At 41.1% G+C, this 281,788-nt stretch overlaps 6 protein-coding genes and 2 long non-coding RNA genes across 18 annotated transcripts; 4 read left to right on the top strand and 4 right to left on the bottom strand.

The window, feature by feature from the left end:
* Positions 1–23,026: 23,026 nt before the first annotated feature.
* Positions 23,027–151,077, bottom strand: LOC101483114 (protein shisa-8). 2 transcript variants are annotated; one of them, XM_004560786.4, is made up of 5 exons: positions 150,290–151,077; positions 147,906–148,545; positions 99,862–99,977; positions 43,952–44,068; positions 23,027–28,949 (listed from the first exon to the last, which is right to left on the bottom strand). In XM_004560786.4, the coding sequence occupies exons 2-5, from the start codon at positions 148,469–148,471 to the stop codon at positions 28,453–28,455; spliced, it is 1,296 nt and encodes a 431-aa protein (XP_004560843.1). In that variant the 5' UTR covers positions 148,472–148,545; positions 150,290–151,077; the 3' UTR covers positions 23,027–28,452. The 2 variants fall into 2 exon arrangements, with proteins under 2 accessions (XP_004560843.1, XP_004560842.1); XM_004560785.4 differs by having other exon boundaries at positions 148,968–151,077.
* Positions 151,078–167,260: 16,183 nt separating this feature from the next.
* Positions 167,261–170,555, top strand: LOC143418450 (uncharacterized). The gene is made up of 3 exons (XM_076883562.1): positions 167,261–167,835; positions 167,914–170,247; positions 170,475–170,555. Exons 2-3 carry the CDS (start codon positions 168,169–168,171, stop codon positions 170,553–170,555), a joined length of 2,160 nt encoding a protein of 719 aa, XP_076739677.1. The 5' UTR covers positions 167,261–167,835; positions 167,914–168,168.
* Positions 170,556–193,152: 22,597 nt separating this feature from the next.
* LOC105941137 (uncharacterized) lies at positions 193,153–203,927 on the top strand. The gene is made up of 3 exons (XR_001167760.2): positions 193,153–193,173; positions 197,430–197,581; positions 203,777–203,927. It is a non-coding gene; the product is annotated as an uncharacterized LOC105941137 (long non-coding RNA).
* Positions 203,928–207,380: 3,453 nt separating this feature from the next.
* On the bottom strand, positions 207,381–245,324 carry LOC101482632 (myocardin-related transcription factor A). 4 transcript variants are annotated; one of them, XM_076883004.1, is made up of 19 exons: positions 244,725–245,324; positions 238,334–238,399; positions 227,977–228,032; positions 227,400–227,475; positions 227,138–227,281; positions 223,199–223,374; positions 221,581–221,673; positions 221,201–221,266; positions 220,871–221,049; positions 220,544–220,724; positions 217,799–218,000; positions 217,558–217,700; positions 215,540–216,475; positions 215,075–215,272; positions 214,416–214,529; positions 210,961–211,104; positions 210,767–210,850; positions 210,573–210,621; positions 207,381–209,901 (listed from the first exon to the last, which is right to left on the bottom strand). In XM_076883004.1, the coding sequence occupies exons 1-19, from the start codon at positions 244,852–244,854 to the stop codon at positions 209,354–209,356; spliced, it is 3,585 nt and encodes a 1,194-aa protein (XP_076739119.1). In that variant the 5' UTR covers positions 244,855–245,324; the 3' UTR covers positions 207,381–209,353. The 4 variants fall into 4 exon arrangements, with proteins under 4 accessions (XP_076739119.1, XP_004560841.1, XP_076739121.1 ...); XM_004560784.4 differs by having other exon boundaries at positions 220,544–220,727; XM_076883006.1 differs by lacking the exon at positions 244,725–245,324 and adding an exon at positions 238,493–238,639 and having other exon boundaries at positions 220,544–220,727.
* On the top strand, positions 218,728–222,030 carry LOC143418338 (uncharacterized). The gene is made up of 4 exons (XR_013098295.1): positions 218,728–218,860; positions 220,817–221,031; positions 221,602–221,754; positions 221,876–222,030. It is a non-coding gene; the product is annotated as an uncharacterized LOC143418338 (long non-coding RNA).
* An 8,522-nt stretch (positions 245,325–253,846) lies between the features above and the next one.
* ccdc97 (coiled-coil domain containing 97) lies at positions 253,847–259,750 on the top strand. Its single transcript, XM_012921700.4, has 7 exons — positions 253,847–254,272; positions 254,386–254,562; positions 255,504–255,663; positions 255,756–255,844; positions 255,933–256,125; positions 256,256–256,379; positions 259,147–259,750. Exons 1-7 carry the CDS (start codon positions 254,117–254,119, stop codon positions 259,259–259,261), a joined length of 1,014 nt encoding a protein of 337 aa, XP_012777154.2. The 5' UTR covers positions 253,847–254,116; the 3' UTR covers positions 259,262–259,750.
* Positions 259,650–271,964, bottom strand: LOC101481474 (uncharacterized). Of its 3 annotated transcripts, XM_004560779.3 has the most exons (13): positions 271,695–271,964; positions 269,768–269,942; positions 269,559–269,621; positions 268,890–269,023; positions 268,761–268,814; positions 268,608–268,656; positions 268,263–268,360; positions 261,889–262,135; positions 261,643–261,795; positions 260,710–260,967; positions 260,444–260,614; positions 260,192–260,297; positions 259,650–260,111 (listed from the first exon to the last, which is right to left on the bottom strand). In XM_004560779.3, exons 2-13 carry the CDS (start codon positions 269,910–269,912, stop codon positions 259,910–259,912), a joined length of 1,680 nt encoding a protein of 559 aa, XP_004560836.1. In that variant the 5' UTR covers positions 269,913–269,942; positions 271,695–271,964; the 3' UTR covers positions 259,650–259,909. The 3 variants fall into 3 exon arrangements, with proteins under 3 accessions (XP_004560836.1, XP_014269917.1, XP_012777153.1); XM_014414431.2 differs by having other exon boundaries at positions 269,768–271,964; XM_012921699.2 differs by lacking the exons at positions 268,608–268,656; positions 268,761–268,814; positions 268,890–269,023.
* An 852-nt stretch (positions 271,965–272,816) lies between these two features.
* LOC101488140 (uncharacterized) lies at positions 272,817–279,817 on the bottom strand. Of its 5 annotated transcripts, XM_076883008.1 has the most exons (13): positions 279,692–279,817; positions 279,405–279,609; positions 279,117–279,283; positions 278,081–278,143; positions 277,825–277,958; positions 277,660–277,744; positions 277,086–277,412; positions 276,913–276,998; positions 276,567–276,684; positions 275,857–275,942; positions 275,452–275,569; positions 275,204–275,309; positions 272,819–273,967 (listed from the first exon to the last, which is right to left on the bottom strand). In XM_076883008.1, exons 3-13 carry the CDS (start codon positions 279,241–279,243, stop codon positions 273,805–273,807), a joined length of 1,413 nt encoding a protein of 470 aa, XP_076739123.1. In that variant the 5' UTR covers positions 279,244–279,283; positions 279,405–279,609; positions 279,692–279,817; the 3' UTR covers positions 272,819–273,804. The 5 variants fall into 5 exon arrangements, with proteins under 5 accessions (XP_076739124.1, XP_076739125.1, XP_076739123.1 ...); XM_076883009.1 differs by having other exon boundaries at positions 272,817–273,967; positions 275,452–275,566; positions 279,405–279,698; XM_076883007.1 differs by having other exon boundaries at positions 279,405–279,698.
* Between the last annotated feature and the right edge of the window lie 1,971 nt (positions 279,818–281,788).

Consider the following 281,788-nt stretch of genomic DNA (forward strand, 5'->3'; position numbering starts at 1 on the left):
TGGTTGACGCTTTTAAATTGTGTTAGGGACTTTAGAGATGAGGCCAGAAACTGTTGGACAGATACTGGTTAATTGGTCGCAAAAAACTCAGGGAGTTTATCCGCTGGGCGGTTATTTTAAATTTGTCAAAATTGTGTAGGCGCTAAAGCTGGCAGATCTGACAGTGGTTGTAAATATAAGATGTCTTTGTAATATAAAATAAGAGATCTCTGTGTGAAAGGAGTCCGAGGCAATGCTGGAGCTATTTTCAGACGGTGTGTGTGTGAGTGTGAAAATGCAAATTAGTAAGCAGTGAACTGTTTAAGCCACAGTTGGTTTTACAAATACTGCTGCAAACATTGTAGAGTGTGTGTTTAAGATGCCATTTATGTTTATTAGAGGACTATAAATAAAGTTTTGAGTTGCCGTAGTGGATGTATAGTAATTGACTGAGTTTGGATGCAGATATATAAATATATTGAGTGCACTGTATATACTTAAGACTAACACATTACTTTCAGTAGTAACTTTTCTCCAGCATTAGTTGCTGGTATGGTTTATTTTTTCAATTTCTTGTGTGTGCGGTGAGAATTAATGGAGGTTCCAATTTTTCGTTTGTTTTTTGTTTTTGACTTGCTCTTTTTGATTATGACAAGCATGTCTAAAATACTCTTAGGAAAGTGTGTTTTGAGTTATATTCCTCAACTCTGGTCACATTCTAAGTGATGTGAATGCTGTGAGTAGTAGGCTTTGAGGGATTGGGTGTGATGTGTATAAAATACTAAATAATAATGACACTATGAAAGTTGATAGTAGAGTGAGTGCAAGGCGGTGTGTGAACAGAGGAAGTCTGAGAGAGAAGTGTGTGCGTAGGCAAAATGCAGAGTGTGTGCGTGAAATAAGGGAGTATTGTTTTTACATCAAGGTTTAGTAGAACTAAAGTAGAACGTCACAAACAAACAAAAAAAGTAAAATTGAAGAGAGAAAATAACTGACAATTACATTAATGAATAGAAAACACACATACACAAAGTGCCATATGTGAAATTATTCTAGGAAAGAATCAGAAGTGAGATAGTTTAATATAAGAGGCAATGAAGGAAGCAGCTTAAACTCCTTTAATTTCCAGAGCCAGTGTGTTCCCTTCCCTGCCCACTTGGGCCCCGTATCAGGCGAGTATGGAAGGCTGGATAGCCCATGACGGGTAAGATCCCACCTCGAAACCCTGGGACAACCTAAGGCAGACACAGTCACGATTACTCGGCCTCACTCAGTCCCGGTGAGCTCAGACTCACTGGTGAGATGAAGGGAAGAAGACGGGACCTTAAGGGTAAAGCCGCTGGGCTAAGGCGAAGGGGGTAAGTGGCAAGTGGAGCCCTACCTTCTGGCTGAGGACAAGGAATGCTGCTATTTAAGGTAGGAAATCAGAATTTGGGTTAGTAAATTTGGGAAAGAAACTGACGGCTTAAGTGGAGAATTGTGCAGGAGTCTGACACACTGCAAAAGCAACATATGCAAATTCACACACACAAACAGAAAATGCATTAACCTTATAAAGACAAGACAAGCTCATGATGATTATTTGTATAGATACTGATTAAACCTGGCTTAGAACATAAAGATACGCAATGAAGATCAGCTTGCTACTTGTATGAGTGGTAGAATGGTGTGAATGGTTAATGAAATACATTTGAGTTTGAAGCTGAGGAATAACTCAAAAGAAGCCATATGACAAAGGGAGTTATGAAAATAAAAGTGATTAAAGTAGTTTTAAAAAGAGTGACTTAGGAGTGCTCTCGTACTGAGTGATCAAGTAGTGATCACTGTAGAAAGAAATAAAATGATTTAATGAGTTGGGAATGTTTAAACATATGTTTCTGTTGTTACAGCAACTCATTGAGAGATGACTCAGTATGCAAATTAGTTGGAGTGAGTGGTGACGAAGGAACTTCCTGTGTGTGTGTGTGACTGGGGAAGTGACTTTCAGAAGAGGAAGCATGGCAGACAAGAGAAGTACAGAGTTGGGTAGGAAATTTATAGTTTAGTGATTATATGTTGTCATAAGGGGGTTTTATGCTGAATTTAAGTATGTTAAAGGGGGTGATTTTTGTGTGCAAATTGTGTGGTTTTAATGAGACTTTCGGTGTATTGAGGAGGTGAAATTATGTGGTGGCAAAACTTTTGTGTGTTTAAGGTTGTTGAGGTTGTTGTGGTGATGGGTTGATTCTGTCAGTTAGGTTTGGGTTGTTGTTTTTGTTTTTAATAGAGGGAGTTTTAGGAAACATGGACATGTCTAAAAATTGGGCCCATTATTTTGTAACAGTGCACTTAAAGAAAACCTGTCAGGTGATTTTGATTTTGTTTTTATGAGCTAACAATCAGCTCTATTTTTTCCATTTCTGTTTTAAGCAGGCCTGCAACAGTGAATAACCGGCGCTGAAAATTCTCAGGAGGAGCAAATATAAGGGGGCTTTCCAGATTACAATTGGCTGAGGAGAAAGCTACCTGGGGACTAGTCAGGTCGTAAGTCCCTGTAAAAAGGATTTTATGCGAGTCAATCCAGTCCAAAAGCATAAAGAAATATTTTCCTATGGAAAATAAAAAATGACTGAGCTCATTTTGCTGAGGGTGGAGAATCTGGCGCGGGACGCTCCACTATTAGCAAATATATGGAGTGAATGTGTGAGTGAATGTGAGGATGAATAAATGTGGACAAACAATTTGCTTTTACCAGAGAAAATTTCTGTTTTGTTTTATTGACTGGGGTTAGATTATGGGATTATAGTATATTGTTGGGAGAATGCCAAATGTTAAAGGGGAAATATTTTTTGATGTAACTCAGTTACCATTAATTGAAGGAACACATGACTGATAATTGTTCTAAGTTTATTTTTATGATATAGATTGGAACATGAGTGGGGAAACTGAGCATTTTTAGTTTTGTATAGTATTTTGACACATTTCATGTGTCAAAATAAAGGGGGGTTTAGGGTTTATTAATTTAATTGTTTAATAATTTAGGATCATTTTAGGACTTTTGGGGTTTTTGATCATTTGGATATGGTAAAACTGAAACTGTTATTTTTATGTTAAGGTTAAAGGATTAAAGTGAACTGAATCCTGTTTAGAAGATACAATGCCGGTTTTTCAAAGCTGTGAATAATTCTTAGAGGGAAAATTAGTGAGGGTTGAAGGAGTAGAACAGCTTTGATTTCTTTTTGATTTCTAGAAGAAGTGGTTATAATGTAGGCTTACACAGACAGATATTACACAGAAACACACATGACAGTATTGATTCCAGGCAAAAGGCCTCAAATTCATTTAGCTTTTTGACTGAACTTAAAGAAGGACCAAAGAGGAAGGAAAGCATATATTTTGGTTAAGTCTGATAAATTAGAATTAGAAGGTATTGTTACATTAAAGGGAGCAAATGAAATAAAAAGGCTATACCAAAAACGGGTTATAACATAGGAAATGTGAGGTTAAAATGAAGTTAGTGTTAACACACAGGAGTTGTTTCAAGGCAGCATTTAGCTATGATGAAATGTATACAGGAGTAATTGCTTATATGCTTAAACTTAATTGATTAAAGTGGTTGTTTTCTTTTGGATCTTTTAGAGTAGAGGAACTTGCAGCAGCGACAATTTGTGCACAGGATGTTGATGATCAGATAAGGGAAAAATAGAGCGAGCAACCGGACGTGAAAGCAGGGCTTAAAGAGTTTTAAAGGGATGAGGAACGTTGAAGAATATATATAAATATAAGTTAATAAGTTAAGAACATAATTAGGATCAGGCTTTTGATTACAGAGTCCCAAAAAGGACAAGTTAGGGAGATGCAGGAAAAGGTGTTTTGTTTCCTTTGCAGAAGATCTCAGCGACCACAGGAGGGGCGAGGATCCTGGAGATCTCGAGGCCTGCTGAACCACCAGAGAGGGACCGAGAAAACCAAAGCTTACACATGGAGTGTTCTCGAATGGGAGCTGGTTGAGCCAGAGGACGGCTAGAGAGGGTCTGAGCGAGGACACAATGTATTGCGACCTCTGGTGTTCCAGAGGTCGAGAGAGGGAGTGTGGAGCAGGGAAATTATTTTACTGCTATTGTTAAATAATTGTCATCATTACCATTGCATTAATAATATAATCTGGAGTTTATATTGCATTCAGGGGTTGAACAGTGTGTGTCTTTCAGAAAGGCTAAAAGTCACAGGCTGACAGGAAACCGGCTTGGAGAGTTTTGCAGAAGTGAAAGTTATTTTGAGCAGCAGGCTAAGACGAGGCTTTAACAATGTAACAGATAGCTTTAAGAAGGCCTTAAGCAGTTATGACTATTTTATACACAATGCATATCTGTGCTTATTAAAGAGTTGGAGCTCGGTCAATTAATTGGGGGTCGGAAGCTTTGTTCGGCGCGATGTTCGGACAATCTATTGTGCAAGTGACTTGGAGCCATAGAAGGAATTGCAATACATGCTTACAAAACATTTATATATCAGATCATTTTATATTAAGCTTTTAAGTAGAAGTTCTTGGTTAAAACATTTATTTAGTAGAAGACATACACATAGTCTCAGTGAGCCTCTGGTCTGGTGAAAGGTCAGAAGTGCAACAGGTGAATTGAGAAAGAGCATGTGAGGTCGTGACACACACACATGAGTTAAATTTATTTAGAGGAGAGATTAGTCATGTCTGGTTGTAACTACAAAAGTGTCTCGGTAAAAGAGGAACCGTCCTTGTTGTCTCGGCAAGAAAGAGGAACAATTTACTTTAAGACAAGAACGGAAAGTACCAGCCATGAAAATAGAAGATGATCTTCTGGGTTAAAAGCCATTGTGGTGTTGATCTGCTCTATGTATAAAATGTATCTGTGACGCATGAAGGGGCGTCAGTAAATCAAACCCTGATGCTATAAAATATCTGTTTATGCTTTGATTAAGTTGGAGATCACTTGCTGTCGGCGTACAGAGTGTTCTTCCCACACGTGTGTTCATTAAAATCATTGTTTGACCAAGACCTTCTGGACCACGGGTGGTTTGTACTCTCCTTCCTCAATTTTGAACCTTAACAGGCGTAACCATTGGCATTTCTTTAAGTGCCCCACCCCCTGCGACCTGAAGTGCTTCTCAAAGAAACTCTCTCGAATAGTGGTGACCATGGACCCAGTATCCAAAAGACAGGGAACTATAACACCCCCCATTTCTATTTCCACCACTGGACAATTCCCAATTAGTCGAGAGGGATCTTCCATAACAACTTCAGCTGAGCCTATAAACCCTGTTCCTGATGCCTGGCTCTCTGCACCAGAGGGACCTAGTTTCCCGATGGCTGAGACTCAGGGCCTTGTTCCACAACCTGACTTTGTACATGTGCATCAGCATGAGACCCACCACTATTCTTTATAGCTGGATGTTTTACCCTACAGAACCTGGCAATATGACCAGCCCTACCACACCGATGGCAAATTGGCTTTCCATCTGCCTGGAAACGAAAAGGCCTAGTTGTGGGAGGGGTCAGGGGTAGTTCAGTCTGAGACGGCTGTGAAAATTGGACAGACATTTGCTTCATGAGCGTATCCAATTGAACCTGTTGTTTACGAAGGACCCGCTGTTTCAGCTCTCTGCGCAGCATATCATCATGGACATGTTCAGTAAACTGGTCCCTTAGCAATATATCAGAATTTGGAATACCACCTGGTGTCTTACAGATTACAGTGTCCATTAAAGATTTAAGGGCATGAGAGTAATCTCGCAGAGATTCCCCTTCTCGCTGGGTGCGCTGGAAGAACTGTAGCTGGGCAGCTACATATGACTGAGTGCAGCTATAGTGCTCGACCAAAATATCAAAGATCTTGTCAGGAGTGTCTCTGCTGATACTCGAATGAAAACAGACCTCAGATTTAGCACTGCCATCAAGATGGTCCATCACAAACATCACTTGTGCTGCTCTTGACATAGGACGAATCTCCAGGCATCTACGTACTTCTTCAACCCACTGGTCAACAGTTAACAAGTCCACTGACAATTTACCAGTAAACCTTGGGCATTTACGCTCCCGAGGTGCATAAACGTAACACACATTTGTAGCTTCATTTATTGGGTTCATATTTGATGGCACAGTAGATGGACCTGGCACTGGATCTGGCACTAGACCAGTCACAGGAGAACGTTCCTGTAATTGGTCTCTCAACTGTTCATTTGCTGCTTTTAGCTGTTGCAGCTGCTCCAAGAGGGCCTGTACGTCGTCCATAGGGTCGGCGAAGGAGGTTTATTATCCCCGCAGCAGCCCAACCGTTGGCTTCCGCTCCGTAGAAGATGTCACTGTTTTTCCTCCTCTCCTCTAACACTCTTACTAAAATAAACAGGGCCACACTAAAATAAAAACCAAACACCGTAACTGATATGACCTGGATCCTGTCGGCAACGCCAATTAATGTAGCGAGCGAAAGCCACCGAGTAACCGCTAAGGGCCTCTATACTACTTGTGCAAACTTTCAGGCCCAAAGCTCTCACAGGAACGAGCCCAGAATAAACAGGACAAGAGGGTCAATATCAGTCAGATATGTTAAAATTTATTATTTTAAAAGAACACAAAGGGTTTGCAAAAGGCCTAAAACATCAAAATGGTAAAAAGGTCACTAACGACCACAAGATAGTGTTATTGGTGCAACCTGCCAGCAATGCAACTATCACCTGAGGGCTTGCTCTCCCTTGGCGGTCCCAGATGCTCGTTGCTTTAAAAGAAACAAATCCACCCCAAATAAATACGAGCCCAACAGAACACTTATCGCATGCACTAAGTGCTAGTTCAGGCAATAATCGGTGGCACTAAAAATCACTCTTAATAAAAACTTATTCACTGCAAATCCACACAGAGCACCTCTAAAGATCCTAATTCCCCTAAGGTAAGAGCCCCACTCAGGGATTGCACATTGCCCGACTAATATTGCACCAGCCCAGTAGAAATAAAAACAAACCCGGCATAAAAAAAAACAGTTTTAAAAGGTGACCCTACCAAAACCAAAAACACAACAACAAGGAGAAGGAGGGAAAAAAAAAAAAAAAAGCGACAAATTCACATGTGCAGCCTGCCCTGCAGGAGGCAATACAATATAAATTAGATTATAGTGCATCAATATACTTTTTAATGTCAAATATATTAAGTTAACATACCTCCAGCAGACAACTGTGTTTGCTGCACACCTGGCTTATCTTGGCTTATCTTGTGAAAATCACTACTAAAACATAAAATACAATAAACATCAAATACATTTCAACAAATTTAAAAAAAAAAAAACACTAAAAGAAAAACAGCCTGTACCTCGAACCTCTGCTGTAGAGGTTTACAACAACTGTTTGTGTAGCAGACAATTAAAACTTCTCAGGCTCTTCACCTACTCACACAACCATTGTTCACAGCCGCTCGTCAGTGGAAATGAAGAGCACCTGCTGCTACTTCCTCTTTTATACCCTCCATTGGGTCCCCTGGGTCCTAAAGACTTCCCCATTACACTTGTAAACTGACTTGTTTTTTAAATGTATTCATTCAGTCAACTGTAATTTGCACTTTAGTCTTTAAAAAGAGCAGTTTTAACTAATCACTATAGGAGACAGGTTAGCTGTTGTGGAGAAGGAACATAAAAGCTTCAGATGAGGCTGATAAATGGTGGCAATTGAGTGGAAAAGTCACTGCTCCTGCAATACTGAGGAGCTGTAGTGGTGGGATATCAGTTCACCAGGAGACTAATATACAAAGAGACTGCGGAGATTGGCAGGATTCAATTATGATTGCATTGTCTTTACTTGTTGTTGAATGTATTGAATTGCTCTGTCGGTTAGACGAGTCTCTCTTTAAATTAAATCTAAGGAAGTAAGACATTTAGATTAAATCTGAGATATTCTTTCTGTTTCCAGTTTCCAGTTTTTGCTAACATTAGTAATAAGAACCTCTGCAGTCAGGCAGTGATGTCAAAATGAACTTTTCTGGCCTTTTCCTTATTTTTTCTTTACTTAAGGATTAGCAGTAAAGTAAATGAGATGTATCAAATACATTTTTATGCTGTACGTTTTGTACTGAGGCAAGTGTTTAGGTGAAGAAATAAGAGAATACATGAGGATACAACTGTTTTTGTGGCTGATGCTGTACTTATGCACACCGGCATATAATGAGGCATGGCAGGTAGTTGGGTACATACAGCAAAATAAAATTCTGTCCGGGCAGCTTCATCTAGAGGAAAAAAAGTGGACATAATGTGGATACTAGAAGAATCCGAAATGAATAGGATTCATCCTCTGGGACCAGACTCACATCCCTAAAGCCACGCTGCCGCAAAGCAAGTCATGAAGGTCAAGTAGAAGTCAGAAGCTGGAGATTTACCAGCAACTTCAAGGATGCCAGGACAGAACTCCCAGCTAGTCAGCAGGAAGTCACACAATATGAGTGTGAAGTAAGAGTGGCTAGCAAAAAAGCTACTTACTGGAAGAATAACCGGTAACATATGGGAAGAACCCCTCCAGCTGACAATCAGGTCCCAGAGAGCGGGCTGTTCCCTGGTGGTTTACTGACTGACTGACTGGAAATAAGGCACTTTGGAGAGCTGATTTAAAACAGCATCCATCAGAGAGACACACAAAAACACACACAAACCCTCTTACACTGTATCTGTGATAAAGCCTCCACCATTGCTGGCTCATTTGCTGATCCAGCCAGAGCAATTATGGATGTGTCCAATCGCCATGAATTTCCTTAAGGTTAATTAATTTTGTGCAGTAAGTCTTGACTCTATCAATCCATCAGGTTTTATGTGCTGCCTTTGCCCACCTCTCCATCTCCTATCATTTCTCCTTTAAAGGACATGTATAGATTCTAGCTTCTTCTTTTTTTTAAACCTTTTATCCAGTCGTCATGAGAGCTTGTCTCTATTTTTCTTTTATATTGCTTTTAATCAGCTCCTGAATACAAATTTAATCTGACCTTTCATAGTGGAAATAAAAATCCAGCTTCCGTAATATAAACTCCTTAATGTGACAATTAAAGACATGAAACGGTCATACATCAGAACTGAACTGCTGCACAAACAGGATCTAATATTTGATAATTAGTATCGAACAGATGATCTAGTGATGTTTTTAATCCCTTATCTTATAGTCCCTCTGACAATTTAAGCATGGTGTGGCATTGAAGAGGGATAGGGCAGCGAATTAGTGGCAAAGCACGGTAGATTTCCCCGTTAGAGCAGAGCGCTGGCTGGAGAGTGAGATTTAGATAGATGGAGTAAGAGATCGTTCCACCTCAGGAGGCCTGCAGTTTAATTGAGTTTATGAAGCAGTGGATGGAGCAGATTGATGGGGGACATCTATCTAAGAGACCTCTGATCCCTCACTTTCCATCCTTCACCTGATCTTTTTTTGCTAACTTTCCCTTTTCTAGCACTATTCATCTCATTTACTGTCCTGCCTTTTTTTAGTGCAGATTTTGAAGTTTTGTGTATATCTGTCAAGCTTTATTCGTGTCCTTTGTATGGATTCAGATACACACATAACAGTGCATTCGATTTTTATACTTTTTCAACCAGCTGCGCTCTTGACTATCAAAGGTCCTCTCTTTATAATCTGTAGTAAAAGTAATCTTTTTTTTTATAGGTATACAATTTTTATGGTAAAGTAACAGTCTTAGTATTTGATTTTACGCATGATATTACAGAATTTTACCATTTTTATTATCACGTATAATGACACTCAACGTACTGTGAAACTTGTATACTGGTGTAACGTGTAATCACAAAAGATTTCCTTGATGATATTTACATCAGTGTAAATACAGCAGATTAACCAGAGCTACATATTCCATATATTTGTAATTTTGTTTTGTTCTCTGTCACGATAAGCCTCCATCTTCACAGATGGCTGTAGAAACTTACTCTTGTACCTACCTCTCTCCTGACCTCCCCCGTACATGCTGATGATGATTTGAACCTGAATCGACATTAATTTGTTTAAAAATTTTACATTTGGATTTATCTGTTGCCACTGATTTTCACTTCAGTTCTCGTGTCATTTAGCATACATCAGCATTTTCTCCCTCCTTCCCTTCCTTAAGTACTATCAAACAGACATTCTTATGTTATTCAAAACCATTAATAAGAGATTTAAAACAAAAACACAACCTTATAACAATGATTCAGTAAAGCTGAAGCTGTACTAATTTGTCTTTTTAGGTTTAGGTTCTCACTAAAATGCTGTGCCATTACATCTGCTCAAAAATCAGAAATATCTTATTTTTATTTAATTAGTCCAAAGCACAATTAGCCCTCTCAACCCATTTCAATATTGTCTGATCTGGTCTTACTATACTTAATTATAGTAATTATAAAATAGCTAGTCAATAATTAACAGTCCACTTACAGGGAAATTTCAAAGTAATTTTTAAATACATAAATGCCTCCTCTTTCTTTTTTCGGTATAGGTCTCCATTAGGTATTTTCATTATTGTATTGTTTAACACATGTACTGAATAACTGCCATATTTTATTCTGTATTGTTTTGCAGTAATATTACAAATCCATGCAACACCCACGCACACTTGAACTTATTTTGTCAGCTTGTTACCCTCCAGACTGTGTGTTGACAGCTGGTTGCAGACACACCAGATTGACGGAGCACTTACTGGACAGGCCTGCAGAGCTGCAGATGCTTGTGTGTGTGTGTGTGTGTGACTGATTAGGCTGTGTGTGGGCTTTTACAAGAGAAAAATGGATTGACTTAAGAAAAAGAAGGAAAAAGAAATGTATGTTTGGGCCAGAAAGAGGGAAAATGATATGCTAATGAGTGCATATTGCATGAATAAAAGAGCTGGAAATGTGTGTATGTATGTGTGAAATGCCAACGTTTCTGCCCTGAGTGTCTTTCTTTTTGTTTGTGCACATGAATTGACAGATGATGATATACAGTATAGCACTGCTGCTCATGTGATTATAGGGCCCGCTCTGCATACATTTGCTTTGATAAAGCAGTTGCCAATATGCATTCATTCAAACCTAAACTTTGCTTCATTGGGTCTTACAAAACAGTGAAGAGCAGTCAAAACAAAAAAGGCACAATTATCATAATTGTGCTCCTAATGATAAAACAGAATAGTGGGAGTATAAAAATGAAATAAGTAGCATGGGTCTGAAGGTGTTATGAAACAGCTTTGTTGACTGCCCACTGATTGGAAATGAAAGGCACTAAAACCCACATGCTTTTGGCTCTCACTTAGCCTACGGAATCACCAGGCTCAGCACTTCCTCAGATCTCCATGGCCCTATTTCCAGCTGCGTACTCCCCACTAAACCACAGCATTAGCTGGATTAACCTACACACTCCTGCTGTCTGTCTCTCTCCTGCAGCACCAGACTTAAATCTTTCCTCTGTTTCTTCTCATGTCTGCCTTTCTAAGGTTACATTCTGTTAGTTCTGCATGCCTCTTTGCCTTTTTCCCCTCTACAGAGCTGGAAATGTCATCTCCCTTTTCTCTCACATTTCTTTTGTCCTTCCTTTCGTCTCCTGCTATTATCTGACGCAGTTTCATTCCTGAGATCATTCTCTTTTTTAACAATATTTCTCCAGAGAGGGAGTATTTCCACCCATTCTACTTCCTCCTCCCACCCTTCTCTCCACCTCCTCTGCCCTTTTGATGTTTTTTTCCCCTCCTTCATTCATTTGGTTTTCTGTCCAGTCATTATCAGCTGTGGTGAGTGACAGTTCCTGTCTTATCAGGTTCTTTCAGGTGCTGGTTAAAATCCATTCTCTGGTGGGATGCACAAAGGTGAGCTGGTAAAATGCCATGTGCCTCCTCCATATTGCAATGGGAAGACTATTTTGGCTGGACATACTGCACTAAACGTGCCTTTATTTTTTCTATTTCAGTTTCAGTCGTTTTTAGTTGACTATCAAGACTGTTACTGTATCCCTGCTGATGTGCTCTTAGGCATTCCTTTATTTTAAGTTTACCCATAAATGTAAAAATATGAATGCTACATTGGCTTTCCTAGATAAAACCAATCAGTGTGAAAGCTCTACAGCAGCTAACCAGCACGAACTAATAGTTTGTTGACAAAATGCAAGTTTAACACAACATATTTTTGCTGGGTCTTAAGAATATTTGCATTGCTTTTCAGCCATGTCTCTGGTAAATATATGACAAATGTAAGTCACGGAAACTTTGGTCTCCAAATGTTCAAAGATAATCATCGTGTTGTTGCTAACATTTTGCTTATTGCCTGCTAATCGATGACAGTAGCAACATTAACAGCCAAAACAGTGCTGCTGTGGAGTGTAAAGGTAAAAACAATAAGCCTAACAGTACTTACTCGTTCAGCTTGAAAAGCTGTTAACCATGTTACTAAGATACTTATGGTTGCTTGCTGTTGAGCTAGCAATCTTTGCTTTTGGAGCACCCGGTAGCAAGTGCAATGCACCTTTCTTTACAAACGTGCCCAACAACTTCTGTAACTAAACTTAAAGTAAGTGTCCTTTTTCACAGAAAACAAACTTAACGATAGCTTCTGTTTTGCTGTCCTTACGCTGTGCATGCTGCCTCACTGTGGCTTACATGGGACACTCGAACTGAGCAGAATATTTGTAACACCCGTACTTTTACCGACTGTGACCACTCTGAACGTCTGCTGTGGAAAAAGGGTCGCTGCACAGTTTCGCTTTTGCTGCTAGAGTGCAGAGTCCCTGCATTAGCATTAGCAGTGCGGCTGAATAAGTAATGGTAATGTAATATTCCAGCATCCTCTGACCTGAATAAGAACATTTATACACTGGTACTGAGCCCCAGGATGACTGCCAGGGGCAAGAGAGGCCGAAAGAAAGAGCAGGAGAGGTGAGAGAGAGAGAGAAAGATTGTGGACATGGTTTGTGGCATTTGGCTTTTTGCTCTCTGTGATGGATTTGGTCCAAACCCTTGAGACACACAAATGAACTGTGACACCTATGACAGCTGGAGATGATGCCCACTGCCCTGCCAGCTTACTCACACACACACGCACACACACACACACACACACACACACACACACACACACACACACTATATTTTATCTCTGGACAGCTGTTTTCAATTTCTAAGACTAATTCAAAACCCCAAGTTTAACTTGGCCATGTGACAGTGGTGTTTTTAATGTTTCTAATGTTTATCTTTATTTAGTAGCAATATCGATGACAGACATCCACTGAGTGCCTATATTGTATGTGAATTATTATTTGTGATTGCAGTTGTATAGAGTTATTATTGTGTTGTCATATTCACAGATGTGGTGTCTCTGATTTCATTAATATGAAAGTTTCCTATAACTTCCATTTTTTCACATGTATAAATAAAAGTCAAATTTGTTTGATTTGTTACATTTGTAAGGGAAAAAACCATCATAGTCACGTAAAATCAGTCAAAGGGGGATTGAGTTTACGTGATTATATACATACAGGGACAAACATTAAAAAAATGATTTGACAAATGAAGATTTAAACAGGGAGTGTCAGTTTTTTAGGACTGGGTTCCAGTTTCACACGCCAAGACTGAGGGCTGCACAGAAAAAATGCCCACATCAAACACTTGACTTTTTCCCAAGTACCCCAAATATTTACCTTTATTGAAATCTAGCTTATTAGGTATGCTTGGTTTGTGTATCTGAACAAACCAGCCATTTTTGCTTACTAAACAAAGAGTTCATTGCACCCAAAAACCACACAAGGGTTAACAGCACTTAATGTAAATAAATTACAACTAAATTTTTTAAGCCTTTTTGCAATACCAGGAGGTGGAAGTCATTTATTTCTGTGGAGAGTGCTTTGTTAAAACTTCATTTATTTTATAAGACTAGCTGTCCCTCAGTAACTTATCTACATCCTGCTGTACCTCTCGGCTGGGTTACTTGGTGCAGGAATTGATTGTCTGTTTTGCTACTTGCACATTTGATATGCTTATTTTCCTCCATTTCTTTTGGCCTTGAACATAAAGGACCACATTAGCTGAATGTTTGTATGCACACGGGGCAACATTATGAATACAAAATCTTGTTAGAGTATTGACCACCATATGTCGTCATAATCTTGTTTTTCTCCAAGTCACTTTAATCCTCTTTATGTACCGTAACACATTTCTTCAGGTCGAAAATAATGAAAGGTTTAATCTACATTATGTCCTTTTTTCCCAGGATAAATGTGCGATCGTATTATCACTGTCAAAATTAATTAAGTTGTTAATTTAAAAGATGTTCAGTGGGTGCTTTGGGTTGAAAATAAATTGAATCAGACATTCTTAACTGGATTTGAGGATGTAAGGACATAACCTACTGTAGAAGCAATTAGTTACAGTTTTTCAGTTAAATATAGTGAGGACTGAATCCAAGTAACTATAGGAAGAAGTGCTGTTGAATCTGTAATTATGTTTTTTGTTCTATTGTACCTCTCAATCTCACGTACTAGCTCTGGCTCCTTCCCCACCCAAGGTCCCTGGGTCCCTCACCCAGGTACCAATTTTCCATGGGAGACCCTACCAGGGGGTGGAAGTCCCCCGATAACATAGCCCCTGGGATCCCCGGGACACACAAACCCCTCCACCACAATAAGGTAGCGATTCACGGAGCGGTCAAACCAAGTTGTAAAAATACCGTATTTTCCGCACTATAGGAGGCACTTCAAATCCTGTTTCTCAACAATCGACAGTGCGCCTTATAATCCGGTGCGCCTTATGTATGAATTTTGGTTGTGCTTACTGACCTCGAACTGATTTTATGTGGTACACGGCGCTCAAAAAGCTGTCAAAAAATGTTTTACTACGACTTTGGTAAGCTACGACGTCACACCGCTTGATGGATTGTCGGAGCGTTATGGCTCACGGAGTAATCTGGGTCCAAAACGCCATCCGCTTCAGTTCCCAAAGTTAAACGGACACTGCGACATCACTGAGAGTTAAAAACTGTCTAAATTCTTTCAACTTTAATAAAATGATCAGCATTGCTGCTTTACTAGGTGCAACAATTAAGTTTAATATCCAGGCATCCATGAAAACAGAATTTACTAAATTTAAGTTAGCTCGCTCGTTTCCACCTAAACATGACATACCATGTTCTGACTGCAAGATTTCTTAAAATTTTAAAACGTACAGCTCTGCTATCACTTCCAACATAAATGAAGACAGAAAACTAAACAGCAGTGACTTTTGTAGGGTTACTGAAGTTGGGCTAGCTGGTATATAATGATGTGCTACGTGATCGCTAGTGACACAGCTATGTTAGCATAACATAAACACAGTGAAGCTGGAGGATGAATGCTAACTTCGTTCCACTGGATAAAAGTTAACGTGAGGGTTCCCGATGGTTAGGGACAAATGCAATCGCATGGCAGGATGCTGTAAACGGACCAAACTTCAGTCAGGAGAACAACTGAGATAATCCATCCACAATACAAGGTTAGTCATTAATATACTGCAACAACATGGGAATAGAGCAGCTATGAGAGAATTCGGCATTAATGAATCAATGGTTCAGAAGTGGAGGAAGCAAGAAGAATGAGTTGAGTAAATTTTGACTTATCTGACTGTTTTGTTTCGCTTAATGCGCCTTATAATCTGGTGCACGTTATGTATGAAAACAGACCCGTTGATCAACAGTGCGCCTTATGGTCCAAAAAATATGGTATATATATATATAAAACAAAGTGAGTTGGTCACTCTGGAGTTCTTCAAAATGAAGAAAAAATTGGTTATTGGAGTGCAGAATCATTCTGTTTTATTTGACCATAGCTAACAGACAGTTCATGCAAATTACTAATTGAAATTCGGTTAGCTTGTCCTGTGAGTGATTGGTTGTTGTCACTGTGACGGACACGGTAAAACCATTCCTCGCAGAAGCATCAGGCAGCCTACCGTGAAAGGTGGAATCCTCCCTAACGTGCCTGCTGAATGTGACAGAGCTGCAGCGTGTGTCTAATGTTTTGATCGATATCTGATAGAATGCATGCAGGCTACTGAAAATGTGTAAAGTCATAATATCTCTAAGGTACCACAAATAAATAAAGGCAGCTTATACAGTTGCTCAATTTTGACATGGCTATAACATCATAAGAATTAATCGCTACCATATTCCATTAATGCAATTTGGACATATATAAATGGTGGTCACATAAACACAGGTATGCTAGAATATATCAGCACCCCCTGAGCTGTGAGTCATCAGTAGTGTCAGCCTCAGCCCTTAACCAAACTCCAACCCCAGACAATCAGAAAAGATAATTTTGTTTTTACTTGCTAATACCCCCAACTATTAGCAATTAGAAAGAAAACCATCATTGTAATTAATATAATTATGTAACCGACATTTATTTTTTTCAACTAAATCTGGTTTGCCATTTCTGAGTTACGGAAGTCTTAGAGTATAGGCCTCAGAGAGTAATCCAGGACACTCTAATAGGAATAAAAACCTTTTCACTCATATTATAAGACATAATAATACATTTTCTCCCCAAAAAATAAAAAGGTAAAGCAAATAAAATATGGAATAATTAAAGTGATATTCTTTGAAATAATGCACCATACTGTCAGTGATTGATCCACTGTTAAAGGTCAAAGCTCTGCGCTTAAGGCACTAGTTCCACAACCAGGCAGCTACAGTAAGCAACCTTTCCCTCCTTGTCTTACTCCCTCGTCGCCTTTGGAGCTGTTCCTCTGGCATGACATTCATTTTCCTGGCATGCTATGCCCAGAAAGTAGATCCTATATTGTATGGATATTATAGCATTAGTGTTTATTAGTGATACAAAGCAATTGGTTTGATGTGAAAAATCTATTACAAGGGACATAAGTTTTCACGTGTGTCAACATAATGGACCCATTTCAAACACTGAATTCTTACAAGTGATGATTTAATAACCCCATATGAAGTATTTTATTTAATGCCATTGATGTGTCGATTACAGTGATTGTCTGTTACCATGACTGGCTTGTCCCCCCCTGCTTCTTTATGCTGCCCACCAAACAGTCGAACCATGTGAAACTGTCAGAGTAACAGTTTTGTGTCATTCTGATTTCAAGACATTGCCTAATCTAAAAATAAACAAAGAGTATCGGCTCTGTACACCAAAATGTGTAATACTTACAAACACTCAAACCAAAATTCAATAAGTAACAGTGAAAACAAAACTTTTCAGTGTATTTGTGTTGACCTGTTTATTACCTTTGGTCCAGTGGCTCAGTAGTAGTAGGTGGGTGACAGATGTGAAGAACACAGGGTTTTGACCTTTCCTGTTAGAGCCTTCATCAGTGGCGTTCTCTCTCTCTCTCTCTCTCTCACACACACACACACACACACACACACACTGTCTTGTCTAGGGAAAACCATCTTCAGTGGTCATTAGTTAAATAAATATTTGCTCTTTTCCTAATTTTATGTTTCCTCTCATCAGTTATTCCTACTGAATTATTCATTTAAACACAAATACAAACAGCACATTCAGGAACACTGACAACAAAAGCGCAATGAATAATAACAATAACAATAAGTGACTATAAGTGTGACAAACAGTTAAGCCATTTCTTTGCATGCTTCGACACATCTCAGGGCGATCGTGGCTCAAGAGTTGGGAGTTTTCCTTGGAATCGGAAGGTTGCCGGTTCGAGCCCCGGCTTGGACAGTCTCGGTCGTTGTGTCCTTGGGCAAGACTCTTCACCCGTTGCCTACTGGTGGTGGTCAGAGGGCCCGGTGGCGCCAGTGTCTGGCAGCCTTGCCTCTGTCAGTGCACCCCAAGGTGGCTGTGGCTACAATGTAGCTTGCCATCACCAGTGTGTGACTGGGTGGATGACTGGATATGTAAAGTGCTTTGGGGTCCTTAGGGACTAGTAAAGCGCTATACAAATACAGGCCATTTACCATTATTGTGTATTTTTTTTTATTGTGTTTAGTTGATATTTTAAGTTGAGAACTACTGCACAGAATTTCGTAATGCGACTGCATGATGACAATAAAATATCTTGAATCGTTGATCAAAGTGCAGACTTGGATTATTTTTGCATATATGGATTATTTTCTGTTCACCTCACTGCATTAAACACCTTTTATGAATATTTCCAATGAAATATTTAATGAAAACACTGTATGTTTAACAGGGTGTTGCTCGATTTAAAGATTCAAAACAATCACAGAGCAGTAGTTTAAAAACAAAGGGTTCACTACTCCTCAGTAGTCGGCCTTATTTAAATCCATAAATTAAAGAAAAGATAAACCCTTAATTTAGTAATGCCCCTTTTTTGCCCTGCCTGGGATATTTCTACAACTCTTTTATGAGCAAAACTTAGTTTGTAACTGTTTGCATGACACCCCTGCTGTGTGTTTTTTTGTTGTCTTCTTCTCAGAAACAGCGTCGCTTTCCTGTTTTGACAGCAAGTCTCTTTTGTTCTGTTTGTTTTTGTGTTAAACCCTGTGACAGGTCATCCTATCCGGGTTGCTCTAACTGAAATAGGACCTGATGTGGTAAAGACATTGATATTACCTCCAGGTGAGCCAAAGCACTGGCGCAACCTTGAATAGCTGCTTTTCACCTTTTGCTTTTCCCATATAGCCATACTTAGCTTTTAGTAATTGAAGATAATGGCCTAAGTGAGTAGTTTGTATTAAAAATCGAGATTTGCTCTCAAAAAGAATTGATCTTTTAAAGAGACGAGACAACGCAAACGGTTTCACATGCAGTCAGAGGACGTTGCACACTTAAAACACAGCACTGCCAGCTCGGTTATAACCCACGGCAAACATAGTCAGATCCCAAACAATGTCAGAACAAATTAAATGGCAACACGCTTCTTTGGGAGACCCAGACTTTGTTGTTGTGTGAGACAAAAAAGCAGAGAAGAGAGGCAGAAAATGCAGATATGTGAAAGGATGGGGTAAAGATTTTTTACTCTTTTTTTACATTCTGTCCTGCTGGTATGTGTTTTTGTTAGATTTTCTGACTTTCTGTATTTGGAGGTTTGAATGTGTCATTTACCAATAAACCTGAGAGAATATTCTGCAGGGATTCATGCTTGGGAACTCTAATAAACTGGGTCATATGAAAGCTTGAAGCAGATCTTTTGGCAGTTTCCTTGCTAGAGCTGCCACGAGTGTTGTTGTCAAAACTAATTAAGCAGGAAATTTTGGGGGAAACCTTAATTCTTGTGTAATCCTGTACTTATTTTCATCATCAGTTTATGACACTCAGTGCTTATAAGGGTTACGCTGGTGATGAAGTGCTATAATTTACCCTGCTCTTGAACCCATTTCCCTCCCTTCTCCTTTAAGTGACTTAGTTTTTGCAAATCCCAGGATGTTTTCTGACACCTGCACCAACTATGACCTTGTTCAGTTTTCCGATAGATTAGCTGCAGCAGTTGCAATAGACTGGAGGCTGGCAGCAAGTCAAGGATGAGCCCGTCTCTTGCCCTATGATGGGATAGCTTCCAGCCCACCGTGTTATTTGAATTGGACAAGTGGTTAAGAAAATGGATGGATGGTTACAGTAAGCTATACACCAAGAGTCTGGTGCTGGTCAGTTTGAGCTGCCTGATGAATGTACTGATTCTGTCAAGAATTCCAAGATCACAGTCACAAATCAATCTCTCTTGTCCAGCTTAAACTGGGGAGTAAGGTCACAGCTACTGGTCTGTTTGAGGTGTGACGTTAGTGAAATGCTTCATCCTGTGAATTGACAGGTACTAGAAGCAAGTTCCATTTTAATTACAAAACTGCAGGAACTGTCTAATGGCATAGCCCTGCGACAGATTGGCGACCTGTGTTAGGTGTGGCTGTGTGCAGGCAGGAATAGGACCCAAGGTGCAGACTCCGGAGACAGACGTGAACTCAAAAAAGGCTTTAATTTAATACTCAAAATATAACAAAACTAAAAAAAACTCAAAACAAACTTAAACTAGAGAAATGCCAGAACACACAGCTAAGAAAACGGTAGATCACAACACAGACACAGAGAAACACTGGGCTTAAATACACAGAGGGAGCAATCAGGGAATGGGTAACAGGAGGGAAACACAGCTGGGGCAAATCAGGCCTAACGAGACAAGAGGAAGCAAAACCAGACACATTAACATCAGACATGGACTTTCAAAGTAAAACAGGAAACACATAACACAGACTGAACAAAGACACAGACTCATATGCAGGCACTACAAAGGGAACAGAGACGTGGGAACAGGGCAGACACAAACACTGACTGAACACGGGGATATAGGAACTTAGGATACACATAGACGCGAACTAGACAAGGGGATGCAGGTGATAGGGGAGACATAAGCCATAAGACGGAACTCAAAGAAACCAAAAACTAGACAGTATAAATAATATCATAAACTCAAAAACCCTGGGTCGACGACCCAGGCATCCTAACAACCTGTCCAGGGTGTACCCTGCCTCTTGCCCTAAGACAGCTGGGATAGGCTACTGTTTTAAGCTACTGTGGCTAGTTTTTGATCTTTGGCACATTCTGTGTCCTTATGGATTGTTGTGCCTGGGCTACCTTAGATACTGTTAGACTAGGACATTAGTTTTTGAAAGCTCCTGCTCTATTCTGACCAAACAAAAGATGGATGTAGACTCTGGTTGTGAAAAATGTTTACGTATCTTCAATCTTCATTCTTGCTGCTGAGAAAAAAAACAGTGTTGCTCACTGTGAAATAAGTAAACACATTCCTAATAAATCTGTGTTCTTAGTTAATTGCTTAATTTACTTACTTAATTTCATAAATTGTGGTCAAAATTTCGGTAAAATTACTTACTAAAAGTATACTTAATTTGTGTGACTGCTTTGATACTGATGAGTCAGTAGTGTCTGCCTGATGAATATGCAGTGGATCAACCCCTCATACATCAGGTTTCAAACCCAAGGTGCTGACAGCCAAAATGTCGAACTCAAGGATACAATATGGGAATCTACCAACTATTTGATGGCATCGCAGTATCTTTCATGGACTCTGTGCAATCATTTGCAGTACCAAAATAAATGTAAAAAATGAGGATTTTATATGTTACAAACATACAAGTGTGTACAAGTAAACAAACATGCTATAACTGCTAATAAACATGCTTAACGGTGTGTTCACACCGAACGCGATAGACGCAAACAGAGCGTCAGGTTTACATGTAAAGTCAATGGAAAAGCGCGATGACCCGCGATTGCGGCTCCCGCGAAAATTCGGAAGCAGATTTGCGTCGCGAAAATGCCTGAAACGCGCGTCAGTCTAGCGCGTTTGAATCGCGAAGATACCGGTCTGGCACAACTTCCTCCCACATTTCCGGTTCACCCGCGTCAAAATATGCAATTTTGAGGCGCGATGGATTTTTCTTGGACACACGTTGAGGTGCGAATGTGCACGCATCAAATTAGGGGCATTTGGGGCGTTTTCGTTCGCGTCTATTGCGTTCGGTGTGAACACACCGTTACAGGTGTCTATTTCCGAATGAGGGTCATAGTTATGGGTATTTTTGTGCTGTTTTTTCTATTGGACGTGATGGTTATCAAAACCAAACATGATGAATTTGGCAAGCGCAGGAGACACGACACGAAGGAGATTTGTCAATCAGGCTGCAGAATGCAATGCTGTACGGTGCAAGAAAAGAAAAAGAAAATCAGCGAAAAAGCGAAGCAGTGACGGATGAGCGGGACCACTGTGTGCTGTTTATTGATAAACAAAATATATTCCTATATGACAACATACATAAAAGCAGAACGGTATTTGTACGTCAGTGGGAAAATAGCGGTGGCTTGCTAGCTTTTGTGCGGCTTCCCCGGGTCAGCGAAAACTTTCAAAAGAGAAATGAATGAACTTACCAGGTTGCCCGATCTCTTTACATATCTTCCTCCAAGCTCGGTCCTTTATATTCCTGTCTCGGTACAGAAAGCAGCTGGTGTCGTACAGCTACGTTTGCTACGGCGTTGATTAGCCTTCCTTCCATTGAAGAATGAAGGGCTTTGGCTGGATCTGCCCGTTTGACTTAAGTCACAGCCACGTCAACAGGCTCCTGATTGGTTGTCGCAGCGCGGTTTGACGCTGGAGTTCAGATTTTTCCAACTCGAGCGGTAGACGCGTAACGCGCGTATGCACAAAATGCAACACAAAAACTCACGCGCGTGGTTATTTTCGCGAGTCAAACGCTCCAAACGCACTAGACTGACGTGCGTTTCAGGCGTTTTGGCGTTTTGGCGACGCAAATCTGCTTCCGAATTTTCGCGGGAGCCGCAATCGTGGGTCATTGCGCTTTCCCATTGACTTTACATGTAAACCTGACGCTCTGTTCGCGTCTATCGCGTTCGGTGTGAACACACCGTAAGGGTCAGTGGTAGATATTGGATTTTCTAACTTTTGTGCAAAGGCAGACTTTTTCCTGTCTTCATGCAAAGTTAAGCTAAATTGCTGCTGAGTTTTTTATACTGTAGTATATACTCCATATGTCAAAGTTAAAAAAAGAAAACTACATGCTCTTTCAGTTTTATGTATAAGGACAGAAAAGAAATCATCTAAATTAGGTAAATACAAAACATATTACACTGTGTCATCAAGATGTAGAATCAGTGTGTAAAGAACCAAGAATATCCTCACTACTTCCATAGGAATTTAGAGGCTAAATAGCAGCCAGATGCTGCTAGTGAAGTGGACTTGATTAATTGATCATCAGCAAGTGTGAGCACGTCTATAAAAGCAGAAGTTTTGGCAGTTTGCGGGAGCATTGAGCTTTATGCCAAGGAGGGAAGAAATTAGCAATGATCCTAAGGAGGCAGTCTACTACCCATCAATCTGGGAAAGGTTAAATGGGCATTTTCAAGTATTAGAAAGTCCATAATTCATTAGAGGTTGTACTTTTTTAAGGACCAGATGATTTTTATTACATCCCATTAGGTAAAACTTTAGAATTAACTGTCTGTTTACCATGCCTGCTATATCATTTAGGCAAATAATGTTGCTAAAAGGTGTGAGATAAACAGTTTCCTAAAGCAACATGACTCTTAGAAAGAAACAGCCAGCAGACACAGGTACGATTAACAAATGCTATATTTCTTGAAAGATTTATTCAAACAAGACACATGGGCCAATGCAGTATGAGTGCCTATAGACATTGTAGTTTGGCAGTCAAAACTTTATTATATAGCATTTTGTATGCGTGAAAATTCTGTTCATATCCCTTCATCCCTAAAAAAACAAACATAAAAACAAAAAATCTGGAGAAATTTGTCTTGAGTTACAGAGTGACGTCAGATTGCCCAGTCTGCTTTTATATATCTATAAAAAGCCCTTATGTAAGCTGAGTAGTCAACGAATTTCACAGCAGACAAATGGTATAGGATACATATAAACACAAGTATTACATAGCAATCCAAGGCAGCCTATTGCTGCCTATTACAAATTATTATGAGACGACGCATTACTTTTTTTTTTGTCTTTGTCTTTTTTTTTTTTTTTGCAGATGCAAAAGCTGTACAAGAAACCGCTGAGTCTTCCTTTCACTTTCAGCGAATGTGTTGGCAAAGCACTTGGATACAATGCAATATCATTTAACATTAAATATATGAGTGCATGTATACCGTACAAGCTTCAAACACATGGCATATAATGTAATTCATCTGCTTGACGTTACATTGTATGGCATGTGCTAGGTGATTGCGAGGGGCGGGGGCAAGGGGTGCGGCCATGAAATCTGGAAGCTCTTCAAAATTTTTCCGTTGGTCAATCATTGAAAAACACCGTACAAAAACGGACAGAAAACAAAGAAACAATCGAACCATACAACATAATCTATATATTGCTCGGGATCATGGAGCCCAAGTATGTCTACCAGGTTGCATTCAGATAACCTGCCGTAGAATACTTGATGATTCTTTTATAGAGAGGAAGTTTTACAAACAACAGTCAGTTAGCTCTGACTCGAGCGAGCAATGCCACAGTCTGTCGTAATCAGGAGAGATTGAGTAAATTCACTCTAAGCTGATGATCCAAAGCAGTCCCAGCATTCTCACCGTTTTGGATGTTTAAGCATCAGTTAGGTGTACTCAGTTTCTCCTGATTCAAGGCTTTTGGTCCTGCTTCATATCACAAAGTTGGAGACTTTGTGTTTAGGATATAAGTAGCGTTATACGTCTGTGGCTCTTGTGTCTTGTTTCAGGTGTGTGTGGATGTTGGTACATGTATGTCATTTGCTTGAAGGGAGTCATTAAGGTTCATCCATCGTTGATGTAAAAACACATCCTTCACTGTCCATTCGCTGTCCATTGGGAAATTAACACTGAAAGGTGCCATTGTTTTCCAGTACATCAGCAAGATTGCAGCTGTGATACGGATCTCACAAAATGAACAATTCAAGAAGCAGGCGTTCACAGCGCTCGCTGTCAGCCATCTCCGCGAGACATGACAGCTAACAAAATCCGAGCAAAGCTTTCAAGTTGCCAGTCTCTTTCACTTTGCTGGTAGCCTGTCCTCAGGCTTTGCTTGTCCTGAAGGACTAACTCTGCTCCTTAATTGCAAATCCTGGAGCCTGTGTTGGCATTCTGTTCAACCTCCGAGTTGTTGGGTAGCACAAGCTTCACGCCCTCTGAGGCCAGGCAGTGAGTACAAGGTCCAGTTCCTGATTTTGTTGTTGTGCAAATCAGAGTAAACACCATATTCGACTCCCAGCTACAGTCACAAAGCGTTTTTGATAGCTGGTTGCTTGAATGCACAGAGATAAGACCCAGAATGAATGTTTTTAGACCACCCAGACAAGTCAGAATGAAAAACAACCATCGCGATATCGGCTGTGTTCGTACAGCCACGTTTCTCTTTTCTCATCTCATCGCCTTCATTTTTTTGTCTCAAGCCCTCTGCACAGCTCATTCTTTCACTCAGCTCTGACGTGGCTAATAAGGACACCCGTGCCCTTTTTAGCACCCAGCCTTAAACTCTGAGGAGGCTTCCAAATAGGCAAACAGAAAGAGAGAGATAGGGCGAGGGAGGTTTAGCGCTTATTGCTTCACTGATGCATATTGCTTGTTTACTCGCTGTCATTCCTTATTTATTCTCAACCTCTTATGCATTCCGACTGATTAGGGAGAGAGCCCACAGAACGGTTTGGTAGGGATTTTAGAGGCCAGAAAGCTTTTCATATGAAGTGACCCACTAAAAAATGTGGCACCTCGAGAAAATAAAAGTCAAAGAGATGGTGAAGCCACGCAAGAGAAGCTGCGGCACTGTGGTGCACTGAATACTGTGCAGTGCTGGCGAAAGCATAAGCACAGATGTGTTTGATGCATATTCACAGCATGCATATCCCATTGATGCTTTTGTATTCATGATCCCCATTCTCTACTGATCCCCTATTACAAAAGCATGCCATCCCCTACCACCAGTCCAACAGCTTGCCTAACAGGTTTTTCACATCTTGGAGAGGTAAAGTGGAGAAGCCATTGCAGCATTACAAGCGAGCATTATACTGCTACTTGATTCTTGCTCGTTAAAGTTTTACCCTGCTGCTCATTTTATTCGCTTGTGCACATTCACAGCTCCAATAAAATTGAGATGCAAATTGGGGAATTTGGCTGACTGACATTTCTGCTGGCAAGTAAAACATACAAACAAAATCTTCTTAAAAATTTAAATCTGTCTTACATAAAATCCACTTTACTTCTTTAAGCTTGGCATCAGCAAATCTCCAGATATGAATAATATATTGCAAAGCATTTGGTCATTGATGCCACAGCTTGTGTTTGTGGATGCTAGCTTGTGCATGTGCGTATGAATGTAATCGTTTTTGTGTGAGCGCTTGTGCGGTGTGGTGTAGTGAGGATGAATCTGGAGCCTGCCATGCTTTGACTGGCTCTGTCATTAATTATAGTTTTCTCCTTGTACATGCTCAAACACACTATGAAGACCCAGTGAGGCTATCACGTTTACAACAGCTTGGAGCAGTGGGTACCAAACATCAGGGAGAGTGCTTCGTACCCACTGCTCAACCCTTCCTGGATATGGATGCACAAAGGGAGGTCGGGCAGTAGAAGAAAGTCTGCTAGGACACTACAAGTAAGAGAAAGCAAGTGAGATACAGAGTGAAAGAAGAGAGATAGATGGAGAGACAGAAAGGGAGGGAAAGAGAGAAAAAGTGCCAAATAATGTGCGACTCTGTTAAGCGGTGCTGTTTGATGAGGTTCCACCACCTGCCGGATGCGCTGTAGCATGAGCCAGGCATATGCACTGCGGAATAGCTGGTGTCCCAGTGATAACAAATGAAGGTGAATTCAATCAGTGAGTCAGACTGGCTGTTGGATTGGTCTATATTGAGGAGGAGGAATTGGAAATAAGTGGTGGGATGGTAAGGGATTTTGAAGGATGAAAGCATTATTGCGTTTTTTTATACTTAAGCTATCAAAAAACTGCTATTTGGCAAACTACTCTAGAAATTCTACTTTAAAAAAACAGTATTTCTAGTTACTCCTCTGGAATAGCAATTAGGTAAAGGTACAAAAGGTGCCTTTTATGGTTGGAACTTTTAACATGGGCAAATTTCCATTATTTCCTTGTGTTTAGCTATTGTGCCTGTAAGGGTCATGCCAAATTTATGCTAGCTGACATTGTTGCAAGAATTTGGTGAAAATCTTCAAAAAGGTTTTTCTAAGATTAACTAAAAGTGAAAAAAGAGTTGATGGCTAACTACACTCGTGATAAAGCTGATAACTAACATTTGTTTTGTTTAATGTATTTTTTTAAATGCTATTATTCATGGCTAGCAAGCTAGCTAAGAAGACACAACCTATAAATAAGATAAATTAACAATTAGCTGGTGCAGAACTCCTGTGTTCACCAAACATAGAGAGACAGCAAACCAAATTGAAACAAAAAGGGATTTTTTCTAAGATAAAAAGATATAATTTATTTATTAAAATGTAGAATGAGCATCGACGGGTTGTTACGGGTTGTTACGTTACCACGTATGATTATCAATGGGTATTAATGATTATGGGTATTATTATGATTATCAATGGGTATTATCAATGGGTATTAATTTCTACTTTTGGCCCTTGGTATAAATCTCTCGATTTATACCTGGTTAATTTTTTATGTCAGTATTCAACAGTTTGAAGCGTTATCTCCCAGAAATCCACTGATTTATGCTGCTGTGTATGCACGTGGAAGCAGTTATTAACTTATAGTGTTTGAGCACTTTGTTAAGAGGAAGTGAAGTAAACTGCAGTGTACTATGTACAGTTGGTTTCAGCCTTTCAGATTATGTTAGTTTTGCAGAAATATCTCCATGCATCAAACAGCAGGGAAAAAGGTTTCTGAATGCATCACATCACTCTCTTCCTACATCCAGAATTATGTTAATCATTAGTGTCTAATTATGAAAATGTATCTTTGCAAATGTATGGCACCAAAAATAACAAAGCGAAATTCTGGGGTCAGAGAAAATCCATGTCTGTACTAATGTGCAGGATTAACTGACTTTTCTGTGATGCATTTGTGAAATGGAAAGAATTCACTGACTTTGCAATGACATTTCGGGATGATCCCTTTGCCCCTTTTCTAGGTATTGTAACACATCCTCGGCTTCATGTAGAGGTAAAAATATCCACCACGTCACAAGAGACTGTGACTGAAATTTGCTGTTCAACATGCTGCCACAAATAACTAAAGGGCCAGCTTGTTCATTTGCCCAGTTTTTCGGATGGAGGTGGGGTTTTCTGTGGTCCCTTGACACTGCTGGGAACCTTGTATAATTTTTGACAAGTGTGTAGTATGTACATGTGTATGCATTCCTCATTTATTCTTATCTTTCTCATCTCACTTGCGCCTGGAATGAGATGAATCCCTCCCACACTATCCTGCCCTCCACTCTAGTATGAATTGCGAGGCTGATATCTCATTCTTTGGAGGGCTGGAGGGCAATGAGTGGTGACAACACAATGGCATTGTGTCTACTGATGGGAAGCTAGAGTCTTGGGGGACACACGCCTCTACCCTCCTCTCCTGTCAGTGTTAGAGTCTGGGCCAGTTTGAGGGGTAAAGCGTGTATGAGTTGAATTTGAACATTTGTACATAGTGGAAGGGCACTCGGCACCTGAGCAAAATGTCACCGAGGTACAAGGGGCTTGAGAGGAGACGGAGGAGAGAGCTGTGCCAACTGCCACTCAATTATTTAGAGACGCTGCTGGGTTCAAAGAGTCAAAGCAAATAATCCACTAATCCACCACCTTCACAGCTTATCTGCAACTTATCTGTTTTGCTTTAGTGGTCATAAAAGTACACAAATATCACTCACATTATTGTTATTCTTGGTAACAATGACAAGGAAAATGCAGAGTTAAAAAAATTCCAGATACGATATTTGCTTGCTCCAGCACACCATTATAACTGAGGATATAAAAGATATTAGAACATTTCCCCTCAACTGCTCCATTTTTGTCTTCTGTCTGTTCATCAATCCTGCCCCATGTTCACACAGTGACCTCTGTTTTGCTGTTAGTGGCCAGTCCCTTGTGCTTGGGGTGCATATGCGGCGAATGGCCGTAGCCCAGCGGCTGCGAGAAGAGCTCGGGCAGCGTTTCAATGCTGAACTGCCTCTTGTTGGAGTAGGCCTGGCGCCTGCTGTTCTGTTGGTGCAGTGTCTGGTGCTGCTGCTGTTGGATAGGGTGATGCTGTTGCCCGCCAAGGCCCATGTGGGAGGCTGCCGGGTGCTGAATGTGGCTCTTACTTGGGTCCCATGCTTTGAAGGCTGAGCTGGAGGTGAGTGGGTGAGTGTTGGTCTTGGAGATCTTAGGTTTGGGGATCTGGGAGGCGTTGATGGTAATGGCTAAAGGTGCATGGACATCTGGTGGTGGGAGGAAGGGCTTGTCCTTGGGGTGGAAGTTGATAGGCTGGAAGGTGGGAGGAGACTGGCGGTGGGTGTAGTCTACCATTGGGTAGCTCTTGTAGTAGTCTCTTGGAGTTGTGTCTAGATGAAAAGGACAGAACAAGACAAAGAGGTGGTTATATTTTGATATTATATAATTACAATATTACCATATTCAGTTCTATCCGGCCTTTAAGTGATGACATGATCTTGCTTCTGGGCCCAACCAACTCTGCGTTTAATAAGGCTGTTGTGTTTTGAACATGTTTTCATGGTTTGTATCTTGTTCTATTTAATCTCAACAAGCCCCTAAAACAGTCATCACTGTTGGCCTCTTTTGGTTTCTATTACCGCTATTCATTTTAAAGCTCAGTTTTTAAAACCTTATGATGTAACTACAGCCCAGCCCATGCCAGCAGTATATTAATGGCTAACCTCGTATTGTGGATGGATTATCTCAGTTGTTCTCATGACTGAAGTTCGGTCCGTTTACAGCACCCTGCCATGCAATTGCATTTGTCCCTAACCATCGGGAACCCCCAACTTTTATCCAGTGGAAAAAGTTAGCGTTTGTCCTCCAGCTTCACTGTGTTTATGTTATGCTAACATAGCTGTGTTGCTAGCGATCACATAGCACGTCATTACATACCAGCTAGCCAAATTTCAGTAATCCTACAAAACGACACTGCTGTTTAGTTTTCTGTCTTCATTTATGTTGGAAGTGATAGCAGAGCTGTATGTTTTAAAATTTTAAGAAATCTCTCAGTCAGAACATGGTATGTCATGTTTAGGTGGAAACGAGCGAGCTAACTTAAATTTAGTAAATTCTGTTTTCATGGATGCCTGGATATTAAACTTAATTGTTGCTTAGGCTGCTGCCCCCGCGACCCGTAGTTTTCTATCTTCATTTGTGTCAGAAGTTTGATAGCAGAGCTGTATGTTTAATTATTTTTCTGAAATCCCTGAGTCAGAACATGGTATATCATGTTTAGGTGGAAACTAGCGAGCTAATTTCCTGCTAACTTCTATCTCTGTTAAATTTAATAAATTCTGCTTTCAATGATGCTTGGATGTTAAACTTAATTGTTACACCTGGTAGACAAGCCACATTTTATTACAGATGAAAGAATTTAGACAGTTCTTCAACTCTTAGTGATGTCGCAGTGATTGTTTGACTTTGAGACCTGCAGCGGAGTTTGGGCCCAGACATGGCTAATGACGTTAGACTTAAAGACCGGATAGTGTTGTACTATCCTAAACATTTGTATCAGGCTGTCCAATTGATCAGTAACGGCAACAAAAGTAAATCAAAGACTGATACATTCATTACTGATCTATACTGTTTACAAGGCGCTTTATTACAGTCACTTCACTATGTGCAAAAGTAGACATGGACATATGGAAATGATCAAATTAACCCTGATTGTCATCAAGTTTCTCTTTAGACTCACTCACTATGTAACTGTGCCCATGTAACAACATATAATTTTCCAGTAAATATAGTGATTATTCATGTGTGGATATAGATGATTCAAAGGTGGTCCTAACAATGAACAAATGTCAAATATAGACTGTTTTTGGTTTGATATATGAATGTGGACCCCCACCACCAGACCACCACCCACCTCATATATTTTTATACTTTGAGCATTCAAATATTTATTCATTTTTTGCAATTTTTTTAAAGAAGCTATATGGTTTGTAATGTCAGAGAATATCTTTTTATTATCAGTCACCAAATTCCAGATAAATTAACAGGTAGCCAATAAAAAGAAAGAATTTGTGAGCATTTGTATGATTGCTATTTGCTCTTTGCTCTTTGATCTGTGTGCCCGCTGACCATAGATGTAAGGCAGAAGAGACAAATAAAAATACAAGCAACAAACTATGGGGAAAAAGTGGCATGAGCGAGTCCCGAGCAAAAGGAGTGATTTGTAAGGAATAAAAATAGACCCGGTTCAGCATGTCGAGTCAGATTAGTGTGAGCTCTCTGAGTGGAACTCGACTCTGCTGTTTGGTCATCACCACCGCCCCCAACACCACCACCACCGCCACCACTTCCCTCATACATGCTCTGCCCTAAAGACACTTACAACCTTGTTTGCTTGGCCCTATTTTATCGGTCCCTTTTCCTGGAGAGAAAAAAATATTTGAAAAATATTTTGCTGTATGATTTTTATTATTTTTTCTTGCCCCTTCACCTTTTCTGACTTCATTGCTCTAAATCAGCTTCTCTTAAATGTACATTTCATTTCCTCGTGACGTAACATCATGCTTTCAGCCCCTGTTGTATCAAGTTAGTCTTGTGCATCTGTTTTTCTCGTTATACTGTTGAATTTGACAGTGGATGGCTGTGTGTGGGCGTTTGTGGCTGCAGACCCCAAATTTATTGATTTATTTACTGTATGAAAAGTTTAGCCAAGGGCCACTTTTCTGCTCCATAGCTAAATCTGTCAATTTCAATAATATATTCTAGCCAAGATGACTAAAACCATTTCCTTATGTTTGCCTTTCCAGAAAAACACCTAGAGGGCGAGTCTCACATTCACACATGTCAGGAAGCTGTCCAGCACTATCACAGTGCTGTAATTGCTTATTGAACCCTTTTGTGCGTCCATTGTGTAACTCTAGGGTACTTCAACAGCAGCTGTTGGCGACGAAGACAGAGTTACAGGAAATTATCTACTCCCTCAGAAAAATTCTCCATGCTGGCTCAAGGATTTAAGCAGGTTCTAGCATTTCTCAGTGCACCATCAAGTATTCCAACAGCACTACAGCCATTTTCAGTCTGTTAATTCTGTAGAGGAACAGAAAATACTTCAGGAACAAGAAATGAGTAAAGTACAGGCACTGGGGGCTATTTATAACAAATGATTAGCAGAAGAGTTCTGCTTTTATTTAACTTTGGCACGATACAAATGAGGATTAATCTGCATTTCTGTGTCTCTGTCTGCAAATATGCACAAGTGTGAACTGTATGTGTGGATTCACACACTTAGCTCAATAATTTGTTGGACCTGTTTGGTTTGTCTGTATTCAATTTCATATTTAATTAAAGCTGCAAGCAGCCACGAGAGGGCCCTTTTTCTCTGGTGCGGTCCAGTCTCGCTGAACATCTCCTATACCATAGGTGTCAAACTCTGGTCCGCGGGCCAAAATTGGCCCGCAGCCTAATTACATTTGGCCCGCGAAGCCATACCAAATTACTATTAGAGCTGGCCTACTACCTATTACCTATTATACAGCTAGTATATATATTGTTTAGTATTAAGCTTTGCTTGTTCCATATTCAGTTTTCCAGCAAAACTTATTTGAGTCCATAAGAAAAGATTCATTCTTATATCTGGAGGAAGATTTTTTTTTCAATAAATATTAATGTTAGCCCGCGACTTTGTTCCAGTTTTGAATTTTGGCCCACTGCGTATTAGAGCTTGACACCCCTGTCCTATACCCACTACAGGGAGTGCAGAATTATTAGGCAAATGAGTATTTTGTCCACATCATCCTCTTCATGCATGTTGTCTTACTCCAAGCTGTATAGGCTCGAAAGCCTACTACCAATTAAGCATATTAGGTGATGTGCATCTTTGTAATGAGAAGGGGTGTGGTCTAATGACATCAACACCCTATATCAGGTGTGCATAATTATTAATGTCCTTTCCTTTGGCAAAATGGGTCAAAAGAAGGACTTGACAGGCTCAGAAAAGTCAAAAATGGGGACTTCCGATGACGTCACCGTAGTGATCGGTCGAGCTCTGAACTGCTCCTGCAAGAAACTTTGCTAAATCCTTAAAATTAAGGAAAAACGCTCCGAAACACGAAAACGAAATACATTATAGACCCACGATGCCTGGACCCGGTAAAACTACCAAGGAGAAGACTAAGTCAACCACGCAAACCAAGATATCGGTGTTTGGCGGTGAAGCTAGCGCGTCTGAGACCTGCGCAGTTAACAAGCCAGCCACCATGAGCGAACACGGCCCCGCGGATAGTGGCAACATGGAGGAGAGGTTGCAGCGTGCCATACGAGAGGAGTTTGCAGGTATTGAAAACAAGCTTGCAAACGCGCAAACTGCACTTTGGGACAAGCTGGAGGGCGCTGTGGCCAAGTTTTCCAGCAAGGCAGATGAGGTTGTGGCAGTCATGAACGAAATGCAGAAAAAATTATCTGACTGTGTGGGGAGAGTAGAGCAAACGGAGAAACGCATTTCAAATGTAGAAGATGAACATGTGGTGATGGGGACCACCATTTCAAGATTAGAAAAAGAAAATAAAGCAGAAAAGTCAAAAATAGTGAGATATCTTGCAGAGGGATGCAGCAGTCTCAAAATTGCAAAGCTTCTGAAGCGTGATCATCGAACAATCAAGCGTTTCATTCAAAATAGTCAACAGGGTCGCAAGAAGCATGTGGAAAAACCAAGGCACAAAATAACTGCCCATGAACTGAGAAAAGTCAAGCGTGCAGCTGCCAAGATGCCACTTGCCACCAGTTTGGCCATATTTCAGAGCTGCAACATCACTGGAGTGCCCAAAAGCACAAGGTGTGCAATACTCAGAGACATGGCCAAGGTAAGAAAGGCTGAAAGACGACCACCACTGAACAAGACACACAAGCTGAAACGTCAAGACTGGGCCAAGAAATATCTCAAGACTGGTTTTTCTAAGGTTTTATGGACTGATGAAATGAGAGTGAGTCTTGATGGGCCAGATGGATGGGCCCGTGGCTGGATTGGTAAAGGGCAGAGAGCTCCAGTCCAACTCAGACGCCAGCAAGGTGGAGGTGGAGTACTGGTTTGGGCTGATGTTGTGACCATCCGCCTTGAAACATGACATTTCCTGTTCCCACTAGGTGGCACTGTGGCCATTGTCAAATATTGCAGTTAAAGAGATGTGTGGTCCAGATCGGACCATGTATGTGGTAATAAGAACAAGTAAAAAAATTTACCAAAATGACCAAAATTTAATCTGGTGCCATGGCCACGCCCTTTGACGAAACTTCTGGTGCTTCTATCAGCAGTCATATCTTCAATAAACGCTGGTGACACAGTTCCACTGGCAGCCTTACATACCCATGCCATAACACTACCTCCACCATGCTAGACAGATGATGTGATTGGATAATTAGCCATTTCTCTCCTTATCCAGACTTTTCCCTACTCATCATTCATTTTGGTTTCGCCTGTCCAAAGAAAATTATTCTAGGACTATGCAGGCTCTTTTAGATGGTTTGTTTTTTTGGTAAAGTCTAACCTTGCCTTCCTGCTTGAATGTAACCAGTTATAAACCCTCTGTATTTACATTCACGAGGGCGTCTCTTGATTGTAGATTTTGAAAATGACACGTCTCCTTAAATAATCAATTTCTTGATTGTTGATTATAATCACAGTATCCCTGCCCTTGGTATAAAACACTTCAGCATGAGGCTAGCAGAATTTGACAGATACACTGATTCAAATGTTGCACACAAAGGGGAAAATACTGAGACACAATGAATTAAACACACCCTTGCTTCTCACAACAACTGCTGTTACTGTCCATTTGAGTGTTTCCACACATGTTGCCAGAAGAAGCACCTGACAGCAGGGTCCTCTGTGGCAGTATTACCCACCATCTTGTCCGTTCCACACACTCTCCATCTGCTCTCTCTTTCTCATCCGCTTGTTTCCCGCTCTCTGTTTCATTTATTCCACACTCTTCAACAACATAAGCTTTTGCTCTCTATCCAGTGGCAGCTTGAAGTGATGCCCACGGGCCCAATCTGGGCCACTGCATTATAACTGCATAAATTGGAGCCTCCAAATGATTTCAGTTTGACAATGTGCTGCATTTTTGTGTGGTCTATTTCAATGTCATTTCATTATGTTTACACAGTTATTTCTGCTTTATAAAGGGCTTATTAACATATTGACATTGTGGGAAGGAAAGATCCAAGATCCAGTTATTTCTAGACCCACACACATATTTCCACTATGCAATTCATAATTTTAAAGCTCATTTTAAAAGAACCCCACTAAGCACATATGCCAAAATAAAGGGATATTTCACTCTAACATCAGATACATCTAGTTTTCCTCTAGCTTGTGTTTCTATTCATGAATATAGAGAACTTTGCCTAGTTTTTGGAGATACAAGCTTTAGAGATGTCTTCTCTCTGATGTAATAGAACTCAATTGTGTTTGCTTGTTGTTACTAAATACAAAAAATATTTTAATATACATAAAAAACAACTCTGCAGCCCTGTCTTTATCCAGTAGAGATGACCCCATAACACAATCAACCAACCAACAAACCAACCAAACTTATCTAAAACCTAAACCTAGAAATGTTATTGTGAGCATTTTTACACAAGGTGAGGTTTAGGATGGGGGTGTTTTGCTACCTGTAGCACAAACCCCTTGTCAAAGTCAGATGGAGTATTCAGATAATTATTGTGTGGTGTGGCTGGCAAGTGTTGGAGGCTAAAAGAGACATGAAAGTTTCTAGATGAAACTTCTCACCACAAGGTTTGTGAGGGTTGTGATATCATATTACAATGCTGCTAAGTTTATAAGCTTACCTGTGGAGTAAACGCTCCAAGCACTACAAAGCAAGTGCCAATTAGACCAGTTACACAGAAAAAGAGCAGATATGGTAGGTAACTGCAAAATTAGGCAACTCACACCAAATTAATCTACCTGGATAAATAATAATACAAGTGTACTGAAAAATGCCACAGTTTCATTTTGGGGTGACATTTCTCTGGAGATTTGTCGGCTGCACATCCATGACGTTAATCTTCATTCCCAACACATCCCAAAGATGCTTTATTGGAGTGAGATCTGGTGACTGTGGAGGCCATTTGAGTACAGAAAACTCAGTGTCATGTTCAAGAAAACAGTTTGAGATTATTTGAACTTTGTGACATGGTGTGCTATCCTGCTGGAAGAAGATGGGTACACTGTCAACCAGTGTTGGTCAAGTTACTTGAAAAAAGAAATCAGTAACTAATTACTGATTACTACCCCCCAAAAGTAATCCCATTACTTTACTGATTACTTATTTTCAAAAGTAATTAATTACTTACTTACTTAGTTACTTTTTAAAAACACGATTTACAACCTGAATAGGTGATAAAGCGATCGATCTTTCAGCCCAATTCTACTTTTTCTGCATAATCCATCATACAAAATGTAATCCAGTGGAAAAGTCTCTTTTTAAAACTTGTTTTATTAGTTTTAATCTTTTAACTTTATGCATCAAGCAAAAATTTAATTATATGCAACATTCTCTGACTGGAAGAAATTTGTTTAATATTTAAACCTATTTTCTGCACATTCCAGCACATAAAAAATATTTTTTTGTGTGTTTACATTCACTAGATGCAAGTAACACACAGCAGAAAATAAATAAAGTCAAAGACTAGCGGTCCTTTTGCTCTATTTTCACCTGTAAAGCAGGAGTGGGGTAGGCGGAGGTTTACCCTGGTGTAGGTGTGTCGCAGCGGGCAGTGGAAGAATCTGCGAGTTTCTCTGTGAATTTCCCATTACGTCATAGCGCACTCGGTGCTTGCTTGGAAGGGTTTTTTCGCTGTAAAAAGAAGTTTTCTTCCCATGCACAATGGACGCTAATGTTACTTACAAAGTAAGGTCAGTACTTCCACGCTTTAAACGCTGCACGCTCATACTCTCTCCCGCACTCGATATATGATCCACTGTTGATCTGCACACAGCTGTTGTCACGAACGTCGCACTCACTTACGTCACTATCATGAGACATTCTCGCAAAAAATCACGGTTTTAGTAACGCAGTAACGCAGCGTTCCTACGGGAAAGTAATGGTAATCTAATTACCGTTTTTGCAATAGTAATCCCTTACTTTACTCGTTACTTGAAAAAGTAATTGGATTACAGTAACGCTTTACAAGTAACGCGTTACTGCCTACCTCTGCTGTCAACATAAAGGGATGGACACGGTCAGCAACAAAGCTCAGGTAGTCTGTGGCATTTACACAAGTTCAGTTAGTATTAAGAGGCCCAAAGCGTGCCAAGAAAATATCCCCCTTCACCATTAAACCACCACCACCCTGAACTGTTGACAGATGGCTGGATGGATTCGTGGTTTCATGTTTCTGCCCATCTAAGTGTTACAGCAAGAACAAAAATTCTGTAGTCCCAGTTTCCTATTATTTGCTTATGGACAGTAGAGCCTGCGGACTTCTGGTGCTCTAGCCAATCCACTTCATGGTTTGATGAGTTGCATTGCATTAAATTAACTACTTAAAATCTCATATTTATATATATATATATATATATATATATATATATATATATATATATATATATATATATATATATATATATATATATATACAGGACAGTTACAAGTACTTGGGGATCCCGCAGGTGAATGGGAACCATGAAGAGGCCGCTAGAAAAGCTGCAACCACCAAGTACCTGCAGAGGGTCAGGCAAGTCCTGAGGAGTCAGCTGAATGGTAAGAACAAGATCCGGGCCATCAACACATACGCCCTGCCCGTGATCAGGTACCCTGCTGGGGTAATAGGCTGGCCAAAGGAGGAGATAGAAACCACTGACATAAAGACAAGAAAGCTCCTTACCATGCATGGAGGGTTTCACCCCAAATCCAGCACCCTGAGGCTGTACGCTAAGCGGAAGGAAGGGGGCCGGGGACTGGTGAGTGTCAGCACCACAGTCCAGGATGAGACAACGAACATCCAAGAATACATTGGGAAGATGGCCCCAACTGACCGAGTACTCAGTGAATACCTCAGGCAGCAGAAACCCAAGAAAGAGGAGGGAGACGAGGAACCATCATGGAAGGACAGGCCCCTGCACGGTATGTACCACCGGCAGATAGAGGAGGTGGCTGATATCCAGAAATCCTACCAGTGGCTGGACAAAGCTGGACTGAAAGACAGCACAGAGGCACTAATCATGGCAGCACAAGAACAAGCTCTGAGCACAAGATCCATAGAGGCTGGGGTCTATCACACCAGGCAAGACCCCAGGTGCAGGCTGTGTAAAGATGCCCCAGAGACAATCCAGCACATAACAGCAGGGTGCAAGATGCTAGCAGGCAAGGCATACATGGAACGCCATAACCAAGTGGCCGGCATAGTGTACAGGAACATCTGTGCCGAGTATAACCTGGAAGTCCCGAGGTCAAAATGGGAGATGCCCCCAAGGGTGGTGGAGAATGACCGAGCTAAGATCCTGTGGGACTTCCAGATACAGACGGACAAAATGGTGGTGGCTAACCAACCGGACATAGTGGTGGTAGACAAACAGAAGAAGACGGCCGTAGTGATCGATGTAGCGGTTCCGAATGACAGCAATATCAGGAAGAAGGAACACGAGAAGCTGGAGAAATACCAAGGGCTCAGAGAAGAGCTCGAGAGGATGTGGAGGGTGAAGGTAACGGTGGTCCCCGTGGTAATCGGAGCACTAGGTGCGGTGACTCCCAAGCTAGGCGAGCGGCTCCAGCAGATCCCGGGAACAACATCGGAGATCTCTGTCCAGAAGAGTGCAGTCCTGGGAACAGCTAAGATACTGCGCAGGACCCTCAAGCTCCCAGGCCTCTGGTAGAGGACCCGAGCTTGAAGGATAAACCGCCCGCAGGGGCGTGCTGGGTGTTTTATATATATATATATATATATATATATATATATATATATATATATATTTATTTATTTATTTATTTATTTTTTAATAACATGACATCAAATGGAAATATCATGCTTGTCCCTTTTCACCATGTAAGTTACATTTCAGTTCACTGACAGAATTGGTAACTTCTGGCTCTCCAAAGCAGTGTTCTGTAGATTTTAAGCAATACTTTCCTTAGGAGTATTCAGCTTTTAATTATTTAACACCAGGAAAGTCCGGCAGAGCTGAGGTGGTAAAACTGAATAAGCTACAAGAAAGAAGAAAATCCCCCCTGCAGAACATCATAGCTCAGACGTTCCATTTGTTTTGAATCAGAAGGTTTCCCCTTTATAGAAACATTGCTGAAGGAAATGTTAAAACTAGATTGCTATGCTTTTCCTCATTAGTCTCTACAGGTTGTTCACTAATCGCTGCATGTAGAGAAATTGCATCATGAAGTGCAAAACGTAAAAAAAAAAAAAAAAAAAGCTAAACCAGAGGAGCTGATTCATCTTCAAAGCCAGACTTTGAGATCCCTCCAGTTCACGTGTCTAAAAATTCACAACACCTTTTTTTCATTATTATTTACATTATGTGTCCTGAAGCATATACTGAAAGTTTCAACAACCACAAAGAGAAAAAAAATCCAAATTGTAATCTTATGCTGTTCTTCTCAGAAAGCAGATTTTCCTGTTTCCACCCTAATTCTGCATTCACTGGATAATAAATTCATTCCAGTTTATACAAGTGTTGTAACTTGCATATCAAAACAAAATTCAGATTGACAGCATTTTGTCTGTACTCCCCTTTAAAACTGCAGGATTGTTAAAATGTAATTAAAAACTTCAGGCAGTCTTGGCCCGCAGTTTGGAGACCGAGTGGTTTGGCAAACACTCCTTCACAGCCTCTTTGAGAAAATCCCTCCACCTTCTGTCTTGTGTTTTTTTTTTCTTGCTGTAAACCTGACGCTCACTGGTCACTGACTTGGATTTAACTCTGTCAGTCACACATAGGTTTGTAATTGTTTATAAAAAATCCTTGCCTTCACACTCGATTCTGAGCGTCTCCTCTACATGTTCATCTGGTTTCTGTCCAATCACGTTCTCCCTCTCTCACCTTTAGCATCTTTGTCCCGTGCTCTCCCTGCCAGTCCACCCCTACTTCCTCCAGTACTTTAATTAAGTTATCAGAGCTGCTTGATCCTCAGTCCTGCTGCTACACCTGGCAACGGTTTGACGTCATAGAGTTTCCTGACCTCTTTGACATGTTTCATTCTTACACACAAATTTTAAAATCTAAATTTTTTCCCTTTTTTTAACATCACCTTTTGTGTCTTGCTTTGCAGGATAAATTTTAAAAAGCAGAAGTGAGGTTTTACCTGCTGCAGGAAGTCCAAGTGTGTTAATAAAGATTTCAAAGCTTAGTTCAGATACATGCTGTTTCACCTGACTGATGGTCAGCTGTCCTGTCCAAATTGTTGGGTGTCCTAGCTATGACTTTGCCCACACAGGAAGGATTTCTGGACCCACTGACTTGTTTATTGCACAGTAAGAGAAGTGATAAGCATGTGTGAAAAGATGATTGGTCTGAGTACATTTACTGCATAGCACTGTGCAAAAGTCTCGAGCTTGTATCTCAAGCCACTTTGTCACTAGCAGCAACAGGCTATAGTTCCCATTTCTTTGGTTGTATCTATGAAAAACACCAAAGACAACAGACAGGCATAAATAAGTATCTATATATCAACAAGATGATACCCACACAGCTATAGGCAAAACTTGGCAGATCTTGGCCTTAAAACAACTGAGAAAATTGGACCAGTGGAGGACAAAATAAATAGTTGCAAGTCTTAAAAAAAGGTATCTACAGCAGATGGATTTAAAAGTCATGTGCTTAGGAAATGAGCAAAGACCTGACACCAGACCTGAGAGATGGAGTTTACTGTTCACTGTAGCCTCATCAAAAATGATCTCAGTGGACGTGTGGCTGTCAAGGAGCGATCCTTAAGGAAGGAAAACAGAGAAAAGCTGAGGTATGCCAAATTACACTCGAACTGTCAGTGGTCAGAAGATCAGTGGTAACAGGTCTGACGGGGTGACGAATCTAAATTTGAAATTTTTGGTTCAAATCTTGTCAGTACATACAGAGGAGGTCAGGAAAGAGGCAGCGAGCGAGTGTCTAGAGCCATAAATAAAACACGGGGGAGGCTCTGTCGTGGTTTGGGGCTGCATCTCAGGCAGTCATGTTGGGGCGACAGAACGTGTAAACACAGAAAAGCAGATTTTGATCCACTATGCAATACCATCTGGAAAGCTTCTGATTTGCGTAGGCTTAACTTTTCAGCAATGATCCCAAACACACTGCCAATGCAGTAAAAGCATACCTGGATAGAAAAACACACAATGTTACACTGTCAGTCATGGATTGGCCTCCCCAGAGCCCGGACCTCAACATCATTGAAGCAGTGTGGGATCATTTTGAAGAGAACAGAATAAAAAGGAGCCAAAATCCAAAGAAGAGCTTTGAAAGTCCTTCAAGAAGTCTGGAGAACTATTCCTGAAGACTACTTAAAGAAATGAAAAGAAATAGAGAACTCTAAGAGAACAAGCTTCTGAAAGTGAAACAGCACAAGCTGATAGGATTGTTTTTTGTGCAGTGTGAAGAATGAAATAAGGAGGAAACAGCTAGCCTGGCTTTGTCCGAATAAAACACAATCTGCTGAAATGTCTGAAAGACGTGGATCTCATTAGATTGTTGGCAAGAAAACAAAAAATCACATTTCCATATTTGTCAAATTATTCATTCCCAAATTATGCGCCACATCCAGTGATTGTGGAGGAATGAATTGAAAAGAAACAAATTGCTCGAAATGTTCTGACACAATGTCATGATGAAAGCGTTATAACATATGCAAGTCTTTCACACACACAGTTTTCATGTCTCACATGAATGTTGTCACAGAAACAGATTTCTTTTTAAAGCAGATGTGCTCACAGGGCTTTTGGAGAAGATATACAGGGCATTGCCAGGGGTCGTAGGTTGTTCTGGTGTTGTGTAAGCTTTTAGGTACATACGGTAGTTAAAGAGCGTGGATGATCAGCATCGCTGATGACAAAAAGCAGAGCACTCTAAAACTGTGTGTGTGTGAGAGAGAGACAGAAATAAAGCAGTTACAAAACAGAGAAGAGCCTATGGGTCATCAAACAGTCTTAACTCAATACCTAGACATCGAGTGAAAGAGGAGGTTATTGCACCTCCGTCTGTGAAGGATGTGATACTTTGAAGTATTTTTCAGGGAAATGTGGCTGACGCTCATTGTGGATAGGGGATTGCTGCTGCTGCAGTCGGCCTTTGTCTCCCAGTCACTGAGCAGAATAATGAGATGAGATTGTCTCATTCTTGCTCTTTTTCTCTTCAGTCATTTTCCACAGTCACACCACATTTTGCTGGCCTCAGTTTTTGCGAGCTTAGTGTCCTAATTCTATGTGTTTAATATAAACGATCAACTTTTTCTTCATTCTTGAAAACAGTAGTCAGCACCACGTGGGCTCTGCTGCAAGGAATCACTTACATGTTTTGATGGCTGCAATTAGAAATCTTGCAATATTAAGTAAAGTAAAGTAAATATTTCTCTCTTGTTCAAAGCAACATTTTAGCTCCTGAAAGTGCTGTTGAATGAACTGACTGAATTATATATGAGAGTTTGGAGTGAGGTGTCTTATTTTAGCCTTACCAACAGGCACATTATTATAGACAACTACTGTCTGTGTATATGCATATGTATGAAGTCCCCAAATACCACTTTCTACAATTTTTGGCTATTACATCAATTCAAATCACTCCCAGTGTATGCAGCTAAACAACACAACAACCAATCACAGTAGATCATCCCACCAGCCGATCCAAGTCCTACACCATAGCATTATTCCAAATGTTTTATACTTAATAATCAGTTCAAATCTGCTGCCAGTGATGGCAAAATCATTTCATTCATTTATTTGGATTTCCTAAACACTGAAAAGTTGCATAATGATACCAGTCAATCCGTTGCCACATTGTTTAGTTACTTTAATCCACACATTAACTACTGCAATAACATCTGCGTTTACATGTCAATAAACAATGCATGCACATGTGCCAAGCTGCTGTTCCTCATCTTTGTCACAGTGTCCTTATCTGTCTGAAGTAATCACACGAAGAAGGTGCGTGTGTGCGCTTTTGTGTGCGTGTCCCTGTTTGCATCTACACGTTTACACTTCCCTCCCTCAAGTGTGCATTTGCATTTGGATGAACAACATCCTGCGTGTGTACGAGTGTGCGATATGTTGGTTTATTCATGTATTTTCACAGGGCAAGCTTGAGGCGTGAACTAGACGCTTCACCCTGCTGCTGGCCAGACTCTACTGTCACTCAGCCAGTCTCTGTCGTGTGTGCACGCGTATGTTACAGCTTTGGTTTTATAATGTGAACCAGCTGAGTTACCATTCCACTACAAGTAAAAGTACATCATCATTACTGGTTTTACCAGTCTCACACTGCTGAGTTATAATCAATATTTCCAGGAAGGACCTGCCAGTATTATACTGGTTGAACTCACCCGTTGCACACAGTACGTTCTTCTTTAATTTAACTGACTTTTATGTTTTGTCTCTGTAAATCCAGCATGCATATTGATGGTTTTCCACTGGTTTTTGCTGTATATTTGGACAAGTTATGTGTGTTATGTGTGTATTATTGATGACAGCGCAAACCAACCCAAGCTTTGCTATCAGCCTTGTGTGCGCATCTGTGCACCTTGCTTCTAATCTCCTGCTCGCCAGTGACAGCTTCTCGGTATAATGTGTCTAATATTTAGCTGCAGAGACCAAAATGAAAGTTTAAGCTGGATGGTGCTACGGTGCATGAAAGAGCCTTGCTAACATTGTTTTCCTCAAAAACTCAATAGAAGAAAGTAGCTTCTTCAATTTCTGTTGCAGCTCTGATTTATGCATCATGGTGGTGAGGATATTGTGGTAATTTTTTTCATTTGTTTTTTAGGCAATTTTCTTCTCTTGTGTAAGTGCCTGCAGTATTTTTCCAACATTAGATCCTTGTAATATCAAACTGGTAGAACAATATTTGAGAATGGGTGATTATTTAAATCATGGTGGTGGGCTCATATGGTCATAATATTTACATCACAGCTGCTGTAATCTGGTGTAACAGGGTAAATCTAGACTCTACCACAGCACTCAAACATGATTCATAACTCAGAATGTCTGGATAAGAGTCAGACTCATACAAAAAACCCATCATTTTCTACTACCGTACACATTTGGCTTCACTGACCTTTGTACAGTAAGTCTGTGTTCTGCAAGTGACTTGTTATGTGCACACCAGCAGCCGCATCCATGAGTAAGCATGCAAACATACAGCTGTAAACATGTATGCATGTAGTCAGGTTTAGTATGTGTTACTCACCCACAGCCTTGAGTGAGGCATACTTGTTAAAGCCAATTCCCAGGTTGTTGTGAGGGTGAGACAAAGCCATGGCTGGACCCAGAGGAGATAAAGCTGCATTGTTTAAATGGTTGTGATCTATGAAAGACAGAGAGAGAGAAGCAAATATCAAACAAATATCTAAAAGTTGATCAAAGAAAATGCTAATTGAGAGAATATTTTCAGGAGGAATAAGCGCATTAAACCATACAAAGAGAGAAAAGCAGCTCTCCTCTCTATAACTCTGGCCTTATTTGGCTGACATTTTTTTTATGAATGGATGGGGATGATTTTTAAATGTTTTTTATGTTTCCATTTCCAGAAAGTGATGCAAAAGCTCTTTAAGCTCTTTAGTCAGGAATGCAAGAACGAATTAGCTGCGGGCGTGATTTGTGCACTTCTTTCAGGCCACATTACAAAATGTCCATTTCCTAATCAAAATAACAAATATATTCAAAAAGCTGTTTTTTAATTTAATTAAATTTTTTGTTATTTTTACATCTGCAGGTCAACAAGGACACGAGAAAACACCACTTACCATAGGCCTCTGTTTGAGTGAAAACAAGGACAGCTGACGAGGAAATTGAGCACTCAAAACTCAAGCTGAATTACACAAACACACCTTGCAGAAAAGTTGACAGATTTGTTTACAGCGCTGAAAGTCGGATGAACTTGCACATTCACAGCTGCATCGCTATCGGCTAACTGAAAATGCCCGCTCACAGTCCTGCAGGCGTACAGCTAAGCATTCAACTGTAACTTGACAGCTACTCAGCTGAGGCACTCATCACCCAACCACAACCTCCATCTTATTTAGTTTTGGTATTTTATTATGACGATTGAATGGTCATGTATATTTTTATTTAACCCTTATGCCCGCTTCAAATTTTTACCCTTTCGACACCTTGGTGGACCAAAATGTACACACAAAAAATCTGCCATAAAAAAATCTTTTTCCCCCTTTTTTCACTTAATCAGCTTGAGCCCTTATAAAGTGATCAAAACATTCAGGATTTTAACTCTTTAAATACAAGTTTAATTATTCATTATTTAAAAAAACAAAACAAAAAAGAAAAAATTATTTCCCATATTATAAATAGTCGGGGGATGGGGCATCGCTGAGTCTTGGACATGTCAAATATCAGCAAAATCTGATAACAGATACTCCCTCCTGACACCTTCATGGCCAGAAGTGTCTCATTGACTTCCACTAAAATCACGTGTTTTAGTCTCTAGGCCACTGTAGTATAAACCATTCGTCTTACCCCCTCTTTGCATTATTGGAGTGCAAATAGGGAAGTGGAAGAGAAATGATCACCAGCATAATTAAGACATGGTTTAGCATCACCTGATCTTGCTCTAACTATAAACATTTTTAAAAAAATAAAACGTCTTGATTCTAATCTTAAAACTAGACATGGTTTCTATCCCCCAAATTAACCTGGTTCCACAGGACGAACCACAATTAAACCTCCAATCGGAGTGCTCTGTTAGGGTAATACGATACTATTAGGTCTTTAAGATATGTTGGCACCTGATTATTCAAGACCTCATATATGAGAAGGATTTTTAAATTCAATTCTGGATTTAGCAGGAAACCACTAAAGAGAAGCTAAGATGAGAGAAATATGATCTCCGGGGTCCCTCTTCTACTCTTGCTGCAGCATTTTAGATTAACTTCTCAGGGAGCTTTTAGAAATGGCTGATAACAAGAAATTACAATACTTCAGCTTGTAAGTAAGAAAGGCACAAACTAGTAATTTGGCATCACTCTGAGAGTCTATTTGTGATTTAAGTGACACTACACAGATGAAAGGATGTAGTCCATGATATGTGCACGTTGAGGGACATATTCTGGTCATTTCTCACAGTTTTACTGGAGGTCAAGCTAATGCCATCCAGGGTAAATATTGGTTCGATATCATGTTTCTGATGATTTTAGGGCAACGTGCAATAACCTGAATAAGTCTGAATTTAAAGGTAGAAAATTGACTTCTTGTTTTATGTTGAAGGTTAGTTTCTCATGTGGTTTTTGATGATTTTACTTTCTGTGTTAGTGTCTGATTGAATCCACCTGTACCTTGTGTGATCTCTCCAGTGTTCACTCTGCGACTATTCATTCTTTATCAGGTCTTTGTCATTAATTCCTCCTGTTCACGAGTTATCCTGGGTTTTTAAAAATGACATTTTTTTGTTATTAAAAAATAATCTTAGAGGAAAATGGGTGACAGAATCCCAACTCTAGTCACCAAAGGTACCTGTTTCTGCAATTAATCATTGGAATCAATGGAATACATTTTTCAAAACAACATAAAAGCAACTGCACTCATCTTTGACAATAACAACACAGCATCTCAAAGACTCTGCAAGCCTTCCTGAGAAACAAGGTCAGGCCAGGATTACCTCCCTTCTCTGAAAGTGTCATCTTTCCAGAAGTACAAAACTTAGCTAAAACTGTTTCCTGAAGAGGATGACGCACACACACACCTGACTCCTGGATCCACCAGCCCCACAATAGCTGAAATGCATCGATGGGAATCAAGCGAGGGGGAAACAGGAGAGCGAGGCGGAGAGCGCGGGAGACGCAGGGAGAGAAACCAGAGAGCGAGGGATGTGACACCAGCGCTGACTGATTGAATTAGAAATAGATCTTCACTTCCCCTTGTAATTGATATGCAGTAATGACACGCTGTGTAGCACAGAGTGCAGGGAAGCCCAGTCGTGTGTATGCGTTGTATAGCTGTGTGTGTATGTAAAATATCTTGTGTGAACCATGTATGCCGCCTCTCTCATCACTCATTCGCCTACCTAGAGTTAAAAGGAACACATCCATCAATCAACCAATAAACAAAAACCCACCTACACTTAAAATTGCTTTAGTTATTTAATTTATGCAGGAATTGCGAACGATTGCACAACATTCAAAGCAATTGCTCCTGCTCTTTAAGTGCCCTACATTTGGATCCCTTGTTCTCAAGCACTCCTTTTGTGAACCAACAACAGTGGAAATAATGAGAGGGTCAGACAGAAAGACAGGGAGTTGAAGGCAGACACAGCTAATTGATGGAAAGATCCCTGGCCACTCTCCAGTTTGACCACAGGGCTGTTCCCGGCCACCAGAAAGAGAGTTAGAGAGTGAGACAAAGAGGTTTATTTTTGAAAGATTTTGTTGTTTTACTCCAGCATAACATGTAACAGTGCGCATACTACTTTTGACCTTTTTCTGCTCAGTGAGTTTTTAGCATCCTCCTTCAGCAACGTTATGACAGACATGGTAATATGCTGAGGCACAGGACAGAGGACGAAATGCAGGATGGGTAAGACAAGTTTAGCTTAGCGTTAGTGTTATTATTCTCAAATAGTTTTTGATGCATGTGTTTATATTTAGAGCGAGATTTATGAACATGTGCGTCCTTAGAGATAGTAAATAGCTGCTGACCTGACTGGAGTAAAAAGCCATTTGCCCTTCAGTGATAAGGAAGGGCACAAAAACAACATGTCACACATTACAAATGACATTTCAAAAAGAACTTCAGGAGCATTGCCATTGCTTAACCATTAGATTATTAACCATATACAGAGTTTATACAATTTTTCAACAACAACTAAACATCAAGCAAGCATGGAGCAACAAAAGCCATAGAAATCAGTGTATGTGCATCCGTGCAATGCAGTGGATTTGTTTCCTTTCTTTTTTTTGGTCTCTTGCCCATTTATCAACAAAAGAAACAGTGAAGAAAAGTAATACGTAATAGTGAGCAAAAAAGAAAGCAGCGGAGCCTTTTAAAGGCTGTAAAAGCCGAGTCCATATTGTCCACAGTGCCACACCTTTTCTATTACGCCTTCAGTTTTATGTCATAACTTTAACAATATGTTAAAAGCCAAAGCCAAACCGTGTCACACTGCTATAGTAAAAATCTGCTTGTAATAAAACGGTTTAGAGAAATGGTCTATAAATAAACATTATTAGCCCTGTTAAAATGATTAAAGCGAATCTAACATTGTAGCTTAACTCACTTTGGATTAGCTGTGTCCTCATTTTAAGCATTGCTTCATTGTTGGCCTTTAGAATAATTGTTAATTAATTTTGCATCAGTCACAGATGATTAATACCTTACTAAAAGCAGGAGTTAAACTGGTTAATTGAACAAGAAGAAAAAATATGAGGGGGCAGTTGCAGAAGGGTGAACATCATTTTCAGTCTGACAATCACTAATTATTTAAAACCCAACCTTGGAAATCAAGGTTTTTGACATTTACATAGCACACAGGAAGCAGCAGATTAAAAAAGACAAAAAACAAACAAACAAAGAAAAGTATCTAATGCTTGTTTTATGCTACTCTTGTTGTGCCTGTTCATGCTATTGTGCAGCCCTTAAACAAGCTAATGGCAGGTAGCTCAGCTGTGGGTAAGTTTGTGGGTAATGCTGATTGGCTGGCAAAAAGGGGAGGGAGTAACAGGCAGCATGAAAAGTACAGTCAGTGGCTGCAGTGCACACTTTTCATGGCCGATACACAAACAACAGCACAAACAAGAGTAGCCCACAGACAGGCTGTACCACATACTTTGGACACTTGGTCATAGCTGTTGTTGTAGCATGCTAAAATATAGCAAATGTTCTAGTGGCTAACTAGACTTTAGGTGCTAAAATACTCATGTGACATAGCAAAAACTAGCTAGCTAGCTGCTATCATTTTGATATAGTTTCCACCCTCAGTTGCAGAACTTGCTGCCCAAAGAGATTTCTCGCGTTGTGAGGGAAAAATATGTATTTCCTGAGTTGTTAACTAGGTGAAACCATTCACAGAGGTTGTTGCTCCCAAATCCTTGTTGTGAGTAGTTGTCCACTAACACCCACTAACAAACCACAGAGAGGCAGTGAAACTCGAAAAACTGCGACACCTTCAGAGCTCGAATACCTGTTATTTTTTCCAATAATTGGTGGTTACCAGGCAATCGCCAACTGGTCTCTATGGTCTCTTTTGTCCTATAATTACATGGTTCGTATTTTTTTCAGTTGTTTTTAAAAAATTTTCTACCCTGTAATATGCACAGCATGTTGATTGAATTGATTTCATCAGCTGTTTGATTTGATCAAACATGTTGTCAACATGTAGTGCAGCTCGGTTCTCTGAGCATGTAACTCCTTACGGATCCTCCTTCACATGTTTCTTTGAGTTTATGTTTTTCCACTGAGGTAAAGAGAGAGTTTTTAGGAGAAGTCACAGGAGGATTTTCTTTTTTTTGACAATTCATCTGCAACCCCCATGTCCTCCCTTTCTCTTGGTGTTTGTTTGTGTTCCTTCTGTTAGGTTATGTGGCCCTGGGGCATATTTCTTGTTTTTTCTCAGTCACTGTATTTTTGAAATATTTTTTGGACATCACTTGCTCCATCCAGTTCCTGGGTTCCACTTGACACACTTTTAAACTGAGTTGCTTTTGAGGGGTTTTCCCCTTCTCTCTCTGTAACCTGTCTGCTTCTGTAAGTGTCCTGTGTTTGCATCATCCCTCTTTATTCACCTTTTTTCAAACAAAAGTATTTCTGCTATCCTTTCATTTTCACATTTATGAAATATCAGGTCTCTAGCCTGTTTTCATTAATGATTTACGAAATGTTACCCCTCAGCCGTCGCGATACGATTCATACCGCCGCAAAAAAAAGTGTGAGAGAGATTGAAAAGGAACAAATTATTTCCTGCAGTTTGTATTCGTGAATAAATTCTCTCTGAATGTCCCACATTTCCTCTGCATGTGTGTTCACGAGGCTGCGCGCGGTTTTTGATGTACTGTAGTATGGAGGCCTCGGAGGAAAAGCGCTGATAAGAATTCAAATTTATGTTTATTAAATGGAAGCAGATGAGAAAATGAGGACTTTACCATACATGAATGTAATTCACAGTGTGTAGAGGCGAAAACTGTGAAAGTGATGAAATGTATGTGGACCTGTGTGTGTGTGTGTCCTATACCTTTGTGAGCAGCTATAGCAAATAATGTCTGTTTGGCATGTGCACGCTTCCCTCCAGCGTGTATTTGTTTTGATTTGTATGTGTGTACTTTGAAGCATACCTTGTTTGTGTTTGTGACTAGAGTGTGTGTGTGCAGCCAGGCAGGCAGGCAGGAGAGCACCGCTGGGTGATGGCCTAATTCAGCAGGGCTCAACATCAAAGAGGTTGACTGCTGCAAGGGCTTCAGCCAGTCTTACTCTGAAATGACTACTGTCACACACACACACGCGCACAAACACACACACGCACACACACACACACAAACGCACACACACACACACGCACAGCTAATGAGAGACAGAGAGCGAGAGAGGGAGGGAAGAAGAAAGGGGAATAAATGTAAGAACAGCAGAGTGGGATGGAGAGAGACGAGGACAGCTCGGTGTCGTTTAATGGCAAAGACTCGTCATGAAACAGAAGCCGTTGTCTCAACTTCACCCTTTATACTATAACTTGAAAATACAATGTTTATAAATATATTTGTTAAATTTATTGTCTGATGTTTCACAGTGCAGAGCACTAGCAGGGCGCAGTTTGAGTGATGTGCAGGGTGATATAAGATCATCTGTGGAACTGCAGGGCACTCTGGATGTGTTTGTGGTTGTTTCATCTTATGTGAGAGAAGGAAAGCAAAGACAAAAAAGAGGATTCAGAGGTAGGACAGAGCAGAGGAGGCTTAAAGCTTTGTCTCTTATACTTTGTGTACAGCACATGTAACGCACCAGCTGTTCAAGGGACTGGTTTGTATGTATGCTGATGTGCATATTAGTTTTTTAGAGCAGAAGGTACAAAATCATATATGTGGCCTCACATACTGCAGGCCACTTGGATCAGTGGCCTTCTGTCAGGACAAAGAAGGTGAGCAGTGATTAGCAGTTGCTTAATGAAATCTGAAAATAAACACCAATTAAAACTAAAGTGAATGCGATTCCTCTCCTTTCATTAAGGCTGTTTCCAAGCATTACTGCCACCTTGTGGTCATGAAAGATAGCTGTTGTCACAGGACAACAATGCACACTTTACTTTGATTCCACTGAAATCTAGTGTGTCTCGATTACATTGGGGGTGTCTTGTTATTGACCGCATAAACCTTTGGTGTTTGATGGGAAACTCATGGAAGTTTAGCATGGCAGACAAGATGCTGCTGGCTTCACTCTGCTAAGATCAGTTTTGATCTGCACATTTGCAGAATGTTTTCATGGTGTTTGATTTATTTTTTGATTTATCGTTTTTAGTTCAAAGGAATATCCCAACTGCAATTTTTTTTAAATTCTTTTTGCCGTTAGTACTTTGTTCTATGTCTTTTGTCCTGTCACCCTTCCTTCACTTGCGGCAATGGCTGCCTCTCACTGGTTCTTCCTGTTAAAAAGGGAGTTTTTCCTTCTCACTGTCACCAACAAGTTTACTCATACAGGGCTGAGTGATGGTTGAGGTCTCTCTGTATTATTGTAGGGTCTTAACCTTTTAATATAAAGCGCCTTTAGGCAGCTGTTGTTGTGCACTATATAAATAAATTCTATGAGTGTGAGAAGAGACCCAGTCCTGTAATTTGTGAGGTGGCATTTTGTCACCAGTTTTGAGTTTTGCTGTTTTCATGCTGTCAGGAAATTGTCCAGTTTGGTGTGATAAGTTGAAGTTTTGAGTTAGTGGTTTTCTTTTTCCATTTATTAACACCATCTATAACTTCTTCATGTGTAGCTGTAATGCTGTTAAACCGCTCATCAGTGTGACAGCTAGTGGTGCTGAGGAAAAAGCTGTTATCAGTGTGATTTTCCAGTTCATGTGGATGATGTTCAGTGTAATGAGAAGCGCTCAGCGCTAGATCATATTGTACAGCAAACTTTTGCAGATTGTAGATTGGTCATTATTTTAAGTCTATGAGTTTTTTGTTGTTGTAATCAGTTTGAACATATGAAATTTCCCCCTCGCCGTCGCAGCTATCAGCTCCAGATTAAACTCTGCATCAGCTCCTTCCTTTTCCTTCTTTTGCATCTGTGAAGTCTTCATTTATATAGATTTTTGTTCCAGTGAGTGACTCAGCCCGCTGTATGGGTTTAACTGTTTGACTGTATAATTATGTGCACTGTCCTTCTTGAGCTCCTGCTGCAATCAGACAGAAGTTTTCTCATTTTTTCCCCTTTTTTGAGCGAGGTCTCTCTCAATCCACAAATCCTTCCAAACACAGACTGTCACACACATCGAAAACATCAGTTGTTTTTTTCAGTTTGTTTGGCAATTTCTGATTTTATGTCATCCGCCTGCTTTCGTCTGAAGGGTTGTTTTAAGCTAATCTGATCGTCTGCTTATATTTAAAAAAATAAAGTTCATTGTTTTTTGTGAAATGTTTTCTCTGACATAGAAGTAAGAAGATGTATGCCATGACTTTTTATGCCCTTATTTTAAGGGCATAAAATTGACCAAACAGTACCTATAGAGTTTACATATTATGTCTGTTATATTATGTTACATATATGTACTATATACATTATTATATTCTGTTTAATCAGTACAAAAATATGTAGAAACTATAATTTGTTGTTTTATCAGTGGGTAGTGTGGGTTATGTGCTGGACTGGTAGCATTTTATTTTATTGCTATGCTAAGCTAACCATTTGCCTCCCATGGCATCATATTCACATTTAAGATATTTGATTGCACCAGGTAACCTTTAACATATACTGCAAATGGCAGAAAAAATATTTCATGGTACTTACAGTCTTCTTCAGTAACTCTAGGCAAGAATAGGTTAGATAACTGGATGCTGTTTACATGTTAAAGCTTTGAGTGGGTACCATGTGTGCAGCATATGGCCTCCTTCATTAATATCTCTTCCTGTCTCAGTGTGTTGGAAAAAATACACACAAGCTTTACTCTGTGTTGTTGCTTAGCAAAGCTTTCTGCGTGTCCTCTCTTTCTTCCTCTGATTCTCAAAGTTTATCTTTTTAAAAATCTTTTTCTGTCACTTTTCCTCTGTTACATTTCTTTTCAGGCGCCTCTTTCTACTTCTGCACCTGCCTCTTCCCGCCTATCCTTCCTCCTTCCCTCCTCATACACCTTGTTTTCTCTGCAACCCTGTCTTGCCTAACTCTTTTGTTGTGACGGTAGAACATCTGTTGCGATGGAACAAAGCAGTGAAACCAATATGTGAGAAAGACTCATCTACCTTCATGTTTTCTTTTTGATTTCCCTGCCTCTTTTTCTCTGCCGTAAGTTTTAGTGAAGTGGGAGCTCAGTGTTTCTCTACATTTCACTCTTTTCTTTAACAGCATATAATCTACGGCAATACTGTTGTACTGATGAGTACTACCATTATGAGCAAAACACTTCAGTGAATATTCAATGATGAAATAATTTTTGCCTCACTGACCTGCTGACTGTCCAGTGGCCATACTTCTAAACTCTCTTAATACTAAGAGGAACGTGAAGAGAGACTGATGAATGACTAGAAGTACCCGCGCCCTGCTTTGCCCAGCAAATCCCTGCTTTTCTCTTAATTTTTTTTGTACTCTTATTCTTGTTCCTCTGTGTTAAATAGAGTAAATGGAGTCATTTCAGCACACTAACATCAATGTTGAAGTCTCTTTAAAAACTGCTCCGCACGCCAACCCCCCAACCCCCCTTTTCTACCCCTCACACTCTATTTGCAGGATAAATGAGGGCTTATCCCAGGATAACACCATTATTTTCTGCCTTTAGCACAGACAATGAATGTGCTGAACGTTGCTGCTCATTGCTTTACATAATGCAGTGAACACATCTATGCATAACACACACACACACACACACACTGACATGCTCATGCATGGACAGAGCGGTTTATCTAAATAAATAGAATTAGCTGTGGAAAGCATGTTGACTACAGAGTAGTCCAAATAATAAATAGAGCAAAGTGAAAGCAAAGTGAAAGAAGAAAGGATGAAAGAAATGGAGGTAAATTAGAGGTGAGGTAAAGATTATCTAATGTGTGTTGACAAACGATGATGTCACATCACTTAAACAAGACTTGAAATGCAGTCTTCAATCATGTAAGGTTCATTAAAACTACAAGAAAGATGTGTCAGCAGTTCACATCACTACTGTAACAGCTGCAGATGTCAGAAGTACTATATATATATATATATATATATATATATATATATATATATATATATATGTATATATATATATATATATATGTGTGTGTGTGTGTAAAACAAAACACCCAGCACGCCCCTGCGGGCGGTTTATCCTTCAAGCTCGGGTCCTCTACCAGAGGCCTGGGAGCTTGAGGGTCCTGCGCAGTATCTTAGCTGTTCCCAGGACTGCGCTCTTCTGGACAGAGATCTCCGATGTTGTTCCCGGGATCTGCTGGAGCCACTCGCCTAGCTTGGGAGTCACCGCACCTAGTGCTCCGATTACCACGGGGACCACCGTTACCTTCACCCTCCACATCCTCTCGAGCTCTTCTCTGAGCCCTTGGTATTTCTCCAGCTTCTCGTGTTCCTTCTTCCTGATATTGCTGTCATTTGGAACCGCTACATCGATCACTACGGCCGTCTTCTTCTGTTTGTCTACCACCACTATGTCCGGTTGGTTAGCCACCACCATTTTGTCCGTCTGTATCTGGAAGTCCCACAGGATCTTAGCTCGGTCATTCTCCACCACCCTTGGGGGCATCTCCCATTTTGACCTTGGGACTTCCAGGTTATACTCGGCACAGATGTTCCTGTACACTATGCCGGCCACTTGGTTATGGCGTTCCATGTATGCCTTGCCTGCTAGCATCTTGCACCCTGCTGTTATGTGCTGGATTGTCTCTGGGGCATCTTTACACAGCCTGCACCTGGGGTCTTGCCTGGTGTGATAGACCCCAGCCTCTATGGATCTTGTACTCAGAGCTTGTTCTTGTGCTGCCATGATTAGTGCTTCTGTGCTGTCTTTCAGTCCAGCTTTGTCCAGCCACTGGTAGGATTTCTGGATATCACCCACCTCCTCTATCCGCCGGTGGTACATACCGTGCAGGGGCCTGTCCTTCCATGATGGTTCCTCGTCTCCCTCCTCTTTCTTGGGTTTTTGCTGCCTGAGGTATTCACTGAGCACTCGGTCAGTTGGGGCCATCTTCCCAATGTATTCTTGGATGTTCGTTGTCTCATCCTGGACTGTGGTGCTGACACTCACCAGTCCCCGGCCCCCTTCCTTCCGCTTAGCGTACAGCCTCAGGGTGCTGGACTTGGGGTGAAACCCTCCATGCATGGTAAGGAGCTTTCTTGTCTTTATGTCAGTGGCTTCTATCTCCTCCTTTGGCCTATATACATACACATATATATATATGTGTATGTATATATATATATATATATATATATATATATATATATATATATATATATATATGGGTACTCTGAACTGCCACTCGGCGCATAAGCGCAGATGACAGTCAGGACCCGTTCCCCGACCCTAAGGCGCAGGGAACAAACCCTCTCGTCCACCGGGAAAAACCCCAACGTACCGGCAGCAAGCCGAGGGGATATTAGGATACCCACCCCAGCCCGCCGCCTCTCACCAGGGGCAACTCCAGACTGAGACAGAGTCCAGCCCCTCTCCAGGAGACTGGTTCCAGAGCCCAAGCCATGTGTAGAGGTGAGCCCGACTATATCTAGCCGGTACCTCTCAACCTCACGCACTAACTCAGGCTCCTTCCCCACCAGAGAGGTGACATTCCATGTCCCTATTGCCAGTCTTGGCAGCCGGGGGTCAGTCCGCCAGGGCCTCCGCTCCTGGCCGCCACCCGGCACACAATGTACCCGACCCCTATGGCGCCTCCTGCGGGTGGTGGGCCTGCGGGAGGAAGGGCCCATGTCTCCTCTTCGGGCTGTGCCCGGCCGGGCCCCATGGACTAAGGCCCGGCCACCAGACGCTCGCCCTCGGGCACCCTCCCCGGGCCTGGCTCCAGGGCGGGGCCCCGGTAACCCTATCCCGGACAGGGTAAACTGTTCCCTCGATGTCCTTTTCATAAGGGTCGTGTTCCTTCTTCCTGATATTGCTGTCATTCGGAACCGCTACATCGATCACTACGGCCGTCTGCTTCTGAGGGACCTATATATATATATATATATATATATATATATATATATATATATATATATATATATATATATATATATATCCATAGGTCCCTCATCCTATTCAAACAGAAGAAGACGGCCGTAGTGATCGATGTAGCGGTTCCGAATGACAGCAATATCAGGAAGAAGGAACACGAGAAGCTGGAGAAATACCAAGGGCTCAGAGAAGAGCTCGAGAGGATGTGGAGGGTGAAGGTAACGGTGGTCCCCGTGGTAATCGGAGCACTAGGTGCGGTGACTCCCAAGCTAGGCGAGTGGCTCCAGCAGATCCCGGGAACAACATTGGAGATCTCTGTCCAGAAGAGCGCAGTCCTGGGAACAGCTAAGATACTGCGCAGGACCCTCAAGCTCCCAGGCCTCTGGTAGAGGACCCGAGCTTGAAGGATAAACCGCCCGCAGGGGCGTGCTGGGTGTTTTTATATATATATATATATATATATATATATATATATATATATATATATATATATATATATATATCTCAGTAGCACTGCCAGGCTTCTACCTTTCTACCTTTAAAACCCGGAGAGCAGCCAAATGGCTGGTAGGCTTTTAGCTAAGCTTTAGCTTCAGCCAAGTGGAAGCTAAATTGGCTAGTCATTCATATGTATATTAGGTTGTTACCTGGGAATTCTGGAGGGAGGGGAGTGGGGGTGTGTGAATGAGGGGGTGGGGGAGCTGCTAAAAGCTGTGAACTTCCTTGTGTTTCATCTTGATGCATTCTCAATCATCCAGGGAAATAAATCTCCAAAAGTCACCAACTTGGAGTGTTTCAGTTTGCCATCTTAGGGAGAAATCAACACACATGGGTGTATGTCCTTTGTTGCTGAGATTTATTGATAAAAACAGTACAAAAAACCAACCATTTGTACACATATTTACAAATGGCCTGCTGAGTGGTGCACGGGGCATGTTCATTGGTTCATGGACCTCCCTGAACTAATGGCATTTATTGCAATTGTCATCTTGCGGGGGGTTTACAGGGTTCCATCTGTAAATGACTGCTGGTCAGCAAACCTGGGAAACCCACAGATAATTGGAACTATGGCACGAAACCGCTTCCAAGACATCATGCAACACCTACGCTTTGATGACAAGTCCACCCGCAGTGATCGAGCAAAGACTGATAAGTTCGCTGCAATTTCCAGTGTGTGGGGATCATTTGTCACCAACTGCATCACGTGCTACAACCCTGGTCTACATATCACCGTTGATGAACAGCTTTTCCCATCAAAGACTCGGTGCTGTTTCCTGCAGTATATTGCAAGTAAACCTGACAAGTTTGGGATCAAGTTTTGGGTGGCTTGCGACCTAAAATCCAAGTACATTTGGAATGTCTTCCCATATCTTGGCAAGGACCCCAATCGTCCCACTGGGGAGAGACTTTCTGAAAATGTAGTAATGAGGCTGATGGAACCATTCCTAGACAAGGGCAGAAATGTTACCACGGACAATTTTTTCACATCGCTTTCACTTGCGCAAAAACTTCTTAGACGGAAAACCACCATCCTCGGCACAGTCAACAAGATTCGCAGGAAAATTCCTCAATCCACTAGACAGACATCTAGACAGACACTCCCTCCAGAATTCCCAGGTAACAACCTAATTTACATATGAATGACTAGCCAATTTAGCTTCCACTTCGCTGAAGCTAAAGCCTAGCTAAAAGCCATTTGGCTGCTCTCCGGGTTTTAAAGGTAGAAAAGCCAAATGGCTGCTCTCCGGGAGTTTAAGTGTATATGTATATATATATAAAACGTGCTAACTGTAACACATTTAATTCCAATTTAAATGCCTCCTAAAAGATTCGATAGTGTCATCCAGCCTCAGTATGTGTTACTAGACCTCTCTGCACATGTCTTTTATTCTGTCTTCATCCTGTCTTCCTTCTCTCACCCCAACCAGTCGCAGCAGATGAGTTCTTCCTTCCCACTGTTGCCAAAGTACTTGCTCATAGAAGGGTCATGTGATTGTTGGATCTTTCTCTGTATGTGTTGTTGTGATTTGGCACTGTATTGAGCATTTTGCAGTAAATGCTTGTGAATTATGAAGTCCATTCAGTCAGTACAGATACACTCGGTGGGGGGAAAAAACAAAACAAAACATAAAGCCCAACAGAAGTTTTACATGCAGAATTCTGCAGATATAAAACATATTCACATAAAACAGACATGCAGAGCCAACGCAGGCAAATAAAACTGATAATTAACAGGATAGAGCATTTCAAGTTTTTAATCACATTTAATCCAGCTCCCAGTCAGCCTTTATTCACAAGCACTCCAAACTAAAAGCTGAGCCCAGAAAAGTCTTCCTCGTGTCAGCTGATGCTGCAACCATCCACTTCCAGACATACTCACAGCAACACTGCTTTCCAAACAGCAGTATAGTAGAAATTATATAAGAAATGGCTGAATGTATGAAAAATGTATGAATCAAAGAACAAATCATGGCAACCAAAACAACAGTAAATACGCAGTCACAGTTTGACTGGTAGGTTTGAGATTCACTTCCATTGATTAACTTTCAGTTAGCTGAATACTTGGACAAAGAGGTCAGATCACCGATACTTTCCTTCACTGGCTTCCAGTCAAATTCAGAATCCACTTTAAAATTCTAGTATTAACATATAAAGCTCTACATGTGCAGAAAAAAGCAATTAAAAAGATAGCAGGAATGAAAAAAGCTGGTGGAAGGTAAATGGGAACGATTGACAGGGAGAGGAAAGGAAAGATGAACAGATGGCAAACAGGATACAGGAAAGAGAACAGACGAGGGCTGCGAACGTCCCTCTTGGTTTGCAGCCTCTCTCCCAGACTGTTTTTCAGCTGGACAGAGCCATTAAATATCCCACTGAGATCGGGATTTGTCTTTTCAGCACCATGGACAGCATCATTATCCATACAGAACAAGACTCATCTGACCCATCACTGCTTGGAAAGAACAGCACAGGGGGAACGACTCTGATTTAACTGAAGTCAAACTTCTCATCTTGTTTTAATTCACCCCCTCCTCCAAACACACCTTTTCATTTCCCTTTTCCCTTCATTTACTCATGAAAACAGTCCATATTTTCATTTTATGTAAATGTTATTAATTCAGTCTGGCTGGCTAACCTGTCAAGCAAAACATTAAAAGTTGTGCAGCAACAAAGGGTAAAACAGCTGAATATTAATTAAAAGCCTTTTATTAAAGCATTTATACTTTGCTTTTCTTTGCAGTTGCTGTGACAGTTTCTGGGCATGATAATTAGTGCGTGTATGCATGCAAGAGGGGGTATGTGTATTTCTTTTCCTCATTTTTTTTGGTTGCATTTGTGCGTTATGTAACAGTGAAACAAACAGTGTGAGTGAATCTCTTTATTCCATTATTTTTTATTCATTATCTACAAAGAAGCGCTTCAACTCAAGCGTCTGAAGTCCGACTACTCCCCCCAGCCCCTTCACGCCCAAAGTCACCATGACTCATTCTTGCTCTCCCTCACGCCTTCTCTCTCTCTCTCTAATAGTTCTTCAAGGAACAACAAAGAAAACCCCCTTGTCACCACTTCTTAACTTCAGAAGATTCAATTATTCAGAAGAGGTAATTGTACTGAACTGTTATCTAAAGCTAAGTCGCCTACCCACAGAAATTTACTGATGTTGTAGCCTTATTCTCTCATCTTATGTCTGCGTTTATAAAATGTGATTTATGTGTGTGCGCCAGTATAAGTGTGTTGCATAATCACCTGCAGCTTCTTCGGCAGAAATTAGGAGAGGTAGACAAACCCTTGTTATGCAACAGGGCTCACAATTTGGGTCTCATACACAGAGATTATTTCCCGGTTTTAGTCTTTTATGAAAAATATATTGCAGGACAGAGGTCGTTCAGCATCCTTCTGACTTTATGTTGATTAATGAAAGACAAATAATCGACAACCTAGCTCACTCCTTTGAACTTAAAGGCATACTTTAAGTATGACTCCCAAAATCAGGTCATCTTTGTCTCGAAAGTCAGACTGACTGTAAGTCTTTATAGGCAACTTTTTAGCATTTTAATAGTGCCCCAAAGAGCTTGAATGTAGCATGGCAGCTGTTGCCAGACTGGCTGGCCTCAGTATTTTGAAACTGCTGGGAATTTCCCACATAACCACAGGGCTACAGAGAATGGTCCAAAAAAGAGAAAATATCCACTGAGCAGCACTTTACTGTGCAAAAATGCCTTTTTGTTTTTGGGGTAATTGTAGATTGCTTTGACCTGATAGGAATTCAACAGTAGCTTTAATAGCCACTTGTTGCAACCAAGGTATGCTGAAGGTCATCTCTGAATGCACATGTTGAACCTTAAAGAAGATGTGCAGTAGCAGCAAAGGACCACACTGCTGCACCACTGCTGTCAGCTACCAACAGGAAATTGGAAAAATAAAAGGTTCAACTCAATAATATCAAGATTTAACTACTGAAGGGGCCAGTACAGGTCAAAGGTAATACTTATTACCACTGCAATGGTACATGAAGTGTACATACTACACTAACTAGTGTGGAGGACAAAGTGGCGACTGGGGAAAATCATCTATTTAACTGTAAATACAAAATCAAGACTTTATAAATCTTTAGAAACTCATATTCTAACTTCCTATCACTTCATTATCAGCAATTCTGCGCAGGACAAAGATGTTAAAGTCATGCAAGCTCACTGCTGCATGCTCCCAAACAAACTCCCAAACATGGCAACGGCTTCACTTTAAACTCAGGAATTTCTGAAGTATTGAAAGACTCATTATTGTTACACATGCTGTTCTTCTTGTTTAGCATCTTTCAATCTACTGTCAATAAAGTTGCACGATTGCCACATTGCAGCTACACTTCATGAGGTTGCCATAAACCAAAAAAAAGGCATACAGATTGCAATGCTTTCCTTTCTTTTTGTGCTTTCCTGTTACTTGTTTTTCCCCCCTTACTGCTTCCATGTACAGTGCTCCTCGGGGAGGATCCTTATAAGACCACCTGGGTTTCTCTCCTCTTCACCTCAGATGTGTTACTTTCAGCTGTTTTTATGTCCTATTTAGCACTGGCGTCCTCCTCATTGACCTGAGTTTGTAGTTCAGTTGCACCTTGGGGCTGAATCCTTGCAGACCTGCTTGCAGGTCTAGTGTAAATTAGTTTTTTGTGTTTCTTTTTGATTAAAATAATATAAAGATCAACTCTATCATATATACATAGTATTTGATTTAACCTTCCTACCATAAGAGAACCTGAAAGCATCTTCAAGTTTTATTAGAGAAGGGATGTCAAACTCACTGTACATGCTGGGGCACATAACCCCCAGCATGTAAAATGCACCCAGTCCAATCCCTTTCTTTCAGCATAAAGAAGTTTAACTATACATTTAAAAAAAGAAAAAGATGGCCAACAGTATTTCTTAGTTTTCTACATGATAAAGAAATGCTGCTGTAGAAAATGAAAGAAAAGTGTCAGCATGATTTAAAGAGTAAGAAATAAATGTGTGAAATTACAGAAAAATATCCTTTTTTAAAAAAATTGTAAACCCACAACGCATCTGTCCAGTGGGCCAGATTGGAGTCTTTGCCAGGCCAATTCTGGCCCCCAGACCTTATGTTTCACACCGCTTTATTAGAGTATCCTGCATCTGCACTTACAGAGTAATAACACAGAGGAGAGTGTCTCTGAACTCATAATTTTCCAGAAACACAAGTAACAAGAGCGCCAATGGCAATTTTGACTTAATTGGTAAATTGTTAAAAAGGATCTGCTTTGTAATTTACTGTTCTGTCATATTTTGTCCAGCAATATAAATCACAACCAATGCCAGCGTGGTTACGAGAGATTTAGTGCATTTCAACTTAATTGCTACAGCTAATGTTGTAGCATAAAAAGAGGGGAGGAAGAAAATTAATTAGGACATATAGTCTATAAATTGAATGTTTTTTTTACAAGCTTTATTCACCGTGGGGGAAGCACATCTATGAGTGATTTTAATGGTTTGGTTTGCTAGCTGCAGGCTGGAACTTGTTATTGTTATTACAGACATGCGTGACCAGTCTGGATTTAAAATGCAATGTTGAGGTTTGTGAGATTAATAAAAGAAAAAGAAGCATCATTAGTGACCACAGTAGGCTCATTTTAAATACTTATGAGATCATCAGGGTTGATTTAAAGAATGCTTTTCTTTTCTTGGTTATTTAGCATAATGAGCAACTATCAAGGTCAGTGAGAAGACTCATTGAAAGGTCCCGCGCATCACACGCGGACTTCATTATTTATGTATGCATCCAGACAGGAAGAAAGGGCATGGGCTATGCATATTAGTCTCTCTATGAAATATTACCGAACAGACCTTTGATGCAGCCAAAAGAAGGCAATAAAGAGATACACAGGAAAAGAGGGAGCGCTAAGAGAGAGCGAGAGCATGGAGAAGAGGGAGTAAAAGAAAGTGATATGATGTTTAATAAGTTTGCTGCTCAGCTTAAATAAAAGAAAAAGTTAAAAATAACAACAACAAGAACATAAAAGAAAGCAGCGGGAAAATTCATACATTAGCTGACTTCAAAGGTGGGTTAAGAGCTAAAGACTGACGGGAGAGTCACACGCAGGTTTGATGAAAGAGCATGCACTGCACTTATATTTATACATGTGTGCCTTTAAGAGTTTGTGTGTATACAGTAGATTGTTGTCCATGCTGCAAGGCCATTATTACACAAGAGCTCAGTTCTCTCTGTCACTTTGATAACTTTGGCTACTGAAATGGGCACAATCTTTTGTTTGATCTAATTTGATATATAATGGTTGATGACAGAGATACACAAACGCGTGTGTCCATGTGTGCTTTTCTCTCAGCGTGTCTGTGGGTGAGCCTGTTACAGAGAGCTGAGTGAGCTCCTGTTTGTTCTGCTGCTCGTTTACTGGACGGCCATCAAATACGTTCATACACGTAAAGATTCGAGAACGCGCAGCCACACACACGAATGACTCCATGACCCGGTCATGCTCCGGCACACATTGCAAAAATACACACTTACACTGACATGTGGGGAAATTAACAACCAGACATTTTCTAATTTGCACGTCTAAGATATTTAGATTTAGACTGAATGTGAGTCTGACAGCAATAAAGCCAAAATATTCTGCGATTTAATGGAAATTGATGATAAAATCAGAGGAAAGAAAAGCAAAACTGTGCTCCCAAGCACAAGCTGTTGTTCTTTCCTGTGGTTAAAAATCACGTGACCCCTATCAGACTGACGATAGCAGCTTTGTAATGTAGAAAATGTGTGTTCAACGTGATAAAAGCCAATCCAGACACCTACCAAACAAGTAGTTGTTTTCCCTAATCTTAAGCAAATTGCAAACGAAAACTAAAGTAAACATCAAACTAGGTTTAGACTTTAGTCATTATGCAACAGTGTAATTGTGTTTGTGCCTCCTCTGCTCATCTCCTGTGCCCGAACACAGATTCGTTTTGCTCTTTGAAAGTGGGAACACTCCTGTGTCATTTTGGGAACACCTCCATGGGCGATTTCATTCGGCAGAAAAACAAAATGTCTTTGAGAAAAATGGAGACTTACCAGCTGATTGATCAGTTATTGACAAACAAACGACTATTCCATCCATTCTGATAACTGGTTAGCTGCTTCGGTTGCTTGTCAAAGAGCGTGTGGGCATATATGTGAGGATGTGTCTCATCCTGCTGGCTCTGCCTCCCCTCGGCTCCGTGGAGTGCTAGTGCTTCCTGACTAATTGTGGCAGGCCTGTAATGTGATTGTAGAGGCGATATGCCTTGCTACTCAGCCACATACTTCATCATGTTAATTCCCTTGTGTGTGCTTGTGCTTGATTGTGCATTTGCATTTGTGTCAAACCCAAGCCCTTTTCTCTGTGTGTGTGTATATGGACACATTTATATATACAGGTGCGTCTGAGGCCATTTGTTTGTGCGGCCGGGTCTCGTGTGTACTGTCTGTGTGTGTGCAGGAGTAGGAATGATCTCATCCATATTCTCCAGGCAGCAGCAGCAGCAGCGCTGAAATCACTCAGCTCACTGACTTCATGCAGCACCATAAAAACTCAGCAGCCAGCGTCGTCCTTCACTAAACAGCTCCCATTACAACACTCGGCAAGGAGTGACTGTTTAAGAATATTAAATGCAAACCTTTAGTGGGGAAAAAACACTCATCCAGCCTCTTAAAATTACACCCAAGTCAGTAACAAAAGGGTGGAAAATGCTGCGCATTTTTCTTCTCTGCATACACTCTTCTCTCTTCACTGCTAAATCACATGAATCTCTTCTTAAATCTTCCACACAGGCAGCCATTAGAGGGAAGCCATGTAACCAGCATTTACCCTGATTCTGATACACATTTCACTTTTATTTACTCTTAGGAAGGCAGGACACCTGAAGCAGCAGTTTCTGCAAGCATATAACGTATAACGCATGTATTTGACAGCTAGTAAGGAGTGATGAAGCTTCTGTAATCCCTATATATTTTGTGGATAGGCGCTAATATGTATCTTCCCCGGGCAGCTTGTATCCTCGGATGGGGACGTGGACTGATGGAAGTAAGGGTGAATAATGACTCTAGCACAGATCCAAAAACCTCAAACATGAGAAACAGATTCTATCTCCTCTTTTCGTTTTAACTCTCAAGGTGACACTTATCCTGTTTAATGTAAATGCAGCAGTAAAAGAAACTTAACATCAGATCTGTGCTAACCATGTTAATGACAGCTATTCATTTAAATCTTGATATAGCCACAGACTGCTTCAGTCTAAATATCACCGAGTGGCATCTTAGTTGAGTTGGGTGTGGACTTGGAGACACAGTGATCTCTCCTCTGTTACAAAACAGTAAATTCAATTTTAGTTAATTTTTTTTTATATCACGCCAAATCACAACAACAGTTGTCTCGAGGTTGTTTATATTGTAATGTAAAGACAATGAATAAATCCAGAGAAAATCCCAACAATCAGACGACCCTCTATGAGCAAGCACTTGGTAACAGTGGGAAGGAAAAACTTCCTTTTAACAGGAAACACCCCAGAACAGGAACTAGGCTGAGGGAGAGGTCATCATTTGCCATGACTGAACTTAGGGGAGGGAGACAGGGCAAAAGAGACACTGTGTAAGAGAGCCAGAGATTAATAATAACTAAAACAGGTAAAAGGGATTTTATTTGGGGTGCTCAAAGCATTTCCAAACATACTTAAAGCATCTGTTCATCTTCTCTTCCAGTACCAGTAACCAGCACACTATCGTGCCAGCTAATAATAATAAAAAGCACATTTTTTTGCCAGGAGTTGGCTGAGCAGAGCTCCCTGTTACGACTTCACAGGCTACAGGCTACAGGCTAGCTCAAAGACCTGGCTAACTAGCTAAACAGCTACTCTGTTACCCTCTGTCTTTCCTCTATATGACTGTTGGTGTAACTACACTACTGGTTCCACTATTGTGACTAGTTCAGAAAGACATTTCTCTCAACCAAGAGATAACCAGGCTTTACTGCTGCTGGTAGGAGAATAATTTTTGCTTTTTTCAACAAGCAGGAAATGAAAGCGGTATCCATTCCCCAACTAACTTTTAGACAGAAACCAATGAGACACATTTCTCCTAAGGTCAGACCATTTATTTAAAAGTGTCTGCAGTAATAATGAGCCTTCTTTCATAATTTGAACAAAGCAATTATTTAATTAGCCTCACTCATTATTTAATCGCTGGTTGACAGCATCACACGATGTGCTTTTTAGTTTGTTTGAATGAAGTCGTGTTAATTTGAGATGCCGTTTTTAATGCGACACCAATACTTCAAAATGGGTATTTGTAGTGCTCAGGCCAGTTTCCAGAGATTTCTCCAAACTTGAACACGTGTTTATTTGCCTCTGCGATATTAAACTAAATTCAATAATATATTGTTGTTTTGTCCACTCAGACATATATAGATATTATACATATACAGACACTAGATTTTTGATGTAATATGTCACATTACGGTAAAATAACAAATGTTCGACATGTGGCTGAGGAGGCAGATGGCGAGAAAATGTTTGAAACATGCCTGAGCTCCTCTTTTACTCGTCGGCCATACAGACTGCTTTAGAAGCAAGGCGAACAAACATGCTTCCCGCTTGGTCACACTGACTGCCTGTGAGGACTGCATACAAATGCACAACATGCAGAAGCTATATATGTACACACACATTTATATGGTCCTACATTCACACAGAGACACACACACACACTAAGCCACTCCTTCCTCTCTCCCTTTGTCGTGTTGGATCAGCTACTCTGTGTTTCCTAAAGCATGAATCTCTTGCCAGTGTGCTCACCCACCATGTCTAACAGTGATTGATGCTCCACAGACGCACCCCCAGACAGACTCTGTACATTTGGGTGAGTCTGAGTGCATGCTTGTGTTTGACCTTCAGGTCCCCCTTCATCCCAGTATTACCACCAACACCTCCGTCTCCCAACCTCCCTATTTGTGTCTCTTTCTTGGTATGCTCTGACCAACACCCAGTTAACACGGTGCAATGGGTTGGTGCAGCAAAGGCCACCTGGGAGGGAGTTGGTGTTGTCGTGTTGGGGATGGATGTAGAAGGTTATTAGTGTGTTCTGCACTGACTGTTAATTGGCTAGGGTTGGGATTTAACTATACAATGGGAAGTGTAGAGAGGCCTGAGGGAAAGAAAGAGAGAAAGACTGCGATTTATCCTGGGATAGAGGTGTGACAGCAAAGAGATAGAAAGATAAAGAGAGAGTAGCACCACATAAAGAGAAACAGAGGGAGCAGATGGCTTCGAATGAGGAACGGATGACATGAGGGTGACAAAAGACAGGAAACGACATCACTGCATCCAGATGCTGTCTTGTCTTGCAGTGAAGCAGTCTGTCGTCGTTTTAATGTTCTTCTCATGTTTTCAATATTGCCACATTGTCCTTAAGTCCTCGTATCACGTTATAAAGATGAAAATCAACCCATGTATTACATATCCTTAAAATGTTTAGAAAATGATCACATTTAAAATCAGTAATTTTAATCCTGTTATTTACTAATCTGCCAATGTTGGCCGCCAGTTCCTCATCCTGCATATTCCTCATCCTGCATATTCCTCCTCCTCCACTCTATCTATTTCTACTCTCCCTCCTTTTTTGCCCCCAAGGCAGTGATTTGTGGATTCTGTCATACTCTGGCAGCTGGATCCTTTTTTTGTCCCCCTAAGAGAGGGGAGAAGGAGACCGAGGCAGAGATAAGGAAAGAGAAAGAGAGAGGGTATAAAAGGGACTTAAAGGGTCTGAATAATTACACATCCCCTCTGTCCATGTGCTGTCATCCTTTAGGTAGTGTGAAATGTAGGCCACCATACTAAAAATAATACAAAGTGTTGAGAAGATTTGCTCTCACTTTTATGAATGACTTTGCAATTGTTAAAAAGATCGGCTATTCTTTTCTATGAAACCATGGTCATATTCAAGGAACGCTTCAATCCTTTTATGATTCCAGTGTTTAATTGAAATACTTTTTCAAATGCGATTGACGGTTTGAATCCTGGAGGGTCAATTTGGCAGGTCGTGCTGATCTTGCAAATGCAAAATTGAAATCGAGATTGCCAGTTACAGTTTGTCAAGTGTTCGCCCACTCCCCCAAATTAGGAAAAAATGGAAAAAGGACTTTTTCATCAAAGACATTTTGATACATCAGAAAAATCTTTTCCATTATAACATTATACGTTAGTAGGCAGGGATAAAGCACTTGGATTCCATTTAGCAAGACTTGTTTCTAGAAGGACTTTGAGAGAGGGCATATTCTCTCTGCTTAGGTCACAGTGTGGTCAATATTTCCAGTCACACAGGCCTATACACCTTCTGGCACCAAAGGGGAAAAAAAGGGTATTCCCAGTCGATTCCCAGATTGGTTGGTGAGTGGCTGATAGCAGCTGCTTTGAAATCAATTGCTAAAGCCTCAGACAAACAGGGCTAGAAAACCCAAGGACAGTCACTGTTTGCTAAAGCAAAATTTGTATTCACCTACAGTTTGGCAAAAAAAATCTAATTGCTAGCAGATTGCCACAAGCACCCATAGTTGGCATGGGGCACATGGACATGTTTCTGAACAGCTACTCTCAGAGGAGTAGGAAAATGGAAAAGTGCAATGCAAACTGCTAACACAGACAGTTCGCAGTACTGTTTTAGCAGCTGCAACTTGTCGAGTACAAGTTGCAGCTGTTGAAATGTGTTGATTGCAGTGCTGAGACAAACATTCTCTGGTTTGTGTTGCACTTTTTCAGTTTCACTGCCACTTGTAATGTGTTTGCAGACAAGTTGGCGTCTTCCATGCAAATTTAGGGGTGACCGTAGCAATCTGCTAGCAGCTAAAGCAATAAAAACAAGGTTTATGGCGTGACAATCTTTGCAAATGATTTCCAACAATATCTGCAAACCCATGGCAAACTAGGTAGGGAATATGCATTTTTCACTTCGAATGTCCAATATGGTAATCTGTCCATGACATCACATGAGAAATTGCTACAGGTAAAATCAATTAGCACTAAAATAGCAACTAAGGATGGGAACTATTAAAACTACTGAAATTATTAAACCTAGCTTAAACATTAGCTTGCTATGCCACATGTTTATTTTAGCACCTACAGCCTAGTTAGCTGTGAGAATGTTAGCTATGTTTTAGCAAGCTACAACAACACAAGCTGAATCCTGTCAAAATACTTTAGCGTAGACTTCAGAATTACAGCAGGCAAACACTTACTGTTAGCAGAATGCAAGGTAGTGTGAATGGCCCTGGCATTAGAGGATTTTTAAAACACTTTCTGAAAAAAAGTTAATGAACACTTCACGCTAAAATGTCTACTATAAAAAGATTCTCCTTGTGACCTGTCATCCTGTCAGGTTATATCTAAAGGTGAGTAAATGCCAGCTCTCTTAATTAGTAATTAACCTTATCCTGTCTTTACACCAGTTAAAATTACAGATGCATCTAATTAGACCTCTTAGTACTTGTTTATACTGAAAGGAGTTTCCTAAAAATCCCGTGCAAAGGTCAGTTCAGTTTGGGTTAGAGGGCAAATCGGACAATCACACCCACATAAGGGTGTGCAGAGCCTTTAAGCTACACTGTTAAACACTTACTAATGTAATGTAATTTTACTGCCTTTCATCAATGTCATATCCAATTCATCCATCCATTCGCTTATCCTTTTCAGGGTAGCGGGGGGTGCTGGAGCCTATCCCAGCTGTCATAGGGCGAGAGGCGGCGTACACTCTTGACAGGTCGCCAGTCTGTCGCAGGGCTAACACACAGAGACAGACAACTATTTGCGCTCACATTCACACCTATGGGCAATTTGGATTAATCAATTAACCTATCCCCATAAGCTGTATGTCTTTGGATGGTGGGAGGAAGCCGGAGTACCCGCAGGGAACCCACGCAAACACGGGGAGAACATGCAAACTCCACACAGAGTCAGAGTCAGTCTTGCTGTGCGGCAACAGTGCTAACCACCGTGACACCGTGCTGCCTATCCAATTCATTTAAAGGGATAAAGTAAACCTCTTTACAGCAGACATTATGGTTCTCATCACAGAAAAAAAAAGAACCGGTGTAATTTATAGCAATAATGACGGCTGTGTCCCACTCACTCAATAGATGCAGTGCGTACATAACATAAAATGGTCATCTAACTTCCAGCTTCCATGTCGATCCACACTGACACCTTCGACCCAAGAGTTTCTAACACATCGACTGTAACTGCAGTAGCTTTACTAGCATTTTGCTCATTTTTATTCTCCAGCCACTCCTGCGAGATGCACAAACTGTGTGGTCAGAGATCAACTCCACTGGAACAAGCAGAGGTCAAGTTTTCCACACTGTACGTTTCCAACTGTACCTTCATGGGCTTTCTCCACTGGTCTAAGATTAGATGTTGGACTATTTCCGAGTTCCTTTTCTGTGCATATCTTTCCATTTTAAATTTAACATGAAACATATGTTTAAAAAACAAAACAAAAAACAGACTCTATAAGGAAGAATCGTGACTTCATATGCCAAGGTCAGGAGTTTGACATTTGTAACATGTGATTCAGCCTGTTATTGATGGAGACGGGCTGGGTGAAGTGTACCACCTCAGGGTACATTATAAAACACACTCACAGAGGGCCACATAGCTGCACTAAGCTTAGTGTTTTTGACTGGATTCATAGATATTAAAGATATTATCTAATGTTACTACAACCATACTTTCTCCTCCATGGCTCCTAACCACCACTAACCACTTGTCCAAGATAACCAACGAGAAAGGAAAATTAAAGATGACATTAATGCCGTATGATTTTATAATTTTGCCCACATGCTACATGCAACATTGCTTGAGCATGACTTGCATCCTGACACTTTATATATACTCTCATGTAGTCAAACAAGTCAGCGGCTTTTACAATGCTTGACATTTCTCTCACTCTGCAACCAGTGCATGTGAGCTGTCCAGTGACATTTCACACAGCAGTTGGAGGGACGGACATGGTGACAGATAGTAGAATCAAATAAATGAAAGCAGAAATGGACAGGTCTAAAGTAGTTTTACTGCCACACATAAACACTTGTTTCCTCGTAACTGCAGCCTTATCCATCTCTCCTCTTTTAAGTCTCACTCCCTGGGCCCCATCATGTTTCTCACCTCATTGTCACCCTATTGCCTCCAACTGTCACACACAGATGCACACACTCATGTCATCTGCACCCACAGATACACACCATGTTGCTATTTTACACGCTCTCTTCCATATGTTTTTTTATTTTCAGGTTCCTTGTGACCACTCCTTTACTCGCTGCTTCCACGTTGTTGTTTTTTACCTCGCCCTTCTTCCCTTCCATCTCTCTCCTTTAAGATGGTAACGACTGAGATGCCAAGCAAATGACAGGCTGTGATTGGAAATCCTGTTTAGCAGAGAGTGTTGTCTCCTCCTCGCTTTCGCACCCCTTTTCTCTCCGCCTCTCTTTTTCCCACTTTCTCTGCCCCCCCTCAAGCATCAGCTCATGCACAGCGGCCAACGCTGGCCTCTGTCTGATCCCCCATAATGCACTCTGATGGCTGTGTCAGTGCTCAGCCTGATGTCAGAGAAGCCTCTCTCTCAGAGCAACAAGCTAAGATCAATTGTGAGGTGTCACCAGGGAACCGTTTCCTCTGTTGGTCTTTCTGCTTTCTCTGCCTGTCCGATTATCTCATTCTCTCACTATTCCTCGCCGTCATTGTTCTTTCTGTCTATAGCTGTGTTATCTTTCTGTCACTTTTAACAACCTTCTCAACCCCACACTGTGCCTTCTCTTGCTATCTTGTCATCTGCTCTTCTGTGATTTATTTATTGTCTTTTTCTTTTTGCTTCCCACTCTTTCCCGGCACACACTCCCAAGCAGGAGCGCCTCAGTGCACATTAAATATCCACTGCGGTTTTCTTCTGTGTGACTGCATTGGGTTAGTGCAGATTGTTCGCTTCTATTTTACAAAAAGGGGAGAAAAAGCTCCAAAATACTCTCGATATTGGGGAAGTGGTAATTTCTTTGCTGGAGTGAAGCACTTCTAAAAATTGATTTTGTGTCCATGGAAAGGCCAAGCTGATGTGAACAAAAATCTTTTGACAGCCGATGACAAAAGCAATGCTGTTAAAAAGAGTGCAGATATAAATATTTGGCAATGTAGTAAGTCGATATTCTAAAATCTTACCATATTTGCATGTCTATGCATACAGAAAGAGACCAGAACAAGTAAACAAAATTCAAGTGAGATCAGCAATAGATGAACAAATCCCACAACACACCAGTTTGGATTGAACTGTGAGACATGCAGTAATTTCACTGGTTATGAATGGTTTACTATTTAACTTAATATAATATATATTCAGAAAATATATGACATGCTAATAGAACAGAGTAAGTCATGTTTTAAGACTTTGAAAGAGTACTTCCATCTCTACTGCATGTGTTAATGCAAATGTTAGCAAAATGCTGGGTTGATAGGTGACAGATGGACATGGTATACAGAGCCTCCACTGTAGACACTCACTGTTGTACCTCTCTTCTGACCTTCTCTGTACACAGACCTGTTGCCACAGATTTTCAGTGAAGTTCGTGTGTAATTTAGCATCCCTCAGCCTTTGCTCCTTACTCTTCTTAAATAAATGCTTCGTGACAGCCACCCTTCCACTGATACTAGTTCTGATAAGGCTTCAGTAAACAGAAGATGAATCAGCCGAAGGGCCAGATACATCTCTAAAGTCGAGTGTTAGGGGAAAAAAGCCATCAAAGACCTATCTTAAAGATGTGTCTTTCAGATATTGTTCATCTGAAAGGCAGATCCTTCTTTTGTCCTCCACTTTTCCATTTTCCTCAAATTTTTTCAGCACACACTGCACACCAAGGCTAAATTTCAGCTAACAGCTGTTTTTGAATTAGCTTGTTGGTGCAAAAATACAATTTTATGCCTGTGAAATTATATATAGATGTTCCTGGCATGATCACTCTTTGCATTTTGCTGTCATGTTCCTCTTCTTGTGCAATAAAAATTAAAGTACTGTTCATACCTGATCAAAGTAAGCTAGTAGTAGTGCAAGTGGGCAGAAAAACTTGCACTATCCATATCCATTTCTCTATATATGATTACTCTGTGACTCTATGATTGATCTTATTGTATTGCATTACAGAAAAAAAATCAACGCGATTACAGTAAAGTGTTACAGTAACATATAACACTTAATGTCACAGAGTCTTTCGTGTCCATCTCAGTCCAATACAGTTTAAAGGCTGCACACACAGTCAGAATGCCACATTTTTCTAGAAACAGACTGTAGAAGTGCATCACCTAATCTTTGAAGTGGCTGCACTAGTTTTGTGAATGGACAAAAGTATTTTGGTGCCATGGGTAACCGTGGCACCAAATACCGTGAGTGTTTAAACACTGCTAAGAAATGTCTTTGACTAAAGCCAACAAAACAGACCTGATGATTGATAACAGGAATTACAATGACAGTGACAGCGTGGTGCTAATAGAAGGACAACTATATCTTTGTTTTGGAGCAGATGGCTGATCAGTAATGGCTGCAACAATAAAGTAACAATCTTATCTCAACTGCGTTAGTTTTACCGTACTGTCATCTGGATTCAAGCAAAAACAGCAAACACAGGGTAGCAGGTATCATCTGCATATAATTTCCAGGTGTGAACACAAGGATGACTTTTTAATAGCTAATTATCAAAATTGCACCCAGATGTAGAACACTTTTCTGTTTGGGGCATAAAATAAGCGATGTAGTTATTTGTCCTTGTGCTGCAGATCTGTAACTGGCACTCTGGGATTGCAGCAGTGTACTCTGACATATGGTGATTGTGTTGGGATGAGAATGTTACTTTAAGTTAATGGTAGTTAATTAGCATATCCATTAAGGGAGAGATTTAATTTTAATAAGGATATGAAAATATGAGTGTTTACGAGTCTGTGTTTGTGACAGGGAAGAGAGAACGCAAGAGAGCGAACATCTCGCCGTCGGCTGCTGGGAGATAAATGATATCTGTCATTTACACAGCAGTATACTGGCAGTGCTGTATGGCTTCACTTTGTTATATGACAGTCTCACCTTGCTTGTTATACACAGACACGCATGTGCACTGCAAAGGTTCAGTCCAGTGATTGATGTAACTATTGTAGTATCTGTGACACTACTGAACCCAACTAGTCAATACGGCTTTATAGAGACAGAGAGGACTCCCTGGAAAAAAAAAACCCCAAACAAAAACAACAACACAGCGCAGCAGTAGAAAGGAAACAGGCTTCAAAAACTGTGCTCATAAATAAACAAACAAAAAATAACTAAGAAAATAGAAAACTAATGAATATTGTGACGCGTTCGCCTTGAATGAATGCTTGTGCTGCTGTATCGCTGTATCATCTCAGAAGACAATCATGTGTAGGTGTTTTGTTCATGTCTCTGCTGCTCTCAAGTGACCGAAAAATAACTTAATGCTAGTTTAATAAATCAATATTACTGATGTTACACAAACTTAATAAAATAAGGATGTGCAGCAGCTGCATGCTTCTAGAACAATTCACTATCATTGCTTGAGGAAAAAAATCATCCTGGCAAAACATCGATTTTCTGTAAGTTTAACAAAGAGCCAAAGAGCAGTTTTCTTAGACGTCTGGTGTAAATCGTGTTAACCTTCTAACGCCTGATCCATGAAATAATTGGCAGAAAATTCTATTTTTAAAAAATTGAGTGTTTGTTGAACCTGCTGAGAAAATTTAGGAGAAAAATTAATTAAATATAAATGTTTTTTCCATTTTTCTACCTCTGACATTTATTGCTCGCAGTAGCGCCGCATCAGTCTGAACACACATCAGGTTTTTCAGGAAAAAAAGAGAAAAAATCACTGATGATGTAGTGATCACAAAAAAATCAAGTATCGAATATGAAGCAATCGGCATGACAGGGTTAAACTTTCTTCTAAAGTTTAAGTGTAGTAGATGTCCTGATGACACCCAGCTGTTGTTTTAACGGCTAAATGTTTAAATACAGAGTGAACAATAACAGAATGTCCCATGCAGTGATTGTACGTTTGACCTTAACAAGGTTCCTAACAAGGTGAACCAGCTGTTGCATTAAACATATTCGGTCCAGCATTATAGTGCTTCTATTGAACCGTCAGCAGGATGATTGTTATGCACTGTGACAGACCAGAGGCCCATACAAACAAGCTCATGATGTGACGGGGACATAACTTACTCGACAGTCGTACATCAGTGGTATGAATGGGTTTCTTTATATTTTTGAAACGGGTGTCATTTGGCTTTGAGTGGAGGTTGTGTGGCCCTCTGACATCAATCGTCAGTCACATATCATCACAGGCTGTCGTTAATAATGCAGCTGATTGATCTAAAAGTGGTCTGGACACATTCTGTATATGCTTCGCTCTCATCTACAGCAGAATCTCTGGGTATTTATCTATTGTATCTATTTTTTATATTGTTCATCTCAGGACTTGTTTTCATGATTGAAATCATCAGGAAATAGCACATCAGATAGACTACGGTGTAATACATGCACGCTCCTGTCTCAGTCCCATTATCTCCCCCACAGGTAAACACACAGAATCCACTGAAACCCCTGTGAAGTTCCACGGGACAAATCTGATCAGATGTAAGAGCTGCTGCCCTGATGTCTGTCTGCTCCCAGGTTAGTGATATTGAAATGAAGCGTACAATTAGTCACTCAGTGTTGCCTTGCAGTCCTGTCTGTTCAGCTTTCTTCTTTGTCCATCCACATGTCCGCCTCTGCTGTCATCCTGCACAGGCCTTTGCCATGTGTATGTAAAGCCACTGTGCCAGTGTGTGTATTGAAGACAGGCTGCTGGTCGGTGCTCTCTAAACCCTGTGGCTGTCACACAGCACATCGGCTGTCATAACAGACCTGACTCTCCCTCTGAGGATCACGCATGGTTGAGTGTGATTAGGTTAAACACGCTCTCTGAAATGACTTGATGGGATGTGGCACTGTGTGTGTGTGTGTACGTGAGCCTGTGTGTGTGAGAGAAAGAGTATGTGTCATTAATGTGTGCTGTCATTTTCATGTGATGGACTCACGTGTGCAAAGAGGGGTTTGTGTGTCTTTAGGCCCTTAAAGTGTGTTTTTCTGATTGTGATTCCTCACTCTTGTTCTGTGTGTGTGTGTGTGTGTGTGTGTGTGTGTGTGTGTGTGTGTGTGTGTGTGTGTGGTTCAAGGGCTCCCATGTTTCCAAGAGCTCTGGGTGTCGGGTGTGAGACTGATTTCAATCAGCTATGTTACAGCATTGTTTGGCTTAGCTTAAACACACAGGCACACATACACACTAATGCACACAAACAGACACACACACATGCAGACACAGAGCCACCATGTAGAGTTCAGATCAGCCACTGTTTCTTTAGTGATAACTACGGCAATTTAAGCTCACAGCGGGAGCAACCTTCACAGACAGGAGACGTTATCGGTGAAACACCCCCCGTGTTACTTCTTATTGGTTTTGTTTGCGTACTTCTGCTTATGAATCAGTCGTGTCCTGTGAAAAAAAATGACACCTTTAATCTTGCTGTAACAATTTATTTTCCGTCAAAATGCGATATAGCTACAGCACTAAGCCAAATGATGTATGGTGGCGCTGAATCGAGATACAAGGTTGTCCTTTCGTCTGATCTTATCTTTGAGCTTGTAATCAACATTTCGAGCTTGTACAAAATTGCTGGTTGACTAGAAAACAATTACTCTTGTTGGCAGCGAACATGACAGGAATGCATGTAGAGATTTTCTGAGAGATGTGGAACAAAGGAAATTAACTGGCTGTATGGCACATGAGTAGATGCGTCTATAGTCACCATCCTATCAGAATGCTTGGTGTTTAACAGTTTGCACATGCTTCAGGGTAAAAACCCTAAATGCACTGGTAAAAGAAAAGGTGTAATTCTGGTTATGTACTGTAATGCTTTTACACTTTTAATATGTTTCTGTGTAATATGAAAGGGTGGGATCGCATCTGAAAGATTAGTTCAGCCAAATGCTGTGGCCCCTCTGTCACTCTGAATGAATGGCGGGTAAATGTTAATCATCTGGTACTTAAATTATGCCTTTCTATGCAAGTTGAGCCCTCAAAACATTTTACAGTGTTCCCTCATTTATCGCGGGAGTTACGTTCTTAAAATAAAAGTTACGTTCTTAAAATAAATAAAATAAAATAAAATAAAATAAATAAAAATAAAATAAAATAATAATAATAATAGTAGGTGAAATCCAACTTTATTTTTTACAATAATTATAGATGTTTTAAGGCTGTAAAACCTCTCACTACACACTTTATACACTTTTCTCAGACAGGCATGAACGTGTTCACACTTTTCTCTTTCGTTTAAACACTTTCAAAGTTCAAACCTTCGTGGAAAAATAAGTCCAGTATTATAGAATGAAACCAAAGGCGGTTGCCTTTGACGGTGCAAAACGTTTCATCAACATTGTTGTGTCTGTTGGGGAGAAAACTTACAAACATACGGTACTGCACTTCAGAGTCACACTGCTAGCGAGCAAAGATTTATGTAAATATGACAAGGAGACACGGCACGAGATTGATTGACAATGGTCTACAGCCAATCAGGACGCAGAACACAATGCGCTGTAGAAAAAAAAGACATGCAAAATTGCACACAAAAAATCTGCAAAACAGCGAGGCTGTGAAAGGTGAACCGCGTTATAGTGAGGGAGCACTGTGTACTGCAAGTGTCTTTTACCTGTTTGCATATAGATTAATAAAAGCTAACATTCACACACGCACACTGATGGATGCATCAGCATCTTGCCCACGGGTACCTCAACATCTGGACAGAAGGAGCCACGCATCGATTCACCAACCTTCTTATTGGTGACCCTACCAGTGTTCTTATATTTAAGATAATTAAAGCATTATCAGGGCCAGCAGGAATAAAGTAATATACTCACACTCTTCCACAAACACCTTAGAGCATCTCGTGGTAGCTAGCTCACCTACAACACCATTTCTAGTGACTGTCGGGTGTGTGTGTGTTAGTTTGTTTGAACTGGAATCACAAGTTTGAAAAACAGTTTTCAGTGATGCTATCTGTGTTTTACATTTTGACCTCTACTCTGATGGGGTGGAGCAGCTCAGGTGGTAGAGCATGTTATCTTCTAATCAGCAGGTTGGTGGTTTGAACCCTGACTGCTCCAGTCTGCATGTCAGATATCCTCGGGCAAGATACTAACCCACAGTTGCTCTATGATACATCAATTGGAGTGTGAATGTTAAGTTCAAAGCACTTACATCTATAAACAAAAGTGCTTGTGTGAATTGGGCATGTTGTTTTAGGTGCTCAGGTAGAGTAGAAAAGTGCTATATCAGAATCAGTCCATTTACTATTTAACTTGGAATTTATCTTCCTAGTAGCAGGGAATCTGCAATTTTGTGCAATGCTCAGAGAAACTGCATGTCCTGTGACAATAATGCACATCACCATATTTGAAAAAAACTAAAAAATATTAGCTCATCATATTATACATCCACAACTCGAGCACAGTGGTGGAGGTTTGCAGCAGTACCTGGGGATTTGGCTGTCATTAAGTTGACCATGAGCTCCTCTGTATACTAAAATATTCTAAAGTCAGGTGTGAGGCCATCTGTCTGACAGCTAAAGCTTGGTCGAAATTAGGTCATGCAACAGGAGCAGCAAATCTCCACCAGAATGACTGAAAAAGAAAAGAATCAAGGTGGTACAGTGGCAGTCCACCTCAGCCTGAATGAAATGCTGCAGTGGGACCTTAAGAAGCAAACCTCGACGAACTGAAGCACAGTTTTAAAGAAGAGTGTCCCAAAATACCCTGAACGATGTGAGCGATTAATAAAGAAGTTAATGCTGCTAAAGGTGGTTCTACAAGCTACCGAATCACGGGCTGTAATTAGCTTTTCACACAACTTCTGCACTTTGACTTTGTTAAAGAAATAATGACATGTTTTGTCATTCATGTGAGGTTGTATTTGCCTAATTTTAAAGCTAAATATTTTATTTTCTAAATTCTCTCCTGATATGTTAAACCCAAGACCTGATAGAGTGTATACTGTATGAAGATATTCCTGCTCTAGAGAACAAACAACTTTTTTGTAACTTTTGCTTTTCTACTTTTGGTGCCCTCCATTGTTAAATAATAAATACATTTGGTTGTGGTAACATCCATAGATAGATATGGAACCAAGTGATGAAACCAACATATCTTTGTCATCATAGTATCCTGTGTATTCTGTATAATTTATGAAATTGTGTGTTTCAACATCCAACCTAGAAAAATCTTAGTCTTGCTGCACATTGGGCCCTTAATAATAATGTTGTGCAGTTTTTAGAGGAATTAAGAAAGAGAAACTATGCTTTTCAGTTTCATGTTTAATCTTCTCTACATAGATTTTTAAAATTGTAATATAATCAGGAAGGCTTAAAAATATTAACATATGAAGTGATCATAAACAGCTGAGAAGACATCAGTTCATAATTTGTGCTTAATATTCAACTGTTTAAACATTTTTTATTTCCAAAGCGGCCCGTGTAAGTCCTCAGTGCTGCCCTCATTGCACAATTGTTGTCATGTCCAATAAAAAGAACAAAAAACAAATAAAGATGGCCAATCTTCCAAATCTGAACCTTTCAGTAAAGTCTTCCACAAAAACTAGCAGGTGATGCTACACTTCCTGTGCCCAATGCAAGAGAGACAAAGTTTGCATAAGGAGGATGTTGAGCACAACTGCTCGTGTTAATGAACTGTAACTAATTTGTATTGGTTTTCCACTTAACAGAAGAAGTAGTTCTGTGTCTCACTGCGGAGGTGTGGACTGACACCGTATTTTGTCTTAAGTTTGATTGTGCACCAGTGACCAAATTCAATATTTAGCCTGCTTTTTTTAGTGTGTATATATTGTATTTTAGTTTAATTTAACAGCCAGGTACACTTGGAAATTACTGAAATTATTTTCCAATTATAAGGACCATCAATAGAATATATATTTGCTTCCTGTAACTTTTTTTTTCTTTTTGCTGGAATATTTTCAGTGTGTGTCATCTCCTATTCTGGTAGCCAGCTCCAGAGCTGCACTTGGCCCTAATGCATTAACCAGGAAGCCACTGAGTCCTCTTTGACAGGGGTTATACCTCATTATGACAGAATAACAGAGCCAAAATGGAGTCCGATTCCTTCCAGTCGCTTCATAACAGTAATGCTATCAGTGAGCCTGCAGCAGTCACGGCTAATCCTGGCTATTTAATGTATAGCCACACACTGCGCCTCACTCAGGGGCTCAGCAGAGGCTCCTATCAGTATCCAACAGACACACACACAAATACTCACATGCGCACACATTCACAAGCTCTTTGCATCCATGAAATGCATGCATCCCTCTTTGATCTGCCTTACTCCTCACTGCACCTAACACATAGAAAACAGCCACTTCTTGCTTACAAAGTAGAGCTACAGTAGGTGTCTTTGCATGCACACTCACTGAGCAAATAAAACCTGGAAACACAAAGACGTTACAATTCTCACAATTTCTTCAATGGTAAGATTTGCTGATATTTAATAGCCCTCCAAAAATGATGTCATGAGGATTGCTTTGTTTCACTTAAACCAGAGAGACGATTTTACATCCACTGAAAACTGAAAAATGTTGGTCATTGGGAGACAAATACGGACAACACAACCACAAGCATCACATGCAGCGCTGCTAACTCACACTGCTGCGCTTTTTCTAAGGTCAAATGTGTAAAAATGTTTCAATTCATAATGGTTAACCCCAGGGATGGCTCGAGGCAGGTGGTGACAGACATAACAAAGCCTCCCTAAGCCTCTCTTGACATTTCTAATACTCAACACACACTCATGCACGATAAACTGCACATTAAGACAGCACACACTGGCAAGGTGTTGTCATCTGTCTCCATTGAGCTCCAATTTATAAGAACGTCTGTCCACGCTACCCACGATGCTTGGCCTTGCTGTGTCTGCGTGTGGAAGGGGGCTGTTATGACTGCTCGGTGCGTGGTGGCTAAGAGTGGACTCTTGTGTCCTTCAAATGACAGAGATGAAAAAAAAAAGTCCACTGCACAACACTGGAGCAATCCACACAGCTGCACACACTCACACAAACAAGCATCTTCACTCTTCACACACATGGGAAAATAGAGATGTGTCTAAAGATACATTACCCCCCCCCCACCTGTGCTATATACATTTCTAAATTCACATGTCCTCTGCAGCAGCTACAGAGGCCTGAACACCGTACTGAAAGCAGAGAACACAGAAAACCACTCACGTTACATTAACATGAAGTTTTGTACAGACACTGATGGCATCCGAGAGCATGCATCCTACAGATGTTTTCTTTTGTGCCACTATAAAGCTGTACGGACCTCTGCTTCAGGGTTGAAAAGCCTCTAAAACCACCACTCAACACAAAGCAATTTCTCTTCATTTTTGAAAATGATAACCTGTAATTTCCACCCATTTCCACACAACTAAGGTGGGAAAATAACCCGGGATCTTTTTTTTTCCATTCATTGCGTAACTACTCTTTTTTTTTTTTTTTTACATAAACAACTGAGTGTAATAGAATTTCAGTACAACAACACTTACAGTGTGTATGTCAGCAAATACTGAAAAATGTTTTATCATTCGATTTAAATGATATAGTGTCTCTGCTCTTTTTGTGGCAGCTGAATTTTACTCCATCTTTAAATGTGGCTGTTTGGACATCATAAGCACTTTTTGGTTTCCTGTATGGTTAAATATCAAGGCGTGAACTTATTCTTTTCTGAGGGTAACATGTTGGTAATGTGTAAAATGTCTTAACGAATAACGGCTCCTGTGAACCTTTAAATTTTGTTCTAGCTTTTTCACAACGTACTTAATCATTATATGAGGTTTCACATGCGATGTCATGCTGAAGAGTTGTCTTTCATACTCGACGTGATGCAACCAGTGGTTGCTAGGGATACATGTGTATTACCCAACTGGTTACCAAGTGTTTCAAAACATGTCCAAAGAGGACACTGCACAAAAAACTTCTTTATGATTATTTTGGTTGCTAAAAAGTTGTTTCGGTTGCCCATAGTTTCGATGGAAGATGCCAACTTGACATAAATGTCATGAATATTCAACTGATTATTGAATACCCATTTCTCCCTCACAACCACGTGGTTGCCATTGGCTGCAGACTGGTCTCTAATCCTGTGTGACTTGGGCCTTATTCACTTAACCCAACTTTGGTTGTCAGAAGTCCAAAGTTAAAGTCACCTGGTCAGCGACCACACAACAGTGTTAATTCGCTAATGCTATCATACTAACATACCTAGTGATGAGCTAAATAATCAATTTAGCATATAAACCACATCTAAAGCACATATTTTTCAGTGCAACAAGTATAACAGTTTTCCAGCAGCATGAACAGGCCGAACATTTCGGGAATGCCTTTGTATTAATCTAGGTAACTCACTCAAATTCATCTGTGTGTAAAGACTGTGGCTGCACAAACGCACCATATATTGGCAATAGGGATTGGGATAGGCTCCACCCTCCCTGCAACCCTAAGTTGGATAACCAGTAAAGAAAATCGATGAATTCGTTGTTGGATAGAAATTTTGAGTTGAAACTAAAACTTCATTAGCTGATTTCTCCCCATTATATGGTGGCTTTGCACATCAGAAGTCATTAGAGATGCATATACTGAATTACTGTTAATTATCTTGTGGGCAACGTAAAACCTAACCTGTGCAGAAGATTAAAACAGGACGCCATAAAAACAAAATGTGTTAGTAGCAACTAGAAATACAGAATGAAGAAATAAATGTAGGATTAGGGATGGGTACCGGTATCGGTTCTGACCCATAAACGGTAGTAACCAGACCGAAAAGCAGTGCACATTTCGGTGCTTTATTTTGGTGCTTTTTTTTGCCTGAGACGTGATACACTTTGAATTCTAGCCAATCATTTTACGTTTCCGAGGATAGTAGGCGGGTCCAGGTACGTACGTTCTTTTAGAGCAGAGCTACAGATTAAAAATGTCCAAGGCGAAGCGGTCAAAAGTCTGGCTGTACTTCACAGCAAAAGATGCAAACTCAGCAGCCTGCAACAAGTGCTTTAAGCTGATACTGTGATACTGTCAAAGGAGGTAACACCTCAAATCCGATGAAACACCTGGCGACGAATAGCGTTTTATTAAAGCCGAAAAATGCGCCGTATTTGATAGCTTGCTGCGAGACCTCACACCGAGCGCATCTACTGCGAATGGGTTGCCTGTTATCGGACCCGGAGCAACATCCCCCAAAAACCCGAAGAGGAGAGTCCTGGCCCCCAGCCCTGCCAGTGTAGCAGAAATGATGACGGATGATGATGGCAGCAGCAGCAGCCGTTCTTCTCTGCGTGAGTAGCTTAATGTTGTTCGTGTGTAATTTACGTTGAGTAGGCTAACCACGTTATTACATTAATGCATGTAAGGTGAACTAGCGAACACCGTCGTAGTTACATGCAGCTGTCTTCTTGTTTGATGGCAGATACTCCCTTCACCCTGGCCAAAAAGGCTAAAATGACCAAAGAAAAAGTGGAAAACAGCTAAACATGAGAGGTTTAGGACAAAGTTTGTGTTTTTTCGATTGTTTAAGCACTGCTTCCAGCCAAGAGTGATACCATATATCACCACCTGTCCTCAGACATCCTGGTGAACTTCTATCGTTGCACCATCGAGAGCATCCTGACCAACTGTATAACAGTCTGGTACGGGAACTGCTCTGCCTCGGACCGGAAGGCGTTGCAGAGGGTCGTGAAAACTGCCCAGCGCATCGCCGGAGCACCACTTCCTGCCATGAAAGACATCTACAGGAAGCGGTGTCTGAAAAGGGCTGGGAAAATCATCAAAGACCCCAGTCACCCATCACATGGACTCTTCACCCTCCTGCCCTCTGGGAGGCGCCACAGGAGCCTCCGGACTAAGACCACCAGGTACCGGAACAGCTTCTTCCCTACAGCTGTCAGACTCCTGAACTCTGTCTCCTGACATCTGACCCATGTTAACACATGGACTGAACATACACACACACACAATGGACAACTGTACCCTCAAACACACAAGAATAACATGGACTGAACCACCACTCACAACCACTAGCACTTTATATAGCCTCTGTAGAAACTATCTACACCCTCACTTATCTTAACTGCACTACTGTATAGCTCTGTGTAAATAATCATTCTGTACATTCGATAATTTTTAACCCTACAACTGTTTACAACTTGCATAGTTCCCATTTCTGTATAGCTGTATATCTCAGATTTCTGTAAAGTTATTTATTTCATATTCTGTATAGTTTTTCATATTTATATCCTGTTCATAGCCTGTACATAGCTTGTACTCACTACAGCCTGTACATACTTATAGTTATAGAATATTCACAACATACTTCATACCGTGTACATTATAACATACCATAATAGACTCATTTCTGTAATATACTTACATATCTATATTACTGCTAATATATATTGTAATATATCTATATCACTAAAGCACTTCTGGATGGATGCAAACTGCATTTCGTTGCCCTGTACCTGTGCATGTGCAATGACAATAAAGTTGAATTCTATTCTATTCTATTCTATTCTATTCTATTCTATTCTATTCTATATGCCCTATAGCTGCAGAAAAGGCTAACATTGTTATCTTTTTACAAAAAAAACAGCTGAACAGAGGTTTTTGGACCAATTTTGTGTTCTCCATTCTTTAAGCACTGGTTTGAGCACCGTTTGAGCACCGGCACCGTTTCAAAAGTACCGGTTTGGCACCGGTATCGGATAAAACCTAAACGATACCCATCCCTATGTAGGATACATTTTGTTGTTATCTATATAAAACTTTAACTTTAGATTTGAATTCCACCACACAGTATTCATTTCTCCCTTCAGACCACTGACCCTCTGGTCGGGTTTCTGTCTATCTGACTGCGTGACTTTGTTTGTCAGTTTTGTGTCATTGTTTTGGCCGTTCGCTAAAGCTGTAATCTGCTGCTGCCCTGGCTTGTTAATAAGCTTATTCTGGATATTTCTCCTCTGTGAGTTGGTTGACTTTCAGCAGTGTCAGCGGACAGATCAACACAGAACTAGAATGGATAGAATAAGGCTACTGAACCTGTTCATATGTTTGTTATATGAGTTCATTTTATTAGATATATTAATTTTACACTTTAACACTTTTTAAAAAAAATATTTCTTTTAAATGAGATAAACCAAAAATACTACATGTTTCCCACAAACTCATGGCTTTTCTTCTGCTTTATCCCAGTGCTTTGCTACTGTTACCTTCAGGTTCTGGCCCTGTAACCCCCCCCAACAAATTTGCTTTCAACTCCATGCAGCTCAACTCCAGAACACCTGAGATCACCAGAGGGGATATCAGATCTATTTATTGAAGCTCTGTGATCATTTCTGGGTGACTTTAGAATTCAGTGAGAAAATGACGGATAACACAGCTCAGTCTGCAGACACCGAGGCTATGATTTAGAGAGCAAAAGAGCGAAGCAGGGAGAAGAATGAGATAAAGGCGAAGGGGACAGAGAAGTGACAGAAAATACCAAAAAAGAAAGAGAGGCCTTGAGGGAAGTGGGACTGCGAGCACAAAGAAGGCGGGAGATCAGAGAAGATTGGCAACTAATGAGAGGGAACTGGAAATACTGTGATAGATAAAATGATACTGCAGTGGAAGAGCAGAGCGACTGAAGCACTATTGCATTATTAGCCTGATTTAAACCTGATTTGCCCAGCAATCAGGGAGGATTTTATTTTAACAAAACAAGTCAGAGACTGATAAGTAACAGTTTTGAAACAGCCAAGAAGGGAAAATTCTTCTTCACAAAACAGTGAAAGTCAGTGTAAAAGACATTCAAGTCAATATGTTCAATAAATTCATGAAACCACCTGCAACTTAGTAGAAAATATAACTGGGATTTTTCTTTTCAAGTACTTCATTACGGGCAGTTTTGGCAGCATCGGTATAATTTCAGCTCGAGGGGAAGATAAAGATATTTTGGCCCGAGGGGAGAGAAAATGAGGTGTTCGAAGTTTCTGTATAAGGGAAATGCAGAATCACATTCCCTAACCCCCTTTCTCTGCAGACAATAATAGATCATTGCTTTCTTCCTCTCGACCATATGAAAGTCGAGAGAAAGAAAGAAAAACTGAGAAGAATGAATAAGCTGCAAGAAGGAGGAGAAAGCAAAACTGGGAGAATGAAGATGACTAAAGAAAATCGCATATTCATATACAGATATAGGAATAAACAGGTTTGACATGGATAATACAGCAAAAGGCTTGTGCTGTGTTCCTGCTGCAGGCTTTGGAATCAACACTTTTAATATTTACAATATTTAGTTCATTTTTATATTTGATTCCTTTCACTTTTAAAACGTGATATTCATAATTTTATCACATTATTTATCAAGTTACTTATTCATAAACTGCACAGCTGAGGATGTAAGGAATGCTTTTAGTTCAGATTTTGACTTGAACCTGATGCAACACAGTGCACACTCCACACAAGTGACCCAGTTCTTCACAGCATCGATTCAACAAGGTGCTGAAAACATTCCTCAGAGATTTGGTCCATTATAGCAACATGGCAGCATCATATAGTTGATCCAAAATGTCATATTCTCACCACATCCCAGCAGTGATTTGAACTTCTAGACATCCACACATCCTATTTTAAGCAACCATGAGAAGATGGGTACACTGTTGTCATAAAGGTATGGACACGGCCATCAGCAATCACATGATAGGTGTTTAAGCAATGCTCAGGTGGTGCTAAGGTGCTCACATTATTCTAGCACCACCACCAGCCTGAACTGTGGAAGGCATGATGGATCCATGTTTTTATGCTGTTTTTTATGCTAAATTCACATTTTTAAGGCTCATCAGACCAGGTAAAATTTATTCAACCTTGTATTGATTGTACTATTACTTTTATGCAAATTGTAGCCTATGTTATCTGTTCTTAGCTTCAAAGATGGATGTGTTGTGCATTCAGAGATGCTCTTCTGCATACCTTGGTTGTAGTGAGGGGTTATTTGAGTGACCTTTCTCTTCCTATCAGCTCAAAGCAGTCTGACCTTATGATTAGTCGTTTTTCTCTGATCTTTGACATTAATAAGACATTTTCACAAAGAACACTGATTCTCACGGTATATTTTCAGTAGAGGTGGTAGTGTGTGAAAATGCAAGAGGGTGAGCAGTTTCAGAAATACTCAGACCGGCATGTTCTGGCACCAACAACCAGGCCATGTTTAAAATCACCTTTCTTCTCCATCCTGACACTCACTTTAAACTTTATTGGATTATTTTGACAATGTCCACCTTGTTGCTATGACTATTTAGATATTTGCATTAATGAGGAGCTCTACAGGTGACCTAATGAAGTGGCAGATGAATGCAAATTTACACTAGATCCTTTTAACTTGTTGTGCACAGGCCTCAGCGATATTTAGTGGGTTGCCGTTTCTGTTCCTGTATTATTGCTGCCAAGCCTGATTAGACATATTCCAGATCTCATAAAATGTGTTGCTCTTCAGGATTAAATCTGGTTGCATGAGGTCAGAAGTTGAAGGCTGGTCAATGGTTACAGCAGTCATCAAAAGGTCAGCAAGGAACTTTGTGGTTCATGCGCACATCCTGTCAGGTGTTTGAACACAACGCCTGACAGGAGTTATATTTCAAACTAATTTAAAAGAAAACTCCACCTGATCTACACGGTGTACAATACACTCATGCACGAGTGCGTGTTTCTGTGATTGTATGAATATTGACTCATACAGACGCACGTACTTCTTAATATAGCCTTAATTCAGTTTTGCTGTGTTTAACCCCCCTCTCTCGTTCGTTCCGTCTCTGGTGGTGTGTTGCTGACGCTCAGCGCGGTTATAATTGGCACCGTCCCCATGTGGCACTGTAGTGACGATCCACAGAAATCAAGGGCACACACAAGTAAACAAACACCCACACAGATGCTAACACACACACACGATCCCCCTGCCTCTATAGGATGTGTTTTCACATAGCACCCGTCCTGCAGGCTGCAGTGATAACCATTTCCTTATTTTGATTTCAATGTCAGGCTGATCCCATCTCTCCCTCCTCCCCTCTCTCTTGCTCTCCCTCTGCATCAAAAGCACAATCCTTCTCTTCCTGCTCCATTTGTTTCTCTCAGTTTTCTCTCACTCTTCTTCTCTTCCTCTTTTCCGCCTCTCTTTCCCTCTAATGTTTTTATTTCCCTATCTATGCCTCCCCCTCCCTTTTTTTTCGGGGCCTCTATTGAATGCTACTGACATGCAAATTATGCCCCACAAATGCAAAACCATACCCATGTCAGAAGAGACCCCCAGTGGAGAAGAAGAGCTTAGATATTTCCCCTTTTATAGCACAGGGAGTTTTTTTGTTACAAGGTTACCTGTGAGAACTTCTGAATAAAGAATCACATGTGTGCATTTGAATTACTGAGACGGAACAAAGCATGATTATTTAATGTGTTGTAAAAGCGTGTTGGAATATTAAGTAGAGCACAGACATATGTGGCTTTTTTTGTGTGTTTGCACAGATTCATCAGTCATCCAAAGTCTGAAATTGTAGGACATAATTATTGTAAAGCAGGTGTAACATTATAGATATGTACAATATTGTGCAAAAGTCTTGAGTCACCCCTCATTTCCTTATATTTTGCTTCCAAGGAGTCAGACTTTCTCTTCATTTATTAAAGTGGTCTTGAGCAGTAGTTCTCCAGGCTTTCTGAAGGTCCTTTAAAGTTTTCTTTCTACATCGACTATGACTCATTTTCAGTCCATTCCTTGCACCTGACTGTTTCCATTTGTTTTGTTAAACCACTTAACACTGACCTATGAATTATTCAAACATTAAAAAGGCACCAAACTCAAGGGATGAACCGGTGTTGTCTCTACACATAAGAGACGGGCATCCACGGGAGAGATCCAAGGAGAAAACCACTGATGATCAAAAACAAAACAAGGCTCGTTTCACATTTGCCAAAACACATCTTGATGAGCTCCAAGACTTCTGGGAAAATATTATGATTAGATAAAAGTTGAACTTTCTGAATGATTTGTGTCCTGCTACACTCACCTGAGGACCACTAAAAGAAACAATAAGAAAGTTCAAACTGTGTAGAAGAATAAAGGTGGTCATACCAAATATTGACTTTCAAGCACATTAGAACTGTGCAAACTTTGTTTAGCCTTATATAAGTCTATATATGTTTGCATGCAAGACCTTGCTAAAGACCATGTACAGTGCTGTAGCTGTAACAAATCACATGTTTCTATTATAATGGCAACAATCCATTTGTATGGGTAGGTTTCTGAAAATGCAATTCTAAGCAGAAATGATGTTCGCCTTCTTAGGCTGACATTTGCTGACTCAAATTTTGTGCCAGTCATGCTATTATTGGAAGAAATATGGGGGCTAAAAAGAGTGCTCAAAACAGTATCTGTTGCTATTATGGGCCAGTCTTTTACTTCTCTTGAATAAGTTCTGCTGTTAAAGCCAGAAAATATAGTATATGCAAAATACAATAAACTCCACTCTGTAAAATTCTTAGACATGCTAGCTCTGTAAATTAAAGTCTAAATGTATAATATGTTTAAATGCTTTAGATTGAAGCTGACTGGTTCTTGCTTCATGTTGTTTTAAGTGGTGCTGAATTCAGCTGATTGCAATTTGATGAACAAAAGAAAGAAAAGAAGCATCTCTACTTCTTTGTGCTGCAGTCACTGTTACAGTTAGGCAACATTTGCATGGCTGACAGCAGCTATAAGTGATCAGGGAGTGTACGCACATTCCCAGCTTTCCATCTTCCTTCCCTCCTTTTCTTCCCTGCCATCTGCTCCTGTCTCACTCCTCCTCCCCTGCCACACTTTCTTATTCACATTCCATCGCCTGATACCCTCTCCACTCGGGTTCTCACTCTTATATAATCGCTCACTGGCTCACTTACACGCACCTTATGTTTTCATTTTACTTTCCCCACTTTTTTTTGTCCTCTCCCTCATTTCTTCAACACTTCACTCATTATTTCTTCGCTTTCTTTTCCCAATTTGTTAACTCATCATCTCTACACTAAATACAAAGAACATTTCCATGAAAGTTCATACCACAGTGGGTACATCGGTATATGCTCAGTTGGCACAGACTGTACGCACGTTTGTAATGACGTGCAAAGCCATGTATGTGCTTTGCCTGTGCATGCCCTGTGTGTGTGTGTGTGTGTGTGTGTGTGTGTGTGTGTGTGTGTGTGTGTGTGTGTGTGTGTGTGTGTGTGTGCGCGCAGAATAGGGTGACTGTCCTCAGGGCAGCTCTCCACACCAGAACAGAGCAGAACAGCAGCTGACCAGCTGTCCCCCTCGCAGCTAGCAGCATGTTGTCTCTTCTATCTGTTCTCTCTATGTACCACTGTGTTCATCCTTCCTTCCTCTACCTTTCTTTACCTGTACCTCTCACCGTCTTATTCTTTCTAGCCTCTGCTCTCACTCTTTCACACATTGTTCTGGAAAAAAATATTGTTCTGACCCAACTGTACACTGGATACTTCCTTATTTTCCACAGAGCTGTTAGTTTCTCCACGGCTTTGTTTCTCATTATCACACACACACACACACACACACACACACACACACACACACACACACACACACACACACACACACACACACACACACACACACACACACACACACACACGGTGATGCTAACACTAATTTAGACCTCTCTTAATCTCATACAGTGATTATCTCCTGCAGTACATTCAAAAACTACACATACTAACACTAATGTAACACCCTTTCTGAATGGAGGAAATAATGATGCTTTTCGACCTAAATACACACACACACACACACACACACAACAGGTGACTGTGTTGCTTGCAGGAGTGGAAAGAGATGCTACATATTACAGGAAAAATAATATCAATTGAAAAGGCCAGTAACATTCAGATTAAGATTATTAAGATCTAAGTTTCACTTCTGCTGACTGTAATTCAGAATCAGAATCAGAATCAGAATACTTTATTGATCCCTGGGGGAAATTATTTTTTGTTACAGTGCTCCATTTTAAACCAACATTAAGACAAGACAGACAATACACTAACTAAGAATAGTACAATATATACATATATATACATACATACATACATAAGTCACTTATAAATAAATAGTTGGAAAAGAAACATGTCTAGCTGTAGCAGCAAACAGTGTGTTAAGTGGATGCGTTGTACAGGGAGATGGCCACAGGCAGGAATGATTTCCTGTGTCGTTCAGTGGTGCTTTTCGGTAATCTCAGTCTCTCACTGAACGAGCTCCTGTGACTGACCAACATGTCATGGAGTGGGTGGGAGGTGTTATCCAACATTGTCTTTATCTTGGACAGCATCCGCCTCTCCGACACCACCTTGAGGGAGTCCAGCTCCATCCCCACAACATTGCTGGCCTTACGGATCAGTTTATTAAGTCTGTTGGCATCTGCGACCCTCAGCCTGCTCCCCCAGCATGCAACAGCATAGAGGATCGCACTGGCCACAACAGACTCATAGAAAATCCTCAGCATTTTCTGGCAGATGTTGAAGGACCTCAGTCGCCTCAAAAAATAGAGACGACTCTGGCCCTTCCTGTAAAGTGCTGTGGTGTTTTTAGCCCAGTCCAGTTTATTGTCAATGTGTACTCCAAGGTATTTATAGTCCTCCACAATGTCAACACTGACCCCCTGGATTGAAACAGGGGTCAAGTGTTTCCTGGTCTTCCTGAAGTCCACGATCAGTTCCTTGGTCTTTGCCACGTTGAGCTGCAGATGATTCTGCTCACACCACGTGACAAAGGAGTCGACCACAGCCCGGTACTCTGTCTCATCATCCCTGCTGATGCATCCAACCACCGCAGAGTCATCAGAAAACTTCTGAAGATGGCAGGTCTCTGTGCAGTGGCTGAAGTCTGTGGTGTAGAGGGTGAAGAGGAAGGGGGAGAGGACAGTCCCCTGTGGTGCCCCTGTGTTGCTAATCACCTTGTCAGACACACACTGTGGGAGACGTACATATTGTGGTCTTCCTGTCAGGTAATCAACAATCCAGGACACCAGAGAAGCATCCACCTGCATCGCTGCTAACTTATCACCCAGGAGGGTCGGCCTGATGGTGTTGAAAGCACTGGAAAAGTCAAAAAACATGACCCTCACAGTGCTCGCCGGCTGGTCCAGATGGGTGTAGACACGATTGAGCAGGTAGATGATGGCGTCCTCTGTTCCGAGACGAGGCTGATAAGCGAACTGAAGGGGATCCAGATGTGGTCTTACTATGGGTCGCAGCTGGTCCAGGATGAGCCTTTCCAGGGTCTTCATGATGTGGGAGGTCAGTGCCACGGGCCTGTAATCCTGGGGGCCACTGGGACGAGGCGTCTTTGGTACAGGGACGAGGCATGATGTCTTCCACATCACCGGGACCCTCTGCAGACTCAGACTCAGCATAAACAGTTTATGAAAGACTCCACACAGCTGGGGGGCACAGGTCTTGAGGACAAGGGGACTCACTCCGTCTGGTCCAGCAGACTTGCCTGAGTGAAGTCTCCTCATTTGCATCTCAACCTGGTATTGAGTGAAGGTGATGGGTGGGGGAGGGGTGTCAGGAATCTCACAGGAGGTGAGCAGCTTGCAGAGCATGTCTAAATGTTGTAAACCTTATTTTCATAAACCTGCACAGCTCTGTTTTGTGTTCAGTACGTTAATATTAAATGGGTTTGGTAAACAAACTCCCTTTGCTCCACTTGCATTGTAAATCATGATAACAGTCGCTTCTGAGCCCCCCCCCCCCCCCATATGCTCTGATTATATCAGACCCTGAGATTGTTTTGTGAGATATCACAATCCAAGCATGTTTTTTTTAACTGTAGCAAGGTGACTTCAATGATATTTGAAAGTTCAGGCGATTTTAAGTGGAGTTACGTGCTGTAGGTGCTTCACTGGGATTATGTTGGAGAAAAAGCAAAAAGGTAGAAAAGAAGAGAAACCAAATCCAAAGAGGAGTTTCAAGAAATTTTCACGTCAACCGTTTTTTTTCTAATTTAAATCAGTTTCACATGTTTAGTCTCATTTGGTTTGGGAGGCAGCTCAGGATATTACCATTAAACGCCTACGATGATGCTTTGAGACAGGGCGTAGACTTTGTTATATTTTATTCATTACTGAAACTGTAGAGAGGAGACTCTTTAGACATTAACAGTGGACCATTACTATTAAGTACCCATTGTTATTTATAGCACATCGCTGCAGTTTTCAGATAGTTTTATTAACATTAATGTGAAGAACTCTTTCTCAGATGCAGTCTTATTGAAAACTGAAGCGTTGATGCAGAACAACTGTGGTCTATTACTGGCAAACTAAGCTTCTATACTGCACCATAATCCTGACTTTTTATTGCTGAATGCTATAATACATGTTACAATACTGTGTTTTTTTTTATAGCACAGTGTTGCTATAATAAATTAAAGAAGTGACAGCAGTTTCTTGTTCTTTTCCCTCCGCAATATCAGCTGTCATTGGTAACCCCACAGGAACTCTTTGCTCTGCACTTTCACTCATTCAATCATTGAAAACAGACCGTGATACTCCTCTCCCCCTCCCCTTCCTCTTTCCTTTCAAATATAGCAGCCTTTCACTTTACATCTTGACACTTTTATGCCTTACTTCATGACTTATATGGTATTAAAACTATACTGTATTGAAAATGAGGAAGCGTAGAGGAGAAAACATGATTTAGCTGCATTAGCATTGTATTCAGGTGCACTCTGAAAGTACAGCCACAATACATCAGTGCTGAAGCTTCACCGAACAGCAGATGGATCCAGTTGAGGTCCAGATGCATCTCTCCGGATCAGTGTCAAGTCTTTGGAGGATTTTTTCCTTTTCCTCAATTTGTTTAAGACACGCTGCAAACCATGTCAAGAGTGAAAGAAATGGGGGCACGTTGTATTATTTTACATTATTCTAATTACAAATTATTGTAATAAGCTGCTATTAAACAAAGCGTGTAAAGAAACATTTTTAAATTGTTTTTTCTAAGTTGTCTGTTATATGTAGATATGATGTTGGTTCATGTCTTGATTTAAGTGTCTTTTTTATAACTGTATGATTCGTAGGTCAGTGTTGACTGGTTTAACAATAAAAAACAAAAATAATTTCTCATTATTGAAAACGTAACCAGTGTCCAAAGAAAACTGTCACAGTGTGTGGAAGTGGACTGTGTGGAGTGTGAACAATGGACCTAAACGCAGACGCAGAACGTGGAACGTACCTCGAATTCACAGAAGCCGAGCCGTTTAATAAGGCTGATAAAAAGGTACAAACAAAGGGCAACGCACACTCATGCAAAACTAAATATTAACCTAAACTGGGTGAACTAAAATACAACATGAAGAACCCTGACATGAAAGTGAACGTGAACGTAAATGTGAACAAACCTGGACATGAATACATGAGACCTGGAAACATGGTGTGAAACAACAGATGACCTGACAAGGAATGAATGAAAACACACAGACTAAATACACACAGGAGGTGATAAGGGAAAGTGGAAACACATGGAGAAACAGCAGACTGAAATGAACATAATTACATAACAGGGGAAGCGAAACTAGACACAATGAACATGGGACAGCAGACCTCTTCAAAATAAAACAGGAAACATAATGAGAGGCAGACATGACAACACACGAAGGGCAAGGGAGACTTAAACACAGTGACTGAAAAATGAATGAAAAATAACAGCAACCTAAGCATAATAGAAATGAACTTAGAGAACCTAATGAGCCTAAACATAAACCATAAACATCAAAATATATTAAAACTCAAAACGCTGGGTCAAATGGCCCAGGATCGTGACGAGAGCCTGTAAAAGAAGTTCAGAGAGCCTGGAGAAATCACAAGAAAGTCCGACTCCTTGGAAGCAAAATATAAAGAATTTGGGGTGGTTCGAGACTTTTTTCACAGTAGTTTATTTATTGTGTCAAGTTTAAATTTCTGTCAAAGTTCAAAATCTGCAGTTCCATGCAGATATAAATGTTGACACAGGATTTTGTTAGTTGTGCAAGTTGATATGTGAGTATAGTAAACGCACTACAGCAAAGGTCACAAAAAAGGTTATAGTGGAGCCCACAGGGGACAAAATAGCTGTCAAGTTATTTCACTCTGGTGCAAAGTGATAGACCCACTCAATGAATCAACATTACAGACTGCTGTCATTGCTAAAATGTTTCAATGGCTGGATACAGATGACATTCTAATGCATTTGATTAGATTTGATTACAAATAAACTCTGTTTGGGTGAGTGGTGATTGGCTCGAGTGTGAGTTTGACTCTTTATAACAGTGAAAAGGAGCAGATTGAATAATATTGGAATGAAAAGCTCTATTAATGTTCCACAAAATTCAAACCATGAAACAAAATAGCTTTATTATACATGAAAGCTCCTTTACTCAAACTTCCAGTAATTTCTTATGAATTTTCACACCTCTGTAAAGCATCCGGTCCCAGTTTCTCTCTGTCTCCTTCATGCCCCCTCCTCTCTCTCTGTCTTTGTCGCTGTCCCTGTCTAAGTGGCCGGGAGGATTAAAAGTGTTTAATTAAGAGGTGATTATGTGACAGCTGACCCAGCAGGATCAGGAAGGCTTTATTTTATTGTACCCCATTCTAGATGATATACACCACGTCTCCATATGTCTGTGCTTATTTCACACCTCTCTTTCCCTTCCCCTTGTTAGCTTGCTGTCTAATTTAAACTCTGATTCACTGGTTTGTCCTTTTTCCTACATGATTTCTCACTCCCTTAAGAGTCAACCACTCTGGGTTGATTTGAAAGTGTGTGCTTTGTTACCAGTTAGCAAAAACACTCAGAAAACAGTTAAAACCGAGACCAGTGCAATACGCGAAGTTAAACACTGGTGCTGTACATATTGTATGTGTATTTGTTATTCCTTGATAATCAAATGATGTTTTAAATGCTGCTAAAACATGTGGTGCTGTGCGTGATGTTGCACACGTGAAATATTAAAAGAGTGTGGCTAATATGAGCGGGCTAATGTCAAAATGCCTGTGTAGATGTTTGACATCCCTTCTGTCGTGTGGTTTAAAGTTGGTTTATGCTCACACCTGCACTGTTTCTTTAGGTCATTTAGTTGGTTGTATGGTTGTATTTATCTCACAGGTTACATAAAAGAAGATTGATATCAGTACAGAAGTACCTTATAAACCTGGATTGTTTTACAAATAGCAAAAAGGGGCAAATTGTCTTGTTACTAAAAGAAATCCCACTGTAGAGTGAAGTCCTACTGCCTACTGCTTACAGGATTTATGATCTTAGTAGATGCTGTCTTGATGCCTTTATAGTCTTGATCACTGGTTTAAGACAGCATGATGTCCACTTTTTAAAATTGGATCTCATTTAGATTAAAATATAAATATTAGAGTCTACAAAACCAGTAGGTGTTGTCAAGGTGATCCAGTGCTTCCCTGTATTTGTGTTTGTTCATTTGCTTGTCTCTCATTGTGTTAGAGTACAGTTACAGAAGGAGACGATGATGACAGAATAAAGCTGAGAGTTGATAAGCACAGTATGTGGTGAAAAAGATGGCTAAAACTTGTTTACATCAGTGGTGGGAAGATGAAAGTAAAGGGAGAAGTCCCACTAATTCCCCTTTGTAGCTGTGTGGATGAATATTGCCTCTATGGTTTGTGAGAGAAACAAACAGACTTTTACTCTGAAATGCAAATAATTGATGGGAACTAAAGCAGAGAGGAACATCTGGGACATCCTATAGATGCTTTTACATCCAATGAAGCAGCCATCATTAGTGAGTTGTGTTTATTATCATCATATGGCTTCACATCTGCCTCTGGTGCAAAACTACATGATAGAGAGCCAACCTGGATATAAATACAACTGGACAAAAAGGCAACTTTTTCTCTTTGTGTTCGACAGTGAGAGCAGAACTGTGAGCCAACAGGGACCTTTGTCCTTTAAACACGCCATTAGTCTTGTCACAAATGAGCCCTCAGGAAATATGTCCACTAATTTAGGTCTCAACCCACTGAAGAAGCAGAGGGTTATATTAAGCATGTATACCGTGTGTGTGTGTGTGTGTGTGTGTGTGTGTGTGTGTGTGTGTGTGTGTGTGTGTGTGTGTGTGTGTGTGATCCAAGTGTCTAGAGAAGAAGGCAGACAGATGGGTCACACAGTTTTCCCTCTGTGGGTCTGGAGCTGGAACAGCTAATTACATCTTAATTAAATATGACCTGTCTGTCCCTGCACGTCCCCACCCATGAAAGACATGTATGTGTTTATGTGTGTGATGAAGACGCACCAGCTGAGAGTGCGAGTATAAGAGTAAAGTGTCTTTTCTTGTTCACTAGTTTGAAATTAAGAGCAGCACAGAAATATAAATGTGTGTGCGTATCTGTATATTATGCTTCCATGAACTTTGTGCTTAAATGATGAACTTCAGTGTCTCCTGAGCTTGTTGTGTGTTTGAGGATGATGAGTGCCACAGTCAGTGTTAAACTTTGTTCAAATCCTTCCAGTTGATCCAGCCCCTTGTTTCTGAATCCCCTGGACATACTTGCAATTTAGAGGGAACTTGTCAGGCAATATACTTGAATAACAATGATTAGCTAAAAAAAGGATAACATTTGAATAAAAAATCTGATCGATCTAGATATACTGTATGGATCTGGACACAACATAAGTCCTCCATAAAGTTTTTATTATTTTGTGCACACGATTGCATAATTGAAAAAGAAGTGAAAACATACTATGCTCATTTCCACCTCTGTATTGGTTGTAGTTAGCAGCTTTGCACTGTTCATGGTTCAGAATAATCCACATTTAGTTTATCCACTGGCTGAAACAGTTTCTGTTACCTGATTGGCTGACCCTTGCTGTTGAACAGCAGTCAGAGAAGGACTAAGCTTCCCTGAAGATTTCTGGTCTTTTTGACATTATGCAGAGCCAGAAGCACTGCTTGCCACCAGGCAAACAACTTGGGGCCCCAGGTCAATACGGGAGACCCTGAGGGCTGACAAACTTCAAACTTCAGCAAAGGCAATGTGCAAAGTTTACAATGACAGTAGAAGAGACCTGACCTCACTAAGGGGACTTTGCCTGACTCCACTCACTCTGTTTGCAAGTGGCAAGCATAGTTCAGTTTAAACAAACCGAATGACAATGATGAAAGAGTTATACTTCAGGGAGAGAAAAAAAAGTAGAAAAAGGTAAAAGAGGAGAAAAGAAATCACAGTTTTGCTATCCCGCGTGATGCTGTGTGGGTTCTCTGTTATTATTTGCTATTTATTTCTTCAGTATGTTACATCATGTTTATCTTTTGTTCATTGTCTGTGTTTGTTTTAAAATGTGCATGTGAGGATGAAATAACCTTACTTGCTGTAGAAAAAAATCTACCTTGGTCTCTTGTGTTCTGGGGGCCTCTGGATGTCTGGAGTTTTGATCTCCTCCATACCTGCTTCATGCCCTGGAGGACGGGGCTGCGGCCCCCCCACACCCTCTAGCAGATCATTACATGAAGGAACCTTTTGAAAAAACAAGCGCGTCCATGCTCACAGGTGTACACACAGGTGATCACACCCACAAACTACACCCTTTTTGGCTCCTACCTCAAAGCACACTGTTCTGTTGATCTTATGTGCTGCACAATAATGTTTAATATTTAGTATTTACTGTCATATTCCCATATATCATTGTGATGTTGTTTATTCTATTACTCTTGTTCTCTTCCGCTTGTTTTCTTTTTTCTTTCTCAGCAGGTGATCCAGGTGATTGATATGCATTTTTTTCCTTTTTTTTTTTTCTGCTCATTCTGTTGGTTTTTGTCTTTTGCCCTTCTCCCCCGTCCCTCTTCTCAGCTGTTTCTCTTTCCCTCTTTCTTTCTCCCCTTCTTTCCCCCAGTCAAGTCTGTCCCGTATTCAGTAAGTGAAAATAAAATAAACAATAAAAGGTGAATCAAATGGACCATTACGGCAAGGCTGGGATGGTCAATTTGGTAAAGTAAATCCGTTGGGCATCTTTCTTTGCCTTTAGGCAACAATTCTGATGGCAAAAGAGCCAAACGGGACAGGCAAAATAAATAAATAAATAAATAAATCTACCTACAGTACAAATAAAGCAACCTAGCCTAGCCTAACTTAGCCCAAATAGTGAGTGGAGCAGATAATAATAATTAAATTAATGCTAAATACCTAAATGCTGCGAGTCTAGTCTTAACTATGGGAGAAAGACAGGATGTAATGCAACTTTCACTAGAATCACATTATTTCATGTAAATTATTCTGGCATTTAGCATTAGTTAAGTTAGCTAGCCGAGCAGGAAGTGTGTTCAGCTCTGCTAGCTGGAGTATGACCTAACTGAGCATGCTCATCCAGGAGTCAGAGACACGATACCGGCAATCCACTTGTTACTGTAGCTAGCTAGCTACACTTGCTGGCAAGCAGTATTAACACTTCATAACCAGTCAGTGTGGTTTAGTTATCATTACCAAAAAAAAAAAAGGTCTCTGCCATTTCTATTATAATGTGTTGCCTATCAACTTTTATTGTTTCTGGTGTCAGATAATTTATAACAAAGTAGTGATGACGGTGGGAAGGATTTTTGCCCCGGGCCCCAACAAACCCTAGAATCACCACTGTGCAGAGCCAAATTTAGCAAAAACTGAAGTCTGAAGCCAGAATTTTTATCTTAGCTTCCAGACTTTAGCAATTACAGAAATTCTCATCTTATTATTTAATACTATGGCCATATTTATTATTCGCATCCACTATTGTAAGTGAAAAAACTTTTAGTAGTTTTTGTGTTTAGTAGTTTTTTTTTAGTAGTTTTAGTAGTTAATTCTTTGGGGTCTTCATCTGGTAATGAAATCGTAACACTAAATCAATAGTAACTTAAAGTGTGTACAAATCTTTAAAACAAAGTAAATCTAGAAATTGCAGCTAAATAGTTAAAAATTGAATTGGTGAAAATTTTAGCTAGAGCTAAGAGTTCGGTAGCGCCATGTTATCATGTTATCAGCCATGTTCTGTCAGCTCAGTTTGCTTGTATGGTAACTCATACATGCCAAAAAACAAAACTTGCCATTGTTGGAGCGCAGCGCTCTGGCAGAGATGCCGTTTGTGCCTATAGGATGATGAACACCAGTACCATCCACTGCTCCGCCCTCCCCGGGTTGCTTCAGAAGCTCTGTCAAAGTCCTGGAGGGAAGAAGAAAAACAACATTTACACACTTTGAGCATCCTGCACACAATCTGAGACAGTAGACAAACAAATTGCCTAACGAGCTTTCACAAGTGCACTCACGCACATCCACAAAAAGGGAAGAAGAGAGGAGAAAAGTGTGATATGAGGCAAAGATAGAAGAATGAGAGAGAGAGAGCGCTGAAACAAAGAGGACCAGAGGGAGAATGTTTGAAAGATTGCTTAGCTGGGACTGTCAGAAAGATAATAAAAATTGGAAAAAACAAAACAAAACATGGATGTGCATATAATATGAACTGCCTTTTTTTTTTTTTTAGCAAAACAACTTTATCTCAACAGCTTTACCTGCGGATAAAGATTATTTACATCAATAACACACAAAATGCTCTGAATTCAATTCAAGACAGTGGAAGTGAAGATAAAAAGGATGAGTCTCTGGTTGTTTGCCAGCTGGGAGCGTCAATCATTTATAAGAAATAAGACAGCTTCCCCTCTTGCTGTCTTTTACTGTTTGATGCCTTTGAACAAGTTCTGATGCCGCTTGAAAACTGGAACACGGGCAGGAAAAGGCCTGCAGATTTAACTCTTTGGGAGCACGCAGAACTTCAGCTGCAAACAAAGACTTGGACTGAGAGTTATATCTGATGCACAGTATGGCGTTACTCTACTTTAAATGTTTTAAAGACACTGGATAATGGCCATGTGGGTGTACTACATCGTGGGGGTACTTCCTTACTTGCTTCAGGATGTGCTGTATGTAAAAATTGTGGAAATGCACAGCTGATTTGGGAAAAAACATCTTTAGTCAGGTATGACAGGCAGGGCTTCGTGTATACTACTGTTTATAGGGTTTACATGCAGTATATTATATGTGAAGACTGCTCTCAGTGGTGTGCATACATTTAATTCATTAAAAATGCTAAGCCTAACCAGATTCTAAATATCCCACTTGTAACTTTAACTTAAATTAATGGACCTTATGTGATGTAATGTCTGCAAGAAGGTTTAGTCCGGAATAAGTCACATGGAACAAACAGGCTGAAAGAGCTAAGCAAAGATTTTTGGAGAAGCAATGGCAGAGAAGATGGAAAAATGACGGAGAAGATGGAAAATGTTGGTTTCAAAACTGCAATTCCTGCCCCGCTTGATCACCATTAATTGCTAAAATCCACTATTTGCTTTTAATAAGGCCAAAGAAAAAGAAACACTCACTGAATTATACACTATGCCACTGCTGACTTAGGAGTCTATAATTGGTTCTTACAAACTTTCTAGTGTTTTGTGTACATGGCAGGAGAAAGCGCGCAATCAACGTGTCGTTTTTGACAAGGAAATTACTGTGACATAGTCAACAAATCAGCTGTGACCTCAGAGCTGCTTTCAAAAGACCCATAAATATTTCCTCACTGTTAATCTCACTGTTGAAACCTTCACACAGCCTCCCAAAATGCATTAAAGCAATTGTCTTTCTATTAGCCTGCTGTGAAATGGTTGCCTGTGGTCATGAGAGCAGTGAGCATGAAAACATTAACATCAGCACAATATAGTGCAATCAAACACAATACACGTGCAAGAGGCAATGAACGCACCCAGCTTTGTGTGTCTTTGCAGGTCATTCAAACTCAATTCATCAAATTTAAATTCTAATAATTAAAAAAGGAAACTCTTATGTGACAGTCACATGGAAAGATGCACTTCTTAATAGGAATTATGCAAAATTTTAATGTCTGTCATTATTTTTTTCATGCATCAGTTTTGTGGCCATTTTGAAATTCCATTATCCAGAAAATTTACTTAGTTCTATGAATCTGAATTGAGCAGTTGACACAGATTGGTGGATGCTTAAAGTCCCTGAAATACTTGTTTGATCTCTGGTAGCAGATTTGGAGGCCTGTAGAAATATTATGTAAAGCAGTTTTACATATACAGTACACGTAATGTTCTTTAAAATCAATTCAAATGAGAAATAAAAGCTTCAATATAAACAAATTATTCTCAGGCAAATCTCAGATGGTCAGGTGGAAAGTGTCTGGTGAACCAACCTGTTGAATAAAATGCTTTTAGTGCTCAACCATAGTAGAAAAACACTATATTAGAAGGAGTGATGACTATGTGTTTGTGCATTTTTCCTGCTTTTTTTGTTTATCTGGTCGACCATCATTACTGTGACCTGTGTCTTATTTCTTTATAAAATTTTCATGTATATGCAGTATATCAGTCTTATAACTAGTAGCCTACACTAGTTACTTACCTGCCTATTTGAATTTAAACATTACTGTCGCTTGGGGTTGACAACTGTCCCGTTTTAGCCAGGATGTCCTCGTCTAATGAGTAAAATTGGTTCGCCCTTTACTCTAACTTAAATATTCCTTTTATATTGACCGTTACCTGGACGAGTACTTGTGTCACAGCTAGGGCTGGGCCATATTATACCGTTCACGGTAATACCGGTATAATGTTAGGCAACGATAGGAAAATGAAATATCGCGATAGAATGGGAGTAAAACGCGCATGCGCAGTGCCTTTGTTTTCATACGCACATGGCCGATTGTTGAGTGAAACAGATGAACCAGAATTGGTTTGTAAAAATGGTGCAACTTCCGTGATGTGGAACTGGTTTGGTGTTTGTCCGTCAGATACACAACAAAGCACATTTTTTTGCAGAACATGCAAGCGGCCGTTGTTATTGTCGTATTTGTCGGACTAAGATGCTCTTAAATCTGGGAGTAATCTGGGTCCTAAACTCCGTATACTTCAGGTCAAACAACACTGCAGCATCACTTAGAGTTAAAAACTGTCTAAATTCTTTCATCTTTAATAAAACGATCAGCATTGCTGCTTTACCAGGTGTAACTATAAAGTTTAACTTCCAGGCATCCATGAAAACAAAAGTTATTACATTTAACGGAGTTAGAAGTTAGCAGGAAGCTAGCGGAAGTTAGCTTGCTAGTTTCGCTAGTTACCTAAGCATGATATTGCATGTTCTGACTGAGAGATTTCTGAAAAAAATCAAACGTACAGCTCTGCTTTCACTTCCAACATAAATGAAGACAGGAAACTAAACAGCAGTGACGTTTGTAGGGTTACTGAAGTTGGGCTAGCTGGTATATAATGATGTGCTACGTGATCGCTAGCGACACAGCTATGTTAGCATAACATAAACAGTGAAGCTGGAGGACGAACACTAACACTTTTCCACTTATAAAAGTTAACGTGAAGGTTCTTCATGGTTAGAGACAAATGCAATCGCATGGCAGGATACTGTAAACGGACCAAACTTCAGTCAGGAGAACAACTGAGATAATCCATCCACAATACGAGGTTAGTCATTAATATACTGCAACAACATGGGAATAGAGCAGCTGCCAGAGAATTCAACATTAATGAATCAATGGTACAGAAGTGGAGGAAGCAAGAAGAATGAGTTTAATAAAGTTTGATTTATCTGACTGCTTTGTTTCGCTTAATGTGCCTTATAATCCCGTGCACCTTATGGTCCGAAAAATGCGTACTGCACACTGCAGTTTAATGTTGCAAAGCACCTCTTTTTAACTTCAGTGGATATTATACATGGTTATGCTCAGGATATGTCAGCCCATTTCTACTGGAAATGCCTTTTGGTTAAACTTTCAGCAAGGAATTTGCATTTGCACTGTTACATTTTTATAAAGCTTTAATGTACATAAAAACCAGCTTCTTGTTTAAGTGAAAATAAATGGAAGGTTGTCTTTTTGCGCTAGTAATGTTGTGGAGTTGTATTTTGTCTCGCATCAATTATATCGTCGGTTATATCGTTATCGCAAATTTTCAAATATATATCGTGATAAATATTTTTGGCCATATCGCCCTGCTCTAGTCACAGCCCTCAGTGACACCCGTCATGTGCACCAGATGTGTGAAATAATACGTCATTTGTGAAAATATGGTGCCGTTTGGTCTGCGTAGCATATCAACCAGGGTACCTGAATCCCCCATTTACAGTATTTTATTTAAACATTTTTTCTTTTTTGCTTATTTTTCAAAGGAAATGCCATATTGATTGTTTTAAATGAGGTATTGATTTAATTGAATACCAACATTTTACTGCATTTTTATTATAAAAATATGAACATAGAGTACATATTTGTATTATGCCCAGCTGGTTGTCCATTGTGCTTCTGGCACGCCACAGTGTCCTTTATTTGATAGCTAAAAAGTTGGCAACCCCACTGTCGCTGGTTGTTCTTAGCAAACCGTGCACTTACCAGCAACAACATTTGCAATGTTGGCTGTGATTGTGGTGCTAGCTACTGCATTTTAGGAACATTTGCAGCGTGTTGTGAATGTAAATTCATTTACACGAAAAACTAATTAATGCTACAGCACATAAAGTGTGTTGCTGTGCCTGCAATGCCTGAAGAAAATCTGCTGTTAGCTCGCTAGCATTATCAGTGCTAACGTTCCTTCAAAGTCTTTGCTGCAATCAGAAGAGAGGGGAACTGAGGACTGAGAGCAGTAAGCATGGAGCATTCACAACTCAGCTCCACTCAGCTGTTATGAGTGCTCTTGGGCAGTTGACAGAGAGAACTTATGTACTCAAAAGAGAATTTCAAAGTATAGAAGTAATAGCAAAAGTCTTCAATAACAAGCGATAGAGTTTAGTTATTCCTTTAGAATTTGTATCCTGTTTTTCCTTTCACATTTATTTTGGTTGAATGTTTTACTGATTTTTTAATTCAACCCAACTTTTTTGCCAAACTTCTGTTTGTTTAAACATCCTGACTCAGTGTCCTGACTTTGATCCTGAATCCTTTATGAGACTTAGCATAAAATAAGCTATACTGTAGCTTATTATTATTTGACACTTGACATTATGTTATAACTGTACTGCTAAAATTTGTGGATCAGTAGTTTTGTTTTTTCTTTTGGAAGTTTGTGGTCTGTTGGAGTGAGTCAGCAGTCACCGGTAATGTTCATTCTGCCATGCAGTGAACATCTATAAAACTGATATTCTAGTCCTACATCTTTCCCTTGAGGAAATACATTCTTCACTTTTCTGTTTATTTATCTTAAGCAAAATCTATTCCAATCAAACAAAAATACTAACTTCACAGAAATGTGATCTAAATTGAAATCTATTCATTAGCTTTCAATATGCAAATCACCCTAAAAACTTGCTCTTCACCTTTGATGTTTCGCAGACTTTAGCCAATCACAGGACTCTCAGGACCAGACCAGATGAGACTATAGAATAATATGACAGATATGCCAGAAAAGCATTTAAAGCAGTATATTGTGGTGGTTTAACAGGTTAGATGGAGTCCTTGAGCCTTGAACAGCATGGCTTAAATCTCAAATCTTGTTTGGTGGGAGGAGCTTAGAACAAAGAGGTGAGAGCTGTCAATTTTTACATTTTGGCTTTTTTTGTGTTGTTTAAAGATGGCTGCCTACGACAGCTACTCCCAGGTGTGAATATGAAGGCTGAAGGCTGTAAAGCACCCAGCTCAGCAAACCTCCCCTGGATAATTTTCTAGCCAAATAACTTTTTGTTTTTTTTCTGTTTTTCTTTCTTTCTGTTTTTTTTTATTCAACTTAGTGGAATTTCACATATGACACATGCTCTCTGGGCTGAATGTGATTAGATTGAGCTTACTGTCAACAAAGGAAAAAATTGAGCAACTCAGCAGTTTTATTAGAAATTATTACTTAAATTGTCATCATTTATCATGACTATTAGCTTAGACCTTTATCTCTAGCATTATTTGGTTGAAACTAGCATGGCTAAAAACACAAAGTTTGAAGTTAGAGAACAAGAATGAGATTTCCACAGGGATATTGTGTAACTGATGGCTTAAAGGGACATGGAAGTATAAGCAGACTAGATGGTGTGTGCCACATAATGTATCCACACATGCATCTCAATTGCCCTTTGATTTTCCGCTTGCTAGCTAATACATTTTCTCATTAATACGTGTCCACTTCCAATCAATTACTCCATTTGTCTTCCTCTTTCATCCCTCCACCCCCACTCACACTGTCTCTTGATTTTCTTCAGCCTGCAGAATGCTTATGAGGGCTATTGTTGAGCACTTGTTGTTCACTGCACCCCCTATCTCCCTGGAAACATCCTCTCTTTCTTTCGCTTCTCTTCTAATTCTGTTTTATCTCCCCAACTTTCTGGGTCTGACTTTGCCCCCCCCAACACTCACACCCGTTATCTCTCCCACATCTTTATTTTCATTGCTATGAGCCTTTTATCTCTCCCTGTATCACTTCCTCAACCCATCGTCTCTGTCTTCCTTCTCCTCGCGGCTCTCTGATTCTGCCTGTCTTGCACTCTCTCACCGTTGTGTCTGCTCCGTCTCTCAGTCTCTCACCCTTTGGCCCACTTTCTTTTCCAGCCTTTTCTTTCCCTTTAGCATCCTCAGCCCTTCTTCCCTTGCTTCTCTTCCCCTCCCTGAGGAAACTGTCACAAACTATTCCAACTTGCGATATTAACACTCTTGAAATGAGACTGAGTGATGCGAGGACATCGGAGCTGCATATTCAGATTCACAAAAGGGCTCAAACACTGATCGGACTTTGCATTAAAGGCATACGTTTAATTCCTGCTTCTGACTATCTCTACATTGCTGTATGAGGTACGTCACAGCAGCACGGCTAAAACGTAGAGGAAAAATGCTTAAATTGTGGAAAAAAAATTCAGATACCATGTAGACCTCCAATCAGAAGAGCATCCCCCCAGTCTGTACGCTGAGGGAAATCTGGCCCTTTTGTCATAAGGGGAAGAGCGATAAGAGTTGGGTAGATGCATGTGGGTAGGCCTACACACAACACACATTAAGTACACACTATATCCTGCGCCTGCCTAAGTTTGTAATTGAATAAGAACAATTAAGGTTATTTTTCCAAAGTGAGCATTTTGGAGGTTAACCAATATTCTCTGTGAAATGTGAGCTTTAAATTCCTTCATTCATTCATTTCCTAGAGCTATGAGTCCTTCTGGAGGCATGACGTTGGTAAATGGATTTGTGTTTATATAGTGCTCTTCTACTCTTACATACACAGCCATACAGAACTTTATGCTATCAAATATACACTCCAAATGGACTTCCTCTGCAACACATGATGTTATATAACCTGAATAATAAATAAAAGTTCATGCACATGCTATTTAAAAAACAGCAGAATGCACAAAAATATCTGCTACAGATAATACAGATTATTCCAGTGAGGTTTGGAAGAACTTCTGGAAAACTCCAAAGAAACATCTCCAGGCAGTCTGATAGGCTCAAAGCACCACATGCCCAGTTTGTTCCCTAACAGGACTTCCTGAACACCGCAGAGTAAGAAAACACAAAAGCTGCTCCTGATATCTCCCGAAATTATATTTGATAAAACATAATCAACTTTAAAAAGCTAGCAGGCGTGGATCTGTTGAGACTGATAACAGGGACAAATTAAAAGCCCTTATGAGCCCACCAACCAAGCATGAGTGTGTTTTCCAGTCAAGCAGTTTAATATGTGCGGTAATTGCTTCAAATGGAGTCAGCCATCTACCGTCGTAGAATCCTTTCAGTCGTGCGCAATTAGTGATCATTCAGACGTTTGCAGGGAAAAGGATTAGTCTCTGGAAATTGCGCTGATATTCACGCAGCGTGAACCCTCTCAAGGGTGAAACATGTGGCGCTTGATTAGTCAGTGTGTTTGACAAGGTTTTTCTCTTTAATTTTACACACATGGAAGCTGAGGAGACTGACAAAGCTGCCTTTAAAAAAAATATAGAATAATGTGTACTGTGATTTTTATAGGGTATTGTTCTATAGAATCAAAGAGACCTCACAACACCAAGGAGTGTGTGATGTGAGTAATTTCTTATAGAAAGAGATCGTTGTTTTACTGAAAGCACATGTTGGTGCGAGACACACTGACAGGCTGATAAGAGGTTTGCACTGAAAGCCACACAAGTTTATAAAAACATGTATATTTTTATTAGGTCAACTCTGTTGATGTGTCACAATATTCAGTTATTAAATTAAAGCAGCACATGGGTGTGTGGGTGAAGTTTCCAAGAAAAAAACCCACTCTCAAATAGTAGCCTTATTTTACCTCAGTGGCAGAGAGAATTCATTTTCATGTCCCTGCGATATTCATTTTCACAGCTGTAATTTCATCAGGAAACAGTTATGAAAGGTGTTCCACTTTGCTTTTTACCTGAAATGGCATTAAACTACTGTTGATGGAACTCCTCTTATCCTCCAGATTTTTTAATATTTTGAGATTAACTGTCCCTCAGCCTTGCCTTTACTCTATTCCAGTGGTTCTTAACCTTGTTGGAGGTACCGAACCCCACCAGTTTCATATGCGCATTCACTGAACCCCTCTTTAGTGAAAAATAAAATATGATTTTTTTCAAATTCAAGACATAGATATGTTTTTTATTGGTGCACAAAATGAGCGGTGCATGTCACGGTGGAGGGTCTGCCGAACCCCTGAGACCGACTCACCGAACCCCTAGGGTTCGATCGAACCCAGGTTAAGAACCACTGGTCTATTCGCTCCTGCAGTCGGTCTTCAACTGTAAAAAAACTTAAAATCCTCAAAACATGAAGATAAACAAACCCACAGGATGTGTTGAATTAGAAACATTTGGATTTAATATAAAATGTGATTTGTGTTAAAAGGGATTTAAAATATCAGTGTGTTTAATAATACTGTGAAACATCCTGAGCACCGCTAATTTCTTTATATAATGCCAGACTTTATTGGCACTTTTTAAAAGTGAGTGATCGTGCTCCTTGATCTCTGAAGTTCTGTCAGTTCAAAGGTTTTCTTTGAACCTTGGCTGCTTTTTCACTCGTTTTCTGTGCAGTCCTTGTACCTGACTCATTTCAGAGGAATGCTTTGAATCATTAAAGCATAAAAAAGAGACCAATTCAAGGGATTAACTAGTGTCATGTCTACAATTGTTTGCTGCCTACAAATAGACCAATTTTAAATGGAATTTTTGGTATTTGTTCCCATTTTTGTAGTCTATAAAAACACCAAAGATAACACAGTTTGATGGAAATAAAATAGCATTTTTGCACCAACACGGTGACTCTTTAAGAGATATTAACTGAAAAGTGTGCCACATCTCAGCGTGGTGTACAGTGTGCACTTAAAAAATTAAGGAAACTGGACAAGTGGAGGGCAAAAAAGAAGTGTCAGTTCTAAAAAAAACCCAACAAACTATCTACTATCTACTCAACTATTCTGTCTGATTTTTTTTAATTTAAATTTTTTGGTCAAATCTTAACCGAGGAGTTCAGCACTGAGTGCGTATAGCGACCAGTAAAACACAGTGGAGGCTCTGCCATGGTTTGAGGCTGTGTTTCAGCCAGTGGTGTTGGAGATCTTGTCAACAATGATGTAATTATGAATGCAGAAAAGTACCATCAGATATTGATCCACCATGCAACACTATGTGGAAAGCATCTTAATGGCACTGGCTTAATTTTTCAGCATTATGATCAATGATCCCAAATACACTTCTAATCCAGAAGAAAAATATACCTGGATAGAAAAACACACAGGGGAGCAGTCATGGATTGACCTCCCCAGAGCCCAGAACTCAACATTAATGTGTCGTGGTGCGACTGGTGATCTTGCGTTTTGTTTTTTGTAGTCTGAGGTGGAAAGGACGAGTCCTTCTGCTGAGTCCACCTGTGGGAAGGGCTATCCTGGAGTAACACCTTTGCACCCGTTTCTCATTCTGGAGATGTTGCAGTGGTCCCCTGTCAGATCGTCATCATCCTTAAGGTGTACTCAATTACTTTTCTGAAAGTAGCTTTGTCTCTCCTTGCTTCTGCTAGTTGACCAGTATTCCCTCTCTGTGTCCCGGCCTGCCCACTCTCACACTGGGCCACCCAGACCTTTCTCCCCACACATTTCTCTTAGGAAAGGCGACTATCATTACACTGACCACATTGTGCCTGTTTCCCTCTGATCGCCTGTTATCTCCCTGTTTCCTGTTTGACAGATTCACCTTATGTAAATCTGTAAAACTGTGGTTTCTCCGGTGCCCTCTCATTGCTGCTCTTGTTGTTTTTTTTAGTAAACTTTCCAAAACTGTCTGCTGTTCTGGTCTGCTCACTGGGTCTGCAATCAGCCTTATCATGACGCATTAAAGCAGTGTGGGATCATCTAGAGAGAGAACAGAATAAAAGGCAGCCAGCAGCCAGCATCCAAAGAAGAGCTTTGAATTACCTTTAAGAAGCCTGGAGAACTATTCCTGAACACTATTTTGTGTGCATGTGTACATATTTTAATAAATTGCTGCATCTCTTTCCCATTTTTCCAACAAAATATGAAGAAACAATGTGCAGCTCAAGACTTTTGTACAGTTATGAAGCAGCAGAGCAGCTAAAGGCTATCTTTATAAGCTCTTATAAGCAATTATTCTCTCGCTGTTGTGTCATGACAGAAAATTCAAACGGGTGTGTTGAAGTCCAAAATAATCAAGCCACAACTGACTTGCTTGTCTCAATCACTCAGCTGCATGCACGTGGGAATTTGTGACATCAGCTTAACAAGTGGTTTGTGATGGAGTGCAATTTGTCACCTTTAAAGAAAAGAAATATTCAAGACGCACTCTTTCTGTAGGCAATTTCAGCAAAACCGCACGGCTCTCGCTTCCAGGAAAACACAGTTTTCCCTCCACCGAGAGGAAGAAGGCCAATTTTGTTTTTTCATGGTCAAATTGCATATCAAACAGGGCCATAGAGTCAAACACTGTGAAACTAATTCACTGCATCTGTACAGTTGTTTTTCACAACCCTGCCGTGGCCCAGTCCTTGTTGTATAACTAAATCCGCACTATTGTTTTCAATTGTCAAAGAGCGTTTGATGCTAAAAATAAAGTGAGAAAAATACCCCGCGGTCATGTAATAAGACATTCAGTATTGTTCCACACACACGCACGCATTTACTCCCCTGGGTCTTTACCACAGCATTTTGTGGCTGAATCACTCTTCACTGTCACAGCAGGTTAGTTTATATTACAAGGCCCCCCCTCCCCGTGGATGATTCCAGGGGCCAGTAACCTAGCATGAAACAGAGCATGGAGCTGAAGCCCTGCTGTTTCCAACGACTGTATGCTGTATAATTGTGTGTGATGGCGCTTGCCACCTACAGTTGTGCCATTTGACTAACCTACACAAACACTGATTTGTGTCCACTCATGCACACGCAGATAGACACAAACACACACGCGCAGCTGCCAGTCTCCTACCTACAGTTGTGCCTAGGGGGAGTTAATTGATGCCACATAGAAATGTGACTCATCCCTTAATTCCCAGGGGTGGTAATTTAGCGAGGTTACAGTAGGCGGGAATTGTACAAGTGGAAGTGTGTAGTTAGCAATGATTTCACAAAAAAAAACCCTGAATCTTTCAGGGGGGCAGAAAACAGATTTAAAAACTGAACAAAAGAGAGTTTACTCAGGTTTATGACCCCATAAACAGTTTTTTTTTAAGTCATTATTAATTAAGACCTCAAATTAAACAAAACAAACCACTTCTCAATCATTTCCCAGCTTCATGATGAATATTACATAATGTGCTTGTGTATTTTTTGCTTGTTTTTTTTTTATGTCCAGGAAAAATAACTTCACAAGCAAATTGATTACAGTACACATGATTTCCACACTCCTGCACCTTTGCTGTAGTGGTAGGTTTTTTTTAAGCAGCTGATTGTTATGTAAATAAAGTTCAGAGTTATTGTTTCTAAAGTGTTGCCTTTGAACCGGCTGTTTAAAGCAAAAAATGCAAAATGATACCTTTGAAACTAACAGGAGGAGGCAGAAATTTAGATTTACTGGAGTTCAAACCTAGCTCTGTGTGTGTGTGTGTGTGTGTGTGTGTGTGTGTGTGTGTGTGTGTGTGTGTGTGTGTGCGCGCGCTGCATGAATTTATCTGCCTCTTCATCTATCCTTCCTTCTCTTTGTCTTGGAGCATTATGAAATGACAGAGTCAACACTTGAAGTCACTTTTCATCAGTTTTTCACAGCACTTCATCCCACTACTGCTGTCAGAGGAAGACAACACACACACACATGCACATGCACACACACACGCACACACACGCGCGCGCGCACACACACACACACACACACACAGGAGGACAAGATCCCCCACATAAAGGCCACTGCAGTGGGATAAGTGGTAGCATGTATCCTATCACAGGGGTGTTTGATAACCCAGTACCTTTGACACATAAACAGCCACGCATGCATGCACGTATACAGGCGCACAGCAGATATACAGGCGCACAGCAGACACACAAACATGCCGTTGCTGCCAGATAGTGCGCCGTTGTAGGCTTGGTACAGAGCCTGGATCTGTCTCCCACCCTGCTATATTCCTATTAGAGCTGACAGCTGCCAAATAATGTCCCTTGGCATGGCTGAGTGCCTGCTGTGCCAGGGCCTGTTTGCATTCATGCGCGCGCTCTCATCCGCTTACATGAGCGTGTGTGTAGATTTGGACGACCACACACTGGTCATTGGTCCACTTAGATTATTTTTTAAAATGAGTATCATATTTTGAATAGAAACATCTATTTAATCAGGAATTTAGTTTATTGGGGGCCACAGTGCGGAGATGCACACACAAACTTGAGAATAAACTGAAAACTTTCTGAATGAAGAGCTAAAGCGAGAGGAAAAGAGATGAGCTGAATGAAATAACTCAAAAACTTAAACTCGCATCTTACTTAATCAACATGAGCTTCACATCTAGTTAAGTAAGCTCAGGCCTGTCTTATAGTCAGATATAGCTTCAGACTGTTAAATTTCAGGAAGCAATGGCAAAGCTGATGCTGTTACCGCAGAGAGAACCCCTAACACTCTAACACCAGATGGTGTGTGTTGGTCAGAATCTGTCAGCTTCAGATTATTAGTATCATTTGTCAACTTGTGGGTCCAGCTGATAGAGTTCAGTACGAGTCCCTGAATGCTTGAAGCAGATGTGATGAGCCAGAGTGCAAAAGTGCTCTGCTGGGGTCATCCCTGTGGTGGAACGAGTAACTGCGGTAACTGCAGGGCACTAACTGTGGTAACCAAGGAAATGTTGGAGGAGCTGAATGAAATGTTTGAATTTTAAACTGTAGCAAGTAGCTTTATCTGATAGAGCTGGTAATTTATCCTCTTAATCTGAGTGGTGACCCACAAACAGTAGAGTTTGTTTTTGATTAACATCAACAGTGTGAGAACTTCAGAACAACAATTTGAAGTTCTCATGTGAGGTGCCTTTTAAATACAGTTCGTCATATATATAGATATTCCTGGTAGCTACATATGATTATTGAAAATTAAATTTGAATGTGCTAAAGTGCTTTGATAACGCAATAAAAAGAAACTAAGTACAAAAACTGAAAAAGGAAACAAATCCAAGCCCTCTTGCTTCAAGCTGCATGAACCAGTTGCTGGCAGCATCTCAATGCTGAGGCTGTGGTGTTGCTAAAGATGATGTCACAGAAAAATACCATATGTCAGCCTCTGAGTCACTGCCTGCACTCATTATTTTGGGCCATCTTTATTTTAGAAACAACAAAACGCACACACGCATGCACACACAAAGATTCACTCTCCTCAAGGGATTTGTTCTCAAACATTCATCAGTGTGACGCACACATAACCCACGCATGAATACACCTCCACACACAGACGTGTGTTTGTCAGCAGAACACCTATCGTCCTGTGAAGCCTTAATATTTCCGACGATACGCAGGTACTTAGCGTGCTATCGACTCAGCGCCGGCCATCTTTGTGTGGACATAGACTGGATGGTATTGATCTTTTCTGCCACATTTCTGTCTAAACATCTTGAACCACTCACTGCAGGAGCTTCTAACATATGCATTCATTACTCTTTTTTTAATCTCTTATGTAATATTTAGATTTGTACGCATGGTTCAGTTATATATCTCATATGAAGAGGTTTTAATACAATTGTAAGGGTTGAATTTAACTGCACATTCAACTTGCAGTTGTGCAAAACTGCCATTTGAGTTTACTACCCACCCTTTAAAATTGGATAAAGTCTTCCTTTGTCCATTTTATGAATGCAGTGCCCCATCTGTTCATGGTATGTACTGTGAATATGACACGGCTAAGGCAGCACTGACAAATTAGAAACACCACAGCACTCCCTCGTCTGTCCACAGTGACAGGCTGTAGTAAATGCGTGTGAACCGAGGAGTTAAGTGACCTTGGATTGCAACCTCAGGCACGGACACATGGCACTGGCATGGCCAGTTTGCCCAGAGCGCTGTGTGCTCTGCTCATGAAGGTGAGATACACACAATTGAAAGAACACAACAGGACGGATGGATGAATGGCAAATCTTAACTCTGCTCGTTTTGAACGCACTTTGCATGAGCAATGAGATGCAGCAGCGCCGCGCCTCCCAGATGGGCGCTATTTGTGGGTGAGGGGATGCAGCTGGTTAGCCAGCAGTGCGAGCTGTCAATGGACATGCACGCAGCACACTCTGATCTAATCGACATGCTTGATGCTTGGATCCAGATGCACAGATGCTTGTTCCAGATTCGTACCCTCTCAGAAATGCTTTTTCAATTAACAATAATTAAGAAATCTCTCAGCTAATGATAAATACAATGCTGCTGCCAAGGACAGCACAGTCACATGGCAGTTTGTGAAGTAATCATAAAACTTAATAGATTGATTTGTCTTCTTGTAGAAGCACATGAACACTGCTTGCCACTCAGTTTATTGTGTAAGACTTCTATACAGTCTGTTGCAGATGTTGCTGCCGGCTGCCAGCTTTAATTTTATTTACAGTATATAACGCCAAATTGCAACAAATTGCAATTGAACCTGTGGTCCATCATCAAATGTGAGATTTACAAGGAGGGGAAACAGTACACCTCTCTGAACAGTGTCTGGGAGGCTGTGGTTGCTGCTGCACGCAATGTTGATGGTGAACAGATCAAAACACTGACAGAATCCATGGATGGCAGGCTTTTGAGTGTCCTTGCAAAGAAAGGTGTCATGGTCCTGGGTCAAGCGACCCAGTATTTGAGTTTCATCACGACAGTACGACACGACCATGCCGGACCCAGCGACACAAAGGATGGAGATTGTCCGGACAGTGGAGTCGCTATGCGACAAGTGGCTGCACTGATCCAGTGAGGAGGAACGGGAGGAGTTAGCCCGCCAGGTAGGGGTGTGCGTGTCTGTGTTCCCCTGGTTATGGGAGACGCTGCACCCCCTCATCAGCGACTTTCTTGTCTCCGCTCTCCGACTCCGCCCGCAGCAGCAGCGGCCCGGTGTGCGTGCACCTTCACCAGAGCCGTGCCGTTGCGCCGTTGCCCCGTTGCCTCATGAGCCAGTAGCGGTCAGAGTCGGAACAGTGAGGCTCACCACCGACACACCATTGGCTCACACTTCATCGGCTTCCGCATCTTCGCCACCGCCTGACTGCACGGAGATGCCAGAGGCTGTTGACTTCGGTGAGGAGGAGCGGCAGCAGGTGTTACAGGCGTATCGGGAGGATGAGCTCCGTTGGAAGCCCTGGCTTATCTCCGCGGAGGGGCTCCCGCCAGCTGCCCCACCTCGGACCGGCCGCCCACCCTCGGACCGGCCGCCCACCCTCGCCGCCTCGATCGGACTACTCTTCTCCCGCTTCTTATCTGGCACGGATGTGGTCGGAAGACTAGGAGCCGGTCGCCACAGAAATCCAAGTTCCGTCCGCGTCCACTTCAAAAAGGAAGCGGCGTTCACGTCGCCATCGCTCATCGCGACGGCATGTCTCGCCCTCCACTGAGCAACACGAGGATGCTGTGGAGGTAATGGATTTCGACCTCGAGGAGCGGCAGCGCGCCGCATGTGCACAACTGGAGGAGGAGCTATGGGGGGAGCCATGGCTCGCTCCTCACTACGGTGAGAGTTGCCAGGAGCTCCCGCCTACCGCTCCGCCAACACCCACCTCCTCAGCCTCTGCGACACTGCAGGAGGCCCCACCGTCCACTTCAACGGGGTCCACAGCCAAGAAAAAGCGGTGTTCGCGTCGCCGTCACACCGCCCAACACTCGGAGGTGAGTGAAACTGTTCTGTCACCCCAAGTTACCTCTGAGTGGAAGGCGTGTGAAGTGAATACAGACTTAGCCGGAGATATGGTTAGTAATGAACTATTAACCAAACCACAGTCTACACCATTTTCTCCTGTCTCTGTGAACACATCACTAGATAAGATTTTGGCCTCGAACAATGGTGTTACCACGCACTCACAGCCTGAAGTGTCACCTGCTTCAGTTAATGTTTCAAGTACTGTTTTACCTGTGTCTGTCTCTCAACTCAATATAGCTATCACTCCGAAGTCACAGATCATTACGGGTGCGGGTTCCAGAAAACGCATCTGTCCAACATATCACAGTCATGCTACTACTATGCCATCAGTTAGGTCCATACCTGAGTATTTAATGTTTGTCCAGGAGCCACACTCTGATGGTCTAAGCCTTGTTTTTGTGGGTCGAGTGGCGATTCTTTTTCATATGGTTAAACCAGCCCCTCTGAGCCTTACACTACCATTGATTAAGTCCAACCAGCTTATGTTGAGTCCTCCTGTGACTACAGAGACTGGGCCATTAGCCTTTAAGCCACTTACAACTGATGCAGACTCTGAGAACCTAAAGATTGCTGGCTCGGAACTGGTGGTCATTAACACTGCTCACTTTGACTCCTGTGCTAAGATAGTAAGCCCTATAGACTGTTTTCCACCTGCTCTCTCTCTGTGTGGGATTATGCCTCAACAGCCTGTGTTTCCTCAGCCTTTACCTCAGCTCCCTGTCCAGTTAGCAGCTTAGCTCCCTGTCCAGTTAGCAGCTCAGCTCCCTGACCAGTTAGCAGCTCAGCTCCCTGTCCAGTTAGCAGCTCAGCTCCCTGACCAGTTAGCAGCTCAGCTCCCTGACCAGTTAGCAGCCTCATGCCTCGTCAGCTGGAGGGTCCGAGGGGCCCGTTCAGCCTCATGCCTCGTCAGCTGGAGGGTCCGAGGGGCCCGTCCAGCCACCACCTGCAGCTGCCTCGCTGTCACCTGGTCCTGCTTCTGCTCCACCTGGGCCAGCCTCTGCTTCTGCCTCGCCTGGGCCAGCCTCTGCTTCTGCCTCGCCGGGTCCAGCTCCAGCCTGTGCTTCGCCGGGTCCAGCTCCAGCCTGTGCTTCGCCTGGTCCAGCTCCAGCCTGTGCTTCGCCTGGTCCAGCCGCGGCCTCCGCTTCTGCCACGCCTGGTCCGGCCTCCGAGCCTTCGTCCTCCACGCCTGGCCCAGCGATTGTTACACCCCCGTCCAAAGTACATCCAGCGCCTCGGCATCGTCGGCCAGTTTCTAGGCCTCCAGCCGGACGTCATCGCCGTCGTGGTCGGCCCCCAGACCGCCTTTGCCTGAGTCGCCACCGTTGCCTTCCGCACGGTCGGCCCCCTGACCTGTCTCTACGTCATCGCCGCCGTTGCCTTCCGCATGGCTGGCCTCCGGACCAGCTCTATCGCCTGTGCCACCCACCTGGTCGGCCCCCCGACCGTTTGACCTATGAACTCTTGTGCCTGCGAGCTCCGGGTCGGCCTCCTGAACTGCACCGCTGCTGCCTTCTGCACGGCCGGCCGGCCGCCCTCCAGGCCGATTCCCTGAACTTTGTTTGGACTTTTGTCATGTGCTCCAATGTTTCCTGTCAGCTGTTTTGTTTCCTGTTCTGGGCCCTCCGTCCTGGTCCCCCGCCGCCTGCCCGGGCTCGGTGGTCCGTTTTTTGGTTTGGGGCTGTCTGGAGCCAGCCCTTAGAGGGGGGGTGGTGTCATGGTCCTGGGTCAAGCGACCCAGTATTTGAGTTTCATGTATCTTTTGTATTCATTTGCACCTAGCTTAGTTCACTTAGTTAATTTCTAGATTGCAGTTTAGTTTTGTTCCTTAGTTGTTTATGTCATCTCCCCCTGTACTAAGTCTCCCTGGTTCATGTGTCATGTCTGCGTGGTTATGTTTAGTTCTTGTCATGTCTAATCTCCATGTTTTACTTTGAAAGTCTGTATTCATTGTCAGCGTATTCAGTGTCACTTCTCCTGTCCTGTCGTTAGGTTCATGTGTGTCAGCTGTGCTCCCATGTGTGGCCACTTCCCCTGATCATCCCTCATGTGTATTTAGTCTCTGTGTTTCATGTAGTCTGTGTCGTGTCGTCTGTGTTCCCACCCTCCATGTTGTCACAGTCAGTCTTAGTATTCATAGTTATGGTTTCCTGTGTCTTCATAGTTTTTTCCTAGTTTTACTTTCTCAGTTTAGTCATAGTTTAGTTTGTCACTGCGTTTCTGCCTTGTCTGCACTCCTTGTCACCAGACAAAATAAAGGCTCGCTTTCAGTTAAGTTTACTCCAGTCTACTCTCGTTGTGTTCGCACCTGGGTCCACCACACACACCGCCGCACGGTCTGCCTCCGCAGATCCCGACAAAAGGTGGCTATATTGGTCGCTGATTTGTTTTTGTTTTGTTTTTCAATGTCAGAAATGTATATTTGTGAATGTGGAGATGTTATATTGGTGTCACTGGTAAAAATAAATACCGTAATTGAAATGGGTATATATTTGTTTTTTGTTAAGTTGCCTAATAATTATGCACAGTAATAGTCACCTGCACACACAGATATCCCCCTAAAATAGCTAAAACTAAAAACAAACTAAAAACTACTTCCAAGAACATTCAGCTTTGATATTAATGAGTTTTTTGGGTTCATTGAGAACATGGTTGTTGTTCAATAATAACATTATTCCTCAAAAATACAACTTGCCTAATAATTCTGCACTCCCTGTATAGGGAAAACCTCAGCAATCAACTTCTAATATTTTACTAGTCTTTTAGTTTCCACGAACTAGCATCTGTTCATTGGACTCGTACTCTTATTGCTTATGGACTAAGCTTTACACACCCTGGAAAACATGAACTGTGTACCAGATATCTCACTAGTAATCTTGTTATAACACCTACATGAACCACCTTCTCCTGGTTTGTTGCCTTCAGTCCCCAAAGACTAAATTAACCTCGTCTGATGACTGCAGCCGGGTTGCTCACACACTGAAAAACAAACTCCGTGCTCTGTTTGATGCTGTTCAATATATTTGATGCAATGCGCTGTAATACACCAGAAATCAACAAAAAGCTTTGCAGAGCGGCACAACAGAAACAGGAGTCAGCAGTCAACCTATGTTTTGCTCATAGCGCATTCACACATGCACAGATATTTCCTTCACAACTCAAAGTTCAGCCTTGTGCACACGCACAAACACATGCGTGGCAAGGCTATGCGCACTACGTAGTTTGTCACAGGGTTTACGGACACACCTACAAACAGTGCAAGGGCACGCTGACAGTGTTGTATAATATACTAATGGATTAGCAGCTCTCACAGCCAGTACTTGCCCCTAATTTGTCATTAATCAAACACTCACTCACACACACACACACACACACACACATACACGCATAGACACAAACATGTCTGTGACTATGATCTTGACTTTTCCCTTCACATGACTGAGTGCCGTCCTGCAGGGTGGGTCACATCAATGAGTCTAATCTATCAACCTGTCCAGCTTGACTGCTTTTAATTCCATCCACACACATCTCCCTTTCTTGCTTTCTCTGCGTACCTCTGTACCCAACCCGTCTTTGTCTCACAATTTCATTGAGGTGCTCCATTTCACTAAAGCTGCTTCTGCCCTTACACCTTATTTACCAATTCTCCCCTCTCTCATACTATGGAAGATAACCTGGAAGACTCTCTACCTCACTTCTCCTGGTTTTAGAAACTGATTCAAAACCCATTTTTCTAACCTTAAAACATTTTGTAACCTGCATTGCATAGTCAAAGCTCCTCTGGACTTATTTATGAGTTTCTCATTTTCTTTTTCATTTAAAAAAAATGCTGATTAAAAATCACATTAATGCTTACCATTTAATGAATCTGCTCCTACATTTACAATAGAGGAGAGGAAAGGAGGAAAACATTCAAAAGGAGAGGTAGGGAGCCAGATTAATGGAGCGAGGGGATGAAAAATTAACTCGCCCAGTTCTTTCTTTTGATGAAATGCCAATTAACCAATCTCTTTCACCAGTTAATCTCAGTTCCAGCCTTTTCCTTCCAAGTTTTCTGTTCTGCCCTAGTTCACTCTCCATCTCCCACTTCTTCGTTTTCTTTTTTTCTGGCTCTCTAACCCTGACGACTATCCCTCTGTTTCTCACACTTACTTTATTGTCATCCCTCTTTCCTCATCTCCCACACTCTCTGTCCAATTCTCCATTTATTTGCTTGTTGGACTTTCCTGCTGCCTCTCTCTCTCTCTCTGCGCTTAGCTTCACCTGTCAGCTCGGATCAAGGCTCTGGAGCAGCAACATGACAAACTGCCCTCTGATTCACTTATACAAACACACAGATGCACACACAGACACGAGCGTTTATTTGATGATGCACAGATAAACACACATACACACAATAATACAGTGACGCACAATTTCCAGCCTACTTCAAGTGGCACCTTTAGAATCTGCTTTATGAATTACTCTTGAGAAATTTGAGGTTACTGCCCCTGAAACAGTAAATTGAAAGAAGTGCTCTTGTAGTATCCTTGTACAGCTGTGTCGCTATAAGCAGACTTCATATAGTACGCTGATGTTACATATTCTTGTGTTCTGAGTGAGTGTCCTGGAGCTTGTTTGTCTGTTTTACAGCTTCACATACCATCACAACTCATTTATTAATCTTTTTTCCTCTCCTTTTAATCTCCTCTGTCTTTATTCATATTACAAAAATCTTTCAGATCCTTTGTTCAGTCTTTGGAACGTTTTCCATTTATTTAATCATTGTGTTCATTAAAAGAAATCATTTATTTAATTAAACAATTTATATTGAAGTGAGTCAAGTCAGCATTTCTAGGTGTATGTGGGATTGTGCTGTGCTCACCTCATTAATGGTTGCTCTTCTCTCAAAACAGCCTACATGCCGTATATGCAGGGGAAATGGATTGATTAGGAGTAGTAAAGTTCCTATAGCTGGCAGAGCAAAGGACGGATATAAATCCCCTTAATGGCTGAAGCTTTTAGCATGAGCTAACCGTCTGAAATGCTTATCTCTTTTACAGAAGTAGAGATGAGTGAAGGAAGATAGATTTGATAGACAGAGAAACGCCTTTATGAGGACACTTATTAACATAATGTGAATTTTTCCAACCCTGACATCAGCCAGCAACTGCAGTGCTGTGAACAACAATTTTTAAAGTATAAATGATGATTTGTTTTATTAGGGAAAAAAACCTCTCCAAGCCTACCTGGTCGTAAAAGTTCATTAGAGGACAATCTAAATACTGATAGCATCGATACCAATGCTGGTATTGGTATAGGATTGATAGCAGCGCAATAGGTACTTTGTTTCTAAGCTCCAAGTTTAGTATGTAGCTCGCTGAATTATGTTAAATTATTAATGTTTTATAATGAAAAAATATGCCTCAAACATGCACTATGAAAAACATCTGAACCTTTTTGCCTTGACTGCCATGTCTATCACATATTTATAACCCATAACCGAAGTTGAGCTTTAAAGTCCTTTAAAGACGCAGGCACATTTACGGTCAGTATCCAAGAAAAAAAAAATCAAAAGCTGGAAGTTTATTTTGTTGTGTTGGAAAATCAAAGCCGGTCAGAGCGGACACGCTCCATTTTGCATAACTATTTTTAAATCCCGGTAGCACTGCAACCACGTAAGCTAGCGCAATAATTCTTTTTGCATATGAAACCGGAGGAGTTTTACTTACATCTTATGCCATCAGCTTGTCCTAAGTCACAGTTTCCTTCCACATATAGCTTTACAAAAACTGCATAAAAACATAATATTCCAGAAACACACTTTGCCGATCCGATCAGCTGTTCATAACACTTCCTACGTCCATCAGCGTGAACTATCGCATGTCCGCCATGACTTGCCCAAAACAGGAAGTGACGTCGGAAATGAAACATTTGCGGAAATTTAGTTTTTTACCATCGGGGCATTATGAGCCTATACTTGTGTTTTTAAAAGTTATGTTTGACTTTATGACTTTCTGTGTCGTTTCTGCTGGAAATAGTTTATTTTGATGCAGATGCTGTTATTTTGCAAATTTGCATTACAATATTTATTTTTGTTTTTCCTGCAGTATATAAAAATTGGTGTATTTCAAAAATAAAACTATGAAGACACTTAAAATAAATTTCCTGAAACTAGTTTGTGCAACTTTTTTGTATTTACAGTTTTGAGGGATAAGCCTCTTAAATTTGTCTAACTAGAAATATATCTCCCTTAGAGATAGGGTGAGAAGTTCGGCCATCCGGGAGGGGCTCAGAGTAGAGCAGCTGCTGCTCCACATCGAAAGGAGCCAGCTGAGGTGGTTCGGGCATCTGACAAGGATGCCCCCTGGGCGCCTCCTGGGTGAGGTGTTCCAGGCATGTCCCACCGGGAGGAGGCCCCGGGGCAGACCCAGGACACGCTGGAGAGATTATATCTCTCGGCTGGCCTGGGAACGCCTTAGTATTCCCCCGGATAAGCTGGAGGAGGTGGCTGGGGAGAGGGAGGTCTGGGCCTCTTTGCTTAGGCTGCTGCCCCCGCGACCCGGCCCCGGACAAAGCGGATGAAAATGGATGGATGGATGGATAGAAATATATGTTAAAAAAACAATTTTCAATGTTTTTGTAGTTTTTTTGCACTTTTTTGCAATTTATGTACGTACTATGCACTTAATGCATACATATTATTAAAATTTGGGCTATAACGGTTGTATTGATGTATATCAACTTGAAATGCTCCCAGAAATGGCACTACAACATGTAAAAATATAATATAAGCTCTGGGGGACTTGGTTCTATGGAAGGTCTTAAAGGGTTAAAACCAAAATTTTCAGTACTTTAATACGGAAATGGAGAAAACGTGAGGCATTAGTGCACCTTCCCAGGATTGGCGTCCTAAAGAGCATACTAAAATGACACCAAGAGTGCATCGACAACTCATGAAGAGCTGCAGCCATCACTTGCCTCAGTTAAGGTCAGTCCCTCAATGCTCTTCTGCATACCTTGGTTGGTTATTTGAGTTATTGACTGGCCATTCCTGTCCTCTGACAGGATATCAACCAGGTATCTTAACTGAGAGAACTGCCTCTCCCTGCATAGTTTCTCTTTTTCAGACCATTTTTGTAAAGCACAGAGATGGCTGTGTGGAAAAATTCCAGTAGTCATTAAACTTTCCAAGTCACTGTAATCCCCTTTCCTCCCTGCCATGTCTACACATCTAATTGCATTGTGTTGCTGTGATCAGCTGATTAGACTTTTTGATGTTAGCAGGCAGGTGAGGGGGCGTACCCGATGTAGTGGATGTCTCCACTGAGCTAGAGGTGTAGAAAAATGTTTATAGCAATGCACAACCATACTGTGGTTAAATGTGCTTTAAAATTGCAAATCCCTGAGTAATTATGGCTTTGGACATTTGTTCTGTTTGGGTTTTTTTTCTTGCACTGACAATTTATAATGTTTTGAGTGTTGTGCATCTTGCTGGCTGGCCTGCTCTTTTCATCTCCAAGCTCTTAGAAGCATTGGAGGTTTGTCAACAGGGTGGACGTGCCTTTTGAAATGGCCTCTTTTTTAAGTGTCTTGGAGATGGAAGAGGAAAAGGCAAGTCAGGGAGGCAGAGAGGTGACAGTTGCATTCAGTCAGTCATTTCAGACATTTCCCATTAACAATATTCAAGTCAAATATCAGTTTTTACATGCAGCGAGCAAGGCAAGTGACTGGGCACTTTTTTTTTTAAGGAAAGGTTGTTTAACTGAAACAAAATCCACAACTCAAACACTTAAAACTAACAGCAAATACTGAAGAAAAAACATTGATTCAAGATAATTTAACCCAGTCTTGTATTTAGAGTCTCAACAGAGAGAACACTGAGAGAATATGTATGCATCCTTTGACCCAATGAAGGTTGCAGTTTTTCATTTTTGTTTCCTACGGGAAGAAAAACAAAGCTTTCTAATACCTTTTTTTTTACATATGCAGCACACATATCACTCCTCCTCCCTCTTAAGATTTATCGCATTCATTTGTCCCAAAGTGAAGAGGAGTGGGAACGTAAGTGGAATGTCAATGTCTCAACACATTTCCCACTGACAAACACGGAGTAACCGAAGGAGTGAACGGAAGATGTGCAAAAAAGGTGAGCAGAGGAGAAAAAGCTCTTAAAGAGAGGGGGGGAGTAGAAAGAGTCACTTCAGGTTGCCTGTTCATTTTTATTGATGATTTTTATGATTTATAATCATTTATGATTTGAAAAAGCTTCTTATTTAACTTGTAGCATGTTGGATGACTAGTGGACTGATGCCAGAATCAGTGACCTCAAGGTCAAGGTCAGAGGTCAAGTGTCCTGACTGCAACAACTTGAGAACCAGGTTGATCTAGTTGATGCCATAAGTGGATCTACTAGGAGGCTGAGGGGTAGCATTTGCTGATGCCAATATTTTTGTACTCTAACAGAGACCTCAAAGGACTTTTTACTACAGCCTCATTCATCCATTCATAACAATTTATTCTGTCCCTTTAAGCTCTATCATGCACACCCTCACACTCACACCCTGATGGTGCAGTTTGGGATTCAGTATCTTGCTTTCCGATTAGTAGATGACTCGTTCATCTTCCTGAGCAACATGAACCCTGCGTCCACTTGCATTTTGTTGACTAACAAGCTGTGCAGGATGTACCGCGCCTCTTGTCAAAAAGAGGCTGGACAGGCCATGTTTGATAGCTACATTATAACAAAAGACACAATTTGGCAAATCAGTGTTTTTTTGGGCAAATTTCATACACGCACTTCATCAAATGCCACTGAGCAGTCCTTATCTTTCAATATAACCTCTTGTCTTCCTCTCCTGTCTTATCTTTCTCTATCTCAGTGTGAGGTTATCTCTCTTTTTTGCAGCTGGACCTTTAGCTAGCAGACACAGTGTGTTGCAGACTGCACACAAACCATTTGTGTGTTTGACCTGCTACTTAGAAAACCTTACTCTGATAACTCTGGTGATTCAGCATTAGGACTGACTTTCATTTTTCACTGTTTAGGCTCAAATTAAGTTTGATGTTTGAACGAGCCTGTTTTGAAAATGGAAGTTGTAGAAAGTACAGGTATTTGTGTGAAATAAAAAAGGTGTTAGAAAAATAAATACGCAAGTAGGCTACTACCCTGGATATCGATAATACCAGCCCTGTATTTACTAGATATCAGATCCTTACCAAAATGGTCTCTGCCACTTCTACTAATCAGCTCGCTCGTTCCTAAATTCTCCTCCCACTGATCTCATTGCTCTGTTGCTGATCTCTCTATTCCCTATAAACCCTCCTGTTTGTGTTTTCCCCAAAGTCTCTCACTCTCTTACACCCTTGTCGGCTGTCCTGGGTTATGTAACTGTGTTTCTTCGCCTTCGTGCTCCACTTCCACCAAGATAATAAAGACCCTGTATGTTTTAACAGTGAAGCTAAATACTGGGAATGAGGGGAGGGTTTATTGGTTATGGGTCTAGCAGCTTTCTTTAGCTGTATTTATTTGTTCCCTGAAGACAAAGCAGGCTGGATGAAGTGTCTTTGTTTGCTGGAGAATTGCAGTTGCACTCAAGAGTGCTTTTCACACATTAGTTTCTGCAAAACCCAGAAGACAGTCATAACATTAAGGGCTTTTTTCGTAGATATCATACCTTTGTGGATTTTGTGTAGTGCCTGCCAAGATTCCCATCACAGTAGAGTGGTATAATAGTTGTGATGCACTGTTGGGCTTTATTTTACTCATAGTAAATGGAAAATAAAATGGAGAGCAAACTGTTAATTATTTCTCAAACACAGAGTTGTGCCAATTTTAGTATTTTTGGATCCATCATGTAGAAAATTTCATTAAAAAAATTATTATTATTATTAGAAATAGCATCCCCTATCTGGACAAATATTTTCCTCTCTGCTTGCCAATTCCTTTCAAATGGCTTAACACACAGCAGCCCGAGTATGTCCCAGACATGCTTTTTAGGAGAATGCACCTCATTCTGTCCTCCAGCGTTTTTGGATGTTACCAGAACCTGGAACAGAGAAAGCATTTCAAATCTGTGTTTCCAGCCCTCAGCAGAGCCTGCCAGAGAGCCTGCGCCCAGTAATGCTTGTTAATGCTTGGTAAAAGTGTTTTTTCTACTCAGCGGGCTCCAATTTTAGTTAGCTATATACAGCTGCAATATACACTTTTAACTGCCACTTTGTTAGGTAAGCCTGTTCAGTTGCTTGTTAACACAAACATCTAATTGGCCAACCATATGGCAGGAATGCAATACATTTAGGTATCAGCATCTCATGAGATGCTGAAGTTCAAAATGTGTGTTAGAATGGAGAAGAGAGGTAATTTAACTGTCTTTAACACGGTTGTTAGTGCCAGACAGCCTCACCTGGGTATTTTAGGAATTGCTAATCTGCTGGGATCAGCACACACGACCATCTGTAGGGTTTACAGATAGTGGTCTGCAGCAGTTCTTTAACTGACAATGACTTGTTGATTTCAGAGGATGAGAATGGTCTGACTTCTTTGAGCTGAGAGAGAGGCAGCAGTAACCAACCGAGGTATTTGCAGGAGATCATCTCTGAACAGACAGAACTTTAAACTTGAAGCAGATGGGCCACAGCAGCAGAAGACCACACCAGGTGGCACTGTTGTCAGCTAAGTACAGGAAAATGAAGCTGGTCTGATGAGCATCAATTTCTGCTTTGACCTTTTGATGGCAGGGTCAGGGCCTTTAACTCTAAGTAATCATGCATTACTTCCACACATTAGTCTACCTGAGTATTGTTTCTGACCATGTCGCTCCCTTTATGACCACAGTGTAGCCATCTTCAGGTGGATGCTTCCAGCAGCATGTCACAAATCTCAGATCATCTTAAGCTAGTTTCTTGAACATGGCGGTGACTTCTCTGTACTTTAATGGCCTCCACAGTCACCAGAGCTCAGTCCAATAGAGCAGCTATGGTACAGAGACAGTCACACCATGGATGTGCATCCATAAAAATCTGCAGCCAGTGTGTGATGCTGTCGTATAAATATGGACTAAAATCTCTGAGGGATGTTTCCATCACAAGCATTAAGGGGGTCCTCCACAGTACTTAGCAAGGTGTACTTAATATAACGTTGAAAGAGTGTAAATGCAAATATTGCCCTTAGTTACATTAAATTAATGCCATTCATTTAAACATTTAAACTCAGCCTGCTTAGTCTGAGTCACCTGCACTTTTGCCTGCATACTTGTTTCACCTAACAACTACTTAGGTTTTCTGAGTATGGATAAATTTGACATGAGAGAGTGCAGCGACTCATTAATGTTTCAATTCTGATTCTTGTGGATGTGCGATGTCGTCAGTGTATGGGTAAGAACAAGGCTTAGGGTTAAAGAAAAAACTCATAATTAAGTTGTCAACAGGCCACCACAACTGAGCGTCCTGTACAGATGGATGACTTTACAGTCTGCACCATGTAAATGTTAATAAGTTTAGCTCCTGTGGCTAAACTCAAGGCTAAATGTATGTGTATTAAGTGCATTTAGTTATATATTTGACTTTAGAATGTGTTGATCTGCGTATTTTTAAGTAAAGTCTGTGAAAAATCCTCTTTATTCAGGCGTCTAAGACGAAAACGTGTTAAAACACACGGACACGGGATGGCCACTGACTCGGAGGCACAGCTGCAGCTGTAGATTTAAAGATTACCGATCGTCGTGCGAGTTCAATGTTGACATTTTAGCAAGTAATATAGGCTCAGACACCTGAGAGGCCCAGACACTTTATGAGAAAGATAACAGAGGAGGCGGGGAGGAAAGGAGGGAACGAAGAAGCATAAAACGTGGAAGAAGGTGATGAATGGAAAAAGAGATGACTGGAGAAAGAGTTCAGCGGATGGATAAGGTGAATTATATTTTGACCATCAGGGCTGTCGTGTAGGGACGACAATTCTCAGATCCCCTGTCATTTTCCATTGACTTTGTGTTATTTCACTGTTGCCCATGGGGAATATTATATTGTTTTCACTCCAGCTCAAGGGCAAGACATCATAATCTCTTTTCCTCTCTCATTCTTCCCTTGTCTATCTAAATGCCAATATGCACCTTCTCTCTCACTCTCTGTGTCTCCCACTGTACTCAACTCCCAGCTCTACCCACAGTGCCAGGTTTCCCTTGGCCGGCAGCACCAGTGTTGCGTCATGCTGACATTGAAATGTTGATACAACATCAGTATAATTAGAACACGTATATCAATCGTTTCACCGCTGCCAAATATGACTGTGTGATTGTATGCTTTTTCACATGTCTGCAGAACAGTCATATTAAGTCAACAGCAATTTTTATGCGATACTTTTCAAGGTAGTTGTTCACTTAAGGGTTAAATTTATCACACTTGTGCTTTTTGCAAGCTTGGCTATCATTAGCCTACCAAAATAGAAGTAAAGGGAGAGGGGGAGATGACAGCGTTTTAGAGAACTGGGCATGTCTCCAGTGATGATGGGAGACTTCCAAATAGCCAGGTAACATACTGAATTTAATACTTGGCTCATTAGCCGGAGCAAGAGACACGGCAGCTCCTGCTCACAGGGGCTCTTGCGGATTATGACAGTGTCGTCATGTGCTGTAACTGCAGGGCACGGTCCTGATTGATTTTCATTATAGCGCAGACACAGTGTTATTGTTCCTGAGTGCAAAAAAACACGCAGCCACGGTCAGGGCAGGGACGCTTTCTCACACTTTGTAAGGTGTTTTTGACGTCTTGTAAAAAAAGAAGCTGGCTGAAGTCTGTCTGCAGACTTTTGTATATTTTTTAATTTTTGTATGAAAATTCAGCATAAACTGAACCAGTGTTCTTCCTGGGATTTGTGCTTTGGTGCGTTTGTGTATGCATGTGTGACAGAAGTGGGGCGTGACAAACAATAAGAGGCGGGGGTAGATGTTATATCTGGGCTTTTTAAAACAAATTCGTTTTCAAGGCATTTTTAAAGGCTGAGCATACGTGTGTGTTTGTTAGAGAGGCAGAGAGAGCGAGAAAGTAAGGTTGAGTGTGTGTGCTAATCGGATACATGTTTGCTAGTTTGCAAAGGCATCAATTCCCTGGAAAACAGCTTGTATTCTTCCAGTCTGCTTTCTTTCTTTCCTTTTTTTAAGGAACAAAGTGCTTCCTTTAGTAAAACAGGAAACTTCTATTTGGAGACGGCAAGTGTGCAAATGGTAAACACAGCTCTGTGCTGTCTGTGCTACTGTAGATCGCTGCTGTTTTCTTATGAGTGTGAATGGGTGTGAGGAAGAAGGGAGAGGTTAAAGGGAGTGGAGCCAAAGACAGAAATGATATAGGAGTGGTATCGACTGTAAGCCCCGAAACTCTGCAGACTCATCGATCATACGGCATGTTGCACCTCTGATATACACAGTAAAGCATAGAAAAATAACACGCTGTAGGAAGAAAACCAGCCTGAACAGCTCTCACATGATTCTGATCTCACACTGTATCTCTTTTAGTTCCATTGCATCACTGAATGGCTATTTAACACACCAGTAACCTCTAGCTGAATTCTTATTAAGCTGCCTAACAGTAATTGAACAGATTCATAACCTTTGCTTGACGTAGAAGTGATTATGTGTCTGATTAATACACTGATTATTCTGTATGATGTGTATTTATGTATGTAGCTCATTTTGTATTCATACATTTTACTCTCCCTCAGCCTGAGCAGAGTCAAGCTGATCTCAACCCCCTAAGCACTCCTTTTTAAAGTAAGAATATCAGGGCGCAGGTGTTGCTGTGGCAAGGTTTAGGCTTTATTAATAGACAAAGCAGGAAGAGCTTTCCTTTAGGATCAGCACTAACAAGGCTTCCTGTTTCGGGGGAGCTGAAAATATTCTGATACATTATAAGAGCCGCAGAGGATCTCAGGGGGCAGACAGGTCACCTGCAGTTCCCTGTTTAGTTTCCTTTCTTTCAATTTTGTATCATCTCTAAGGTTTTCACAACATTTAAAGGTTTTGGTGATGTTTTTTAAAAGATATTTTAAGAAAGAGAGATCACACTGGTATCTGGTGGTTCTACATCGTCTTTGCGTGACCAATTAATCTAATGGCTCTCTCCTTAACTGTTGGAATAACTGCAAAGCTCTGTTGCCAACATGGCTTCCTCTTCTTGTCCTTAGCAGGCGACCAGCGGCGGTGGTCTGCCGCGCAACCAGTGTAGGTGTAGGTGCCGCAGGTTCTCTTGCTTGACCAACGATTATCTTCCACGCTTTTCGATCTAAGGCGATGGTTCTTGCCTGCTCGGGGTCAAGTCGAAGGGCCTTCAAATCATCCTGGATTTGTTTCATCCATGTCTTCTTTGGTGCATTTCGATGCACCCTCCAATCGGTGGGGTAGCGGCTCGGGTCCATTCGACAAATGTGGCCAAACCAACGGAGTCGGCGGCGCTGGATTAGGTCGCCGATCGTCGGTTGGCTGCCGCAGCTGGTGAGGATGGTGTCATTCGAATGACGGTCGCGAAGGGAAACGACGAGCATGCATCTAAGGCAACGCATTTGGAAAACTTCAAGCTTGCTCAGGTCGTGTTTGAGCATTGTCCACGTCTCTGCACTGTAAAGTAGAATGGGCAGGATCAGGGTTTGGTAAAGGCGGATCTTTGTTGCTAATGAGATGTTGTTCTTCTTCCAGACGCACCAGCGCAGGGAGGCGAATGCTGCCGCCGCCTGCCCAGTTCTGGAGCGTATCTCCGCTGATGATGCCACTTTCTTCTCCTCGACGAGGGACCCCAGATATTGAAATTGTTGGACTTGTTTAACATGGCTTCCAGGCGAAGAGACTTCTTTCTTAGAGGATTTTGATTAACATTTTTCTCTTTTCAACCTCCTAAGATCTGAACTCTTTCATGGCATAGATTTACAATTTCTCTTTGTTATTTGGGCTAATTGGGACCTGATGGATGTAAAAACAAAGAATTACCTGGGGGTTTTTTTTGTTTTTTTTTTTTACCTGATTTCTGTTTCTGAGAAAAATGAGATCCACATATGAGGACATTCGTTTTAAATTTTGATAGAACAGTGGCAGTTATAATGTTCTGGTAGGTGGATACCAGGCTCCTGTAGAGCAAAAGCATGTGATGTCCACATATGTTGACGCCAGGTCCTAGGAGGTTAAAGATGATGCTGTCCTTTCTTTTATAAAGATATCCAGCCATCTAGCTTTGCACAAACTCATAACGACAATCAAAAGTGCACCAGCATTTGGCATCTCGCACAAAAATGTACTTTAAAAATCAGACTGAGGCGTGTCATTATTTTCTGTGAGACACAGTCTCAGTCAGCACTTTCAGTTCATTCATTTCTGCATTCTAGGTCAGTTCTCCGTGATTTAGGCAGCCGCAGTGTTTTGTTTCTGATTACAGCAATGAAGCAGTCTGAAGCGGATATTACACAGATTTATTCATATCTTACTGATAGTTACACCATGTTTTCTTGAGCTGCAGTAAATACCAGGAAAACTGCCGCACTGGAAAAATGTAGGAACTTTCCACTTTTCCCTCCCCCTTTCTCTCACTCTCTCTCTCTTTCTCTGAATTTGAGCTTCTGTGGGAGGAAGATGGACAACCCAGCTTTTCAGTCAAAAATGTGAGAAACTACTGGATAGATTGGTCACAACATATATAGGTGCTGGACTCTATGGTCTCTAACAAGATATTTGTGTGTTGTTGTGCAGGCAGGTGCACTTGCATAACGCATGCTGTGGGGAAATTAATCGATTTGCATGCTCACTTTGCCTGCATTAAATATATAACAACGTTATAAAGGTTAGGAATGGGTGAGTATGTAAGTGTTTGCTACTGCTGACAAGAAACAAACATGGTTACGATAAAGCACATTCATTAACTTGTGTAAAAAACACATGTATAATACAGATGGCAGCAATACAATACTGCTCTCTAAAGCAAGGCGTGCCAGTTAGATGAGACTAATTTGTGTCTTTTGATCCTGCTACAATGTTAAGAGAATCACTAGTAGATGATGATTGCATTGGTGTCTTTATTTGCAATAAGAAGAAATGGGAATGAGAGGAAGAAAAAAAGTCAAAAGTGAAAAGGATAAAGACTGAGACGAAGAGAGGACAATGGAATGAGACGAGCACACAAAAGAAAAGCAAATGGAAGCTGAACAAGAAGGGGATGAATGTAGATAGCAAAGCAAAGAAGTGAATTCCTCCCTGCTGTGTTATCCCATTCCTCCTTTTGTGGTTCCCCTCCGTGGCACTCATCTTCCTCTTTATTTCATCTCTGTTCCTGCACAATGTTGAAACTGCACAAAGATTTGAAGGAAGGTATTTTTGGGACTATAAAGCAAACGGACAGATAGAAATGGAACAGTGGGAAGTTTATGTGGGAGAATGATGAAGGGGAAACGATAAATTTCACAGAGAACAGGTCCTTCTCGATTATTTTATCCTCTGTGATGTGTAAGCTTGATAGTGTCTGTAAGATAAGAGCTGAAAGGTCACTACTGAGAAGGACAAGGGCCATGGAAGAAATCAAAAGATGGATAAAAGAATGGGAAAAACACTTGGAACATCCCAAACACCAAATAGTGGCTGGGATCTCACAATTTATAACGGAGAAGTAAAGAAAATTAAAGTTTGTATTAGAATACAACACCTTGAATGAAATAATTGTGTAGTATAAGGTGTATATCCCTATTGCTTGTTATTAGTAACCACACAGACATGCACGTAGGATAATTAGGACAGTGATAAAAGTGTTTGAACTTCCTGTGTTATTGATTGATGATATAGTAACAAGGTAGGGCTGTTCGATATAACGATATATATCGGATGACGATATACAAACATCTATCGTTTCATTTTACGCTGTCGTTTGTTTCGTGGTGTTACAAGATAAACTGTTTACATCAATACTTTTTCATCGTTTTGATGGTCACTGTAGTGGTTATATTAATTTTCTCTCTTTCTCTTATATTTAATATAACCACACCACCATCGCGTGTCCGCTTGTTTATTTTCCACATAAACCTTTCACAATAAAGCTCAAGATCCTGTTGAGGCTTTTCAAAATACACTGAATCACATGAAAGAGTATGCAGTGTTTACGGATGGGAAGCAAAAAAGGCCCGGCAGGTGCTAAAAATAAACCTTAGACTCAAACGTTAGAATAGGCTTTTCCCTGCAGCACGCCGTGTAATAAATATTCACAAAGAAAACGGCGGCCGTTACAACTTATGTCTGAAAATGTATCGTTTCATGCATCGGTTAAAACATTCGACTCCAGCTACACAACACGCAGCTGGAAACACTTCACGCAAGTCGAGCTGCTCGAGATTCACAGAATTTACAGAAAATGTTACATTTTTGTGATTTATATCGTTATCGGACGATAGATGTCTTATATCGGGATATGAGATTTTGGTCATATAGCACAGCCCTATAACAAGGACATTATAATATGCTAATTAATCATCTATGCGGGCCTCATCAACTGGTAAACATTTGATGAGCTTAATTTTTCAACTCAAATTTGCTCTGTTTACAGATGGCTATCTTCACAGTAGTGAGCTAGTTGTGAATACAGAGCTCCCATGGAGAAAGCTAACTGGATGATACAGATTTTGTCCTTTAACCATTTAGAAATGAATGGCTGTTTTTTTTCTGTTAACTTAAGTGACCTAAATATCACCATACGTGGTTTAGTAGCAGTATTTATCACAAAGGATCCAGATGTCTTCCTTTCCAACTTTTCATTAAACCACCATGAACAGCTGTTTCAGTGGAAACTACCATTAACTAAATAAAAAAGAATTAACTGCATTCAGGCTGTAAAGCCTCTTCCTTCAATTTGTTAAATTGCAGGTAAATGCCTGGGCTGTGTTTTGTGACATCCTACAGTTATGAAGGCCATTGCCAGTTATTGTGCAGCTAGTATTTAAAACTGAGGTCCAAGATGCTGTAGAACTATTAGAGTTTGAAAGGGTCTGCTGCTGAGTTCAGTCGATGTAACAGAGTTGCTTCCTTCCCTTTATGGAGATTTGCCCTGCAGAAAGCTGAAAAAAGTGCATAATCGAAGCATACTGAACTCTGCTTTATAGGAATCTTTAGTAGCTGCGATATAGACGAATACTTATTTATCATTTTAAATTGACAGCATTTGGGCTTTTGCAATTGTAGACTATTTGAAACCTTAAGTGTTGAAGTTAAATATCATAGCTGGCCAAGTGGAAGGAGCTTTTAATTAAGCTGTTTGTACTGTTGCATTTGTTTGAAGCAGCCGAAGAGGAAAATATGAGACTGAGGATAACACGCATATTTATTTCATTGAAAAATACATGTTGCAATATGCTTGTAAATGCCGTAGTTAGTTCATAAATATTCTAGATAGATAGATAGATAGATAGATAGATAGATAGATAGATAGATAGATAGATAGATAGATAGATAGATAGATAGATAGATAGATAGATAGATAGATAGATAGATAGATAGATAGAGAGAGCACAGGGTGAGTGATAATGCTTTCTATTGTGTGCGCTTCAGCAAACAGCTACATGTAAGCAGTTGATATTCTGTCAGGTCGACTTGTAGCCAGCATCAGTCTACAGTGGGACAAGACCATTACTAGGATCACTGGAGTGAAAATAGAGCCCATGCTGGACGGCATGTTCCCAACTCCATGTAGACTGTACACAGACTTATACCCACACAAATATACACAGTCACAAAGAAGCTCAGAGACACACAATGCGACTCACACAGTCAGCGGAGTTTAACTGAAGTACTTTCAGAGAAAATATAGACGTAAGTATATCCACTTGCAATTGTGCCTTCACAAACCTCCTACAGAGCCTCCAAATTGCAAAGTCAAAAGTGACACAGATTGTTGTTAACAGCCCACAGCTAGGCTCAAAAATAAACCTCTCATTATGAAGCGATCACACTCCATTTATCTGTATTGTGGTTTCTCTTTGAACAGACAGTGAACTGTGGTGCTTTAGCTCTTTATGGTAAACGTGCTGTAAACTCTCGTAACGTTGGTGCGCTTATTTAAATGAAAATAAGTCTGTAGGATTGATGTTTTTTGATATAGGTGTTTGCTGAAACATACATAGATAAAGTGTTTTTGTTTTAATCTACCAGAAACCTTGACCAATCAGAAAGAGCAGTCTGTATACAACCTAAAACTCAACACTCAGGGAGAAAGGGCATAAATAACTGAGTGCAACAGAAATTAGTATACAAAGATTGTATCATCTTGAAACTTAAGATGCATGAAGATCAATCTAAAGTAAAATGTGGAAATTACACCTTTGAAGACGTACAGATTTTGCATATCATCTGATTATCTCACATATTTTGGTGCTAATCAATTAAATACGTTTCTTAAAACTCTTTCAACAGTTTCCAGTATTTTAACAGTGTGCATAATGTACACACCAGTACTGTATATCAATTATCATGCACATTTTACTGCCCAGTTTTTGCCACAAAGAGTGTTGATGTTGTGCATGAAACATGAGAGGGGAACCAGGTAGAAGGAGGAAATACAGGAAAAAAATGGGAAGACAAACAGGAAATTAGAAATAGTGAAAGAGAAAGGAAGGGGGACGTTTAAGATTCAGAGAAAGTCTGGCGATCGGCTGATGTGGTTCACAGCCACTGCAGCAACAGTTGAGCTTAAGAACTTCAGGGCTCTGCAGCAGTCTGGTCTCACTGCTGCACTGAGGTGTGGTGTGGAGTTACAATCACAACGCAACTGATACAGCCGTCTCTAATAGGTAAAAAATTCACACCGTATAAGCGGAAATGCAAAGTATTGATAAGCACCAGAAGGATGCATCAACCAAGAGTAGCAATGATGAAAGCAAAACAGTACTCTATTACAAGTAAAAGATATTCATACATAATTTTATGGAAATATAAGCACATAAAGACGTGATATCCAGAAAACTGAATGTGTCAGTCTAGTTTCTGGATAAAACACATGGACCTGATATCCTCCAGAGCAGCATTCCAATAACTGAAACACATGAAAGAAAATTTTAAGGCTGGCACATAAAAGTCAGAGTCAGCTAAAAGCAAAATGTGTGCTTTAGTGCTTTTTATGTTTGCATATTCTCACCGCTTTTAGAGTTGAGCTGCTGGTGATAACTTTGGCATTGTTATGTGTTTTAAACTGTGGATTTAGTGGCAAAGTGAAGAACAGAAACACAAAGTGAAGTCAGTAATGGACTTTGATGGCACAAACAAGACTGAGGTAGAAAATATTCACAACCGTAAGCATTTCCTTAAAGAAGACGATAAAACGGATAAACAATAATTCCTTGCTGATTTGAGTTAGCTGTGCACTTTGGGAAAGGCAAAGTCTATTTTTCATACCGCAGCAGCATCAAAGAATTTATTTTCAGATTAAGCTTTGAGGGAGACGTGCATTTAATGAGCTAACTCAGCCTTGCTGCGTTTTCGAGATAGAAGCCAAAACACGCTTATGTTAATGAAAGGTGAGAATAACAACAGCACTGACAACAAAGGCGATATTAGCACTGCTGCATGCTTTACATCAGTGATGAGTTACAGACACGTCAGTTGGAAGGACCTGGTTTTAAGGCATTCCCTGTGTTTGTCAGGTTTCGTCACTAAACATCTTCATGGTAACTACTTTACACATTATTTTGTTATCAAGTTGTTTTTTCCTGGTGTTGTTCTGCCTGTTGCAGCAGCTTCCATTGTGGTTGTTTTATTTATAATGACTTTATCATGGAGCTTCATGAAGTGTCACAGAGCATCGTGGCGAGACATTGTCACATTCACACTTCTCAGACCGCAGTGTGACCTTACATAGCTTCAGGACTTTTTTGGAAAGACAGGGATGTTAATCTAAAAAGAAATATGGAGGGATTGCAGCGGTTGTGATTGAAAAGTGGTGTTATTCTAGACATACGGTGAGTAAAATTAGTATTGAACGCGTCACCAATTTTCTAAGTAAGTATATTTCTAAAGGTGCTATTGACATGACATTCTCACCAGCTCTCGGTAACAACACATCCAATCCACACATCCAAAGAAATCAAGCTATAGATGCCCATAAATAAATTCATGTACAGTAATGAGAAATCACACAGGGAAACAGTATTGAACACATGAAGAAAGGGAGGTGCCTATTAGCTGGTTCAGTCCCAACTGATGGCCTATAAAAACGTGTCTTATTACCAAGGTGTCACACAAGAAACCGCTCATGACGGTTAAAACCAAGACATTCAAAACTGTAATGTTGCGAAACATACTGATGGCATTGATTAGAGAAGAATTTTAAACTACTGCAGGTTCTGGATTATGGCACTGTTGGGGTCATAACCCAGAAGTGGAAAGAACATTATTTCACTATAAATCGACCAGGTGGAATCAGTAAGTAAAAATCTTAAAAAAGTGTGTTTAAAGTTTGCTGAACAACATTTAGACAAACCTAGGAAATACTGTGAGAATATAGTCTGTCAGATTAGACCAAGATTTAACTCTTTGGATGCCAGAATAGACACCATGTTTGGAGTTCAAACGGCACTGCATATCACCCCAAAAACACAATACCAACAGTGAAGTTTGGAGGCAGGAACATCATGGTGCGGGGCTGTTTTTAAACATACAGCATTGGCGCGCTTCATATAATTGAATGAAGGATTAATGGAAAAATGTACCCAGACTTTCTTGATAAATATCTGCTCCCATGTACCAGGATGATGAAGATGAAACCAGGGAAGACAGTTCAGCAAGACAATAATCCCAAACACAGCCAAGGAAACTCAAGTGGTTTCAGAGAAAGAAAAAGAAGCTGCTAGAGTGACCCAGCCAATCACCTGAACTGAATCCAAGTGAAAATCTATGGGCAGAACTACAACTCAGAGTTGTCCCAGAAGGAACCTGCAGGATTTGAAGCCAAAATTAAACCTGAGCAATGCATGCAACTAGTTTCTCCATTCAGGAGGCATCTTTGAGTAAACACATGGTTTGGATTCCTCCATCAGCTGACGCAGCAATCATTAAACTGACTGTAGCCATGATTAGTGGCTTATCCACCTGACTACCCCCTATTCTAATTACTGGATGTGCAGCTGATCACTTTCTCCAGTATTCAGTTCAATTCAGTTTTATGTCTATGGCGCCAACAACAGTCACCCTACAATAGAAGAGCAGCCATCTGCTATGACTGGCTGTTGGTGAGGGGATGAAGACAGCAGTGCTTTGACAAGGACAGATACACACAAGCTTCACCATCTCATACAACAAAAACTGCATTAATTTGAGATTTAAGATCCCCTTATTATATTATATTTAGGTTTGTATTCATTAATCTCTCTCTCTTTTTTTTTTTTTAACCTTTTTGAGCTTCTTTCTATGACAGTTCATGTTTTGGCTGCTGTAACACTGTAGTGCCCTAAGTTTGGGGATAAATAAAATATATATCTTGTTATTTTAACAAATTTAAGTCTCATCATCACCCTATAGTCTAAGAAACAAACCAATTACACTAATTGCACTCCACAACCCACTAAGTGTTGTTTCATCTGGTTATTGCTTTAACTATTTCAAGAAAAGCAGAAAAACAATTGGAGCTGTGTGCACATATTTATCCAGTGGCTCTAAACACCTGTCAGGCAATGATAAAAAGTGGCACTGTGCCTGAACAATAACTGAAATTGAGAGCACTTTTGATGAAACACAATACTGTAAAGGAGGAGAATGGCCGACGGAAACGGTTGTTTAGATCCCCAGTGTGTCATTTAATCACCTGTAACCTTGAACACGCAGCCCTCCAGTGGAACAATTTCCGATAAGTGGTGCATTGTGCCCTGTGTGTGTGTATGTGTGTAAGTACATCTATCATCCTTACAAATTGGGGGCAACATGTTGCTACTTTCTACTCTGTCTCACTTCTTCTGCCATTCCCATAATTATTTTCACCAAGTTTCATGTGTGCACTTCACGTACTCTTGTGCCTGTAACTTTATAACCATATGACATGAGACTAGAGATGGACCGATCCGATATTACGTATCGGTATCGGTCCGATACTGACCTAAATTACTGGATCGGATATCGGAGAAAAATAAAAAATGTAATCCGATCCATTAAATATCACGAAAGCACCTCACAAAACTTGCAACACGCCGTAACTCACCTCAGAACGTTAGCACGTTGGAGCAGTATGCATCACGTGATAGAGCGGCTGTGGCATGCGGGACCTGTCGGTGGTCTGGATAGCATGTGGAGCTTCGCTAGCAACCCGGCATTTCATCTCTGACAAAGTTACCCCGAGAGAAGTAAAGAAAGTGTGTAAGTCCATCTCTAAATGTTTGTAAAGCATTCCTGCGTTAAGCTTAACTAGCGACTGCCTCTCGCTCTCCGGCTGCTACTTCAATCATGAAACTGCTTAATGATCAGCTGATCGGCTTTTCTGTCGCAAGTCCGTGTCTCTTGTTTGTTTTTGGCCCACTTTGCACCAGAAAGAGGAAACCAGCGGCTGAACAACAGCAGCACGTTTAAGCTTGATCAGCTGTTGTTAGAATTTATTTAATATTACTTTCTACTCCAGGATCTTTTTCTAGGTAGCTGATGCTGGTAACTGTGCAGGGGCGGATCTAGCAAAGTTTAGCCAGGGGGGCCGATAGGGCATTAACAGGGAAAAGGGGGCACAAAGACATACTTTTCTTTCTTATTCTCATTTAAAATGTCTGGCTGTTATTAAATAATTATCTGAATCTTACACCCAAAGTTTTAATCTGATGTAAAATGTATAGAAGTCCATTATTGTATATAGTAACTGTTAAGTCTAATATACCCTAGTAAGCTATAGTACTTTTTCCTTTGGGAAGGTACCATCTGTGCAGTCTGCAATTTTGTTGAAGAGAGATGTTGAATCTATTTAATATTTCTTGAAAAATAATTGATTTCTGTGCATTTTTTTTCACACTGCATCAAATTAAGGTTGATTACGTCGATTAAGCATCATGAGGTGGAGCGTGAGGGGTGGTTCCCTAATTTTTATTTATTTATTTTTGTTGTTGCTGGGAGTTGGAACCCTATTAGTTAGGTTGCTTAATATTTATGCTAAGTACTCTTTAAAATACCAGAATAGGGAGGATGGTGCAGGTTTAAGTTTATTAGATTGATCAGTATTGCTGAACTATGAAATATTTTTTTTGCATACAGGTATAACAGAATAGCTTTAGTGTAGTTGTTGTTTTAAACTTGAGTATGAACTTATACAAAATGCAGCAAGATATTTAAAAAACAGTTTTGTTGATTAAAAAACATTATATCGGATTCATATCGGTATCGGCAGATATCCAAATTTATGATATCGGTATCGGTATCGGACATAAAAAAGTGGTATCGTGCCATCTCTACATGAGACACCGGTTGATTCATTTTATTTCTAATATTTACTAAAATTAACATTAAATGATATTCAGACCAGAGCCCACTTACTTAATGCAACTGCAACTTGGACTTTATAGAAAGGTTATAAGAATAGTTCTATTTTGGTTTGTTTCCAGCATTCACCGAAATTGGCACAGAAATGTTAAAAATGGTTTTTCGTTGCATCCAATCAGCACTGGCAGAAAAGCTACCGAACAGGAAGCCGGAGCATGTTTCGGTAAATCTTAATTTACTGACATCAAACGTAGTGTTTGATGTCAGTAAAAGAAAAATTGTACTACTAGACCAGTGAGGTTGTATCAATTGGCAAAAACAGTGGTGCCAGTATAAATGTCCCAGCAAACTTGATATGTATAAAAAAAATATGTGAAACAGTATTAATTGTTGAGAGAGTCTATGAGTTTGAATGCACTTTATTTGACCTGTTTTCATGCTGTGCTTATCCTGCTAACTCTGCCATTAATTCACAACATGCACTCGGATTATTAATGCTGTTGCTTGTTAAGTATTGTTTTATGATAATTGCTTAATGCGCCACTGTGTTTTGATTAATGCTGTACAAATAAACTGACTATAGTGTGCAAGGTGGGCTTACAACAAGGCATTCCCAATACAAGTGCCTTCTAATTTTTGGCATTATCAGCATGTTAGCCAATGTGCTTTCTGCATAGATTATTTGGAGACATATCTTTAGGCGTTTTTGTTTTTTTTTTTTGGTAATGTGATCTTGTACAGGTCCATGAATGGCCCTTGTCTACAGCAACTTGTTTTCCTCCAGCGCCTTCAGTGCCACTGCAGTCCACAAAATCACAAGCTGAGCTCTTATTAATGTGGTATTTTAATTCCCTCAGATGAATCACGTATCAAAAGATACAATTCATTTTTAATTTTGCTTCGCAGCAGTTCCCACACAACAGGTGCAGACACAGACAGACTGACGGCAAAGCAAAAATACCAAGAACCACTGGGGAGGCGAGAAGCTATGCAATAGAGGAGGGGGAGAGGGCTCACTGTAGGGTCGTAATGAGAGGTTTGTGTGTGTGCCCAGGTGCACATGTGTGTCTTCTGCTCTATCATTGCACCACTGGCTGTTGTGATTGCTTGACCCAGGGTTTCAGCGCATTACCACCTTAACAGCTTTGTGGCTGGATTTATTCGTTGACTGCACACACACATGCACCCAAACTCACATACACGCATAGATTTGTCGCCCGCAACCAGGTGAAGGTGTCTCTCGGTCAAATGTATGCAGGCTGAATATGAATTTTCAGTTGTTGATGGACATGCAATCGATGTGATAAACAGTTTCACGGAGGCGCAGCCTTTCCTGGCAGAAAAGTGTCTCTTACAGACAAAACAGACACTACACTCACTGGCTACTTCATTGGGTACAAGTGTTCAAGTGCAATTAATGCAGATATCTAATCAGCCAATAACTATCTCTACATGCATTTAGGCTTGTAGACATGTTTGACACAACCTGAAGTTTAAATTGAGTGTAAGAATGTGGAAGAAACGTGATTTAAGTGCCTTTAAGAGTGACATTGTTGTTGATGCCAAATGGACTGGGCTGAGTATTTCAGAAACTGCTGATCTACTGGGATTTTCCTGCATGACCATCTCTAGGGTTTACAGAGAATGGCCCAGTAAGTAGTTCTAGTTTATCAGGCAGAAACACCTTGCTGATGCCCAAGGTCAGAAGCCACAGAGCTTTGTGCTAACAGACGGGCAACAGAATGGTCAACAATTGGACAATCCGATTGTTCAGTCTGACGTCACTAGCCGTGTCTGGACCTAAACTCCGCTGCAGGTCCATATATCAAACGATCACTATGGCATTACTGAGAGTTGAAAAACTGTCTAAAGTCTTTCATCTTTAATAAAATGATCAGCATTCTGCTCTACCAGGTGTAACAATTGAGTTTAACATCCAGGCATCCATGAAAATGGAATTTATGACATTTAACGGAGTTAGAAGTTAGCAGGGAGTTAGCTCGCTAGCTTCTATCTAAATACAATATAGCATGTCCTGACTGCGGGGTTTTGGAAACAAATTAAAACGTACAGCTCTGCTATCACTTCCAACATAAATGAAGACAGAAAACTAAAAAGCAGTGACATTTGTAGGGTTACTGAAGTTTGGCTAGCTGGTATATAATGATGTGCTACGTGACCGCTAGCGACACAGCTATGTTAGCATACTATAAACAAGCTAACTTTTTTTCCACTCGATAAAGGTTAACGTGAGTGTTCTCGGTGCTCAGGAACAAATGTAATCGCATGGCAGGATGCTGTAAAAGGACCAAACTTCAGCCAGGAGAACAACCGAGATAATCCATCCACAATACGAGGTTAGTCATTCATATACTGCTGCATGGGCTGGGCTGTAGCTACATCCTAAGGTTTTAAAAACTGAGCTTAAATAAATGATTAGCGGTAATAAAAGCCGAGGGAGGTCAACAGTGATCACTGACTGTTTTAGGAGCTTTTTGAGATCAAATAGAAGAAAATACATAACATTAAACATGTTAACAACACAAAAGCCATATTAAACGCAGACTACTTTAGGCCCGGAAGTAGGATTCATCGCGTCATCACTGAACAACCGGATAGAAGATTGGAAAAATGTTGTATGGTCTCATGAGTCTTGATTTCTGCTACAACATTCAGATGATAAGGTCAGAATCTGGCACTGCCTTGTGGCAGCGGTTTAATGCCGCAGTCTGCCTAAATATTTTTGCTGAATATGTCCATCCTTTTATGACCACAGTGTACCCATCTTCTGATGGCTGCTTCCTGCAGGATAACATGTCATGTCATAAATCTCCAATAATTTTTAAACTGGTTTCTTGAACCTGAGTTCACTGTGCTCAAATGGCCTCAGCACACTCCAATAGAGCACCTTGTGGTTGAACGGGAGATTCACATGGATGTGCAGCTAACAAACCTGCAGCAACCGTGTGATGGGATCATGTCAACACTGGCTGAAATCTCTGAGGAATGTTTCCAGCACCTTGTTGAATACGTCATTAGCGTAAAAGGCAAATGACAGTCCAACATGATGCTAGCAAGGTATACTTTATAGTGGCTACTACTGTCAGCAGGACTGATAGCCTGTTCACACTCCCAAACTATCACATACTGAACCCTGGTCAGGATCTGTTGCCTTTACATTGTAACACAGTGAGTTCCCTTTCAGTGTCATTTTTCAATAGGGTTCGATAGGAGTCCCTTAACATCTGACTGCAGGGGAAAGTGGTCTGCTGGTGTCATCAATAAGGGAGCACTAACCAAAGAGTGTCATGGTAAACAAGTTAATGTCAGAAAAGCAAACAGTGATAGAAATTATAGAACTGAAAAAGAATGGTAGGTTTGTGAAATCGTAGGAGATGCCACCTCACGCTGGACGTCGATATTAAAGAGGTACCTGTGTGTTAAAATATGGTGTTTCTCTGTGGCACATTGTGAGTGAAAATGTCTTGGAATCCCTCTGGATTAATCATTCACTCATCGGAAAAGCTTCCTTTCTCATGGCTTGTTCCTCTCATCCTTCCATCCACCACATAATAATGCTACTACAGACTGTCCTTTCATTACTGGTCTTTGGTCACATCAGTGAAGTGGTTAGCTCATGTGTCATATCTCGGGTTCTCCTCTTTCTCCTATACCAACACACACTCACACACATACTTTGGCAGATATGAGGTAAATGGCTGTGTTTAACAATGGGATAGTAAAATGAGCGAGTCCCCGGTGTGACTTAATATCATCCCTCTGTTCCCTCTGGATATCTTCTCACTCCTGGTTTTGTCCCTCTCCTGCAGTGGTCATCACTCTGTCTCTGACCTCTTTCCCATCCTGTGAGTTAATAACAAGCTTGCTTGGAGACCTTTGCTTGAATCCATGATGTCTGCATTCATTTTGTGCTTCCATTAAAGGCAAGCATGTTCAAGGTGAATGAACAAGTGCTTCAAAAAACACATGAAGACAGATTTGCTTTTACAATAGTGTGAAACTTTAAAACTATTGAATCTGTTAAAGAAAGCAAATCAAATGTTCACCTTGTGTCGCTATTATGGAAATTTTACCTCCTCGCTGACTGTCAGACTCATGTGACATTTAAACACAAGAATATCTTTTCCTGTCTTTTTCAGCTGTCTCTATGATCATGTACAACCCTTGAAAGTTTTACATTCTGAGCATAAACCAAACAACAAGCCCTCATTCCAAAATGCAAAGATGCAAGTAACATGGGCCTACAGCAAACATAAAAAAAAAAAAACAGTTTATTACAGTTACATTTACATCTTCTTCAGTACTGTGCACACTGTCTCACTACAATAGCTTAATAGGATACTTGATTAAATTTTGTTTTTCTGAACTTTTCTATTTCAATATAAGAATGATAAGTTTAAGTACACAGGCAAAATATTGGATAATTATTATTCGGTTCAGAAAATGTATATTATGACATAAAAATATATATTTCATTTAAGAAAAAGGTATACAGTATTGTCTCTAAGATAAATAAATACATTATGGCATATAAAATATCTGATAAAAGAAGAAGATGTGACATGTTCACTGACTTGCTGTGAACCGGAAACTATATACCTCATCATAGAAACAACCTGATAGCCTGACAGTACCAACAGTATCAGTATTTGCTATGATACAGCTATTAACTGTGATAAATGTGCAAAAACTACAGATCTGTTGCTTTCTGTTGCAAATCTGTGGCCATCCACATAAACATAAATTCACATTAATCAGAAATAAGAGAAGAATTATTCATAACACAAGGGAAAAGACCCAGGGAAACCGAGTTAACGATAAAAACCGATAAAAACCCTGAAAACCATAAATTTCACAGCCGAGCCTCAACTCTCATAACTTGGTATCAAACAACTTACGGACCAGTACCGGTTGATGGCCTGGGGGTTGGGGACCGCATAGAAACACATTGAGCTCATCCACACAGACTGACTCAGATGTATTGCACCATGTTGGCAATCGGTGTGAGAGTGATTCCAGTCACTCCAAGTCAAAACGTGATTGGTCAGACTAGACAACCTGGGCAATGGCTTTGCCTTTGCAAATGTACAATTGGTCACCATAACTACTCCAAATGGGTTGGCGAATGCAAAACAATTCACAGCAATTACCGGCAACCCCTTATTTTTGCTGGTCTCAAGGAGGTTATCCTATGTTTACTCTTAAAGGGAGTGAAACATTAGACGAGATAATGTGATGTTGCTGTAGTATCTAAAAATCTTCTGTTGGTTGTCTATGTAACAATACGTATATACTGTATGCAGTACTGGTCTTGGCTGATATTAGCTTTGTTTACTGATATCAGCCTAACAGAAAGCAGTGGATGATGTTTATCTGCTGTGTTGATTTATGTCTGGCAAAACTGTGACGAAAAGTAGAAATACTTTAAAACAGTTAAATTACTTTTATAATGAGTATGTTTCCATCTCCTGGCATAACATAGGAAACAAAACCCTAAACTGACAAAATGAGATATTTTATTTTAAAATGAGCCTACAATAATGAACAATCTAACTGGCACTTCTTTGATTTTGCTTTTTTTGGAGGGAGTAAGTGGTTTTGCTTGTTTGTTAATAAAAATGCTGAAAATGAATATTAATTATTTTAATCTGGGGTGATATTTGCTTAGACTTAGAAAATTGACTTGATTGTTTTTTTTAAATAAATTTTGCATTACATGAAAAATTTGCACTATTACCATGAAGCTGTTTGCTTTATTATAGGATGGACAGTTACAGTAAATACCATGTGATCAACCTATGTCACTTCTATTCTGCCGATTAAAGGGATACACGTAACATTTCTGAACATTTATTTTCACATTATGCCTTGAATGTGGTGAAGACAGTCAACCAGATTTCCGAAGGATTTCTCAAATAATCCTTGGACTAAAGAATTCAAATTCACGCAGTTGTTTGATTCGGGTAATAAAATGTGCCAAGCGATGCCATCTTTCATTGTGTTATTGGTGGCATGGTGCAGTTTAACATTAACAAGTGCTGATGTCTACTGCTTCTTCCTTCTCCTCCTCTTCTCCTCTTCATCATGCTTTGGGGAGGTTGAGAGGAAACGCGGCGATGACAGGATTTTAAAGAAGCTCTTACTCTTAACACCCAACAGGCTATCCGGTCAAACCAAGCACTCCCTCTCTCTCACACACCCACACATCCACGCACATACACCCACCCCCACCCCCACCCGTTCTCTGTACTAGAATTAGCCACTGGCTGCATTCCAGTCAGATCCGCTCAATATTCCACCCTTCCAAAAAAAAAAAAAAAAAAAACTCTCTCTTCTCATTGCTCTCTGGAGGCCACACATTGCCACAGTCATAGTTGTGTCACAGCAATCAATCACCCATCAATGTGAAACAGCTACACTGATGCAGAGAAAACACAACGCAACCTCACTGTCATTTCCTCCGAAATCATCTGTCCTTTAGAATCTCCATCCTGCTGCCTGACCTCCATCCTGTGGTCTTTCGCTCTTTCCCACCCTATCACCATATCCATTGCTCCCTCGTGGTTGCAAACTTCACACCCATTATCACCTCACTGTGATTCACTCACTTTATTCATTACCGAGCTGGTGACCTTCTCAGCCATGTGTTTTCCCATTTCACATATGTTGAGAATAAATACTTGAACATTCAGAGAATGACTTGGACATGGAGATGGGATGTTATGGCTGTGAATTGAAATGAGTTTCAAAGACATGTTTGCAAATAAGCAGGGTTATTCTCACAGAAAAGAAACTTTCCTCTTTTTCTGTGATACAACTCCATAGTTTGACATTTCTCTCTGGCTGAGAGCACAGGAACCCCACCCATCATCAAAATCGTTGTTTGCAAGAAGCAACCAATCAGGAAAACGCTGTCTTAAAGGGAGTGCTGTCTAAAAGAGAGAGGATACTAGGTAGGGAGTTGCACAAATACCCAGTCATGCAAAGCTACGCTAGTAGATTTAGTGGATAAAATGTAGAGCTGGAAATTACCAAAATGAGTCTAATAAAATTTGGTTGCACTGCTACTTTGGTTCTGTTGGAGTTGCATGCTAGCCCTATAGTCTGCTAAAATCAGAACCAACTTATTGTCTGAATATGTAGGTGTGGCCAGTAGAAGGTTAGCTTAGCTTCACATAGAGAATACTACCCAGAAAAGCAGCTTTGTTAACTGGCTGCTAGCTTTAGCAACTTTAAAGACATTTATCTCTCATTTGGCAAAAAACTTAATTTCCTCAAAAATATTTTTACTTAACTCTTTAGTCGATGCCCAGTATCATTCATCTATTGCATATCACTTCATTCATTGTTTTACTTTTCTCAGTTCCTACCTAGAGTTGGTCATGTCGGTCTGCCCTCCTTGACTCTTCTCCAGCCCAAGTTTGGTGAAAATCCCCACCAGCACCATGATGGCCACCACTCCACAGATAATATACACAATCATGTGGGTCCGATCCCGGTCCGGTTCCTCCTGGGCTTCTGTAACAGGTGCCACCGGTCGTCCCGTGTTTGCCCACACAGGTGTGTCATAATTTGAACAGGATGTCTGATCCAAACTGTGGATTTTGAACTGGCAGCAGAAGCGGTAGAAGCAGGATCCGCAACAGAACAGGTAGATACCTGCGTTACAGTTAAAAGGTGGGTCCCACTGGCCCATCACATCATAGTAACCCCAACAGCGGTTATCCCCAGTCGGACCTGCTTGCTCCTCTGTGTCTGGTGTCGGGGTTATTAGCGCTGCTTCTGGTGACGTAGATGGTTCTGTTGTCTGGTTGTTGGAAGAGAACTGCGCCAAAGCCTGACCTGACGGCTGAAAGTTCAGACCTCCCAGAGAGATCAAACCCAGGAGGACGGCTAAAGATAAGTTCACCAAGAGTGGATGAATGATGGCAGCCATCTTGGTCTTACTCCAGTATCTTGTGATGTTAGTCCTGATGTGTAAGAGTTAATGACAGTTCCAACTGAAAGCACCTAGGTGTTAGAAATAAAAGAAATAGAGAGTTAAATATCCTCCTTGCCCAGAGCTGTTAGTTATAGCAAATAAATGAATCTTTTTGCTGTGCAAGCAGTGCAACTTAATGAGATACAGTATCAGTGAAACAGGAAGCTGAAGAGGAGAGATCAAGAGATTTTTCCCAGAGTGATAATCTGAAGAAGCATTTTAAAAAAGCCTTCATTAACTAGTTATTAAAATTCCGATTTACAGAAAACTAAACTGTCACTGTGGGAGCAGAACAAGTGAGGAAAAAGAATCTCCCATTTTAACATGCTCCTAGCTAAAGTAAACGTGGGCCCTTGTGAGCGGAAACTCACATGCAGAGACACACGATAGTCCTCGGCAGTTAAATACGTGTAGGTGTGTGTGTCAAAGCGCATTCTAAAATTTCTGTCACCTTTTACAAAGCCATATGTCATCAGCAGACAGCAGAGGCGGTTGTAGACAAATCCAAAGCTGGTGGCTTGGAGGGAATCCAGTTTAGGAGGCCGCGTTACCTACGGATGAACTCGCCTCTGGCATTTCTGACAGTAAGCTCCCCCGCAGAGTGAACGAATAATCCGCAAAAAGTGGGAAGTCTGGGGTCCTGATGTTGCTAGCTGTAAAGGCAGATATCTCTGAAACCTGCAGGCAGTCATGGGTTCCCAACTTTTCACTCCAAAGATGGACTCATATTCCGGTGTGGGGAAAAAACTCTAATGCTCGGCAATGGAGCCAAATCAGTTGCGATATCATTAAAAAGAAAGAAAAGGGAATAAAAAAACTCTGATCAATAGTTTTTCACTTAAGTTGTCTTCGTCACCCACTACTCCCTCTTGAGATTTAACTTGCATCCATCATCCTCTTACTCTCACCGTCGGCGCTCACAGAAAGCTTTTTTATTTTTGTAGTGGGCATCTTTTTGCTGTCACCTGAGTCCACTTTGGTGGGTGTTTACTTCCTCTCCTAGAAGCGCAGCTCCAGTCTTTCATCCACTGAAGTTTTTGTATTGTTAAATATTCAGCTTTTATGACTAAAGACAGTATTGGATAGTTCCTTTCTATTTCCAGTCAGAGCCAACAGGTAACAACAGCTGTTCTGTTTTTTTGGGGAAATTACTCCAGGGTCTCGTCAAGCTAAAATCCTGTGGTGATTACAGTCCAAAAGCGTCCCTCTTGCACCTGAGGCGTGTTTTCGCGTACACGTAATCTCACATTCACTTTGTGAACACATACAGCTCCAATCCCCCTGGTGATAGCACACTGTCAGTGTCAGTCTCTTTTAAGCGACCCACAAGAGTCCAGTGGTTTTTCGTGCTCTGCGGGCACCGGGCTCCTGTTGCTGCTGCTCTGTGTGTGCTCCACTGAAACCCCTCCTCTCCGTGGATCCCAGGGTCTCTAACAGACCCAGGACACCAGCTGGGTACTCTGTCTATCAGCCCGCTCAGTCCTGCCCTTCAAGTGCTTAGGCGAGGAGAGATGAGAGAGAGGGGGGGAGAAAGGGGAGGGCTGATGTTGTGATCTTAATGTCTTGGTGCTGCTGCAGCCGAGACTCTGGAGTAGCCGTGAGAAAGATAAACCTGTCGGAAATACTTGACCAGGAGTGGAGTGGTTTGTTCTTTAATGGCTGTGTCTGCTCCTGTGTTTGGCTCAGTCTTTTCTTTTCTTTCTTTACACTCTGATCTCGCTCTATCTTCTCTATTTTATAATTTTCTCTTTTTCTGTCTCTTCCACAACTTACCTTACTGTTTGCCCACAGCCTCTAAGTAGGGCTGTTTGTTGTTGCTGAGGAAATATCACTGTGAGGTCAGAGAGCCCGTGGACTGCCCTTTGCACTTTCAGCCAGCGCACTTGCACGAGCCTTGCTGGAATAAATATTCCCGCAGCCCAGCTGGATGACAAAGACAAGTGGAGATGCGACAGCCAAACAGCAGAGTGGCACCGAGGGCAGATCAAAAAATATCCTGTTTTCAAAAGAAGCCCCCTTTTGGAAATATAGAGCTGCGTGCAGCAGAAGAGCTTCGCTCTTGCTGGTTCAACTATTCAGTTGGCAGGTTTTTCAATTTTTCCGTTAGCATCAATGTATATATATTTTTTTTTAATTTGTCTTTTTTCCCCACTGAGAACAAAAAAAAAAGAATGAATTACAAAAAAGCTTAAAGCATTAATATGCAACAGTTTTTAAGCAAATGTTGCACATTATCCCCCAATTTTCATACATTTTGCTGTCAATTAAGTCCTTTGTCCGGCTGCAGCTTCTTTGAAAACAGGCATAATTTGATATATATGTATAGGAATTTTATATATATATCATATGTATGTGTTTTCACTGGTGATCTGCTTGTGGGATGCTCCAAACAGAAGTGAAGAGCAAAGGAGACGCTATAAATGCTCTTTTTATTCCATGTTTCCCCGTTGTTGTTGTTGCTGCTGCTTCCTCATCAGTGTGTATTCCATCCTTTCCTCGTCGCCTCACTCTGCTTGCAGCGGGTGTATCCCGTCCACTGGTGATGCTCGCAGTGCTGCTGCTGCTGCTGCTCTGGCAGGACCAGATGACAATATCCCGCGCACTCTCGCTCTCACTCCTCCCTCTCCCAAGTCACTCCTCCCTCTTTTGCTCACTCCTCCCCTCCTTCTCAGCATCTCTCTCTCTCTCTCTCTCTCTCTCTCTCTCTCTCTCTCTCTCTCTCTCTCTCTCTCTCTCTCTCATACACACACACACATACACACACACACATCCATACTCACTCATATCTTTTGTGCGCAAATGAACACAGCTCCCGCTTGCTGACTCTCCCTTTCACTCTCCTCCTCCCTCCCTCATTATGTGTCACTGACACTCTCTCCCTCTCTCTTTTTCCCTCCTCCTGATTTTTCCTGTGTTTTTGTCTCGGCCTCGTCAACACTCACTCTTTGTCCCTTTTGTTTCAGGTTACCTCTATTTCTGTCCTTTTTCATCTCCGTTTGCCTTTTGTCTTTCTAACCTTTTCAGTTTCTTTTATCTATGTCCGGTGCCCTGTGCCTGGGTTTTCATTCTTCCATTGTTCCTATGCTTTATCCACTCTCTTTGCCCATTTTTCCATGGTTCTCCCTCCTCTGTGCTGTTTTCCTTTTTCCAAAATGCCACAGTTCAACATATAGGAAGAATTGATGCTGACTGAGCAGCACGTTGTAATGTGCAGGAATGCTGGTGTGTTCATCTGCAATGTGTGCGTGTTTGTGCCTCAGCGTAATTACTGCGCTAATACCTCTGCACAGTTCGTCTTTGTGTGAGCATGTTTGGACCATGCGTGGCACTGCAGTCTATTAGGGCTGATTTAGGGAAAGAGCGAGCGGTGGTTGAAGTGAGAAAGAGAAGTAAAGAAGAAAGGAAGGAAGGAAGGAAGAGGAAACAAGACTTAGATAAACAGAGAGGAAGGAGAAGGAGGAGGCAGGAAGAGAGAGAAAAGAGGGGAGGAGAGAAGAGGACAGCGGCTGCCAAAGAAAGAGGGTGGCTTGACAGAATAGAGCAGGGGGAGGGAAAGAGAAGAGGAATTATCATAGGAAAGGGAGGGGGATTAAGAAACATGGAGAAAGCTAGTGGAATAGGAACTGACAGAGGGATAGTAGGAGTGAGGGAGGGAGCGAGAGATATACATAGGAAGGGAGCAGACAGGTAGGAGGAAAACCATCTCAAGGGAAGGTGACATTGGGCGTGGAGAGAAAGAAACAGGAAAGGCAGGAGAGGAACAGGGACGGACAGTCTCCAAGAAAATTTCCAGGATGAACTGAAGAGAGATGGCGAAGCAGACGATTATGAATTTTAAATACTTACAGATTTAATGCGGAATGTGAGCCAGATTTTTAAAGAAGCAAAAGAAGTAGTGCCTTTGGGTCTGGCTTTGAAGGGCCCAAGCATCATCATTTTTGCATAAAAGCTTTAAAGCTTTCCTATACTTTCCTTCTCACCCCCTCTCTATTTTATCTTTGTTTATCTTCTTATCATCCATTTTCTTTTCCCCTCTCTCACACATTCACTACAGACTCTTGTGTTTGAGTCACGCTATCCTTTGTTTTTTTTCTCTTTTTTTTGCCCCTGCAAGCCCAAGGCTCATGTTCTCTTGCTGTGTGTACTCTGTCCAACCCTCTCGGCCTAAATTCGCTTAAAATCTCTGGCAAAGCGCGTCAGGAGTTATGTCAAAGAAACACACATGTGCCTACTTCAAAGGTACACGAAAACATTCATGCCGACACGCACGCTCCGGTGACTTCACACCACCGCTACGTGGCACAAATCAGCTAATCCTCCTCCTCCGTCCTCCTGTCTGGCAGTGTCCTCAGCATATTTTCTCTCATTTAAAGAAGGTCATTAATTAAAAGGAAAGAAAAAAAAATTCAAAGTCAGTGTGATTGAAAGCTTGGTGTGCTTTCAGATAGGCAAGATGCTGCTTTTCAGTGGTCAGAAAGGCAGTGAGACATAGGTGCACAGCGTGTTGGCTGAAGAGCAGGACAGGAGGCAAAGAGGGATGAAAATGGATGAAGAGGTACAAAGATGGCCCCAGGGGAACGATGGCGGGCAGAGAACAGATTGAATGGGAGATCTTAAATCACTTCACTTTCTCTCTTCTTTTCTGCATGGCTATGGTCTGACAGCACGCAGACTCCCATTTCTGCATTGCATAGCTTTGCTCTTTGGTGATGTTACCTAGGATGCATACGCATGTATTATTTTCTCCCTTAACAAGGACAGCCTTACAGTAACATTTAAGGACCTTTGTGTCAGATACTGAGAATGCCAGCGCACACATTTGTGCTCTACAAAAGACATTTGATTTACAGAAAGTTACAATGCACAAAAGTCAACAGCATGAATGTGTTGATTGAACAACTTGAACACATCTCTGCAGAACTGCCGTGTTACAGTTTGGGTGAGTCTGCTCAGGTAACCTTGGGTTCCAATAAAGTAAATTTTGTACTCAGATGCTGAAGATGCCAATTTTTTGTAACCGCATGGATTTTTGGGTTTAATTATCAACTACCATACAGATGTGCGTTAAGTGGACAGACCATCAGTTCAGGTCTGCGAACTAAAACTCTCCTTAGCATTAATTAGATATAGCAGTGTATGTAAAATAAGTTCACCGTGCTGATTAAAAACGTTCCATTCTTTTAATGTAGCACGATGTTTTATTCTGGGAAAGTAAGCACAGTGATTTAGTCAAATAACAGCAGTTTTCATTTAATCACTTAACCTTATTCATTCATGCAAACTCACTCATTGCTCACTGCTTGAAGTTTCTCTTTCCCTTCCAACCAACAGCTCTTTTTGTTTGCACTGTTTCACAGCGAACAGTAATCAGGGCAGTTTGTGTAAAACATGGAAATCAGCTTTTGATTGGAGACAGTTAGCTTAATGCAAACTTGTCAGACTTTAGGAAAATTTGCAGCCTGATTGTTTCCAATCGTACAAATAAGCTACTTAGTTCAGTTACACTAGAGTAGAAACAGGATGGCAACGTCCTTATGATTAGTGGAAAAAATTAGTGGAGTGTTGCCCAGTGATTGTGTTGGTTTTTCTTAATTGGAAGGAGTTAAGAGAGTTTGGGACCAACTGGTTGATAGTGCAACACCCACAAGCTCAGAGCGAACACTTTCAGAGTCGCCAGCCGCGCACACATCAGCAGCACCACAAGACCTTCATTCTTGTTTTAAGCCAGCGAGGCGTGATTGTGGATGCCGCTCAGGTGCGTCCACCTCCCCCGCAGCCGCAGGCCACGCCCTCCACATTTACTAATACCTTACTAATGCTTAAAAGTGTGACATTATTATAAAGTGCTACCAAAAAGAATTCCATGTCACCTTTACTTTGTGCTATATATTTCATTTAAGGAATCTTAAATTCCTTAAAATAGTCTTTGCAAAATTTGTAAAATAGTCTTTGCAGACAAATAATATAAAGTCTTTCACTCATTTCATTGTGTCTGCATGATGGATGTGAAACTGGAAGCAAAATAATCAACAGCTGTCGGTGCGTCTTTGTGAGCTGGATGAATACGCTGACATGCTGTACAGGCTCGCTTTCATGGGCGTCTGAGTCAGTGTCACTGCAGCACACATGCAGCACTCTTTGCAGATGATTTCTTCTTAGGGAACATTATTTGTGTTAAATCAAAAGTATTTGCAGACAACAGATGATGATCCGCTTCGAGGGACAAGCGCTTCACCTTCTGTTGTGCCAGGCGTTTGATTTTTGTTGCATGTCTGCCTTTTTGCATAGTGTTACTTATCCAGAAAATTGCAGGAAACTTCAAGCTGCACAGTGCAGAGAAGAGCTGTGACCGGCACATGCCGGCATGTGGCAGGTCCTGGTTTAGGGAGCACTCGATTTGCTTTTACTTTGGGTTTTAATCAGCAGAGCACACATTTTCATTATTGCTCCAGAATGCTCATTTGTTTGTCGGTTTGTTTGTTGGTGGTCAATAAAATTAGACATGAGTGCAGTCCACAGTGAAAGTTACATATTTTTGAAAAAATTCATAACATCTGGTTCAAAGTTTTTTTGTTACTGGTAGCTCCGGTTTGCATTGTATAAACAGGAACTGCTGCTATAGTGAAATGAACCTAAGTCCATCAGAAGGATCATTTTCAAAGACAGCAGAAATGTCATCTCTTCTCACTTTTCTCTTTGCCTCTATCTTTTCATCCTCCTCGCTTTTCACTCTTCCCCTCTTTTTCTCCCTTACGTTCCTCATCATTCACTTCCGTTCTTTACTTTCTCTTCCTTCCCTTTTCTTCACCCTTTGGAAAATTTCATTTCAAATTTAAGGAGGATAGAAGCGTTTCCTCAAAGCTAACCTCAGTTTTCATCTCTGTCACCTGCCATCTCCGCTGCCACTTCAAACCACGTCTCCTCTTTACTTTTACTTTATCCTTTCCTGAGTCTGTCTCCATCTCTCACCTCACTTTCTTTCGTATCATCTCATCAAACTGTCTCCCGTGTCTCTCAGATTCCAGTGCATGTGCAGCACCACGCCACTCCTGTCAGTTCCACTCTGTTTTTCCTTGTAATGTAGCATTCTTTCGGCACCGTGTCACTCCTCTTTTGCTTGCTATAGCTAGGCATCCTTCCTTTAGTCTCTCACTGTCACTGACTGTCACTCCCAAAGGATTGTTTCAGGGCAGAGTAAATGGATGGAGATACATGACAGCAAGTCAGGCCAGGCCATGAGAGGATGCACGGAAAAACAGATACTCCAAGTTACACAAATTCAAACCACCATGAGCAGTTATTCGGCCTGAGCTAACAAACTCAGTTTACTTCAGTTTACTATTACAGCTAGTTTTCTACTTTTTTTTTTTTCCAGTTTTCAGTTTTTAATATCAAAAATAAGACATTTTAGACTGTCTCGCTGGAGGTTTAAATGTCTTTCTCTGCTCTCATCATTGCAGTTCTCTTTAAATAAAATTTTTATTTGCAGAATGCGTCTCAGATCCCTCTGGGGGTTGCATCAGGAAGGGAATCCGATGTAAAAATCTGCCAAATCAAATATACGGAATTACCGCTGTGGCGACCGCTCGTGAATAAGAGAGCAGCCGAAAGTATTTTTTTTCTTCTTTTCTTTTTTAGTTGAAGAATCTCCCATGTGGACCAGCTGGGTCTAATTCCCAGCTGTGGCCCCTTTCGTACTGTGATCACTGTTTGTGTGGAGAGCTCGCCCTGTCTGTCTGCGCTGTAAGGAGAGCCCTGTGCTAAACTCACATTAACAGTGTGGATCAGTTTCAGTTTCACACACACACACACACACACACACACACACACACACACACACACACAGAGTATATGCTATATTTGATGATTTTTTTTTTTCGAGAAATGCAAACCATTTTGAACCTATTTACCTTTTGACGCAGTTCAGTTTTTGTATGATTTGCAGATTAACATCATCCTGTCCGGCTTCCAGCAAAAAACCACATTCATCCTTCGGGCCAACAAGGTTCTAGTTAACAGCACTTTTTTTTAGAAATGGCAATAAACAGATGCTTCATCTATTAAACTATATGTTTTGTATAAACATCATCCCACAACTATGAAAGCATTGTTGAGCAACATGCTAACTATAGAAGTATCGACACTGACTGCCTGACTTTGAGGGGCTGTACAAGCCAAAATTCATTCTTTCACTCACACACACATACATTCTTCTGTCACATACATATATTTTCACTCTCACATAGTTTTATTTTAATTTTTATATTTAGATATTGTTATTCTCATGTACACATATTTAACACACACATTGCAATATTGTGCTCTCTTATACATGTATTTCAATGTACATATGTACAAATTTTCACTCTAACATGCAGGCATTTTCATTTATGCATTCCTACATTTTGCTCCCATTTAAATGCATTCAATATGCATTTAATCTCACAAATAATATATGTATGTAAGAAGAGAATGTATGTGAATGAAAGAGTATAGTGGAAACGTAAGGCTGGGTGTCTGTACCGCTGTGATTGGCTGAGAAGCACGCACGGGTCACTTTCAAGTGTCTGACAGCATGGAGGGGGGAGAAGAAACTTGAGTTCTTCAGCAAGCTATCGGGGTGTTAAGAAATATTTTATCATCTCCTGAAACGGTCACATCGTTGTCCTCGTCACTTGATCGAGATGGGACGGGCTCAACTGCACCCAGTGTTACCCACAGCACAGTGGAAAGTGAGATGAGGGAACTTTTTAGACCAGCTAACATCCAGGTAGCTTCAACAAGCCAAGTAGCTACACGGAGTTCGACTGGAGTGGGGCAGTCGTTTAAGGTGTTATTTTTGTGACACTATTATGAGTGCACGTAAAAAAAAATTGCAGGTGCAAGTGTTGCATTTTAAGGAGAAATTTATTTTGGGCGAAGAAAAGCTAAATTTGAGTGAACAAAATTCATTGCTGTGTGCAAAAAATGTATTTCAGTGTTTGCTATTATCCACACACACACACAATGTTGTTTTTGTTTTGTCTAACTTCTTTAGAACAGTTATATCCATCTGTCACAGACATGATTGATATATTACTCGCTATGCTTCAAAGTCAAAGCACACATCTTGTTTTTCTCTTGCAAATTTAAATCTGAAGACCTGACACGAACTGCTGTCAACACACTAAACACTTTACATCTACTTTAATGTAAATACAATAAAAGTAAAAAGTGAAATACACTATAGGGACAAAAGTTCTGGTCCACCTACTCATTATTCCTACAGGAGCTGCTCATGACATAGAAACCCACGTCAACAGTTTTATCAAGATGTTAATACCAGAGGATGCTTACTCTATTACTGATAAGCAAAATTTGGCCACTTTTATGAACCTCGGCGACTCCACTCCGTGCGACTCCGTGTGGCCAAGGCGAGAAAAAGTGACTTCTTAGTGACTGCTTCACAGTGGCATACATACATATCTATCTATCTATACACACACACACACACACACACACACACACACACACACACACACACACACACACACACACACACACACACACACACACAGACACACACACACACACACACACACACAGACACACAATAGCAGCCCCTCTTGCTCAGTTTTTGCACTTGCGCTTGCTCGCAATGTGTTGCTCGCGGTCTCAACATTTCTGCCCGTGCGCGCTCAACTCTTTCTGTACACCGTTATATTTGTGCCACAAAACCAGCCAATCACAGACTTGGATGCAAAAAAAATCTGATTGGCTGTTTTGGTCTCCAATCAGCTCGAAATGACGAAATGCAATATCCCAGAATCCATTTCGTCCAAAACTCAAACGAGGCAGTGGCGGAGGAACACAGAGTGGCGGAGTTTGAAATATTACTCTTTCTGGGTCACAAAAGAAACTTTTAAGATATTTTCATGCCAGAATGGTGCTGTGTAAACTTCAAATATCTGCTCGATTTATCGAGACATCACATATTTGCAAAAGTGCTCTAACGTTTTCGGAGATGCCAAAATAAATTTCTCCTTAAAATGCAACACTTGCACCTGCAATTTTTTTTTACGTGCGCTCATAATAGTGTCACAAAAATAACACCTTAAACGACTGCCCCACTCCAGTCGAACTCCGTGTAGCTACTTGGCTTGTTGAAGCTACCTGGATGTTAGCTGGTCTAAAAAGTTCCCTCATCTCACTTTCCACTGTGCTGTGGGTAACACTGGGTACAGTTGAGCCCGTCCCATCTCGATCAAGTGACGAGGACAACGATGTGACCGTTTCAGGAGATGATAAAATATTTCTTAACACCCCGATAGCTTGCTGAAGAACTCAAGTTTCTTCTCCCCCCTCCATGCTGTCAGACACTTGAAAGTGACCCGTGCGTGCTTCTCAGCCAATCACAGCGGTACAGACACCCAGCCTTACGTTTCCACTATACTCTTTCATTCACATACATTCTCTTCTTACATACATATATTATTTGTGAGATTAAATGCATATTGAATGCATTTAAATGGGAGCAAAATGTAGGAATGCATAAATGAAAATGCCTGCATGTTAGAGTGAAAATTTGTACATATGTACATTGAAATACATGTATAAGAGAGCACAATATTGCAATGTGTGTGTTAAATATGTGTACATGAGAATAACAATATCTAAATATAAAAATTAAAATAAAACTATGTGAGAGTGAAAGTGTATGTATGTGAACGAAGAATATATGTGTGTGAGAGTGAAAGAATGAATTTTGGCTTGTACGGCCCCTCATACCCTGACTGCTTTCAGTCAGACTATGATACAGAGATAAATTCCCAGCCCTGTTCCCCTGCGGTGAACATGTTTCAACGTCCTAACAAGATTTCTTACTCTTACAGTGTTTTCACACTTGTGGTGTTTAATCCCTTTCATTCAAACTCTAATTCATTAACAGACCAAAACAGCTGCATCAAGACCTCTGAACCTGAAAGTCACTGGATGTACAATGAACAAGGCAAAAGACATTACTGGCAAATATGGAGACAACAACAAGCTCAAATAAAACATGAATGCTTGGCTGCAATGCAGGTAACTAGTAGCGTGGAGTTATGAGAACTATGGTGAACTCCATAATAAAAGATCACTTTCTGACTATTTGTGGTAGCATTAACTAAATTTGGCTGTTATAGCTGATGATCAATGATCCGGTGTTCTGCTAATAACTGAACACCACTCTACATTCACTCAAACCAGATGCAATATACAAGCTTAACTCTTGACTGAGCAGCAGCAACTTGAAATTTGCTTGTTTCTGCAATAACTACAAAAGTACTGATTGAAAGCATAAGTATTGAGCTTGCACTGGCCCTTCATAGCATCAGTGCCTCGTGAGTTGGACTCTTCCAGTTGATAATGGATGACTGGACGGCTGCTCAGTGATCAATAATGAACGAACTGAGAACTCCTAATCATCCAACACGAGCACCAAGGGTCGAGAGCTAGTTGTAAAGTCAGCCAGTACAGAGAGCATTATCCTGCTGCGTCGCTACAGGAGGTCTAGGTCATTATTAGCTGTCTGCCTCTGTTTCCTCCTAATGCAGTCTGAATCCCCCGGACAGCCATCCACACACACACACACACACACACACACACACACATCCACAGTGTGTGTGAGTGTGTGTGCGTGTGTTTGTGTGTGTGTTTGTGTATGTGGCAATGGGGACAAACACAGTAACTCAATCACCCAGTCAGAGATGTGATCTGTCTTCGCTTGTGCCTCAGAAAGGGGTTAGAGTAAAGAGGGGTGTTGAAAGAATCTGTGTGTGTGTGTGTGTGTGTGTGTGTGTGTGTGTGTGTGTGTGTGTGTGTGTGTGTGTGTGTGTGTGTGAAAAAGATAATAAGGTCACCTACAGATGAACAAAGACGTTAGGGAAACTAATAAGGCAGGAGAGGCTGAAATAAAGAAGAGTTGATGCACAAATGTCAGAAGAGACCCCCAACAGACTTTAAATAGTTCATTAAACTTCCATCCATCTTAATCAGGTTCAGAGTTTTTAGACTTTGAGTGAAATTGATATCCACCTATGTGTTAATGTTTTAATGTGCTTTTCTTCAAGATAATTTAGTCTCTCATTTTGTGCATGTTGTCATTTTATGTGTCTTCGTTTTCATTATGCATCTCATAAAAGACCTCCAGGGTTTGTGTGTGTGCTTTCTACGTCCACCCATGTCATTTTGCATTTCTTTGTGGTCGTTTTTCATGTCTTCGTAACTCCCTCTCGTTTGAATCTTTTCGTTTTGGATGGAGCTAATGTCGACACTCCCCGACTTGCTCTCCCTGCTCCTCGGCTCTCTGTTTCTGTTAAACTTTTGTGACACAAAGCGGATTTGTGAAATCCACTAGACTTTCATTGCAGCTTAGTGATGTGTGCACGCACACGCACATGGCTGGAGGTGTAAAGTCATTAAATTAGCATGTTTGATAAGCTATGCAGTGTCAGGACTGTAAATCACATGCATTAGCACATGTGAAAAAAAATCTCTAACGAATTTGAAAGGATCTGTGCAGGCACTCGTTTGATTTTAGAGAACGTCTGTGTTTTGTATGTGAGTGAATCTGTGGCTTTCAGTGGATTAGCCTAGTTTAGGGCTGATGTTTTCATCACCCAGGCTCCTAAATTAAAAGAACCGCTTATGACATCACCATGCATCTCACAGTGCTTCTCCTCAGAGCTGTTTATCCAACTCTATATTTATCATCTTGCCACACTTCCAGAAACGCATTCCGGCTCTTGTGCAGTCTGTTACATACATGCCATAAAGAGCACATGAGCACCTGGAAGCTTTCATGAAGGAGGGTGAACCAGACCAAATCCCATATAGTGTGTAAATATGTAGCATATTGGAAAACAAATTGCCTCTGAAGGGATATTTTTCCTGATCTAATCTAAAATGTTCATGCTGAGATAGCACTATCAAAGTCAGGGCTTCCTCTTCTTTAAACTTCTTCAAAGGGAAACTAGAGTGAAGTAGGCTCATGGCAATGCCTGAGTTACTTTTTTTCCCTTCTCCGTAAGAGAGGTTAGATCAGAGCATGCTTAATGGTTGAGCTGTACACTGGAATATTCAAAATTACCCCCAAATAATTTAATGTATCCATTCAAATATTCATTCAGAGAGGTCCAACATATATAATTCAATGAGACAGACCCGATTTAGTCACGATATATATGTAATTAACAGTTCTAGGCAACATACTTTGCATACATCTGGTGTCAGTGAGCAGTAGGAGTCGAAGCATGTCTGCTTCTTATTGCTCTCAAATGATAAAGAGAAGCAAATACAGCTACTTAACCAAGAGTTTTATTCATTTCCTTAAAAAGATTTCTTTTTTTGTGTTTTTTATTTTTTACCAACAGTCTGGCAGCACATTGAGTGCATCAGAGCTTTCTTGGAACCATAGTTCTGATAAATCCCTGATGTTGACAACACATTTTCCCGACAGATGGAAAGCTTTGAAAACAGTTAGGCTACAGTCAAACCAGCTTGTGTCAAAGTGGATTAAAGTCCTACAAGGTGAAGTCTCCTTTTGGTGTTTCATATTGCGAACTCATTAGTCTTCAGAGCTAGAAACAGCGACAGAAAGGTTTTCTCTGTCGTCATCAAAGCCTGCTGCAGTGACCTCATTATCCCACTCAAGTTTCAAAGCTCTTCTGTAATGGGTTCATCGCAAGAACTATCTCGACCTATCATAAAAATCTGAATCAAAATGATGTCCTCATGTGTAGCGAACAGGAATATCTGAATCGCAGCTAAGGGAGAAAAAATTGCATCATTATTACATTTCAGTTTAATTCCCTGTAAATATGCTGGAATAGGTTGATACAGTTATTCCTTAAACAAGCTGAATAACTGTGAAACACTTAAAATGACCCACATGAATTTTTCCTGAGATTGCAGCTGCAATTTTCACCACAGACGCTTGCTTCAGCTGTACTACTGACACTTCAGTTTAGCCCTGAGTTGGAGTCATTTATGTTAGCAGTGCACAAGTCCATTTATCTGGTAGTAGTGTGACAGCATATCAGGTTGTATTAATCAGAATCAGAATCAGAATACTTTATTCATCCCGAGGGAAATTAGGGTTACAGCAGGCAGCACGCTAATGGCGCATGCGCACTTACAAAGGAACCTTCTGACCAACTTTACACAAACATCACATTGGGCAGACATGTCAGAAAGGTAGGCTGATAGGAAAAAACAACGAAAATACACTACATGAGGTAAGAGGAGGAGAAAAAAAACTCCACTCAGACTGAGCTCCTAGTGGGAATAGTCAATCCGTTTATTGTTGCAGATAGAGAATAGACAGATAAACCCAGATTTATAAAATAAAAGGTCACCACTGATGCACAGGTTGACAAAGCGCTTCTTTTTCCTTGTTTCTTTCACACCCCAGCCCGATCAATGGACAGTCAGATGCCCGACTGTCCATTGGAATGGTTCTCAGCAAGGTTCTTTGTTATAAGGAAGTTCTTTCTTCCCACCGTTACCTAGTGCCTGTTCTCATTAATACTGTAGCATCTTTACCTGACACTATAAAGCACCTTGGGGTGGCTGTCGTTGTGATTTGGTGCTATATAAATAAAACTGAAGAAAATTTAAAGGATGTTTGTTATGAAGCACAGGAAAAGCCAGCCAAAGACACAGACCGACAATGTGCACCAAAAGTGATGGCAAGCTACATTGTAGCCACAGCCACCCTGGGGCGCACTGACAGAGGCGAGGCTGCCAGACACTGGCACACAACGACCAAGACTGTCCAAGCAGGGGCTCGAACCGGCAACCTTCCGATTACAAGGCGAACTCCCAACTCTCGCCTAATAAGACATGTAACACAACAGGGTTTTTTCTTTTACAACATCTGGCTCAGGATGTATTTATTACTGATTACAATGGATGATTGCAGCCGACTGGTTATATCACAATCTACCCCTGACATGTATGAAACTGAGACCAAATTATGAAGAACAATTATTGTCTTATAACATCTGAACTGAGTGTGTGAAAGAAATGTTTAATAGAGATGACACTTATTTAACTTTTGAGGATATTTTTTGTGAGATTGCTAATGAGGCCTCCCCAAAGGATTGCAGTGTTTTGAAAATGAAGACAGAGAAAAATGATCCAGGCCACATCTGCGATAGAAAGGCAGATGCTTTTTTTTAATATGCAGACTTAACATCTCCCAGCGGGCTCAGTGCAGACACATCATAAAGGGCTGAATGTAACTGAACATGAAAAATAGTATTTCCTTTACAATAATATTTGCTTGACTTTATACTTGAGACATCTTTAAATAGCAATTCCCATTATTCCTATCACACATACTTCTGGTAGTTTTCACACCCAAACACAGCTTCACACAGAGACGCTTCCACCATATGTCATGTCTGTACAGTGTACAGTATGATGCTGGTGTAATGCTGTGAATGGGATGTGTCATATTTCACCAGCTTTCATTAACAGGAAGTTCAAAATGCATTAAATAAGCAGATGCATGCACAAACGAAGAGCTCGATTTGCATGCTGCGAGCCCTTAACTTATACAATCATTATTAGTCCTTAGCGGGCCATTGTTACATCTATAGTGACACTTGATGCAGAGATACAGTCAGCCAAAGCACGCATAAACTTTCTCTCATACAGAATAATGATCTGAATTTGACATCACCATAAAGGTTTATCGGAAATATAATCAATTGTGTATGAATTTCATTATCTTTGTCATTGCTAATGTAATCACACGATAGCCCGAGAGGACTGTAGCACAATCCTTTATCATCATAATCATCATCGTAATTGTTATTGATGTGAGTGGATGGATATTTAAAGCACAGCGCAGCACTCGTCTTCTGGAAGATCATTTGGTGGGAGGATACGTTGTGAAAACTGTAATATTCTAATTACAGTACTGAACAGACTCTGCTGGTGTCTTATAAAAAGATTAAACATGACATGGCTATAAGTGGATTTTATGTGTGAAATAAACCTATTTCAGTAGGTTTGAACTGGACAGGTTGATTATTTAAAACTTTGGAGATCCTAAAAGAAAAAAGTTGTAAAAGAAACTTGCTGTAGAGAGACTTGTTTTATTGGAATTTTAAAAAATTTAAGGACACTGAGCACAAGCTGGACACGTGTGCCTTAAGTCAAGTGACAATTATCATCAAAGCTCATTTATGACAATTACAGGTCATCAGAGGTAACCCTCTGAGGTAACTTAGAGGTAACTCTGCAGCTTTCTGACAAAAGTCTGAGACTAACTATCAGCGTCCTCATTTGCCAGTGAACTTTCTAGCTCACCAAAGCCAGAGTGACTGATTTTGCTGTCCCCCATACCCAAGAGTTGACCAAGCTTGCCATTGAGCTGGATGATTTCAACAAATTACTTCCAAGAGTTAGGAATCTCGTAGCTGAGTTAGCTGACCTCCAAGTATTTAGAGTCTGCCTTCCCAACCAACATCTGACCTGTTCCAGAATGCTACGACCCATCAGATGTTCAACTTCGCTGATTTTCAGCCTCCTGTGTTCCCTGTATCCTGTCCTGAATCATATTTTCACTTCACTAACCTCACAGTTGCAGACCCTGCTTGCAGTACACCTCGAAGTCTTCACTGGTGGCTTCTGTGCTTTTGCAGTAGTCTCCTGAGCTGCTAACCAGGCCACTGTGCTTGATTATATCAAAAGTTCTATAAGTGATCTCCATATAAGTACAGGGTGGGCCATTTGTATGGATACACCGTAATAAAATGGGAATGGTTGGTGATATTAAAGTCCTGTTTGTGGCACATTAGTATATGTGAGGGGGCAAACTCCTCAAGATGGGTGGTGACCATGGTGGCCATTTAGAAGTCGGCCATCTTAGATACAACTTTTGTTTTTTCAATAGGAAGAGGGCTATGTGACACATCAAACTTATTGGTAATGTCACAAGAAAAACAATGGTGTTCTTGGTTTCAACATAACTTTATTCTTTTATGAGTTATTTACAAGTTTCTCTTTGTTCACAGCCATTGACATGTCGAAGAAGTTAACACGTGAGGAGCGGAACGAAATTGTGTTGATATCTGGTGAACGCAGTAACCGGGTCATTGCAGCAGATTTTATGGGGTGGCTGTAGCTCAGGTGGCAGAGCGTGTGTGAATGTTAGATACTTAGCACTTAAGCTTAGAAGTGCTTGTGTGAATGGATGTGATTGGGTGAATGAATTAGTTGTATAAAGCGCTTTGAGTGCTCAGACAGAGTAGAAAACCGCTATATAAGAACCAGTCCATTTACCATTTCAATGCAAGACACCCTACGAGACCTCCCATGCTACAGTCAGCAAACTGCTTGCTAAGTTTCGTGAAACTGGTTCAGTGTTGGATTTGCCAAAATGTGGACGCAAGAAAACTGTCACTAATAGAGAAACACCAGTGGCTGTCCTAGCTTCATTCAGCAAGAGCCCACAGCGTAACACTCGCCGCATGTCACTGGAGAGTGGCATTAGTCGAACATCCCTTTGGCAGATATTAGCTACTCACAAATGGCACCCTTACAAACTCCAGCTACTGCAGCATCTCAACCAGGATGACCCAGATCGGCGCGCAGAATGGGCAAAACAAAAATTGGAACAGGACCCTCAGTTCACGCAGAAGATTTTGTTCAGTGACGAGGCAAACTTTTATGTGAATGGTGAAGTTAACAAGCAAAACCACCGCTATTGGTCTGACACTAACCCACATTGGATGGATCCCTCCAAGACTGTTGGAACAACAAAAAGTGATGGTTTGGTGTGGTATATGGGGTACAACGATAGTGGGTCCATTCTTCATCAATGGAAACCTCAAGGCCACTGGATATTTGAAATTGCTACATGATGAAGTGTTTCCCCCTTTATGCACTGAAGCTGGCACGTTCCCTGAGTTTTTCCAGCAAGATGGTGCACCACCACATTATGGGTGCCAGGTCCGAGCATTCCTAGATGAACAGTTTCCTGGAAAGTGGATTGGTCGTTGTGGGCCAGTTGAATGGCCCCCAAGGTCTCCCGATATGACCCCCTTAGACTTTTATCTTTGGGGTCATCTGAAAGCAATTGTCTATGGTGTGAAGATATGAGATGTACAGCACCTGAAACTACAGATACTGGATGCCTGTGCTGGCATTTCTCCTGCGGTGTTGCTATCAGTGTGTGAAGAGTGGGAGAAGAGGGTTGCATTGACAATCCAACACAATGGGCAACACATTGAACACATTTTATAAGTGGTCAGGAACTTGTAAATAACTCATGAAAGAATAAAGTTACGTTGAAACCAAGCACACCATTGTTTTTCTTGTGACATTACCAATAAGTTTGATGTGTCACATGGCCCTCTTCCTATTGAAAAAACAAAAGTTGTATCCAAGATGGCCGACTTCTAAATGGCCACCATGGTCACCACCCATCTTGAGGAGTTTGCCCCCTCACATATACTAATGTGCCACAAACAGGACTTTAATATCACCAACCATTCCCATGTTATTATGGTGTATCCATATAAATGGCCCACCCTGTACATTCAACCCATTATTCTAAAATATTTTTGTTGTTGTAAACTAGTCGTAGTTATTTTCTACTCTACCTGAGCACTTAAAGTGCTTTAAACCACTTTCCTCTTTCACCAATTGACACAACCACCACCTTTTTGTATCCTTTTCAATGCGAGTGCTTGCTGTCCAACATTCATACTCCAATAGATGCACCATAGAGCAACTTGGGGTTAGTATCTTACTGAAGGGTATTTGGCATGCAGCACGGTGGCACGGTGGTTAGCACTGCTGCCGCACAGCAAGCAGGTCCTGAGTTCAATTCCACCATCAGGCTGGGGTCTTTCTGTGTGGAGTTTGCATGTTCTCCCCGTGTTTGCGTGGGTTCTCTCCGGGTACTCTGGCTTCCTCCCACCGTCCAAAGACATGCAACTTGTGGGGATAGGTTAATTGGATAATCCAAATTGCCACTAGGTGTGAATGTGTCACGGACCCGGTGCCGGGGACTCGGGGTTCGTGAACAGTGTGGACCTTTATTGTTATTAGTGTATTGGATGTATGTTTGCTGCACTGTGCTCTTGTGTTCCATGCTGGTGTGTGTGTGTGTGTGAGGCTGGAGGATAAAGGACAGCCACCTGCAGGCCTGATGGGTGTGGCCCTGCCAGCTGCTGGTCACGCCTAGCTTACCACACACCTGCTTCTGATCAGGATCGTCGGGGGAGCTACTTAACAGAGCGATGGAGCTTCCTCCGGCGCAGGATCGTTGAGTTAGACTCCATGTCAGTGTTTCTAGTGTTGTTAAAGTGTATGCCTGCCGGAGTTGGTGCCATAACGGCTGTGTCTGTGTTTTTCCCCAGGAGGACAGCGGAACACAGGACTGCAAGACACACGGGGTGTGTGAAGGCACAGGGGCAGAGAGCACGGGATACCAGCACTTGGGAGAAGACACGTCACGGGAGTCGAGGGAGCACTTTTGGAGATTTAATGTGTGGTGTACAATTACCTCACTGTAAATAAACCCACTGTTCATTCCATTAAGTCTGCGTTTTGGGTCCTTTCTCCTACATCCCCCACGGTCTGCCCTCCAGACCGTGACAGAACGATCCTGCCAGATGGACCCAGTGGACTTTTCGGAGAGGTTCAGGAGGGAGGTGACAGACAAAGTAAATCGTCTATGTGAACTGTGGCTGGAAGCGCACGCGGAGGGTTTACGTTGTGCTGTGGAGAAGCGGTTGCAGGAAACACTGACTTGTTTTCCCTGGGTGTTGGACAATCTTTTTCCGATTGTGGCGGATTTCCTGCTCAACACCCTTCACCTCCACTCTCCGATCCAGGCTGCCCCCCCACTCGGCCAGCCTGAGGTTCTTCAGCCTGATACGCCGGCCCCGACGTCTACCCGGAAACGGCGTTCGCGCCGCCGGCGTTCCTCACCGCAGCCGCCCTCCCGGACATCTCAAGAACCGGCTGTGGTGAGTAATAAGGACACTTTTTCATTTCTCACCCCATCTGCTTTTTTGTTTTCAGTGGATGGTGACACCGCTGACGCTGCTGCAAGCCGGCCAACAGTACAACTAGCGTGGCCTCATTCAGCAGTCTCCACGCCACTGGCGGCTTCACCATCTGCGGTTGTAGCGCCGTCATCATCCCATCCGCATGCAGTCACCCCTCGGCCATCTTCTTCACCGGCTCTACCTTCACCTTCCCCACCTGCGGACACCGCATCACCATCTTCACCTCCGGATCATCCATCTGTGGCTGAAGCGCAGCCAGAGGTGCCCGCACGGCCAGCTGTTGAGCCCTGCGAGCCGGAGCAGGAGCCCGGAGAGCGGGAGGAGCTGCTCAGCGAAGCGGAGCAGGAGCTCAGGGAGCGGGAGGTGCCCGCACGGCCAGCCGTGCAGCCCGGAGAGCCGGAGCCCGGAGAGCGGGAGCAGCGGCTCGGCGAGCGGGAGCTCAGCATGCCCGAGCAGGGGCTCAGCGAGCGGGAGGAGCTCAGCATGCTCGAGCAGGAGCTCAGCGAGCCGGAGGAGCTCAGCGTGCTCGAGCAGGAGCTCAGCGAGCCGGAGGAGCTCAGCGTGCCGGAGCAGCTCAGCGAGCCGGAGGAGCACAGCGAGCCAGAGGAGCACACCGAGCCGGAGGAGCACAGCGGGCCGGAGGAGCTCAGCGTGTCGGAGGAGCTCAGCGAGCTAATGCCAGAGGAGCACTGTGAGCCGGAGGAGCTCAGCGAGCTTATGCTGGAGGAACTCAGCATGCCGAAGGAGCTCAGCGAGCGAGGGGAGCCCGCGTCGCCAGCTGTGGAACTCAGCGAGCCGGAGGAGCTCAGCGAGCCGGAGGAGCTCAGCGAGCGAGGGGAGCCCGCGTCGCCAGCTGTAGAGCTCAGCGAGCCGGAGGAGCTCGGCGAGCCGGAGGAGCACAGTGAGCCGGGGGAGCCCAGCGAGCTAATGCCGGAGGAGCACTGTGAGCCGGAGGAGCTCAGCGAGCTTATGCTGGAGGAGCTCAGCATGCCGAAGGAGCTCAGCGAGCGAGGGGAGCCCGCGTCGCCAGCTGTGGAACTCAGCGAGCCGGAGGAGCTCAGCGAGCGAGGGGAGCCCGCGTCGCCAGCTGTAGAGCTCAGCGAGCCGGAGGAGCTCAGCGAGCCGGAGGAGCTCGGCGAGCCGGAGGAGCACAGTGAGCCGGGGGAGCCCAGCGAGCTAATGCCGGAGGAGCACTGTGAGCCGGGGGAGCCCAGCAAGCTAATGCCGGAGGAGCACTGTGAGCTGGAGCAGCTCAGCGAGCCACCCACTGAGAAGCCCGCACCGCTGCTGGCGGACCTCAACGAGCCGGAGGGACCGGCGTTGCCAGCAGAGGAGCTCAGCGAGCCTGGTGAGCCCGCGCTGCCACCGGAGGAGCTCGGAGGTCCGGAGGGATCCGCTGAGCCAGAGCTGGAGGTCGGCGTGCCGGAGGGGCCGCCACGTCCAGCAGCCCGGCCGCCACGTCCAGCAGCCCGGCCGCCACGTCCTGCAGCCCGGCCGGTACATCGAGAATCATGGGTTGTGCTGAGGCGGGAGCTACAATGCCGCCGCCACCGGACCCGTGGCAGGCCGCCGGAAGAGCAACGCCGCCGCCACCGGACCCGTGGCAGGCCACCAGAACCGTTCCACCGCGGCTGCCGGACCCATGGCCGCCCGCCGGAGCTCCTGCGTTTCCATCAAGGGGTTAGAGGTAGGCCACCTGAACTTTTTTGCCGCCACTGCCTAACCCGCAGCGGGTCCCGCTTGTTTTGCCGTCCTGCAGGTCAGCCGCCAGAACTGTGTTTGCTGCCACTGGACCGGGGGATTGAACTGTTGAACTGTGTTTTTCTTTTGTTGCTTTGTGGTGGCTGTTTAGCGGAGTGGTTTTGGCAATATGAATATACATGTTTGTGCATGCTTCCATGTGTTAGAGCCCTGACTTCAGTTCAGGACTTGATGCTTGGGGTGAGGAGGAAGAGGATGAGCTAGAAATGAGGGAGAAGAGAGTGTAGTTTTGAAGAGGAGGAGGAGAAAGACATAATGAGAAACAGAGGATGAAAATATACAAGTAGAAATGTTCAGTAGTTATATAATTGTAACGTTCACAAGAACCAGACGGTTGGGGTCTCAGTTTGTCCGTTTATTCGGCACATAAGCCAGCGGGTTGTTAACTCAGGGGGAAGCGCTCTCGAACTACACCTCTCTTCAGCCTGGCACACACACAGAACCACCAGGTCCCCCCACCCCTTCCTGTACACCACACTCACTACTTCCTGCAGCCCAACCAAACATGAATCTTAAAGGAACAACAACAGTGTGCAGAGAAAACCAACATGTCACTGTCCAGTAACACTTAACCATCGTTACACTGCCCCCCCAGCAATAAGTTCCTCGTCCCCGAGGGAACGACACAGTCTCTGAGGCGGGGCGGTAGCCTACGTTCCCTCCTTGACCTCCTGAGCCCCTGAGGAGGACGCGGAGCTTCGGGGCTTTGGGGTGAAGAGTCCGAGGGGGGGGAACGCAGCCCCGGTCGGGGGCCCCTCTGAGCAGGGTCATGGACGCTCTGTACACGTCCCTCTGGAAAGGAGGGGAGGGACTGTCCTCTGTAGGGGGCCATCCGGTCTCTGTGCAGCGCTACTATCCTCCCCCTAGGAGGCAACTGCACCCTGTAAACAACCTCCCCCACTCGCTCTAGGACGCTGCAAGGCCCCACCCAGCTGCTATCCAGTTTAGGACACCGTCCCTTCTTCCTCTTTGGGCTGTAGACCCACACCAGCTCCCCAGCACGGAAGTGCCTCCCTTTAGTGGTGATGTCGTAATTCCTCTTTTGGCGCAGGCCTGCCTTCGCCAGCTGCTCTCGGGCGTAGGAATGTGCAGAATCCAGCTGGTCCTGCAGCTTCCTTGCGTAGTCCCGGCCCGGTGGTGCCTCTGGCGCGTCCGGGGGTTTCCCAAAAGCCAACTCTGCAGGAGTTCTCAGCTCTCTCCCTAACATGAGCAGGGCAGGCGTACATTGGGTGGAGTCCTGCACTGCCGACCTGTAGGCCATGAGGGTAAGGGGAAGATGGTAATCCCAGTCCCGTTGGTGTTCTGAGGTAAGGATGGCTAGCTGCTGGGCCAGCGTCCTGTTAAACCTTTCCACCAGCCCATCGCTTTGGGGGTGAAGTGGGGTGGTGCGGGTTTTCTTAGTCCCAAGGCGTTCACACATGGCAGCAAATACCTTGGACTCAAAGTTACGCCCCTGGTCACTGTGGAGGGTCTCTGCTGTTCCAAAGCGGCTGAACATCCCCTCCACTAATACATCAGCGACCGTCTCAGCCTCCTGATCTGGGATGGCGTATGCTTCCGGCCACTTGGTAAAATAGTCCATGGCCACAAGAACATAGCGGTTTCCTCTGTCTGTGCGAGGAAATGGGCCCATGACGTCCACAGCTACTCGCTCCATTGGGGCTCCTGCTGGTTGCTGCTGAAGCTGAGCCCGGGACTGGTCTTGTGGCCCTTTGTGTGAGGAACATGCATCACAGCTGCGGCAAAAGTCCTCCACATCCCTCCGCTGTTGACCCCAGTAATAGCCCTGGCGGAGGCGGCGAAGAGTCTTGGAGACCCCAAAGTGGCCAGAGCCAGTGCTCCCATGGCAGGCTCCCAGCACAGCTGACCTCAGCGACCTTGGCACCACAACCTGCCACCTCTCCTCCCCCGTGGCAGGATCCTTCCAGGCACGCTCCAACACCCCCTCCTTCAGCCTGAGAGCTGCAAACTTGGCCCACAGCCCCCTGGTACAGATGGAAAACCCAGTGACCTCATCCCAAAGGGGTTGCTCCCCCTTCTCCAGCCACTGCAGGACCGGCAGCAGGTCTGTGTCTTGTTCCTGCCGTGCCCTCCACTCCGCTGCATCCACCACCAGAAGAACCCTGCAGGCGAGCTGTGCTGCTCCGTCTATTGTCGTGAGTTCCCGCTCTATTTCCTCTCGCTTCTCACAGTAACGGCAGCCAGCTGCAGCACATGGGCGGCGAGAGAGGGCGTCTGCGTTAGAATGGTGCGTCCCTGCTCTGTGCTCCACGGTGAAATTGAAGGCTTGGAGCGCCTCCAGCCAGCGAGCCACCTGTCCCTCTGGCTCCCTGAAAGACATCAGCCACTGAAGGGCAGCATGATCAGTTCTGACAACAAATGCTGTGCCGCACAGGTAGTATTTAAAGTGTCTCACCCCCGCCACCACAGCCAACAGCTCTCGTCGTGTGACACAGTAGCTCCGCTCGCTCCTGTTCAGGACCCGGCTGAAGTACGCCACCACCTTCTCCCCTTCCGGTCCAACCTGCGACAACACCGCTCCCAGCCCCACATTACTTGCGTCAGTGTCCAGGACAAAAGGCAGGGCGGGGTCAGGGGGGGCAAGGACTGGGGACTCTGTCAGCGATCTGCGGAGGGTGTCGAACGCCTGCTGACAGTCCTGGGTCCAGATGAAGTCACGGTCCTTCTGCAGCAGGTGGAAGAGTGGTGCAGCTATGGAGGAAAAGCCCTTCACAAACCTCCTGTAATAAGACGCCAGTCCTAGGAAGCTTTTGAGCTGTTTCTGGTCTGCTGGTGTGGGCCACTCGGTAATGGTGTGAATTTTTTCCTCCAAAGTGCTGATGCCCTCACGACCCAGCTTGTGGCCCAGAAACTCCACCTCCCTCCTCATGAAGTGGCACTTGTCGGGATGCAGCTTCAGGCCTGCAGCCGCCACCCTCTCCAACACTTGTCTCAGGGCATCCAGGGCAGCATCAAAGGAGCTCCCGTGCACTAGAAGATCATCCAGGTAAACCAGACACCGTTGCCGTGGGACGCCAGCCAGCACACTGTCCATGAGCCTCTCGAAGGTCGCAGGAGCGTTGCAAAGGCCAAAACTCAGGACTTTGAACTGCCATAGTCCCCTGTTAGTGCAGAAGGCTGTCTTCGGTCTGGATTCCGGGGACAGTGGCACCTGCCAGTAGCCACTCCGCAGGTCCAGGGTGGAAAACCAGGAGGACCCGGCTACTAAGTCGAGGGACTCATCAATCCTGGGAAGGGGGTAAGAGTCTTTCTTCGTCACTTTGTTGAGTGGTCTGTAGTCCACACAGAAACGCATCCTAGGACTTTTTTTCTTAGGCACCATCACCACCACGGAGGCCCACGGGCTATCAGATGGTTCTATGATGCCCGCCTTCATCATTTCACACAGCTCCCTGTCTGCAGCCTCCTGATGAGCCAGGGGCAGGCAGCGGGGGCGCACTTTAATAGGCTGGGCATCCCCGGTCTCAATGACGTGCTCTACCAAGTGTGTCAAGCCAACATCACTTTCTTTCAGGGCAAAAATGTCACTAAACTCTTTTAGTACCTGCCATAGACTCTCTTGCTGCTGTGGAGTCAGCCCCTCACAGTTCTTTGACCAGATACTCCTCACTGCTGAGAGCCTCTCCTCCTCCTCCTCCTCCGCTCGCTGTTCTGCTGGCGGGTCTGCAGGGGTCTCTGCGGTGGAGGTGGACGCCGCGGCAGATGCTGTGCAGACCGGGGGAGGAATAAGCGGCACCTTCTTCCCATCAGGGAGTACGAGGAGGCCTTTGCCTAAGTCCAGTACACCACCAATGGCTCGTAAAAAATCCAGCCCAAGGATGCAGGCGTCCTGCACGTCAGCCACCCAGGCAGCATAAGACACACCGAGGTCCCCCACCTTGAACTGGAACACTCCCTTCCCTCTCATTGGGGCCAGATCACCGGTCACAGTCTTAAGTTGCACGTTAGTCGGTTGTACAGCAGCTCCGGTTGGGACAATATCGGGTCGGACCAGCGTTGCATTGGATCCCGTGTCCAGCAGGGCCGTACAGGACACCCCCGCAATCGTCACTGGAACATGGCAAAAGCCGCCAACCTGGGTCCAGCCCACAGTGATGGCCGCACCGGGTGGAGGTGGCGGTGGTGTGGGGATGTCGTTCTCCCAGGCCCGTGTACTCCCGCCTACACGGGCCCGTGGGCGTTTCCCTGAACCGCTGCAAGCTTGGGGCACTGCCTGATGAGGTGTCCGACTTGTCCACATCCCCAGCAGCTCTGAGGTCGGCGGTGTGGGCCAGCCCGAGGGGAAGGCGACTGCAGCGAAGCTGTCTGCACCAAACTGCACAGGCCCGCTGGCGTCTCCATCTGTTCCACAGGTGCTGACACAGCCCTCACCACGTGTGCGTCGTCAGTGCCCCCAGAGGATCCTGCAAGCATCTCCCTCTCCAACGCTAGCTCCAGGGCTGCACTGAGTGTGGCCGGCCGAGCAAGCTGAGTTTGCATGCAGAGCTCTTTAGGGCTCAGGGCCTGCAGGAACTGGTCCCGAGCTAACTCCGCCTGCACTGATGGTGGCATGCTGTCATACGCCCTCCGGCAAAGGCACTCGACTTCATGGGCCAAAATGCGGAGGGGCTCACCTGGCAATCTGCGTCTGTTGTGGAACTCCGACCTCAGCAGCACTGGTTGGTTATACTGCCCGAAGCGCCTCTGAAGTGCTCCGACCAGAGCATTATAATCTCCCCTCTGCTCCTCGGTCAGCAGCAGCAGGCATGCAGCTGCATCCTCACACAGGCACAAAGCCAATTGGAGAGCTTTATGTTCCTCAGACCAGCCAGCTGCAACAGCTAACAGCTCGAACTGTGCGATAAACACTTCCCATGGCGTCTTGCCGCTGAACTTAGGCGTTTTTATATTCGCTGCAGCTTGCTGGGCGCCGCCATGTTTGTTTACATCACGTGACGGCGCGCCAAGCGAGGTCGACTCCTTCCCGCCGGAATCGTGGCCGCTGTGCGAACAGTTCCCGAGCCTAGTCAAACCTGGAGAAAATCCAGCCTCTGCAGACAGCCGCAGCGCCGTTTCCCTCACTCCATGGGCGGGCGAGCGCGGACGAACCTCCCTCTCCTCCGTCTCCTTCTTAATCTTGCCCGGCAACATCCTCGTCTCGTAACGGCAAGCGTCGCCGGCAACAGGGTCTCGGGCGTTCTGGGGTTCTTTTTTCTTTCTTCACTTCTGACACCAATGTAACGTTCACAAGAACCAGACGGTTGGGGTCTCAGTTTGTCCGTTTATTCGGCACATAAGCCAGCGGGTTGTTAACTCAGGGGGAAGCGCTCTCGAACTACACCTCTCTTCAGCCTGGCACACACACAGAACCACCAGGTCCCCCCACCCCTTCCTGTACACCACCCTCACTACTTCCTGCAGCCCAACCAAACATGAATCTTAAAGGAACAACAACAGTGTGCAGAGAAAACCAACATGTCACTGTCCAGTAACACTTAACCATCGTTACATAATGTTAGAAGGAGCCATCTGTGATCTTATAACATAGCTTATAAGATGTACTATGCATGTGTCCAGTCTTTAGCCACATACATAAACCCAATTGGGCAGAATGGCAATGGCCATCTCAGATACCTTATTCAAAAGGGGGCGACATGTGGCTTCCACAAACCTATACTTGCTCTTATGTATTTTTAATGGATTAAAAGTTTATGAAATACCAGTTTGTTGGAAGATGTAGTTACTCATAAACCAATCTATATTTATGAGTACAAAGTTCTCTTTAAAAAAAAATCAAATAACAGCAAAAAACAACTGACTGTACCTTTTTAAGAGAAACTATGCAGCAGTCATGAAGCCAAAATGTGAACACACACAGAAACACAGACGATCCCCTTACATTTGTCTTCTGACTCACCAGTCAGCACTCTCACAAATCAGCAACTGTGCATCTAGGTTTTCTTGTGCAAAACTGAAGACTGCTGTTGTCAGGAGGTTTCTTTCATTCGGTGTCTGCAGTTGAACCACAGTGTGCTGCAGCTAACTACAGAGATGGTGCCCAACAAAATAATTACAGGCTCAAAAAGCAAAGGTTTTCATTCCCATAAAAGTCACAAGACGTGAGAAGACATTTCTGTTAAACAGCTTTGTTTCTGGCATAGCAATTAGCAGCATTTCTCATCATTAGGGCAAAATAAGTCTTGTATAACTGCATAATTGTGAGAGCCATTCCCCACATGCGTTGCTGCTGACTGTCACTGTGGGAGACAAGAGGTTGAATCCTATAAGCTGAGTGTGGTGTTGGGACTTAGAGAGTGATTGTATTTGACATCCTGCTAACAATTCCCCTGGTGGTGAAAGCATTTAAAGGTACAAATAGCAAGATGTTTCACTTTAAGCTGGGGGCATATAACACAATAATAGCATCAGCTATCAGCCGTGAAGACACTGTGTGGGAAAGCAAGCTTTCAGCTTGGTGGAAGAGCTCTTGAATCAATGGAGGCTAAGGCACGAGGATGAGAAAACAGAAAAGAACAGAGGCGCTATGGGATGAGGAAGGACTGGGTGAAAAGAAGGTGCCTTTCAGTTTAATTAGTGTTGCCAAATTAATTAGCAGCAGGATGTGAATTAATTAGTGTTCCACTGGCAGTTTAAAGGCAGTGCCATAAGGAGCCACTGTAGAGGTCCCACAAGACTTCACAGTTTGTTGCAACCCAAACATTATCCTATTAATTAGCAATTAAATGCTTCTAGCACCCTTCTATCCCTCAATTTCTGTCTGTGTTTTCTCTGTAATTTTTGCCTGTGCTTTGTCTTTATTGCACCTAAGAAAAAGAAATTTGATATAGATATTGATAGAGACATTTTGTAATTGAACTGTGTTGCCCATTTGTGCTATTAACGGATCCTGTTTTATGTGTCTACTTTGTGCATCCACCCAAATTATCCCCCTAAGGACATTCTAAGGAGCAACAAGGCTACAAAGGTTTTTTCTAAGTATTTCTGTCTCGAGATTAAACCCGGAATGAAAAAGACGAAGAAACAGAATATTGCTTGACATCCTCATTGATTTTTAAAAGCTATCTCATTCCCCGTGCTCTCGCTCTGGTACTTTCTGCTGACTGCTTTACAGCCAACATAACCAGGTTGATATAGATGAATGGGTCAGTGCACAATGAATTGGCCGGTTCAGAAAATGGTTACTGCTTTGCTTTTCTGAAAAAAAAAAAAAAGATTAAGAACCCCAGTGTCGAATGCACTGATGATTCATTGAACTGAAGGAGGATCATGGGGCTCTCCACACTGATAGGCATGTCTCATAGAAGTAGTAGAGTGGGAGTTTTGTAGGCTTTGTATCACCTATCAATTTCTTCTTCTGTCTCTTGTTTATGACATAAACCATACCATAGCATTCAATATTTAAAAGATTGCCTACATAAAAATATTTTAATACGAATATTTAAAATGGATTAAAAAAAAAAAAGTCATGTCCCTCCCTCTATAATCTCTCAGCCAGGTGAATTCCAATCAAATGCACTTGATTGAGTGATCGGCAACAATCTGTAGCCTCTACAGGCCTCGGTTAGCATGTTAAATGTTAACGTTCATGACAGCACAATTAGAAAAAGACTGAACATTGTGGCTTATTTGGAACGGTTGGATGGAGAAAGACCTTCCCTCTGTGGCTTACATGACAATATGGCTTTATCAATGGCTTAATCCCGAAAGTCGACACAATCAAGTGCTCTCATCGTCACAAATGAGCAAAAATTATCCTCACAAAGTAAGAGAGAAAAACCACCACAACCCGCTCCTGTGGACAAGATCTGCTTTCTGGTTTTGACTGTTTTGGGGAATAGACAGATCATTGCCATCTTTGCCATTATGTAATTCTTTTTTCCTATTCAAGATTATTGTCTCTGGCTAAATACCAACATGACTGTAGCAATGCTAACATGTGACGTTAATATTTAAGACGTGTTTGTGTTATTTAAGAAAGTACAGACGATCCTGATGGGAATGCCGTTAGTTTTGCCAGGTGGCTCTGCAGAGCAAACCGCAGCTGAAATATCTTCCATGTTTGGGTCAGTGAGCTGAATCTGTCATCTCTCTTCCTGACTCAACCTGAGGAAGCAGTGCACCCTCTGCCCTCCAGGCCAAGACGTGATTGGTGGCCTTCAGGTAACCACGGAAACCAAGACAATAGAAAAAAGACTTCAACACAGTCTTTTGTTTTTTGTAACATGTACTGATTACAAATAAAATGATACGTGAAACCTTTGACTTGAATGTTTCCCTTTATGTTATTTCCGTATAAATAGCTTCCAAAAAATATTTAAGCAAAAAGATAGAGATGGAAAAAGTATATTTATAGGAGCCACCTGTTCCAAACACTCTTCAAAGCATTATTGTTATTAAAAAAAGAGGAAAGCAAAGCAACAGCTCCCCAACATGCAGCTCACCTGAGCCTCAGGCTACATGCCGTCTTGTTGTAGACAGCTCCAAGATGAGAGGGAAATGCTGGGAGTGAGCTAACTAAGCAGGATGTTAGGGATGCATTTCTGCCTCAAGGCATAAAGTTGCGGTATTGTTGCTTTCAAGTCTGGCAACTCACTGATGATTTGGGAGTCAAAAACAGTCAAAAGCAGGTGGCTTTTGTTAATTTTTCTCATTTGCGATATATTTGTAAAATGTCAGCAGGCTTTCTCTCATACGTTCGTCTAGCTTGTCACCAAAGCAGCTGGTTTCGGTTGCTCTGTCAAATGGAAAGATACAGCAGAGTTAATGAGACTCCGTTGGCATTAATTGGTTCGTCAACAAAATCAGACATGCTGCTTTAAGACACAACACTATTACATAAAAGCCCTCCAGTGATAACACTGAGTACTTGCTACAGCTCTGCCTGGTTGTGTAGCATCAGGCTGTGGCTGACCATTGATTCCTCTGACTGCTGTGAAGTCATTCTCACACAACTGCCACCAGGCCATTGACTACTGCAGCCGCTGATCAATGTTAATGACACTGCATATGAATCATGACACAATTTTTGCACAACCACTATACAGTATATTGTATATTTAAATGTGTTGGTGTGCAAAGGTTTTGATCCACCCCTCGTTTCTTTAAGTTTTGCCAGGAACGTAGCAACCAGGTGATTTACTGAAAAATATGGGAACATTTTATTCTTCAACACAGTCTGAAATTTCTTGGGCTAGCTTTGCTAATTTCTTTAAAGTAGTCTTCAGGAATAGTTCTCCAGGCTTCTTGTAGGACATTCAAAGCTCTTCATTGGATGTTTCTGCCTTTTGTTCTGTTCTCTGTCAACATGATCCCACACTGCTTCAATAATGTTGACATCCGGGCTCTGGGGAGGCCAATCCATGACTGACAGTGTTCCATTGTGTGCTTTTCTATCCATGTATCCATTGGCAGTGCATTTGTGGTCATTTTCATACTGAAAAATGAAGCTGTTGCCAATCAGAAGCTTTCCAGATGGTATTGCATTGCGGATCAAAATCTGATGGTATTTTTCTGCATTCCTTATTCCTAATTCTATCAATTGTCACCCAGAAGTCACTCAGAAGTTGCCAGTGGAAACTACAAATCTTGATTTAAAGGTAAACATACTCACAGTAGCATCGAGTAGATTGCTATGAGCTACGGTAGACTGAAGCAAGGCTACTGGCTTTTTCACAAGGGTTGGAAAAAAACCCCATCAGTGGTTATATCGTCCCAGCCACAGTTGTTTGTCCTGAAAATACGTGACAAAGTTTTATAAAAAACAAACAACATATCTTCATGCAAGGGTAATATGGAGTAATATGGAAATATGGAATCCTCATTAGAAGATTTTGATGAGATGCAGAGAGGCCAGGCCACCAAATCTGTAAGATTGGAGGGGATGATAATAATACTGTACTGGAGTCAGCAATAAATCACACTCTGATAAGGTCAGCATCTGAATAATGTTCATAATAATGAGTTCCAGCCACGAGACAGAGCCCGTGGACATTTCCTTTGGAGACTAAAATTGTTGGAGTGGAGCTGTTACACAGCGCGTATGGGACATTTGTATATGTGTTGTAGGTGTTTGTATGTGTTGGATTTATATGTGAGCAACAGTGCGCTGCAAAAAGGTTTAGTGAGAAAGCTCATTTTGGCAAGGCATCTGCCTTTCCCAGCCCCCGTAGCCAGAAAACAATAGCTCCTCTGCTAAATATAGAACGTCTGCAATTTACCTCGCCCTTCTTTCTCTCTTCATCCCACCTCTCTCTAACACTCTCTTATCTCTCTAACATATAACACAATCCTTCCTCCTTGCAATCTCACATCCTTTTAGCTTTTCTGGAGGCATGGCTCCAGGGACGCTCGGTCTGAATCCAACACTTTGATCCTTTTGGATTGCTGTGAAATTTGTTTCGACTTCTGCGGTCACATGGGGATCAATCCAGATGACTGTGGTGATTCACTGACTTGTCTGCTCTCTTACATTCTACTGTAGTTCATAACTAAAACCCTCAAAAAGTACTAGTTATTAAAATAATCAAGAGTCATTTATAATAGTTAATTTATAATCATATGATTGAGGACATTTTATGAGGCCATGATAAACATTCACTGTCCTTGAATTCTCAATTACATTACATACAAATGCAACAGTTGGGGAACAGCCATAATATAAGGAGCTTGGAAAAAAAGTAATTGGACTTCTTTAAGTTTCTGAAAGACGTCTCACCTCTCATCCAAATCATGGAGACTCCCAGGTATTTAATCCATAGCGGGAGTTGTGCCTTAAGAAGATGGCTGACCCATTTTTGATCATTTGCCTCATCACATGAGCCAAGGTGTGAAAAAGGGTGTGCGTCAATCTTCTGTGTATCATAATCCAATTTTAGTGTACGCACTTGCTGAAGCAAGACCTTGCCTCACTCTATCATGTGACTTATAGAGATCAACTGATGCGAGATGTGAGTGGGCGTTAAGGCGTCTGGGAAGGGACCTCAAAACTGGATTGTAGGTGGCAGACAGTTGGTGCCGAAAACCACCCCCTCTTTTTAAAGATGGTCGTTCACAGTGAACATAGATGACTTTTTTCACTCCTCTTGTGTTTGGGAGTTTTGCCTTTGGGATGAACTGTTTTTTGTCAGAATGTGTGGCTGGGTCTGAAGTGCACTGGGATACAATACAATGCTGTTCCGATTGTCCTACTGTTACTCCCCAGTTGGTGTCTGACCTTCTTTACTAGGCATTTTTGCTGATTTGATGAAAGCCCAGTTTGGATAACCACATGTTTTAAGAGCTCTCTTTACATATGTGTGTTCCTTTTCTTTCGCTTCTGGCTTAGAGGGAATGTTTTCTGCCCGGTGTTGCAGGATCCTGATTGCTCCAAGTTTGTGTTTCAGAGGGTTGTGGGAGTCAAAGAGTACTGGTACTCATCTGTGTGTGCGTTGCTTTTCTTTTCAAGCTTCTTAGATTACTATGATGACCTGGATAACTGAGAACCTACACAGACATATAACCATAGAAGACAGACCCTTGTCACCCACTGGTTTGAGAAGTTTTTCTGAAGCCACATACTGAGTGTTTCTGCAGTTGCTAAGTTGATTGTAAAAAACTCGGATTTAAAGGAAGAGGCAGGAAACTGACTGTGAAACTGCATACTCACTAGCTAACAACTTGTCAGTCTCAAGCTTTTGGCCAGTGAGTGTGTGTGTTTCATACCACACACCACATCTCTATTTTGAAACAGTATGACCAAGATTTACAAAACAGATTCCATTTTTTAATAAATATTACTCAATATAAGTGACTGGGCCCAAGACTCCTCAGGAAACAATCACAGCTATCGCCCCCTGGTGGCAGTCAGATTGAATGCAAATTTAAGGCACTTCTGCGGTGGCTTCGTTTTTATAACCTGGAGTGTTTTATACTGTCTATGGCAGGGCTGCCCAATCCCAGTCCTCGAGAGCTACTATCCTGCAGCTTTTAGATGCATCCCTACTCCAACACAGCTGAATCAAATGGTTTGATTACCTCTTCAGCAGGCCATCGTGTTTGGCAAAGGCCTGATAACAAGCCATTCATTTGATTCGGGTGTGTGGGAACAAGGATGCATCTAAAAGCTGCAGGACGGTAGCTCTCTAGGACCGGGATTGGGCACCCCTGGTCTATGGGAACAAGCTGTTTGCATAACATTAGCATAAGAGCATTAGCAAACATTTGCTTGTTTTTAGGATTCAGAGAGGAATGAGTGAAATTTTAATTTAATTTTCTTTCTGCTAACATTTAAGCATTATACAGGAGATGGCTCTGTTCCCTAGCTAGCTGCTAATTGTACTAGGGGTAGTCAGACCAGCTGACCTCCCACAGCACATATTGCTGTCAAGTTGTCATACATTATCATTTAATAGATTATAGTTGCTTTATACTGTATTGTACATTTTGCCAAGTGCTTGACCTCATGCATTGACGCACACTATAGCCATGCTAGTGTATTACAATCAAATTACTAGCACGCTAACTTCTTCTGTCTCACTGACTGTGTGTGTCCTAATATGTCCTGACCCTCTGTATACTATTGCTGAGCTGTGATCATTGTGAGCTCAGCTTTCTAATGCAATAGGGTCACACTGATGCGAACGGCTTTAATGCATGTTTTTTTGTTGCTCTATTATCGACCCCACTGCCCCCATTACCAGGCTTCCCCTCAGCACACGCTGTGTCAGCTTTTTGTGTGTGTCAGAGAAAGCACAGGTGGAAGCGTGTTGAGTTTGATTGCTTGTCGATGCAAACTGATTCATGTCATTTGCATTTTGCTGTGTGTGTCTGTCAAATATCTTTAAATGTTTGTCTCAGTACTGACTACGTGACATGAAGCACATGCAAAAAGCGCTACCAATTTTAATTTTAATGTACACACCTATCTGTGGTGAGAGCTGATGAGCATGTTGCTGCTGCTGCAGTTTTTAATTGAAATTAATATGTTAAAGCTCTCACTTGTTTTACTTAAGGTTAGGTAATAGGATGATATTACCTGTAAGCCAGTCTAAGCAGCCTATTTACTGTCTTTTTGCATCACACCAAATGAGCTCAGACAGATGAGCTTTTATATAAACTTGTAATTAAATGTAATACGGTGCCCTTAATATTGTAAAACTTGAAGATAAAGATGTTTTTAATATTCTTGAATTTTTGTGCTCTTCATTTGTGAAACTCAAGTCTAGGAACCAAAATGAAAGAATTTCAAATTATAGCTTGTGACTATAAAAATATTTGTTTGTGTGAATAATTTTGTGTATTATTAAAAGTCCTTAGAGGAAAGTATAACACTTAAAAAAGTACAGCAAAGAAAATCTAAAAATAAAACAAATAAACAAAACAGCAAAAATAAAAACCTTTTGCAACTGGTACAGAGTAAGAAGAGAAAATTACAAACAATAACCCAAGTAAATAACGCAGGAGACAATGAGGAAAATTCCTAGAAGAAGCTTTTGGTTTGACTGCACCTGTTTGCCAGTGATCGGATTTAATGCACTCGACCAGAAAATCCTGCCTTCAGTGAGGTATTCATCACGTCTCCACTGTTTCTTGAGTGTTCCTTATTTGCTGCCCTGGGATTTGCCTGGGGAGCTTAATTCAGTTTCAAAGTTTTCTGTACTTTGAGAAGTTTAGCAAGACTGAGAGGCTCACTTGACTGGCTACATTTATTTCATTTTGAGGATGAATGATCATCAAAAGATGAACCTACAGGGACAGGGCCGAGGAAGACTCGGGTGTGGTAAATAGGAACATCACTGGCATAGCCTGGTTAAGATAAAGGCCAATAAGTCCTAATTTATTATATAAAAAAAAAAACCATGAAATCAATTAAAAAGCTTAAAAGAAAAACACATTGAGACTAGCAGTGAAAACAACCTGATTGAATAAACTGATCAGGAAGGCTTGCTCTGTGTTTGGCTGCAAACTGGACTGTGAACATCACTTAAACTGCTATGACAAAAGGATTTTACAAATATGGAATTGTTTTTATCTTTATTTTTTGAGCTGTATAAGGCCTCAGTAACAAAAACCTAGAGCCAAGCAACCACCGGGCAACCACCAGTCAAGAAAGGCAAAAAGGTTTCCACTGGTTGCAGGATGTTGCTGATAGTTTCTAGCATGAAATTGCTCACAAAGATATACAGTGCTGCACCGAAAAACCTCCTTGTGATTGCTTTGGTTGCTAGCTGGTTGCTGCTGTCACCTTTTATTTTTTTGCATGGAAGATGCTGGCTTGTCTGCAACCACTCATAAACCACTTGACAAGCGGCAGTGAAGCAGTGAACATCTGATGGACACTTGAAACACAGAATGTTTGGCTTGATAGTTGAAATGTGTGACCTCCAGTATTAACAGTAGGGTATTGGATATATTGAATGCCACAAATCATTTAAAGACACGGGACAGATATGTTTCACTAAAGGGCAAAGATATATGGTGATGGTGTGGTGGACCACTAGAGGGCTCCACTCACACCCAGTGTTGAGGAAGTCTGTTGCTGAGTTTTGTGGCGCTATGTGTTCAGTTGATGTGAGGTGGAGAATAAAGCTGAAGTGAGAACTGAGAGCTCCCGTGTCGTCTGTGCTTACCTCCACAATGGAAACATAAGGCCAAGGTGTCGCTACCCATGCTGACATGCTCCTTCTGTCTTCTCCAATACATAAATGACTGGTATAGATGGGACAGGCAACTGAGGCAAATGTTAACACCAACTGGAAATCTGTATCGTCTATAGCATTGTAAGTGTGTGTGTGTGTGTTTTCAATATGTTACGTAGTAACATTTAGATAGATAGATTTCCTGCATGCAAGAAGCAAAAGGCTTGGGTAATGGACACATTTTATTCAAATGGATCAGAAAGAGAGTCCTAGTGCAGGTCTCGCTGTTCTCGTCTGATTGTGTTCTAGATGATATTTTTACAAAAAAGCACAATCAGCAAGCTGGTTGCTGAGATGACACGTGTTTTATTCCCGCATAAAGATAAAAGGCTCTTTGATCTCTTTTTGTACCATTTTGTTTAAAGCTCTTTATGCCATCATGAATATTTAATTGTCATTTTACAGTGTGACAGGCAATTCAACTGGTCTTAAAGAGAGAGAGATATTACGGCTTTTTCCATCACATTAATGCTTGAAGTTGTATTCTCCCTTTATGGAACCGTTGGAATCCACACTCAGCCTTTTCTTTCATGGCCGGAGGACTTGATCTCTTTTCTTTTCTTTGAATTTTCTTTTCTTTAAAAAAAAAAGAAAGAGCCCGGGAGCCCGCTGATAACTCTTCCAAGTGATGGCATACAATCATTCCTTGTGCCTGTATTTCATTATTCTTCTTATAATTTCATTTTTCTCAATGTTATCATAATCTTCTGGAGTAGCTTCAGGTTTCAGCGTGATTGTTCGGTGGGTTACGGACAATATGAGGGTCGATTAGTTCCTTTCTGAGAGGGTTTGTAAAAGAGAAAAATATCATCATGGATTGATATTGGTTATCAAGTTATCTGTATTTATCCAATTTTGTCTCATTCCTTTCTTACTGTGCTGTACAGCAGGATATTCCCAGTTACTATTTGCAATATGTTGATGCTGCGGTTATATCAGGATAACAAGAAGATGAGAGAGGAAACAGAAAGAGTGGGGAACAATCTTCTGAGGCAAAAAATGTTTGTTGCTTAAACCACTTTCCTGTTGGAAAAGCACGTTCTGTGACAGCTGATGATCATAGAAGATGGTTATTTAGAGAATAACCCTCATATTATAAAAATTCCCAAAGAAAGTGGTGACACGGGGCTCTGCATTTTTACAGAAAATACCAAAACATTGTTTACATCCAGCATCACTGCAGCCTCTGTATTTACATGCTCGGCTGCAGTTATCTGGCAGGCCTGACACTGTGATCACAAGTTAAATAGCATGCTGCCAGACACAAATCACCCTGCCTGCTGAAGCATGTATTGGAAATCAATTCTGTGCAGGCAACCCATGCAGCACTGGAGAGGGGCTTTCCGATGTCCCTGTTTTGCCTTATGTGCTAAAGAGGTAAATACCATTGCTATGCTAAAGAAAGCCCAGTCTAAATTCTTGTCAAAATAAATAATTAGTGAGAGTTAAATGTTTTAAATGTTGATGGAAATCAAAAATTGTTATTCCCTTTTTTTGGCATAGAATATGCAAGAAAATCAGGCAAAAATAAATGAGATCCATGAAATATGATCAGCCAAACCTGATCCATTGTCCTGTGTACATTTGACACTATTGTCTTACTTTTGCTTGTCTGTTATGAAACTGCAGAATGCTTATTTTAGACCAAATTTGGGTTTAAAATATACTGCTTAAAAGTTTAAAGGGAATATTCAAGCTAAATGGCCCACAGTATTCATGCTGACTGTATGAATACTGTGGGCCGTTCCCTCAGTTTGATAGCTACTATTCACAGAGCCCAGCTGTACAATGGGGCAAACCAGATATTATAACTCCTTCCTCTTCTTCATGGAGCACAAATGACAGAAACTGCCCAGAAACAGGCCCAGATGCATCTACTGGAGTGTGTGAGAGTCACACACATGAATATGTGTGTGACTGGATGAATGAGACTTGCAGTAGAAGCTGACTAGAGAGGTGCTATTTAATTCAATTCAATTCAATTTTATTTATGTAGTGCCAAATCCAAACAACGGTCTCCTCAAGGTGCTTTATATAGGAGAGAAAACCCCAACAATCATATTGCACCGTATAAGCAGGCGCTTTGGAAACAGTGGGAAGGAAAAAGTCCCTTTTAACAGGAAGAAACCTCCAGCAGAAACAGGCTGAGGGAGGGGCATCCATCTGCCGCGATCGGTTGGGGTGAGGGGTAGGTTACCAATCCATTTACCATTTATCATATATTCAGGTCTTCCAGAATTGTCACCACACACCTAGAAGGAAGGTTTGGTGGCAAAAATTCATTTACAAACCCTCCATGCCTCCTGTGCTCTGTAAACCAAAAAGAAAGGCCAGACGAGGCTGTCAAATCCAAAATGTGAAAAAGCAGACAAAATTGGGTGACGAAAACTAACCAGCTGGAGCGAAGGTATCTCACAATGTGAGATGCCAATCATGCCTAATACGCCAAATGCATAAAAGCTGCAGCAGGCTTCTGCTGCTGGAAGCTGAAGGTAGCCTTTAATCACAGCACAATGAGAGATCTTAGCTTGTTTAGTAAAGCTATACTTAAATATTCTACTGCTTGGATGTTTGTTCATTTATCTGATTTTCAATTTCGGACTTCGCATATTTGTTTTTGTCTCAATTTGTGTATCTGACATCCCTCCCACTCACAGAAGTGATCATTGTGCTTCAGTTTCGTTCATTATTGCTATAATTAGCCACTTTTCTCTTTACCATTCGTTTTTCTTTTTCAAAAAAGGCCCAGTGAATTATCTGTGCACAGAGGACTGCTGATTTGCAATGATGTCTTGCTCTCTTGGTGCAGGAAAACTGCTCTCTCTCTCTCTCTCTCCCTGCAGTGTTCATGGGGTGAGCGGCGAAGATTCAGAGAGTGATGGAGAGCAGAGTTGCACAGACCTTCTGTGGCTTCTAACTCTCTCCTGCAGAAATCTCTTTACCTGCAAATGTAGCCAAAATTACAGCAAAGATATTACCTCTATTTAATGCATGCGGTGATTTAGTCAAAGGTTTAAAATGAGACACAATAACACCGCTCAGAGAGTTAGCATGCTTTTATGAGCGTTCACTGGAAAGCGCAGTGTGTCAGGATTAGGGAGAGCTGTGCTGGTGCCTGAGCCCTGCAGCAGGGGTTGAGTGACAGGCCCAAAATTTAAGTTGTATCATTTAGTCCAAACCTTAGAAACTGTTGAGTTTCACAGAGTGACTTTTAAATCACCTCTTCTTTGTCTCCTCTTAAGCAGCTTGTTTATTTCCTCCCCGATAGCTATTGCTGCTATTATGTCCCCTAAAGCAGGGTTTACTTCTGAGAGGAAATGAGGTGCTCTGCCCTGGACCTGCAATTGGTAACCCATGGCAACAGTTCTCTTTGCCCAATAAGCAGGTGAACATATGAGCCACTCAGTAGGTGAACTTATAGCTGACTGACCTGCAGAAGTCTGGAGGTGTAATGGAAAAGTGGCAAGCGCTGTAAACATTTTTTGTGATCACCTGGGAAATATAGGCAACCACCTGAGGTAGCAAAACTGTATTAGGGTGCATGGGGGTGATGTACATGGAACACTGAATGCCTTTTGGGACTGGATCCACTTCTACTCGGTGCCAAAGCTGCCGGAGGACTGTGTTTTCTCTCTGGGAATACTTGGGACCTTTGACCCCACCCAGGAGGCATGGCCTGACACAGGTCATCAGCCTTAAGGTCTTCAGTCATACCCTGCGGGAGTGTGATCCCATTATGACTTAGTGTAAGGATAGGTTTATTACTTAATAGCAGAACGTTAAAGAAAAACAGCACAAAAAAATCAATGACTGCTTATGTGTGTACGAGATGTTTTTGGAGGCAGAGTATACCTTTATTTGTTCACCGTTATCTAATTAGATCATTCTTTTTCATTTCTCTTTCCCAACAATTGAAGATAATTTATCGGAATTTCATGGTCGGGAGCACACCTCACACACTTCCCCTCTGGTTCTGAGAGTGTATATGACTTTCTGCAGCACAGCCTATTTGTTTTACTTTAATCCTCAGTTGTCACACCTCTGAGGATCGGCTCAGCCCAGTGCTCACTGAGGCCTTTCCCAAACCACAGTCTCAACCCTAGATCCATTTTTTTGTTCCATCCACCATTGTCTTTCAAGAAACACTGTCTAATTTCAGGATGTGGTGCCTGTTAGTGAAAATACATTTCCATTTTAATTCTCCCTCCTTCATAACACTGACCCTGCTTGGTTGGATTCAATAACACGTCTTCCTTAATTAAACCAGCTGTTTTCATCCCACCTTTTGTCTTATCTCCAACAAAAGTACTGCGTGGACTGCATGCCAAAGAGTCTGCATGGAAGAGGACATTTGATCATGCTCTGTGATCATGTACTACACCTGTACCATAGATAAGAAACAGACCAGTTATAGACTTGCATATCTAACCGCATTGCCATTTGAATTCCGTGTAAGAACACATACCCTCAGTGTCTTTGGGTTTTTCATGTGCTGACAGAGTATTCAGTGTCATTTTATGCAAAGCCATGAGTGGTTTATAAAATGCAAAGCTTTCCTATGTGTCTGTATGTATGCGCACACACATATTTCACCTCAAATTAGAAAGATGGATCCTCAAGATGTCATTTTCTCATCACCGCAGCTTATACCCATTTCCTTATTTGTTGTATTTCACAGATACATAAAATCCCCTCATTGTATTTTTGTTTACAGTGTTAAAACTGGCAGGTGTTATCTGTGAATAAGTAAAATACAAAATGATGCTGTGTAGAGAGGGTGAAAGAAGCCACATGAGACGGTAGAGGCTGGGACGGGAGGAAGAACAATATCCAGAATGGTATTTGCAAAGATAAGGTTTTTAAATTATAAAAGAAGAAAGTTATAATTGGAGGACATGGATAAAGTGTTAAAATAATTATGGAGAGGTGTCTGGATCCTTTGGTAAAAATGGGCAAAGTTAAGTATAGATTGAGTTCATGTTGTGTTCAGATAAGAGTGAAATTTGATTTGCACTAAATTTATGTAAGTCCCGTTTTAGCAAAGTGCAGCAAGAATGAACACGTCAGGATGAAAGAAAGGGAAAAATCACAGCGCTGTGGTTTTATCTTGTACTCTAGGTGGACGCAGTGAGTTTCAAGGGTTCCAGAGCTTCTTTAGCTCCAGTTGAAGTAAGTGACATAAGCACTAAACTAACACATCCATACACTGGGCTGGACTGACTGTTCTGCGGGAAATGACGACCACGAGTTGAGAATAAAAAGAAAAGAAAAAAGCTCTGCCTCTCCTGCTCTGATATCGATCCTTTTCTGTTTGTTTGTTTTTTCAGGCCATTGTGGGTCTAATGACATTATCAGAGCAATGCTAATTCATGCAGACCAGTTTTAAGAGCGAGGTCAGAAATGTCTCACCCAGTATTGCATAAAATATTGGAACATCAGCGCAGCTTTATGGTGCAAAATCCATTTCACTGTACAGTGTTATAGGTACTGGGTAGGTTAATTGTAGCTTAGAGCAAGTTGTGTAGTGAGGCGTGCTCTGTGGGATTGCTATTTGTGTTAGTCACAGCATCTAATCTTTTAGCAGCACCTCCTCCTGTTAGAGAATCTTCTTTGGCATCTGTGTGGAAACAGGTTTAAGTCTGGACTCAGTATCAGACAGAGGAAAGGGGCGGAGGAAACTGAGGAGATGTTTGAAATTTGAGGAACGAGTGAGGAATACGAGTAAAGAGGAGAGATTATGAGAATGAGCAAAGAGCCTGAGGGTCTGATGCATAGTGTAAGTTTGACCTCAGATGGAGGAAGACATGAAATGAGGATATTTGTGGGAGTGCCGACATCAGCACATTTCTATTTGCAGTCATTCACATGTGTTCACCTCACTTCCTTGCAATTTAACCTTTTCCTTCCCCAGTGAGGAGGTCTGATAAATGATCAATCACAGACAAATACACACAGACATCTGTATGTGCAGTGCTTAACAAATTTATTAGACCACCAGCAAGGCCAGGGTTTATGTCACAGCTGCCCTAAATTACCAGCATATCTAGTTCCCCAAATCATTTTTATGCTACTCTAATGTTAATCCAATACCTGTGAAGCCAAGCATAGTGTTTAAACAATATAATACTTGCACAGTTGATATTTTTGCATAAAAGAAGCAGCTGAAAATGTAAGAAACTATAATAGCTCAACAGAAAACCAGAACCAGAAACTCTGTGGCTCTGTGGTTATGACATAAAACTTTGGACATGAGGAGAAAGATGAGATCAGAGGAAAAATAATAAGATTCAAACTCCACCTTTAAGCTGTTGTCAGGGGAAATGTGAATTTGCAGAACAGGAGGAGGATAAGCTCTCTGCCTTGATCTTTACTCTTTGGGAATATCACAAACACCTTCTAATATCCTTGACTGAGAGTACAAGGGAGCGCAACTGACTCATTGATCATGCCAGAAGGTTTTCAGAGAGCGTGAGCGGGCCGGGGGTAAAGTAGAGACTCCCATCATTCTGTGGTTTTGCTTCTGTGTTCATTTAAGATGGTGCACACTGTGGAAATCTGGACAGGGAGATAATAGACTGAAATCAAGAACACGTTTATCCTGCCAACAAGCTTGTGTATCGCTTCGACCTGAATGGCTTCTTCTCTGCAGAGTTTTATCATTGTCTTAAAGCAATTAAGGATAAAAAAAACAAAACAGGAAAAACACATTTGGCTTGGTCAGCAAAGTCTCAGCTTGTAATTAGCTGATTCTTAGTAATTAAATATATACTTACAACAGTGGAAGGGATCTTTGGAAAAACAGTATGTGATTAGAAAGTTGCAGACTGGTGTTTAGGTAACACACGAGAGAGTAAGTATCCACAGCACTGCCCATTGTAGTAAGATGGTAAGATGGTAGTATTTCCCCTGTTTTCTTCTGCTGTTCTCATCTTTTTTTCTAATTGCGGGGGTGCATGTGCTCCACTTAAAGTAGGTCAGGCAACACCTGCACCACAGTCATGCATCTTGCAACTCACATGATAGATAGGGTGGAAGGAAAAGACTGCTTCTGAAAAAGATAAAAGGGTGAGATCGTTCGGCCCTCTGTTTGTCTCAGCACTGGTGATAAATGCATGTTTGACGGGCCGCGAATCAAAAACATGACATAACATATTTTACGAGTATTGATACAACAAAGACAACTGAAAAGCACACAAGTTGGATTTTGCATTATTTGTACATTTGTAGAAATTGCTATATATATTTTTTTATCATTGTCTTTGTTACAAACACATTTGTAAATCATTGTTTTTATTTGAAATTAGCTGCTCTGGTCACTGCCGTTGAGAAGCACACTCATAACAAGAGGCAATCGCTACCATGCTTCGCTGTATCTGTGGTTGTAGCCACATAATGAGCATTGTTCTGTGTTTGATGGGTATGACTTCTGCTCAGATATTTCAGTTTTTGACTCTTCACATTAGAGGATGGTTTCCATAGTGTCTTGAGTGCTCTTTGAATATAATATGGTAAACTTCAATGGACCTTAGCCAAAAACAATCAGGCCAAGATACACTAACATAAAGACCTGGCTGACAGTGAGAAGCTCAAATAGTTATCTTTTGACAGTTTCTTCCGTCACTGCAGAGGACTTTGCAGTCTCCCTGACCAAGGACCTACTTGCTCAAATACTCAATATTAGCTGGATGGTAAGATCTTCAAACAGTCGGCCACTTTATCATGTATGAGTGTGATGGACCGAGCAGCGAAGGAAATTTAGGCACAGGTTAAAGTCCCCAAAAAAAGATTTTTTATTTAACCCAAAAACACAATTGGTTAAATCATGCAAAAAGAATCAAAATCTTGGGCCCATAAAAGAGGTCAAAATAACAGCACTCTACTCAAAGTTGACAAAACTACTGATAACTAAAACAAACTGACCTAACTTAACAAGACAAAGGGGAAACTTAAATAGTGGCTGATCAGCCCACAAAAATACAAAGGGGTAAAACACACAAAACCTAACTGAAACTAACATAATGAACTCCAATTCCCCCCCATGGTCCCGAGTTATGGAATGAACCAATTTGCAGTCTTTCTTTAAAGCTTGCTCTGCCCCTTTTCCACCTCTTGACTCCTCAATCAAGGGACTGGAGCAGCTGCAACTAAGGTAACTCAGAAAACAAAAGATGAATCATACATAACAGTGTAAACTAAAATGTGCGCACCTATTTTAGAATGCAGTGTTACATGGATATGTGAATTAATTCTGAACCAAACCAGTTATTTGTCCTGTAAATTAATTCCTATACTTAAAGACAAATGTGAATGCAATGTTATGTACACTCAACAAAAATATAAACGCAACACCTTTGTTACTGCTCCCATTCCCCATGGGATGGACGTAGAGACCTAAAATTCATTCCAGATACACAATATAACCATCCCTCCCAAACAGTGGTCACAAATCAGTCCAAATGTGTGGTAGTGGGCACATCTGCTATATTGAGATAATCCATCCCACCTCACAGGTGTGCCACATCAGGATGCTGATCTGACATCATGAGTAGTGCACAGGTGTACCTCAGACTGCCCACAACAAAAGGCCACCCTGGAAGTGCAGTTTTTTGCGCTATTGGGGGTCTGGGGACCCAGAACCGGTCAGTATCTGGTGTGACCACCATTTGCCTCATGCAGTGCAACACATCGTCGCATGGAGTCTATCAGATTGTCAATTGTGGCCTGTGGAATGTTGGTCCACTCCACTTCAATGGCTGTGCGAGGTTGTTGGATATTCGTGGGAACTGGTACACGCTGTCGTATACGCCGGTCAAGCACATCCCGAACATGCTCAATGGGTGACATGTCCGGTGAGTATGCTGGCCATGCAAGAACTGGGACATTCTCAGCTGCCATCTGCCCTGAACAATGTGAACCACGATTCATCCGTGAAGCGCACACCTCTCCAACGTGCCAGAATGTGAGCATTTGCCCACACAAGTCTGTTACGGCGACGAGCTGGAGTCAGGTCAAGACCCCGATGAGGACGACGGGCATGCAGTTGAGCGTCCATGAGACGGTTTCTGACAGTTTGTGCAGAAATTGTTTGGTTGTGCAAACCAATTGTTCCAGCAGCTGTCTGGGTGGCTGGTCTCAGACAATCTTGGAGGTGAACCTGCTGGATGTGGAGGTCCTGGGCTGGTGTGGTTACACGAGGTCTGCGGTTGTGAGGCCGGTTGGATGTGCTGCCATATTCTCTGAAACGCCTGTGGAGACGGCTTATGGTTGAGAAATGAACATTCAATGCACGGGCGACAGATCTGGTTGACATTCCTGCTGTCAGCATGCCAATTGCACGCTCCCTCATTGCTTGTGGCATCTGTGGCATTTTGCTGTGAGACAAAACTGCACATTCCAGGGTGGCCTTTTGTTGTGGGCAGTCTGAGGTACACCTGTGCACTACTCATGATGTCAGATCAGCATCCTGATGTGGCACACCTGTGAGGTGGGATGGATTATCTCAATATAGCAGATGTGCCCACTACCACACATTTGGACTGATTTGTGACCACTGTTTGGGAGGGATGGTTATATTGTGTATCTGGAATGAATTTTAGGTCTCTACGTCCATCCCATGGGGAATGGGAGCAGTAACAAAGGTGTTGCGTTTATATTTTTGTTGAGTGTAAAAGCCTCTACACTAATATGGTGATATTCCCACTGTGTGGCTGTAAGTGCAGCCATCACAATGAGTTATTATCATCGAGCTTTGCAGGGGTAGTTTTGGCAGCATGAACTGGGTTTTATAGTTGCTTTTTAAACTGTATAAAATCCCATCAGTTTGTAATAGTAAGGCGTTTAATGTATGTTTATGTGTCAAATCTAATTCATTACTCAACTGCGTGAGTAATGAATACAAAAAGTGATGGGGATTCAACAACTGCAGGCTGTAACGTGTGAAGGAAGTGACTCGTTATAGGCATGGCAAAAATAATGAAAGTAATATAAACTCTGTAGAACAAATCTGAGTCAAGATTTTGGGCTTTTGAGGATTGATGCCAAATACAGACAAATCAACATGAGTGAAAATGATGAGTGAGATGAGTTAACTTTGTGAGTAGACAGCAAAAAGTTCAGCTGCCATCTGTTAGGTGCTCACGCAGTGACCTCATAGGACAGAGAGCACAGGCTACATACTGCACATTATCATATCAGATGATTACATTAAAACAAATGCTTAAATTTATCTTCCATTAAAGTGTACTATAAACACAAACGTACATGCTATAGACTAGATGTATACTTACATACAGTAGCTACATACAAACACCAGTCATATACAGTACACAGCACACCTTATGTCTGAAGGCGCCCACTCCACAACCAGAGGAAGGAAGGACATGAAGGCTTTTGAGAGCAAACATTTAAACCTGACAGAGACGCTGACAAGAAAAACTGCACACTGCTGTAAACAGATGGGAGCCCTGGATGCAGAGCTACCAGGCTCTCTCTCTCTCTGCTCTCAGGCTCTGGCAAGGGTTCAGCAGTTTTATTGAGCAGAGGGGGAAAGTATGGAAGCTGTCAGTGGCCATATGATGCTGCCTCTGCAGTTTACACACAGAAACAGACCTTGAGATTGATGGCAAGGACACAGAGACATAAAAGGGTTCTCCTACAGATAAGTGAATGTGAAACACAGGGTTAAAGGTGGAGGTAAGCAACAGCTTTAAAACTAGACAATGTACTCCATCATTCCTCCACAATATAATATTATATTAAAAAAGAAAGAAACACACATACACACAAGAGAGCGTATTGAGCCTCCATGGGAGGAGCCTAAACAAGCCTGATTCATGTCCCTGTGCCAGAACCCACAGGACACCGCCAAAGGTTCATGCCCTGATGGGTCAGATGTTTTTTGGCAACATGTGAGGATTTAGATATTATTAGGTAGACAAATTAACAGTACAGCGAAAGTCTCAAATAATTGTGAGACTTGGTGGTTCATTTTCCTTTATTGTTTGCTGTGTTGTTACTTCACCTGTAGTTTTTTCCAGGTAATGTGTGTTGTTTGTGGTAAAGGTCAGTACTGTCTCCACCAGTTGGCTGACCTAGATTTAAAAGGCCCCTTTATGTGCTCATATGATGATGCACATGCTTTGTGTGTGTGTGTGTTTGTGGGTTGGTGGGTGGCCTGTCTCTGTATAATCCCGCTGGTAGAATTTGGTTTCAAGCGAACAGTCACAGACACAGTTTGCAATACGCCTGACCTACATTGGCTGCTTACAGTGTGCTTAAGACGACACATGAAGTCACACTTACTGTATCTCTCTGAAAAATATCTGCTTTCAGGAGCATGTTTGTGTGTGTGTGTGTGTGTGTGTGTGACTGTAGTCTGTTTAAACAGACATGCACACACTGAAGATCAACAGTTTAGTGACGACGGTAGTTTTGCAGAAATGCTGCTGTCATATTAAAGATTAGATTAAGCTTCTGTCACCAGGCAGCGTCTCGTCAGGTGGTTAACTGGAGAGGTATAATCGCCGTACGCGTACACACAAACATTCGTGTGCGCAGACACACACAGAGGCACACGCAGTAACAAAGCAGGCACTGAGACATAGAGACTTGACATGTCGTGTAAAAGCACAAAAATAGGGCGGAAACCATATTTTACATATAGATACTATGTACGCAAATATACCTACGCAAGGAGAAACACACGCACGCATTCACATACACACACTTCCCTCACTCAGTGCTATTTGCAGCAATGTGGCAGCAGTAATTAAAGGTGTGACAGCCAGACAGGTAGAGGTGATGATAATGGGCCGGAGCTATTTCTGTTCTCCTCCCTCCTGCTCCTGAGCTCTCTGTCTTCTCCCTCGGTCTCTCTCACTAGCTCATATCTTTTTATTTTTCACTGCCAAACACTCACCTCTGGTCCAGGTGGGACCGAAATGTTCTAGTGCACACACTCCAACACATGCATGTCTGAGTCCTTACACGCACCCTTTTCTCATCTCCCCCTTCACCTCTTCCTGGAGTCTCTCACAACATATCGCTCTTTCTCTCACCTTTCAAAACTGCACTTTCTTTGTTCCCTTTGTCTGTTTTGGCGTTGTCTCTATAGCTATAAATAGGGATTGCAACTATTTCCAACAGCAGCACTCATTTTCACAGTTTGGCAAAGGGGCAAAGATGGCAACTGAGATACACAGTGTTAAAAAAAGCACTTTAGTACGAGAGTCTATTAAAGTGATGTCATAGCCTTTAATAGGGGGCTTGCAGGCAGTTCTGTAAACTAAACTTCACCTGATTTCTTAGAATAAGTCCCACCAAAAGGAGAAAACCTATAAAAAATACATAAATATTGTACTTCATGTTAAAACTTTTGGCAAATAGATTTTTCCCTTACTCTTGCAGGGAAGTAAACAGTACATTCAGCATTTGCGTGCTGTCACCTTGCAAAGCTGATGTGGTGAATGTGTTAGTCAAGAGTTTACAGATGCAGCAGACGCAGCCCCTCTAACCACCAAACGTCCACAGACCTTTAAAAAGACATCTAAAGTTGGTTGGTAAGTAAAAAAAAAAAGGTGGAAAGTTTTGTTTTTGTTATATTTTCTCAACTTTTTGCTGGGTAAGTGAGTGACATCAGCAGCGATGTGTCTGTCCACCGAACTAAACACTCACTTAGCTGCTGTGGTCTCCTGAGGCATCTGTATCTGGCTCTTTAGCTGCTAAATGTTCCGCTGTGTTCACCAGCTGGTCTCTAAATGTGTCTGCCTGTTGTTTGGTGCTACACAGGTGCATATGATGTTATTTTAGAGCAAAGTTTGAGAAGAGAATTAATCAGTAAAGTTGTGAGCCATAAAAACTTTAAAATGTAAATGATGATGAAGTGTTGACAGAGCTGACAGGGATGAAGGTTGGTGTGAAACTCTCCAGTTGAGTTCAGCGTTATGAGAGAACCCCTTCACTGTGTAAAATTATTGATTGATGTTATAAAAAGGAACCAGTGAAGTTATTAAAAACTAAATGGAGTTTACTGCGTAACGCATTTGTAGATTTCGATGATCCTTTTGTCACACAAGTTTGTGTCAATACTGAGATGTGCCGTTTTAGTTAATCAGCAAATGTATTAAATGAAGCCTAAATATGAGGGCCACTCGTTATAAACAGAATTTAATTTCAGCTTCTCATTTCTTATAGTTGTATCATTGCAGGTCTTTTAAGGTGAGATGCAACACGAGTCACTGGGCAGAAGCTAAGCACTAATAGATCGAATCAGTCATTTCTGCGTTTGCCCTTGAAGGTGACTTTCATCTGATGGCGGCCACACAACTCACGACTGCCAGACCTCATTTTCTAAACCTTCACCTTAGTTCAAACAATAGTGCAATAAATACAAGAGTATGTATGTGCTTGTACAGTCATGTGATAAAGAGTGATTTCTCAGGATTCTCTGCACTCCACTAAAAAAATTAGATACATGCTGCTTCCACAGGAATTAAGGGGTAAATAGCAGCAAGGGGCTTCTTATGGAGTGCAGTTGATTAATTGGTCATCAGTGAGTGTGAGTGTCTCTATAAAAGTGCAGGTTTTGGCAGTTAGCAAGACTGGAGCATTCAGGTGTGTCAATTCACCCCAAGCTCAGACTGTGCAATGTTCAGAGAAACTGCAAAAAACTCAGGAGATACTTGTCAGGCTCTACAGGCCTCAGTTAGGATGGTAAATTTTAAAGCTAACAACAGCACAATTAGAAAAAGACTGAACAGTTCAGCTCATTTGGAGAAGTTCCTGAGAGAAAAGCCACTTCCCTGTATGAAGAATATATCAGCATGGCTTAGGTTTGCAAAGTTGCATCTGAACAAAGCATAAAACTTCTGCAGCAATGTCCTTTGGACAGACGAGACCAAAGTGGAGATGTTTGGCAATAATGCATAGCATCACAGGTGGTAGACACCTAAGAAACAACCTAATGCGGCACAAACACATCATGTCAACCACACAAAATTGCAAACTGACTGAAATGCTGTGGCGGGAACTTAAGAGAGCTGTTCATAAACAAACCCATAAACCTCTATGAACATCTTTTTCACATGTTTTCTTGTTTAAAAAGAGTTCTCCAGCCCTACTGTTGCTTTCCAAAAATCAGAGATCCATTTCAGGATCACAGCAGAGTGTTGAGGTTCTGCCTCTAAGGGTTCACTCACACTCAGCATGGCTGCCTTGTTCTTGCGCCCAAGCACAATTGTTCCACTTCCCCACTGGCCTGCACTCACACTGCACCAAGTACACTTCAGATTGTTTCAGCATCTTAACTCTTCCCTTTTGCACTCACACGCTCTCTTTCAGGTTCAGGTTCAGGCTGTAAAGGTTTCATATATGCCTTGGAGTACCAGTCAAAAAGTATTGTACCAAAAGCCTCTTAATGAGGGACAAGACCAAAAGGCATGAAACAATGTACCTTCTGCCCGTCTGCACCTGTCACAAATTGGAGAGATAGAAGGATAAATCTTGTGCAGTCTGACCTTAGAATAGTGTAGCCGGTGGAGGATTTTAAATTTAATTAATTGATGTTATAGAGCAGGAATGGATTTTGGACAGACACTTACTTCACATAGATTCGGGCACCCTCATCCCCGATTCTTTCTCCCAAGCCTGCCTAATCTCAACGGTATGCACTGCGATAGAGTCGCCAAATAATTGTAAAATCTTTTTGATAAGATGTGTGGAATCAGGTTGGCTCTTGAGTATTTCATAGATCCCGTGCTCCGAATGTAAAGTTGCAAAGTCTTTAAACTTAGTTTGAATGTAATGCCTGACCTGCAAATATCTATAAAAGTGTGAATGCGGCACATTATATTTCCCTTTTAGTTGACCAAATGACGAGAATTTATTATCAATATACATATCTTTAATAGACACTAAACCCTTGTCTCTCCAGTCATGATAAGTCTTGTCTTGCCAAGGAGGCATAAAATTATGATTAAAACATATTGGCGTAGGTACAGATGTGTCTGGCAATGCCAAAACTCTTATAATCTGATTCAAGATTCTAATGGTTTGTTTTAATACAAATCCCAGACATTTATAAGAGTCTAATTTTCCAAACTTGGTAAATAACATAGCCGACAGAGAGGAATTGTTCACTGATTCAGCTTCTAACCCACAATGGGGGCGTCGATGCCTGGTTATCTGGGGAGTCCTGCTGCCAGAACACTAATGCTCTGATATTAGCAGTCCAGTAGTAATGTTTAAAAACTGGCAGACCCAGCCCTCCTTCTCTCTTGGTTTTCTTCAAATGCATTTTAGAGATTCTAGCCCTTTTACCATTCCAAATATAAGACTGAATGACTGAGTCCAAATGTTTGAAAAAGGCTGCTGTAAGATAAGTGGGGAGATTTTGACATAGATATAAAAATTTGGGAAGTGAAATCATCTTGTTTTCCAGTATTCAATGCTTTGCTTTAGACCTGACAGATACTCAGTCAAGCCGAGATAGTTTAGATGATTCCTAACTACTTTGAATGGAACTTGCTGCAGAAATTCTGGCGAGCTGTTGTTGGAAAGAGGCATAAACTCACTCTTTGGCCAATTAATGGTATATCCTGATTATTTACCAAAAGCTGCAATCAGGCAGAGGAGCAGAGGAACAGATTGTTCAGCATCCTGCAAGTACAGTATTACATCATCAGCATACAAGCTAATTAGTGATTCAACACCTCCAACCCAGAGCCCCTTGATATCTGGATGCACTCATATAGCCACAGCAAGAGGATCCAAAACAATGGCAAAGAGTGCTGGGGATAGTGGGCAGCCCTTCTGCACCGAGCACTGCAGAAGGAATGGGGCAGATTGGTTGTTATTTGTCAAAACAGAGCACATTGGTTCTGTGTAAATCAGTTTCACCCAAGAAATGAAAGATTCACCAAACCCAAATCTGCGCAGTGACTCAAACATGTAAGGCCACTCGACCTGGTCAAAAGCTTTATGTATATCCAAGGCCAAAACAGAGGCTCCCTTAGAATTTTTATAGTCAGAATAGATGCTATTGAGTAATCGCCTAACATTAAAAAAGGAAAGTCTACCTGGGATTAACCCCGTCTGATCAGGATGAATAATGGATGCCAAGTGCTTGTTCAATCTAGTAGCCAGGATTTTTGTAACTATCTTATGGTCAGGATTTTGAAGTGCTATCGGCCTAAAATTAGTAGGGTCAGTCATATCTTTTCCCTTTTTCAAAATGAGAGTAATATTGGCTTGACATAAAGTTTTAGGCAATTTTCCTTCTTCTTTTGAGCTGCGCAGCATCCTAAGCACTAGTGGTGCAAGAATGTTGCAAAATGTCTTATAGAACTCTGGACAAAAACCATCAGGTCCCGCTGTTTTGCCATTAGGGAATGATTGTATAGCCTGGATAACCTCCTGAAGAGTAAACTCGCACAAAAAGCACTCTTGCAGAGCACAATGAGGCTGATGGTTTTATGCATTTAGTGGCTTAATTGGGGCCATTTGCAAAGCAATTACACACTGTCCACTCATGTAGATCTGTTAACTGCTTGACATAGATGTCTGAGGAGGTATTTGCATTACATGCTCTCCAAACAGGGCGTCGTACTCAGCAATCAGTCTTTAACCAAGCTTTAGGGGTACAGATCAGACAGAGGGAGTAAACTCTGAAGTTGCATGGTCTTAACAACGTAAAGCCCTTAAGATGGCTGCTGATGTAAGGTGGAGCTACAAAAATAAAACTGAACTGAAGTGCATTACTTCTGTGTGTGAATGCTGGCGTGTTTATATGTGTGTCCATGTACTTGCAGACATGTCTTACCCATTCACATGTGTATCTGACAGCCCGTGTCAGCATTTTTATTTACACATGCAGCTGGAGCTGAAATCTGCCACTTTAGTATAAGTGTGTCTCTTTGTATGTCACTAAACATGTCATCACTGATGGTTTCCAGACTGGTCCACATTTTGCATGTTATTTGTCATTTGTCATATATTCACCCCAATCTGTTAAACCTAAATCAATTTCACTCCTTCCATCCACCACAGCGGAGTCATGGTGTTGGCTCTGAAATAACCTCAGCTTTCAAAGGACTGTCAAATGTCCTCTAAAACAACAGCAGCTTCTCACGAGGTCATCACATCAGTGCTTTTGTTGTCTTAAACTGGAGACACACACACGGACTGTTAAGCCAATAGTAGTGACTCATCGCATGGAAATGGACTGAGTCTGATCCAGTTTGAGTCAGTGGGTGTTAACAGTCTGCAGATGAAATAGTGTTTGATATGCCTTCTTTAGTCTTCATGTTCACTTGCTACCAGTGATTGTCATGTTCGATGTTTGCGCCTGACATCTACACAACCAATTGCATCACTTTTGTGTTGGCTTCGACCCTATACTCATCTCCACCACATGTTTTTTTTTGTTTGTTTGTTTTTGAGGAATTTGTACTGAGCCCTGCAAGGGACATGGGAGAAAAAAAATTACGATGAACTTTTGCGAGATCTCGCAAAACAAACTTGGGATCTCGCAAAACTTTTGATGAAGAAATTGATGAAGCTGGACAGGAAGAGGTTAAAGAAGAAGTGTCAGGCCTGAAAACCATCCAAGAACAAAAAGAAATCAGACCTAAGATGCATCTGTACCTCAGTTGATCCAACTGTTCACTGAACCCTCACGAGAAATGGATCCAGTGGAAGGTTGGCAGTCAAAAAGCCATCGTTAATGAAGAGAAACAGGGACAAAAGGCTGTTGTGCCTAATTACACAAGAACTGGGCTGAAAATCAGTGGCAACGGGTCTAATGGAGTGAAGAATGCAAATGTGAAATGTCTGGTTAAGTTTGAGGGGATCATTCAGCTAATGAAACAGGAGCAAATGATACATTTGTACGACAGGCTGCTTGTAACTGTTCCTAAAAATACAATTTTAAATAGGTTCTTAGCTAATGTGTCTATTGTGTCTATTAAACAACTAAAAATGGATGAAAAAGAAGCCAATGTCCAAAAAAATTCCCTTTAGAAAACCTGGAGAGCTATTGCTCAAGAAGGATAAGGAACAGACTCTACTATCACTGTATCAGTTTCCTAGCAAAGTATAGACCTTTGTTACCACCACAATGTTGTAATCAGACATTGCTCTGAATCTTCTCAAAATATAAGTTTGTGCTCCTGTAGGAGTGTTATAAAACAGCCATTGTGTACTTGGAAGTCCACGTGTTGTAAATGTAGGTATTGTGTATATTTGTGGATGCATGTGTTGCTGTCTGTGTTTGGAAATGCTAACATACTTCCACATCACAAGCAGACCCCCTACTGTAATGCTGAGGCGCATCAAAGCATCTGCAGAATCACTTCAGGCTGTCTAATATCAAACCCCCCTGCTGTGGCTCATATGCCAAAGGTGAAGCTCTGCAGTCAGGAAAAGCGAGATAATGGGACAGTTTGCCGGGATGGAAGCTTTAAGGACATCTCCACAAGTTAAGAAGTTGTCTGGTGTGACAACGCAAGCTGCTTGATTGCACTGACGTCAGTCAAGATCAAAACTTGAACCACATCTCCACTTTTCCTTAAGTGAATTTTAAAACAGTTAACAATGATATACTATAAAGAGGAGCAAATGTGAAAAACTGCCAGTGCATGTATAGTTTAAGCTACCTAGTGATAATTTGCATAATTGCTTCAGAGCTTTAACCTTTCAGCATTTTTCTCAACTACCTCAAGAGCACACCCAGCCGTAATATTTGCTTTTTTTTCTAGGATGAAAAGAAGGAAAAAAGGACGAATGATGAAGGTGGAGACCAGCCGCCATGTTATGGGTTTGAGTGAAAGGCAATGGACCCCCACTGTGGAGTGCCCGCTCCCCTGCATTAGACTGTAGAGTATGTTATCATTTTCAAATAAACCTCCGTCTCCCTCATGGTGAGAGTCTGTGTGTATTCATCTGTGTTACGTTTCATATGTGATCTGTGTTATCAGTGATGTGACAACATATAATTCACCCCCTGTTCAAGTACTGAAATGCATTGAGGAGACACACTAGTGTATATGTGTACTGCATGAACACTGGATTGCATTCCTCGTTCTCCTGTAGGTCTCTATGAATTTCTATTTCTGAGATTCTATGCATCTTTGAAAATAAACAGCAAGCTTGTGGGTGTGAAGATAAGCCTGCAATTATCTTCAGTATCATCGGCTTTGCTAAATCAGAATATCAAGGAACAAACAAGCAAACCGGAACTAATCAAAGAATGAATTCACTGAAAAACTGTTTTATTCTGGCTTATAGAATCAAAGCTTCTGCTGCTGAGTGAGCGTGAGTGTGCTGTAATGGTTATCTAAAGAAGTCAATCCATATCTGCAAGAGAACAGTTCAAGGTTTATTAAATGTACTGTAACATGTCTACTTTTACATTAATATTATTATAGCATATGTATTTTAGTGGGTACAAATATGATTATTTGATTATTTTATGAATTTCAAGATCCACATATAACAAATTATTTCCACATTGTTAAAGTTATATAAAAATAGACTCATGCTAGGTCCACAATGGCCAGTATCAGTACCATGACTGACATGTTTAAGTACGTACGTAGTTAATTATAAGCACTGATGGGAATAACGGCGTTAAGAGTAACGGTGTTGCTAACGGCATTACTTTTGTCATTAACGACTAATCTAATTACTATTCCCATCGTTACTAACAAGAAAATGCGGTGAGGTCGTGTTACTATTTTTCAACAAACAGACGGTCGAAGCTGTGTTCAGCTTACCGCATTTTATATCAGTTGCACTGAAGTAGCTGTAAGTAATCTGGACGCTACAGCTTTAAGCAGCTGCGCGTGCTCCCGCGGACGGCAATCACTTTCTGGTAGACGATCACTTTTTGACACAACACCTGGAGCTAAGGGGGCAAAACAATCACATGAGTGCTGCTGTTTGACTGAGGAAGAATAAAGTAGTCGTGGTAAGTCAATCACATGACCACTTCAAGACAAAGCAACAAGGTGACATACACCAGTTTATAAATTGTGTCAATAGACCACGTAAAACCAGAGTCATGATAAATAATATATAAGCGTGTTTTTCCTGAATAGTTTCACTACGTTTACTGTCTAAGGACTGCGCAGCAAGCACTCTCTGCTTATGAGCCAAAAAATAAAAAAACAAAGCAAAAAACAGCCCGTTCGTTTTGGTGGAAAAATGTACCATGTCAATCCAAAAATGATATGGCAACATGACATTTGGTTGTTTAGGAAGAGGGGGAAGGTTCAGGAGAGCGAGAGAGAGAGATAAAGACAGCAGAAAAAGAGAGAGAGGGAGTTTTGGGATGTGAGAGATTTGTGACGTTTAGCGTGTTTGGAGCGTGTAGTTAATGTGTTGTCTTGTGTAGTTAGTGTGTAGTGTTGTGGATAGTATTGTGTTGTGTGTCAGAACAATGAGGCGACTGCTGTCTCCAGGTAGAAACAGGAGTGTTACACCTGCTGCTGTCAGACCTGCAGGTATCAGGCTGTGATGTTCTCCTTCATAGTGGACAGAAATAGTTTTTTTGGAGTGGCACAAATAATTTGTGAGGCATCTTATTGAATGCAGAACAGCTGATGGTTCTGTAAATAGTTTGAAATGGTTGTTTAAAAAAATCGAGGTAAAAGGTAAATGGATGCAAATAACTTTGTTGTTTGCAAAACTTGTGCAGAGGATTTTAAAATTGACAATTTATATTTGCATTTAAAATTATGAAATATGATTCAATAAACATGTTTGTGGTTGTTACAGTAAAAAATATAACTTTCTACTCGGATTTTATGTTTTTTGTCTGATTTTAGATCAATTGTGTTAATACAGTATGTAAAAATGAAAACATAACTGTAAATTCAGACACGTGAGGTTGTGCTGAAAAGGATGATACCAAACAAGGCAAAGTAAATAGTTTTCAAAGGTGAAATGTGGAGGGAAAATCAAAAGTGGTTAAAAATGGCCAATTATACCCTGGACAGAGGGTTAAACATTTTTTTTAAAGTAATGCAATAGTTACTTTTCAATTAATTAATTACTTTTAGAATCTTGAAACTCAGTTACTAACTCAGTTACTTTTTTGAAGAAGTAACTAGTAACTATAATTAATTACTTTTGCAAAGTAACTTGCCCAACACTGATAATAAGTAAGCTTATTTAATAAGACATAGACAGTCACACAGCACTGTACACAAAAAGAGTGCAGTGGTGATAGTTTTGAATGTCTTCGGGCAGGTTTTCAACTTTTCTTTGTGTTGTAGCTTTTGCATTCAAACACCAAAGAAAGAGGGTTTTTGTTGGTGTCCTCTTTAGGATAGGGATTTGTGTCAGTGTGGGTGTGAAATTTATGGTTTTCAGGGTTTCTATCGGTTTTTATCATTATTTCTTTTTACCGTTTTTCCCATTAACTCGGTTTCCCCAGGTCTTTTTCCATGTGTTATGAATAAATCTTCCTTTTTTGTACTGGTACTGATTTTATTTTGTTGTATTTATCTGCGACACCTTAAAGGCCGGTCCATGAAAATATTGTCAGACATAAACCGGTCCGTGGTGCAAAAAAGGTTGGGGACCGCTGGTCTAAAGGGTCTTTGCATCACCATCACCTGACTGTATGTGTGACCTTAGGACCACTGCCCACTTTCTACTCTTCTTCCATAGTAGAAACCTGAAGATTAGACAAGCTGAAACGAAGCACAGACGAAGAGAGTTCTTCATCTGAAAAGAATAGTAAACAAAGAGCAACATATGAATAGTTAAAATAGAAAAGAGTAGCCTTTGGGACTGTCCTTTCTTTGGCACTAAAATGCAATAAATATTTCTTCCACCTACAACAGAATGCCTGAAATATTTTTTCCCACAGGGGAAACATGGTCTTATGACAGTTTCCACAACACTTATAAAATATTAGTATTGCGTAAAACAAATTCAAAATGCAGTAGCAGCTCTTTCATAGGAGCCAGAACATTACACATTTAGTACAATATAAATAGTAACGCACTGAAAAATGTAATGACATGTATATTGCATGTGCATGGTAAATTCAGCATATGTGTTCATGGATATCATCATAGTTGTCTACATTGCCTTCAAATGTTTTGTTGTTGTTGTTATTCTCAAGACAAATTAATTTCTGATCAAACAGCACCAAGAAACCTGAATTACACAAGAAGAAAAGAAGAAAATTAGAAACAAATGTGCCTTAAAATGGTAAGTGTTCAGTGTCTGAAATGTGAAATGACAGCACTAAAAGCTCTGATACAGTACAGGACAACTAAACAAGTAAACAACAAAATAACTGCAAAAATCCTTTAAGAATAATTGAATTCAAAATAAGTGAATCAGACATCAAGAGTTTCTCCTTTTATATCATATCTTATTCTCTTTCATCATCACGTGTGCATTGATCATTTATAACAAGAGCAAACATAAAGACGGCTGAATACAGGCAATGTCCAATCCTTTTGGGGATCACTAATATACCATAAATACCAAACAGTATATAAACAGGAAGCACTGTGAGCATATCATACCAACAGATTCACACATTAAACAGAAATATAAAATGATCAGAGTTTTTTTTAAAATAATGTTTCATGTATTTACATTTATATCATTTTGGAACTCTAAAATAAACCCAAACAAAACAGTAATACACTGGGCATCACACTTTATATTGTCAAAAACACTGATCAGTTCAACATTTTCTATTGAAAAAGTGCCAAATAAATTGCGGCATTGTTATTATATTGTTTATTTCCTCATTATTTTCAAGAACCAGCAGCTCACATATCAGTTTTCACGTTCCATACATTCAAAACCAGGGATTTGTCTTTGGCATACAGTTAATCTTCTATATAATGTATATAATATTTCTTTAGGAGAAGCTGGGCTGTGAATGAAACAATCAACAATTTTCAGTAGTTTCATTCCATAACTCTCCTGTCACAATCAATTTTCTATTTTCTTTTTTTTTTTGCATAGTTTTATAAATTCAAACGCAAACAGTGCTGTGCAGTCTGGGTTTTTAAAACCAACATTTAATACCAACACTGTCATTGTTTTTGTTTTCCCCACTATACTGTGGGACTTAAGCCAAATACAGCCTTTAAACTCCCTTTATTGTAACACTGTTAATTTTGATGTAATAATTCATGATTGTTCCAAACATTTTGCATAAGCTAAGTGTGTACCTAAGTTTTGATGTTGTGCTTGGATGATTTTTGTACTTAATTCTGGAGATAGATGTATCCTGTACCACAACACTTATAACATATTAGCATGAAAATGCTTGTGAAATATCAACAGTTTGATTTTTCATGGGAATGAATCCTTGAAAAATCCAGAGTTCAGTTCCAGAGCAGTAGCACATACATAATGTGTGTAAGTTTGACTAGCACTAAATACAGTAGTAACACTTTTATGGCTGTAGCCTGCAAAATATCCAAAGTTATTTCCATAACATGGAGCTACAGTCATTGTAAATCCCACTATTATTAGCCAGCATTAGATATTTGATGATCTATCGGTATCTGCATTTATTGGCTGATGACTGAAAATTTTAAAGTAAAGAAGAGAAGGGAGAAACACCCTTCAACCATGTTATGTGGGTTTGAATTTGCATAGTTTGCCCAACAAAGGGCGCTTGCAACTTCCCTTTTGGCAGTAAATGTGTTTGCAACATCAGTGTTGCATCGGTGTCCCACTAGTCCAAGCAGAGTTGGGCAGTGTACAAACAAGTAAATAAATAACTACACATAGCAACTATCGAGGAAATCTGTTTGTGTTTTCTGTGCCTGAAAGGAGAAAAAATATCAGCCGATATATCAGAATATCTCATTTTAAAATTCACCCAATATTGGTATCGATCTTAAAAGTTTCTCCTTTAACTTTGGTTATTGATTACTATTTAAATTACAAGCAAGGAGATTGCATTGTCATTAGACAAATATCAAGTAAGTTTTCATACCTCTTTACTTGAACACTGTGTCTATGGTAAGACAAGAGTAATTTATATTTTTGGGGATTATGTTGGAGTTAAAAGCACAAAAGTGTCAACAAGACCTTTGCTAAAGATGCACTAACAGATATAGGACCTGCCTAATAAGAGCATCAAAATCAGTGCAGCAAAATATAAACAAATAAACAAAGGTCAAAGCTCTTGAAGATCCAATATCCAAATGTATGAGAACATAGAGACTAAGTGCCCTAATCAAATACTGAAACCTCAGCAATCAGTTGCATGTTTTTATGTGTAAGTGACTGGATAATGAGTAACTGCACCCATCTACATAGGATATCAGTTTTCCAGTAGCTCTAGGCTATAGGCAGAATTCCGAATGTATGTGCAGGTCAGAACTATCCAGGAAGTCTGTGGAAAAGACACTAGGGGGAGTTTGGAGAGCCAGTGATGGACTTTCCTCTTCTCTATCTCTTTCTGTGGTAAGATTCAACCAGTCCATACTGTCCAACCCTTGCTCCCATGACGCCGTGTCTGAGGTATCCATGGGAGAAAGGGGGTGGTTCAGAATGCTGGAAGTGCACAGCATTTGGTTGTGAAGGTCATCAATCAAGCTAAGTAGACCTCCGGGCTCCACCCCGAGAAGAGGCCTTCCAGTGGTGCTTTCGAGGAAGTCCTCAAGGCGCCCACTTTCAGCATGACTAAGGTGTTGTTTCTGTCCTGTGGTGTCAGCCACAGTTTGAAGCTCAGGCTGCAAAGAGGGGTCAGGGTGTGGAGTGCCACAGCAAGGCGGAATGGGGGGAGACGGGGGCAGCAACATCTGGAGTGGTGAGGGAGGAAGTGAACAAGCAGAGGAGTCTTGATTAAGGCGGTTCAGAGAGAGGTCTGGTGGAGGCTTACAGGAAGTTTCTGAAAGGAAAGACAAAGATAACATTAAAACAACAAAAATAGAAAGAACTCTAAACCAAGTATTAGGGGCAAAAGAAGATTATTTACATCTCTCTCTATTTCCATCTGCAGTAATTTATATTTAGTGGCTCGCTCTGTTCTGGAGCATATCTCCAGGGAAGGCTTAAGGCAGTGAAACCAACAGCACGACCCCCACACAGAACCCAGCAGGTATTAGTGACAACAAATCAAAACACTGATTAAGTCAGAAACCTACAGAGTAACTAAATATAGCTTAGAGCTTGACCAATCAGCGGGCCAATATTACTGGCTGATATATGCTATTTGCTGATAACTTTTAAATGAGATGTGATGAAAATGTGATGACAAAAAGCCAATAGGGGAAAAAATGAACAACTTTGGACCTCTTGAGCTTTTTCAGTGCCCCTGCTTCTCCAGATTGAGTTGAAAATGGTGATGAACATGTTGTTGAGGGCAAAAAACTCGAACATGATCTATCTATCTATCTATCTATCTATCTATCTATCTATCTATCTATCTATCTATCTATCTATCTATCTATCCATCCATCCATCCATCCATCCATCCATCCATCCATCCATCCATCCATCCATCCATCCATCCATCCATCCATCCATCCATCCATCCATCCATCCATCTTGAGATCTTACCTCCTCTCTGCAAGATGATGTCAATGAAGTCATCTTCATGATCTATGTCCTGATGAGAAACAACATGTAATGTTTTAAACTACATATAGTGTTACTATATGATACAAATGCCTCATGTGAAAGCCCATGATCAAAAATATAGTTTAAAAAAAGGGTAAATTTTGCAACTGAAATGTCTTTTTTAATCATCATACTTTGTCATCGGGAGATGAGGCTGCTGTCTGAACAGAAGCCGGAGATACAGGACTAAACAAGTCCTCCAGATTTGGGCACACCTCCTGGTAGAGATAAGATGAAGTGAGCGAAAATGAATGAAGAACTAAAAAGTTCCAAGTCCTGTTCCAGGCCCACCATGACAAATTATTCACATCAATGCTGGATTACTTACACCCTGAGAAGGAGATGAAGGGGTGTTTTTTCCTGAGGGAGCAGGCTCTTGGTCCCTGAAGAATGGCTGTAGACTGGGAGGTGCTGACAAACACTGAGCTGTGCCCTGGTGTGGTTTCTCTACAGACACTTGAAGTACTCCATTCTGTGTTTTCAATTAAAGAACAAAATTGGAAAGGACTATAAGCACCGTAAAAGTAATAAAAGTCAGCAGTACTGATGTAGTTACCAGTAAATTTATTCATAAGATGTAGACAAGTTCTAAATCAAGTGTCACAGAAGGCAAAACGAGACACGGAAAAATTGCTAATCAGGATACAGTGTTCCACTAAATCCTGAGGTGTTTGAGGCAGGCTTTGGCCCAGTGACCACGCGCTCCAGCACACCTGCACTCGGCAGGATATACTGTGCATCTCAATTAGCCAAAATGCAATAGAGTCTTTGTTCTTCCTCCATTAACACCGTAAATCATCGTAATGGAGGATGTCGTAGGAGTAATTAGCAAAGCAATAATAATCAGCATCGGGCTAGTGTCAGAGACTTATCAAGGACCGCTGTCATTGTCTCAAACAGCATACATCATTAATTTTCGATGCGATTGCACTCACTAGAGCAGTTCCCTCACACTCTCATGTTTCTCTATCTCTTTGTGGCGCATTAACAGACTTGTTTCAGCACTGGAGATGGCTCAGGGGGTGTGTGGTTTTCATTGAGATTAAACTGTATAACTCATCAAATATAAAAAGAAATGGTACAAATATTTAAGAAAATTACTTGAGATCTTTTATACGGAAACTTCATGGATAGCAAATAAAAAGATCCCAAGGATTTTGGTTTTTCTCCTCTCACTGTAGTCTAATAGAGATAAATGATATTTAAAAATACAATTGCTTAAAGCCTTGAAGACGATGTGCCTTTTCAGATCCTTGATATGACAGATAATCTATATACCTCAGAGTCAGCAATTTTTATTACAAAATTTTGCTACAAAAGAAATATGCTCTGAGCTAAAACCCACTCAAAGTGGCATATTGACCATACTGATCTACTGTAGTGAAATGTAACACTTTAAGTTTTTCAATACAGTTACAATGGGGTAAAAAAAATAGCTGATCCCCTGTTGAAGATTCTCTAATTGTTATGGTAGTTTTGTGTTAATGGAGAGAGACAGAATATAAACCAAAAATCCAGAAATGTACATTGATTTTTATGTTAATGACCGAAATAAGTACTTGATCCCAAAGTAGAGAAACTGTTGTTGGTTAGCTCAGTAGTAAGGCATTTCTTGTAGAAGGTCACCAGGTTTGCACACATCACAGGTGACCCCCCATCTTTAAAGAAATCTTAAACTCCTTTTGGTTTCTTCGATGGCTCTTGGCAACTCAGAGCTTCAGCTCTCTCCACAGATCTATGAAGCGCCTTGAGGCGACTTTTGTTGTGATTTGGCGCTATATAAATAAAATTGAATTGAATTGAATCTTCTATAAGACTGAAGTCGGAAGACTGCCTAGGGTACTCCATGACATTAATGTGCGTCTTTGGTCACTCTTTTGTTGCCTTGGCGGTGTTTTGTGTCACTGTCATACTTGAAGACCCATTCATGATCCACCTTCAGTGTTCTGGCTGACGGAAGGAGATTGTCATCCAAGATTTTACTGTACATGGCCCTGTCCATTGGCCCCTCATTGAAGTCATCATGTACCCTCAGCAGAAAAACAGCTCCAGTGCAGAATGTTTCCACCTCCATGCTTGACTGTAGCATTGGTGTTCATAATCAGCATTTCTCTTACTCCAAATATGGTGAGTTAAATTGATGCCAAATAGTTTGATTTTGGTTTCTTTTGACCACAGCACTTCCTCCCAAGCCTTCAAATTTAAGATGGGCCTGTACATGTGGCTTCTTGAGCAGGGGATCCTTTTGGGTGCTGCAAGATTTCAATCTATTACACCCCATGAGGTAAGATCTTCCATGGAGTGGCAGGCCAAGAGGGATTGATGGTCGTTTTAGATTTCTTCCATGGCGCCTCAACAGATCCTTACCTTCTCATCAAGTCTTGTAATCGATTCCAGCCTTGTGCAGATTGACATTGTTTGACAACTCTTGGCCTATGGTGGTGGAGAGGTGGAGAGAGACAGATAGCCTCACTACTTTTAAAGATTAGGCCTAACACTTTCTGTTTTGATAAAACATATAGTTAGGGCTGGATCAGGTGACCCTGAATTCTCCCTTAGTCATGCTCCAGTAGGTTTAGGTTGCTGGGGGGTTCCCATCATGACCTGAGTGCTTCTTCTTCTGTCACCTTTTTGACTCACTATGTGTTTATACACCTCTCTGCATGTAATTATTAGTTACTATTAATTTCTGGCTCTCTTCCACAGTGTGTCTTTGTCCTGTCTTCATCCCTTCACCCCAACCAATTGTGGCAGATGCCTGCCCCTCCCTGAACCTGGTTCTGCTGGAGGTTTTGTCCTGTTAAAAGGGAGTTTTGTCTTCTCATTATTGTTCATAGTTTCCTCTGTTTTTTTCTGTAGTATTTTTGGGCCTTTAGCTTGGAATATAAAGTGGAAACTGTTGTTGTGATTTGGCTCTATATAAATAAAATTGTAAAAGGTTAGAATGGAAGAAAGTGATGCTGTGTACAGGTGTGTTTTATGCACACAACGAGTTGAGATCTTTGATTGATTGACCGATCGATTGACCGATTGATCGATCTTTGTTCCACGTGGGCACATAGCACATCTGTGGAAGCCAGAATTCTGGCTGATTTGTAGGGGATCAAATAATTATTTTACTCAATGAGATGCAATTCAGTTCAAAATTTCATGTTATCAAATCAAATCAAATCAAATCACTTTTATTGTCACATCACATGTGCAGGCACACTGGCACAGCACATGCGAGTGAAATTCTTGTGTGCGAGCCCCACAAGCAACAGAGATGTGCAAACACAACAACACAAACGAGCAAAATACAAGAATGGCCAACCTGAAACTAATAAATATATGTACAATATATAATAGTGTATGCATTTCTGGATGTGTATACTAAATATTTTCCTACGTGTGTGTGTGTGTGTGTGTGTGTGTGTGTATACACATTTTTACAAACTAAATAGTAAAAATAATAATAATAATAATAATAATAACAATAATAATAATAATAATAATAATAATAAAATATATAAAATATACAGAGTTGAAAATGTGCAAAACAAGTGGCATTTATATACAGTGTGGAGTGCATAATGTTGTTATGTGTTTTTTCTAGAGTTTTGGTTGATATTCTGTCTCTCTGTTAAAATTAAACTACCATAAAATTTTGACGCCTTCCATTTCTTTGTACACGAGCAAACTTATGAATTCAGCAGGGAATCAAAGAATCATTTCTCCCATTGTATACACTACCTAAGCTTGGGCAACAAAGTCATATCAGAAATGTCTTGTTTTAATCCTCACCTTAGTGTGCTTTTTCACAAGCTTCACTTGCATGCTTTGCTGAGCTTTACTATCAGCTCTGGTCAGCTTAACAGGGTTGTGGCCTGGACGTTTGGCTGGAGTAGACTGGAGTCGCTATAGGAACAAATGAGGTAGTTATCAATGTAAGAAGTGAACGGACAGCAAAGCAATGAAACAAATTTCATGCAGTCCAGCTCAATTAACAATGATCTGCTTATCCGTTTTTGGTCTGCCTGTGTACACCACCAACCTAAAAGCTACTCGGCTTCCTGATGCTTCTACAAAAAGGCCAGCCTTAAGCAACATCCACCTGTAGGATCTGAATACAGCTTTGCCCTGAGTTGCTGAGTTGAGCTTGATACTTTTTTGCAGGAAATGCAGAGATCAGTGCCTGTGTGGCCAACATTAATGCTGTATAGACTATATCGCACTATATATTTATATAATAAATTAATCTATGTAAATATGACTGACAAAGCTTTTGTGAGTCAGTCTTTCAACATTTTAACACTAATGCTATCATTGTAAAACTTAAAATGAATCTTCTTAAACATTATGTTGAGAATTGCAGTACTGTTTGATATTCTTTACATTTAACTATAATTGTAATTCTGTAGCTCAAAAAGCAGCAAGATTGCATGCACACTGAGTTTACGTACCTGCAGTGTAATGTGATTGGTTGCCTTTCCCTCAGCAGGGTCCTTTATTTTGTTTCCAGTAAGGTGATTGGTCAGCGCGATCAGAAAATGGTTACCGTTGGTGTCAGTGACCAGGGTTGGGGTGGAGTCAATCTTAAGGTGGTCCAGTGAGAAAGAGGCACTTGAGCCTGACTGCTGTTTCAGGTATGCTTGAGGCACCTGTTCAACAGAAAAGAGAACTTTTATGGGAAGAACCTACACAGTCTAGTCTACACTTCACTGCATACCAGCATGGCAACAAATTAACTTCCGTTTTGATTCATCATACTCAGTGCTTGCTAGATATGATTGTTATAATTATTCTCTTTATTCTAAATTCTTACCAGAGCTGATTGTTCAGGATCCTTCTTAAGAGCAGAACTTTACAAGCAATGCAGTTAAATAAAACTCCAACCCCACACACTATAGATAAAAGACAGTCCTAACCTCAGATGGCTGCTGCTGCTGCTGCTTCACCTGCTGTTTGGGCACCTGTTGCTGCTTCAGCTGTATTTTGGTCTGAATCTGGATTTGCTGTAGTTGTTTAGTCTGTTGTTTAGTCTTCATTTGCTGTGGCAACATGTGTGACTTTTGTTGCTTCAGCAGAAGCTGTTGCTTCAGCTGCATCTGTTGCACGTGTTTTGACTGTTGATGCTGCTGTTGTGACTGCAGCAGGAGCTGCTTTTGCTGGTTTTGAGATTTTTTCTTTCTCTGCTGACAAAGTTTCTGCAGGTCGTGCTGATTCTCCAGCGTCTGATTCTGGATGATGTGCTGCTGCTGCTGTAGCAGGACTTTCTGTATGGTGTGTTGTTGAGCCAGCTGCTCCTCCTGTGTTTGGGTTGAGGACTGTGGCAATCCATGAGTGATTGGGGACTGGAAATTTTTCTCAGGTTTAACTTCTTCTTCCTCAATTACTTCCTGTTTCACAATTACCTTGGTAATATCCATCTCTTGTGAAATAGGTGATTTTTGCGAGGGAAATTGATCAAAGTCCATTGAGAAGGCAACATCGGGCTCATCGAGAGGTTCTTCTTTTACCCCGAGAGGACTGATTGGCTCTGGAGCCTTTCCTCTGTCTCCATTTTCCAGCTGCATTTTTAGCACCTCCACCAATCTCTGTTTCTGCCACAACATCCTGGTCAGCACCTCTATCTGCTTATCTTTCTCCTGCAGCAATCTGTCTTTATCAACACTCAGTACAGGAACTGTGCTCGTAGTGGCTGGGACACCTGAAGATACTGAGGAGCGTCTTTGAAGAGAGGCAGACTTTAAAGAGTATTGACAAGGAGCGGGAGTCGAGCATCGAGGCTCCTCTTTAACGTTTGTGGAGAGCTGAGCAACTGAAGATGGCTGGAGGCTCAATTGGTTGAGAGGTGAACTCATCTATTGAGAGAAGAAATAGGTCATCTATAAGTGTAAAGCAAACTGTGTGTCTGCAGTTTTAATTATATAATGGTTCACCTTACAATATACAAGGAGCTGAAAAATTAAAGGAAAAACTTGAATACTTATGGTCCAGTGCCTCTGTTACAGTGTGGGATCTGAGCGATCACCTTTATTCTGTCATTAAACATTTCTGGCTAATGCATGGGGGCTCTTCCAGGCTGATAGTGTCAGAGGGGCAGCTGAATAGTTGATGAGTACAGAAATAAGAGGAATCATGTGCTGTAGAATTTTTACAGAATTGAACTAATTTTGGTGACATGTCATGGTTTAACATAGCGGTCCCCAACCCCCGGGCCACAGACCGGAACCGTTCCGTGAGTCGTTTGGTACCAGGCTGCAAGAGTTGAGAGTTTTTATCATTATTTTTTTAGCGTTTTTATCATTAACTCTGTTTCCCTGGGTGTTTTCCTGTGTGTTATGAATAAATCTTTTTTTTGGTACCAGTACTGGTTTTATTTTGTTGTATTTATCTGCGACACCTTAAAGGCCAGTCTGTGAAAATATTGTCAAATATAAACTGATCCGTGGCACAAAAAATTTTGGGGACTGCTGGTTTAAGACCTCACAAAGACATGTAAATTGGGTTTTCCTTTAATTTGTCATACAAATGTACTTCATGTTCATTCATTTTTTATGGTGGAACATAAGATTCACATCATGGATGTGCATCCAGAAAAACTGTGTGACGCTGTCATGTCAATGTGGACCAAAATCTCTGAGGAATGTTTCACTTTTTTTTTTTTTACCATAGCCATAATGTTTATTTTTGCTATGTTTATAATTATTGTTTTTGTTAATATAATAAAATCTATCATCTTCCGCTTGTCAACTTCATTAGCAATATAAGTGTCTAATTATCAACACTTGTATTTTAGTTTTGATCTTGAACTTGTCAAACAAGGAAGTTCTGAGAGGAAGTGAATTTATCACTGTGACACTTAAATATGTGTAATGCACGGCTTTCTTCAGTAAATTTCTGAAGTCCTCTAAGGTTTATTATAGCAACAAAAAGGTATTACCAGCTCCCCTAAGAGGTCACTGTTAAAACTGGTGTCTTCTGGACTCATGGAGGGAATGAAGGAGACAGCTGAAGAGGCAAGGCTCCCATTGGAGGTCATGAACTGTTGAGGTTTTGCTGCATTTAGGCTCCCACCGCTGCCCACTTCAGCAACACAAAAATGTCCAGAAAGACTGGTATTAGACAGTTAACAGAAAGTTTATATACTCTTTCTAGGATAACCTCTATGCGTGTATTGTTACTGGTGATGATGAATGCAGCGCTCTTGGATGATTTTCCTGCTCCTTCAGCCCCTGGCCCTGTGGTACACCCTGCTGTTGGAGAGGAGGTAGTGTCACTGCCTCGGCTTAATTCCTGATATGTCCTCAGCCTCTCAATGAGGTCGTTTTTGGTGCCGGAGACGGGCAAGTTACGCAGCTTTAATTCGGACTTCAGTTCCGCAACCTGATGTAAAGACAGCATTAAAAACAGAATTGAGATAGAAGAAAGAGAGACGGGGAAAGCAAAGAGATTAGGATAAATTTGAAAGGGAAATCAAAACGGGAACAAGAAGAAGAAGTAATCCATCACTGTCTCATTGTTTAACTTCGCTGAGCTGGTTGGCTCCATCGAATGAAAGAAACCTTGAGGATTTTTTTTCCATGCATCACATCACATCTCCCATTTACTCCATCTAAAGGGTACGAATGTCAGGCCAGCTGCTCCAGCCTCCCTCTTCTCTTTACCTTAGTCTCAGTTCAGGAGTGGTTTCAGTTGTACCATTTGAATGGACCTGTCACCTTCAACTTCAACTCCACTACAACTCCAGATTGTAGAATCAGCTACTACAGCCGGTTAGTCTCATTCCAGCCTTTTGAATTAATCTGCAAACCTGCTTGTTTCACCCTGCCTCTCCTCCAGCTCTAGCCTCTCCTCCAGCCCCCCTGCCACTAGGGGTGCAACGATATTCGTATCGATATTGAACCGTTCGATACAGTGCTTTCGGTTCGGTACGCATATGTATCGAACAATACAACATTTGTAATTTATTTTATCAACTTTCCTTCTGACGATGCTGTCTGTGTTGAGCGCTCAGTGAATCTGCATTCGACTACTCCGCCTAGGCTCGACAGTGCAGCCTAGGCGGAGTAGTCGAACGCAGATTCACTGAGCGCTCAACACAGACAGCATCATCAGAAGGAAGAGCGCAGGGCAAGCTAGCGAGACAGAAGTTAAGCTCTCCTTGCAACATGGACCTCCCCCACCCTCATTCAGATCTGGCGTTTGGAATTATTTTGGTTTTCATGTGACGTATGACCCTGAAGGTAAGCGAGTCATGGACTAAAGTAAAACAGTATGTTGGATGTGCCACGCAATGCTCAATTACATGGGTGGGAACTAGTGTGTTAGCCCAGTTAGCTCGTTAACGTGTTGGCCGTCTAGCCCCATGCACGGAGCGATCGGCGGTAGCTCGTTAACGGAGATTTGCCGTGTTGTGGCGTTAAGGTCATTTCAACGAGATTAACCTGAAAGCACTAGTGGGAACACAACGAATATGACTGCACATTTACGCCGACATCATCCTAGTGCAAAGACAAGTGGAAGCAGAAAAAAAACAAGCAAGCATGCTACTAACTTTAGCCGAGTCATTTAGACAGCTGTTAGCACATGATTCTCCTTATATGTTTAATATGCTGCTGAGAATATAGCCCAGAAGAAGCGGATAGTATAGCTTTTATTTTGGAAAGAGACATTTCTCTGTAATAAACTCTCTTTTCCAAAGATGAGTGATTCCTCAATCAGATACAGGGCTCGCAATATCGCTAGCCCGACGTCCCGGGGCTAGCGATTTTTTCAGTCGGGCTACCAAAATCTATCTCTGCCCTGCCCGTCGGGCTATTGTAGGAAGCAAAAATATATGTCAATGCTTTTGCATTCTTTCAGAAATGTAGCTGGGTAATTATGTCATTGGCATCGGTGAGCCACTGTCAATATGTGACATATTGAAGTCGCGTTTGAATTTGCGCTTGTTTTTTTGCTTTCACTTTGCAATCGCGCGAACTGTGTATAGAGAGCGACAGCACTGATCTGTGAGTGATGATAATTTGTGCACCAATTCCTCTGACATCGTCTTATTAATTGTTAGCTTACTATGCAAACATGACAAGTGAAATCTCCCGCAGCAAGCTTAAACATGTGAGAGGTTGATTGCAGAGAATCGCTGAGCTTATGTGAGTGCGTGTGTAAAAGCAGCAGGATATATATTTTAGTTCTGCTGAACCAAATAAGACAGGTCAGGGTGAAGAAGTGACAGCCAAAGAAAAGCTTACCACAAAACGGAGAAGTTATGACAAATCAGACTATAAGGCAAAAAGAAAGTGCAGCTTTATGGTTTCATGGACAAAAGAATTTCTGTGGCTGCAATATGACGAGCTAAATAACCAGGGCTGCACATAAGTGGTCCGCAGGTGCGCATTCGCTGTCAAAATAAAAAACACGCACAAGGGTTAGGGTTAAATTTAAAAACTGTACTTTTGAGTTAAAATATATATTTATAATTTTAATAAATGACAAATTAAAAAGGCATGAACATTTTTTTGTATCGAAAAAATATCGAACCGTGACACCAAAGTATCGAACCAAACCGAACCGTGAATTTTGTGTATCGTTGCACCCCTACCTGCCACTATATTTTTCAAGAGAAATCTCTGGATTCCCTGAACATATTGCTGCTGTGGCCCCCACCTGGCCACAGCCACCCACTTAGCCCTACCATTACTACACACTTTTAATACATCGTTTAACTCCATCCTTTATTGATAAATCGTCCGTTCCTGCTATAAACCTAGCTTGGTTCTGACAGGTCATAGCACAGACAGATATTTATTTAGACTCTTAATTCTTTACTGGATGCTTAGTATGCAGTCATGCATGTTACTCATATTATAAAAACGACACATAAGGTAGGAAAGGTTTCTCTGGGATGTGCATGTCGCTGTGCAATTTACCTTCATTTCATCGAGGTTTGGAGGCAGAGACACTGGTTTGGTTCCACCTAGCGGGACAGAACTTAGACAGGTGTGGACGAAATGTTTAGAGAAGTTTAAAGGTGCACCAGCAGGTCGAGGTGGGGAGGAGGAGGTGTGCATAGACTTAGAGGAGGAAGATGGCTGCTGAGCTGTCTGGGATCTGCTGGGCAAAAATACAGTGACACAAAAGTAAATCTTAACAGGTGCTCTTGAGTTCTGAAAACAGAAGTTTATGTCCAATGTTCCTTCCAGCCTTTGAACGTGCAATCCTTCAGACTCCACAGAAGAGCATGCATCTGGACTTACTTAGTTGGTGCAGGGAGGATGGTGTGGTAGCGCTGCTGCTGCTGACTGAGGATCTGGAGCTGCAAGAAGAGCTGCTGCTGCTGGAGGATCTTGGCATAGGATGAATCCAGATGAGGAGGAGGCTCTTTATCTCCCTTCTGATCAGGAGGGATGTACTGATGGTACTTTAGCTTTTTTATCTGGAAAGCACCCCCATTAACAGCAAGTCATTATTTCAGCACTGCAGTACAGCATTTCAGACAAATATTTGCCTTCTCTTAGCTGTAGCTACACTGGGTATTTGGAATGCCAGCATTAGAATAGTTTCCTCAGAGAAGGAGAAGTTTCTACCTTTGGTTTGTCCTTGGTTTTCTTGTGTCTCAGGCCAGAGCGGTCACAGTTTGGTTTGGGTTGTGGCTAAAAAAAAAAAAAAAAAAGATGAGTAATTTTAATGAGAGTAAAATGAAACTTTAAACCACATTTTTTGCTTCCCTCATGGAAGCAAAATGAGAAACCCACAACACATGCGAGATTTCCTGTTACCACCAGAGTTCACTTCATCATCTGCAGTTCTGAACAGCTGTCAATAATAATTTTAGCAATTAGCACTAACAGCTAAAATAATCATTTACGAAAGCTCATAATTTAGTCGTCATTGTGACAGGACTGAAGCGGTCCAGTCTAATGTATGCGTGTCTAACAACTAACAGAGCTGAACTGACAGATGTTACCTTGTTGGCACCTGTCCTCAGGAGAGATGACGCCCCTGTCTCATTGGTCAGCTTGAGTGAAATGGGTGACCCAGAAGGAGCTGTAGGTGGGACCTGATTGGTTGGATGGAAACACTGGCTGATCATTCATGGCTAAACTGCAAGGCATCAAAAAGAATCATCCCATTTGAAAAGGTCTTCATTTTTTTAAAGTAGTGAACATCGAAGATTGTGGTAAATGTAAAATTACATAGCAGAAAAGGTTTACATACAAAACGCACAATGTTCACAAATGCTCAATTTGTCCCCCCTCCAGATGCATGGCAAATGTCCATACGACAATCAAACTCATCTCATAGATGTCTGGAGTCGCTGCATCCACTGCTGTTACTTAGAGGCTGGTGGATCGATCCAAATATAAATACTCTCGATACCGACACTGGTATTGGATGGATATTTTGTTTCTGTCCTCTAAGCTCTAACCCACTAAACTGTGTTTGCTAAATCATTATTTTTTGGAAGCTGAAAAAATAAACTTCAAACATGCACTACAACTATATGTTGACTGTCACAAGTATATTATTTATAGCTCATTTAAACAGCAGAAGATCCAAAGTGCTTTAGAGGCAGGAACATTTACAATCCAGTGAGTCATTACATACCGCTCTCCCCTACGTAAGCTGCCTTTGTAAGTTGGAAGTATCTGTATCGGTACTGGCATTAGCAACATTGGTCATGTATTTACTTGGTATGGGATCAAAACCAAAAATCTGCAGTATCAAATCAAATCAAAATCAAATCACTTTTATTGTCACATCACATGTGCAGGTACATTGGTACAGCACATGTGAGTGAAATTCTTGTGTGCGAGCTTCACAAGCAACAGAGTTGTGCAAAATACAATAATGTAAACAAGCAAAATACAAGAATGGCTACATCTGAAACTAATAAATATATGTACAGTATATATAATAGTATATGCATTTCTGGATGTTTATACTAAATATTTTTCTATGTGTGTGTGTGTGTGTGTGTGTGTGTGTGTACACATATTTTACAAATTAAATAGAGTACACAATAAATAAAATATATAAAATAAAATATACAGAGTGAGACATGTGCAAAACAGTGGCGTTACTGTACAGTATGGAGTGCATAATGTTAAAGTTCCAGTAGTGTATGTAACACGACTATAGCCTCTTAGCTTGGTTTGGAAGTACTGTTGTTGATGCACTTCAATGAGGGAAGAACTGGATTTTAATTTATTCAGTAAATAAATCTCCAGGTAGTTTTCACTGCTTTTTATTCAGTAATTAAATGATACAAAACAGTACTTTTCCGTGCATCAGATGGTTGATGTAGCGAAATGCTAAACTTGCTAGTGTGTGAGTGAGTGGGTGCTCAAAATGTTGTTATTTTCCCCTCACCAAAGCCTGGTTATCCCCTCTGTGACAACTGCACCCACTATAAACTCTCCCACACTGTGCTACACCACCACCAGTGGTAAATCTGATGCACGTCACATATACACAGACAAATGCACTAATTCACAGCCTCTACATTGCTTTTAAGCTGTGGATTTACAGTCTTGCATACATTCTGCACAGCATCTTAGTCCCACTCTCTGCGGTGATCCTACCTGTGTAGGAGACGGGATGCCATGGCCTGTCAGTGTTTCCTTTGGAGTGGGCAGAGGTCCCAGGCCCAACGAACAACCCTCCTCACTGACAGATGTGGACTGCTCTGGAGACAGACTGTCATTAGTGTCCTCATCAAATGAAGAGTTCTCTCCTGAGGCTCTTTGAAACTGCGTCTCTGAGAGGAGAAGCATTGTGGGGGAGACGAGGGAAGGAAATAAACATTATCTAGTTAAATTAGACCATAAAATAAATGTACTACCCAGTGATTCTAGGTCCTTGCCCAAGTCTGTGTGCCTGTGTAACACTATCACTTGCATTAACAGGAGCTGAGCCATTGGACTTCTGCTTGTGACTCTAACACCTTGTGGGCACCTCCAATCCAGACAAATTATCACCGGTGCCTCCTCCACAAGTATCGGTGACTCATCAAAGGCTTGCATTTGTTAATGTTCAATATCCTACAAAAATGCACACAAGACACTCGTCCCCAGTGTCTCGTCAACAACTGACACAGAGAGCGAGAGAGCTGTCTAAACTACTTAAACACTTTTCTGTAGTCATATCATGTCCACCAGAGCCAGTCCTAGATGCACTTGTGATGAGTCAGGTTTTTGTCAAGCATTTTGCTTTTCATTCATCTATGTTCATTTCCCACACAGCCAAACAAGGCTTTTATAACAGTTTTTATGTAACAGATGGCGTCTCTCTAAGGATGACGTTGTGCTGAGGATTCTGAAGGATCGTCTGTGTAATTTATGCGATGAATATTTAAACTGTTTATGTGACGGCTTCCCCTGTTTATGCCTGCTATACTAATAATATTCTCTTTAAAATATCTTTAAAATATGTTTCGTATGCAACAGATAAATGCAGCTGAGCGTGATATAATAGTAAATCAGATACAGCAATGTAAAAAACTGCAAAGAAAATTGTCAACCACATGCCCAAAGTTTCCTTATTAGCCAGCCACAGGAAGGTTAAGACATCTTACAGCATAGCTTTAATCCAAGCCTGCCAGCTTTCCCATGTGCCATATCATATAATCATTTCATTATTATGCAGACTTATGAGTCTTCACAGGGATTTAAGGAATAAAAGTACCCGCTAGGATCCCCAGGACTGCTGTAGAGCCATTTTTTTTAATAATAGAACTGAGTTATTAAATTACAGGAGGTGCTAACGGGCAGTAGCCCACTGCTATTTAGAACACACTGCTGTCCATTAATTTACCATCAGCAGGTAATGATGAAAAGACAACACGGGGCTGATTTAATAATGCAATGACTCGCTTACAGCTGTGCTGTGTGTGGGTGTGGGAGTGCATCATGCTTTGTATGCTCATATGTCAACCTCATCTAGCTAGTTCCTGGTGCTCCTACCAAAAGTGGCGGTAATGTAATTGTGTTTATTGTGTAGCAGTGACAGAGATGGATATTCCACTGACACAGTCTGTTATTAAATCTCAACCTTCTTCCTCTACACATCAATCAAGCAGCTGGACCCACTGATTCCTTGCTCCCACAGTACAAAGAAAAAAAAAGTGTTCTATATAAAAATCCCACTAGACGATCCTCATCCTTATTTCAGGAAGTGTCTTTTATTCTTGGAGCTGTATGATGCCAGTGAGAGCAGACAACACATTCTCACTCCCAAAGTATAACAATTAAGGCTAGGTGACAAATCATATTACGCTTTTGGCCACCCAAAAGGTCCCTATATTACGAGTTCTGAAAAACGAGGAAACATGAGAACCGTTTGGAATAAATCTACACATGTACGTTTATTTTACTTAAATCGCTTTGAAAACACGGAGGGCTGGAATACAGGGCTGGAACACGTGTTACCACGGGAGCTTCCCTCTATTCAATTTCATCCATAATCCGCCGTGTAGCATAGGAAGGCGGAAGGTCACCATAGAACGCCTCGGGACGTGAAAAATCATCGGTATATCACGCGTCGGGAGTGAGAACGGGCTGGAGCAGATGTACTTGATATGGCCAACTCAAACACAGAATTCAAATCCACCTGCTGCGCAAATCTCTTGACTACAATGGGCAACCAAACATATAGAAAATGACCTTGGTGGGTAAAATTTCACTGCTATATATCAGTAGACTGCAGTCAACTGAACTCTGTTTTCTTAATTCTCCTAATTTAAGTTCATAATCCTAGCCACCGTGGCATTGTTGGACAAACATGTTCAAGATAGCCAAGAAAGATCAAAACATTGCATTTACACCGGGCCCCATAACAGCCGTAGCAAAAAAACTGGAGTCTTTGATAGCTACAGAATGCCAGATGAGAAGTTTTCAAGTCTATTTACTCTGGAGGAGACTGTAAAACTTTGTGAAAGGAGTTGAACACGAGTCAATGAGTAAGTGAAAGTCACTTCTTTTGCTGAGGATATCCTTTTATGTCAGTAAGCACTGCTATTTTTGCCTGCACAAGTGAAACTTTTGTTGAAGTGGATCTAACATTGTTGGTCTCAAAAACTCTCATATGATGTGAGAAAGTTATCAAACTGTTTGTCAGAGGGGAAATGTGACTGTTAAGACACTCGAGTCTCACATTAGTTGACACAACATTAGCATATAACCAGCTAACTGTGTTGTTTAGTTGCCTCATTGTCAGCTGTCCAGAGATGGAAGGGTGGTATATCTGATCTGCTGACAATAAGTAATTGCAACAATATTAGAATAAAAAAGCATGTTTATGGACGTTTTCATGTGTTACTTTTCAGATGATAAAATATAGCTAACATAGCTAAAGACACAAATCAAAATTTGCGTTCGTTGCTGTGTATTTTTAATGGGTTGATTCTAAGTTTATGACAATGCATCTATTTGTTGGAAGATGTAGTTGCGCACTAATCAATGTATATTTATGAAAACAGCATTCTTTTTTTCTATTAAATTACCTCAAAAAATTACTGGAAAAGAGCTAAAAGCGCTCATTTCAGACTATAGATGAACGGAGGAAGCTCCATTAAGGGCCAGTGTGAAACAACTAAGGATTATTTTTTTAGTGATCTATTCTGAAAATATTAATATGCAATTGAATTAAGCTTAATAGGTCCCCATTATTTTAAAATGTCACCTCTTCAATTAGCAAGTGATTCTCTATTAACAGGCACTGTGATTGTTTAAAACCAACAGAGAACAGAGAAGGAAGCAGTATCTTCGTCTCTTGTCTGTTAAAATGGGAATCAGAGGTCATGCATCATTTACAATTACCCCCCTCCAACCTTTCCAAACTCATAGAATTGATCAATTGAAGTGTTTGCCTGTCAGTGCGCTGTTTGTGAAAAATTTGTATGTTAGGTGGTTCTTGTTGACAGGTATGGATGCCTGTGTGAGTATGTGGTGAGGACAACTGAAGCATCTGGGATCTGGGAGGAAACAGTACGTTTATGATAGGTGGAGGAAGGGGCCAGGAGGGATGTCCTGTCAGGAGCCTCACAGTGTGGGTGTGTTTTGATGAAAATCTATATCACACGTCCTTCTTCCACACAGACTGTGCGCAGGAAATTATATAGCAATGGTACACCTGTTGATTGTTGAGGGGGCAGAAATAATAAAACAAAATTTGCAAAGTAAGGCCTTCTAAAGTTGTCATGACTAATGTGTTATTGTGCAACAGCCCTACATATCGAGACTGTGTGAAGAAACATTGGTATTGGTTTGTGTACTGATGGCTGGAAAATAGAGACTTACAGATAAGCTCTTGAAAGGCTTACACAAGTTGTCCGCAATAACTGCATCTATCTGCTTAAGATCATTATATCTGGTCTCAACGCTTTGTTTGTGGGTTTTTTCTCTGCGGTCAGCTTATTGCAATCAACCATAAATAACTCTGCACTTATAACATTTAAGCTAATAATTTCCTCCACTCAGCAGAAGTAATCCTGAAACTGTTGCCTAAAAATAGTTCTCACTTACCTATGAAGGCTTGTTTAATACTGGAGTGAACGGGTAGAATGTTTTTATGGATCAACTCCATGGGCCCTGGCCTCTGGGCAATCTTATCATTCAAATCAACAGCGAGGCATGCTTTCTTCAGCTGCTTGACCGGAAGGAACGGCTCTGCATAGACACACAAACCAGGCATGGAAATTCTTTACGAGTGTGCATGGATGTAATGGGTCTTTTTCCATTAGATTGACCAAAGTTCCAGAGGTATGAGGCTCTGTGTAGTGTTTACCCTCCAAGATGTGCATCCTGATCAGTTCAGATTTCTCTGGTCGACTCCTGATCTTTCTCTTGAGATAGTCTTCCGTCTGGAGAGAGACCAAGAGACAAGATGAAGAAGAAGGAATGGAAAATCTCTCAGTTTTGCACTCACAAATCCTTTATTGTGCACTGTTAAACATTGTGGTTCCTCTCCTTCTTTAGGTGTAGTTCCACAAACCCCTCTCTTAACAATGTAGACCGTGCTTCCTAAGCTAACTAAAGGGCCTGTGTTTATCTAATCATTTTAGCTAGTTACTAATGGAGAATTACTTTAACCTACTCATCCATCTTCCCACGTACTCACTCACAACTGCTGATGATGTTGCCCTTGGGGCAAGCACTGATTTGGTGGATAGTTTCGCATTACTCTATACAAGTCTATTTGTCTGAGCCAATGGTCTTATCCCAACTCTTTTTTTGGCTTACATTAAAGCAGGAAAAGACAAATCAGAATGCTTCTGTAATGATGCCACGTGTTTTAAAAACTCTCAAAGCTTAAATTGCATCAGTTTTGACATCAGTGACTGATTTGAGGATGGCATACTCACCCGAGCCCGTTCCAAGCTCTTTCTCTGTTCGTGGAAGGCAGCTGAAGTTTTCAGTGCTAAGAGGATAAAAAGAGAGAGCATAGTAAAGAAAAAAAAAATCAGGCAAAAAGAGTAAAAGTGTATTGATGCTAGTGGGGGTTAGCAAAAGAGCAAAAGATCTTTGCCTCTTTAGTTCAATTTCAAGTCTATTGATGGTCTCAGCCAAAGCTTTTTCCTGAGTACCAGTTCAATGTAGTGCATAAAGTACAATGATGGCTGGGATACTGGTCCCCAACAACAGCTGCTGTAAAAAGCTTAAAAAAATCACAAAGTCAAAGAAGAAATGTAAAGGGATGAAGTCTGACTGCTTCGATCCAATGAGCTTCTCTACAGCAGTGGATTTCCTGGAAACTGTTCAGCATTCAAAGATGACTTAAGTAGGACTTGTGCAGGTTTGTGATTATGCAAAGCCTCAGGATTAGTGGTAATGGAAACCTTCGAGGTAATCATGACACCGTGATACTGAGTTAAATGCAACAGCTCAACCATTACAATATAGCTTTGCTTCTAAGCAGTCTAAGACAAAAAAGAGGATCTAAATCTTGACCTAATAAATATTCTACATGTGAGAACCAAATTATTTAGCAGCAGACAAAGAATTTTGTTTAAACATTTTAATAAATGTTTCAAACTTTTAAGAACAAGCGGATTTCCAGATACATTTGGTAATGTATTTGACAATACCTGCAAAACCAGCCAACTCTAATGTGTTTCAAAAATAACCAAAATCTGACTTTGTTTTTGGAAACTGTCTGTAAAATTCCTCCAAGTGGCACAGTTATTATTTTACCTTCTCTTTAAATACAATGGTCCAGGTGTCAAATTTCCAAATTGGCCAAGTAAAGCTTATGTTAAAGCTCAACGAGGAAGATCTGTAACCACTAATCTTCCTGTTTTCCTGGATGTTCAGGCTGCTAGTTTATGCTTTACATCACTTCCTCTTCCCCACACTATTAGATTCAACACTGACACCATTACTCTAGTTTGGTCATGTTCTTGGCAATCGGACTCTCACATTAACTGTCAGTAAATTTAGGTCTTGGTGTTTAAATTGCTGTAAAGAAAAACACCACTGTGGATGACCGAGTAGTCACATGTCTTGCACTGACTTGAAAATTTGGACTTTGATCCAAAATGTATGATTAATGATTCAGTCTGTGATCTTTCCATGTGAAGATACCATCAAGCATGGATTGGTGGGTGATGGTGTTGGGGGAGCTTCACTGCTAGTGATTGCAATTTATCCAGAATTCAATCTATCACAGTACTGTGTAGGACTACATGCCATCTTATCTGGTTCACAAAAAGATGCACTCAGTAAAATATTTCTATTTGCTGGTGGGTTGTTTTTTTTTTAAGTTGCAGTGTGTTTGACCTCTCAGGGCCACCATACAGGCAGCACATTTATTATATAGTGTCCCCATATCCATACTACATGTATGTGAGGACACTGGAGTTTTTTGCACTCAAAGTCTTAGACTCAACTTTAGCCCAATGTGTTTACATCACTTGTGTCTTAAACCAAGTATGAAGTTGTCAGTATCTACGATGAGGGCTGCATGTCATTTTCTAGTCACAATATAGTTTCAAATCTCATGCGGCAAAGCTAGGACAACAAAAAAAATGTCTTACTGTACTGTACTTCACACACACACACAGTATGGCTGCATTATCAAACCCGGGGCAGAACTGCTGGTACCTAAGCCTCAGTTCACGTCACTGAGCACTGTCACACTGCCGGTACACACTCACTCTCACACACCCTGGAGAGCCCTCTTAGACCTCTCACCCATCCACAAGGAGGTTATGTGTCCACCTTGAGGGTGTATAAACCTGCCTGTCAGTCAGCTACACTGAAAATGAGTGATGGGATTGAGGGAAGGATGGCTGGATGAGCACACGGGGGGAGAGAGGGGTTAAAAGTGTGAGTGAAAGTGAAGAGGATAAAATAGATTTAAGGAAGATGAAGAATCATGAAAAAGATGTAGAGGAGATGGGGAGAGATGACAAATGAGAGGAGGCAGCTGGAAGAAAAATGGAACAACAGACCAAAGGGCAAAAGACAAGGAGGAAACAGAGAGTGCTGAGATGGGGTCAGAGAGAAAAGACCCCATTATGTGCACGAGTGGTTCCTTACCACCCTGCTAGAGCTAAGCAACAATCTTTAAACATTTTAACACTGAACAACATCACTTCCTCTGACAGCAACTGTTCAGTCTCCTGCTGTCTAGCACTTCCTCTTTAATGTCTTTAGCTGTCCTGCAGGTCAGCTGTGTAAAGTGTGATACATTTGCAAATACTGCACCAAGTATACATGCAATACTCAGATATTTACAGAGCTCATAATCTGTGGAGGAGCATCTGCAAAAGTAAATATTGCAATTCCATGCAACTAGGGCAGGTTTACTAATTAATGCTTTCAGTCTCTTTCTTGTGTTTTTGCTCATTATATCAACTGTGTTAACAATTCTTTAGAAATAAAAAAGGTCCCCGTCTCCTTTGTTTAACTCAGCCTGATCACATGCAGGTTAGTGTGAACTCACAAACTATTTTTAGTGTTTTTTCTAAGAAGTGTAAAAATTACAAACTAGGTGAGGTATCACACTGAGTGCTGTGTCAAGTTTCCCCACAAGAACAACATGGCTGTAGCATGGTTTTTACCTTACTAAGGTTAGAAAGAGGCTTAAAGCGAAGTGCAGTGCATACTGGGCCGAATGGTCCAGGGAGAAAGACTGGTCTGTTGTACTGGCTCTGTATATATACTCATCTTGCGGTCATGAAGTCACTAACATGTAGGAACAATAAATGAAATATGTAACCACAACATATTAAGCAGATGCAATGCCGTTTTGCATGCTCATTATTGCAAAACATGGCTGACTTATGAGTTTCTTTTTCTCTTAAAGGTTGTTCCCAGGCACCACATAAATCTAGTCAATTAGAACATGACAACAGCAAGCACACCACAGAGTTCAGGGGCGCTGCAATACAGCTTTTACGTGACAAAACTAACTTTCAGGTGCTTTCTCAAACAAAGAACTACCGGTAGTTGATTTTGTGCACCCTACCCTGGCTCAACTGCAACGTTCCTGAATACTTCTGCAGAAAACTAACAAAGCTACACACCTTTTGTTAAGAAGCAAAGAGAGGCATGGGATAACTGAATTAAAACATATGCACATAACATTCATCTTTGATCTCCATGTCAGTTTTTTTTTTTTTTTTCAAACATTCGGCAGGAAAGTGGAAGCAGATAAGAACTGTGATGACTCCTGTGGTCACACCTAACATGACCACGACGAGCGTGGTGCGCACGAAATGCTGTCAATAAATAAAATGGAAACTTAACAGTACCAGCATGTTAACAAAGATAACATTTACATAATTCCATTTTAGAGTTGTTGTTTGTCTGCCCACAAAGATAAGATGACATTATTGTATTATAAATGCTACCTATAGCGAGGGAAAATAGTAAATGCATATTTGTGATGGCGAATACATTCAGCAGCAGTAAAGCGCTTGCATACAGAGTCCATATGAATAGTGTTCAGGCTCCCAGTTTAAACATCTACCACATGAGCAGGTAAATATTAGAATCATTAGCAGATAAAACACACTGTCTCTTCTGACACTTCCTGTGTCAGACTGCTTATAGACCTACTGTGAGAAGCATTGTCAGAGGAAGACTGAGCCTCATTTTCTGAAGAAAATAAAATGTGGGGAAAGCTAAAGTTAGCCACACTGAGCATAAAAAAACCACCATTAATAGTACCAGTTTGTAAAGCATTCAGAACTTTGTGCATTACATACTTATATTAATGCATGCACTGAACAACATATTATGCTCCCTAAAGTAGCATTAAATGGAAATTGTCCATTTAACAGGATAATTAAGACTCTATAAACCAAACAGAAAAAAAGTGCCTTTTTTAAAAACTGAGCCAAAAGTAGCAGCTAACTTGGATGGCAGATGGGGAACTATCACAATCTGATAAGAAGCAGCTACGGATATGCATGATGGCAGCTGCAGTATGATCTTGAGTAACTCACTGTAAAGATTGAAAGGAGACAATGACACCTTTTAACTGCAATCCAAATCTCTTTAGAATAAACCTAAAATGGCACGGCGGACTGCACTCAGATGCTTCTGTTTTCATTTCATTACTAACTTGCATCAACTAATGTAGCTGTTATGCTGAAATGCATCTTTCTCTGTTCAATGTTGCGTGTTACTTGATTTATATGTTAAATTTTCTTGTGCTGCTTTCATGTTATTTTGTATGAGCCTATATGCAATCCTCAAACGTAAGCATTTGAAAAAGAAGCAAACTGCAACACATGGCACAAGCTTTTTATAACATATGGGGGGGATGAGTCTGCCTACAGGGACAAAGTGGAGCGACTGACAGCGTGGTGCAGGGACAACAACCTGCTGCTGAACACAACCAAGACGAAGAAGACTGTTGTGGATTTTATGGACATTAAACCACTTTACGTCAATGGGGATGGGGTGGAGATGGTGCCAGACTTCCGCTTCATGGGAGTTCACATCTAGGATGACCTGTTCTGGGGTGTGAACACAGTGGAGCTGGGAAAGATGCTCAGGAGAGACTTTATTTCCTGAGAATCCTCAGGGAAAACAACATCCCTCAAAAGCTGCTGGTGTCCTTCTATCATTGTTCAATAGAGAGCATCCTATGCTACCGCCTCTGTGTGTGATTGTAAAGATGGCCCAAGGGATCACTTTCTGTTTTTTACCCCCTCTAGATGAACTGCACTGCTCTCGTTGTCTCAGGAAAGCAGGAAATATCATAAAAGACTCCCCACACCCTGCTCATAATCTCTACAAACTGCTGCCATCAGCAATAGTCACACTGTTAAAAAAAACATCTTTAAAAAACGGTAATATTCCGGCAGCTGGGGCGCCAAAATACTACCGTAACATAACAGAAAATAACTTCCTCATAAAAATACGGTTATTTTCAGTAATGACAATACAGTTTGTTGTGCTAATTTTACATGGCATTCTGCCTTTTCCAAGTGCTTTTAGACATTAAATTAGGAACATCTTAACGTGATCAAACAATGAAATTACCTATAAATAAGGTCAATGAATGTGGCAATATGAATCATAATACGTAAATGTACAGAAATATACAGTTAACAGTTGGTTTAAATAATAATGGATTGCATGCCTTGGGACAGACTGACAGAGCCGAGGCTGCCATATCGCACCATCAGCCCATCACCAGTAGGTGAAGAGTCTTGACCACGGACACAATACCGAGAGTGTCCGAGCCGGGGCTCGAACCGGCAACCTTCTGATCACAAGGCAAACTGCCAACTCTTGAGCTATGATCGCCCTAAATAGCAATGATAATAATACTTATGTGATGTAACACAAGCTTATAGGGATCATGTTATATACTTTTCCATAGCATTACATTTGAATTCAACAGTTCAATCTTTCAAATAACCGACAGATATTTGTGAAATCATGATACATTTGTGAATGTATTTTTACAATCTAAATATGCATATGTACAAAAAAGTATATTTAAAAAACAAGTAAATTGTGTTTTACTATATTTACAGTGATGTTATGTTATTTTACCTTTGACATGTAAAATCACAGTCTACTTATGTAAATTTAATGATATTCTAGAAAGACAGTACAAAACTGTAAAATATACAGTAAGATACTTTGACATTACTATTTTTAGAACAGTGCAGTTCTCCCCTATAGTTGTTAGGGCTTTGAATTACAAGTAATCACTTCCAATACAACCTGACGAATACGGTCCAATGGATGACAGCCTGTAACATCCTGTGCAATAGTGTTTATGTGCAATAAGATTCTTTCCATTATAACTGAAAGACTATTTTATTCCTCTTTTTTATACTATTCTTTTGTAATTATATTAAAACCTTTTCTCCTGACACCACAGGGACTCCACTTAATAAAGATAATTGGATTCTGATTCATTTTGCGTCATCTTATAGACAAAACTAGTCCTTCTTTTGTAGCAAGATACACATATAATTTTCTTTCTTTTTCGTGATTTGCCATTAATTAATTTTTTAACAAAAATTTAAATCCCATTTTTTCAAAAAATTTTATAAATGACCTTTCAGATAAAATAATATCTGCTACACGCTTAAATGCTATGTCACACCTTTAGTGAATCTAATGGACCAATGAATAAATGAGTGTAATGCCATGCAGAAGTCTTGAATCACTTCTTTATATTTTGATAGGGAAATGGCAAAGAGGCGCAGCAATTTACTGAAACATGCACACATGCATGGAAATAAAGTGGGCAATAAGGTAAAATAGAGTTTGTGCAATTCTAAAAAGCTTGAAAGTCAATATTTGGTATGACCACCTTTAGTCTTCAGTCTGAACTGTCTTAGGCAGCTTTCTTGTCATTTCTTTAAGTAGCCTTCAGGAATAGTTCTCCAGGCTTCAAAGCTTTGGATGTGTCTGCTGTTTGTGCTGATCTCTGTCAAGAAGACCCCACAGTGCTTCAATAATGTTGAGGTCCAGGGGAGGCCAATCCATGACTGATAGTATTCCACTGTGTGTTTTTCACTCATATATATATATTAAAAAACACCCAGCACGCCCCGGGGGCCACCGTTACCTTCACCCTCCACATCCTCTCGAGCTCTTCTCTGAGCCCTTGGTATTTCTCCAGCTTCTCGTGTTCCTTCTTCCTGATATTGCTGTCATTCGGAACCGCTACATCGATCACTACGGCCGTCTTCTTCTGTTTGTCTACCACCACTATGTCCGGTTGGTTAGCCACCACCATTTTGTCCATCTGTATCTGGAAGTCCCACAGGATCTTAGCTCGGTCATTCTCCACCACCCTTGGGGGCATCTCCCATTTTGACCTCGGGACTTCCAGGTTATACTCGGCACAGATGTTCCTGTACACTATGCCGGCCACTTGGTTATGGCGTTCCATGTATGCCTTGCCTGCTAGCATCTTGCACCCTGCTGTTATGTGCTGGATTGTCTCTGGGGCATCTTTACACAGCCTGCACCTGGGGTCTTGCCTGGTGTGATAGACCCCAGCCTCTATGGATCTTGTACTCAGAGCTTGTTCTTGTGCTGCCATGATTAGTGCCTCTGTGCTGTCTTTCAGTCCAGCTTTGTCCAGCCACTGGTAGGATTTCTGGATATCAGCCACCTCCTCTATCTGCCGGTGGTACATACCGTGCAGGGGCCTGTCCTTCCATGATGGTTCCTCGTCTCCCTCCTCTTTCTTGGGTTTTTGCTGCCTGAGGTATTCACTGAGCACTCGGTCAGTTGGGGCCATCTTCCCAATGTATTCTTGGATGTTCGTTGTCTCATCCTGGACTGTGGTGCTGACACTCACCAGTCCCCGGCCCCCTTCCTTCCGCTTAGCGTACAGCCTCAGGGTGCTGGACTTGGGGTGAAACCCTCCATGCATGGTCAGGAGCTTTCTTGTCTTTATGTCAGTGGCTTCTATCTCCTTCTTTGGCCAGCCTATTATCCCAGCAGGGTACCTGATCACGGGCAGGGCGTACGTGTTGATGGCCCGGATCTTGTTCTTACCATTCAGCTGACTCCTCAGGACTTGCCTGACCCTCTGCAGGTACTTGGTGGTTGCAGCCTTTCTAGCGGCCTCTTCATGGTTCCCATTTGCCTGCGGGATCCCCAGGTACTTGTAACTGTCCTCTATGTCTGCAATGTTGCCTTCTGGTAGTTCAATCCCCTCAGTTCTGACTACCTTCCCTCTCTTTGATACCATCCGACTACACTTCTCCAGTCCGAACGACATTCCAATGTCATTGCTGTATAGCCTGGTAGTGTGGATCAGTGAATCGATGTCTCGTTCACTCTTGGCATACAGCTTGATGTCATCCATGTACAGGAGGTGGCTGACAACTGCTCCGTTCCGTAGTCGGTATCCGTAGCCAGTCTTGTTAATGATCTCACTGAGGGGGTTCAGGCCTATGCAGAACAGCAGTGGGGACAGAGCATCTCCTTGGTAGATCCCGCACTTGATAGTGACTTGTGCTATGGGCTTGGAGTTGGCCTCTAGTGTTGTACGCCACATCCCCATTGAGTTCCTGATGAAGGCTCTTAGGGTCCCATTGATCTTGTACAATTCTAGGCATTCCAGTATCCAGCTGTGGGGCATTGAGTCATAGGCCTTCTTGTAATCAATCCAGGCAGTGCACAGGTTGGTCAGTCTGGTCTTGCAGTCTCGGCTGACTGTTCTGTCTACCAGTAGCTGGTGTTTTGCGCCTCTGGTATTCTTGCCAATTCCTTTCTGTGTCCCACTCATGTATTGACCCATGTGCCTGTTCATCTTAGCCGATATGATGCCTGACAGGAGCTTCCATGTAGTACTGAGGCAGGTTATTGGTCGGTAGTTGGAGGGGACCGGTCCCTTCTTGGGGTCCTTGGGGATCAGGACCGTCCGGCCTTCGGTTAGCCATTCCGGGTGTCTCTCGTTAACTAGCAGCTGGTTCATTTGAAAAAAAAAAAAAAAAAAAAAAAAAAAAAATATATATATATATATATATATATATATATTTTTTTTTTTTTTTTTTTTTTTTTTTTTTCCCTCGTTGTATATTGTTTTCTCTTCTTACTTTGTGGTCCAGCTACCCAATCTGGCTGTGCAAGAAACTGCACAATGACAATAAAAAGCTCTAAGTCTCAAAGTCTAAGTCTCTTTTTCTATCCTTTTACTGCATTGGTAGTGTATTTGGGATCTTTTTCATCTTTTTCATCATTCCAGATGGTGTTGCATGGTCAGTCAAAATCGAATCATAATTCTGTGTACATAATTCCATCAATTTTGACAAGATCCTTCTTGTAATCAATCCAGGCAGTGCACAGGTTGGTCAGTCTGGTCTTGCAGTCTCGGCTGACTGTTCTGTCTACCAGTAGCTGGTGTTTTGCGCCTCTGGTATTCTTGCCAGTTCCTTTCTGTGTCCCACTCATGTATTGACCCATGTGCCTGTTCATCTTAGCCGATATGATGCCTGACAGGAGCTTCCATGTAGTACTGAGGCAGGTTATTGGTCGGTAGTTGGAGGGGACCGGTCCCTTCTTGGGGTCCTTGGGGATCAGGACCGTCCGGCCTTCGGTTAGCCATTCCGGGTGTCTCTCGTTAACTAGCAGCTGGTTCATTTGAAAAAAAAAAAAAAAAAAAAAAAAAAAAATATATATATATATATATATATATATTTTTTTTTTTTTTTTTTTTTTTTTTCCCCTCGTTGTATATTGTTTTCTCTTCTTACTTTGTGGTCCAGCTACCCAATCTGGCTGTGCAAGAAACTGCACAATGACAATAAAAAGCTCTAAGTCTCAAAGTCTAAGTCTCTTTTTCTATCCTTTTACTGCATTGGTAGTGTATTTGGGATCTTTTTCATCTTTTTCATCATTCCAGATGGTGTTGCATGGTCAGTCAAAATCGAATCATAATTCTGTGTACATAATTCCATCAATTTTGACAAGATCCACAACAACACTCACTAAAATGCATCCCTAAACCATGACAGAGTGTTGTACAGACGGCTGTAGATACTCATGGTTGTACTTCTCTCCTGACCTCATCAGTATGTGTTGATGACAATTTCAGAAATTTTTAAAGGTCCTGTGTTACTGGAGTTTTTCCTGTTTCTTAGGAGATGACATTCAGATACTGTTCAGACTCTGTACATCATGCTGTTATATGTCATGACAAATAACTGACAAATAATTCTTTCAGAATTGCCTTTTTGATGTGAAATTCAGTTTTATTTATATCAAAATTTGCTACGTTTGACATTTTGGATAAATTCAACTGAAAAAATGGGAACAAAATAGATGTTCTTGTGATAGGCTGCCAGTAACAAACAGTCTATTTAAGTTAAAATGACTTCTTTGATAAGTTGCCCCTTATGTGTAGACACAACTCTGGTTTATCTATTAAGTTAAGTGCTTGAATGATTGATCAGTCAGTGTTTAGTGGCTTAACAAAGAAACAAACAAGCAAAAAGCATTCTACTGAAAATGGCGAGATACAGGGAATGGACTGAAAATCAGTGAAAAAGCAGCCAGTGTCCAAAGAAAAACTTTGAGCTTTCAAAAGGACAAATTAAAAAAATACAACAAAGTCTGGCTCTTTGGCAGCAAAATATAAAAAACCATACAGTGGGACCCAAAACTTTGGCACAGTACTAGATGTGCTGGTTGTATCTACTAACAAGGTTATTGTAAGAGTTTACATCAGCTTCATTTTACAGTTCATATCAAAATATTTCTTAAAAGTGTTTTGTTGTAACTTACGTGGCATGATCCCCTGGCTGACGAGCTCCTCTCTGCTCCTTCTCTGTTGCAACTTCAGCTGAAGAACTGAACACCAAGATGCAAGTCAGTAGCGGCAGAATGAATGGAAAACATCATCAGACTGAGTGTGTATGCATGTTTATCTCAGTTCTCACCCACCGAACGCCACAAAGGTAGAGACATTACTAAGCAAATGCCCACGAGCAAAATGAAAGCAGTAGATTGAAGCAGTGATATATCCAAGTTACTCTATGAGGACTTTTCTGTCTACACTATTAGCTGCTACAAAAATTGTGATCTTTTATGATCGGATGCACAAAGGTTATGTAACACACTACAAAGGGAAGTCAGACACACACATGAACACACGTACTGGCAGTTTCCTGTTTCACGTTTTTGATGAAATGGCAGCCCACAGTCACACATTCGTGACATTACAAGATCCCACAGAGTGTGAGAAAAAAAAGACAGCAGACTGCTCATTTTGAGAGCACCTGGATTGAACTTGATGCTTGTTTGATTGTATTTTATAAATTATTGATTTGTTCACACAACTTTATTTATATCTGCAAAACATTTTGAGGGCTGAACTTCAAGATGATATGAAAATATGGACTGGCAGGAAAGGATTTTCTGTTCATCAGCACTTTGATCTGAGCAGTGAGTTGCAGTAAAATGCAGTAGCTGGAAATGTTTTGAGTGTGAAGGTCTTTTTCACGCACTCTGACTTTCTGCATCCACAGTATTAGTACACACAGTTGCCACATAGAAGTGTGGCTGAGGTGTTGCACAGCGTATTATAAGTTGTGACTATCAATAAGAAATAACTTCACCTACAATCACAGGTCTTTTCAGAGCAGATCAGGCAATATGACAATGTGACGTGGTGATTGAATGGGATTAATAAATAACTTTTGGTCTCAGCTGCAGGTTTTGGTTCCCATGTAGCAAAGCCAAACATTTATGTTTAGCTTGTTTCTTTTAACACAAATGAAGCGCGTGCATCTTTTGATAGTTTTTGGGGAAAATCTTATGACAAAGTGAGGAAATGCACAACAGAATAGCTGTGTTATAATATTCTTTCTTTTTGTTTTTTGCCTGGTCACATTTTGTTCTCATTTTCCTAAATAGGTTCTATTAAATGTTTAAATTGAACCTTCTACAGTAAGTACAAATCCAGTACTCAGTGCTGAGCCATAATGTCTGATCAGTGGTTTGAAAGGACATATCCATAAAGTGAAAATTTACTGCTGTACTTTCTGGGCTGAAGCTGACTGTCACCCCAGTGACATTCAAACTGTAGCTCATCTTTCCTCATCAGAGTATTCCTCCACCATGGGCTAAGACCCCATGTGGGTATGCTTGATCAGCACTTTGTCAATTTTAGACAAGTAAAAGAAATAAACTAATACAGAAATACAGTTTGGTTAAATGTAGGTGATTTTGGGCTGTCTTCGAACTGTTTTTTCCAGGGGGGAACTGATGTTAAAAAACAAGAATTGGGTAAAAAAAGTTTGAATTTATTATGGATTTTCTCAACACGGGGTCAAAAGTATACATATAGACTCAAATGTACATACACCACCATTAATATTTGGTTAAATGTCCCTCGGCATGTACCACTTTGACCAGAACCCTATGGTAGCCATCAATAAACTTTGGGCTGGACATCGTACCACTTTTTCTTGACAAAATTGTTAGTTCATTTAAATTGGTTGGTTTCCTGGTTAAGATTTATTTTTCAATGATGGGCCACAAATTTTCAAAAGAGTTAAGGTTGGAGCTTTCAGAAGCCAGTTTCAGAAGCTTAATGTTACCCTTCAGCTATTCCAAAAAACCAGTTTTGCTGAATCTTTGGGATCTTTATCCTGTTGGGGCATTCAACTGTGTCCCGTCTGACCATAAAGATTATTGAATAAAGCAGGCTAACATTTAGACTGACCATTCCATTTTCTGGAATAGGCTTCCGAAATCCCCAAGTTCAAACCTATTAAAATGTATGTACTATTCTTTAAAAGCCAGGTCCATGCAAAGAAACCATCCAATTTACACTAACTTCAACTACCAATTCCTTCACGAGGAATGGTCAAATATCCAGACAGTCTCAAGCCAGAAGCTTTTTGGTGGCGACCAAAAGAAGCTGGCCGAAGTGAAACTTGCCAAGGGACATTTAACCAAATAATAGTGGGGGTCACAGAAAGTTGGTTCATCTGGTCATAGTGTTTATAGAGGAAGAAACTTTTCCTTTTTCATCCAAGTAACTTCTTCAGTCTCACCTGACTGCAGGTTTCCCCCACTTTATAAACAGTACATTTGTGTAATGACCGAAAGTAGCACCAATGACTAACAAAGGGCCGATAATTTCAGAAAACTACATTCGAAACCTTAGGGGTATGAGTTAATTGCTTCCATATGATAAATAATAGACATATTATTGCCCAGTTTGTTAGAGAACTGAAATCAGGTTAACCTCTTAAGCCCCAACGCCTAACCCCAAATGCGATCTCCTGCCTTTTGCCCCCGTATCCGGGGTGTTGGGGCTTAAGAGGTTAAAATAGATGAAATGCTGCACAGAAAACACTGAAACCACTAATTGTAATACAGTACTATGCAAACATCTACCCCTCATTTCTTCCCATTTTCTAGGAAAATGGGAATTAGGTTAAGCTACTTTTCTAAAACATGTACAAATTGGAAATATGGCACATAAGGCAAAAGTTTGTACAATTTTAACAAGCCAGAAAGTCAATATTTTGTAAAACCACCTTTGTTCTTCAACAATGTCTTAGGCAACTTTCTTGTCATTTCTTTAAGAATTCCTCATGAATAATTCTCCAGGCTTCTTGAAGGACATTCACAGGTCTTTGGATGTTGGCTGCCTTTGTTCCATTCTCTGTCAAAATGATCCCACACTGCTAATGTTCAAAGAAAAACTTTGATAGACTTTCAGAAAACCTATAGAACTATTACTAAAGACCACTTGAACAATGACAAAATGACAAGAAATTCACTGGAAACAATATATAAAGAAATGAGGGGCGAGTCAAGATTTTTGCACTGTATGTACTGTAATGAACAAGATTTGGATATTAACAGATTTCAAGTCTTTTCTAAACCTGAATCCAAACTTCCACATCTATCTCTTAAATCTCCTGTCTTCCTTTTACATTTTCAGGTTTTCAGGTTCATGTCTTCTGTCTTTATACCTGTAAAAAGTCTTACTTAATAAGGACAAGCTGAATGTTTTCAGAAATTTGAGTGTGGCCTACATTTTCTTCCCTGAGTTGGAAAAAATGGGACCATGCTGTGTTACTGTGGCCCATTAGAATCTACAGATAGTCCTTATGAGCGACTACAAAAGCATTCAAATCGCTTTGATTTCTGTGATGAGGACTTGGCTGACATGGATGGTGCAGTTTCTCCCCTTGGCAGCAGGAAAGATTTAACTGGCTCCTGCAGGGAAACATGGGCAGCCACACTAAGCAAACACTAACACAGATACTCATTACAAGCATGCATAATATTTGCATACGCACGCAAACATACATTGCAGTGCAGATGCACATTTTAACCTCCACTTATGGTGGCATAGTGTAATCACATATAAACACACACACTGACAAACACTTACATTTGCAAAGTGATGTTACTGTATGTATTGAGAAAGAATCTATGTTTGGAATGTGCACTCACTGGTCAAACGCTACTACATAAGAGGAAGTCTCGCTTTAGCCTAGTCATAAACAGTTTATGCACACAGCACTTTGACCATGCAAAAGAGCCCATTGTGCTCATTGAGTAAAATGAAACATCGGATCTATGTCAAAGGGGGTTATTTGACTGTTGAGGTTTTCTCTGTTTTATTGTAGGGTCTTTACCTTACAATACAAAGCATTCAGGCGACTGTTTTTGATTTGGTGAATTGAATTGCATTATCAGAAACTAAAATTGTCACAAGCTGAACAGGCAATGAAGCAACAAATTGCAAAGACTGCACTGAGCCTAAGAAATTTCTTCATGACTTAAAGTTGTTTGAGCAACATAATATGGACACCAGTGTTATTTCTCTATTTCATAGCCACTCCATAAGCCAGTTACGTGGGCATGTTAAAAAAACGTTTTTACATAGAAGGCATCACTGCTAGAAGACGAGCCTGGTGTCAAAATGTAGGTAAAACGAGACCATTCATATGCGATAACTTATTTTCATCTGTCACAAACCTCTTCTTCCAGAACAAAAAGACTGAGCGTTTATCAGAAATTAGTGAGGCTGATCTCCTGTACAGCTTACTAGGGTATCCTTGGAAAAACTCAGAAGTGGTCATGATCCTAGGTCTTTGACCCAGTATCTTCTGTGTTTGGACTTTTGAATTCTTATTTATTGGATATACTGAGTTTGAGATGGTTATTCCAGGTTTTGGTTCTCATTATAGCTGTAATTCCTTTGTTTTTTACTATTTGTATCCTCACGTCGTCTTAGTTTTGTTATCTTGGTTCTACTTTGCTTGTATTCTATGTTTTTTCTGTAATCATACTCCTCCTGTGCTCCCCATGCATTTTTGTGAAGATAGTCTGTCTCTGTGGTTGTTTAGCCTTCTGTCTTATCTGTGTTTCAGTTCCCGTGCACTGTTTCTTCCTGTTTTATTTTGGCGGTCTCACATCTCTTCTGCTTTGTATTTAGCTCTATTTCCCCTGTCTTGTAACCTGTAATTAGTTTCAGCTGTTTTCCCACCTGTTGGCTGTTCCCTCGTTATCCTCTGTGTTTATATATATTGTCTCAGTATTTCCTTGACCCTTGTCACATTCTTCCTCATGGCTGTGTCCTCCCTGCCAGTGTGGTTTCTTAGAAGATTTGTAGCTTCGGTTTCCTCGTTTCTAGTCTTTGATGGTTGTGTGCTTTGTTCAGGCTCAGCGTTAAAGCTGCTTTTTAGTTTACTTTCTGTCCTTTGAATCCTGCATCTTGGATCCAACTCCTGTCTGACACACAGCCTCCCTGACAGAACCTGTTTAATGATGTCAATTCACATCTTAATTGATGCATGATGAGGTGTCCAAAACACTCATTGAGGACACAGAGGTACAAGTACAGGAGGTAGTCAAATATCCATCCATCCATCCATCTTCATCCGCTTTATCCGAGGCCGGGTCGCGGGGGCAGCAGCCTAAGCAGAGAGGCCCAGACCTCCCTCTCCCCAGCCACCTCCTCCAGCTTATCCGGGGGAACACCAAGGCGTTCCCAGGCCAGCCGAGAGATATAATCTCTCCAGCGTGTCCTGGGTCTGCCCCGGGGCCTCCAAATATATATAACAATAATACAATTATTTTCACATATTTGACCGCTTTGCATGTGTGACAGTGATAATGGCTAGCCGATGTATCACATCTGGTTCACTTCTGTGTGAACAGTTCACTCAGAGTGCTTTCTACATTAAATTGAATGTGCATGGATTTGTGGACCACCTCTATTTCAAAGTTGTGGAGAGACAGTCAGTTACAGTGTGTATTTATCCATCAGTCTTTTCTTGTTTCCTAAGGAGTCTTCTGTATGGTAAACACAATGTAGTGGGCAGTTCAGACTCTCTTGTCTGCCCCCAACCTGTGGTCTGCCTCTGTGTCCCCCCTCTCTCCTCCGCCCCACAAGTTTTCTATTTCCGACCATGCTGTAACCACTCGAAACCCAATCCCTCTAGACCGCCCTGTGAATTAAGAGGAACATTACTGTAAACTGCCAACTCGCACACAAGTACATAAAGTGTAAGGACAGCTTAAAAGGTTGTGCACACACGGTCTGATGGGAAAACGTGAGAAGCGATGTGGTGAAAGGATGCATGGGCAGTCTCTGCTAGGCATAGCTGCGGCTGTTATTTTGCTATTTATTAGTTATTGCATATTTTTCAATAACTGAAACTGTGGCAATGCACCATAACATGCCTTTAAATTTTTAATGAAAAGAAACTAAAGCCTCTTGGAGTTTGTCCTTGTCTAAATTGGTCCACACTCCTCTCTGTCCAGATACTTTGATTCAAGGCCCAGGGACCTCCAGCCAACAGGTTGCTCGGTTCATCTGCTCAAGGCGACGTGTGCTGTGCCCAGGCTGGCTGTGCCCCAACTGTAACCAAGGCACTAGCAGGATATTTGATCCCATTAACACCTCGGCCCAGAAAATAAACCTCTATTCTTTGATGGGAAAGCCTAAATTTTTAAAACAGTTGATGTAATATCTACAAATATTCAGTGTACATTTTCACAAAATTTCTTTACTTAAAAAGAACTACTAATACAATCAAACTGAGCTACACACATTTTCAAATCCTCATGTGTTGTGTGAGTGCAGCTCTAAAAATGTTCATGTGCTGTGAACTGGAAACGTGACTAGAAACAGGTATCCCACCTTGTCTGAGACTCTGACAGGCTTGGCGCTCTAACTCAAAACGCATATCTGGCTTATCCATGTTGCATCTGATTGGCTGAGGCCTGAAAGGGGCAGGGTCAATCCGGACACATGGAGGGTGCTCCAGCATGGCGAGCGTTAGCAAACTGGAAAATTACCCCTGAGTGAGTCATCCACAAAAACACCACAATAGGAACGACAGCCAATGGTGGACATCAGTTTAGTCCAGGTGCTGGATTTCTGCAGCCTTGAAATCCCCCCAAAACAAAGCAATCCGCTTAAAGAGTCAAGCTCTGGGAGACCATTGTTGTGACTGAAATGAAGGAATATCCTTCAAAGTAGAGAAAAGTGAAAGAAGAAGAAATCTGCAACATTTCTGGTGTCAGTCATGATCAAAAGAGATTTGTTCTCATCAAAACAGCCATTTCCAACCACTTCTTTTGAAGAACTCCTTGATTAGATTCAGCAAAAACAAAAGCGAGAATGTGTAGAAGAAAATCCTTAATAGAGTTTTTTTTTTTTTAAAAAGAGAGTAGATGAATGCAAACTATACAAACTCCAATGCTGTGCTTTAGAAGAGCGTCTCCTGGATTTGCTGTTGCTACAGGACTGACTAAGTCGCGTGTGCATGCCTTCATGTGTGTCGTATATCAGTGAAGCTGTGCTCGAGAGGTCTGTCACAGCTGTTGCTGTACTCAGTCACTCAGCCGTTGATAGACACAAGCAGGCGCATCTGAACACAAATACACGCACACGCGTTCTCCTCACCAAATTCCTCTCACTTTGCACTTCTGCTCTGAGCTCAGTGTGGTGTCAGTGATACATCCAACATCTCAACAGCTGCTGCCACTCCATGTGCCCGTCATCATTTTTTGTCAGCTTTTTTTTAATTTATTTTTTTGTCTTTCTGTCCAGCTGTCTGACTTTTATTTCCTCTTTTTCTGCTCACAATGTTTGACAGAGTTTATTTGGAGTTTGGATTAGGAAAGTAACCAAAAATCGAAAAGTAATCATGGAAAGATACCAAACCCTCACCTTAGATGATGCGAATAAATTCACTTAAAAGATAATGTTTACTTTGAAAAAAACTAAACTAAAGTCTAATGACTATTACATGTAATACATTTTTGAATCATAAAAATGATCTAAGCAGGGATTATGCTTTCCATGTCTATGAGTCTGCTAGGGCCCACTCAGGACCCAGTGACATAAAAATTACATTATCAGATGGTTAGCATAATGGTTCTTACGGATGTTCGTGCACCTGCCTGTTTTTGGGCACCAACTAGACCTGGTCCCCAGACGGCAGACCTCGAGTGGATGTCAAAGAAGTATAAAAAGAATGACTATTCCACTATCAGAGGTCTATCTTTCTGTGTCTGTGTCCACAACAGAGTATAACCTAGGCTTTAAACTAAACTGCACTGAAAATGTAAAATTAAATAAAAATAAATAGAAATTAAAAAATGCAAAACTATAATAGCTATCACAAAAGGAGGAGAAGGAGAAGGAAAAGGGCAGCTTTTCATCTATAAACTGCTTTAAAATCTAGTGAGGACAAGCTGTTTATGTGGCTTTTGCTCAAGCTACAGCCAGAGCCATGGCATGTGATGACTTATGCAGAAGAGTGGATTTGCATTTGATGTCCCATCTCTATCATCCAGGCTTTGATGATAACACATTTACTTGCAAACACTGGCTCTGTTTCTACACATTGCAAAGAATAGCAACTGATCTCAGTGCACTGAAACCAAAGCAAACAGTAGCTTGTCTAGTTCACTAGTGTTCTATAAATTTCCCGTCAAACACGAGAGATTTATCTGCAATGCACATGTGCAACAACCAGAAACAGCTGCTGTCCTCTCAGCTCGACAAGCTTGAACTTTCAAATTGATAAACTTGTGCGTACTTTCAACAACAAAGATCTGTATGCACTTGCCTGCCTGTATCCAAAGCTATTTGGGTTTTAGTCTATTATTTTTAATCACTTCTTTCCCATGCTGTCAAAATCAATTCTTATTCTTCAGCTCTTCTCCATCTCCACTGTGTTAATCAGAGATCAATCTTCCACTTGTTCCATTTCTACTACCACAAGCATCTAGACTGCACAGGTCTTCTCCCGCTTCCTCCTCTGCTCTGCTCTGCTACCTCAGCATAGAGTCCAGTTGCCAAATAGGATATAATTATATTAATATAATATGATAAAAGCTTTGTACTTAAACAAATCTAGTCAATGTTTTCCAGTGAATTTCTCCTTATTGAAATTTCTGGTTTGGATTTCACTGGACAAGCACTGCTTGCCCTGTTGGACCACTGCCGCAAAAAGAAAAGATGGAGCATCAAAGTAGGTTAAAGTACATTGTAATTGTTTCCAATATTGCTGCCAAAATATGCCAAAAAATGCTAGTTTCTAGTGGATTTTTTAACCAATTTTGTATTTCCATCTAGTGAACTGAAGGGTCTTCAGTTGTGGTTTTGACATTCAGCAGGAGAGTGTAGTGGTACACTCCTCTTGGAAAATACGTAGCTGTGTATCTCTTTCCCAAGATGATCTGTTTTCTCCCAGTGCCTAATTAAAGTGTATACAGTATACTTGCCTGCAGCCGTTCATGTTGCCTTTATCACTTTCCTTCAGCGCGACTGTCTTCTCCTCTCTGTGCCTGCGTGTCAGTATAAAACACCTGTTCCCTTCCATTGACAGTTCCATTCATCTCCATTATTAACGCCCTGTCCCAGGTGACATCAACTAATATGACATGACATTAAAAGAGAGCCCTTTCAAGGTGAAAAAAACTAAGCGCTCTATTCTCATCTGTCAGTTAGCATTACAAGGAGCCGATGGTACTTGTCATGTTTGCATTATGTAAAATATATATATATATTATTGCCTGTGCTTCAAAAACAAAGAGCAAGCTGAAGATGAAAACACATGATAAAGCATGTGGATTTGTAAATGATAAGATCATATAGTGAGAATCTGCATATTTGTGTTAAACATGCAGGATGACTCCCAAGTGTGTTCTTGATACTGAGGGTGTTATTATGCGAGAAGTGTTGTCCCCAGGCAAAGAACTCCTCAGTGTGACAGGAGAGGGGAAAATGAATCAAGACTCTCATCCACCATTACTTCAGATAAGGCTCCAACCAAAATGCTGCCAGGGCTAATCGTGCTCTGCTGCATGTGCTCGTGTGTTTTGTGTGTGCAATTGTTTCCTGTCACAAAGAGTCTATCTACATGCACAAACTGTTTAACTCTGCTCGACACTAATGTATCTGTATAAGCAATGTAAGTGCAAGATTAAGACTTATTATTAAGACTAAATATGTTTACATTGCTTTATATCTGAGTCAAACTTTTTAAAGTGCGTGTCCTGATATCAGTTGTAAACACTGAGATGAAAGCCAGCAAAGAGAATTGTGAATCTCCCACACAGAGGGCTATCTCTTGTTGTTCCAGATAATTGCAGATGATAATCTGTGGATTAAAAAACATAAATAAACATAACAGATCTCAGAGTAGTTCTTGAAGAAGTCATAGTTCTTGACCATTCAAACAAAGGAACAACCAGGGTGAATGTTTTAGTGACAGATTTTCAAATCACCATTGGGCCTCATAGAGGTAAGAGTGGTATTTGAGGGTGCCTGGGTGATTTGAAGAATAAGGTTTGGTGAAAAGTATCAACAATTGGCTAAATTAAAGAGAATAAAGCTTCAGCAAAAGTATAAAAGTATATAGAACAAGTTTATTGTTTGACTGACCTCAGCTTGTGGCCTCATTGGGGTTGTCATAAAGGTCGCACTTCTCCAGTTCATTCATCTATTGCCAGGGAAGCATGACTGTCTTTAAACCACATGAACATATTATCCAATAATGTCTCATTTGTGATCAGTATGTCAGACAGCTATTATTAATCATTTAGTTTTTTCTACTCTACATTTAACCTATTTTTTTTCTGTAATAGCTTATAATGAGCTTTATGAAACCCACAAGCTGAAATGTATTAAATACATGTTAAAATTGCCACTGGCGATTGCACCTCTTTAGATTTTAGTCGATACTCCAAGAACTTTGTAGTTGAAGTTGTGCCAGAAATCTCCCAAATCTCAAAATTGATCAGACATTGATATATTGTGCTGGCGAAGATTCTCAATATGTCGTAAATGTATTGCTGTGGGGATCTGAAAGTATATTTGGTAAGTGCTGTATAACAAAGCACTGTTATGGAAGTCTCCATTCCGGTGCTGCTTTACAGCATTTGACAGGAACAAAACATTAGCTCACTCAACTAAAAAGCTTTGAGCTGTTACCTTCATCCTTGTGCCAACTCAGCCAGCATAATAACATGGGAGATATCTGTCTGAAGGACTGCTGTGAAGGACAGTAATGAAACTCCATGCTGAAATACAGTTCTATGCATCACTCTTGAGTCATGTCTGATTTTTTATATTTAGCTGGGAAAATGGGAAATAGGTGAAGGTGAATTATTGAAAACTATGCAAACACATATGGAAATACAGTACACAAGGCAAAAACATTGCTGTACAATTCTAATAAGCTCTTCAACAATTGGTTTGACCACCTTTATTCTTCAGCATTGCCTGAACTCTCTTTGGCAGCTTTCTTATAATTTCTTAAAGTAGTGTTCAGGAATAGTTCTCCAGACCTGGTGAAGGACATTCAAAGCTCTTCTTTAGATGTTGGCTGCCTTTGTTCTGTTGTCTTTGAAGATGGTCCCACACTGCTTCAAAAATGTTGAGGTCCGGGCTCTTAGGAGGCCAGATGATGACCTCACTATTGCCATGGGTGGTCAAACTTTGTGTCGAGGAACAGACAATAGTGTTCCATTGTGTGTTTTTCTATCCAGGTATCCATTCCGAGGGTGTTTGGGATCATTGTCATGAATGACGGTGTTGCCATCAGATGCTTTGAAGATAGTATTGCACGGTGAATCTAAATCAGATGGTACTTTTGGTTGAAATGCAGCCCCAAACCATGACAAAGCCTCCGCTGCCTTTTAAAGATGGCTTTCGATGCTTATTGTTTTACCTCTCTGCTGAGCTCTGTTGTAGATACTGACAAATATTTGAAACAAATATTAGAAATGTTGATTCATCACTCCATCTGACCTGTTGCCACTGATTTCCAGTTCTTCTCTAATGTGGCATGCCTCAGCCTTTCCTCTCTGCTTCCTTCCATAATAATGGCTTCTTGACAACCAACCTTCTACTGAGACCATTTCTGGTGAGGCTTTAGTGAACAATAGGTGTATCAGTAGAGCATTCAGATGCATCTGTCAGGTCCTTTGTCAGATTTTTTCCTCTTCGTGACTTTCAGATGTTGTTCATCAGCTACAGATAGTTTTCTTTTAGGGCTGCTCCTCCTTCTTTTTCCCTCCACTTGTCCAGTTTCCTCAAATTTTTTAAGGACAAACTGCACATCGTGTTGAGATGCTTATGCTTATAGCACTTTGGGAATTATCTTGTTGGTGGAAAAATAGCAACAAGGTAATTGCCTGTCAAACTGTCTTAACTTTTGCATTTTTTATAGATTAAACTAAAGAAACTGCAACAAATGATCTTCTTGTTCAACAGGAAGCTAAATACAAAGTACCTAAGGATACAATTTGAAACTGGCGCTTTGCTACATTTAAACACAACCGTGGATCATCTCTTGAGTTAGAGGCCTATTTTATGCTTCCTTGAAAATGGTCAGGCACCAAGGCTGGCCTAAAAATGGATGAAAAAAGCAGCCAACAGAAGATCTTTAAAAAGCCCGGAGAACTATACAGAGCACTTTGAAAAAGCACGAGAAAGTCTGGCTCCTTGGAAGCAAAATATAAAGAAATGAGGGTAGCTCATAACTGGCACACAGTACTGTGTGCATCACCTCTAAAGGCAAATGTAAAGGCGTACATAAAAGGATTTTAGCTGGCACGTACAATGAAAAATACATTTCTCTTAACAAAAAGTTGAGGAAACAGTCACAACTCCACTGACCTTTAAAATCTGCAATAACTTGTTATTGGGCCCTGCACACATGGAAGCAAACTATGATAACCTTTTTCATTAGATGGTTCAAAGGTATAATTTAACATTGTGACATAGTCAGAAGTTAGTTCATTTTAGATATGTTTTTGGTCGCCTGGTGATATTTCCTTTCTTTCTGGCCTGTTTTTTCACCCAACCCTTCAGCTGCTCAGTGCTCTGTTATGTTTACCATAGTCTCAGATGACTGTTTCCGCATGCTGAGCAGTATTGCAGCCCCAAGGCGCTTTATGTTATAAGGTAAAGATCATAAAATAACAAAGCGGCAGTCCAAACAAGTGATAAATAAACCAAACGTTGCTTACAACCAACGCAGTTGTAATTACTGGGCCACCTTCTCCCCTCTGCTCTCCGTCACTGTCAAACACAATGTGTTCATCAATATCTAAAATGATTCTCTGCTGTGTCACAAAGAGGAAATTATAAAACCAGGTGTCAAAAGTCATTGCCTAGAAGCGGTCGCAGTAATCTAATGAGTCATCTTGTGCGTTCATTTAGAAGCTGACTCAATACTACTGACAGACCTCGAATGAATACAGGAAATTAAAGGCTGCAGTACACAAAAGAATATGTATCCAGGTAGCTAGTCGATGGATGCTGTTTATTTATTTCAAGTCTAATATTTCATCATCATATCACACAAACTCTTTAAATGGATTAAAAAATAAAACCAGGTCTAGTCTATTTTATCTTTGAAACCTAAACTATACTACGCACATAAATCAACCTCTTCTATATTTTCATCATCCAGACTGCTGCTCTTCCCCCTGGTGGTACTGTTATGTTATTATGACTGTGCCATAACCACTTCTGCCTTCTATTTATTTCTGCTTTCCTAATAAAGACTCCATTGTCTCCTGTAAGAAAGTAACTGAGCAATTACAATTTTAATTAGCTGTTGACTCAGTGGTATCCATTTTTGGCATGTTTATCTGTATCTTTTTTTTCTCTCCCTTTGGGTCCCCCTGAGAAATAATTGACTGCAAAACCAAAATACAGTTATTAACTATTGATTCACGTGTCAGTCAACCTGAAGTGTACATGGAAAGCAAACAGAATGAATTAGAGGCTCAGGGTTTTTTTGCAAACTATTCACAATAATGGGACCTTGCTTTGACAGCTCAGAAAGATGCACAAAGTTCTGTCACAGTGAAAACTGCACTTTGGGTTCCGATCATTTTATGCTCACCGGTTTGCTTTCCATATTTTAGTCAGCACATAATTTTTTGTGATTTGTTTTTTAAGGTTGTGTGGATGGTCTATTTCACCTCATTTCTTTCACTTTTCTCTAACATACCAGTCTAATGTATAATGCCTGCAGCTATAGTGCTGTAAATACAGATCGATATAATGAAATACTCATAAAGTGATTTGCTCTTTTCTTGGCCCCTAAGTTTAACCCTTTTCCTCTGTCAACACTCAGCCCTCATATCTCCCCCACGCCTCCTCTGATATTACATCTCTCTTTCCTCTAAACTCCCTTACTCTCTGCCATGGGTTTAAATAGCAGGACCAGCTGGCCACATCAATATACGCAGGACCTCTTTATCACAGGTGCTGGGATTACAGACACACACATACATGTGCTGTAGAGCTTTAAAAATGGGACTTGATGGAGAGTAACACTTGTCTAGAGAGAACAGTGTGTGTTCATTAACCAGACACCATAGATTCGTATTTGTTTCTATCTTGCAGAAATGAGAGTTGTAGTACTTCTGCTGTCCAGCGGGTGGAGACGTGCCATTTTGAAAAGGGGCCCGCAGCATACTCCTGTCTAAATAGTACAGTCATTTGAACAGCTGTGTCAGATTACTGTGAGCTCACTGTAACACCTCTGAAACACCAAAACAAGGCTAGAGAAGAAGATGATACTATGGGTTAAACATTATCCACGCTGATTCTTTTTCTTTAATCATCTCCCTCATGTTCTCCTGCCATTGAAGTATATGGTTGATCTGAAAACTGCATGCTAAAATATTTTGAAATCTGGTTGATGATAACCCTCTGATACTTTCCACTAAGTTTTATGCCCATGGCTCAAAAACTCCAGCACCACCAATGGGTTAAAGTTGGAGGTGCACTTCATACAACAGTTTATTTTAAATGAATTCCACAAGAAGTTTTAGCCAAACACAGAGAAAAACTCTGCAAACATTATCTCATAGCATTCACCAATTTTAAAAAAAAAGAATGTTCACTCTTAACCCAAATAGCAGCAGCAATCGACCTTTATTTTATTTTATTTTATTTTACTTAGTATTACTAGTTGGAGAAATGGCATAATACACATTTAGTGTTAAAGTAAATTCATATTTTGTTCCTCAGTTCTACCACAACAAGATGTAGATCTACCAGCCCTCAGAAGTTGCAGCAAAGGTGAAACCACGAATCCATCCAACAGCTAAAATGCACTTTTGCAAAAATACAACATAGTAATTCCAACCCTGACCACAAGACGCATCATTTCCATTACAAGAGCAGCTTTGTTTGTTTGTTTGTTTTCAAAGACTGGCCTTGAATGCCAAATCCTGCTGTACCTCCTCTTCTTTTTCTCCCTTCTTTGATTTTCATGCTTCACAGTCACACCTGAAAGTCTGGAGAGTAAGAAGAGGCTCTTACTCTCCAGAGTGGCTCTCAGACAGAGGACAGCTGTGACCTATCACTTATCTCTCTAAAGCTGAACAGTCCTTGCACACAGAAGCAGTTTAGGGTTCATTGTCTTGCTGAAGAGCACTTCAACCAAGACAAAGCCATGCACAGAGCCTCAAGGTGAAAACATTTCAACCTGACCTTGATAATATTTGGAAAAATACTGGTCATATCACCTAACATATTATTTGAAATCATAGATTTCATAGATTTAAAATAATAGACTATACAGTGATTAAACACCACAGTATGATATGTAAGCAATAATTGATAAAATAATAAAAAAGAAACCTGAGGTGACCCATGTGCAATTTATGTTTAATATTTATTTCTAAAATATTTCTCTATCTTGGAAAAAATTATAAGTATTAAAGTCTGTCACAAGGTGGCGACATATACATATCAAAGAAAAGGCTGTGGGGGAGGAACAATTCTTTCGGTTGCACAGAGAAAAGGGGACACACAAAAGTGACGGACCGTTATTGCGATGAAACGTTATACAAAATAAGTGAAAGGTAAAATAACACGCGAGGTTTCCATGAAAGAGATTTTCTCATCCAAGAGGTTTTACATTAAATTGTAAAAACTAATTGGTCGTTTAAAAGAAACAAACAGGGGAAGTTGGCAGTAGGCTGAGCTTTTCTTAGTGAACCATCGTTAGCTCCTGGGAAGACGGTGGCTAAGTGACACCGCGGTTAATGATGTGGGGAGAGATCGACCCTCCTGTTAAAACACAGCCAAGCTTGTGTGAGACTGAAGACGAGAGGAAAATAGAAGAGATAATACTGCCACGGAGACGGAGATGTGACTCCAGCAGCTCTGAAGACACACAGCGGGTGGTGCAGGACATCCAGGTGAAGCAATCAGCGACAACAGCGTTTGTTTGTTTTTTCTTTTCAACCACAGTGTCAGGTGCGGTCTGCCATTATGACGCCTCGCTGATTTACTCTTTCTGCTCATCATACAGATTATAAACCTGAGCGAGTCCAGCTGTGTGAATGCCATGATGGAGGCCATAGCTGTGAGCGGCGTCTTGGTGAAGAGCCAGCAGATCGGAGAGGCTGAGCTGACCGTGCAGGAGCGCAGAGAGGAGCTGCTGCATCAGTACCGCAGCAGGCCGCTGGTGTTCCTGGAGAGGTACCATGTATGTGCCCACAGTTCAACGTGTGTGTGTGTGTGTGTGTGTTAGTGAAGGGCAACATCGCCCAATATAGATGCTTAGAGGCAATGACATTCATAAGTAAATCAAGGCAAACTTCTTTCCCAGTGACGTGCTGCCATTGATGGCACTCTTTATCACTTAATGTGTTACTCTGTTGGAACAAGGTGCCAGCATTGTAGTTCAATAGTAGTGACAGAGCATGAATCAAATTTAAGCAAAAAAGTAGCCTAGTTAGTGCTAGTGTCAGTAATTCCCACATCCCTTTTAGTGTTCCTGTCATATGGAGTGCAACCAGCGAGTGCTCAAATGACACAGTGGAGTCGTTTGTTGACATTTGGGTCACACATCATCAGCTGTTAGCATCTCCTCCTCCTTAGCCTGGCTGTACTTAGCTTTGTTTTTGCCTTAAGGAGTGAAAGAAGTGTGTCTTGTTTTCACTTTCAGTGGGAACAAATTCCTTGTATATTTTGCAGAGTACAGCATTGGCTGATGGTTGTTGAGCTATATATTTTTTTTTTTAAGTACTAAATCTTCCTCTGTAGAGGTGGGCCTATCGATCTAAATATCATTTTGATACCAGTGCTGGCATTGGTATTGGGTTTGTACTAGTGCGATACAACTGATACTTCTGTCCTCTGAGTTTAGTTTGCAGAGCACTGAATTGTGTTGAATAAACTGTTATTATTGTTTAGAAAGAAAAGATGTACTTCAAACATGCACTGAGACTGTGTGTTGACTGTTACGTCTACCTATAGCACATTAAATAACAGAAGCTGACCCAAAAGTTCTTTACAGACAGGAACATTTACATTACAGGTCTGCAAAAAATCCAGTTTCAAAATACATTAACTAAATATTGTGGTGTTGGTAAAGAAGTGAAGAATTCCATTATTATATTTTGTTTTTCATCTTACAATTTCCAGGCTTGCCTGAAGCCTCAGCATCTCTCAGCATTTGCACATGTCAGCTCAGACCCACGAGCACAGCACTACAGCAAGGTGATACAGAGACGGGCTGCAGGACGCACCGACAGGACCAGAGTCAGGAATCAGCGCTATGCTGCCCTCAGGGCTCTGCAGAAGGGTAGGGGCAGCAGCAGTTAATGATACAGTGGACCCATGCAGCATTTGTGCAGATAGCTTTAGTCTTTGATAGTGCCATTCCTCCTCTTCTAGACGGCCAGTACTTCAGTGAAGAACAGATGCGAATGAGGGAGCCGCTGCTGTACGAACAGTATATCGGCCAGTACCTGACAGATGAAGAGGTGAGTTCTGTTTATCTTGCGTTTTATATGTGATTATGTTTTTGTATATTTCAGAGTATTTTTCTAATTACCTTCATGAATGCTTCAGGTGCTACAGCGCTCCCAGGAGGCCATGCTGGATGGTGCACAGGGAGGACCCGGGGAGCCGGGGCAAGGTACAGGAGGACTCGCCAATCTGCTCCTCAACTCCTACCAGGAACGACTCATCCAAAATCGTCTGCAGGAGGAGCAGGAGAAGGAAGACGGCGCACTGGAGGAAGAAGAGGAGGACGACGACTACGGTCAGTCAGAGTTCGGGTTGAAGAAAAAACTTCACACTGAAGTTAAGCAAAGAAGAAAATTTAGGCTTTTTTCTTTTCTTCTTCTTTTCCCTCCATCTTTTCTTATTCTGCTCTGTGTTTCATGCTGTAGATGACAGAGACCAGCAGAAGGAATGGGAGCCGACGCCAGAGGAGAAGGCTCTTCTCAGAGAGGAGTTCATCAGTCAGATGCACCAGCGTTTTCTGGATGGCAAAGACAAGGATTTCAACTATAGGTCAGTCACACAGCACACAGGAGCAGTTCAAAGACTTCTTCATCGCGTTGTAGCCAACCTAAAGCTGCCTTTGACAGCTCGAGTTCCTCAGACTATTAGGCTACGTTCACACTGCAGGTCTTAATGCTCAATTCCAATTTTTTGATCAAAGCCAATTTTTTTGTCTGCTTGTTCACACTACAAATAAAATGCGACAGCAAACGCGCTCTAGTGAAAACCCTCAAAGCGGCCCACATGCGCAAAAGAGGACGTCACACACAACACGCTCTGTTTAGACTCAGACCAAACAGTATTGTTTGGCCCTTAATATAAAGACTTCGGGCTTCACGTTTCCCAATTTTTGCTTTAAGTTATTTTGTTATTTACATAATAATGTAAATAACCTAATAATGATCCTTATTGCTGTTTTAGAGGAGCGGTGCTTCAAAGGATAGTTGCAGATTTCTGTCAGAATCTGCAGATTATACAGTACAAATAAAATGTTCACGTTGTCTTCCCAACAGTTTCACTAACATCTACACTGGATGTCCAGGAAGCGTTCACGATGTGTTCTCGGGCGCTTCTCCGGAGCTGATAATTGGCGTCTGTCTTGTGTCAGTGACCGTTCAAACAGCAGTCGCTTTCTAAAACATCGGATATGTATCGGATTCAGGACCACATATGAAAGTGACCCAGATCGGATTTGAAAATATCGGATTTGTGCCGTTCACACTGTCATACCATGATCGGATATGGGTCGCATAGGGTAAAAAAAAATCGGATTTGATGCGCTTTCGCCTGCAGTGTGAGCGTAGCCTAAGTGTATGTTTGTAGGTGTTTGTAATGTAAGATTTTCAAATTAGTAAGCAGGCTTTTTGAGAATGTTGCTGAAAAAATAACTAGTTTTGTTATTAAAGCTTTGAGATGATCATTCCTCATAGATTAATCAGTTCACAGAATAACAGAACTCCGTAATCTGCCAAAGTTATTTTTGTTAAAGCTCAGCGCAGTTTAAAGGCAGTTCATGAGGTACAGACGACCTGTATTTTATTCATTTGTGTCCTGGATCACGATTTTTCATCTGTCCGGACACATATACACAGATTTTTCTTTCCACAGTACTTTCCACGTGTAAAATCATTTTATCAATACCAAATGCATTACATGGTTATGTGCAGGCACTAAAAACAACTTGGTTGGTGTTAGGAATTAAAAGCTGCAGGTTTAAGTTTAGAAAACGATCACGGTTTGGCCTAAAATTCAACGCTTACTAATTCTTTTGAATCTGTAGCTTTATGTCTGTGAAGGTTCTCAGTCATCCAGGTCATCGTAGTCAAAGGAGCTTGCAAAGAAAAGCGTCTGGACTTCTTTAAGTTGCTTGAAGACGTTTCACCTCTCATCCGAGAAGCTTCTTCAGTTCTAAGGTCAAATGGTGGAGAGTCCCAGATATAAACCTAGTGGGAGTATCCCCCCACAGAGGGACAAAAGGACCCCCTGATGATCCTCTAATCGCCTGAGCCAAGGTGTAAAACTGGGTGTGGGTCCCAATCAGCCAGAGTTTCGGGTGTGTTCATTGTGAAACCTGGCCCCACCTTATTAAGAACGCCTCTTTGCGTTCTTAAAGTCAGCAAAGAGGCACAGAAAAGAAGACCAGACACCAGCGAGGGAGGATAAGAAGGACAGACGCAACAACATTGTCATCCCCTATGTAGCCGGTGTATCAGAAAAACTCAGGAGAGTTTTCTCCAAGCATGACATCCCAGTGCATTTCAGACTCAGCAACACGCTCAGACAGAAACTGGTTCACCCGAAAGACAAAACGCCAAAACACAGACTTAACAATGTGGTGTATGCTGTACAGTGCAGCGAGGAATGCCCAGACCTCTACATTGGAGAGACCAAACAGCCACTTCACAAGCGCATGGCACAACACAGAAGAGCCACCTCCACAGGACAAGACTCAGCAGTCCATCTGCATCTTAAGGATAAAGGACACTCTTTCGAGGATGCCAATGTTCACATTTTGGACAGAGAGGACAGATGGTTTGAAAGAGGAGTGAAAGAAGCCATCTATGTCCACTGTGAGCGACCATCTTTGAACAGAGCCGGTGGTTTACGACACAAACTCTCTGCCATCTATAATCCAGTTTTGAGATCCCTTCCCAGACGCCTTAACGCCCACTCACATCCTGGGCCATCTGACCTCAGGAATTCGCATGATAAGGTGGGGCCAGGTTTCACATGAACACACCCGAAACTCTGGCTGATTGGGACCCACACCCAGTTTCACACCTTGGCTCAGGCGATTAGAGGATCATCAGGGGGTCCTTTTGTCCCTCTGTGGGGGGAAACTCCCACTAGGTTTATATCTGGGACTCTCCACCATTTGACCTTAGAACTGAAGAAGCTTCTCGGATGAGAGGTGAAACGTCTTCAAGAAACTTATAGAAGTCCAGACGCTTTTCTTTGCAAGCTCCTTTGACCTGTAGCTTTATGGTTACCATAGTGACATGTTTGCCACTTGTCTGGGCATGTTGCGTGACACATGCTCAAAGTATGCTCCATACTGAAAATACATTACTAACAACTGAACTTTTTCACAACTGTTTTGTTTCATATTGACGCTGTGCTGCACAAGCTGTTGTGAAATCACACATGTTAATACAAGTTAGTAAAGAGACTCCAGAGGAGGGGAAAAGTTACAAACTGAAGTTCAGTGGAAAATGACAAAAATCCCACACTGTGGGCTTTGAAAGTGACTTAAGGTGTTTATGTGTTTGTGTTACAGGGAGGTGGATGAGAATCCAGACTATGACAACTTGGACATTGTCAACAGAGATGCAGAGGATAAATATTTTGATGACGATGATGACGAGGAAGAGGAAAAAAATATGACAGAATAGTACCCGTGTTATTAATAAATGAATGAACTGTAAATATAAATGTACAAAAAGAGTTTCCATTCTATTTTTTAGTTTGACATCTGAACACAAACAAAAGATGTAATAAACATGTTTTTGGGGTCTTTTGAAAATTTGTATAAATATGATTTTCTTGTTCAAAACTCAACAGAAACATGTATTTATTTAGGTTTAGATGTACGCGTGTCAGATTGCTTTGTATTGTGTGGACTGAAAATGAGTGACAAAGCAGCCAATGATGGCTGGAGAACTTTTGCTCAAGGCCACTTCAAAAAATTCAAGGAATGTATTCTTCTAATTACAATGCTGTTCCTTACAATGATTATTACAGGTTGGGCAAAGTCCAAAGAAAACAGTTTGACAACATCTGCACAATTTACCGATAAAAAGCATCAATGTTGTTTATTCAGAATTTCAAGAAGAAAATATCAGCTGTATGTGGAATTATTAAAACAAAGTAAAACACAGTGATCAGCAGTGTGAAAGGAAAACTGAGACAAAGTACAGTTTTATGATTTTGTTGCTTTTCTCAAAAGTAACAATTAACCAAAGAAACCTCCAAATAACGCATGTCATTTGTGGACATACTGCAGCCATTTTTCAAATTTAGCTTTACAGAAGCATTAATCTTCATTTTTTAAGTTCTTTTATTATCAAAGTGTAACACTCTTCTTGTAATTTTAAGACCTTCAGTTGCATTTTTAGTTTCTCCCTCTTCAGTTGATCAAGATCCGTTGTATTCAAACCAGAGCTGACTGAGGGCCCAGGCGACAGAGTCTCTGACATGTGAGAGAAATTAATGCCGACAGAGGTTTGACTTGCTGGAGATGAGCTGTGGAAAAAAGTTAACTTTTAAGATTGTTTGACTAAATTAAAAATCTTTACCTAAATGATAGGACAGCTACATCTTACTTCCTTTCTGGCCTCGTGGATTGTAATGCAGCTACATTGTGGCCAGAGCAGTGGACATCTTTATGTTCACACTCATCTGACGCAGCCCGAGGTTCACAGGAAAGACCTGTACATTTAGAAAACATATTGGGGAAAAAAAGACCAGAAAAGATTAAAAATAATAATAAAAAATAAAATAAATACATGAATTTTTTTCTCTTAAAAAAAGCTGAAAGAAATCCTGCTAGTGATTTCAGTTTTTGAACGACTCACTCATTTCCTCTTCTGTTTTTTCCTCCACATTCTGCTGTTTGATTGGTGTGTTTCTTTCCACGTCTCTGGTTTTTACAGTGACTTCAGATTTTGGCATGTTAGGAGGATCGTCTCCTTCTTTCTCATTCCCACAGTTTGCTGACTGTGCATCTCCTCTCTCTGCTGAGCTTTCTGTACAAAAGACAAAATGTTACCAAAAAGTGAAATTAATACACACATAGAAAGTATTTACTATTTTCCATTAGGAGAATTGTGGGAAATATCACCTTTAATAACACACTTGTCAGTGTGGTTAGAGGCAACAGCAGGTACAGCTTCAGATTCCATTCCTCCCGTTTCCATTTCATCTTCCTCTTCTTCATTCCCAGCATCTTCTGAGTTTACAACCTCGTTTTCATGTCCAGACCCGACCTTCTCTTCAGCTCTCTGCTCTGTTTTCACTGCCAGCTGCCCACTGCTTAGAAACTGGTCCTTATCTTCAACAATATCTCCCCCAGCTTCTTCTGCAGGCTGTATTTTTGCTTCTTGATAGGGATAACAATGCATTAGATTTATGCATGTACACTTTATAATTATTTGTAATTACTATTAGTAGAATCAAATAATTTCTCAAAATAGTTTTCAAGTTAGCAGCACTCAAACTGTGTGGTCTTCTGCTGTTGCAGTTCATCTGTTTCACTGTTTGGTGTTCAGAGATGCTCTTGTGCATACCCTGATTGCAATTAGTCATTATTTGAGTTACTGTTACTGTCTTTCTATCAGCACAAAGCAATCTGGTCATTTTTCTTTGACCTCATTTTACACCAGAGAACTGCTGCTCACTTGATATTTTCTCTTTTTAGGACCATTCCCTGTAAACTCTACAGATGATTGTTGGGAAAACCCGAGTAGCAGATTCTGAAATATTCAGACCGGTGTAACTGACACCCACAGCCATGCCATGTTCAAAGTCACTTCCAGTTGTGGTCATGCATTGATTATGGCCATGAATGTACGGAAGAGGATTAGGACCACCGGAGGGGAAAAAAAGCGGGCACGTCTTCCTTTCCAGAATTCTGAGAAAAAGTCAGAATTCTGACTTTTTCTCAGAATTCTGACTTTTTTCTCAGAAGAGATAGTAGGAATCTCTTCTAGAAAAACACTGACAAAATAAGAAAGCCAAAACACATGCAACTGTTTTTGGGTTTTGAAGAACTCACTCAGTAGCACTTTTGGCACAGTTTGTATTGCCACATCTCTGGTATTTCCACTAACTTCAGACCTGGACATATCAAGAGGATCTTCTCTATTTTGTTCTTTGTCATCCCCACAGTGCACTAAATGGCCGTCTTCTCTGTCGTCCATCCTTGCATCTTTGCAAAAGTCAACATGTCAATTAATCAAATATATGAAAAAAATGCACAGTGGCTATTAAATATTTATTTGATGTTAAACTGTTTTAATACCAGAGTTTAAGACCCTGGATTCAGTTTTATTCACTATTTCCAAAGATGTGGAAGCTTCCTGTTCTTTTCTTTCACTGCTTTGTGGTAACTGGTCTTCACTGGCTTCCCCATCACTTCCATTGATGGATAGGTCATGTATGTGTGAGGGAGCAATGAGTGTCGCTGCTGCAGTGGGTGTGTTAACTTTTGCTGAGCTGCTGCACTCTCCTGGACGGGTCATCCACTTGGAGTGACAAGCACCTGTTCCCTGAGGCAAAATTAAACATTTAAATTAGATTTACATTTACAACACCAGATATTCATTTTTAAATTACACAGGTCTACAACCAAAAAACTGCATAAGATTTCAGATTTGTTCATTTTTCATCATGCTAAATAAGTTCCGGATTTTCTCTGCTGTATAAGCCACACTCAGTTTACATCCTGCATTCAATCTGGACCATGCACATGTTTTAGTTCTGTATTATGGCTCCAAGAGGTTGTGTAATTTCTCCAGACAACTTTTGTTTTATTTGTGGTGAATAAACTGTTAACAAAGGAACACAAGTGATTTTGTGAAGAAAGTTTATTTTGCTTACTTCAAGTTGAAACTTGGGAATCAAGACAAACCATGGGCTCCTCACAAGGTGTGTAGAAGATGTAGGGAAGATATGTTTTGGTGGTTTAAGAGTAAGAAAAACTCATTTCCTTTTGGTGTGAACTGCAAAACCACACTACTGATTGCTATTTCTGTTCGGTAGATTTAAGAGGCTTTAATACTAGAAATAAAAAGAACATATCTTACTCAAATTTTAGTTCAGCTATCAGTGCCTCATACCTCAGAAATACCAGTTCTACACCCACCTTCAAGTTAGATGATATCAGGAGTGATTCTGAGGACGGAGACACATTACCTCACCAGGACAAAACTACCTCAGATTTTTCTGTTGATGAGGGACCCCAGCCATTTTCTCAGAGCGAGCTTATTGATCTAGCCAGAGATTTAGGCCCTTCCAAAGATGGAGCTGAATTGTTGGGTAAAGACTTTTTATGTTTTGCAAAAAAACTGTATGTGATGGAGGAAAATTGAGATCATTTTGGATTCAGCACCCCAAAAAACCCACCAGTGTTTAAGATTAAACAATGGAAAACTCGCATTTGCTGTTTTCAGTGTTTCTTTTAATTGCTGTATGATCTTGTATGATGGTAAAAGACTGTGAAATACTGAAAACTAGAATTTTGAGTGGTATAGAGTGGCACTGGTCCCAAGTTATATATTACTCTTCTGTTTTAAAGAAATCCAAAACAGTTTGAAAAGGATCTGTTTGGCAAAGGGGTCATTTTCCAGCATGACAATGATCCCAAACACACTGCCAGGGCAGTAAAAGAATGCCTGAATAGAAATGGATGGATTGGCCTCAAGACACCCCGGACATCAACATTATTGAATCTTGAGAGAGAACTGGTAGACAGAACAATCAGCCGAGACTGCAAGACCAGACTGACCAACCTGTGCACTGCCTGGATTGATTACAAGAAGGCCTATGACTCAATGCCCCACAGCTGGATACTGGAATGCCTAGAATTGTACAAGATCAATAGGACCCTAAGAGCCTTCATCAGGAACTCAATGGGGATGTGGCGTACAACACTAGAGGCCAACTCCAAGCCCATAGCACAAGTCACCATCAAGTGCGGGATCTACCAAGGAGATGCTCTGTCCCCACTGCTGTTCTGCATAGGCCTGAACCCCCTCAGTGAGATCATTAACAAGACTGGCTACGGATACCGACTACGGAACGGAGCAGTTGTCAGCCACCTCCTGTACATGGATGACATCAAGCTGTATGCCAAGAGTGAACGAGACATCGATTCACTGATCCACACTACCAGGCTATACAGCAATGACATTGGAATGTCGTTCGGACTGGAGAAGTGTAGTCGGATGGTAACAAAGAGAGGGAAGGTAGTCAGAACTGAGGGGATTGAACTACCAGAAGGCAACATTGCAGACATAAAGGACAGTTACAAGTACCTGGGGATCCCGCAGGCAAATGGGAACCATGAAGAGGCCGCTAGAAAGGCTGCAACCACCAAGTACCTACATATTTATATATATATATATATATAAAACACCCAGCACGCCCCTGCGGGCGGTTTATCCTTCAAGCTCGGGTCCTCTACCAGAGGCCTGGGAGCTTGAGGGTCCTGCGCAGTATCTTAGCTGTTCTCAGGACTGCGCTCTTCTGGACAGAGATCTCCGATGTTGTTCCCGGGATCTGCTGGAGCCACTCGCCTAGCTTGGGAGTCACCGCACCTAGTGCTCCGATTACCACGGGGACCACCGTTACCTTCACCCTCCACATCCTCTCGAGCTCTTCTCTGAGCCCTTGGTATTTCTCCAGCTTCTCGTGTTCCTTCTTCCTGATATTGCTGTCATTCGGAACCGCTACATCGATCACTACGGCCGTCTTCTTCTGTTTGTCTACCACCACTATGTCCGGTTGGTTAGCCACCACCATTTTGTCCGTCTGTATCTGGAAGTCCCACAGGATCTTAGCTCGGTCATTCTCCACCACCCTTGGGGGCATCTCCCATTTTGACCTCGGGACTTCCAGGTTATACTCGGCACAGATGTTCCTGTACACTATGCCGGCCACTTGGTTATGGCGTTCCATGTATGCCTTGCCTGCTAGCATCTTGCACCCTGCTGTTATGTGCTGGATTGTCTCTGGGGCATCTTTACACAGCCTGCACCTGGGGTCTTGCCTGGTGTGATAGACCCCAGCCTCTATGGATCTTGTGCTCAGAGCTTGTTCTTGTGCTGCCATGATTAGTGCCTCTGTGCTGTCTTTCAGTCCAGCTTTGTCCAGCCACTGGTAGGATTTCTGGATATCAGCCACCTCCTCTATCTGCCGGTGGTACATACCGTGCAGGGGCCTGTCCTTCCATGATGGTTCCTCGTCTCCCTCCTCTTTCTTGGGTTTCTGCTGCCTGAGGTATTCACTGAGCACTCGGTCAGTTGGGGCCATCTTCCCAATGTATTCTTGGATGTTCCTTGTCTCATCCTGGACTGTGGTGCTGACACTCACCAGTCCCCGGCCCCCTTCCTTCCGCTTAGCGTACAGCCTCAGGGTGCTGGACTTGGGGTGAAACCCTCCATGCATGGTAAGGAGCTTTCTTGTCTTTATGTCAGTGGCTTCTATCTCCTCCTTTGGCCAGCCTATTACCCCAGCAGGGTACCTGATCACGGGCAGGGCGTACGTGTTGATGGCCCGGATCTTGTTCTTACCATTCAGCTGACTCCTCAGGACTTGCCTGACCCTCTGCAGGTACTTGGTGGTTGCAGCTTTTCTAGCGGCCTCTTCATGGTTCCCATTCGCCTGCGGGATCCCCAAGTACTTGTAACTGTCCTCTATGTCTGCAATGTTGCCTTCTGGTAGTTCAATCCCCTCAGTTCTGACTACCTTCCCTCTCTTTGTTACCATCCGACTACACTTCTCCAGTCCGAACGACATTCCAATGTCATTGCTGTATAGCCTGGTAGTGTGGATCAGTGAATCGATGTCTCGTTCACTCTTGGCATACAGCTTGATGTCATCCATGTACAGGAGGTGGCTGACAACTGCTCCGTTCCGTAGTCGGTATCCGTAGCCAGTCTTGTTAATGATCTCACTGAGGGGGTTCAGGCCTATGCAGAACAGCAGTGGGGACAGAGAATCTCCTTGGTAGATCCCGCACTTGATAGTGACTTGTGCTATGGGCTTGGAGTTGGCCTCTAGTGTTGTACGCCACATCCCCATTGAGTTCCTGATGAAGGCTCTTAGGGTCCCATTGATCTTGTACAATTCTAGGCATTCCAGTATCCAGCTGTGGGGCATTGAGTCATAGGCCTTCTTGTAATCAATCCAGGCAGTGCACAGGTTGGTCAGTCTGGTCTTGCAGTCTCGGCTGATTGTTCTGTCTACCAGTAGCTGGTGTTTTGCACCTCTGGTATTCTTGCCAATTCCTTTCTGTGTCCCGCTCATGTATTGACCCATGTGCCTGTTCATCTTAGCCGATATGATGCCTGACAGGAGCTTCCATGTAGTACTGAGGCAGGTTATTGGTCGGTAGTTGGAGGGGACCGGTCCCTTCTTGGGGTCCAGGACCGTCCGGCCTTCAGTTAGCCATTCCGGGTGTCTCTCGTTAACTAGCAGCTGGTTCATTTGTGCTGCCAGACGCTCGTGGAGTGCAGTTAGCTTCTTCAGCCAGTAGGCGTGAACCATGTCGGGCCCTGGTGCTGTCCAACTCTTCATACTGGAGACCCTTTCTTGGATATCTGCCACTGTGATGGTTACTGGACCCTGTTCAGGGAGGTCGCTGTGGTCTGCCCTCAGATCCTCTAGCCACTGAGCATTGCCGTTATGGGTTGCATCCTTCTCCCATATGCTCTTCCAGTATTGCTCCGTCTCCAGCCTTGGTGGTGCTGTTCTCTTATTGTTCCCTTGCCACTGAGAGTACACCTTTGCTGGTTCTGTGGAGAACAGCTGGTTTATTCTCCTGCCTTCTATCTCTCTGGTGTACCTCCTCAAGCGGCTGGCCAAGGCTGTGAGTCTTTGCTTGGCAGTTTCCAAGGCCTCAGGTATGGACAGCTTGCTGTATTTCTTAGGCACCTTATTCGTCGCACCTTTCTGCAACTCCGTTAGTTGGCTAACCTCTCTCCGTGCTACTTTGATCTTGCCCTCTAGCCTCCTTCTCCATGGAGGGTACTGCCCCTTGTGGCTGTTCAACTTGTAGCCAAGCATCTCACTGATCACTGCTGCCGTATTGTAGATCAGCTTGTTAGTGTCGGTAATCGTGGTTGTAGGTATTGCCCGTAGTGCTGCATTAACATCATCTAGCAGACCTTCTGAGGGTACTTCACGTAATCTTGGTAACCGGCTACGGGGGATCCAGGTTTCAAGCTTGGCCATGATCCTATTTTTCAGGTCAGTTCCTCTCACACTCAACGATCCTTCTCCTATCACACTTGGGGCTATGTACCCAATCTCGGGTGGGGGTGATGATATCTCCCCCCTGACCTGGCGTCCTGACTCCTCCTTGCCGTAGCATTTGTGTTGTACCTCGTCAATCTCTAGCTGTGAGAGCAGTCCCTTCTTTCGAATGTTGGAACACTGAGCTACTAGTTGTTTCGCCGTCATTGTGGATGTTGGGTATCGAAGAATCCATAGGTCCCTCATCCTATTCATGTAGCCCCTTCCGCCGGGGTTACTTGCGTAGTAGCATTCCAACAACGCCCTGTTTTCGTCCCTTGCCCACCGATGCCTTCTTGTTCCAGTAGCCCACTTTTCGTCAGGGTGCCCTGGTTCCTCAACACCTGACGCGGACCTTGTTGATCCGGGCGACGTCCGAGCCGGCATGCCTTCATATTTATCTGTCTCGCTCATGTCTGCGGTAGGCTTGCTTAGCATAGGGGGTCTAGCCTTAGGACCCTTACTGGATACAGACGCCCCAGGCAGGAATCGAACTTGCGACCCTCTGCTCCAAAGGCGTGTAGTCTAACCACTACGCTATCCAGCTGCTAATATATATATATATATATATATATATATATATATATATACACACACACACACACACACACACACACACACACACACACACACACACACACACACACACACACACACACACGGTTTATTCAAGCTCGGGTCCTCTACCAGAGGCCTGGGAGCTTGAGGGTCCTGCGCAGTATCTTAGCTGTTCCCAGGACTGCGCTCTTCTGGACAGAGATCTCCGATGTTGTTTCCGGGATCTGCTGGAGCCACTCGCCTAGCTTGGGAGTCACCGCACCTAGTGCTCCGATTACCACGGGGACCACCGTTACCTTCCCCCCTCCACATCCTCTCGAGCTCTTCTCTGAGCCCTTGGTATTTCTCGAGCTTCTCTTAAACCAGATAGATAGCTAGATAGCTAGATAGCTAGATAGATAGATAGATAGATAGATAGATAGATAGATAGATAGATAGATAGATAGATAGATAGATAGATAGATAGATAGATAGATAGGTGTCACGTTAATCGTGATGATCCATGTTAACACTGACAGCCATAATTTTAGATCAAATTTCCAAGTTTCAGCAATTAATGCATTATTTTTTTATAGTTGTATTGGTGATATCAAGTTTAAATGATAGGCAAAAAGGAAATGAAACTTTGATGGAATTAAAATAGTTACTAGTAGAGTAACCAGTGATTTGTAGTATTACGTTTTACATTGAAATTCTGACCTGATGATATGGCCTGATTAAAAAATAAGGGTAATCTTATGTCATTAACATTCACACGAGGACCAAAAATACCAGACAGTAAAGTGTATTAAAATTTAAAAAAAAAAAGATATATATATTTACCTGTCTTCCATCAAAACATCTCTTGAGAATAATTCTTAGTTCTTTCCCCCTGAATGGATGTTTCGCTGCTGTTGAAATTGTATGTTTTGTTGTCCTCTCTGAAAAGAGAAGAGTGATTTTCATACACAGACACTTTTTGTTAGGATAGTTACATGCCAATAGGAAATAACATCATTTAATTAATAACACTTTTGTCAGTATGGGGTAACAGCAGACACAGTCTCATCTTCTATTTCTCCCTCTGCCTGTTTCTCTTCATCTTCTTCACTCCCAGCATTTTCAGCTTCTACTCTCTCTGCTCTGTTTCCACGAGCATTTCCTCACTGTTTGAAAGCTGATCTTTACCTTCAGCATTATCATCTTCAGTTTCTTCAGAGCCGGATGATTGTATTTCCTTTTGATTCAAGGTTCAGGAAAAATGACCTTTAATTATCATTCTCAGTGTTGTTTTAATTCATTTTTGAAAATCAGAATTACAGTGCTCTCATGCTCAGATACCTTTCTAGTCTTGGATCTTCCTTTTCTGTATCCCTCGGTTTTTAGGTAACCTTTCTGTGAAAAGTTAGTTTGACAGTTTATTTAGTGAAATCTGATTTTCTTTGATTAATAGAAATGGGAAAAAAGTACCTTAATCCAATACTCCAGAGGTTGATCATCATAGAAAATAGTTGCTTTCCATTTTTTACACAATCCTTTCTCTGCAAGTATCTCAAATCTAGGGGGCTTATACCATTTGCCTTCATACTTAATACACGCCTTACCTAAATTGATCATCCAAACACACAGGAAAATTGAAATGACAGTAGAAAAGAACACTTAAAAAAATAAAGCTAACTTTTGACAAGTTAACATTTGATCCTCTTTAAAACAGTGCACATTGTTTAAAATTGTATATTTGAACCACAAAAGGAAAATGCTTTCTCTTTATTTTTTTCTTAATTCTTAAAGATGTTCAAAACACTCACACCTGATCTGCAATCCAATCCAAGGTTTAGAGATTTTTCTTTTTTAATGTAGGTTTGTATTTACTTTTCCCAGATGATTGATGGAGAGCAATAATGTTTCCCAGCTTTCATGAGATGGGGGGAAGGCAATTCAGCATCACCAATGCATAATCTATCATGCATTCATTCAGCTGGAGAGAAACTGATGACTACAGATCATTGAAGTCAAGTTCCATTTTTTATATACATGATTTTTATTTGTGGGCACAGTTTCAAAGAGTATAAAGTGTTTTCTTGTTTAATGGTTTCCATGAAATGTGCTTATGCTTCTCAGATGATTGTATTTGCTTACTTTGTTCCAGCTTCTCACAATCAAGGATGCCCTCTGTGGTTCCACAGATTACAGGCAAAAACTCTAAATTACAACAACAACAACAACAACAACAATAATAATAATTTCCCTATAATAAAATAATATGAATGTATTTTCATGCCATAAAATTAGAGAAACATATTCAAAAATCTAAAAAGATGTTCAGTGCTGGGTGACTAAGGACTTACGTTTTCCTTCTGTCTTCCAGGTTTTATGATCCTCCTCCTCCTTCTTGTCTTCATCATCAGAAGGTTCATCATATTCAGCCTTCCATCTTTTCCTTAATCTACAGTCTTCTTGGTCTTCCTCTTCCACAAATCTTTTCCTCTCCATTTATTTTTCAAAACTGAAAATATAGTCTTCCTAAACAGATTTCAGGGTAATCATTGATTTGTGTCAAAAGGTCTTCCCACCCGAAACAACATGTGTGAGCCCTTACCCGAGCGACATGATCATAAAAAGAAATAGCACAACTCAATGTTGAATTCTTTGTTCGTCTTTTGTTGTGCGAGAGACGAAAAATGTTTGCTGACCACCGCACAGATCTCGAGTTCAGCTCATACCGATACTAATGGTTTGGTCCTGAAAACAGTTCTCAGTATTAACATTTTGAGGATTTGTCATTGTGGTCTGACGACATAGTTTTCATGTCTTGTTTTATTTCAGTTTAGACTTCATTTGACAAAACTCATTGTAACTTTCAAATCAGTCAATTAATCAGATAGATGACAGATAGATATGTCTTCTGTTTTTCAAAAAGATGCACAACACCATTGACTTTTTAAAATATTTTGTAAATTTTATATATGTATTAAAATGTAATCTTCCATTACTTTTTAACATATTGGACTATATTTGAATTCCTTAGTGCAATATAATTGCGAATTAACTTAAAGAACACATCAGCTTGGATTAGCTGCTTTCTCAGTTGTTTTCAGTGCCGTCCTTGTGCCTGAATATTTCAGAGGGATGTTTCTTTTAGATTGTTAGGCCCCTTAACACTGACCTATGAATCATTCAAGCATTAAAAACACACCTAACTCGAGGGACTTATATATACAGTGTTGTCTAAATAACACTGTATATATAACAAATAACTTAGCAAGGAACCAGTATTAAATTGTATCTTTAGGTACTTTGTTACTAGCAGCCTGTCACAAAAACATACGATTTCTTCCAATTTCTTTAGTGGAATCTCTGAAAAATGCCACAGATAACACAGTTTGACAGGAATTTTCTTTTTTTATTGTAAACCAACTGATGTCCAAAGAGCTATTAGCTGAAAACTTGACATATCTCCGCATGACGTGTCCTGGCTCAAGACTTTTGCACAACACTGTAACTCTCTTTTATTTATTTCACATTTTGTCAATATGGCTGGACAAATTTGTATGAAAATGTTGTTTTTGTTTTGTCTAACTTCTTTAGAACAGTTATATCCATCTGTCACAGACATGATTGATATATTACTCGCTATGCTTCAAAGTCAAAGCACACATCTTGTTTTTCTCTTGCAAATTTAAATCTGAAGACCTGACACGAACTGCTGTCAACACACTAAACACTTTACATCTACTTTAATGTAAATACAATAAAAGTAAAAAGTGAAATACACTATAGGGACAAAAGTTCTGGTCCACCTACTCATTATTCCTACAGGAGCTGCTCATGACATAGAAACCCACGTCAACAGTTTTATCAAGATGTTAATACCAGAGGATGCTTACTCTATTACTGATAAGCAAAATTTGGCCACTTTTATGAACCTCGGCGACTCCACTCCGTGCGACTCCGTGTGGCCAAGGCGAGAAAAAGTGACTTCTTAGTGACTGCTTCACAGTGGCATACATACATATCTATCTATCTATAGACACACACACACACACACACACACACACACACACACACACACACACACACACAGCGGTATGTGAATGTGTGTGTAGACCGAACAAATTCTATGAGGTCTATCAGCAAACACATCAGCAACCACAGGAGAGCAAATAGAAAGCACATCTGCACATCAGTGCTAACAATCACATATCCATTATCCATGTATAAAAAACCCACTTGTTTTAAAAAAAAGAGATGTGAAACTCCAGAATAGGGACTTACCTCTGTTGCCGACTAGACAGCAAACGATGTCCCACACAGGAAAGTAAAACTTTACTTTTCAGTTACACTGAAAAAAAAACCCACCCCCCAGTTATTAAAGTGTGTGCCCAAACACTGACTTCCGGCAATGACGGCAGGTTTTACAGGTAAGACGATTTAGACTGACATTTACAGTCGCTATTTATATATGGAGAGAAACCTCGAAACGGTTGCAAGTGCACGTACGATATGATTTACAAATGTGTATAATTTTGAGACGCATTTCACACTGCCCGCTTCACAGATATCCGCAAACTTAAGATGCGTTCATGTCCCAGTGTTAAACTGGGACATCTGACTTTCCTCGGTATACCTGCATTTTATCTATAAATTTATTCAAATAAAGTGGTCGCTTTTTCTAAATATAGCAGAAAATGTGATTTACCAATTAGAGGCAGTACACAGTAGCCCATAAAGGTTAATATATGGTTTAAATAATCTGATGCTACATGCTGGAGGATCTTCTGCTGGGAAAAGTCAGTCAGTGCTCAGCCGCATATGGGGAACACAATGGCTGTACATCACTTTGGATCAACTTCTGGAGTAAACATATGCTTGTCTTGGACAATCATTGTATATTTTTTAATATAAATATAATCCAGGTAATATGGAATTGACAATTCTCTAATTGGTAAATCTACATTTTCTAGTAAAGTGGTCAAGAGCTATTTAGAAAAAAAACAACTTCCAATTTATTTAAGAAAAACAAAACAAAAAGTCGGTGATGTCAAGAGAAATACAAATGGAAAAAGCAAGGAGTGCGATGTCGTGATGTCCCAGTTTTACGCTGGATCTTAATACAGCTTACTACACAGTAGTTTATGCATATTTCTCTCCATATCCATGTAACAAGATACATCCACATTAAAGGAGTATGTATAGGTTTCAAATAAACTGAGGGAAAGTTTTTTTCATCTGAACAACCGTTGAACCACAATAGTTTACTACGATTTAAATTTTAATGTAAAATGAACTGATGTGAATGTCCTATGATAACTTCAAATGTTACCTTTGAGTTTTTTTGTTTTTAGAAGGGAAATACATTTAGTTAGTTATTTATCAAAATATTTATTTTTGAAGTGATTGAAACAACACAATTTTCTTTGTTTATTTAGTTGAGCCTTAATTTGCAAAAATCATTGGGATTTTCCAACAGTGGCCAATCTACAAAATTTTACATGGGATGCAAAGGAGGGGCAAGTTGTCTAGGCAGGGTGGCACATACATCTTCAGTGAAGTGAAATCCCCCTGTTTAAATGGAGTCAACAATACAGCCACAAAAACTCTTTAAAACTATTTATTGTATCATTGTCTCTAAGAAAACAAAGAAAAGGTGATTTTTTTTTTACAAGTTTTAAAGTAGAAAAACTTAGTGTAATAAAATCATTTGAATGTAATTATGTATGCCTTTATTTGAAGGGACAATAAGAAAGACAGTTTCATTTAGGCAGTCTTGGCTTGTGAAGAATGAATTTACACATGCTGATATATATTTGCGTTTGCACAAGTAGGATAATAAGAATAGGGAATACCCTCAAAACAGTTATGTCACATTATTGATTTCAGAAGAAGACAGAAGATAAAGGGAATAACCCCATATCCCTTCTTCACCTAACTTTGACCCCCTTCTATTTCTGGACGTCACATCTTTTGAGATATATGAATTTTCATTCATATGAGTACACTTAATTTCATGTCTTATTCAGGGTTAGCTATTTTCTCTTCAGTTAGGTTTACGATTAGCCAATTTTTACACAAACATCCATTCTTACATGATATGTTTTACAGATAAAAATCATGTTTATTCACATTCTACAGAAGAAAATATCAGCTATTTGTTTAATTCTAAAAGCAAAGTAAAACATGGTAATCAACAATGCTAAAGGAAAACTGAGTATAGCAAAGAAAAAGTATGGTGTATAAATGCAGCACACTTCTATGATTTTGTAGCTTTTGTCAAAAGTAATGTTCCACCAAATAAACTTCCAACTAACGTGTCAGTTTGTGGATATAAACACAGCAATCGTTTAATTTACTGTCTGCAATGTCAGCTTTACAGAACCATTAATCCTCATTTTTTAAGTTCATTTACTTTCAAAGTGTAATAGTTCTCTTGTAATTTTAAAATTTTCAGTTGCATGTTTATTTTTTCCCTCTTCAGTTGATCAAGATCCATCGTATTCAAACCAGAGCTGGCTGAGGGCCCAGGCGACGGGGCCTCCGTTATGTCCGCACTGCAAGTAAAAACACTCTTGTTTATGGAATTTTTATAAAATATATTTTTTATATATTTTGTCTAGAAAGAAAACATATTCTTAACAAGCAATTTTTGCACAAGAAAATTAAGCTCATTCAAGAAAAATGTCTGAATGTTCTCAGTCATCCAGGTCATTGTAGTCTAAGGAGCTTTGAAAGAAAAGTGTCTGGACTTCTTTAAATAGCTTGAAGACGTTTCACCTCTCATCCGAGAAGTTTCTTCAGTTCAGAACTGAATATTCTGGTTCTGATTCTTGAAATAAGAAAGATAATCTTATTCTTCTAGAATAAGATTATCTGTCTTATTTCAGGAGTAAGGCCACTTGAACGACTTTTCAATTTAAGAAATGCATAAAGGCAGCCAGCCCAGGTGTCACTGTCGGAGAAAGAAGACCCAGTCGCACACAGATAACAATTGATCACTTATCTGGCAAGTAATACTCAAATACGCAAACGGTCCAAGAATACTACCAGGCTTAGTGCAATACTTCAGCACTGACTGTCATTCAGTCACACCAATAAATAGTCCTGCCTAAGAGAGCGGCAGCACTAGGTAAACAATCGCCACAAAGCCGGAGAGAAAAAGGAAAGAAAAACAAGAATAAACAAACACAGGCAGGTCGACCAGTTGGGGAACCGTCCGGTCGACCAGGCTTGAGCCTGACCCATGGCCTTTTGTTGCATGTCTTCCCCTCTCTCTCCCTCTACTTTCCTGTCAGTTCTTCACTGTCTCTATCAATAAAGGCCAAAAAATAAAATATAAAAAATTTAAATCTAGACTTACCTGTAGAAAGCTTTTTTATTCATGTGAAAATCTAAATTAAACACTAAAATAACAAAATAATTCTTCAAAATAGCTTGTTCAAGAAAGCATAATACTCATTATAGGTAAAAAAAAATTTAATAATCAGTGTCTTTCCTTGTAATAATTCAAATTTTCTTAAATTAATCACACATTTTAGACAGTTTTGCCTAATTTAGGCATAAAACAGATTCATTTGCTAGTTTTAAGGATTCTAGCAAAACAACTTACCCAATTGGCAGATTTTTTCTCTCAAAACTAGACAGTTTTGTCAGATTTAAGAATATTTGGCTAATTTCAAGTAGAGTTGGTTTTGCAGTGCGAGAAATAAATGCCGTCGAAAAACAACCCTTTAAGACTGTGTGAATAAATTCAAAATCTTTGCCTAAATGATATGAGAGCTTTATCTTACCCCCCTTCTGGCCTCATGGATTGTAAATCAGCTACTTTGTGGCCAGAGCAGTGAACAGCTTTATGCTCTTGCTGATCTGACACGGCCAGAGGTTCACAGGAAGGACCTGTACATTTAGAAAACATGTTGGAAAAAGAAGACCAGAAGAGATCAAAAGAAATAATAAAAAATAAAACAAATACATGAAACTGGATTTATTTTTCTAGAAAAAAAAAGCAGACAAAAATCATGGTTTTTGAACAACTCACTCAGTTTGTCTTCAGGTTCTTTCTTAACATTTTGCTGTTTGATTGCTGTGTTCTTTACCACATCTCTGTTATTTCCACTGACTTTAGATCTTGGCATCTCAGGATGATGTCCAGTCTTCTGTTTCAAAGACAGCCAATTATATATGAGTATCCTTATTTATAATTTCGTTTGAAAATAATAAAACTATTTTGAGCAACATTTAGTTTAATCCAAGTTTTATTTATATAACACAGAAACTATAAAGAGTCAGCTCATGGTGCTTTATATTGTAAAGACCCTACAATAATACAGAGAAAATACCAACAATTAGATGACCCCCTATGAGCACGTGCTTTAGTGACAGGGGTGTTTTAATTTGTCTTTATTTTGAATGCTAAGTTTTTAATAAAATAAAACAGTCTTACCTCAGGAAGGCTATTAACGACACCCTTTACTTTGATCTTCAGTGCAGGTTTCACAGGTGTCAAAATTGTGCTGGTTGTTGTCTTCTCTGAAAAAAGAAGGATGATTAAAATATGAGCATGTGCACTTTGGAATTATTAGAATTAGTTTGATGTTGATGTTCATTCTGAACTTCAGCAGATCATCTTGACCATGTCTCCATGTCTTTATTGAGTTGCTGTCATGTGATTGGCTGATTAGATTTTTGCATTAATGAGCAGTTGGACAGGTATACGCAATAAAATAGCCGTTTATTGTCTTTTGAAAGTACAACTATTCATTACAGAACACACCCGACCTGTTTTGATCACAAAGATATGCAGAAATAATATTTATTCAAGCTGCAAACAACACTACTAGTTAGCTGTGTGCACATATGTGCTAACATATCTGTAAATGCTTACATAAAATAAAAAGGCTCCTAATTTTAGCACAAGCCTGTAGAAGGATTTCACTCATTGTTTGGAGAACTTCAATTATCATTTCAGAACTGAGCCAAATTAACTGTACACCCACACTCATCTCACATAATCAGAGGTTAAAGAAGGACGAACCTGTGAACTTAGAAAATAGATTGAAAGTGTTTTTCTTCTACTTCAACAACAAAAAAAGCAAAAAACTAAATAGAAGTTGAATACAACCTTAAAGTGCTTTTAGTATTTGAACAACTCACTCAGTTTCTCTTCAGGTTCTTTCTTAACATTCAGCTGTTTGATTGCTGTGTTTGTTGCCACATCTCTGTTATTTCCACTGACTTCAGACCTTGGCATGTCAGGATGATGTCTAGTCTTCTGTTTTAAAGACAACAAAGAATATATTTGTATTTATTTTAAATAGTCGGACTGGATGTTGTCAAAGCATACATTTGTAATTTGTCATGCTGAACCATAATATTTGCCAAATTTCTATCTTAATGATGGTGATGGTGTAGAGCAGAGTACTCTAAGATGGTTAACATACTCAAAAGTTCCAGCAATGCAAAGTACAGTGAAACATTTAAATAAAATAATCTGTCTTGCCTCAGGAAGGATGTTAATGATACCCTTTACCTCTTTCATCTGTAATGCATGTTTTCCAGGTGTTGGAATTGCACTTGTTACTCTGTCTGAAAAAAGAGGAAGAGTTATTTTCATACACAAACAAGGTCTTTGTTATCCAAACATACCAATAGGAAATATATTGGAAATGTCACCTTTGGTACTACTGCTGCCAGTATGGTTAGAGGCAACAGCAGGCACAGTCTCTTCCTCATCATTATCATCTTCTTCATCCTCATCTTCCTCAGTGCTACGCTGATCGTCACCAACATCATCTTCATCCATATCCTCATCTTCATCTTCATCAAGATCTTCCACGCCTTCTTCTTCTTCAGAAGAGCTATAAATCGGTGTAGCATCTTCATCTTCGTTTTTCTTAGTGTCAGGCTCATTATCTTCATCCATATCATCATCATCCTCTTCTCCATCATCATCATCATCATCATCATCTTCATCATCATCTTCATCATGATCCTTGGGTTCTTTCAAGAGATGTTTAAATGTTTAAAATATTACAACGTACATGGAGATTTTTGTGACTTTTTCTATGCAAATACTCTTTTTTTTTTTCTGAAATCCTGTGGTGTATTTGACAAAACTACTGACGTCTTCAAACAGCTGATTAAAAACGATATAATAATGTTTGCATGCTTTTGATTCATATTCTCAAACATTCTCTGGTTTTGAGGCACAGATAAAATAAAATAAAAAAAAAAAGAGCAGACAAACCTGTTGAGAGTTTGTGGGACTCAAGGTCTGATGATTGTGGTTTTCTTTTCTTTTGTCTATATCCTGTAGTGGTTAGGTAACCTTTCTGTGATAAGTTAATTCAACAGTTTATTTAGTGAAATCTGATTTTTGTAGTAGTAGATTCATAAAAATGCAACAAAGTACCTTGATCCAATAGCGTAGAGGTTTTCCTTCGTGGTAAATAGATGACTTCCATTTTCTGCATGACTCTTTTCCTGCAAGCTTCTCAAACTCAGGTGGAGTGTAAAAGGAGCCTTTACGTTCAATACATGCCTCACCTATATTTATAAAGAAAAAAGTAATCGTTTTTATGAAAAAGTTATTCATTGATTGATGTATTTATATATGTACAAAAGAGAAAAGGAAAGACTGGTAAGAAAACAATACTGCATGTACTTACCTTTTTTCATCTTCTCTTTATCCAGGATGCCCTTTTTGAGTCCACATTTTACATGCCAGGGTTCTGTTTTTTGAATCACCAAAAAAAGAAGAAGTACTTTCTCCATAAAAATAAATATTAAATGTATTTTCATGGTCAATGTACAATGTACTAATAATTTGCAATTGTAGAAGTTGTATAAAGAGAGATGCCCGTTGTGGGAGTATTTCCTACTTTCATTGTAATAGTTGTTAAATGTCACAGGGTGAACTTCCTGTTTCTAGAGACAGAGCGAGTAGTACATTTTGTTCTTTTCCTATTAAGAGTAAAATATGAACATATACTTTAATGCAACATAAAACTCATAAAAGCGTTTCCTCTTTAACAACCCCTTATGAGCAAGCACTTTGGTGACAGTGGCAAAGAAAAGCTTTTTAACAAGAAGACTCAAGCAGAACCAGGCACAGAGAGGGTCAGCCATTCTGTCACGACCAGTTGGAGTGAGGGAGGGAGACAGGACAAAAGACATGCTGTGGAGTTGGTTCTTCAGTAGGTGATGCTGCCTAAATGAAGTGAAAATGTTGCCCGTCTTATTGTCACTTTGGATGAAAACTTGAAATACATCAGTTTGCTCCATTATCCAACACTTTTTTGGGGGTTCTCTTTCCTTAAATATTACATTTAAATAAAGCCAAAAATGTGCTCCAGTTAAGGTATAATGTGATGCTAAGATCCCTGGAGAGTGTTTCCTAAACCTATATCTGCCAAAAACTTTGCAGTCACGTAAAATAATTTTAATGTAATTATGCATGTCTTTATCTGAAGGAACAAAAGAAAGGCAGTTTCATTTAGGAAGTCTCAACTTGTAAAGAATGAATTCACACATGCGTTTATATATTTGCATTTACACAAGTATGACAAAGAATATGAAATACCCTCAAAACTGTCATGTCTCATTATACCCTGCAACTTCAACAGCTTCAGAGAATTATATTTCGCATGCAGAAATATATTTTAATAAACAGATCTTTAAGGTAAAATGACACAAAGGACTTACTGTCCTCATTTTTATCATCCGCAAATCTCTTTCTTTTCTTCAAGCTAATTCTTCCTTTTTTCCTTTTGGGTTTCTCATATTTTTCCCATGGAAATCCTGGAAGCAGGCTTTCAAGGGATTTATCCATTTTTTATTTTTCAATATTAGATATCTCCTTCCTAAACAGACTTTAGAGAAGAAAAGTTATTTTCAGCTAAAATAACGCTCTTGAATCACTTAAATCAATTACAGTCACAATCATTAAAAAAAAAAAAGTGACAAGCGTCACGAAGTACAAGGTGGACTCACGCGCTGGACTCCGAGGATGATGCACACAAGTGAATTTATTAAAGAACAATATCCAATGAGTGTATATACACAGATGCGGGGCAGTGCTATGTACAAAAGGTGAGGGGGGCAGGGCTCCTGGGAAAATCCAGGGGAACACGCTCGTCTCTCTCCACACAATCCAAACACGAATCCACTCGCACACCAGGGAAACAGTCCAGGGAATCTGCACACAAAGAAACGCTTGTTAGATTCTAAACACACACTGCACGGGAAAATACTTGCTGGGACGCTCGACTTTCACTGACGCGATTCTCACAACAATCCAGCGAGGAACAGCCGTTGCTTCCTGTCTTAAATACCATCCACACTGATGAGGCACAGGTGTTTCTTCCTCCGAGGGCGTGGGCCAAGGGCGTGAACCTATAATGAGTCCAATTTCATTCTTCATTTTTCTTTTTCAAAGAAACAAGTTCATCTTCGACCATAGCCTTTAATTTCTTTTCAATTGCCAGAGCCCTAATATTTCTCTGACATTTTTGTTTCATCTCCATGTTCTGGGCCTTTTGATCATCTATTACTTTGCCCATTTCATATTTCTTATCTGTTAACTCTTTCACAGTTTTATCCATTAATTCGTTTTGGTCCTGTAACTTTGTATTATGAGTCAAAAGGCCCTCAATCCAATACTGCAAGGATTTATGTTCCTCCTCGCGTTCTTTAACTGCGTTGACGGTCACACTTTTACCAATTTTTAATCGATTCTCAAACTTTTCTATATGATTAGCATAAATTCCCATGACCGTTTTAAACTCTGTTTCTGCAGCATTAGCTTTGTTTTCGAGGTTTTTTGTATTTTCATCGTAAAATTGCTGCATCTGATTTTTCTCCTCTTTGTGGCGTTTCAATAATAAGTCAACAATTTGGCTGTTGTGAAATTCCTGACGTGCCACCTTTTTTTCTGTTTCCAGCAGTCCTTGCAGGACTTCGACTTCTTCCTCATGATTTTGTTTAAGTTCAGCCAGAGTCTTCTCCGTCTCTGCGCGGAACTTTATGAGAGCTTCGTGGTCATCTTTTATCAAGTTTCACCTGTCAGAGGTATTTGTCCTGTCTTCCACGACAGAAGACAGCATCTCATTATTCTGCCAAACTTCATTGTTTTCTTCAGTTAGATCCTCGATCAGTATTCAAGTATTCAAGCTCTATTTTAAGCTTTTCAACTTCGTTAATCATTGGACGGAGTCTTTGGTCAAACTGGCTGGCATATGTTTCTTTTTCTTTTTGGCTTTTGTCTTTTAGGCCATTAACCATTTTTTTTTTCAATATATTAACATCTCTGTCTTAGGTTTTGAACTAATTTCTGCTTTTTAATGCTGTATAATTTCACAACAAAACGATAGCTTAATAATAAATTCATTTTGACAGGTTTCATGGTCTATTTAAGGCTTTTTGGACATCAAAGGAATGTCATTAAACGTCACCACAGACAACAGACAATTAATTCTGTTTTGCAGTGTGAGTCAGTAGTGACCGGTGACTGGCTGCTCCAGCCAATGATGCGCAGCTAATCAACATCGTTGACAGGCTATGACAGCGTCCTCATGTGCCGACACCGGTGTTTTAGCTAGCAAAGCGGCGTGGCTGATGTGGAGTGAAGCCAGTTAATGACAACGTGTACAACCATTGGAGATGTGAGCAGGACAGACGGAACGTGTGGACTTTATACCAGTTTTTAAATTGTGTTGATAGGCCACGTAAAACCAGAGTTATGATAAAAAAAAATATATGGTGAAGGAAACTGTGTCGTTTATATAGTATTATAAACGATTACAGGGGTAGGCAACTCCAGGCCTCGAGAGCCGCTGTCCTGCAGGTTTTAGATGCGTCCTTGATCCAACACAGCTGATTTAAATGACTAAATTACCTCAACATTTCTTGAAGTTCTCCAGAGGCCTGGTAATGAACTGATCATTTGATTCAGGGGTGTTGATCCAGAGTGTTATCTAAAGCATGTGGGACACCACATCTCGAGGCCTGGAGTTGGCCACTCTTGGCCTGTTAGATTAAATTATCAAATGCTTCAAAACCCTTTTGAATTTTTAGCAGTTAATTTTTAACAATCAATTGGTGGTAATCCATCATCAGAAATGAGGAAAGGTGGTGTTGATGGAGACTCTGGGAAAAGCCTTCCTATACACGTCTGCCAGGGTGTTTTGGAGCCACTTGAATAAATTTAGTTTGCACTGGAGGTGGATGAGATTTAATCTGTGGAAAGATCTGAGACGGAGTCGGAGTCTCCCCATAACATCTCCCCATCACGCCTCTATGGACCACCGGTGCGAGCTTTTGTCCTTTCTGTTTTTCTAATTTAAGCTTGAGTTGAACGTCTTTCACTCTAGATTTTA

The sequence above is a fragment of the Maylandia zebra genome, linkage group LG4 (genome assembly GCF_041146795.1).
Source record: "Maylandia zebra isolate NMK-2024a linkage group LG4, Mzebra_GT3a, whole genome shotgun sequence".
In the NCBI taxonomy this organism is placed as follows: Eukaryota; Metazoa; Chordata; class Actinopteri; order Cichliformes; family Cichlidae; genus Maylandia; species Maylandia zebra.

What these genes read in the sequence shown, in the direction of transcription:
- LOC101481474 (XM_004560779.3), bottom strand. Translation starts at nt 269,912, where the DNA reads ATGGAGAGGAAAAGATTTGTGGAAGAGGAAGACCAAGAAGACTGTAGA. An exon ending in TGTGCCAAAAGTGCTACTGA is followed by an intron (nt 260,968 to 261,642) that starts GTGAGTTCTTCA and finishes ATCCCTATCAAG; the next exon opens with AAGCAAAAATACAGCCTGCA. An exon ending in TCCACGAGGCCAGAAAGGAA is followed by an intron (nt 260,112 to 260,191) that starts GTAAGATGTAGC and finishes TTTTTTCCACAG; the next exon opens with CTCATCTCCAGCAAGTCAAA.
- LOC101488140 (XM_076883008.1), bottom strand. Translation starts at nt 279,243, where the DNA reads ATGGATAAATCCCTTGAAAGCCTGCTTCCAGGATTTCCATGGGAAAAA. An exon ending in GGATGATAAAAATGAGGACA is followed by an intron (nt 278,144 to 279,116) that starts GTAAGTCCTTTG and finishes TTCAAAAAACAG; the next exon opens with AACCCTGGCATGTAAAATGT. An exon ending in TGGCAGCAGTAGTACCAAAG is followed by an intron (nt 276,999 to 277,085) that starts GTGACATTTCCA and finishes CTCTTTTTTCAG; the next exon opens with ACAGAGTAACAAGTGCAATT.
- LOC143418450 (XM_076883562.1), top strand. Translation starts at nt 168,169, where the DNA reads ATGGACCCAGTGGACTTTTCGGAGAGGTTCAGGAGGGAGGTGACAGAC. An exon ending in TCCTGCGTTTCCATCAAGGG is followed by an intron (nt 170,248 to 170,474) that starts GTTAGAGGTAGG and finishes TCCATGTGTTAG; the next exon opens with AGCCCTGACTTCAGTTCAGG.
- LOC101482632 (XM_004560784.4), bottom strand. Translation starts at nt 244,854, where the DNA reads ATGCTGGAGCACCCTCCATGTGTCCGGATTGACCCTGCCCCTTTCAGG. An exon ending in ATCCTCCCTGCACCAACTAA is followed by an intron (nt 220,728 to 220,870) that starts GTAAGTCCAGAT and finishes ATTTTTGCCCAG; the next exon opens with CAGATCCCAGACAGCTCAGC. An exon ending in CCAATCACATTACACTGCAG is followed by an intron (nt 214,530 to 215,074) that starts GTACGTAAACTC and finishes TTGTTCCTATAG; the next exon opens with CGACTCCAGTCTACTCCAGC.
- ccdc97 (XM_012921700.4), top strand. Translation starts at nt 254,117, where the DNA reads ATGATGTGGGGAGAGATCGACCCTCCTGTTAAAACACAGCCAAGCTTG. An exon ending in TGTTCCTGGAGAGGTACCAT is followed by an intron (nt 254,563 to 255,503) that starts GTATGTGCCCAC and finishes TACAATTTCCAG; the next exon opens with GCTTGCCTGAAGCCTCAGCA. An exon ending in AGTACCTGACAGATGAAGAG is followed by an intron (nt 255,845 to 255,932) that starts GTGAGTTCTGTT and finishes TGAATGCTTCAG; the next exon opens with GTGCTACAGCGCTCCCAGGA.
- LOC101483114 (XM_004560786.4), bottom strand. Translation starts at nt 148,471, where the DNA reads ATGGCTGCCATCATTCATCCACTCTTGGTGAACTTATCTTTAGCCGTC. An exon ending in AGCGCTGCGCTCCAACAATG is followed by an intron (nt 44,069 to 99,861) that starts GCAAGTTTTGTT and finishes TGTCTTTCATAG; the next exon opens with ATCACAACCATTTAAACAAT. An exon ending in TGCCTCACTCAAGGCTGTGG is followed by an intron (nt 28,950 to 43,951) that starts GTGAGTAACACA and finishes CTTTTCATCTAG; the next exon opens with ACACAACTCCAAGAGACTAC.